At 45.7% G+C, this 274861-nt stretch overlaps 2 protein-coding genes across 2 annotated transcripts in view; both read right to left on the reverse strand.

The window, feature by feature from the left end:
• ATG2A (autophagy related 2A) overlaps positions 1 to 114505 on the reverse strand; it is a 212600-nt gene extending 98095 nt beyond the window's left edge. The window contains exons 1-19 of the mRNA XM_073554473.1: positions 113911 to 114505; positions 105126 to 105288; positions 104510 to 104662; positions 102248 to 102350; positions 101812 to 101980; positions 86651 to 86821; positions 83108 to 83204; positions 81173 to 81334; positions 80904 to 81046; positions 78760 to 78844; positions 69765 to 70014; positions 51743 to 51902; positions 43004 to 43087; positions 42640 to 42804; positions 19705 to 19948; positions 19353 to 19455; positions 6290 to 6452; positions 6054 to 6196; positions 5821 to 5963 (exon numbers count right to left, since the gene is read on the reverse strand). Coding sequence (XP_073410574.1) covers positions 5821 to 5963; positions 6054 to 6196; positions 6290 to 6452; positions 19353 to 19455; positions 19705 to 19948; positions 42640 to 42804; positions 43004 to 43087; positions 51743 to 51902; positions 69765 to 70014; positions 78760 to 78844; positions 80904 to 81046; positions 81173 to 81334; positions 83108 to 83204; positions 86651 to 86821; positions 101812 to 101980; positions 102248 to 102350; positions 104510 to 104662; positions 105126 to 105288; positions 113911 to 114081 — 2872 coding nt within the window. The 5' untranslated portion in view covers positions 114082 to 114505. The remainder of the gene's footprint in view (positions 1 to 5820; positions 5964 to 6053; positions 6197 to 6289; positions 6453 to 19352; positions 19456 to 19704; positions 19949 to 42639; positions 42805 to 43003; positions 43088 to 51742; positions 51903 to 69764; positions 70015 to 78759; positions 78845 to 80903; positions 81047 to 81172; positions 81335 to 83107; positions 83205 to 86650; positions 86822 to 101811; positions 101981 to 102247; positions 102351 to 104509; positions 104663 to 105125; positions 105289 to 113910) is intronic.
• Positions 114506 to 123351: 8846 nt separating this feature from the next.
• Positions 123352 to 230691, reverse strand: LOC141058289 (solute carrier family 22 member 6-B-like). Its single transcript, XM_073554478.1, has 10 exons — positions 230102 to 230691; positions 228372 to 228475; positions 193976 to 194130; positions 191587 to 191755; positions 189406 to 189526; positions 169009 to 169121; positions 166304 to 166518; positions 155430 to 155538; positions 123955 to 124158; positions 123352 to 123586 (listed from the first exon to the last, which is right to left on the reverse strand). Exons 1-10 carry the CDS (start codon positions 230393 to 230395, stop codon positions 123532 to 123534), a joined length of 1539 nt encoding a protein of 512 aa, XP_073410579.1. The 5' UTR covers positions 230396 to 230691; the 3' UTR covers positions 123352 to 123531.
• Between the last annotated feature and the right edge of the window lie 44170 nt (positions 230692 to 274861).

Consider the following 274861-nt stretch of genomic DNA (forward strand, 5'->3'; position numbering starts at 1 on the left):
GCTAATACCCCATGTACCACTGAGTCAACACTGAGGTACTGCCGATTGCAGGCTGCGTCTGCTAAGAGCTGCATCCGCAGAGGCCTGAGAATGAATTAGGCAATGTTTGTAAAGGAATGCAGGCTGGATCAAGTCACAGCCTTGCGGACAGGCCTGAGAATGAATTTGGTAATGTTTTGTAAAAAGTATGCAGACTGGACAAAGTCGCAGCCTTGCAGACCTGTTCTGCCGAGGCCTGGTGCCGAATGACCGAAGAGGCGCCCACTGACCGGGCAGAGTGCGCCTTAATCCCCACTGGGACAGGCGCGTTCCTCATACGGTAGGACTCCTGAATCGCCAAGCGAATCCACCTGGCTAGCGTTGCTTTTGAAACCGCTAGACCCTTCCTATGCCCCTCTGGAAGCATGGACAGGGCATCTGACTTGTGGAAGGGAGCCGTCTGCGAGATGTACAGTCTCAGCGCCCTAACCACATCCAGGGTGTGGAGGGCCTTCTCAATGCGATGGACTGGCGCCGGACAAAAAAAAAAAGGCAAAACAATTTTCTCGTTGAGATGGAAAGAGGAGATGACCTTGGGCAGGAAGGACGGGGACATCCTGAGAACTACCTTTTCCTGATGAAAATTCAGGAACGGAGAACGCCAGGACAAGGCTGCCAATTCCAAAACTCGTCTGATTTACGTAACTGCCACTAGAAAGACCACCTTCCAAGAGAGGACGGACAGTGACACGTACTGCAGCGGTTCGAAAGGAGCCTCCTGTAAGGCCCCGAGAACCAGGTTAAGGTCACATGATTCCAATGGCCTTCTCTAAGGAGGCGCCACATGGGAAACTCTCTGAATGAACGTCTTGACCTGAAGTTTGGTGGCAATTTTGCATTGGAAAAGCACTGACAAGGCCGAAATTTGGCCCTTGAGCGAGCTAAGCGTGAGACCTGCTTTTAATCCAGATTGAAGGAATTCCAATATGGCCGGAATGGAAAAAACACCAGAGGAGATCGACCATGATCCTTGCACCACGAAAAGAAGGTTTTCCAGGTGCAGTGATAAATGCACATGGACACAGGCTTCCAAGCACTAATCATGGTGGAAATCACGTCATGAGAGAACCCAGCCTGTGTTAAAAACCAGGATTCAACGGCCACGCCGTCAAAGACAGGGCCCCGGAGTTCTAGTGGTAAATTGGGCCCTGCGAGTGTAGATTCATGCGATCTGGAAGTCACCAGGGGACAGCGGCGACTAGTTGTATTAGTTCTGCATACCATGCTCAGCGCGGCCAATCTGGCGCGACTAGGATCACTGGTACTCCCTCCGCTCTGATCTTCTTGATGACCCTCGGAAGCAAGGGAAGAGGAGGGAAGATGTACGGGAGCTGGAACCGGTGCCATGGCAGAACTAGGGTGTCCGCTCCGAAGGCGTATGGATCGCGCGATCGGGCAATGAACCGAGGAACCTTGTTGTTTAGTCTTGAGGCCATGAGATCCACATCCGGAGTCCCCCAACGATGACAAGTGTGCTGAAAGACTTCCAGATGAAGAGACCACTTCCCGGAGGCAATGCCTTGGCGACTGAGAAAATCTGCCGCCCAATTTTCTACGCTCGGCCAATGGAGGATGTGACTCAGTTCGTGCACGGCCATCCTACTCCGGGTACCTTCCTGGTGGTTGATATACGCTACAGCCGTGGTGTTGTCGGATTGGATCCTGATGGGGTGACCTGTGAGGAGATGGTGGAAACTCCGTAGAGCTAATCTTATCGCTCGTATCTCCAAAATGTTAATGGGGAGGACGTGACTCTCGGGTTGACCAATGACCTTGTGCCGCGTGGCGACGAAAGACCGCACCCCAGCCGAGGAGACTTGCGTCGGTGGTTACTACCAACCATCTTACTGGGAGAAAAGACCTCCCTTGATTCAGGGAGCACCTCAGTGTCCACCACCTGAGGGCTTGCCTGACCCGCAGGGACAGAGGGATCCGACGGTCCAGGGAGAACGGGTTCTTGTCCCAAGCTAATAGCAACGCGTGTTGTAAGGGACAGAGGTGGAACTGTGCAAATGGAACAGCTTCCATCGCTGCCACCATCTTTCCGAGAACTCTCATGCTGAAACGAATGGAGTGAGAAACCGGTCGGGAAAGAGTCCGTGCTGCCTGTTGTAAGGCTTGGGTCTCTCCTGGAGGGAGAATGACCAACCCGCGAGAAGTGTCCAAGATCATTCCTAAAAGTGAAATCTGCTGAGCCAGTTTTGGGAAAGACTTTTCGAAGTTTATCTTCCACCCCAGGCGAGAAAGTGTATTTACTGTTATCCATGGATTCCTCGCAGGTTGGAAGGGACGGACCCTTAATGAGGAGGTCGTCCAGATACGGTAACACCATCACTCCCGAGAGTGGAGAATGGCCATGACCTTGGTAAAGACCCTGGGGGCGGTGGCGAGTCTGAAGGGCAAGGCAACGAACTGGAAGTGTTCCTCGTGAATTGCAAAACGCAGGAACTGCTGGTGGGACGGGCATGAAGGTAAGTGTCCTTGATGTCGATGGGTGCTAGGAACTCTCCTTTTTCCATGGAAGCGACAACTGATCCGGAGAGATTCCATTCGGAATCGCAGTACCTTGACAAACTGATTTAACAGTTTGAGATCCAGAATGGGTCGCATCGTCCGGTCCTTATTTGGAACCACAAAAAAGGTTTGAATATAATCCCCTGAACCTTTCGTGATGAGGGCTGGAATGATGTCTCCGACCCTTAGCAGAGCCTGAACAGCCCAAAGGAAGGCTCTTGTCTTTTTCTTTGGGGGAGCGGAAAGGAAAAACCGAGTTGGAGGGGGAGAAGAAAATTCTATCTTGTATCCGGAGGACACCAGCTCTCTGATCCACTTGTCGTCATTGGGTAGATCTATGAGATCTGGCTCGCCTAGATCCAGAAGCCCTAGGCCTGGGTTTGCAAGAGCGGTTAGGTCGGTATGAGACCTGGGAGCCAGTGTCTCTGCACGGGGACTGACCTGATCTGGAAAAGAAGGTAGAGGAGGACCAACCGAAATTGTTGCGAGAAGATCGAAAACACGTTGCCTGTTGGTTGCGAAACGGCCGAACAGCCCCTTTTGTTGAGGAAGGAATTTACTTTTTCCCCCAGTAGTATCAGAATTGAGCTGGTCCAGTTTCTCTCCAAAAAGACGACCCGTTTGAAAGGGAAGAGAAGTCAACGATCTTTTAGGTGTGGCATCCGCCCGCCAGCCGCGGAGCCATAAGGCTCTTCTAAAGGAGATCGCATTAGCAGCAGTTTGAGCTGCGCAATTGGCGGCATCAAAAGAAGCGTCTACAACAAAGTCAGCTGCGTGAATTATCTGCCTGGCGACAGTGGTTGCCTCCGGAGGAAGATTGGTGCCCTGGAAGGAAGTAATCAAAACTTCTGCCCAAGCGGCCATTGCCTTAGTGACCCAAATTGCCGCGAAAGATGGAAAACAACGCTGCTCCTGAAGCTTCAAAAAACTGAACGGGCAAGGTAGTCAATTTGACAATCGGAGGGGTTTCTGACTGAGGAACCCTCAGAAACAGATAGGAGCGTTTAGAAGCAAGACGTGATACAGGAGAGTCCACCGGAGGAGACTGTAACCAATCCTACATTAAGTCTGGATGAAAAGGGTATTTAGCCTGAGTAAGCTTTTGCCCTGTGAACCGCTCATGTAGCCGATCCCTATGTTTCTGGACGGCTGGTAAATAACCTGCGCACACGCTAGGTTTTCTTAAATGAGATAGGGAGTGCTGGAGCGGGAATATTTTCCTCATCCAACCTCAGAATCCTGCTGACTGATTCTATAAGAGAATCAAGCGACTCTTGATCAGTTGGGGGATTCTGAGGGTCTGACATGTCAGATTCGAATTCAGAGTCGTGCTAGCTGTGACCCTCAGGAGAGGGCGAGCGAGAGAAAGGAGTCGCCAATGCGGAGGCGCGAACGTGACTAGGGGACGCGACATGGGTCCGCTTTCTAGAGACCTGACCATCCCTTGGACGAGTATGGCCCCTGCTGGTGGACGGTTCCCGGCCGACGCCAGAGCCCTCCTCGGGAGGTAAGGACACTTTCTGACTCAAAGAGTCCTCCCGGAGGGAGAATATAGCCTTGCTGAGAGACTCCACCGACCGTGACAGGGAAAGTACCTACCCATCCATGAAGATCGGACGTCCAAAATTCCGTGTTGCGGGATGTCCGCGTCTCCTCAAACCGACAGGATCTGGGGGGGCGAGTGGGTAGGAGAACGGAGGCAGGACCGGGTCCAGATCACCTGAACACGCTTCTGTGTTAGGGGTTGGGGTCCTGCCGAACAAACATATGAGGATACGGGGTGGCAGTACACGCCGTACTCATAGTCTCTGCATGGGAGTACAGTAGTGACTATTCACACTGCATCCCTCTGGAAACCTGAAAAGAAACAACGCACATTAGGTAGATATGAGTTTCAAGAAAGACCCGTGTCCTCCACATCCTACTGACACTAAGCTACAACTGATTAGCTTGGTGCCAGTCGGTGGGGTGTATACTGCAGAGGAGGAGCTAACTTTTTTGTGTGCATAGTGTCAGCCTCCTAGTGGCAGCAGCATACACCTCATGGTTCCTGTGTCCCCAACGAAGCGATAGAGAAAAAAGTGTTAATATATCTAGAATGGCAGCAAACTTGAACAGTAAATTGCAAAAGTGCTTGTTTTTACAAGTACTATATATGAAAATGGGAATAATCCATTCAAATATAAAGAATATTACAGAAGTAACCATAGCATGGTCTGTATTGCCAACAAATCATATATACTGTATATGCACTACAACAAAAACAGACAGGATCTGCAAAGAGACAAGCCTATAACCTGCAGTAACCACCGATCGACCAAACCGCTGCACGACCAGCTCTACCCTCGCCTACTGTATTATCACCCATCCCTTGAAGATTGTGAGCCCTCGCGGGCAGGGTCCTCTCTCCTCCTGTACCAGTTATGACTTGTATTGTTTAAGATTATTGTACTTGTTTTTATGTATACCCCTCCTCACATGTAAAGCGCCATGGAATAAATGGCGCTATAACAATAAATAATAATAATAATAATAATACTATGCACACCCCTCTGCTATAAGGCTATATGCACATAGAGTCTTTTTACTGAGTTTTTGGATCAGAAACAGAGCGGAACTCAAGTTTTTGAGGAGTTTTGAGGGAGGATTTTGGGAGCTTCCGCTCAGTTCCTTCTTGATAAACTATTAGAAAAATCTGATTTGACTTGAAGATGTACCCTCAATTATATAGCGCTTACAAGTAAGGCCTCTTTCACACATCAGTTTTTTGCCATCAGGCACGATCCGGCTTTTTTTTGCAAAACCGGATCCGGCGAAATGCAATGCCGGATCCAGTTTTTCCCCATTGACTTGCATTAGCGCCGGATCGCGCCGGATGGCATTGCGTTTCATCCGTTTTTTGCTGGATCCGGCTACTTGTCTCCTTCCGGCGTCTGGAAAAAACGGCTACTGTAACGTTTTATGTCTCCGGCAAAAAAGCCGGAAGCGCCGGATCCGATGCTTCCGGCTTTTTGCCACAATGAAAGTCTATGGGCGCCGGAATGCGCCGGATCCAGCCACCGGATCCGTTTTTTTAAGTCTGCGCATGCTCAGATCCAATTGGCCAGCCCCCAGGAAACAGATATAACCTGCTAGATGGATCCAGCAGAAAAACGGATCCGTTTCTACAGTTCTCCAAAATTTATGCCGGATCCGTTTTTTCTAAAAATAGCCGGATCCTGCCTGACGGCAAAAAACTGATGTGTGAAAGTAGCCTAACAAACTCACCTGGTCTGAATGCCGACTTGCACATGAGAAAAGTGTCATGCTGGTGAATAGGTGTAGCCTGGGTCTCAGAAGGTAACAGAGAGTTGACGATGGGGGCATCAAACACAGACATAGGTTCCCACATCAACAGATCATTACATAACCTGGTGGAAAAAAAAAGGGACCAAATGTAGTAAGGCCCAACTAAGTCATTTATCAGACAGGGTAAGTAAGTAAATCAGCAAGTAAAATACCTGTTGTATAAGTTTTCATACATTTCCTTGCTGGGAAGAAATATGTGAGCTCTGGGCAGAGTGACCTCAAGTCTATATTGGGAGGATCTGAGGGTCACTTGCTGAAAATCTGCCATCTCTTCAGGGTCTGCTGGAATAACCATCTGTGGTCATAAAAGAAAATGTTAGCCAAATATGATAAATGCTAGAAAATAGAGGAAAAAGGGAACATTGCAGGAGCATAACTTGATGCAAACCTCTTCAGTTTCAAACATTGTCCTCTTGGATGAGAAGGGGGATGGCTCAGGCTGTTTTAATTCACAAGGACTTTCCACAGAAGGTAGATCTGGGTCTTCAACTTTGTCCTGGCACAGATCCCATGGGGAGACCTTGTTTTCAGGAAGAACGGTCACTAAAATACTTAAAAAAAATAAATAAATAAAAAAAAAGTGATAAGGCTTTATCGGTGGTGAGAACAACATAAAAAGTGACTGGAGATATAATTAAAATACTTTTCTCAGGTGGGGCGCGGTTATGTAGCCGACGAAGAAGGACGCATGCTGAGAGAGCTCCTGAAAATCCTGTCTCTATCCTGCGTCTGTGGCCTCATCACTGCGGCATACCTGACGGCACCCAGGACCCCTGGATACCGGGACCCCCCCCTGGAAGAAGTAGAGTGGCATTGGTGAGCTGACAGCCGGGGGGACTGGAGCGGGCGGCGGGACCTGCATGAGGTGGCGGCCATCTTAAGACGTGGGCTCTATCAGTAAGAGCCGCAGCGTCCAGCTCCCACTGCTGCAGTGCTACCTGGCGGTGACCCACATCCTAGAGACTCAAGGGATACACGATGAGTGCCATGGAAAATTGGGCCCCGCGTTCCTTCCTCCCACTAATAGTCTCACTGTGCCCGTTGGCGCCATTACTGTGGGACATCTGTACACCCCACTGCTGCTCTCTCTGCGGGGGATGGGGTCTCCCCCCCCCACAAGAAACCTCACTGCTACAGCACCAGGCACTGCCCTTCCTAATCTGTGTGACCCCCCTGCATAGGAGCTGCTTCTGGGACATATTTATTTAAAACAAGCCCTGCTCTGCTTATAATTGGGGGAAGTCCCCAGAGCATACACCTCTGGTCGTCCTGTTGCGCTTCACTGTCACTGATCATGAATCGATCTAAAGGATCAGCAGCAGCAGAAAAATTAAAAGTATGCCAGACCCGACCCCTCTGAAAGTGCACGGTCTCTCAGAAACAACCTTTCACAAGCTCAACGTAAAAACCGTCCTTCTGGGGGTGAGGAGGAGAATGAGCAGGAAGAACTGACCCTCAAACAGGCGTCTGAACAGCTGATGCAAGCCATCTCCTTAACTACGACATCTCGGACTGAGAAGATAGAAGATGTGTACACTGAGGTGGGGCGACTCCGACAAAACATGCAAGCCATGAGGGGACGCATTACGGAAGTGGAGATATGAGTATCCCAGGTAGAAGACACCATCATACCTATGAAGGCCAAGTTAACAAAGGTGGCAGGCTCTATGCCTGTAAGCAAAAAGCAGACGATCTGAAGAACAGAATGCGTCGAAACATCCGTGTCATTGGATTACCGGAGCGCTCAGAGGGTCAACATCCTGAACAATTTCTGGAAGGCTGGCTTAAGGCCTCTGGGAGATGAATTTTCTCCAGTATTCGCCATCGAAAGGGCTCACAGGGTTCCTACAAAACCCCTTCCTCCGGGAGCCCCACCTAGACCTTTCTTGGCACGTCTCCTCAACTTTAAAGACAGAGATACCATTCTCTCAAACGGCAAAAAAGCCCGATCGAGTTTGATAATGCTGTGATCTCTATTTTCCTGGATTTTTCCATGGAACTTCAGAAACAGCCGGCACAATTCATCGAAATTAAGAGGCGACTCAGAGAGAGGAACATCGTGTACTCCATGATCTACCCAGCCCGACTTCAGGTTGTTCACAGGGGTTCCTCTGTGTTTTTTACAGATCCAGCAGAGGCGACTGAGTGGCTGCGGTCCCATAGAGGATCCCCTGCAAAGGAATCCTAATGTACTTGTTGCCAACCTGAATCCTTCAATTAGAGGCCCAGTTGGGGCTTCCTCGGTGAGAATCAAGTTTAACAACAATACCGGACACTGAGTTCAGTGATGGTATCCCCTTGTTTGCTTTTCAATAGGGGCGTGGGACTCTGCTCCTATATTGCTAGATTCGTATTCTGTTTTTTTCTTTTCAATAGTTTTAGTTTCAATTGTTATTTAGGTAGAAGTCGCAGCCAGATGCAGCCATGTCTTTTGTGTGATGTCTCTAAACTTTGCTCGAGCACTAATACACACCATATCCAGATAGGCAAAAATGGGGTCTGAAATAATATGTATGACCTGGAATGTGAGGGGAGTTAAGACCCCCCAAAAGAAAATTAAGGTATTCTCACAGATCAGGCAATACCGTCCACACATTGTGGCCTTGGTGGAGACACATCTGACCAGAGATACAGCTCGATGTGTGCAGAAACCGTGGGCACAATGATTTATTCACGAATTCGATACCAGTTATTCAAGGGGGATTTCGCTACTGATACACAATGATGTTAGATGGGAGGCCAGGGAGGACCGAAGGGATCCTGAGGGCTGTTTTGTGTTTGTGCATGCACTAATTAACTCTAGAAAATATGTTATTTTATGTATTTACAACCCCCCAGCTAATATGTCAATTCTCCAGAAGGCGATGAGTTTCGCCCTGAACTATCCAGATGCAGATGTCATCTGCATGGGGGATTTCAATCGGGTCATGAATAACCGTCTTGATAGACTGAGATTGGGTGATGAAGGGCAGGGGTAGTCTCCCCCACAGGTTACATCCCAACTGTCGCAATTCATGGAGGGTAGTGGATGGCTGGATCTGTGGAGAACGCGACATCCCGAGAAGAGGGAGTATACTTGCCATTCATCCACTAAGCGCTCCTTATCGCGTATAGATTACATATTTGGATCCAGTGGTCTAATAATGTTGGTGGAAAATATAGAACATGGCAGTAGGGGGATTTCAGATCATAGTCCGGTCATTCTTAAACTTAAATACGGACCACTAAGTAACAGGATGGTATGGAACTGAAACCCTTTTTGGCTGAAGTTGATGAAATCACCCGATAGAACGATCGATCAGTTGCATGGTTTCATCTCGTCCCACCCTGAACCCCGGAATATTAATTTATTTTGGGATGCCCTTAACCCCTTCACTACCAAGGGTGGTTTGCACGTTAACTACCGGGCCAATTTTTACAATTCTGACCACTGTCCCTTTATGAGGTAATAACTCTGAAACGCTTCCGTGGATCCCGGTGATTCTGACATTGTTTTCTCGTGACATATTGTACTTCATGTTAGTGGTAAACTTTCATTCATATAACTTGCGTTTATTTATGAGAAAAACGGAAATTTGGCGAAAATTTTGAAAATTCCGCAATTTTCCAACTTTGAATTTTTATGCCCTTAAATCACAGAGATATGGCACACAAAAAAGTTAATAAGTAACATTTGCCACATGTATACTTTACATCAGCACAATTTTGGAACCAAAATTTTTATTTGTTAGCAAGATATAAGGGTTAAAAGTTGACCAGCGATCTCTCATTTTTGCAACACCATTTTATTTTTACGGACCACATCACATTTGAAGCCACTTTGAGGGGTCTATATGATAGAAAATACCCAAAAGTGACACCATTCTAAAAACTGCACCCCTTAAGGTGCTTAAAACCACATTCAAGGAGTTTATTAACCCTTCAGGTGCATCACAGGAATTTTTTGAATATTTAAAAAAAATTAACATTTAACTTTTTTTTCACAAAAAAAATTACTTCAGGTTCAATTTTTTTTATTTTACCAAGTGTAACAGGAGAAATTGGACTGCAAAAATTATTGTGCAATTTGTCCTGAGCACGCTGATACCTGATATGTGGGGGGGAACCACTGTTTCGGCGCATGGCAGAGCTCAGAAGGGAAGGAGCGCCGTTTGACTTTTTCAATGCAAAATTGGCTGGAATTCTGATCGGACGCCATGTCACGTTTGGAGAGCCCCTGATGTACCTAAACAGTGGAAACCCCCCACAAGTGACCCCATTTTTGAAACTAGACCCCCTAAGGAACTTATCTAGATATGTGGTGAGAACTTTGAACCCATAAGGGCTTCACAGAAGTTTATAATGCACAGCGGTACAATTAAAAAAATCATATTTTTTCCACAAAATGATCTTTTCACCCCCAATTTTTATTTTCCCCAAGGGTAACAGGACCCTAAAAGTTATTGTGCAATTTGTCCTGAGTACACTGATACCCCATATGTGGGTGTAAATGACTATTTGGGCACATGGCAGAGCTCGGAAGGCAAGCAGCGCCATTTGACTTTTTTGGCTGGAATTGAGATCAGACACCATGTCGCGTTTGGAAAGCCCCTGATGTACCAAAACAGTGGAAACCCCCCACAAATGACCCCATTTTGGAAACTAGACCCCCCAAGGAACTTATCTAGATGTGTGGTGAGAACTTTGAACCCCCAAGTGCGTCACAGAAGTTTATAACGCCCAGGCGTGAAAATAACAAAAACATTTTTTTCCACAAAAATGATATTTTTGCCCCCAAATTTTTATTTTCCTAAGGGCAACAGGAGAAATAGGACCCCAAAAGTTGTTTTGCAAATTGTCCTGATTAGGCTGATACCCCATATGAGGGGGTAAAACACTGTTTGGGTGCATGGCAGGGCTTGGAAGGGAAGGAGCACCATTTGACTTTTTCAACGCAGAATTGGCTGGAATTGAGATCAGATGCCATGTTGCGTTTGGAGAGCACCTGATGTGCGCAAATAGTGGAAACCCCCAATTCTAGCCCTAGCCCTAACCCTAGCCCTAGCGGGAAAATGGAAATAAATACATTTTTTTAATTTTATTATTTTTCCCTAACTTAGGCTAGTTTCACACTTGCTTTTTTTTGCAGCGCGTTTTTCCCGCAAAAAAACGCATTGAAAAAACGCATACATAAGCATACAACTGCTGCGTTTTTTTCAAGCATTTTTATGAGCATGCATGAAAAAAACGCAGCGTTTTTATGCGTTTGTATGCGTTTTTAGCGCGTTTTTACCGCGTTTGCGTTTTTTTCCAACATTTTTAGGTGGCCCCTCACACTACCCAAACCATGACTTTACTAACCCTAACCCTGACCCTAACCCTAACCCTTAACCAAATCATACTTATCCCTAACCCAAACCCTAAACCCTAACTAACCCTAACCCTGACCCTAACCCTAACCCTGACCCTAACCCTGACCCTAACCCTGACCCTAATCCTTAACCAAACCATACTTAACCCTAATCCTGACCCTAACCCTGACCCTAATCCTTAACAAAACCATACTTAACCCTAACCCTGACCCTAACCCTTAACCAAACCATACTTAACCCTAATCCTGACCCTAACCCTGACCCTAATCCTTAACAAAACCATACTTAACCCTAACCCTAACCCTGACCCTAACCCTAACCCTTAACCAAACCATACTTAACCCTAATCCTGACCCTAACCCTGACCCTAATCCTTAACAAAACCATACTTAACCCTAACCCTGACCCTAACCCTAACCCTGACCCTAACCCTGACCCTAACCCTAACCCTGACCCTAACCCTTAACAAAACCATACTTAACCCTAATCCTGACCCTAACCCTGACCCTAACCCTTAACCAAACCATACTAAACCCTAACCCTGACCCAAAACCCAACCCTAACCCTGACCCTGACCCTAACCCTAACCCTAAACCCCCTTAACTAACCCTAACTCTAACTCAAACCCCTAAATTCCATGGTTAAAAAAAAAAACGCATATGCAAAAAAACGCTTACATGAGCATGCCAGTGCGCACATATGCGCATCCATAGGCTATAATGGCCATTTTTAGCGCAAAACGTGCGCATATGTGCGCATGCGCTTTTTTGCAGGGCCAAAAAATGCAACATGATGCGTCTGGAAAATCCAATCGCACACCCCAAAAAAACGCAGCGCATGAAAATCGCATACATGCGCTTACAAGCGCGCAGGTATGCGCACCCATGTTAAATATAGGGGAAAAAACGCATGCGCAGGTTAGCGTTTTTTTCCAGCGCTAAAAAACGCAAATGTGAAACCAGCCTAAGGGGGTGATAACGGGGGGTTTGATTTACTATTTATGGCGGTTTTTATGTTTGACAGCTGTCGCACGCTAAAAGATGCTTTTTATTGTAAAAATAGTTTTTGCATCACCACATATTGAGAGCTATAATTTTTCCATATTTTGACCCACCGAGTCATGTGAGGTCTTATTTTTTGCGGGACGAGTTGACGCTTTTATTGGTATCATGTTCGGGCATGTGACATTTTTTGATCGCTTTTTATTTCGTTTTTTGGGACGCAGAATTTACAAAAACCAGCGTTTCATGAATTTCTTTTGGGTGGTGCGTTTACGCCGTTCCGGGTGCGGTAAAATTTATAAGGCGGTTTTATTCTTCGGGTCAGTACGGTTACAGCGATACCTCATTTAGGTCGTTTATGTTTTGGCGCTTTTATGCAATGAAAACAATTTTATATAAAAAATAATTATTTTTGCATCACTTTATTCTGCGAGCTATAACTTTTTTATTTTTTCGCTGATGATGCTGTATGGTGGCTCATTTTTTGCGGGACAAGATGACGTTTTCAGCGGTACCATGGATATTTATATGCGTCTTTTTGATCGCGCGTTATTGCACTTTTTGTTCGGCGGTATGATAATAAATCTTTTGCTTCGTTTTTTATTTTTATTTTTTAAGGGGTTCGCTTAAGGGGTTAACTATTGGGACAGTTTTATAGGGCGGGTCGTTACGGACGCGGCGATACCAAATATGTGTACTTTTATTGTTTTTGTTTTTTTTTTCCCCAAAAAATGAATTTATTGGGGAATATTTTTTTTTTTTTTTTTTTTAATTTATTTGGCGATTTTTTTTAATTATTTTTACACTTTTTATTTTTTTTTTACTTTATTACAATGTCCCATGGGGGACATCACTGTCCTGTGACAGATCGCTGATCTGTCACATCACAGATCACTGTGACAGATCAGCGATCTGTCACAGGCACTGCACAGGCTTCCTCATGCCTGCGCTTTGCAGGCACTGAGGAAGCCAGCTTCCTGCAGGCCCCCGGAGGTCCCCGTCGCCATATTGGATCCGGGGACCTGCAGGAAAGGAGTCCCCCGCAGCAGCGCTGCACATTGCGCTGCCGTGGGGGGCTCAGGGAAGCACGGAGGGAGCCCCCTCCCTGCCGATGCTTCCCTTTAACCCCCGGTACACCGCGATCGTGTTTGATCGCGGTGTGCAAGGGGTTAACGTGTCGGGGGCGGTCCGTGACCGCCCCTGACACATTGTGCCAGGTGTCAGCTATGATAATTAACTGACACTCGGCCGCGATCAGCGGCGCTCACCACGTGGGCGCCGCTGATCGCGATGACGTAATATTCCGTCCATGGTAATTAGGTCCATGGTCACATGGACGGAATATTACGTCAATTGTAGGTAAGGGGTTAAGGCATACTTGAGGGGCTTCTTATCCTCTACGATCTCTTATATAAAGCGGGAGACATCGAGGGAGGATGATGAGGTGGAGCGGAGATTGAGGGATTCAGAGGCCACTTACATATCTGATCAGACTAGTGGCAATAGGGTGGAGTGGTTGGCTGCTCAAAGATTATATACCCAACACATAGACACCAAGTACAAGCGTAAATTATTTTTTGCCCGTCAATCTTATTTCGAGCTGGGGAACCAGGCAAGTAAATTCTTGGCATATTTGGTACGTCAACATAACACTATTGAAGTCAATATAGAATCACTGCACACGTAAATTATGCTTTAGTGAGCTGAGGCACGGCGGTGCCTGCATCTCCCACTGCGCCACCAATGTTTTTTGCCATACCAACAGGATCTCTGCTCCTCTAGCACCTGGACTATTGGCTACATTGGACAATCCGCATTTTTCTGAAATATTGCCTAGCAGTGATAAACTATTAACCGGTGACTACCAAAACTCTACTTCAAAAGGGCGACTTTGTGATAAAGGCCGTTGTTAGGCCGAAACGTCAGCTGTCGCTTCATCACCGTCAATTAAATAAAAAAGCTCACTAAAGCATAATTTACGTGTGCAGTGATTCTATATTGACTTCATATTTACGGGATCAGAGGCTCCCTTTCACTAGCACCGTATATTCATCTTACTAGTCGAGTGCTAGCCATCTTCTATATCTAACATAACACTACTAAACACAATATTACAGATTCGTAGCTTAGATGGTACTTTGGTATCTTCAACTGAAGAAATACTGAGCTGCTTTCATAATTATTATAGATCATTGCACAACTCTAAAAGTGATGTTGATAGTCAGGGATGTTTAGAATACTTATCGGACATCACATTTCCCACACTAAACCCTTCCCCCAGCGGGCCTTTATGGACGCAAAATTTACTTTGGAGGAGATAGAGAATGCCATAACGGGCATGGCGTCTGGGAAGGCCCCTGGCCCTGATGGGTTTCCCATTGAATTATATAGGAAATACCGGGAGATATTAGCGCCACTTTTGTTGATGGTGTTCCAGGGGACTTGGGAGGGGGGCCTATGCCGGAGTCCTTCTATGAAGCTAATATAATAGTACTTAAAAAAAGAGGGGAAGGACCCATTAGACTGCGGATCTTATCGCCCCATATCATTAGTGAATGTGGACTATAAGATTTCTACGAAAACTTTGGCTACCAGGTTGAACTCAATTATACTGGAACTTAAAAATCCTGATCAAACTGGCTTCATGCCTGGTAAGAGCACCTCCATTAATATTAGACGAGTCCAGTCAGTGGTCCAATATAGCTCCCTGGTACCAGACAATAAATGGACATTGGCATCGATGGATGCGGCCAAGGCTTTTGACTCCTTTGAGTGGCCCTTCCTATGTGCATGTTTACAGAAATATGGATTTGGCGACAGGTTTCTAAAATGGGTTAGTACACTATATATGAAACCCAAAACTCGTGTCATTGTAAATAGTTACATATCGGAGTCCTTTTCCCTACATAGGGGAACCCGTCAGGGATGTCCCCTTTCTCCAGCCCTTTTTGCTCTTGCGATTGAGGCATTGGCAATTCGCATAAGATCTTCCTCTGTTATTGAGGGTATAGAAATAGCGGGTCGAGTAGACACCATAGGCTTATATGCGGACGACATGGTGATATTTATGGATACAGCGGAGGAAACATTGACACGGGTAATCGCCACTATAAATAAATTCAGTAAATATTCCGGCTTGTATATAAATTGGGAAAAGTCTGCACTGATGCCCCTCTCCCATGCCCCGATGCCACGACTTGAGGCCCTCTCCTCCTAACCTATTGTACCCAGTTATAAATATCTGGGTGTCCATATATCTCAAAGCAGTACGCTGGATTTGCGGCTCAATATACACCCATTGCTGGAAATGGTTAAAGCTAAATTTATAATTTGGAGTAAACTCCCGCTATCTGTAGCCGGACGTATTAACTTAATCAAAATGATATTGCTCCCTAAGCTCAGCTACTCTCTTCAGCATAGTGCTGTGGTAGTACCCAGATCCTTCTTTGCGAATTTGAACTCCCAAATTACGTCCTGTATATGGGGGAAAACTAGGCCCAAACTCAGGCTGTCCACCCTGCAAAGACCTAAAAAGGAGGGCGGGGCAGCGCTACCAGATTTTTTTTCTATATTATCTGGCTGGACAGGCTAAAGCCATAAGCAAGTGGATGCCTGATAATCACCTCCCTAACTCTGAAAGCCACCTGCTCCATGCCGCACGAGCTAGCTGCCCACTGGGCTTCCTGGAACTGGAAAAAATAAATGTCTCCCGTTTGCTACCCCTACTTCGTTTGGCGCGATCAGTCTGGAGGCAGATTAAGAGAGTAATTGGATTTGGAGACAAGGTAGCTGAAATGCCCCTGTGGAATAATGGTTATTTTCCAGTATTACTTGAACACCCGTCTGCCGAGTTCTGGACTCAACATAATGTCTCCTCGATAGGTGATTTGCACGATCATGGAACCCTGTTGTCTTTTGAACAATTGCAGGTCAAATGTAACGTCCCAAGATCCCAATTCTTCCGTTATCTGCAAGGTTGGCCTTTCAGTTGCACGAGAGGTGTGGGGGTAAACAAAGCTATTTCGTCTGTGCCCTTGATAGGAATCCTTAAATAGCAGGGTCCCCAGGGTCTCATCTCCTCTTTGTACACAAATATGCTGTCAGTAGGGGCGGAATCCGTCATAAACTCGGTTAAATGGGAAAGGCTTATCCCCGATATACAGGGAGAGGAATGGGGAGAAATTCTGGAATCTCCGATCGGGGTGTCTCCGTCTAGTAATAAAAGAATGATACAACTATATATTATAAACGAATCATATCTGACTCCGACTCGACTATTCAGAATGAGCCGATTCCAGTCATCGGAATGCTTGAGATGTCATTCATTAGATGCAGACTTTATTCACATGATTTGGCAATGCCCTATTATTGCACAATATTGGAAGGAGGTGACGACATTATTAACTTCCCTGGTTCAAGCTCCTGTTCCCCTTGAGCCACTGGTTTGCTTGTTTGGGGTATGGGATGAGGAATCTTGGGGTCACTATATCAGGATCTTTTTACGGGAGACGTTATTTATGGCACGAAAGGTTCTGGCACTGCGATGGATGGGGGGCTCATGTCCCTCCCTTAGGATCTGGATTGAGTTGGTGAATGCGTTTATACAATAAGAGCGTATACTGTATCGAAATAGAGGGTGCCCGGGCAAATTCGAAAAGATCTGGGAGAGGTGGAACTCCTCTCATTTTACTTTGTAGGATGGAGACATCGCATAATAAATAGCTGATTATGTGGAACCAGGCTGCAAAACAGTAGTTATAGTTTTGGTTTAGAAAGTTAAATAGACTTTATTGTTTGAGTAACAATATAAAGAATGCATAGTTTACTTGACTTTACATTTTACTCCGTATGTAAACCGATATATATATTTTGATTTGTATCTAATACTGTGTGAAATGTATGTACTTTATGCAGTGCTTATCATCATATACAAGTATGTATGTTATTTACTCTGTTTATGGTTTAATAAACTAATTTAAAGAAAAAAATACTTTTCTTAAATATAGGTCATTAGTAAATCACTAGATTTCTCTCAATATTAGGTGCGTTCAGACAGGAGGCATTGTTTGTAAGTGTGGTGTCCTTATTAAAAAAGGACCAAATTTCAATGTGAAAAAAGTTGCAGTATTCACTCATACTCTTCTGTATTCTGGATGAGACATGAGACTCGCCTATCGAAGTCTATGGGTGCACAAAAAAAAAATGGATCCCATATGGAAACATAGGAAGCTGTATTTTGTCTTGTATATTTTATTAACTATTGATACCACACTGATGTTAAATATGGAAGAATACTGGCCAATTTTTCATACCTGTCCTTACAGTGATACAATGCTTCCTTTAGCAAGTGCGAAATCTGGGGAGAATCCCGTCTCTGGGAGTTATGGGATTCAATAAAGAATCTGAAGATCCCAGACAATAGAATAAGAGTATACAGCTGGATGTAAAAAGAGGGCATTGCTGCTTGAAATGAGAAATCTGCAAAAGGAGGAATTAGCTGCCTATAGAGGGTTAATCTGAGCCTCTTAATACATGTTGCGCACAGACCGAGCCACACTGAGGAGAAGGCTGTGACAGTATTTACCACAGCTGCTGTTTCTATCCACCAACTTTTGATCCATATCACACAGGGATCCATCTTACATCTCTTCTTATATAACTATATGTATCATCGGGGTGGACATATCATTGTTGCAACATGTGCAGACAGCACAGGGGCCCAAGTTGTAAGGGGTGCATTTCTACCTCCAAATCAGGTGCAATTTTACATTTTGGAGTTCTTGGGCCTATATATTGTTCTTGCACAGGGGCCCTTTTTAGTCTGTGTCCGCCAGTGTGCAGCATAAACAGAACCGTACACATCTCTCCTTTGATTCCATGTTCACACAATCCTAAGGCTATGTGCACACGTTGCAGATTCACCTGCGGGTTTTTCCGCGCGGATCCGCAGGTAAAGGGACATGCGGTTTGGTCTGCGGTTTTGCCCTGCGGTTTTACACCTCTACTATGTTAAAGGTGTGAAACCACTGCGGAAACCGCCCAAACAATTGACATGCTGCGGTTTGTAAACCGCGGAAAAAACCGCAGAGTGAGCACAGCGGTTTTGAAAAGCCATAGGGTTACTGCTGCCTTTCCGCAGGGCCAAAACCGCTGCGGAACAGCAGAATCCGCAACGTGTACACACAGCCTAATCGTCCCTTACACAGTTATATCTCACACAGCTGTCAAACTAGTGAGACAGCAGGGAGCCTGTCTTGAGCTGACTTCTCTTTCTTAAAGGGCCAGATATATTATTAATTTTTTTTTTTTTTTTTTAATTACATACAGGTGCTTCACACAAAACTAGATAATCAAAAAGTTAATTTATTTCAGTTCTTCAATACAAAAAGTGAAACTCATATTATATAGAGTCATTACACACAAAGTGATCTATTTCAAGTGTTTATTTCTGTTACTGTTGGTGACTATGGCTTACAGCCAATGAAAACCCAAAAGTCATTATCTCAGTAAATTAGAATAACTTATAGCACCAGCCTGAAAAATGATTTTAAAATCGGAAATATTGGCCTACTGAAATGTATGTTCAGTAAATGCACTCAATACTTGGTCGGGGCTCCTTTGGCATCAATTACTACATCAATGCGGCTTGGCATGGAGGCGATCAGCATGTGGCACTGCTGAGGGGTTATGGAAGCCCAGGTTGCTTTGATAGCAGCCTTCAGCTCGTCTGCATTGTTGGGTCTGGTGTGTCTCATCTTCCTCTTGACAATATACCATAGATTCTCTGTGGGGTTAAGGTCAGGTGAGTTTGCTGCCAATCAAGCACAGTGATACTGTTGCTTGTAAACCAGGTATTGGTACTTTTGGCCGTGTGGACAGGTGCCAAGTCCTGCTGGAGAATGAAATTTCCTTCTCCAAAAAGCTTCTTGGCAGAGGGAAGCATGAAGTGCTCTAAAATTTCCTGGTAGACGGCTGCGCTTTGGTCTGACTTTGGTCTTGATAAAACACAGTGGACCTACACCAGCAGATGACATGGATCCCCAAACCAAATGTTTAGCAATTTGCAGTATGTATATCAATGTTTTCAAGGTTAACTAACCTGGGGAAGGTGAATTTCTTTCCACCTGGTTTGGTGAGAGGATCTATTCCTTTACTGATCTTCAGACATGGAACACGTAATTTGTTACCATCGGAATATATACCTGAATGGATCAGAGGGAACATCACATATGTTACACACAGATTTACCTCCAACCTGCTCAGCATACCACTGCAGAGATTTATCAAAACACGTTCAAAGAAAACTTGGAAATAATCAATCGATCAGAGGCCAACTTTTTTGAAAAGAAAGAATCTGACTGGTTGCAATGGGAAATGACTAGCTTTGTTCTTTGTACTTATTTCTTCACACATTTAGGAAAATTCCTAACTATCATGACAATTCATCTTACCATGCAGGTCTCCAAATGTTATTTCGATCTTGCTGGGTTCTTCTGTACCAGTTTTTCTTTGCGTACTGATTTCCATATCCGCCACCTCCATTTCTAGACATTCCTTCCTTACAGCCTTCTGGGCCCACGATCGGCGTTCTGCAGCAGGCCTTAAGTCTGGTACTGGAAACTGGAGATGTATTTGCGCTTTAGAAGCCAATACGTGTACCTCTGTGTCCTCTTCAGGAGCAGGAGTCACATGCGTCTGGCATAGAAAAAAAAAAAAAAAACGTTGCAGTTTCGCCAAAGCTAAATTGGGCAGCAGGATATACAGTCTTATGTCTGTGTCAATAGTTTGTTTGGAGGGAAAAGAGAATAAGTCAGACTGAAAACCACACAGTCACTGCTCTCACCAGCAAAACATGAATCCAAACAAAGTTAGACATTGTTGTACAGAACAGACAGCAGGCAAAAGGAAGGAGATTTATGTAGAGTGCTGTAAAAAACGACAATTAAGCAAGCACAAAATAAATTATTACAAGGAAACCTAGCTGAGCTAACAGCACAAGGATTGCTGGTAGAGATGAGCTAATTTGTTCGGATTTTGTTCCCAAATTTGATTTTGACATATTTGGGCCATATTAAAAACACTATTCCTGCCGAATGTATGTTTGATGATCAGATCCGAACATATTAGATAATTTCTACTCCCGTTAACTCTAATGATGTTCGGCTGTATGCATCGAATATTGCAAAAACAATTTTCGAATCCGATCGTATGCGGAACCGAATCCGAAAAAATTCGCTCAACTGTAATTGCTGGCATTAAATCAATATTTCTCTCTCGCTTCATTGGGGGACACAGGAAACCATGGGTGTATGCTGCTGCCACTAGGAGGTTGACACTATGCTAAAAAAGGTTCGCTCCTCTCCAGCAGTATATACCCACCAACTTGCAGAAAGCTATTCAGTTTTAGCTTAGTGTCAGTAGGAGGTGGACAAGGGCTGCTCTCAGCCCCAGATCTACCTTTAGGTTTTGTTGTTTTTTAATAATGATCTCTCTTTTTCAGATTTAGCTTGTGATTCTGGGTGATGGAGTGTACTGGGTCACTCCGCTCTCCCCCTAGAGACCGGGAGCACAGTGTGGGAATGCGTCACTACTGTACCAGCTCGTGTCTACCAGGCAGGACCCCATGCCTCCTAACACGTCAAGCGGGTTTGTGGCTTCTGCAAGACCGAAGATGCGGACTGGTCCTGGCCACTACCCCCTACGCCACCTGCCTTCCATAGCCGGTTGCTCAGTGGAGGAAAGAGAAAATGCCAACTGGTCCGTGCCGCTATCCTTCTATGCCACCCGCCCTCCAAAGATGGTCGGCTCAAGGGAGGAAGACGGATTTCATTACCCTACGGCTACCAGAGACACCCAGTGGCCCCAAGCTATAACCACAGATAGGGCCACATCTGCGAAGAGGGATACGTTTTTAGTCGGGACAGGTATGAATGCGGCAGTGGGGGGCTCCCTTACAGTTTAATAAAAATTAAAAAAATCCTCTATATCCACCATATATACTCAAGTATAAGCCGACCAGAGTGTAAGCTGACCCCCCTAATTTTGCCACAAAAAACTGGGAAAACTTATTGACTCGAGTATAAGCCTAGGGTGGAAAATGCAGCAGCTACTGGTAAATTACAAAAATAACTAGATGTGTATTTCCTGAAGGAAGTACAGATAGTGCTTTGAAATGGTGACCGGACTGCCCCTTTAAAAGAGACTTGCCTGCTGCCCCTGCAAGACTTTCAACTCAGGATCCGTTTTAACTGTGGCTGCCTCTCAGGGGCCACTTTGGCCTCTGGGTCCGATTTGGTGGGCGGGGCCACTCTGGGTCCGATTTGGTGGGCGGGGCCACTCTGGGTCCGATTTGGAGGCCAGGGTGGCTCAGCCTCCGATTTGTAGGCCACGGTCGCTCAGCCTCCGATTTGGAGGCCGGGGTGGGGCTCAGCCTCCGATTTGGAGCCTGGGGTCACTCAGCTTTCGATTTGGCGCGCCGGCCCTTTAAGACTCATTTCGGTGCGCCGGCCCTTTAAGAATCACTTTGGCGCTTCGGCCCCTTTAAGAGCCAGTTTGGCTCACTGGGCTTCTAAATCCACTTTGGCGCACATTCTCTCTCAGGGGCATGCGTCATGTGATGAAACTAGATTTGCATTTGTGCTGTGGGTTTCGCTTTAAGGCTAAGTGCACACGTAGATTTTCCTCCTGCGGATTTTTCCGCGCAGATTTGAAGAAATCTGCAGGTCAAATGACCTGCATTTTTCCTGTGGATTTCTTCCTTTTTTATTGTGGTTTTCCAGCGGTTTTTGTGCGGTTTTCCACTGCGGATTTCCCCCTGCGGATTTGGAGAATGGAGCAGGTGGAAAACCGTACAAAAGAAGTGACATGCTGCGGTTTTTTATTTTGCATTGATTTACATTGTACTGTAAATCACTTTGCGGATCTGCAGCGTTTCAGCGCGGTAAAATCCGCTGCGGATCCGCAGGAAAAATGCATCGTGTGCACATGGCCTTTAGAGCTGATATTATCTGCCAGAAACTCTGTCCTGGGGAGTCATGTGAAGTTTGTAGGCGTTGGCATAGTAACTAGGTGTGCCTGCGCATATCAATGAGCTTAACTGCCATTTGAATCGCCTCAGGGCATGTTTTCACTATGGCAACATTTTCCCATTGAAATGCATTGAGGAAAATGTTTTTCAAACGCAAATTGCGCAAAAACTACAAATCCGATCGACACGAAAATTACTTAGCACACCACTCGTGGACGCTGGCTTCGAAACGACACCTCAACGGAGTCTGTAGCGGTTCGGGCCGCATTAATTGCGGAAATCAACTGAACAATAATAAGAAGTTAGCAGCGTTCGGATTACAAGATAGTGCTTTCTTCAAAGCACTATAAAAATAGATACCAATAAAAGTAAAATTACTTGAGACATCAGTAGGCTAAATGTTTTTGAATATCCATATTGAATCAGGAGCCCCATATAATGCTCACTACAGTTCATGATGGCCCCATAAGATGCTCCATACAAAATGCACCCCATATAATGCTGCACAAAGGTTAATAATGGCCCCATAAGATGTTCCATAGAATAACATGCCCCATATGCTGCTCCATAAAGGTTATGGACAGAAAAGATGCTCCATAGAATAATATGCCCCGTATGCTGCTCCATAAAGGTTATGGCCCCACAAGCTGCTCCATAGATTATGCCCCATATGCTCCTCCATAAAGGTTATGGCCCCACAAGATGCTCCATAGATTATGCCGAGAGGGGCACTTTCAGCCTTAAAAAATGGGCTGAAAATATCGGCTTATACTAGAGTATATACGGCATCTATATATATAAAATTGAATGTATGTGTGTGTGTATCACCAACCAATCATGAAGCATTTTTCAATTCACCAGAGCTGTTTAAGAGAAGCTGAGCTGTGATTGGTTGCTATGAGCAACAGTTTTCCTTGTAACCAATCACTAAGCATCTTTAATTTCACCAGAGCTGTTTCAAAGAAGCTGAGCAGTGATTGGTTGCTATGAGCAACAGTTTTCCCACTTCAGACAAAACCTCAGCAGACACTGAGAAGGTGGGAGAAATCTATCATCCACGGGAACATAAGCTCCCAGCCATTGTCTGCCCCCCAGAAAAGAGCAGAAAGCACATGACAGAAATGAATCATCCCCTCCCTGCCCATATACCCATCACACATCCTCGATCCCATAGGCACATCTTCCCTCTTAAAGGGATCTCCGGTATGGAAGTTAGGGAAAATCCCTCAGCGCTCTGATTCTGACCCCAGGCTTCTATTAAAGGGATCATTGGTATGGAAGTCAGGCCAAATCCATCCAGCGCTTTGGTTTTGACCCAGGCCTCTCTTAACCCCTTCACGACCTATGACGCCTACGTAGGCATCATGAAAAGCAGTGCCCAAACGACCTATGACGCCTACGTAGGCGTCATGCTATAAATAGCCCCCCTGCGGGTCAGGTGACCGGGGTCACTGAAAGGTCACCCGACCCGCACACAAAGGACCCTTCAGAGTTAACACCTGGGGGTGTGGCTTAGCCCCCACGTGCCTACGATCGCTCTAATTGGCTGTTAAAAGTGAAACTGCCAATCAGAGCGATTGTAATATTTCACCAATGAAAATTGGTGAAATATTACAATCCAGCCATGGCTGATGCTGAAATAGCATCGGACATGGCTGGACACCGAGACCCGACCCCCCCCACACCGACTGACGTCACCGATCGGCTGCCGCCACCGTCTGACGGCACCGATCGGCAGCCGCCGTCATGATCTGCCCCTCCGCCTTCCCTCCGCCCCCCCAGCCCTCCGATCGCCCCTCCGATCACCCACTCTCACCCTCCTTTGTGCCTCCGACCTCCCGCTATCCGTCCCGGTGTCCTGCCGTCCAGCGTCATGGGCGCCGCCATCTTGCAAGATGGCGGGCGCATGCGCAGTGCGCCGAATCGAATCTGCAACGCTGCAGATTCATTCATTTATTTTGATCACTATGATAAACTTTCATAGTGATCAAAATAAATAAAAAGTAAATCACCGCCCCCCTTATCACCCCCATAGGTAGGGACAAATAATAAAATATTTTTTTTTTTTCCATTAGGGTTAGGTCCAGGGCTAGGGTTGAACTTAGGGTTAGGGTTGAACTTAGGGTTAGGGTTGAACTTAGGGTTAGGGTTGAACTTAGGGTTAGGGTTGAACTTAGGGTTAGGGTTGAACTTAGGGTTAGGGTTGAACTTAGGGTTAGGGTTGAACTTAGGGTTAGGGTTGAACTTAGGGTTAGGGTTGAACTTAGGGTTAGGGTTGAACTTAGGGTTAGGGTTGAACTTAGGGTTAGGGTTGAACTTAGGGTTAGGGTTGAACTTAGGGTTAGGGTTGGAATTGGGATTAGGGTTGGGGATTACGGTTAGGCTTGTGGTTAGGGTTAGAGTTGGGATTTCGTTAGGGGTGTGTTGGGATTAGGGTTGTGGTTAGGGTTATGATTAGGGTTAGGGGTGTGTTGGGGTTAGGGTTGGAGATAGAATTGAGGGGTTTCCACTCTTTAGGCACATCAGGGGCTCTCCAAACGCGACATGGAGCCACCATTTATTCCAGCCAATTTTGCGTTCAAAAAGTCAAACGGTGCTCCCTCCATTTCGAGCCCCGACGTGTGCCCAAACAGTGGTGTACCCCCACTTATGGGGTATCAGGGTACTCAGGAAAAATTGCACAACAACTTTGGGGGTCTAATTTCTCCTGTTACCCTTGGGAAAATAAAAAAATGGGGGCTAAAATAATTATTTTTGTGGAAAAAAAAGATTTTTTATTTTCACGGTTCTGCGTTATAAACTTCTGTGAAGCACTTGGGGGTTCAACGTGCTCACCACACATCTAGATAAGTTCCTTGGGGGGTCTAGTTTCCAAAATGGGGTCACTTGTGGGGGGTTTCCACTGTTTAGGTACATCAGGGGCTCTGCAAACGTAACATGACGCCCACAGACCATTCCATCAAGTCGGCATTTCAAAACGTCACTACTTCCATTCCGAGCCCCAACGTGTCCCCGAACAGTGGTCCCCCCCCATATATGGGGTATCAACGTACTCAGGACAAACTGGACAACAACTTTTGGGGTCCAATTTATCCTGTTACCCTTGTGAAAATAAAAAATAGTGGGCTAAAAATCACTTTTTGTGGAAAAAAAAATATTTTTTTATTTTCACAGCTCTGCGTTATAAACTTCTGTGAAGCACTTGGGGGTTCAAAGTGCTTACCTCACATCTAGATTAGTTCCTTAGGTGATATAGTTTCCAAAATGGGGTCACTTGTGGGGGGTTTCCACTGTTTAGGTACATCAGGGGCTCTGCAAATGTAGCATGACGCCCACAGACCATTCCATCAAGTCTTCATTTCAAAGCTTCACTACTTCCCTTCCGAGCCCCAACGTGTGCCCAAACAGTGGTCCCCCCCCACTTATGGGGTACCAGCGTACTCAGGACACACTGGACAACAACTTTTGGGGTCCAATTTATCCTGTTACCCTTGTGAAAATAAAAAATAGTGGTCTAAAAATAATTTTTTGAGGAAAAAAAAATATTTTTTTATTTTCACGGCTCTGCGTTATAAACTTCTGTGAAGCACTTGGGGGTTCAAAGTGCTCACCACACATCTATATTAGTTTCTTGGGTGATCTAGTTTCCAAAATGGGGTAATTTGTGGGGGGTTTCCACTGTTTAGGTTCATCAGGGGCTCTGCAAACATAACATGACGCCCACAGACCATTCCATCAAGTCGGCATTTCAAAACGTCACTACTTCCCTTCTGAGCCCCAACGTGTGCCCAAACAGTGGTCCCCCCCACATATGTGGTACCAGCGTACTCAGGACAAGCTGGACAACAACTTTTGGGGTCCAATTTATCCTGTTACCTTTGTGAAAATAAAAAATAGCAGGCTAAAAATTTATTTTTTGAGGGAAAAAAAATATATTTGTATTTTAACGGCTCTGCGTTATAAACTTCTGCGTAGCACCTGGGGGTTCAAAGTGCTCACTATGCATCTAGATAAGTTCCTTAGGGGGTCTAGTTTCCAAAATGGGGTCATTTGTGGGGGAGCTCCAAAGTTTACGCACACAGGGGCTCTGCAAACACAACATGGTGTCCGCTAACGATTGGAGCTAATTTTCCATTCAAAACGTCAAATGACGCTCCTTCCCTTCTGAGCCATGCCGTGCGCTCAAACAGTGGTTTTCCCCCACATATGGGGTACCAGTGTACTCAGGACAAACTGAACAACAACTTTTGGGGTCCAATTTATCCTGTTACCCTTGGGAAAATAAAAAATAGCGGGCTAAAAAATCATTTTTGAGGAAAAAAAATTATTTTTTTATTTTCACTGCTCTGCGTTATAAACTTCTGTGAAGCACTTGGGGGTTCAAAGTGCTCACCACACATCTATATTAGTTTCTTGGGTGATCTAGTTTCCAAAATGGGGTAATTTGTGGGGGGTTTCCACTGTTTAGGTTCATCAGGGGCTCTGCAAACATAACATGACGCCCACAGACCATTCCATCAAGTCGGCATTTCAAAACGTCACTACTTCCCTTCTGAGCCCCAACGTGTGCCCAAACAGTGGTCCCCCCCACATATGTGGTACCAGCGTACTCAGGACAAGCTGGACAACAACTTTTGGGGTCCAATTTATCCTGTTACCTTTGTGAAAATAAAAAATAGCAGGCTAAAAATTTATTTTTTGAGGGAAAAAAAATATATTTTTATTTTAACGGCTCTGCGTTATAAACTTCTGCGTAGCACCTGGGGGTTCAAAGTGCTCACTATGCATCTAGATAAGTTCCTTAGGGGGTCTAGTTTCCAAAATGGGGTCATTTGTGGGGGAGCTCCAAAGTTTACGCACACAGGGGCTCTGCAAACACAACATGGTGTCCGCTAACGATTGGAGCTAATTTTCCATTCAAAACGTCAAATGACGCTCCTTCCCTTCTGAGCCATGCCGTGCGCTCAAACAGTGGTTTTCCCCCACATATGGGGTACCAGTGTACTCAGGACAAACTGAACAACAACTTTTGGGGTCCAATTTATCCTGTTACCCTTGGGAAAATAAAAAATAGCGGGCTAAAAAATCATTTTTGAGGAAAAAAAATTATTTTTTTATTTTCACTGCTCTGCGTTATAAACTTCTGTGAAGCACTTGGGGCTTCAAAGTGCTCACCACACATCTAGATAAGTTCCTTCGGGGGGTCTAGTTTCCAAAATGGGGTCACTTGTGGGGGAGCTCCAATGTTTAGGCACACAGGGGCTCTCCAAATGCGACATGGTGTCCGCTAATGATTGGAGCTAATTTTCCAATCAAAAAGTCACATGGCGCTCCTTCCCTTCCGGGCCTTGCGGTGCGCCCAAACAGTGGTTTATGACCACATATGAGATATTGATGTACTCAGGAGAAATTGCCCAACAAATTTTAGGATCCATTTTATCCTGTTGCCCATGTGAAAATGAAAAAACTGAGGCCAAATAAAATTTTTGTGAAAAAAAAAGTACTTTTTTTTTTTTTTACAGATCAATTTGTGAAGCACCTGGGGGTTCAAAGTGCATACTATGCATCTAGATAAGTTCCTTGGAGGGTCTAGTTTCCAAAATGGGCTCACTTGTGGGGGAGCTCCAATGTTTAGGCACACAGGTACTCTTAAAACAAGACATGGCAACCGCTAAACATTCAAGCATATTTTACATTCAAAAAGTAAAATGGCGCCCCTTGCCTTCTGAGCCCTGCCGTGCGCCCAAACAGTGGTTTATGACCACATATGAGGTATCAGTGTACTCAGGAGAAATTGCCCAACAAATTTTAGGATACATTTTATCCTGTTACCCATGTGAAAATGAAAAAATTGATGCTAAAATAAAATTTTGGTTGGAAAAATTAAAATGTCCATTTTTTCATTCCATGTTGCTTTAGTTCCTGTGAAGCACCTGAAGGGTTAATAATCTTCTTGAATGTAGTTTTGAGTAGCTTGAGGGGTGCAGTTTTTAGAATGGTGACACTTTTGGGTATTTTCTGCCATTTAGACCCCTCAAAGTGACTTCAAATGTGAGGTGGTCCCTAAAAAACATGGTTTTGTAAATTTTGTTGTAAAAATGAGAAATTGCTGGTCAACTTTTAACCCTTATAACTTCCTAACGAAAAAAAATGTTGTTTCCAAAATTGTGCTGATGTAAAGTAGACATGTGGGAAATGTTATTTATTAACTATTTTGTGTCACATAACGCTCTGGTTTAACAGAATAAAAATTCAAAATTTGAAAATTGCAAAATTTTCAAAATTTTCGCCAAATTTCCATTTTTTTCACAAATAAACGCAAAAATTATCTACCTAAATTTACCACTATCATGAAGCCCAATATGTCACGAAAAAACAATCTCGGAATCGCTAGGATACGTTGAAGCGTTCCTGAGTTATTACCTCAAAAAGGGACACTGGTCAGAATTGCAAAAAATGGCCAGGTCATTAAGGTCAAAATAGGCTGGGTCATGAAGGGGTTAAAGGGATCCCCGGTATGGAAGTTAGGACCGTTCCACTCAGTCCTGTGGTTCTGACCCCAGGGTCTCTTAAAGGGATCATTGGTATGGAAGTGAGGGCAAATCCATCCAGCACTTTGTTCTGACCCCAGGCCTCTCTTAAAGGGATCTCCTGTATGGAAGTTAGGGCAAATCCCTCAGCGCTCTGATTCTGACCCCAGGCCCCTCTTAGGCTGTGTGCCCACGTAGCGATTTTTAAGCATTTTTGCCGCGATTTTTGGAGCGAAAACGTTTAAAAATCGTGTACAGAATGCCCCCATGCATTCCTATGGCATTCCGCACATGCTGTGCTAATGCTGCGCTTTTTTCCGCGGCGGAATTGCATCGCGGAAAAAATGGCAGCATGCTCATTCTTTTGTGCGGAATCGCAAAGAATTTCCGCTATTCCGCACTCAGGAATGCATGAGAATCGCTGACTTCCCGCATGTGGCTATGCCCACCATGCGGGAAGTTAAGCGTCTCATGTGCGGTTGGTACCCACGGTGTGGAGGAGAGGAGACTGTCCCCCAGGCCCTGGGTACCATACCCCTGTAAAAAAAAGAATAAAAAATAAAAAATCGGGGTATATTTACCTTCCGGTGTCCCGCGCTGCATTCCCGGCCTAAGCATTCCCAGTAATGCCTTGCGGCAAGGCCCTGTAATGACGTGGTCTCGCGAGATCGCTATAGCAACGCGAGACGTCATCACAGGTCTCGCAAGGCATTACTGGGAACGCTGTGGCCCGGGATGGCATCGCGGGACGCCGGAAGGTAAATATACCCCGATTTTTTTATTTTTTTTTAGCATTTTAACATCCTATCTTTTACTATTGATGCCGCATAGGCAGCCTCAATAGTAAAAACCTGGTCACACTTGTCAAACACTATGTTTGACGAGTGTGACCAACCTGTCAATCACTTTCCAAGCGATGCTTCAAATCGCTTGGAAAGTGCTTGAATATCGCACGCGAAAGTCGCGGCAAAATTGCGATCATAATCGCGGTGAAATCGCGCGGAAAAAAAACGCGCGATTTCTGGGAAGGAGTCCGGTTTTTAGTGAGCGTTTTAAAACGCTACGTGGGCACATAGCCTTAAAGGGATCCCCGGTATGGAAGTGAGGGCAAATCCACTCTGCGCTTTGGTACTGACCCCAGGCCTCTCTTAACGGGATCTCTGGTATGGAAGTTAGGTTAAATCCCTCAACGCTCTGATTCTCACTCCAGGCTTCTATTAAAGGGATCATTGGTATGGAAGTCAGGGCAAATCCACTCAGCGCTCTAATTCTGACGCCAGGCCTCTCTTAAAGGGATCCCCAGTATGGAAGTTAGGACCGTTTCATCCTTACGGTCCCATCCCTGGCCCCTTAGGTGATCTGCAGCCCCTACCGCGCTCCCCCAGTTCCCCCTGCGGCCTCCTTTCACTAATTTAGTTCTCAGCTTCACTTTGGGCCTACTTAAGCGCTAGACCACGCCCCCCGCCGGCCAGCCAATCAAGGGCGCCGACGCTCCACCGGGTCCCACCCACCCCTCCCGGCCTATTAGCAGCTCTCTTTCCCCCTTCCCTGCAGCACAGCGTGCCTTCTCACTTCTGCCGGGATTCTATGCGCACCTCCACCTGGATTCCCCCCTCCCTCCTGGCCTCAATAGAGCGCGAATTTTGCACGCCAATAGGCTCTGCCCACGAAACGGCACCATTTCCTCTGCGCTCCACAGCTCACCGCTCTGCAGGCCCTAAGCAGCAGCTCCAGGTCGCCACCTGCGCCAGCATCTCCTCATCACTTGGCAGCCTCACAGCAGCAGCTCCTCTCATCAGATTGCTCCCGGCCAGGATCCAGGTCTGTAAGCTCTGTCACTGGGGGGTCAGTTCTCATCCCTGGCAGATCTCCCCTGGCTCATAGCTTCTCTATTTCTATGTCTAGCCTTAGGGACCCTCCCTCCCCATCCTCCTCTCATTGTGGTACACTTTGCATGTTCATCCTGCAACAAGAAGTTCCCCTCTGGTCAGACCTCATCCCTCTCTCTGCCTTAATTGTAAACAATCTAAAATGTCTTCCCAGGAGCCTCCGAGAGTGTGCATCCCGCCCCCCCAAGTTGATAACATCTCTATCTCAGTCGGTAGCTGACCTAACCAAGGTATCTGTTTCCCCTTCAACAGATACTCCAGAGGTGCTAGAGCCAGACCCCCGTTCTGAGTCAGATTCTGATCTGGACTCAGCACAGGTCTCAAAACTGCGTGACACAGTGGATAGTTTGATTGTCGCTGTTAATGAGACTCTTGATTTTAAAGACGCTAAGTTATCTCCTTCTGAACAGACTGTCTTTCAGGAAAACAAAGCACCCTACCCGTGTCTTTGCCAATAACGACGAGTTCAACAGGACCTTCGCGGTGGAATGGCAGACCCAGACAAGCATTTCCAAAGAAGACGATGCATGAGCGTCCTGTATCCTTTTCAGCCTGACCTGCTTAACAAGTGGGCAGTGTCTCCTTCGGTGGACCCTCCAGTCTCCCGGCTGTCGACCAAAACTATATTCCCTCTCTCTGACAGTTCCTGTCTAAAGGAACCCTTTGACAGACACAGAGTCTCTGGCTAAGTACGCCTTCAAGGCCGCGGACTCTTCCTTCTGTCCCTCCTTCGCCACCACCTGGGTGGCTAAGGCAGTCTCCACATGGGCAAAGCATCTCCGCCGGGGTATCGTCGCCGGGGCCCCGTTCGACAACCTAGCCAATTTGGCGAACCAGATTGACCACGCGGGCAAATATCTTGTGTCCGCGTCTCTGGATGCAGCTGCTTGCTCAGCCATAGCATCCAGCAACTTTGTCGCGATCCGCAGAGTTCTGTGGCTTAAGGCCTGAAATGCTGACTCTGCATCAAAGTTCCCTTCCACGGTTCTTGACTATTTGGAGAAGAGCTGGATAAGATAATCTCCAATACTACAGGAGGGAAGAGTACACTTCTGCCACAGCAGAGGATCAAGCGCACGCCACGTCGCACTGCTCCTTTTCGGTCTTTCCGGAGGTTTCAACCACAGAGCCACCCGCGACAAGACAGATCCCCTGTGCTTCAACAAAGGAAAGGACTCTCCATTAAGCCAGCCCCGACCTGGCGCTCAAGACCTACCCAGCGCCGGCCCCCCAGGTTTTCGGCTGCATGACGGTGCATCCCCACCTGGGAATCCTCTCAAGGTGGGCGGTCGTCTCCTTCAGTTTCTGGACGAGTGGCTGTCCGTCGTCGATGACGCCTGGGTATGGGATGTCGTCTCCTACGGTTACAAGATAGAGTTTTCTTCTCTCCCTCAATCTCGCTTTTTCGAGTCCCGTCCACCAAGAGATACGTCTCTCATTCCGGGGTTTTTCAAGGCTATCAATTCCCTCTTCGAAGCCGGCATCATCGTCTACATTCCCATACAAGAGCGCTTTTCAGATTTTTATGCCAACCTGTTTGTGGTTCCGAAGAAAGACGGCTCAGTTCGTCCCACTCTGGACCTCAAACTCCTGAACACATACATACGCCTGCGCTACTTCAAGATGGGAGTCCCTTCAATCCGTGATAGCCTCCATGGAATCAGGGGAATTTCTCTGTTCGGCAGACATTCAAGATGAATACCTACACATTCCCATCTTTCCCCCATACCAGAGGTTCCTTCGTTGCGCCATTCAGGGGGTCCACTTTCAATCCATGGCACTGCCGTTCAGCCTAGCCACCGCCCCCCGAGTTTTTACCAAGGTGATGGCGACAACGATGGCTATTCTACGCAGCAGAGGCATTGTCGTCATTCCCTATTTAGACGACATCCTCATCAAAGCCGCATCCCCTGTGGCGTGTCAGGAGAGCCTGCAGATCACCCTGGAAACTCTTACTCGGCTAGGCTGGATAGTCAGCACCGCAAATTCCTCTCTGACCCCGGTCCAATGTCTGGTTTTTCTAGGAATGCTCTTCGAGACGGCCCAAGCAAAGATCTTCCTACCCAAGGACAAATCCCTGGCTCTCATACGCGGAGTTCTCGGTTGCTCGCCCCGCTCCCTCCTTTTCAGCATGAGTGTGCTAGGCAAAATGGTTGCCTCAATGGAAGCAGTTCCAGTTGCTCAATTTCACACGCGCCCTCTCCAATTCTTCCTTCTGGAGAGATGGGACAATTCAATTTGTTCCCTGGATCGGGTGGTCTCGATTCCACCGCGAATAAAACAGTCCCTAAAATGGTGGGAGCACTGCCAGTCGATCCGTCTCGGGAGGTCCTTCCTCCCCAATCATTGGAAAAAAGTCACAACGGATGCCAGCCTTCTCGGCTGGGGAGCAGTCTTCTAGGATCTGAGGGTCCAGGGTCGGTGGTCAGCTCAGGAATCGGCTCTCCCCATCAACATTCTGGAACTCCGAGCAGTATTCCTTTCCCTGGTACATTGGCAGGAACTTCAGGAATACCAGATTCGGGTTCAGACCGACAACGCCACGGCGGTGGCGTACATCAACCACCAAGGGGGGACTCGAAGTCTGGCAGTGATGTCAGAGGTCGCTCGAATCCTGGCTTGGGCCGAGCAGAATGTTCCAGCGATCTCCGTGGTGCACATACCAGGGTAGTCAAAAAGATAAAATCGGAAGGAATTCCCGTGATTCTCATTGCCCCGGATTGGGCTCGGAGACCCTCATACGCAGAGTTACTCAACCGCGCAGTGGAGACGCCCGGATCGTCCGGACCTTTTGTCACAGGGGCCCCTCTTCCACCAGAGTTCTCAGTCGCTCAGTTTAACGGCATGGCTGTTGAAGCGCGGTGCTGAGATCAGCTGGGTTTTCCGACCAGGTCATACAAACCATGATCAAGGCGAGGAAGCCTTCGTCTTCCAAGATTTACCACCGAACATGGAAAGCATATTTCCGCTGATGTGAAGTTCACCAAATCACTCCAATGTGAAGTTCACCAAATCACTCCAATGGTGTTTTATCTACCACCCATCTTGTCCTTTCTACAATTGGATCTGGAATCCGGACTGTCTTAGTTCCATTAAGGGAGAGATTTTGGCTCTCTGAATCCTGTTCTAAAGGAATTTAGCTGTTCGCCGACCGCTAAAAACTTTGGAAGTGGCCCACTCCGTTCCTTCCTACCTTCCACTGGTGGATCCCTGGGATTTTAATTTGGTACTTGATGTTTTACAAAAGTCTCCGTTCGAACCACTGTGCGAGATGTCGTTCACAATCCATTCCTGGAAGATCGCATTCCTGGTCGCGATCACCTCGATCAGGCGGGTTTCTGAGTTGGCGGCACTCTCCTGTCATTCTCCTTATCAGATTCTGCACCAGGACAAGGTTGTCCTGCGCCCGGTTCCATCCTTTCTTCCAAGGTGGTTTCCGGCTTTCATCTGAATGAGGACATTGTGCTTCCGTCCTTTTGTCCGTTTCACCCCCGAGAGCGGTCGTTGCACAAACTGGATCTTGTAAGGGCTCTACAAGTTTATCTGTCCAGGGCTGAGCCTTTTCGGTGCTCAGTTTCTCTGTTCATTATCCCCGAGGGTCCTCGAAGGGGTCTTCCTGCGTCCTGGTCTACCATTGCTCGATGGATCCATTCCACCGTTCTGGAAGCTTACCGTCTAAGAGGTAGAGCACGGCCATTGAGGATTACCGCACACACTACGCGTTCGATGGGAGCCTCCTGGACAGTCCGTCATCAGGCATCGGCCTCGCAGCTCTGCAAAGCTGCTACATGGGCCTCCATTCATGCAGTCACCAAATTCTAGAGGGTTCATACTCATGCTTCTTCAGATGCCACAGTGGCCTGAGCTATGACTTTAGGGTATTATTCTTCTTCCCACCCTTGGGACTGCTTTTGGACATCCCATGGTTTCCTGTGTCCTCCAATGAAGGGAGAGAAAACTAGATTTTAGGTACTCACCGTAAAATCTGCTTCTCAGAGCTTTTATTGGGAGACACAGCACCCGCCCTTGTTTACTGTTTATTGTTTTTATCAGATTCTACTGTTATCTGTTTTGATCATTCTGTTAAGTTCTCTGCTTCTCCTACTGCTTTCTCACTGACAATAGCTTTCTGCCAGTTGGTGGGTATATACTGCTCGGGAGGAGCTAACCCTTTTTTTTGCATAGTGTCAACCTCCTAGGGGCAGCAGCATACACCCATGGTTTCCTGTGTCCCCCAATGAAGGCTCCGAGAAACAGATTTTACGGCGAGTACCCAAAATCTAGTTTTCTTCCCTAGTTTGTGTCTAAAATGGAATCTGTCAGCAGCTTTTGCTATGTAGACTGAGAGCAGCATGATGTAGGGGCTGAAACCCTAATTCCAGAGATGTGTCACCTACTGGGCTGTGTCTTGTTTCAATAAAATCATTGTTCTATCAACAGGAGATTATCACTACAGGACTAAATGTCTCCTGGTCCACCCCCCCCCCTCGATTAGCAGCTGTCAATACAGCGTACAAAGAAAGTGACCAATTAGTGGTGTGGGTGAGGTTATATAGGGCTCAGCATTCAGAGCTCTGCTAGATCTGCAGAAGTGAGAAAAGTGATTCTATCAGAACTGCTGCACCCAGTAGACTAAGCGATACATCGCTGGAATCAGGGTCTCTGTCCCTACATCACACTGCTATCAGATTACATAGTGTAAACCTGTTGACTGATTCCCTTTAACTCCTTAATGACCGGTTTTGCATTTTCGTTTTATGCTCCCCTTCTTCCCAGAGTCATGACTTTTTTTTAATTTTCTGTCAATATGGTCATTTGAGGGCTTATTTTTTGCGAGATGAGTTGTACTTTTGAACGATACCATTGGTTTTACCATATCGTGAAACAGAAAACAGGAAAAAAAATTCCAAGTGCAGTGAAATTGCAAAAAAAAGTGCAATCCCACACTTGTTTTTTTGTTTAGCTTTTTTGCTAGGTTCACTAAATGCTGAAACTGACCTGCCATTAGGATTCTCCAGGTCATTACGAGTTCATAGACACTAAACATGTCTAGGTTCTTTTTCATCTAAGTGGTGAAAAAAATTCCAAAGTTTGCTAAGAAAAAAAACAAATTGCACCATTTTCCAAGACCCTTAGCGTCTCCATTTTTGGTGATCTTCGGTCAGGTGAGGGCTTATTTTTTTTTTGAGCGCCAAGCTGACGTTTTTAATGATACCACTTTTGTGCAGATACAATCTTTTTATCGCCCGTTATTGCATTTTAATGCAATGTCATGGCGACCAAAAAATAGGGATTTTTGTGTACTCACCGTAAAATCCTTTTCGCCGAGCCATTCATTGGGGGACACAGAGACAGTGGGTGTTATGCTGCTGCCACTAGGAGGACACTAAGCAAATCAGAAAGAAAAAAAGTTAACTCCTCCCCTGCAGTATACACCCCGCAGCTGGATGAGATATCTCCAGTTCAGTGAAAAAAGCAGTAGGAGCTTAAACAGTCAACAGTAATGAACTATGTCAAAACCTAAGAATGCTACAAATGAGCCAGTAGGCTAAACAGGGCGGGTGCCGTGTTCCCCAATGAATGGCTCGGAGAAAAGGATTTTACGGTGAGTACACAAAAATCCATTTCTCCTACGCCTCATTGGGGGACACAGTGACAGTGGGACGTTCTAAACCAGTCCCTGGGTGGGGAGCATACATCTGCTAATACCCCATGTACCTCTGAGTTAAGACTGAGGTACTGCCGATTGCAGGATACGTCTGCCGAGAGCTGCATCTGCAGAGGCCTGAGAATGAATTTGGTAATGTTTTGAGAAGGTATGCAGACTGGACCAAGTCGCAGCCTTGCAGACCTGTTCTGCCGAGGCCTGGTGCCGAATTGCCCACGAGGCGCCCACTGACCGGGTAGAGTGCGCCTTAATCCCCGCAGGGACCGGCGCGTTCCTGACATGGTAGGATTCCTGAAATCGCAGAGCGAATCCACCTGGCTAGCGTTGCTTTGGACGCGGCAAGGTCTTTCCTATGCCCCTAAGGAAGTATGAACAGGGCATCTGACCTGCGGAAGGGAGCCGTCCGTGAGATGTACCGTCTCAGCGCCCTAACCACATCCAGGGTGTGGAGGTCCTTCTCAATGCGATGGACTGGTGCCGGACAAAAAGGAAGGCAAAACAATTTCCTCGTTGAGATGGAAAGGGGAAACGACCTTGGGCATGAAGGACGGGGACGTCCTGAGAACCACCTTGTCCTGATGAAAATTCAGAAACGGAGAACGGCAGGACAGAGCTGCCAATTCCGAAACTCGTCTGACTGACGTGATGGCTACTAGAAAGACCACTTTCCAAGAGAGGATTATCAATGACACGTCCTGCAGCGGTTCAAAAGGATCCTCTTGTAAGGCCCCGAGAACCAGGTTAAGGTCCCATGGTTCTAATGGATTCCTATAAGGAGGCGCTACATGGGAGACTCCTTGAATAAACGTCCTGACCTGAGGTTTGGTGGCAATTCTTTGTTGGAAAAACACTGACAAGGCCGAAAATTGGCCCTTGAGCGAGCTAAGCGCGAGACCTGATCTTAGTCCGGATTGAAGAAACTCCAATATTCTTGGAATGGAGAATACCAGAGGGGAACGACCATGATCCTTGCACCATGAAAAGAATATTTTCCAGGTGCGGTGATAGATACGTCTGGATACTGGCTTCCTAGCACTAATCATGGTGGAGATGACGTCGGGAGAGAATCCAGCCTGTGCTAAAATCCAGGATTCAACAGCCATGCTGTCACAGACAGGGCCCTGGAGTTCTGGTGGTAAATCGGGCCCTGAGAAAGCAGATCCGAGCAATCTGGAAGTCACCAGGGAACGTCGGCGACCAGCTGTATTAGTTCCGCATACCATGCTCGGCGTGGCCAATCTGGCGCGACTAGGATCACAGGCACTCCCTCTGCTCTGATCTTCTTGACGACCCTCCGAAGCAAGGGAAGAGGGGGAAAGATGTACGGAAGCCGGAACCGGTGCCATGGCAGCACCAGGGCATCCGCTCCGATGGCACATGGATCGCGCGATCGGGCAACGAACCGAGACACCTTGTTGTTTAGCCTGGAGGCCATGAGTTCCACATCCGGAGTCCCCCAACGAAGACAGATCTGGTGAAATACTTCTGGATGAAGAGACCACTCTCCTGAGGCAATGAAAATCTGCCGCCCAATTTTCCACGCCAGGGATGTGAATTGCTGAGATGGAGGAATGGTTGGTCTTGGCCCAATGGAGGATGTGACTCACTTCGTGCATGGCCATCTTGCTCCGGGTACCTCCCTGGCGGTTGATATACGCTACAGCCGTGGCGTTGTCTGATTGGATCCTAATGGGGTGACCTGCGAGGAGATGGTGGAAACTCTGTAGAGCCAATCTGATCGCTCGAATCTCTAAGATGTTGATAGTGAGACGTGATTCTCGGGTTGACCAACGACCCTGAGTCGTGTGGTGACTAAAGACCGCACCCCAGCCGAGAAGACTTGCGTCGGTCGTTACTATCAACCATCTTACTGGGAGAAAGGACCTTCCTTGATTCAGGGAGGACTTCAGAGTCCACCACTTGAGGGTTTGCCTGACCCGCAGGGACAGAAGGATCCGACGGTCCAGGGAGAACGGGTTCTTGTCCCAAGCTGACAGCAACTGGTGTTGTAAGGGACGAAGATGGAACTGTGCAAACGGAACTGCTTCCATGGCAGCTACCATTTTTCCAAGAACTCTCATGCTGAAACGAATGGAGTGAGAAGCTGGACGGGAAAAGAGTTTGCACTGTCTGTTGTAAAGCTTGCGTCTTTTCTGGAGGGAGAATGACCAACCCGCGGGAAGTGTCCAAGATCATTCCTAAAAAGGAGATTTGCTGAGCCAGTTTTGGGGAAGACTTTTCTAAGTTTATCTTCCACCCCAGGCGTGAAAGTGTATTTACTGTTATCTCCACAGATTCTTCGCAGGCTGAAAGGGACGGACCCTTGATGAGCAGGTCGTCAAGATACGGTAACAACTACTACTCCCAGAGAGTGGAGAATGGCCATGACAGCCTCCATGACCTTGGTAAAGACCCTGGGGGCAGTGGCGAGTCCGAAGGGCAAGGCCACGAACTGGAAGTGTTCCTCGTGAATTGCAAAGCGCAGGAACTGCTGGTGAGACGGGCAGATCGGGATGTGAAGGTAAGCGTCCTTGATGTCGATGGATGCTAGGAACTCTCCTTTCTCCATGGAAGCGACCACTGACCGGAGAGATTCCATTCGGAATCACAGAACCGTGACGAACTGATTTAACAGTTTGAGATCCAGAATGGGACGCATCGAGCAGTCTTTCTTTGGAACCACAAAAAGGTTTGAATAAAATCCTCTGAACCTCTCGTGATGAGGGACCAGAATGATGACGCCGTCCCTTAAGAGAGCTTGAACAGCCCGAAGGAAGGCTCCTGTCTTTCCCTTGGGCGGAGAGGAAAGGAAAAAACGAGTTGGAGATGGAGAGGAAAAATCTATATTGTATTCGGAGGACACTAGCTCCCTGACCCACTTGTCGTGGACGACCGCGAGCCAGGTGTAGCTGAAGGAAAATAGACGGCCGCCTACTTTGTCGGCGTCTGCCGGATACCGCAACAAGTCATTGGGTAGATCTCTGAGACCTGGCTCCTTTGGAACCAGAAGCCCTAGGTCTGGGTTTCCAAGGACGGTTAGGTCTGTACGCGACCTGGGAGCCTCTGTCCCCGCGCGAAGATGGACCTGATCCGGAAGAGAAGGTAGAGGAGGACCAACTGGATTTGTTGCGAAAGGAACGAAAGCGCGCCGGCTGTTGGTTGCGAAACGGCCAAGCAGCTTTTTGTTGAGGGAGAAATTTACTCTTCCCCCCGATAGCATCAGAAATGAGTTGAACTAGTTTCTCTCCAAAAAGACGACCTGTTTAAAACGGTAGAGAAGTCAAGGATCTTTTGGATGCAGCATCCGCCCGCCAGTCGCGGAGCCATAGGGCTCTTCTAATGGAGACCGCATTAGCGGCAGTTTGAGCAGCGCAGTTGGTGGCGTCAAAAGAGGCGTCCACTACGAAGTCCGCTGCGTGAATTATCTACCTGGCGACCGCGGTTGCTTCCGGAGGAAGATTAGTGTCCTGGAAGGAGGTACCGTAATCAAGACCTCTGCCCAAGCGGCCATTGCCGCGAAAGATGGAAAAAGCGCTGCTCCTGAAGCTTCAAAAACTGAACAGGCAAGGTAGTCAATCTGACGATCGGAGGGGTTTTTGATCGAGGACCCCTCGGACACAGACAGAAGTGTCTTTGACGCCAGGCGCGATACAGGCGGGTCCACCGGAGAGGACTGTAACTAATCTTTCATTAGGTCTGGGTCAAAGGGGTATTTAGCCTGAGTAGACTTGTGCCCTGTGAATCGCTTATGCGGACGATCTCTATGTTGCTGAACCACCTCCTTAAAGTCCGGATGGCTGGTAAATAACCTACGCACGCGCTTGTTTTTCTTAAGAGAAATAGGATGTGTTGGAGCGGGAACATTATACTCATCCAACTTCAGGATCTTGTTAACTGATTTTATAAGAGAATCAAGTGACTCTTGATCAGATGGAGGATTCTGTGGGGCAGATGTGTCAATCAAAATCAGAGTCGTGCTCGCTGAGAACTCCAGGAGAGGGAGAGCGAGAGATATGAGCCGCAGATGCAGAAGCGCGAACAGGGCTAGAGGAAGCGTCATGGGTCCGCTTTCTAGAACCCCGACCATCCCTTGAACGAGAGCGACCCCTGCTGGCGGACGGTTCCCTTTCAACGCCAGAGCTTTCCTCGGGGGGTAAGGACGCCTTCTGGTTCAAAAAGCCCTCCCGAAGGGAGAATATAGCCTGTGTCAGAGACTCTACCGATCGTGACAGGGACGCAGCCCACCCGTCGGCAGCGGCGGCAGGCGATTGAGCGCAGGTCCGGGCGCAGGCCGGGTCGCAGTCAGTGCAGAACGGATTAGTCTTCGCACTAGGTAAGCCAGCCTTGCAAGAGGTACACACGGTAAAAATCGCAGTGTGCTTTTTAGCAACCCGCTTCGTTTCCTTAGATTGAGACATAGCACTCCTGAAAGGGTTAACAGCAGAGTCTGCTGCAGCTGCAGGGAACGTGCCGGGAAGGGGTTTAGCTTTAATCTGGGGCAGATGCAGCTTACCCAGTCCTATCTTGTGTCCCCCGGGAGGAATGGCGGTGGCCCTGCGGTGACACCCAGTATCCGGCTGCTCGCCTCACAGCTTGTGTCCAGCTGAGGAAAAAAAGGATATGGCCCCCGAGATTAGCAGCGCGCATCTCGTACAGGCTGAGAGGCGCCAAGCGAGGGGGGCGGTGCCAATAGAGCGGGCGGCGCTATTCAAATTGCAGCCTAGTAGGCCGGAAAAGCCAGGGCCTGGATTTTGAGCCTACCCAAAGTAGGCGCCGGTGGGCGGGCCGGGGCAGCGCTATTTAAATTGCGGCCTAGCAGGCCAGAAAGCCGGGGGGGGGGGGGGGGGGGGGCGCGACGGTGAGGGCCGCGATGGGCGCTGAGAACTCTTGGGTGCACCGCCGCTGACTACATCAGCGCTACTCCCGGGGGACAGGACCCGACCCCATACCTCCACTCCAGCGTTCAGCGCTTTCCGGTCCTCTATGCAAGCTCTCATCCTCCAAGATGAAGCAGAGCTGGAGGAGTTCTTAAAGGGGCCACGCTCAATCGACCCTCCCTATGATAAGGGGATGGAGAGCTATGGGGCTGATTCAGGGCCTACGTAAGCGCTGTCCCAGTCTTCCCCCTTACGTGCGCCTGCCCCGGACGGGAACTTCCATCAAGCATCATCGCCAAAGGTAGAGGAATCAGCCCAAAAACCGTCGCAGGAAAGGTACGTGAAGGGTTACTCCACGTGCTTGCCTGCTGTTGGTTCGGGGGAGAGCGGGCCGTAGACAGGAACCGTCGCCCCCTTCACTCCGTTAATTAAAAAATAAAAAATTACAGAAAAATTCAAAATTAAAATAAAAACGGTGGGGTCTGAAAGCAGACCCAAGTGCCTCCTACAGACACTAAGCAAGAACTGGAGATATCTCATCCAGCTGCGGGGTGTATACTGCAGGGGAGGAGATAACTTTTTTCTTTCTGATTTGCTTAGTGTCCTCCTAGTGGCAGCAGCAAAACACCCTCTGTCTCTGTGTCCCCCAATGAGGCGTAGGAGAAAAACGCAATTCTGGCGTTTTGATTTTTTTTCTCACTACGCCGTTTAGCGATCAGGTTAATCCTTTTTTTATTGATAGATCGGACGATTCTGAACGCGGCTATACCAAATATGTCTATGTTTGATTTTTATTTGTTTATTGTTTTAATTTTGAATGGGGCAAATGGGGGGCGATTTGAACTTACGTTTTTTTAATTTTTCCATATTTTTAAAAAACTTTTTTTTTTGTTTTTGGCATGCTTCAATAGCCTCCATGGGAGGCTAGAAGCTGCCACAACTAGATCACCTCTGCTACATAGAGGCGATGCTCAGATTGCCTCTATGTAGCAGATTTACTGCATTGCTATGAGCGCCGACCACAGGGTGGTGCTCATAGCAATCCAGCATCAACAACCATAGAGGTCTCAAGGAGACCTATGGTTGTTATGCTGACGAACCGATGACCCCCCAATCACGAGATGGAGGTCACCGGTGAACACATTTCCGGCCGCATGGCCGGGAGCACTTGTTAAATGCCGCTGTCAGAGTTTAACAGCGGCATTTAACTAGTAGATAACAGCGGGCGGATCGCGATTCCGCCCGCGGCTATTGTGGGCACATGTCAGATGTTCAAAATACCTGACATGTACCAGCTTGTATGTGTGCTCACCGCCGAAGCCCACATCAAAGCGGGAGTGCTGCCATCAGACGTACTATTACGTCCGATGACAGAAAGGGGTTAATGCTTCTTACCAGGTGCAAGTCAAAATGTCCTTGCGGGCTTGCTTCATTTGTGGCTCCATCTTGGAAAAGGGACCCCAGTCGGTCAATGAGTCCGAGGTCAAATTCAGACTTAAAGTCCTCCAGTTCCACTCTGATGTCAGCACTCACTTTCACGGCTTGTTTCTTACGGCTACTCTGAGAGGGAGAGGACATAAAGAAGCGAAGAAGAGAAAAGCAAGAGGTGAGAAATCGCTTTAGGGGAAAAAATACAAGGAAGAAATTCTACATAGTAAAAAGCTTCTCAATCTTGCAAAAGAAAAGTTATATCTGATAACAGAAACTAATAATACCATAGCCTTTAAAACTATGCAGAGATACAAGATGTGAAACTCACTCTGGATGGCGTCCTGTGAATCCGCTTATAATGTATTTGAGCACAGGGACGTGAAGAAGATGCTGGACTATTAAAAATCATGAGCTAAATATAAAAAAGGGAAAAATATTAAAATACAGGATGGGCATTGATACAAAAACAATTCACTCTTCAGTATTCATTAGAATGCAGGATATCAAAGATAAAAGTATAAACTGCTCCTAAATGCTAGCAAACAATGACAAAAGGGTAAAACAGTTTAAAAAAAGCCCTAACCCCTTAAAGGGAATATTCTCAAGATGTCTCTCGAGCAGCTTAGAGCTATGCAGTCTCCTTACTTCCTGGAATATAGCAGGGCAGGCTCTCCTCCTTGAATGACAGCTATGGTAAATAGAGCTGTAGTTTTAGTAGAACTAAAAGGCCTAGCACAAATTCTGCTGTAACATATTTAGTTCTCAGTGGTTTGTTCTAATGGTACCGTCACACTTAGCGATGCACCAGCGATCCCGACAACGATATGACCCGGTCAGGATCGCTGGTGCATCGCTAAGTGGTCGCTAGTGAGCTGCCAAACAGGCAGATCTCACCAGCGACATAGCAGCGGTTGGCGGTCGCTACTTACCTGTCAGACGCAGCGATGAAGACGTCCTCCCGCCCGCGTCCATGCTTTGCTCGTCTCCACAGCAGGAAGCCCAACAGGAAGCTGACGACGAGAAACGGCCCAGGCCGTTCTCACGCGATAAGCGATAATCAGCGGGGGAGCCGGTCGGAGGTATCACACATAGCGATATCGCTAGCAATATCGCTGCTGCGTCACCAAACCAGTGATGTTATAGCGATATCGTTTAGTGTGACGGGGCCTTTAGTCTACAAGGTTATCTCTATTTCCAAAAGGAACATAAGGCATTTGAACAAGCACAGGGTTCCACAGGGAGCAAAGAGCTGTGATTAGACCTGCTGGGCTCCGGATTTATAACTGCATCTCTTTAGAAGATGAGGGGGTGAGCAGTTACCTGCTGTATAGAAATCAATTGGCTGGAGAGAGGTGGATGGTACAGTATAAGTTAACCCCTCTCCTGGAATGTAACTTCTGTGCACTATAGGACTGCTTGGAAAGCAGCTGTACACCATAAAAGATAAAATCTCTCATTGAAGGAGAATGACAGCAGATAGAAAAAGCAAGTCAATTGCAAACTTGCTTATTATTGTGCTGTCTAACTAATTAAAGCAATCTAAGAAATTGAGACCATTTTAAGAACTCACAAATTTTTCGTTCTAGCGATTTTGTTTTTTCCTCCCTGTGTTCCTAGAACCAAAACTTTTACAGCCGTATAAGGGCTTGTTTCTTTTGCAGGACATTTCAAGTTTTGAATTACATCATTCATTTTACCATTCAATATACTGGAAAACGGGAAAAAAATCTTAATGCAATTAAATTCAAAAAACAAAACCCAGACTCCTGCAATTCTGCCATTTTTTATGGCATTCATTCTATGATAAAAATGACCTAAGAAAAATGATTTGGTACAATTACTGAATTAATTTTTGCAATACCAAATTTGTCCAGTTTTTTTTTTTTTTTTTTACAATTTTAGTATTGTCATCTTCTAAGTAAGACCTGTAATTTTTTTATTTTTTCCATTGATGAAGCTATGTGAGGGTATGGTTTTTGAGCCCTAAACTGCCTTTTTTTATTACGGTAATACCATTTTGGGGGGGTACATAATACATTTTGATTGCTTTCCATTACTTTGGTGGAAGTCCAGGGAACACAAAATTGTAATTCTCCTTTCACGATTGTTTTTTTTTTTTGCTTTTAACCTAGGGTTTAAATAACTATATTTTCATAGATTTTATTTTTTTTTTTTACAAGTTTTCTTATTTTTACATTATTTTTCCTCCTTTTTAGGGCATTTTGACCTGGGACTGTTAGATCACTTACATTATATATGGCAATACCACAGCAATGCAGAATATAGCGAAATCACAGTTACCCCTTGGAGCTCAGCATGTTTCTGAGGTTCATAAGAGGACCAAGATGGCAGCCACGACTATCAGCAGATCCCTGGTAACTCATCGGTTCCTGTGATCACATCACAGTGGGCCGATGGGAGCATCTGCTGCATATGAAGCGTGCTTAGCTCCTCAGCGACTTATGACAAACGTGTACATCACAGGTCATTTAGGACTTTTTGCAGTGGTACTTCACATCACTCAACTCTCCATATAAAATAAATGTTTCTTACATGTCCTAATAAGCTAAATTTTATTAAAAAAAAAAAAAACCTTATGATAATCTGGTCATGTTCTCTCTCAGAAAGTCAGAAAGATAACAAAGGTTTGGTAGGGGATTGGTACAACACTAATTGTGATTTCGTTAAACACTGTTTGAGCGAGGGGAGCTCTCTGACTATGAGGGAGGTGCTGGTCGTTGTTTTACTGAAGGCAGGGAAAGACCCCATGTCTCCAGATTCTTATCACCCTATTACGTTACTTAACACGGATATTAAAATTCTAGCTAAAATTGTTGCTTTGAGATTGAGTCATGTACTATCATCCTTAACACATCATGACCAAACTAGATTAACTCCAGGTAAAGTGATAGACCTGTCTAAAGAAAAGCGTTTTTAGTGCACGCTTAAAACTGTGGATATTGGGTATCAACTGAATTGTCCTGGTTAGTGCACTCCAAAGAATTGGGGCAGCACGCGAGAAGTCTTGGGGAGTGGGAGGGTCAAATAATTGAGGATACTAGTCTTCGGTCATTAACAGAACGGAGGGCACGAGTAGGGTGAAGGAATGAGGCAAAAGAGGAGATGTAGGGTGGTGCGGAACACAGATGAAATACGTTTCTCCTAGCATAAGAATTTGAACCAAAGTGGAAATATCACAACAGCTTCGTTTGCAAAGAGAGACTAGACTGGGGTGCCCCTTGTCGCTTCTGCTTTTTGCAGGGGCCATTGAGCCATATTATTGGGCGCATTAATCTCTTTAAAATGATATATTTGCCCAAATTCTTATTATTTATTTAATTCGTCCCCGGTTATGATTACTGGAAAATCAATGGACAGTTTGGCGAGTACCTTTCACTGACAAGAGGGGTCCCCTAAAAAAAAGAAGTTTATCTAGCTTGCAAGTGCCGAAATATCATGGAGGCTTAACAGCTCCTAACTTGTTCTTTTACTTCCTGGCCACTAAGTTAGTGTATGCCCATTGGTGGATAGATATTGACATGAGCAATGCAGCCTGCTAGCAGGAGCATTGATGGGCTCTTATGAAGGGTTGACTAACCTGCTCTATAGATATAATGCAGTCTCAGCATCTCCAATACCTCTAAACATAGCAGCTGGAGAGTGGGAAAATATATTGGGGGCTATTCCACATTTATATTCTGCATGATGTGGTCCTCTCGGCGAGGTATGTTGTCAAACTTGCCTTTCTCAGATAGCTACGAATTGCTTACCTATGATGATTTCCAGGCTAGATATGGGGTTCCTGATATCACCAAATTCCTATACAACTTTGTCATGCAAAGCGCACACACTTTGGGAAAGCGCCAGGGTCCCTAGGCTGTTCAAAATTGGAGGTGCTCTTAGGGATCTCTTATTTACCTAAACTCCCCACACAAGCATATTCTCTTCTCCAATCATCTGTTGTTGGGCTTTATGATAAGGCTTATGTGAAATGAGTGATGGATATATCAGACTTAACAGTGGAGGAATGGGGACAGGTGGAAGATACATTTTCCGTATATACTTGTGTATAAGCAGGGTTTTTCAGCACTTTTTTTGTGCTAAAAACGACCCCCCGCGGCTTATACACGAGTCAATTGTCCCAGAAAGCCGGCAGGGGAGGGGGAGCGGCTGAGCAGTGGGTGACAGAGGCAGGAGCTGGCTGCTGTGGCTACAGCCTGTGCCCGCTGCTAAGGAGAAATAAATATTCTTTTCTCTTATATTGCGCAGTGTGACAGCTGCAGCCGCCGGCTTCCAGAAGACATCATACTGACCCTCCAGCGTGCCCTGCATCTCGTTGGTGTCGGCTTCCAACAGCTCTTCCTGTGCTGAGCGATCACGTGGCGCCGCTCATTAAGGTAATGAATATGCATGAGTCTCCACTCCCATAGGCGTGGAGGGAATATTCTTTACCTTAAAGGGAACCTATCACCCCCCCGGGCGCTTTTAAGTAAAAGAGCCACCTTCAGCAGCACTAAGGCTGCACTCTGTGAAGGTGGCTCTTCTGTTTCTGACTCCCAGTAACGTCGACATATTAACCTTTATAAATAGGTCCCGCCTCCCATAGCCGTCTATCATACCCCTGTGCTGCCGTATGGGCCCCGCCTCCCATAGACGTCCATCATGCCCCTGTGCTGACGTCTAGGCCCCCCCTCCCATAGACGTCCATCATGCCCCTGCTCTGGCGCCTGTGCCCCGCCTCCTTCTGTCTCCTATGCCGGGGTCTCTTCTGTGAAAACAGTTCCCAGGCATGCGCAGTGCGCGCTGCCCGTGAACTGACATCAGGCGATCACGCCTGCGTGTTGTGGAGGCCCCAGATTCTCAGGCCTGCAGTGTTAATACATCATAACACACAGACTGCGGGGCAGGATCTGGGGCCTCCACAACACGCAGGAGTGATCGCCTGATGTCAATTCACGGGCAGCGCGCACTGCGCATGCCCGAGAACTGTTTTCACAGAAGAGACGCCGGCATAGGAGACAGAAGGAGGCGGGGCACAGATGGCAGAGCAGGCGCCGGCATAGGAGACAGGAGGCGGGGCACAGACGGCAGAGCAGGGGCATGATGGATGTCTATGGGAGGCGGGGCCCAGACGGCAGCACAGGGGCATGATGGATGTCTATGGGAGGCGGGGCCCATACGGCAGCACAAGGGCATGATGGACGGCAATGGGAGGCGGGGCCAAGACGCTGCAGATACATGATTGACGGCGGAAAGTCGGCTGCTTCAGGGGGACACACCATACCTATGGAACTGAATACAGGTATGAGGACCCATTTATAAAAGTTAATATGTCGGCGTTACTGGGGGTCAGAAACGGAAGAGCCACCTTCATAGAGTGCAGCCTTAGGCTGTGTGCACACGCTGCGGATTTTGCTGCGGTTCCGCAGCGGTTTTGGCCGCTACAATGATTCCCTATGGGAATCAAAAACCGCAGTGCAGACGGTGCGGAATTTTCCACGCGGATTATCTGCGGATTTCAATCCGCAGAAAGAATTGACATGTCAATTCTTTCTGCGGATTCCCCTGCGGTTTGCCAGATGAATCCGCACCTAATCCGCAGCGTGTGCACACAGCCTTAGTGCTGCTGAAGGTGGCTCTTTTACTTAGAAACGCCCACTGGGGGGCGCAACAGGTTCCCTTTAATGAGCGGTGCCACGTGATCGCTCAGCACAGGAAGAGCTGCTGGAAGCCGGCACCGAGATGCTGCACTGGCACGCTGGAGGGCGAGTAGGATGGGGTTTTTTTGTAATAGGAAGCATGCATACAAGGACGGGAGGTGGGGAGCCACGCATACCTGGACAGCTATGGGGGGGAGCCACGCACACCAGGACAGCGACGGGGGGAGCCACGCAAACGAGGACAGGATGGGGGGGGGGGGGGGAGCCACGCATACCAGGACAGGGACAAGGGGACAATTCATACCCGGCTTATTCTTGAGTCAATAAGCTTACCCAGTTTTCCGTTCCAAAATTAGGTGCCTCGGCTTATACTCGAGTATATACGGTAATTCCTCAGTGGTGAGTGCTAGAGACTGTTTGATCCAGACAAAATTTGTAAACAAAGTTTACTACACTCCGGAAAGGTTGACGTTGGGACGGCAAGTTTTGGTGGGCTCCTTTTTGCACTCAATTTGGTCCTGTCCAAAAATTCTTCCATTCTGGTCTGAACTTCTACTGTGAGCACTTTGAATTCCCTATGGTGCTGTCTAGTGATGAGCGAAAGTGCTGGGATAAGGTGTTATTTTCCATGCTCGTATGCTAACCGAGTGACTTTGGTGTGCTCAAATAATATGTTTGAGTCCCCGCAGCTGCAAGTCTTGCGGCTGATCAACAGCCGCAACACATGCAGGGATTTCATGTTTGTTAGACAATCACTGCACATGATGTGGCTGTCAAAATAGTGACGAGACATCCAGCCGCGGGGACCAGAACATATTATTCGAGCACGCCAAAGACACTCGTTTAGCACACGAGCATGGAAGACAACACCTTATCCGAGAACGTTCACAAATCACCAGTGTGGTGTGCATGCTGGGTATTATGGATAAGCTTTTTGATGGCTCCTACGATACTCTTCTTTTAGATTTCTGTGCTAGAAAACTAATTATAATGGCATGGAAATCTGCGGAAGTCTCCTTCCACTGGGTGCAATTAGTCAATAAATATATTCCACTATATGAAGTCCTGTATACAAATGTGCTTATAAGTGTGATAAGTAGAGATGAGCGAACATCGTCGGATCCCTCCTTATCCAAATAGCTATACCACCTTGTCTGCTACGTTGTTAACAGAATCGGTGTTCTCAAGTTACCCATACTGTTAAGAGTCGCACAAATTCACTGACTTTGTCACTAACCCCAGCAGGCCACGGGTATCATTAGAAATATTGGTCTTGTAGAAATTCTTGCTTTCCTCCATCCAGGGTAATATATCTTATCTGTTGCTCGGGTACGTTGGTAACATGGGCCTCTGTGATTTCAAATGCCAGGGCTGAGTTTCAGCCCCAGTCTGTACCTGCCGAAGAAGCTGCATCGGGAACCCGGCCCGGATATCTGGAGCGCTCAGCTGTTCGATGCCACAGCTGCATGTGTCACGGCTGTGTGACAGTCACAACACACACATACATGCATGGAGAGCCCAACAAACAGGCTATCCACGCATGTGCTGTGACTGTCACACAGCCGCAACACATGCAGCTGCAGCGTCGAACAGCTGATGATCGGGAGCGCTATCCGGATTCCCGATGCAGCTTCTCCGGTAAGCGCTATAGCTTGCCGAATAAGTAGGGAGTCAACGATGCTTGCTTATCTCTAGTGATAAGGCCTGGGGACGGTGGTTAAGCGGGAGTCACACATAGCAATCTCGCTAGCGATATCGCTGCTGAGTCACAACTTTTGTGACACAACAGCGATCTCACCAGCGAGATCGCTGTGTGTGACAGCGACCGGCCCCCCTGCCGGTATCGATGATCGCTGCAAGAAACCTCTGGACATGTTTTTCGTCGCTGGTCTCCCGCTGGCCAGCACGCATCGCTGCGTGTGACAGGCGGGAGACCAGCGATCAGCTGTAAAAAATAATAAAAAAAATATTGTTATTCTCACCTTCCGACGTCCCGCACAGCCATCCTGCCTCTCTCCACGCTCCCGGTCCCAGTGATCCTTTGCACGAATGACCGCGAGACGTCGCGCTGCTGCGAGACCGTGACATTCTCATGGTCATTCTCGCAAAGGATTACTGGGACCGGAGCGTGGAGAGAGGCAGGATGGCTGTGCGGGACGTCAGAAGGTGAGAATAACAATATTTTTTATTTTAATTCTATTTTTTTACAGGGATATGGCATCAGCGCTAACGAACACAGCAATGCTGGGCGCTCGGCGTCGCTGTGCTGATCGCTGGTGAAGCTGCCTGTTTGACAGCTCACCAGCGATCACATAGCGACTCACCAGCGATCCTGACACGTTGATATCTTTGTCGGGATCGCTGGTAAGTCGCTATGTGTGACTCCAGCTTTAGCAATAGCAGACAATGCACAGTAGGATTCCCAGTAGAGCCTTCTATATTCTGTGTATTTAGTTCTCTCAAATGTCTGCATAAGGTGATAATGACATTTCAGAGGAAGGGGGCGATGGGCATGGTGGACGGTATGATTGTGTGTGGTGTATGAGGTTGTATGTGTTGACTGTATGTACATATGACTCTTTAGTTGTTAAGATTTTCATTGCCTTTAAAAAAAAAAAAAAAATTCAGAAGAATCTTTGCAAGAGAGGATTCTAGTATCATGCAGTTGCCCAAGTTACTCCACACTCTCTTCTCCTTTTAAACCTCTGTTAGGAAATATGGTGGTCATCGTAACTGGAGATACCCATCAATAATATTGATATACCTTAGGGTGATGACAATTTTAAAAATTTTGCAAAACGAAAATGAAACCCCTTACATTGGAGGAACAATTGCATTCAAATGACATTAGTATCATCAAATTTGTAAAATATTCAAAAAAGTTCCCCCTCTTTTTCAAAAGATTTTTCGTCTTTTAATTTTAATCTTTAAAGAAAATATCTTTCTAAGTTGTAACAAAGTGGTATTTTATTCACATCTAGAACATTCTGGAATATTTTAAAATATTTTGGAACTTAGTATTATCTTTTCATTTTCAGTGCAAAGCTTCAAGTTTTACGATCAAGAAGTGCATTCAGAAAATGTCTTCTAGAAATTCCAGCAACAGTGTAAAAGCAAACAGGTCTATCTGGACGAGGAATCTGCCCTCCTATTGTCAAGATAAAAGATAATAATGCAAAATTGCATGTCCTTTTTTGGCGGAAAAATACCATTTTTGCCTTATTTCATTTGAATGAAAGGGGGAACTTTTTTTAAAAAACAAAAAAAATCAATACTTATTCTTAAATAACCCATAAAAGTTCCTCCATTGCACATGGTTTCATAAAAAATTTTTTTTTGTCATTACACTACCTTACACTCACACTCTGGTACAATACTGATAGTTGCTATACATACACTTCACTTACCTCAGTGTATTCTGGGATCGGATCCTTGTTGGACACGTGGCCTTCTTGCCAGAGACATTCCAAAATCTCCAGCTTTCCACAACTAAGGTCAATACTGCTTTGCTGTGTTCCTTTACCAGATCTCTGCTCACCGACTACCTGAACTGCAAGGGCCGAGATTCTGCCAGAGAAGGAAAATAACCATTAATAAATATAGTAATAACATCAGATCAGAGCATCCACATAATCCCTCCCCCACGCTAGGGTCGTTAATGTTGACTACAGAACTCAATATTTTTCCTCTTGTATCTAACAATGGCAGAACACTAGACATACTATTTAGTTTATACCTATATACATGACAAAGGATTTTTTTAACCACCCCCCCCCCCCCCAAAAAAAAAAAAAAAAAATCATCAGTAAAACGTAGTTTATGGGGTTGTAAAAAATGTCAACCACTACAGAGCTTAGAGAGGTTGCTCATAATAGTAAATTCAAATGTGTATTTATTTCATAGCTGCAATTCAGATATATATGTTTGGGTAAGGAAAAAAAGACCAAGACTAAAGCACACGTCCAGAAATAAAGGTTATCTCAGAATTCTTTTCTTTTTGTTTTCTTTTTGTTAAAGGGTTGTCAGACACAGAAATAAATGTCTCCTTGCAGCAGCTGCTTGAGAAGAATTGCGTCTTAGTTTGAAATTGGCCAGGACTGCTGCAGCATGTGACTGGCTGCAGTGGTCACGGGAATAGAAGAGCCCATCAGATATCACTCAGATCACAGGCTGCAGCAGTTCTGGTGACTTCCAAACGGAGCTGCCACAGACTTCTTTTGAGGCCTTCGCTGGATCCATGAGGGTGATCGAAGGAGAGCATGCCTCTAAAGACAGACATAGCATTGGCTCAGCCAAACATCCCAAGAGGTAAGGGGGCCACTTCTACCTCCAAAGCACGTGGAGTTTTACAATATGATGAGTTATTGGCAGGGCTGTGGAGTCGGTAAGCCAAACCTGCGACTCTGACTCCCACATATATTGCTTATATTTAAGTGAAAAATTTATTGTAGTACAATGTGAACATCAGACATTTAATCATTTCTATGATCCAATAATCAAGTTATTTAGATAGAACAGAATATATATTTATTGGAATACAACTTTAGAACACAAAAAACTGTAATAAATAGTAAATATGTAATACACTGTATAATATCGATTACATACATACGGTACAGACCAAAGTTTGGACACACCTCATTCAAAGAGTTTTCTTTATTTTCATGACTATGAAAATTATAGATTCACTCTGAAGGCAACAAAACTATGAATTAACACATGTGCAATTATATAATTAACAAAAAAAGAGTGAAACAACTGAAAATATGTCTTATTTTCTAGGTTCTTCAAAGTAGCCACCTTTTGCTTTGATTACTGCTTAGCACAATCTTGGCATTCTCTTGATGAGCTTCAAGAGGTAGTCACCGGAAATGGTCTTCCAACAGTCTTGAAGGAGTTGCCAGAGATGCGTAGCACTTGTTGGCCCTTTTGCCTTCACTCTGCGGTCCAGCTCACCCCAAACCATCTCTCTCTTTCTTGGTCAAGTAGACCTTACACAGCCTGGAGGTGTGTTTGAGGTCATTGTCCTGTTGAAAAATGATGGTCCAACTAAACACAAACCGGATGGAATAGCATGCCGCTTTAAGATGCTGTGGTAGCCATGCTGGTTCAGTATGCCTTCAATTTTGAATAAATCCCCAACAGTGTCACCAGCAAAGCACCCCCACACCATCTCACCTCCTCCTCCATGCTTCACGGTGGGAACCAGGCATGTAGAGTCCATCCGTTCACCTTTTCTGCGTCGCACAAAGACACGGTGGTTGGAACCAAAGATCTCAAATTTGGACTCATCAGACCAAAGCACAGATTTCCACTGGTCTAATGTCCATTCCTTGTGTCCTTTCGCCCAAACAAGTCTCTTCTACTTGTTGCCTGTCCTTAGCAGTGGTTTCCTAGCAGCTATTTTACCATGAAAGCGTGCTGCACAAAGTCTCCTCTTAACAGTTGTTGTAGAGATGTGTCTGCTGCTAGAACTCTGTGTGGCATTGACCTGGTCTCTAATCTGAGCTGCTGTTAACCTGTGATTTCTGAGGCAGGTGACTCGGATGAACTTATCCTCCGCAGCAGAGGTGACTCTTGGTCTTCCTTTCCTGGGGCGGTCCTCATGTGAGCCAGTTTCTTTGTAGCGCTTGATGTTTTTTGCCACTGCACTTGGGGACACTTTCAAAGTTTTCCCAATTTTTCGGACTGACTGACCTTCATTTCTTAAAGTAATGATGGCCACTCGTTTTTCTTTACTCAGCTGCTTTTTTCTTGCCATAATAAAATTCTAACAGTCTATTCAGTAGGACTATCACCTGTGTATCCACCAGACTTCTGCACAACAGAACTTATTAAACCTGACAGGGCACACCTGTGAAGTGAAAACCATTTCCGGTGACTACCTCTTGAAGCTCATCAAGAGAATGCCAAGAGTGTGCAAAGCAGAAATCAAAGCAAAAGGTGGCTACTTTGAAGAACCTAGAATATAAGACACACAGTATTTTCAGTTGCTTCACACTTTTTTGTTAATTATATAATTCCACATGTGTTAATTCATAGTTTTGATGCCTTCAGAGTGAATCTACAATTTTCATATTTTCATAGTCATGAAAATAAAGAAAACACTTTGATTGAGAAGGTGTGTCCAAACTTTTGGTCTGTACAGTGTGTGTGTGTGTATATATATATATATATATATATATATATATATATATATATATATATATATATATATATATATATATATATATACACACACACACACACACATACTATGACTTATCTCGGCTAAGATAAGGCCTAGATCCTCAGGCTACATTCACACTATGGGCATAGCCAGGATCAAACCTGGGGGGGGGGGCAGAACCTCATACTGTCCTGCAGAATTTCATACTGCACACCTCAGCTGCTGCAGAACCTCATACTGCACACCCCTACACTTGAAAATAAAGCCTGAACCTTAAGAAGATGTGGTGGTGAATGCAGTCTATTTATTCCAACTATCAATTGATGTTGATGTGTTACTGAAGACGAGCAATGCCTGTCCTGGGAGTCCTTTTGGGCAACTATGAGGTGTACCGTCATGACTGGTGCTAAAAAAAAAGGAGTGTTAGTCTGTGTGCTATCCGGCTTTCATTCTTTTTGGTACAGATATGATATGGATAGACAGATATGGATAAATGGATATATAGATAGAGCATATTTCTAATCTGCTTTTGCTATTGAAAACATTAGCTATGAGCTCAAAAACCTTTCAGGTGATACAGTTTTTTTAAAAAGCTGATGTGCTTTTGCAACTGAAAAACGTATACTCAAAAAACGCAGGAAAAATGCAGTGTGTGAATGTAGCCTTAGATCAGGAATAGAACAGTCATTTAGAGGACATTTCATAACTTTCCCAAATTCCTATGAAAAAATATTCAGCACATTCTGCACTGAACTACTGTACCCAATTCATTATATATTTTAGGAGTCGGAGTGGGTCCATTTTATACCGACTCAACTCCACCAAAATGAGCACCGACTCCGACTCCACAGCCCTGGTTATTGGACTGCATTGGACACATTTTTGTCACACAGGGACCCTCTACGGTCTGTTGTCTGCTTCTGCTGCCTTTGCTTGGTTTTAAAACCATTCTTGCCAAGAAAAAAAAAAAAAAATGATTCTCACGTCGGGCATCCCCTTTAATATCTATGAAATAGAAGAATTTTTGGTACTAACCGTAAAATCTCTTTCTTGGAGCCTTCATTGGGGGACACAGGTAACCATGGGTGTATGTTGCTGTCGCTGGGAGGCTGACACAAGGCAAAAAAAGGAAAAATAGCTCCTCCTCTGCAGTATACACACGACAGGCACAAAGTACCGCAGTTAGTGTTAAAGCAGTAGGAGAAGCAACCAAATCGCAACATATGTACCAACCCAAGAACAAAGGCACTTATGCCCAATAATGGTACAGACAATTAGGGAGGATGCTGTGTCCCCCAATGAAGGCTCCAAGAAAGATTTCACGGTGAGTACCAAAAAGTCTTCTTTCTTTATCGCTTCTTTGGGGGGACACAGGTAACCATGGGATGTCCTAAAGCAGTCCCAAAGGGTGGGAACAGAAAGAATGCAGGAAAAAACACACTTAGGTCGGCCAGTGCATAACCGCCACCTGCAGCACCTTTCCTTCCTAGGCCTGCATCGGACAAAACATGAGTATGAACTCCATAAAGGTGTGCAAAGATGACCAGGTCGCGGCCTTACAATCCGTAAAGGCGAGGCCTGGTGACAAACTGCCCAAGAAGGAGTTCTCAAGGGAATGGACCGGTGAGGGACATAGAGAAGGAAGGACAATGTCTGCATTAACGTGAAGTGAAAAGACCCCCTTAGGTACAAAGGAAGGAACAGGTCTGATAACTACCTTGTCCTGATGTAGAATCAGGAAAGGAGAACGGCAGGATATTGCCAACTCAGAAACTTCCCTGATGGCCGCAACGGCAACCAAGAAGAGAAAACGGAATGTCCTGAAGGTGCTCAAAAAAGAAGTGCGCTAGATTGCGCCAAGGACAAGGTTAAAGGGGTTGTCCAGGCTTTTCACATAATCTCAGTACATATCTGGGCTGCAGAATTATGACAATAAGTAATTTACTTTCTGTCACTAGTTTGCACGGTTTTCTAGATATTCTGAACAGAACGTCCAAGGGAGGGTGTGTTATGGCATTGAAATGAGAACTGGTCGTAACCTCCTACTCTACTCCAAACATGCCCTCTATAGCAACAACCCCACCCTCCATAGCTACAGGCCCTCCCCGTCCACATGAAGAAGCCCTCATCACACAGTAACAAATCCTCCTCCTGTAGCAGGAGATTATGTGAAAAGCCCGGACAACCCCTTTAAGATCCCATGGATCTTTAGAGGAGTGATAAGGAGGTGCCAGGTGGGCGATTCTTTGAAGAAAATTCTTTACCTGGGCACAAGACACCAGCTCTCGTTGGAAAATAATTGATAGAGTGGAAACTTGACCCTTAAGAGTACTGAGAGATAGACTCGCTTGTCGAAAAACCAAGGAAGGAAGGAAGGGAAAAGGACAGAAGAACCAAATAGTTGTCCTCACACCACCAGAAGAAGGTCTTCCAGTATCTGTGGTAGATACACGAGAATGCCGGTTTTCTCACCCAAATCATGGTCTGAACAACCTGATGGGAAAAAATAGCCTTACTCAGAACTAGGCCTCAACGGCCATGCCGTTAATCTTAGAGACTGTGAACTCTGGTGGAAGAGGGGTCCTTGCGGAAGAAGATCTGAACGGTCTGGAAGCCTCCAGGGAGCGTCCATGAGCATGTTCACCAGCTCCGGGTTCCAGGCCTGTCTTGGCCAGTTTGGAGCAATCAGGATTACTGGAATCCCTTCTGCCTTTAACTTTTTCAAGATTCTCAGAAACAAGGGGAGGGACGGAAAAAGAAAAGGCAGTTGGAAATGTAACCCAGGGAGTACCAGCAGAGCATCACAACCGATGGCCAGGGATCCCGGGACCTGGTTACGTACTGAGGAACCTTATGGTTCTTATGGTTCATCCGATACGCCATCAGGACAACATCCGGTGTGCCCATTTCTGGTATATCTGGTGAAAACGACGGGGCCGAATGACCACTTGCCCGATGCGGGACCCTGACGGCTCAGAGAATCGGGTGCCCAATATTCCACCCTCGGAATGTGCACGGATGATATGGTGGAAACGTGACGTTCTGCCTGTCGCAGAATCCTGATTACCTACCTGTACCATAACTTGTTTGCGGCTAGTCTTTCCTGGCTCATGAAAACCACGGCAGTGGCGTTGTCCGATTGTATGAGGAACGGCTGGCCTGCGAGGAGGGTCTGTCAGCAGCCAAGGGCAAAGAAAATTGCCCTGATCTCCAGGAGATTGATGGGGAGAGCGGCTTCTTGGGCGTTCCAGCGACCCTACGCTGATGAAGAAAGACCGCTCCCTACCCGAGAAGACTAGCGTCGGAAGTGATGACCTGCCATCAGAGGGAAGGAAGGACATGCCTCGTAGGACTGATGCTGATAGCGTCCGCCAAGTAAAGACTGCCTCGCCTTGAGAGGCAGAAGCACAGGTCGGTCTAGAGACACGGTCCTTTTGTCCCAAGCCGACAAGAGAGCCAGCTGAAGAGGACAGGTATGGAACTGGTCAAAAGGCACCAGTTCCTTGGTGGCAATTATCTTCCCCAGACTTATCATGCAGGATCGTAGGGGGAGATGAGCCGGTCGCTTTAGTTAGATGATTGCGGATCCCCTGAGAGAGGGATAACAAATTCTCCTTTGGAAGGGAGACGCGGGCTTGGGCCGTGTCGAACCTCATGCCCAGAAACACCATGTGCTAAGTTGGGGTCAGGGAGGACTTCTCTCTGCTGACAATCCAACCAAGGCAGACTAGAGTGTCCAAGGTGATCTGAAGACTCTGGTTGCAGTCTCGGCGGGACGGCTCCTTGATCAGAAGATCGTCCAAGTAAGGAATTCTTTGGAGCGAAGGATAGCCATAACCACTACCCTGACTTCCGAGAATACTCTGGTGTCGGAGACCAGGCCGAAGGGAAGAGTCAAGAACGGATAGTGATCCTCCTGGATTGCAAACCGTACGAATCTCTGATGCTGAATACAAACAGGAATGTGAAGAGAAGTATCCTGAATGTCTACAGAACAACAACTCTCCCAGTTCCATGGAGTTGATTACCGAACGTAGTGACTCCACCCTGAAAATACAGATCTGAACGTGACAGTTGAATCACTTGAGGTCCAAAAACGACCAGAGTGATCCATCTTTCTTCAGGACTAAGAAAAAAATTGTAGTAGAACCCTGAAACCCGTTCGTTCCAGGGAACAGGTACGATTACCCCTGTGCGTAATAGGGAAGGCCTGAGACGGATGTCTCGGAGGGCGAGACCAAAAGTAACGTCTTCCTGATGTTTCTCTCTGACCCAGGCGTCGTCAACCACCATATTTCCCGGAAGAGAAAACCGGCCTCCCACCCTGAAGAAATTCCTGGGTGGGGGGGGGGTGACCCGTTACGCCGATGTGAACCTGTCGGCAAGGAACCCTGAAGATTGGGCGGAAGTCCATGAAGCAGAGAAGGGCCGAGAAGAACGAAACTGAAGTGACCTCTTCTTATTAAAAAGATGCTCAGACTTTGACGGCATGGACAATCTGAGCTGCCAAATCTGCCATCTCGACCTGAGGAGCTGCCGGGTGAATACCCTGATGAAGCATTCTTGCCCAGACAGACAGGGAATTTGCCATGAAGGACATGGCAACAATGATTCATACAATTTATTAATGAAGTCACCAGGAATAGCAAAGAATGCAGTCTTACATGCCTCCCAGAGTTCATCTAGATTCTTTGGTTTTGTCTTCCAAGCTTCCCCTTTCATCCTACCCCAAACATGCTCAATGATGATCATGTTTGGTGACCGGGCTGGCCAGTCCTTGAGCACCTTGATCTTTTTTGCCTGGAGGAACTTTGTTGTAGAGATGGATGTATGAGATGGAGCAGCATCCTGCTGCAGAATTTGACCCCTTTAATGATTTGGAATATAAGAAGTAGCTAATACTTCTTGATATTTTAGGCTATTGATATTGCCTTCCACCTTGCAAATGTTTTGCACATCCCCATACTGAATGTAACCCCAGACCATGATCTTTCCACCACCAAATTTAACAGTTTTCTTGGTGTATTTTGGATCCATACGGGTTCCAGTAGGTCTCCTGCAGTAGTTGCGCCGGCTGTGGTGTATTTCTACTGAAGATTCATCAGAGAAATCCACCTTCTGCCACTTTCCCAGCGTCCATCTATTTAGCAGGCCGTGGGACTTTGCAAATGCCACAAGGTTTTTTATTTACCTTTTGTTTAGTGCTGGCTTCTGGGTACTGATTCGACCATGGAGGCAATTTCGAGACCGAATCCTACAAACTGTTCTAGTTGACACAGGGACTTGGAGGTGAAAAGGTCTGTTGGAGCTCTGCTGCAGTGGAAGAGGGGATTGCTTTGGATTTTCTAAGCAACAAAAGTTCCTCCTGAGCAGTTGTCTTGCGGGGTCTGCCGGACCTGGGCTTGTCAAACACATCTCCAGTCTCTTCAAATCTTTTTTTAATTCTTTGTACTTGACGCTGACACACATTAAAGGTGCCATCCACCTCTGCAATGGATCTGGTCTTCAGCCTCTTGATAATCCAGGCTTTGGTCGCAGGGTGGATTTTTGACATGTTGTCAGAGCTCAAGTTGCAGCTCAAGTGAAGGTCTGGGGTTCTATGTTTCTTTTTATACGCACCCACTATTTAACCAATTACTGAGGTGAGGATGTAAACTAGGATTGGGTGCATTATATGACCAGGCGACAAAACTTTTGTCTTGCCAAAATCTGACCATTCTGTGTCCATTAAATGATCAATATTTCTGCATTGATGCCAATTTATGTTCTTAACCTAAACCACATTTCGGAGGGTTTCAGCTTTCAAAAGAATAATTTATGCAACCAATGGATGAATTTAACATCAGGTTATAAGCTTTTATTTACATAACATGGATAAGCGACATAACTTCTGTCAGGGAGTGTAAGGTGGCCACAGAGATGCAGGCACAGCAGCACCCTCAGAAGCAGTAGGCGTGGCTAATGTGCTGACCGGTGAAAATGAAAGGTGAGAACCTACTGGCTGACATGCCAGGGGTGTGGCCAGCCCTGAGGATTTACTGGCCGGCAAAAGCTGAAAGTGCCCCTCCTATTGGATGACGTGCCAGGGGACATGACCAAGCCGCAGCAGGAGCTGCGATGGGAGGCGTGGCCTGGTCAGAGCAGGGACTCTCTGACCCAGCGAGGCCTCCTATTGGGCAAAAAAGAGCGCGAAAATGCAAGCGCTCGGCAGAGGGGGGCACGGCCAGTGTGCAAAAGAGCCAGGAGACGCGCGCCAAGATGGAAAATGGCTGCGGCTGATTTAAAGGCACTCGGTCCCTAAGGGACGAAAAATTAAAGGAGTCCACAGCCTGCGCTGCCAGGGAAGAAGGGGAATAGTGGAGAAGGGCCACGGCTGCTAAAAGCGCCCTGTCCCTGTTAAGGGACAGGAAAGTGATGGGTCCTGCTTGCGCCGCTGCGGGGGAGGATACATGCATACCTGGCAGGTGGGTCCAAGATTCCTCTTTACAGATGAGGATCACATCAGAGGATCCCTCGGGTGTGAGAGGCTCACTGGCATCGGGGATCCTCCTTCTTGCACCGTCTCCAGACAGTGCAGAAGACGGCATCAACCCCTTACAAGAAGGGGGGAGACCACCATCTTCCTCTCAGCCTTCTCTGAGGAGAGGGGTGAGGAAGGCAAAAGACAAAGACTGGCTATCGGGAATGATCCTGAAACACCCTTAAGGCTATGTGCCCACGTTGAGTGTTAAAACGCACACTGAAAACCGGACTCCTTCCCAGAAATCGCGCGTTTTTTTCCGCGCGATTTCACCGCGATTCTGTTCGCGATTTTTCTCAAGCACTTTCCAAGCGATTTGAAGCATCGCTTGGAAAGTGAGTGACAGGTTGGTCACACTCGTCAAACACTATGTTTGACAAGTGTGAGCAGCGTTTTACTATTGAGGCCGCCTATGCGGCATCAATAGTAAAAGAGAAAATGTTAAAAATGATTAAAAAAAATACAAAAATCAGGGTATATTTACCTTCCGACGTCCCGCGCTACCATCCCGGGCCTCAGCGTTCCCAGTAATGCCTTGCGAGACCTGTGATGACGTTGGTCTCGCGTTACTATAGCAATCTCGCGAGACCGCTAGTCACGCGAGACTACGTCATCACAGGACCTTGCCGCAAGGCATTACTGGGAACGCTTAGGCCGGGAATGCAGCGCGGGACGTCGGAAGGTAAATATACCCCGATTTTTTATTCTTTTTTTTTACAGGGGTATGGTACCCAGGGCCTGGAGGACAGTCTCCTCTCCTCCACACCGTGGGTACCATCCGCACATGAGGCGCTTAACTTCCCGCATGGTGGGCATAGCCACATGCGGGAAGTAAGCGATTCTCATGCATTCCTATGGGTGCGGAATCGCGGCAATTCTTTGCGATTCCGCACAAAAGAATGATCATGCTGCGATTTTTTCCGCGATGCGATTCCGCCGCGGAAAAAAGCGCAGCATTAGCACAGCATGTGCGGAATGCCATAGGAATGCATGGGGTGCGTTCTGTACACGATTTTTAAATGTTTTCGCAGCGTTTACGCGCCGAAAATCGCTGCAAAAACGCTTAAAAATCGCATCGTGGGCACACAGCCTAAGGGTGACAGAGGATAAAGTCCTGCCTGCGGGTCCGAGAGTGGGCGATGTGGTTGACGCCACACTGCTCATACATACGGGAAAATAGGGTGAGAATAGGGAAGATTAACCCCTTCCCGACCTTTGACGCTACGTAGGCGTCATGAAAGTCGGTGCCAATCCGACCCGGTTGTCACAGTGACATTGCCTCCCTCTAAGAGGTGAAGTCATGCTTGGAGGCAGAAAGGGGACCCCCATGCCAGGTAAGAGATTAAATCACAATTCCTGCTGCAGGTCAGAAAAGGGAGATGCCTTATAAATTCTGGCCAGCAGAGGGGGTTGGTGAGTCAGCTAGAAGTGAGCTGAGGGAGTTGTCATGGAAATGAGAGCAGCTGTGAGCAAATGACAAGACAGTTACACGTGAGGTAAAAAGATTTTTCTGGAAGATCCTGTCAGTTCAAGACAGGGAGCTGATCTGTGAAGAGGGAAAGGACACGAGCATAGGCAGAGAGGCTCTGGAGAAGCTAAAAACTGCATATAGCAGACCCCCAGAGCGAAGCGCTAATAGAGAAAAAAGGGACGCCAGAGTCTTTGGTGGTCAGGAGCTGTTGTCCTGATCGCCGAATCTGAAAGTACAGGGGACTGTAAGTTCCTGGGCAACATTGAACACCTGAGGGCACCGCAGCGGATAAGGAGCCTGGGGCTGACGGTGAAAAGGACGGTACCCGTGGAATAGGCTCACGCTGACAGCCGTACAGGTTAGTAAAAATCAGCACGCAATTGAGGGTCTCAGCTTAGTTACAAACAGCAGAGACCCGCACACAAAGCGCAGAAGGAAGGTCCTAAACCCCCACCTGGCAAGGTGGACCCCCTGAATGCCTCCAGGCGAGCCAGACTCATCCCATCACCTGTATGTGGTACTCCGGATTGCAACCAATTGCCAGTAAAAGGTAAAGAAACTGCACCTCTCTGTGTCCTCCTCATTTCTCTGCACCCCAACGTTCACAGCCATCTTCACTATTAAACATCTTTGCCCTGGGACTATTGCTCTACCTGTGGAGAGCCATTGTCACCTCAGCTGCGTCACACCAACGGTCCCAGGAGAACAACCCCGCAGCGTTGGTCACCTCTGATCAGAATACCACAGGTGGCGTCACGCATTTAATCATCTATAAACTTTATCTTCATTTTTACCACATCTAACAACATCACAAACAACTTTCCCCCTTTTCCCCCTCTAATTTGTTATTTAACGGACGCCCCAGGGCCACGGACCGGGTCACCGCCGCTGTGACACCGTCCCCCATTGAAGTCGACGGGCCCGGTCCCGAGTACCCCACGGCCCTGCCCGCGCCGCGCGCTCGGGACGCTCCAATAGCCCTCTTGCAGGTCGGGTAACCGGGGTCACTGAAAGGTCACCCGACCCGCAGATATAGGAGGCTTTTTGCTTCACCCCGGGGGGGGGGGGGCTTAACCCCCCCCATGGCTACGATCGTTCAAATTGGTTGTTAAAAGTGAAACAGCCAATCAGAGCGATAGTAATATTTTATCAATGAAATTTGCTGAAATATTTCAATCCAGCCATGGCAGATGCTGAGATAACATCGGTCATGGCTGGAGACACCAATCCGACCCCCCACGACTGACGAGGGAGATCGGCCCCGCCACTGAGTGACGGCGGCTATCTGCTGCTGCCGTCATCTTCTGCTCCCCCTCCTGTTATGAACGGGTCACCGAGGAGGATGGCAGAAACAGGCTAAACCACCAGGAAACCAAAAAGGTTGGTAACTAAGCAGATTGCAGACCCCTGATCCTATCCACACAACTAGCAGTAGCCGTGGAGCGTTCCTACGATGCCCAAGATGCCTCGGCACAGCTGGAGAACTAACTAATCCTAAAGCCAGAAAGGTGAAATCTAAACTGCCCCGGAGCAGATCCCCAAAGGAATAGACAGCCCCCAAACATATTGTCGGTGAGATAAGATGAGACACAAACACAGGCAGAGAACAGACTGAGCAAACGGTGGGGCCCAAGCTGTCTAGACAGGACAGGACAGAAAAGATACTGTCTGCAATCACGCACAAAACCCTAGAAAAATCCAACACATCTGATATACAAAAAAACCTGAGGCCACATGACCTCACCCCCGCTAGATCAGCACTCTGATATGAACTGGAAGCAAAGCAAGAGATACTAACATAAAAGGGGACTGAACAAACTGCCACAAGCAGGCAACATATGAGCGGGGCCCAGCGCTGCCCCCAGCAGGGAGTACGCTGAACCCTAGCAACAAAGCAGAAAGCAAAAAAAAGGCACAACCAAATTAGATGCAAAGGATTAGCAAAAAAGAATCACTTAACTGAACCATGCAGATCAGGCAGGAGACAGAAGAACTCCAAATGCACAAGGAGAAAATCACCAGCAAAAACCAAGGGCCACCTGCTCAATTATATGCTCCCAGCCAGTAATCCCAGGTTCCCAATTATCGTCGTCAGGTGGGAAACTTCCCTCAACCTGGCCAGCTCCACTACTCCCAGTAACCACCAGAGGGAGCAGGGGAGCTTCGGCTCAGAAGTCCGAGCAAGAGAGTTCACAACACCCTCTTCTCCACTCCCCCCGCCTTTCCGATCACCCCCCCCCCCCGGTACCGTCCGAGTCCCGCATCATGGGCGCCGCCAGATTCCATTCACTCATTTTGATCACTGTGATAGATGCTATCACAGTGATCAAAGTAAAAAAATAGTAAATCACCCCCCCACAGGTAGGGACAAATAATAAAATAAATAAAATATTTTTATTTTTCTATTAGGGTTAGAATTAGGGTTAGGGTGGAATTAGGGTTAGGGTTGGAATTAGGGTTGTGGTTAGGGTTGGGGGTATGCTGGGGTTAGGGTTATGGTTAGGGATGTGTTGGGGTTAGGGTTGTGGTTAGGGGTGTGTTAGAATTGAGGGGTTTCCACTGTTTAGGCAGATCAGGGGGTCTCCAAACGTGACATGGCACCACCACTGATTCCAGCCAATTTTGCATTCAAAAAGTCAAATGGTGCTCCCTCCCTTCCAAGCCCCGACGTGTGCCCAAACAGTGGTTTACCTCAACATATGGGGTATCAGCGTACTCAGGAAAAATTGCAAAACAACTTTGGGGGTCTAATTGATCCTGTTACCCTTGTGAAAATAAAAAATTGTGGGCTAAAAAAAATCATTTGAGGAAAAAAATGATTTTTTTATTTTCCCGGCTCTGCGTTATAAACTTCTGTGAAGCACTTGGGGGTTCAAAGTGCTCACCACACATCTAGATAAGTTCCTTAAGGGGTCTAGTTTCCAAAATGGTGTCACTGTTTAGGCACACAGGGGCTCTCCAAACGCGACATGGTGTCACCTAATTTCCATTCAAAGTCAAATGGCGCTCCTTCCCTTCTGAGCCCTGCCGTGCGCCCAAACAGTGGTTTATGACCACATATGAGGTATCGGTATACTTAAGAGAAATTGCCCAACAAATTGTAGGATCCATTTTATCCTGTTGCCTATGTGAAAATGAAAAAATTGATGCTAAAAGAAAATTTTTGTTGGAAAAATTAAAATGTCCATTTTTTCCTTCCAAGCTGCTTTAGTTCCTGTGAAGCACCTGAAGGGTTAATCTTCTTGAATGTGGTTTTGATCAGCTTGGGGGGTGCAGTTTTTAGAATGGTGTCACTTTTGGGTATTTTCTGCCATATAGACCCCTCAAAGTGACTTCAAATGTGAGGTAGTCCCTAAAAAAAAGGATTTGTAAATTTTGTTGTAAAAATGAGAAATCGCTGGTCAACTTTTAACCCTTATAACTTCCTAACAAAAAAAAATTATTATAAATAGTTATTTAGTAACTATTTTGTGTCATATAACTCTCTGGTGTAACAGAATAAAAATTCAAAATTTGCGAAATTTTCAAAATTTTCACCAAATTTCTGTTTTTTTCACAAATAAACGCAAAAATTATTGACCTAAATTTACCACTAACATGAAGCCCAATATGTCACGAAAAAACAATCTCAGAATCGCTATGATCTGTTGAAGCGTTCCTGAATTATTTCCTCATAAAGGGACACTGGTCAGAATTACAAAAAATGGCCAGGTCATTAAAGGGAATCTGTCACCCCTTTTTTGAGATATCATATAATATAATTTAATTGTGTGTCACATAAGGATTCTCTTAGTACTTTTGCTTCCCCCTGACCCTGCACCTTTCATGCATAAATACCTTTTTTATATCGGTTCAGATGTATGTAAACTGCCACGGTCCGGTCCGATGGGCGGGGCTTATTCAACTGCTCCCCCCCCTCCCTGTCTTACTCTACGCATTTCTTCTTGTGTAGTGTAAGACAGGGAGGGCGGGGGAGCAGTTGAATAAGCCCCGCCCATCGGACCGGACCATGGCAGTTTACATACATCTGAACCGATATAAAAAAGGTATTTATGAAGGAAAGGTGCGGGGTCAGGCGGAAGCAAAAGTACTAAGAGAATCCTTATGTGACACACAATTGAATGATATAATTATATGAGATCTCAAAAAAGGGGTTACAGATTCCCTTTAATGTCAAAATAGGCTGGGTCATGAAGGGGTTAACACAAACAAGGAACCTGCAAGGGAAAATGCGGATCTGGCAGCAGATCCAGGTCCGTCACCTACAGACACTAAGCTTAAACTGAGGTGCTTTTTGCCTGTCGGTGGGTGTATACTGCTGAGGAGGAGCCATTTTTCCTATTTTGCTAGTGTCAGCCTCCTAACGACAGCAGCATACACCCATGGTTAACCTGTGTCCCCCAATGAAGTGATAAAGAAATCTTATTGACAAGTCAACAGGTAACAAGGGTTCCTGGAGTCATCCAACTGGTTTGTACACAACACTATATCCATCTATGACAATAAGTTATGGCTGACATTCGTTATAAGTGTTGAGTACCATACATGACTCTCCATTATTAGTGTCTGCCCTCCAAGCATTTCTGTAGCTACAATAAGAACTCATGTGTATTCATAACCTTGAATAATGCCTTCAAAGTTCTCTCTAGGAGTCTCTTTTATAGAAAAAAAATCTGCAGCACAAGCATTATAAATGGAGCTGAGTGCACTAGTCTTCACTTAATCATTTTTTCAGGTAACTTACACAGTCACGTTTCTTAGCTGAAACACAATAAACAGCAAGTAAGCCCTCCACTACGGATGAGCGGACCCGTGGAAGTTCAGTTTTTGGACTCAAACAAACTTGAATATGGACCCGAACCCCACTGAAATGTATGGGGACCCAAACTTCAGAGCCAGAAAACTCACTCTCTCGGCTCAAACTAAGTGTGAATGTTGTAGCAGATCAGTGAGTCGAGTATCTTTTTTTTATCCCACCTCCCTGGCATATTAATAAGGGCCTGTTCAGTAGTGAACTACCCCTTTAAGTTACATAGTTATTAAACAAGTTGTGTAATTTAGAAATCCCACTGTCATATACCCCAGTGCTGTGGAGTCAGTAAGCCAAACCTCCGACTCCACTGCACTGATAACTACTTAGCATGTAGATTAAGTTCAGCACAGATTTATCTCAACTATTTATTTTATTTATTTATCTCAACTTTCATCAGGAACAGGATAGACATTTATACGACATTTTATAACTTACCCAAATTCTTATGAAAACATTTACAGCACATCCTGCACTGAATTATCGTACAAACTAATTACATATTTTAGGATTCTGCCATTTTATACCGACTCCACAGCCCTGATATACCCTATTGACAAGCCAATACAATGGGGCCCCCGGTACAGACCCTCATCTTATGGCCTTCAGAGAGCAGTTACAAGAAGCGTCTTTAGCCCTGGAGGACCTTCTTTGTCCTGCAACCCACAGCCCAGTGACTGACAATATGACATGCAGGACAGCGCACACTAATGTTGTGCAGGGATTTTTTATGGACAGACAGCAATTAGTGATGAGCGTATGTTCTCGGATAAGGGATTACGTGAGGTTCTTCATGTGACTGCACGTATGCGATTCCCATAGTGCAGATTAACTTCCCGGTTGCTTTTCTCTATAACACATTGAGAAAAACAGGTAAAGCCGCTAGTCCGCATGTGATCGCCACATACTCACAGTCATATGATGACTGGTTGAGCTGATGACAGAGCAGAATCCAGAGAGAGAGCACACGGTCAGCATTCTGCAATCCGCAGTGACATGGAATGATTTCAGGATTTTTCTGAAGGCCTTAAAACCCCATTAAAGTCAGTTTAGGCGACCACCATGTGCTTAAAGAAGCCCTCCTCCCATCAAGATTTGTATCCTTAGTATATTGCAGTCATCATATTACATAGCAGTGTGTACTTACAATTGCTCATTTTACCCTACTCCCCAGCTAATTCTTCTCTTTTGCATTAGGTCTATGATATCTCGTGATTAAAAACTTACTAGCTGAATCCTTCTAAGCTCTATGAAGAAACAGGAGGTCAATTTTCCCTGTACGAGTCAACAATCGCTGCAAAAGTGCCTGGCAGGGAAAGGAGTTGAAGAAGGGAATGATAAATGCAGGGACAAGAGACTTCCTGTTTCTAGACAGAGCAGAGAAAAGAGATAAATTATCTGGGTAGAAAGGCAAAATGAGCAATTGTAAGTATTGTAAGTAAAATATGATGACTGCAATATATTAAGAGGATAAAAAAACTTTTATAGGAGCGCTTCTTAAGACAGAAGAATCAGCGCCTTCTAAATGTAGTGTAGGAGAAGAATATTATCAATAAAATGGATGGCAAGAAAAACAAACAAATCAAGCCAGACACATCACTGAAAGCAAGGATCACCAAGATTCAACTTCCCTACTTTAGACACATCATATGAAGGGAGCAGTCACTGGAGGACATCATGGTTGGATGAATAGAAGGAACAAGTCGAAAAGGAAGACTTGCAACTAGATGGCTTGATACTATCAAGATAATGGCAGTATATGCGTTACATATCTAGGCTTTCACAAGTTCGATCTTCCTACAGAGTGTTCATTCATCAAGTTGCAACGGCTTGAGATCGAGCTGAAGGCCGTTAACAATAATAAAACATAAGCTTTATATTATAAGGGGTTAGCAACTTCCTTTCCAAATTTCTAAAATGCCCTAATCTGCTATATTCTGACTTAAATATTACCCAATGGCATACCTCTGTAATTTATGGCCTCCGTGATTTAAAGGGGTTGTCCGATCCAAATCTGTAAGTCTGCAGTCACTCAGTGTGACTGTAGACTTATGAATCCCCCCAACCCAGGCACTGTGCATTGCAGAGATTCTCCAGATTCTGAGCCAGGATAGGAGGGTATCTATAAGTTATACATAGTCCCGACCAGGGCCCGTTTAGTGGGCATGACCTCGCTGCATAGACTTGTATGCAAGTGAGGCCACACCCGCTGGCCAGTAGTATGTATAACTCCTACATAACCTCCCGGACTCGGATGCAAAATCGGTGAATCTCCACAAAGCACAGTTCGTGTGCTGGGGGAATTCCTAAGTCTGCAGTCACAGAGAGTGACTGCAGTCTTATCGATTTGAAAAGGAAAACCCCTTTAAGCACAGGTCAGGGTTACAACTGCTATATTTTAGGATTTCCAGGCAATACTCAGTGTCTTCCATGTAATTGGCAACGTAATGTTCTCCTACCTGACATTGCTCAGCTGACAAGCCCTTTGAAAATGCTCCCGAAGGTGACCAAAGTCGCGTCCACTGAAGGCTGCATCCTTGAAATATCCTAGCTCCTTGAAAAAGTGATTTGCTGCTTCTCTACAGGCGGGGTCCTGTGGATTAGTGGCATCGGCGGGAATATGCGGCACAGTGACAGTAAGACCACCCACAGTGAGCTTCAGCAGCATCTCAGGTTTCAGAAGTTCCAGGGGTGAGGACGACTGTTTACCTGCCAAAAAAAGTAGATGAAATAAAAAAAAAAGAAAAAAAAAATAATAATGCATGTAATTCAGAATCTAAACATTCCTGACCTTATTTAAGCAGGATTTTAAGTTAGTGGGGTATTCCTATCTCCAAGATCCAATCCCAATATGTAGCAGGTGTAATAATAATGCTAGCAAGTACTTCCAATTACCAATGTAGGATAGTTATCAGGAGAACTGTCGCTAACTCCATATGCAGGGCACTGCATCAGGATGGTTGTGTATACTTCACCATAAAGGATAATGCGCGCTTTACTTTTTTTTTTTTTTTTATTTCTCTGTAGATAGTCTCCATCACATGGGGGAGACAGCAAAGATTAAACAGGCTTTGGGGCTGGGGCTGCACAGTGACATTCGTCCCACTGAAACACGCCATCAAATAATTATGGTGTCGCATTGCCACATGTGAACTACCATAACTGCAACACCGAGTCACAAACGTTTCCCAATGTGTCGGACTTACTGTCGCTGATCAGGAGTTGCATGCTATTTGTCTGCAACTTGACGTTTGTCTTTTTTACAATAAAATTGCAACTCTAAAATAGTTGCACAAAAGTTGCAGACGATTTGCACAAATGTTTTTGGTCGTGCAACTTGTCTGAGCATTGCTATCATAGGACACATGTCGCCGGGTAACCCTAGCCTTATGTTCCATCCCCCACCACGTTCTAAATTAGCTTATAGCAGCTTAATAACTTTCCCAACCCAAAACCTCAGCCCTAACCAGTACGATCATTTCACATCCACAGATTGTGGATCTGACTGTCCAGTTTCACCTTGTTACACTACAGAAATTAACCATTTTCTTCACCCCCCCTTCTTTTTTAATGATTCATTAACATGGAACAAAGGATTACTGCACCACAGTGACACTTAGTGGACAAATTATGGTAGGGCACTTGCTCAGTGCACTATTACTCAAAATTTAGAGTTCATTGCTCGTTTGCAAGGCTACTGACCACTGCTGAAATCTATCAGTGGTGGACTGTCTCCTAGTCAAGGAGCACAGTGCATGCAAAAGTTATTTGCTACAGAGCTTGTAAGCATTTCTCTGAAGATAGATGGATTGATCGATCAGGCCAGGTTCAATGCCCTGAACTCCTCAGATTTTCCCTCTGCGTGCAGCATCAGACAGCGTACAGCTCAGGTCAGCGAAGCAGCCATACTTGCTGGTTCAAACAGTCAATAAATCAAGAGTGCAATGTCCTCGTCTTGAAGAGCCGGAAGTCAACAGGCAGCGGAGTGATGTGCTCCTGGAAATGGGAGATACGACAACCCCTGTAACGTGCATGGCGGTCTTGGGCAACTGAAGCTCAATGGTGCCTCTTCTCCAAAGGCTCCATCTGGACGCAATCTATCAAGCCAAACAAGGCAAGGGGAAGTTGGACAAAACGGAACAACAGACTCTTCTCCATGTGCCGGTAGGTAAGTTAGGCTATGTTTTCTCTGAGCACACCTGAATTACATGTTGCCCATTTTTGAGCAGCATTAAACAGCTTTCAGAATCATAAGATTAAATTCTGGACAGCCAGGCTTTACTTAAAGTGAACCGGTCACATTGCACATTCAGTCCACACTGTGAACAGTATGGTATAGAGAAAGAAAAGCTGAGCTGAATGATATATATACTGCTCAAAAAAATAAAGGGAACACTATTCCATTTGCAACAGGCTGTTTGTGTTCCCTGTATTTTTTTGAGCAGTATAGTTTTGCTGGGAAAAAAAAAAAATCAGTATAACTTGTATTTTAGTCACTGATATCCCAGTTATTATATACAATTGAGTCCAGTGGGAAATCTTACTCAGTGATTGACAGCTATCTCTGCATGCACAGTCCTACAGGGAAGACTGTCAACCACTCAATAGGACCACCCACTGGACTCCTATGTTTGCAAACACCCAGTATTTCAATGAATTAGATAGTACTGGAAACCTTTACACAAAAAATGTGATCTGCTCTTCCTGCATGTCAAATGCCATTTTCAACTTGACAGGTTCTCTTTAAAAAGGACTTACCACTTTTTGGGAAACTCTATAAAGTAAAAGAAAGAAAGAATATAAACCTCTCAGAGATATATAAATTAGGAAAATTAAGACATTTCATCAATAATTTAGTGATAAAACCTCTGGAATTTATGAGCAGTCTGAAGTCGTCTCAAGCTCATGGCAGGACTCTCTGCTGTCTCAATATTTGACAGCTGTGAAACTTCCTGCTTCTCAGCTAGGATATACCAGTGTGTGGATGGAGCCAGAGGACTGCATCATGTAAAAACAGAAGATTCTCCACTTCATGCTGCATAATGTGGAGTCGAAAGAGGAGAATAGAAGCAGTGGTACAGGTAAAGACTACAGCTTTCTTTCTGTGGTTTGGCTGCTGCTGTCCTAATACAGTAAGAAGAAAAAAGGAGATTTTTGTGTACTCACCGTAAAATCTCTTTCTCTTAGCCTCTAATTGGGGGACACAAGACCTTTGGTGTTATGCTTTCCGTCCACTAGGAGGCGACACTATGCTTAATCTGAAAAAGATTTGGCTCTGGCTCCTCCTCCACAGCATACACCCCTGGGAGGCATCCGCCTTACCTCAGTTTTTGTACCCAAGCAGTAGGAGGAGATAACAAATCCAACATAACCAAGCTTATAAACAAAGGCTACTATGTACAGCTCAAGGAACAATATGAGTACCCAACATAACAGCCCGCAAGGGCAACAGGGTGGGAGCTGTGTCCCCCAATTAGAGGCTAAGAGAAAGAGATTTTACGGTGAGTACACAAAAATCTCCTTTACTCTGTCGCCTCATTGGGGGACACAAGACCTTGGGACGTCCCAAAGCAGTCCCTGGGTGGGAAGCAATGGACGAATATTGTGCTGACAGGTCCCTAGACTTGGGACACTGCCGCCGGCAGGACCAGTCTACCCAGACTCGCTTCCACTGAGGACTGAGTATGCACACTGTATTGTTTTGTAAACGTGTGTAAGCTAGTCCAAGTGGCCGCTTAACACACGTGTTGTGCTGAAGCCTGGCGTCGAATGGCCCAGGAGGCTCCTACCGCCCGTGTGGAATGTGCCGTGATACCGGCCGGAATAGGAGAATTGTTTAGGCGGTAGGCGGCATGGATGGTGGACCTGATCCACCTGGCAAGGGTAGCTTTTGAAGCCGGTAAACCCCTGCAAATGCCTTCTGGAACAAGGAAAAAAAGGAATCAGACTTCCGGAAGGGTGGAGTCCTAGACACACACATACGCAATGCCCTGGCAAGGTCAAGCGTATGCCGGGCCCTCTGCACTCTATGAACCGGAGCCGGGCAAAGGGTCGGTAATGAGATGCCCTCATTGAGGTGGAAATCAGACACAACCTTTGGAAGGAAGGATGGAACTGTACGGAGAACCACCTTGTCCTGGTGGAAGAATAGGAAAAGCTGTTTGCAGGAGAGCGCTGACAGCTCAGACACCTTGCGTAGCGAGGTGATTGCCACGAGGAAGACCACCTTTTGTGATAAAACTCGAAGTGGAACTTCCTTAAGAGGTTGAAAAAGGAGGTGCCTGTAGAGCAGTTAGGACCAAATTAAGGTCCCACGTATCCAGTGGACGTCTGTAAGGAGGGACCAATCTGGAGACTCCCTGAAGAAACGTCCTGACTTGGTTTGTTAGCAATACGCTTCTGAAAGAGCACTGAAAGCGCTGACACCTGACCCTTAAGCGATCCTAAGGATAGGCCGGCGTCCAGACCTGATTGAAGGAAACCACGAACTTTCGGAAGAGAGTAAGGGAACGGAATTCGCCCGCAAGAGTCGCACCAAGTAAAATACGTTTTCCAGGTACGATAATAAACTTTGGCGAGAGCTGGTTTCCGTGCCCTGATCATGGTTCTAATGACGTCTGGAGCAAACCCTGCCTGGGTTAAAACCCAGGTTTCAAGGACCACGCCGTCAAATTGAGAGTCCCTAAATTCTGGTGGTAGAACAGGCCGTGAGACAGGGGATCGGGACGGTCTGGAAGACGCCAAGGGGTGTCTGCTGTAATGCTGAAGGATGTCGGCGGAGCATGTACGTCTGGGCCAGTCCGGCGCAATTAGGATGGTCGGAACTCCTTCCCGTTTGATCTTCCTCATGACTCTGGCCATCAGGGGAAGAGGTGGGAAAATGTACAGAAGCTGGAACTGAGTCCAGTCCTGAACCAGGGCATCCGTCCTGAGCAACCTCGGACCGCGTGTCCTTGCCATGAAAATGGAGACCTTGCAATTGAGATGAGATGCGATTAGGTCCACGTCCGGAGTCCCCTAGCGATAACAGATCCGACGAAAGATTTTTGGAATGGAGAGACCACTCCCCCGAGTCCATTTCCTGTCTGATGAGGTAGTCGGCTTCCCAGTTGTCCACACCCGGACTGTGGACCAGTGAGAGTACTGATTTCTTGTTTTCTGCCCAGCGAAGGAGACGCGCCACATCTCTCATTGCCTGGGCACTGCGAGTCCCACCTTGGTGGTTCACATATGCCACTGCCGTGGCATTGCTCGACTGCACTCTGATGTGCGAGGCCTTCAGCAGATGGCAAAAAACTTTTAGCGCCAGGAAGATAGCTCGTATCTCCAGAATGTTGATGGGCATGGTCGCTTCTATTGGAGACCACGTGCCCTGTGAAGTAGGTGCACTGCACCCCATCCTGTTAGACTCGCATCGGTGGTCAGGACTTTCCATCGACTGGGAAGAAAGAATTTTCCTTTGGCCAGTACGGGTGGTTTGAGCCACCAGTACGGTGATTTCCTGGTTGACTCCGTCAGTCGGAACTCCCTTTCGAGGGAGAAAAGGGTTCCTGTCCCAGGATCTGAGAATGGCTAGTTGAAGAGGTCTGAGGTGGAACTGGTCAAATGGTACCACCTCCATTGCTGCTGCCATCCTGCTAAGGAGTCTCTTGGCAAACCGAAGAGATCGGCAAGGTATGTGTATTAACATGCGAACTGCACCGCGGATAGCTTGTACCTTGTCCTTGGGAAGGTGTACCAGACCCCTGGAGGTATCGAATAGGATCCCTAGGAAGATCAGTGACTGACTCGGGAGTAGTTGACGACTTCTTAAAGTTGACTAGCCAGCCTAGACGAGTTAGTGTGTCGATCGTGATCGAGACGCTGTCTTCGCAGTCTTTGACAGAAGGTGCCTTGATGAGTAGATCGAGACATGGGAGGACCACTATGCCTCTGGAGTGTAGGACATCCATGGTGGCTGCCATAACCTTGGTGAATGTTCTGGGAGCCGTGACTAATCCGAAAGGCAAAGCCACGAACTGGTACTGATTCTGCCCTATTGTGAACCTGAGAGATCTTTGATGAGCAGGCGCAATAGGGATGTGCAGGTATGCCTCTTGTATGTCTATGGAGGCGAGATATTCTCCCTGTTCCATAGCCGCAATGATGGATCGAAGGGACTCCATGCGAAACTGCCGAACTCTTACAAACTTTTTGAGTTGCGTTAGGGCCAGGAATTGGCCGAACGCTGCCTCCCTTTTTTGGGAACCACGAATAGGTTGTAGTAGAGTCCTTGGAATCTCTCGTTTTCGGGAACCCGTATTTTGACTCCTGCTTGAAGGAGAGAGAGACACTATTTCCTTGACCCACCTGTCCTCTGTAATAGGCAGCCAGACTTGCTGAAAGATTAAAAATCGACCGCCTACAGGTGGGGTGTCTTCCGTATTTCGTGAGTCATGACGAGGAGAAATTCTGGAATTTCCCTCCTTTGGGCTTTGCCTGGCCTGATGTTGACCGCCAATTCTTGTCCGTCCTCTGTGCTGTCCTTTGGTTGTCCCTGTGAGGGGGAACGGTTGTAATTCCGTGAAGGACGTGAAGCGGCCTAGCCTGAGGAGTTCCGAAAAGACCGGAACTTAGCCTGGTTACGTCGCTTAAACGTACGTTTAGGTTGCGGTTGGGGAAGAAAGGTACTCTTACCCCCCGTGGCATTGGAAATCATCTTGTCTAATTTTTTCCCCGAAAAAAATCTCCCACTGACGTACGGGAGATCCGTAAGAGGCTTGTTTGAAGACGTGTCCGCTTCCCATTCTCACAGCCAGAGGATACGTCTGATTGTAATTACATTCGCTGCTATACCTGCTACGCCTCTTGCAGAATCAAAAGCTGCAAGGCGTATGTAATCTGCCACCACCGCTATCTGAACTAGTTGATCGAACATCTGAGGAGCAGACTTTTGGAGGCTCTCCTGCAATCTTTTGACCCATGCCAGAATGGCAGTGGCTGCCCACGTTGAGGTGACCGCGGGAGCCAGGGAGGCTCCTGCAGCCTCAAAAAATTGAACGAGCCATGCGCTCAATCTACCAATCTGCTGTATCCTTCAGGGTTGAGCTATCTGGCAGTGAGAGGAGAGACTGTGCTGCAAGCTTAGAGATAGGGGGATCGATTTCCGGTGGATCTGTCCACTTCTTGGTCTTTTTGAGAAAAAAGAGAGTATCTAGCCCTTTTTTACGGTTGGCGAATTTTTTGGCAGGTTGCGAAAAAAGCTTATCAAGGATGTCCTGAAAGCTTGGGTGATCAGAAAAAAAACTTTAGGGACTTCAGGGACCCCTCAAAACAGATTTTATGTTTTGGGGGTTCTTGGGGAGCATCGGATAAAACCAGCACCCGATGAATAGAAGTGATAATGTCCTCAACTAGCGCTGTATTGCTAGGAGGACAAGGAGCCTGAGACTCCTATGTTTCCTTTTCTGATTCGGAGTCACAGATGCCCTTTGAATCCTGCGCATCGCTGAGGCGTTGCCTGGAGGGAAATCTGGACCGCCACTTTTCCAAGCCCGAAGATCTCTGTGGAGATCTGCTGCGCCCATCTTTGGAACGAGACGGTCTAGGAGACCTAGAATTACGGTGTCTCTGCGTAGAGCGGGACGACCGTGAGCCATGGGAGGACGTAGCTGAACGTGACCTATGGAGCCGTTCACTACTAGCATTGCCAGGGACTGCCTGTCCGCTTATAGCTGGGATATGACCCTGCATAGCCTGAAGCAATGTGGAAGTCAGCGTATCTATGGACTGTGACATAGATGCGGCCCATACCGGCATGTCAGTGGAGTTGAAACAGTGACAGGAGCCTCTTGGGGCACTGACCCAGCATTTTGGGAACAACTCTAGCAGTACGGTGCATGTTGCCACTGGGAAGATTGGCTTTACAGGCTGAACAGACTGCGTAACAGCAGATAAACCTTTTTTTTTTTTTTTCCTTCTTTCGGACCTGGAGACCGACATAGTGCACTGAGTGCCGGCAGGTTATTCTGACCAAAAACCTTACTGGGGTGGCTATGCAGAGGAGCGGTATAGGGAACCTATAGGGAGTCTGCGTCCACAGGATATTATCCTGCTGTGCCTTACCCCACCGGTGTGCTCCTAGATCCGGCGCCAGCAGAAAAACTTCGGTTCTGCGCCCCCTGGAGACTGTGCAGCGTTCTTGAGTAATATAGCAGCGCTGCTTTTTTTTTTTTTTTTTCTCTTCCTTCTTTCCCTGAGGTAAAGAGGTGGGAGGGAGGAGGGGCGGAGAGCAGAAAAAGGGCGCGCAGCCAGGCAAAACCGCGCCTTCCTGGTTCGATCCGCCCCCTGTATGACGCTGTGCAGCGTCATTATCATCATCCAGGGGGGCGGGCCGGGGGCGGTAACAAGGGCGGCGGCTTCGGCTTAGGCCGAAGCCGCGGTCTAAAGTACAAAATCCTGCCCGGGAAGGGCTCCAGAGCGGCGCGGTAGTCCGGAGGGGGGCAGAAAACGAACCAAAACCCCCCCGGATGAGTGCCATATCGCCCGGACGCCCCTATATACGCAGCGCAGCCATGTGAAGGGTCTTTTTGACCCCTTTAGAGGGCTGACGCTGCCGCAGGGACAGGAATCCCTGCATACTGTGGCCCAAATATGACAGCCCCCGGCCCCATAGCAGACCACAGCAGTGCTGGGGCTACAATAAAGTTAGCGCTGCGAACGCAGCTCCTACCTGCGGCGTCTCAACCTAACATCCCTAGAGGGGGTTAGGGAGGGCGCTTCACCGCCATCAGGAGGAATTCTTCCTCACCTCAGCCTCAACCCAAAAGGCCCAGGGCCTGGGGAGGGAGGGGGGTTCTCGACCTCGAACCATGCACCCGAAGGGCTGGGGAGGGAGCGACATGGGGAAGAGCCATCTCTACCTCAACCGGGTACCGCTAAAAAGAGGACCGAGGAGGGAGCCATGCCGGGAGTCTCAGAGAGACCCTCTTTTCTTCATCTGTGTCAAGAATCTTCTTATGGTGTGCCTCCTTGCGACACTAAGCAAAAACTGAGGTAAGGCGGATGCCTCCCAGGGGTGTATGCTGTGGAGGAGGAGCCAGAGCCAAATCTTTTTCAGATTAAGCATAGTGTCGCCTCCTAGTGGACGGAAAGCATAACACCCAAGGTCTTGTGTCCCCCAATGAGGCGACAGAGTAAGACTCAGATAAACCTTTACAAACAGCTGTGTCCTCCTTTTAGCAGATTAACCCCTTGGAAACAGCTATGTTCTCCTCCTGCAGATTAACACTTTAGAAACAGCTAGATGGTCTAAAGAATACACAAGGGCATCATATTACATATCTGATGTATAATAAGAGTACAGTACATTCATAGAGATATTATGGATAGGAAGCTCAGCGGTCACAGCTGATGGCAAATATCATAATGCAGATGAATAACAACAATAATGATGCTAAAAACAGCAGCTCTCACCTTGTATCTTGTTGAGGTTTTGCAATGGAGGCATAGTGGCAGTAAATGGTGAGTTCCCATACCGTCTAGGGCTGCTGAGCATTAACTGAATGATATAAACCAATATAATTAATACCCATTGTAAATGAAAATCCCAATTATCCACATGAAAATCAAAATCACTTTTAGCTATTTAATGTGTGCAAAATATATTACGATAAATGCACACGATAAATAAAATAGAAAGGTTTTGTCACCGACTACCCCTGACTCAATGGACATTGTTCATTTGCTCTCTAGTCAGGGCAACTACTTTTGGGTCAATATAGACTAAATTCAATATATTTTGTTATTTCAAAAATATGGCAAGAGATGAAGTAAATGTTCCTGTGTCTACATTTTGCGTCACCTAATCTTGATCATAATACAGTCTAATAATTATTATGATTTAACAAGTTGGACAACATTTTGATCAGTTAGACAAATGTTCAAAATGTTGTCTATCCTGTTACATTTTTTGTAACCAGTGGAGGTGTATTAAAACAATAAGATCAGGCTTGCTCAGCCCTTCTAACCCCTGCGGACCAAGCGAAGATTGCTCTTGTGGTATGTGCTGTGACCAGAAGAGACAATGTCTCCGTCTTCTTTAAAGTGGCTGAAGCGGCACTCCATCACAGACATATCTGTTGTTGCGCCATTCCAGTCATCACAGGTGGTCAAGTGACCTGAGAATGGGATGCCACTGCTCCCAGTCATGACGCAGACCACTGGAGTGGCTTGTCCTGGATTCATGGGGGTTAGTGTACAAGTACATGTGATTTTATCGCTATCTATACATTCATGACATTTACACATTTCATGTTCATTTTACAAGTAAGGTATGTGCCCAATAAGCCTTTTTGACTTTTTGGAGCAGAAAAGTCAACTTTTAGAGGAATATTTGGAAAGTTTTTGCTTATTTTCAGCTCCAAAAATGAATAAAAAAACCTGAGAGTGCACATATTTTTGGAGCAGAAACTCAAAGTTTTGAGGAGTTTTGGAGGAAAGTTTAAGAGATTCGCTCAGTCTATGCTCCAAAAACTGAATGCACATAGCCTAAAACAACCCCTTGTATTGTGTAGGATACTTTGTACACCATGTTTCATCATTCTTCTGCAACCTATTCTTCTTTAAAAAAAAATGTATGTTAAGTGGACATTAAAAAAAAAAATAAATAAATTGCTTTTTTTTCTTGCCAAATAAATTAGAAAATGTTAATTTCTGGCATACTGAAGAAACACTGGATAAATATATTTGTCTATATTGTCTTTTTTATTAAAAACACAAAAAAATATCTGTACTGTTTTCTAATTTGGTTATGAGACAAGGATTTAAGACACGAAACCTGCCAGTATAACCACAACCTATGTAAAGGAGACTTAGAATGTCCCCAAACGCTATTAACCTGGGGAGATAGGGTTAATCTGGAGGTTAATAGTGCTAGGCCATGTTCACACGCTCAGTAGTTGGTCAGTATTTTACCTCATTATTTGTAAGCCAAAGCGAGAAGTGGAAGAATCAGAGGAAAAGTATAGCAGAAGCACGTCACTACTTCTGGACTTTTCAACCACTTCTGTATTTATCACCCACTCCTGGTTTACAAATACTGATGTAAAATACTGACCAAATACTGAATGTGTGAACGTGGCCTTACAATGCTTACTAGACACTGCACTGAAAGTGCAGCTCTAGGATAAAAATTAGTTTTATTCCTCCCATGACCCACTGGCTTTCATTCATTCATAGGTGCTGATGCAGCTACAGTCACCGCTCCGTACACAGTAAACAGTGGCTGTATTCCTACACTGGCACTTTGATAGCTCGCTTTGCAGGGCATCTGTGCTTGCTGTTAATCAAAGTGCCAGGGCGTGCTAATAGCGCTTCTCCGGACACACCTCAATGACTGAAAGCTGGGAGGAACAAAGTTAATTTTCTCCCTGTTGCTGCACTTTCAGCAAGGCAGCTCAACAGCATTGTAATGCTATTAACCTGCAGATTAACCCTATATTTGCAGGTTAATAGTGTTTGGGGACATGACCGATTCCCTTTAACAAGTTTCCAATTATACAAATGAAAACAGTTGAGTAGCCGGATCCATTTTTTACAGTAAAACTGTCCACACTTACTCCAGGAGTAAAGGACGGCCCCTGGAACAGGGCATTGCTATAATCACTGTAAATTGAAGAATCAAGGTCCACATCCGATAAGTCATGTGCAGATCGAACAGAAGTGACACTGTTTGTCATGGCTGCCATAGAGAAAAACATATCTGGGGGGGGGGGGAAGAGAGAGAGAATAAATACACATTTCCTTCACATACATCACAGTTTTACGTTTCTTAATTTAATATTAGTTTGAAGGAAAATGTTTGCAGGACAGCCGGTAAAATCTTCACCTCCGTTCTCTAGATTCTGAAAGGTAATAAGTTCAGGATCTGGCACAAATAAGGATCCAGGTCTTGAATGAAGTTGCTGGTTCAGATCCTGTTCTATGAGCTTTAGATCCTCCATGTCTAAAGGGCGACTCTTCAGCAACTTCTCTCTAACACTGTTTGATTCTGTAATACAAAACCAATGTCAGCAACCTTTTAAAGGCTCTTATGATAAAAGGGTCTTCCAGTTTGAAAAAAACCCGGTTTCCAACTATCAAACTACGCTTTGCTCACCCTCCCCGGGTCCAGAACAGAGTTGCCACTTCTGCTCCCGGTGTCTGTAATGGTCTGCATCGCTGATGTTATGTCTACAATGCTGCATATAATCAGTGAGCTCAGCAGGTCTGCCTAAGTAGACGGCACAAAATTCTCAGAGCCGTTGAGCTCTCTGATTAGCTTTAAGTCGGAGCTGCAAATAATAGCAGACAGCTAAAATCAGTGACAAAGACTCCATGCTGGACCCGGGAAGGATGAATAAAGCGCAGTTTGCTTTTTGAAAGCAAATGGCCTGGGACAGGGGTTTTCTGAAACTGGACAACCCTTGTAACAAAAAGTAGTAGTTCTGCAAAATTTGCAAATAAAATGGTAACTCAATGTAGCAGTGTAATTTGTTTCCTCCCACCTCAGTTACATTCATTCACTCCTTCATTAGGAGCGGCGAGCCTCTGTCTGACTAGTCGAGTACATTTTCTAATGTGCACGGGGAAGCACGGTGGCTCAGTGGTTAGCAATGCAGCCTTGCAGCGCTGGGGTCTTGGTTCAAATCCCACCAAGGACAACATCTGCATATAGTTTGTATGTTCTCCCTGTGTTTGTGTGGGTTTCCTTCGGGAACTCCAGTTTCCTCCCACATTCCAAAGACATACTGATAGGGAATGTAGATTGTGAGCCCCAATGGGGACAGTGCCCATAATGTCTGTAAAGCGCTGTGGAATTAATGGTGCTATATAAATGAGTAAAATAAATAATGTGTAGACAGAAATGACTTTCTATGAACTACAGGATGACATCACCTAGTATTAAATCTCTCTTTGCAGCGCTGACACTCTGCACCTCACCTTTATATCTAGTCCTTTCTTCTTTATGTATCAGTGCTATGATAAAGTAGGTGAGTCCATAGAACCTCACTTGACATACTGCATATATGAATCTAAAAATACTGTGCAAAATAGAAAGTGCATTTCTACGGCAAGCAGCTTTACAAGAGCTGACAGGGAGAAACTTATCACCAGCAAGAGGCAGGTTGACAATCTGAAGCTTCATCACACAGGAAACAGACTGCAGTGCGAGTCTGAGGACAGCAGATCTATGTCACTAATCACTGAATGTCATTAGACAGGAGCCAGTGAAATGTGATGAGACCTCATCACCTCCGGCAAAGTCAAAATTCATTGTGAGAAATATAATCTGCGTTAGTATAGCTATATCAGATGGAAAAAAAAATCAAGATGACAAAGAAGCCAGAAACGGATCATCACCTAAAACATCTACATTATTCTTCATTAACAGCCTATGCAGTGCTATATAGTTAAAAATATTTGTGCTGGTGTGTAGTGATGAGTGAGTATACTCGTTGCTTGAGTGTCCTCCGAGCATTTTGGCGTGCTCGGAGATTTAGTTTTCGTCGTCTCAGCTGCATGATTTGTGACTGCTAGACAGGCTGCTTACATGTGTGGAATGCCTGTTTGTTTGGGAATTCCCACATGTATTCAGGCTGTCTAGCAGCCGCAAATCATGCATATGAAACGACAAAAACTAGATCTCCGAGCACATCCAAATACTCGGAGATCACCCGAGCATGCTCAAATAGTCCCAAGCAACAATGCTACTCGCCCATCACTACTGGCGTGCTGTTTTAACCACATAATGCATTGATAAGTTGGGGGCCAGTTATTGTACCTGAAATACTTAAAGCATCTAAAAGTTGTTGCAAGTTAGCCATCTGATGTGGATTCAGGAACATGTGAAGAGACCCCATCTTCCCATCAATCTCCATCTACAAAAAGAAAAATGTACCAATATTGGCTAAAGCACATTGAGGAGAGAGAGTTTTTATGGGTTGCAATGGCACAGGGAGATGTTGTACCTAGAGGAACTAAAAAATACACTGAAAAGAAAAATCAACATTTTCAGTATTACAGTGTCAGAGAAAAATTAATATTTATCAAAATAAGAAATTCCGTAACCCATAAGGTAAACAATATAGAAAAAACGTAAAATTGAAATGTCAAACTTGCAGTTTTTCGGTAGTCGTACTCATACCCCCCCGACCACAAAATGCAATGTAAAGCATTCAAAATGCAGTATCCACCTCAAAACTGTACCACTAAAAATTACAGCTTGTCAAGTAAAAATCAAGCCCTCACACTAGTCCATCAACATGGAAAAAAACACACAGAAAATGGTGAAAACAACCGATTTTGTTCTAATTACAAAAAGTTTTGCTTTTTTTTTTACTTAAATAATAAAAACTATGCAAGTTTGGTATCGCTGTAATCGTGCAGACCTGGAGAGACAGGTTACCAGGTCAATTTTACTGCACAATAAATTAAAAAACAAAATCCAAAAACCAATGAGCTTTTTCCTCTAAACATTTCACTTGACATAGAATGGTTTCTCTTTTTTTTCAGTAAATTATATGATAAAATGAATGGGGTAATTCAAATTATGACTCGAAGAAAAATAAGAGAGGGAAATAAAAGAAAGCGCAAAGTCGAAAATTGACTGGGTACCTACAAGGCTAACTCCTGACAATGCCAGTGTCGCAACCCTGGTGGCCAAATTCTGTCTATTCACTTTGTTGTAGCAATCAGGTGCAGAACATCCATGTGACCACTGCAGCCAAATGCTTTCTTCAGTGGTCGTGTATTGTGATGACAGCGCGTGCTCAGCACTGCTCGTTACTTGATCGAGCATTAGGTTGCTCGGGTATTCTCATTACTCGGCTGAGTATCGAGGGGGGGGTTCAAGAGCAATGCTAGAGTCCATGTCCCACATGTTTCGCGGCTTTTAGCCAATCAACATGTGGGGGATGCCTGCCATACACAGTAATGCAGTAGCCATGTTGTCTACTGGCATGATTGTGAATGGCCAGCCGCATTGCGTCATCGGGTCTAAGAACGGGGACCCGATGACTGGCCCACTGACCTCTGAAATCAGATAAAATGAATATTCACTGCTTACACCGTCCATCTCTCAGCGCAGAGAGCTGGGCGAGGGAAGGAGTGAATATTTATTAAGCATTTACATCTGCTTAACTGGCAAATGAATTATTTAAAAACACACAAAATTTCTTTATTTAAAAAAACACAGTCCCAGAAAATTCTCATTTACCCATTTTATTAGAAAGGAAAGGTCCCGTGCAGGTGTGACATAGTCCGTGGCACCACGACCACCGCTCCGAAGTCCACAGCATATGATGCCTCGTTCACAGAGCGAAGCTTGATATGCTGTAGCAGTCGCTACCGGTCGTGACGCTAAGGGTAGTGTGAGAGCTGGCAGCTGTGACATCAGGAAGGTTACCACTGGTCACAGATGCTGTGTGACAGCGTGGGAAACAGCATCTGTAACCAGCGGTAACCTTACTGAAGTCACCACCGGTCACAAACATTGCCGGCTATTGCAGAATGCTGCAAGATCGGGCAGTGTGTTCTGGTGTGACAACGTATGAAGCCCTGTTACCTGAATGGGGCTCCATATGCTGGAATTTTGGACAGGGCTCATAGTGTGACATCAATGTGGATTACGGTGGATCCATTGGACTACGACAGAGCGGCGAGGGAATTTTTTGGGGAAATAAATTGGTGTTTGGTTTTTTTTGTCACAATAAAAGGACTTTTCTCTATGTGTGTTTATTGAATTTTACTTACAGAATTAGTAATAGGGGTGTCCGACTGACACCTCTCCATTACTAACCTTTGTTTCAGGGCCAGCTGCTGACATCAACCCCTAATTTCATTACTCTGATTGCCACCGCACCAGGGCAATTGGGAAGAGCTGAGACAAGGAGCCAGAATTGGAGCATCTAATGTGATGTGCCAATTATGGGGCAGCTGAGGGCTAGTATTTTTAGGCATGAAAGAGGCCCAATAACCATGGCCGTTCCCAGCCTGATAATAGCACGCAGCGGTCTGCTTTGCCTTGGCTTTTTATTAAAAATAGGGGGGACCCCATGTCATTTTTTTAATTTATTTATTGATAAAGGTGTGAAATACGGCGAGAGATAGCATATATTTCTTCTCTTTTTTATTTTGCCTTATTGACAAGTCATAATACAGGAAATAATGTTTCCTAACATTTTTGCCCTGTAAAATCCATTTCATCTTCGGTTTTGTATATTTTGTTTTCAGTCTAGAAAAAGATGATTTTGGGTTCTTACAGTAAAATCTCTTTCTTGTAGCCTTCATTGGTGATACAGGAAACCATGGTCACTAAATTTCGTCCCCGGGGTACGGTTCACCACTCTTCCTAAAGCGAAGTAACGCCGCCGAGAAAAGATGGCGCCGAGTGCCCATGTGCCAGACAAGGAGTGCTGGCTTCCCGTGCATTTAGGATGTCAGGCATGCAGCGATTGGAGGAGGACAGTGGGTGGGGCGTGTGGGAGAGCCCGCTCGACTGAATGGCTGGATGCAGGGGTAAGTGTCCCAGCTGCAGTAAAAGGCCCCAAACCAAGCTTTGGACTAAATTTAGAGACCATGGTTTCCTATGTCCCTCAATGAAGCGATAGAGAAAGAGGCATTATACTCTGAAAACATTGTTTCCAGCAGCGACCTGGAGTCAGAAATGCGTCCAGGGATCTTTCCCATGCTGTTCCCGTTCCATTTCAGAGCAGTTTCCATCCATTTCAGCAGTTCTCCTGCCCTCCCAGACCTCTTGGTAGGGTCAGCTGGAAAAATGCTCTAGTTTCCCATTGACTTTTATTATGCTCACTACTTGAAATGAACACCCGCGCATTACGATTTGCTCAAATCGAGCAACAAATACCCAAGCATTTTAGAGCTCGCCCATCACTTGTCGTGTGCTATTAATACAGGCATCACTGCTAAAGGAGTGTCTGGCTGCAACAGTAATGGGTGTACAACATGTGCTCGGCCCCACTAGAGTTGGGGAGCGGTGGTGGGTCTTTAAATGTTTGGATAATGGATGTTTTTGTCAGGCCGGGGTCACACTTACGAGTGTGATGCGAGTATTTCACATCAATACCAGGCGCTACCGCTGGCACTCGGACAGGAGTGTGCAGATGCATGTATTTCTATGCAGCCGCACACTCCGGTTCCGAGTGCGGCAGCAGTGCCAGGTATTGATGCAAGAGTTTCTCGCATCACACTCGCAAGTGTGACCCCGGCCTTATTCAAAGCATTTTCTCCTGGACAGTCCTTATAATTCTTAACCATCCTGTAATATATCCAGTTTACAGGCAAGTAAATACAGCCATTTTCTCACCTTCGGTCCTGGAAACATATCATTCTGCTTCAGTTTGATTATCAGTTCTGTACATCCAGAGCAGCTGCCTATCTGGAGGGTCGGGGTGGTAGGGGGTTGTGTTGGTCGACTGGCAGCCCCTAATGATTGAGGCAAATCAGTATCTGTGTGCTTAGTGGGTTCAGGAGAGTTCTGTTAACAAGAGAATTAAAATAGAAACATAAGTTACAAAACAAAAAGGACAATAATAAATAAATTAAAAAATTAAATTGTATATTTTTTACAGGGGCGGGCAGGAAAACAGCCTGGAAACAGTGATTCAGAATGGCAGTGCTTTTTTATTTTGTTTTATTTATTGAGTTTTCTTGCTAACGTTTATTTACCTTTTCATTTATTTCGCACTTTGTGCACCCCGTAATACCAAAAATGATCTTTCAGGCACATTTCAATATTTATAACCTTCTCAAAAAGATATGAATAAACCAAAATAAAGTCCAAGTTAATAAAGACTTAAAATTTTTTGTATTTAATTACACAATAAAAGGAAAACCAAACAATTGGACATAATACAATACCATAATATGTCATAGTGTAAGGAGATAATTACATAGTGAACACATGGGCCATGAGTAAATACTGTGATCATAAGAAATCCATAAGCAAATATAAAGTGCATATAGTGAACAGACCTAAAGTCTGAAAGCCTAAATAAGGTGCATAGGAAATGTAATGGGATCATAAATACCCGTAATCAGCGGCTCAATGTGTTTCCAGCTCCCTCCAACGTACGTTTCGTCCACCGTGGCTTTCTCAAGGAAATACTCCTTGAGAAAGCCACGGTGGACGAAACGTACGTTGGAGGGAGCTGGAAACACATTGAGCCGCTGATTACGGGTATTTATGATCCCATTACATTTCCTATGCACCTTATTTAGGCTTTCAGACTTTAGGTCTGTTCACTATATGCACTTTATATTTGCTTATGGATTTCTTATGATCACAGTATTTACTCATGGCCCATGTGTTCACTATGTAATTATCTCCTTACACTATGACATATTATGGTATTGTATTATGTCCAATTGTTTGGTTTTCCTTTTATTGTGTAATTAAATACAAAAAATTTTAAGTCTTTATTAACTTGGACTTTATTTTGGTTTATTCATATCTTTTCGAGAAGGTTATCATTGTCTTTCATGAATATCCATATATGCAATTTGAATATTACGTGAGTGATTCTCACTAGGTTGTTGGTCAACATTTCAATATTTAATTACATTTTATATTGCCGATTTCTAGGGTAATTGGGATTCGTATGTTAACCCCCGCTACAGGGAAAGTTCAGACGCTTTCTTGAACTGCTGACCTGATCTGAGTCTACTTTCTATATCATATACATAGCTGTCCTTCAGCATGGTATAATTACTAATCAACAAAGGAGATATGGTAATAAACCATCCCTGCCTTCTCTATGGGGTCTGGTTGTGTCTGACAGCCAACTCTTTACTACTGTAGCGTAAGGACTCCAAGGCCCATTTAAATGGAAAGCACTCCTTCTCCACTACGCTATAATTTTTCTCTGCCAGGGTCAGTTTTTGGCTCAAATAGGTGGACTGGATGCTCAACCCTAGTGATGAGCGAGTATACTCGTTGCTCGGGTTTTCCAGAGCATGCTCGGGTGTTCGAGTATTTTGGCGTGCTCAGAGATTTAGTTTTCGTCGTCTCAACTACATGATTTACGGCTGCTGGACAAGCTGAATACAAGTGGGAATTCCCTAACAATCAGGCATTCCTCACATGTAATCAGACTTTCTAACAGTCGCAAATCATGCTGCTGAGACGACGAAAACTAAATCTCCAAGCTCACCAAAATACTCGGAGGACACCCGAGCATGCTCGGGAAAACCTAAGCAACAATGCTATTCGCTCATCACTACTCAACCCTGTTCACCTCTTGTGACAGCACTGCTTCTAGACCTACCTCTGAGGCATCTGTTTACACAACAAAGGTTTTCTTGAAGTCGGGGCTGATGAAGACCGGCTGTCCATACAACGCCGACTTCAGAAACTGGAACGCTTCCTCCGCTTGAGAATTCCACCGGACTATCACCGTCTTCTTACCTTTTAACAGGTCTGTTAGGTGTGCTGATTTGCCAGCAAAATTGGGTATAAATCGGCTGTAGTACTCAATGATGTCAAGGAATGCCCTCACTTGTTTCGTTCTTAAGGGCTTGGGCCAGTTTTAAATTGCCTCAATCTTGTTCACTTGGGGCTCGATAACCCCACGGCTGATCACGTATCCTAAGTTCCGGGCCTCCGTGAGACCTATCGCGCATTTCTTTGGGATTACTGTTAATCCCGCGACTCTAAGAGACTCCAGCACTGCTTGTACCTGGGACAGATGGGTATCCCAGTTGGTACTAAAGAGGACTATGTCATCCAAATAGGCCGACGCATAAACCCAATGAGGCGCTAACACAATGTACATCAGCCTCTGGAATGTGGCCGGAGCCCCATGTAACCCAAAAGGCAAGATGAAATATTGATAGAGACCTTCTGGTGTTAGAAAAGCGGTCTTTTCTTTCGCTGACTCTGTTAAAGGGACCTGCCAGTAACCTTTTGCGAGATCCAACATGGTGAAGTACTGGGCCTCTCCCAGTCTCTCAATTAGCTCGTCCACCCATGGCATGGGATACAGGTCAAATTTTGACACTTCATTTAACCTCCTGAAGTAATTACAAAGCGTAATGACCCATCTGGTTTTGCGATAAGGACAATGGGGCTGGCCCACTCACTTCAGGATTCCTCAATAACTCCCATCTTGAGCATTTGCTTCACCTCGGCTGCGATGGCTTACCTTCAGGCTTCTGGCACTTGGTACGGTTTCATCCATACCCTTACCCAGGGCTTGGTGACAATGTCATGATGTATCATCGAGGTCCGCCCCGGCAGCTCTGAGAATATGTCCGTATTCCTCTGCATGAGGGGCACAAGCCTCCCGCCGCTGCTGTTTGGTAAGAGCATCATTTATTTTAACCTGACCCCCTGCTGTGTCCTTGGCCAGTGCCAGTGGGACCCCTGTTGGTACGAACGGAGTTGCCTCTGTGACCAAACATTCCCGGTCCTTCCAGGCCTTTGGCAGGTTTACATGGTACAGCTGCTCGGGTTTCCTTTTTCCGGGTTGTTATACTCTATAGCTCACTTCCTCTCACCTTCCCCGTATCTCATAAGGCCCTTGCCTCTTGGCCATGAGCTTACTCTATGGGGTGGGCACTAGTACCAACACCCTGTCTTCTTCTTTAAAGGTCCTGACCATGGCCCTTTTATTGTACGTACGGCTCTGTGCAGCCTGAGCATCCATCAGATGCTCTCTTACTATGGGTCATAATCGATTGGCATGCTTTCCAAGTGCTCAATTACACTTCAATGCAGAGTGGGCTCCTGCTCCCACGTCTCCTGACCTACATTGAGCAATTCCCTCAAATGCCTGCTATATAACAGCTCAAACGGGAAAAACCTGTGGACGCCTGGGGTACATCCCGGATGGCGAACATCAGATGGGACATGTTATTGCCCTAATCCCTCCCATCCTTGGCAACCACCTTTGTGAGCATGGCTTTGAGGGTCTTATTAAACCTCTCCACCAACCCATCGGTTTGTGGATGGTACACCGACGTCCGTAGCTGTTTACTCTGGAGCAGCTAATATACAGTCATATGTTAAAGTTTGGGCACCCCTATTAATGTTAACCTTTTTTCTTTATAACAATTTTGGTTTTTGCAACAGCTATTTCAGTTTCATATATCTAATAACTGATGGACTCAGTTATATTTCTGGATTCAAATGAGGTTTATTGTACTAACAGAAAATGTGCAATATGCATTTGAACAAAACGTGACCGGTGCAAAAGTATGGGCACCCTTATCATTTTCTTGATTTGAACACTCCTAACTACTTTTTACTGACTTCCTGAAGCACTAAATTGGTTTTGTAACCTCATTGAGCTTTGAACTTCACAGCCAGGTGTATCAAATCATGAGAAAAGGTATTTAAGGTGGCCACTTGCAAGTAGTTCTCCTATTTGATTCTCCTATGAAGAGTGGCATCATGGGCTCCTCAAAACAACTCTCAAATGATCTGAAAACAAAGATTATTCAACATAGCTTTTCAGGGGGAAGGATACAAAAAGTTGTCTCAGAGATTAACCTGTCAGTTTCCACTGTGAGGAACATAGTAAGGAAATGGAAGAACACAGGTACAGTTCTTGTTAAGCCCAGAAGTGGCAGGCCAAGAAAAATATCAGAAAGGCAGAGAAGAAGAATGGTGAGAACAGTCAAGGACAATCCACAGACCACCTACAAAGACCTGCAGCATCATCTTGCTGCAGATGGTGTCACTGTGCATCGGTCAACAATACAGCGCACTTTGCACAAGGAGAAGCTGTATGGGAGAGTGATGCGAAAGAAGCCGTTTCTGCAAGCACGCCACAAACAGAGTCGCCTGAGGTATGCAAAAGCACATTTGGACAAGCCAGTTACATTTTGGAAGAAGGTCCTGTGGACTGATGAAACAAAGATTGAGTTGTTTGGTCATACAAAAAGGCGTTATGCATGGTGGCTAAAAAAACACAGCATTCCAAGAAAAACACTTGCTACCCACAGTAAAATTTGGTGGAGGTTCCATCATGCTTTGGGGCTGTGTGGCCAATGCCGGCACTGGGAATCTTGTTAAAGTTGAGGGTCGCATGGATTCAACTCAGTATCAGCAGATTGTTGACAATAATGTGCAAGAATCAGTGACGAAGTTGAAGTTACGCAGGGGATGGATATTTCAGCAAGACAATGATCCAAAACACCGCTCCAAATCTACTCAGGCATTCATGCAGAGGAACAATTACAATGTTCTGGAATGGCCATCCCGGTCCCCAGACCTGAATATCATTGAACATCTGTGGGATCATTTGAAGCGGGCTGTCCATGCTCGGCGACCATCAAACTTAACTGAACTGGAATTGTTTTGTAAACCGGAATGGTCACAAATACCTTCATCCAGGAACTCATTAATAGCTACAGAAAGCGACTAGAGGCTATTATTTTTGCAAAAGGAGGATCTACAAAATATTAATGTCACTTTTATGTTGAGGTGCCCATACTTTTGCAACGGTCAAATTTTGTTTAAATGCAGATTGCACATTTTCTGTTAGTACAATAACCCTCATTTGAATCCAGAAAAATAACTGAGTCCATCAGTTATTAGATATATGAAACTGAAATAGCTGTTGCAAAAAACAAAATTGTTATAAAGAAAAAAGGTTAACATTAATAGGGGTGCCCAAACTTTAACATATGACTGTAGCTCCCTGGTCACCTTAGATATAAAAGGAGTTCCCTGATCTGTAAGAATCTCCTTGGGTAGCCCAAGGCGACAAAACATAGCAAATAGTTCACGGACTAGTAGTTTAGCCGAGGTGTGGCAGACTGGTATCGCCTCTGGGTACCGGGTGGCGTAGTCTACAACTACCAATATGTGTTGGTGTCCACTGCCGGATTTTACTATTAGCCCTACCGGATCCAATCGCAATCCACTCAAAAGGTACCTCTATAATGGGCAGAGGCACCAATGGACTCCGGTAGTTCGTGGTGGGTGAGGTCAGTTGGCACTCCGGACTCGTCTAACAGTACCTTTGGACCTCAGCGTAGACACCTGGCCAAAAAAACGCTGCAGTATGCGCTCCATCTTTTTGGCGCCCAAATGCCCTCCCAGCATGTGAGTGTGAGCCATGACGAGCACTGTTCGACGGTAGGTCTGGGGCACTACCAGTTATTCTACCACCTCACCTCGGGTTTTATCAACCCTGTACAGTAATTCCTGTTTGATCACCATTTGTGGGAACTCCATCGCCGCACCCGGTTGCTGAGCCACCCCATTTACCTTGATTACTCTTTCCTGTGTCAAAGTGGGATCCTGGAGCTGTGCTGTCCCGAAATTACCAGAGGACAACTACAGCTCAGGGATCAGTGGGGACTCCCCAACCTCTCCTGCCAATACTTCTAAGGGAAACATATCAGGGTTACACTCTGTGCCTAGGTTGGCGACCCCTACGGCCGGTATCCTTGACTCTGGATCGTCGCCCTGAACACCATTGTCTCTGAGAGGGTTAACCCTGGTCTCCCAGAGGGACCAGAACAGGGGTAAGTCTCTTCCCAATAAAGTCCCATACGGAAGAGTCTTTACCACCCCCACCACGCTTTATTTCTCCACACAGGGCGGAGAACGTGACCTCCGCGGTCGGGTACTCTCAGAGGTCCCCATATATGCACACCACCCCACCTTCTGTCCATTAGGACTGTCCCCAGCAACCAGGGAACCATATAATAAAGTCACCAAGCTCCCCGAGTCCAAGAGAGCTTCCATCTGGTACCCATTAATGAGTACCTTGAACAGCTGACGTTCGGTACTGAGTGGCCATATACCGCTCTTCAGTCCTACCACCTGGTCCAGGGTGCCCGGGTCCCCTTGTCCCACCCAACACTGTATGGCTGCTGGCAGAGCCCTCATCAGTCGGTCGACCATCACCCTCTCCACTATCTGAAGTGGGGTTAAAATCTCAGGTTGGAGGCACCGTTTCACAAGCTGCAGCAAGTCATAAACCTGAGACCGGGAAGGCTGGGATTCCACATAAGTCCATGAAAACACCCGTTGAGCTCTCATGTAAGTATTAACCCCCAGTCGGGCAAGGATCTCACCTTTTAGCTTGGCATAGTCCTGGGCGTCCTCCCGACTGATGTCCAAGTAGGCCGTTAGCACGTCACCCCTCAGGAACGGAGTCACCACTTCAGCCCACTGTAACGTTGGCAGGTTCTCCCGTTCTGCCATGCACGCATAGACGGTAAGGAAAGCTTCCACATCATCTTCCGGACTCCGTTTCCTCAAATTGGAGCGGATCTTGTCTCGGGCATTGCAACGTTCCGGGGTCGGTGCTGGAGGTGCCTCACGAAGGGCTGCAATTTGCTGCAGCAACAGGTTATTAGTTTGTTGCTGTGTGAGGACCAGCTGCCTTAGGATCGCCTCCAGTTTGTACGCAGGCCTGGGTTGCAATGTGGCCGGCTTAATTACAGACTTGCAGCTGGTGTTGGGGTATGCCTCAATTCACACTGCCCGCATTCTCCAACCATATGTAATGCAGCGGTGTCCACACTGTGCAGTGATGAGGCAGTGACCCAAGCAAGTTCAAAACAAAATGTGTTTAATGTCCAAAACTCAGCACTCTGTATCCTCCAGATCAGAGCCAAGAAAAACACAAAACAGTCTGGGACTGGTAGCCATGAGCAACCGCACTGCCGTGTATGCAGGGGACCCTTTGGCTCCACTTGGCCCTGTGTTGCCTCACACAGGGAGTGCTCTGCAGACCAACAGCTCTGTCTGCTTGCAGACCAAAACTGACACACCCAAAACCCTATTGTAGGGATTTCTTTTTCCTTTCCTCCAGACTCTGTGGCCATGGGCCACTTATAAGATCTGGTCTGGAGGAAACTGACCAGCCGCACTACCTTCCTGCAGTCCGTTTCAAAAATAAAAGCCCATACCTGGTTTTACTGAACAAGCTCCTTGGTCAAAATAACTTGACCAGGTTCAAACTTACTTTTATTCTGCCTTGTGACTCACAGGCACACTGCTGTGACCACAAGGCACTCCAGCGGATCTAATACGCTTCTGAGCGCATCCTGGGGGACACAAAACGACCCTCACATATAACACCGGTCACTGCCTCACAGGGGTTGCTCAACTACATTTTTTTTTCTCTTAAGTCTTCCTGTACATAAAAGTTAAGTCATCTGTAATCACCTCCTACAGCTCCAGCCCCTGCCTCTTCCATTCTGGCTCTAGGCTTCGCTCATACAGTTGCAGGGGTGACATCACATGACCACTGCAAGCAATCAGTAGGCTCTACATAGTTGCTAATGTAGACAGCATGTTATTGGCTGCAGCAGTCATATAATATCACTGCTGCAGCATATAAAGAAAGACTGGAGCCAGCAGAGGAGGATTGGCACTGGTGTTGCAGGGTATGTGCAATTATCTTTCCTATTTTGATGTATAGGAAGCATTCCAAATAATAAAAAAAAAATTAAAAAAAAAAGGACAACCCAACAGGACTAGGCGAACTGAAACGTCACAAGTAGTGATGAGCAAATGTGCTCGGATAAAGTGTTATTCAAGCATGTTATGGTGTTATTCAAGGATTTTGGGCGTGCTCGAAAAAAATGTTCGAGTCCCTGCGGCTGTATGTTTTGTGGTTTGTTAGACAGTAGCAAATCATGCAGCTGCGGGGACTCAAAACATATTATTGAGGCACGCCAAAGATACAAGGATAACGTAAAGATCAGCTGTGCGTGGCGCTCGGAAATATAGTAATACCATTAAGAGTGAATGGAGCAGTAGTGAGCCTGATTGACCAATGATTGGAAAGTCTTCCCCTATTCCATCGATAGGGTATCACATCCAATGTTTATGTCACATGAGTGCTACAGCCATCAGTGGCAGCTTTCAAATTGCCAAGAGAAAATTAATGTTTAACCAAATGCTAACTTTGGCTGGCAAACAAACACAGCAGGAACAATAAAGTAAAAAAAGGGATTTTTGTGTACTCACCGTAAAATCCTTTTCTCCGAGACATTCATTGGGGGACACAGAGACCGTGGGTGTTATGCTTTCCTGCCACTAGGAGGACACTAAGTAAACTAGAAAAAGTTAACTCCTCCCTTGCAGCATACACCCTCTCGCTGGACGAGATCTCATCAGTTCGGTGAAAAAGCAGTAGGAGCTTAAACAGTTGAACAATAACTATAACTATGTCACAACATAAAGATTCTAAACAGGGTAGGTGCTGTGTCCCCCAATGAATGGCTCGGAGAAAAGGATTTTACGGTGAGTACACAAAAATCCCCATTTCTCCTACGCCTCATTGGGGGACACAGAGACCGTGGGACGTCCTAAAGCAGTCCCTGGGTGGGGAGCATACATGTGCTAAAACCCCATGTACCACTGATTGAACTCTGAGGTACTGCCGCTTGCAGGATGCGTCTGCCGAGCGTCCGCAGAGGCCTGAGAATTACAAAGCATTACCTGATTCAAGGTATGCAGACTGGACCAAGTCGCAGCTTTGCAGACCTGTACTGCCGAGGTCTGATGCCGAATGGCCCAAGAGGCGCCCACTGAGCGGGTAGAATGTGCCATAATCCCTGCTGGGACAGGAGCGTTCCTGACACGATAGGATTCTTGAATCGCGAGGCGGATCCACCTGGCTAGCCTCTTCTTATGCCCGTCTGAAAGTATGAACAGGGCATTTGACTTGCGGAAGGGAGCCGTCCGCGAGATGTCCCATCTCAGAGCCCTAACCACATCCAGAGTGTGGAGGGCTTCCTCAATACGATGGACTGGTGCCGGACAAAAAGAGGGCAAAACAATTTACTCAGTGAGGTGGAAAGAGGATACGACCTTGGGCAGGAAGGACAGCGTCGTCTTGAGGACTTCTTTGTACTGATGAAAATTCAGGAACAGAGGGCGGCAGGATAGAGCCACCGATTCTGAAAGACGTCAGATTGACGTAATTGTCACTAGAAAGACCACCTTCCAAGAGAGAACAGTCAGCGGAACGTCGTTCAGGGGTTCTAAGGGAGCCTACTGTAGGGCACCAAGAACCAGGATAAGGTCCCCAGGTTCCAATGGTCGTCTATAAGGTGCCGCCACATGGGCAAGTCCCTGAAGGAATGTCCTGACTTGAGGTTTCGTGGCAAGTCTGCGTTGGAACAACACTGACAAGGCTGAGATCTGGTCGTTGAGGGAACTAAGTGCGAGGCCCGACGTTAGTCCGGATTGAAGGAATTCCAAGATAGTAGGAATGGAGAACGTCATAGGGAATCGGCCACGATCCTTGCACCACGAGAAAAAAGGTTTTCCAGGTGTGGTGATAGATGCGCATGGACACAGGTTTCCTAGCACTTATTGTTGAAATCACGTTGTGAGAAAACCAAGCCTTTGTTAAAATCCAGAATTCAATGGCCACGCTGTTAAGGACAGTGCCCCGGAGTTCTGGTGGTCAAACGGACCCTGAGAGAGCAGATATGGACGATCTGGAAGATGCCAGGGAACGTCGGCAACTAGTTGAATCAGTTCTGCGTACCAAGCGCGGCACGGCCAATCTGGCGCGACAAGAATCACTGGTACTCTTTCCGATCTGATCTTCTTGATGACCCTCGGAAGCAAGGGAAGAGAGGAAAGATGTACGGGAGCCGGAACTGGTGCCACGACAGAACTAGGGCGTCCACACCGATGGCGCGTGATCAGGTGATGGATAAAAGAACCTTGTTGTTTAATCTCAAAGCCATGAGATCCACATCCGGAGTCCCTGAACGATGGCAAATCTGCTGAAAACCTCCGGATGAAGAGACCACTCTCCCGCGGCCAGGCCCTGGCGGCTGAGAAAATCTGCTGCCCAATTTTCTACGCCCGGGATGTGGACTGCTGAGATGGGCAAATGATTGGTTTTGGCCCAATGGAGAATGTGACTCACTTCTTGCATGGCCATGCTGCTTTGAGTTCCCCCCTGACGGTTGATATACGCCACAGCCGTGGCGTTGTCGGATTGGATCCTGATGGAGTGGCCTGCAAGGAGATGGTGAAAACTCCATAGGGCTAATCTGATCACTCGAATCTCTAGGATGTTGGTGGGGAGACGAGAATCTCGAGGAGACCACCGACCCAGTGCCGTGTGGTGACGAAAAACCGCACCCCAGCCCAGAAGACCTGCGTCGGTGGTTACTACCAAGCAACCATTGTACTGGGAGAAAAGACTTCTCTTGATTCAGGGAGGATTTCAGAGTCCACCACTTGAGGGCTTGTCTGACCCGCAGAGACAGGAGGAACCGACGGTCCAGAGAGAACGGGTTCTTGTCCCAGGCTAACAGACTCACATGTTGCAAGGGACGGAGATGGAACTGGGCGAACAGGACAGCCTCCATCGCTGCTACCATCTGTCCGAGAATTCTTATGGTGAAACGAATAGAGAGAGAAACTGGTTGAGAAAGAGACCGCGCTGCTTGTTGTAAGGCTCGGGTCTTCTCTGGAGGGAAAATGACCAACCCGCGGAAAGTATCAAAAATCATTCCCAAAAAGGAAAACTGTTGAGCCGGCTTTGGGAAGGACTCTTCGAAGTTTATTTTCCAGCCCAGGCGAGAAATAGCATTAACTGTTATATTTACGGATTCCTCGCATGCTGGAATGGACGGTCTCTTGATGAGCAGGACGTCCAAATACGGTAACGCTACCACTCCCCGAGAGTGAAGAATGGCCGTGACAGCCGCCATGACCTTGGCAAAGACCCTGGGGGCGGTGGTGAGTCCGAAGGGCAAGGCAACGAACTGGAAGTGTTCCTCGTGAATTGCAAAACGTAGGAACTGCTGGCGGGATGGGCAGATCGGAATGTGAAGGTAAGCGTCCTTGATGTGGATGGATGCTAGGAACTCTCCTTTTTCCAAGGAAGTGACAACTGATCGGAGAGCTTCCATTCGGAACCGCCGTACCTTGACCAACTGATTTAACAGTTTGAGGTCCAGTATGGGCCACATCGTCCCGTCCCTCTTTGGAACCACAAAAAGGTTTGAATAAGAACCTCTGAACCGTTCGTCCTGAGGGACCGGAATGACAACTCCGTCCTTTTGCAGCGCCTGAACAGCCCGAAGGAAGGCTGTTGTCTAATTTTTGGGGAGGGAGGATGGGAAGAAACATGTTGACGGAGGAGAGGAGAATTTTATCTTGTATCCGGAGGACACCAGTTCCCTGACCCACTTGTCGTGGACAACTGCGAGCCAGGTGTGACTGAATGAAATTAGACGATCTCATACTCTGCCGTCGTCCGCCGGATACCGCAACAAGTCATTGCATAGAAGATTTGTGGGATCGGGGTCCTCGAGAACCGGATGTCCCGAGTCTGGGCTTCCAAGAGCGATTAGGTCTGTATGAGACCTGAGTGCCTCCGTCTCCGCACGGGGGCCGACTAGAGTCGGAAGAGAAGGTAGAGGAGAACCAACCGGAGTTATTGCGAAAAGAAATTGCGTCGGCTGTTGGTTCCGAAACGGACGAACAGCCTTTTGCTGAGGAGGGAAATTACTTTTTTCCCCCCGGTAGAATCAGAGGTGAGTTGGTCCAGCTTCTCCCAAAGAGGCGACCAGACTGATAAGGTAGAGAAGTTAGCGATCTTTTAGACATGGCGTCCGCTCGCCAGTCACGGAGCCAAAGAGCTCTTCTAATGGAGATTGTATTAGCGGCAATTTGAGCAGCCCCATTGGCGGCATCAAAACAGGCATCAACTACAAAATCTCCTGCGTGAACTATCAGCCTGGCGACGTTGGTAGCTCCCGGAGGGAGATTGCTACCCTAAAGAGCAGTGAGTAAGACCTCTGTCCAAGTGGCCATAGCCTTAGTGACCCAAATCACTGCAAACGATGGAAAAAACACCGCTCTTGAAGCCTCAAAAACTGAGCGGGCGAGATAATCAGTTTGACGATCGGAGAGGTTTCTGACCGAGGAACCTTCCGAAACGGATAGGAGCGTCTTAGAAGCCAGCCTCGATACAGGAGGGTCCACAGATGGGGACTGCAACCAATCTTTCGTTAGGTCTGGGTGAAAAGGGTAATTAGCCTGAATAGAATTATGCCCTGTGAATCTCTTACGTGGTCGATCCCTATGTCTCTGGACAATGTCCTTAAAATCAGGGTGGCTGGTAAATAATTTGCGCACACGCTTGGTCCTCTTAAACGACAAAGCGTGTGCTGGAGGAGGAGTATTTTCCTCCCTTAACTCCAGAATCCTGATGACGGATTCTATAAGTGAATCAAGCGACTCTTGGTCAGTTGGAGGATTGGGGAGCTGAGGCGTCAGATTACAATTCAGAGTCGTACTCGCTGTCACCATAAGGAGAGGGAGAGCGAGAAACAGAACTCGCTGGTGATGAAGCACAAGCGTGACTGGGGGACGCGTCATGGGTCCGCTCTCTCGCTTGACTGTCCCTTGAACAAGTACGGCCCCCCGCGAAGACGCCCTCTGATTTAAAGAGGCTTCCCGGAGAGAGTCTATAGCCTGTAGTCCGTGACTCCACCGACTGTGACAGGGGCGTAGCCCACTCAGGGGGACTAAACGCAGGAAGACTCGCAGCAGCGGCGGCAAGAGGCGTTTGGGCGCAGGCCGCGTCGCAGTCCGTGCAGAACGGATTAATCTGGCGCAGGGCAGAGTAGATTTGCAAGTGATACACACGGCATAGAACATAGTGTGCTTCTTAGCAGCCTGCTTAGCGCTCCGGAAAGGGTTAACCTCAGGGTCTGACTGCAGCAGCAGAAAATGTGCCGGGAAAGGGTTAAGCCTTAGTCTGAAGGCAGATGCAGCTTAACCGGTCCCGTACTGTGTCCCCCGGGAGGAATAGCTGTTGTAGTGTCACCCGGTATCCGCCTGAAAGGTCACCTCACAGCTCTGAGGTAAAAGGAGATGGCCCCCGAGATTACAATTGCGCGTCTCGCAAGTAATGAGAGGCGCCAAGAGGAAGGGACGGCGATAATATCGCGGGCGGCGCTATGCAAACTGTGGCCTAGTAGGCCTAAAAAGCCGGGGGCTCAATTTCTGGCCTACCCGCGGTAGGCGCCGGAGGCGGGGCTGCACTAGTGGGCTGCGCTGTGGAAATTGCAGCCTAGCAGGCCGGAAAAAGCCGGGGACTAAATTTCTCGGGCGGGGGGGGGCGCGAGGGCACCGGTGTGCCGCCGCTGACGCTAAGTCAGCGCTTCTCCCGGGGGCAGGACCCGACCCCGTAACTCCACTCCAGTGCTCACTCAGCGCCGAGTCCATTCTTCTCATCCTGGGCTGATGTAGCAGAGCCGGAGGAGTTCTTGAAGGGGGATGCTCGATCGGTCCTCCCTCTGGGCAAGGGGACGGAGAGCTTAAAGCGGTATGCTCAATCGGTCCTCTATATAAGCGGGGGGACGGAGAGTTTAAAGAGGTATGCTCAATCGGTCCTCCCTATGGGGAGGGGGACGGAGAGCTATGGGGCTGACTCAGGGCTGAAGAAAGCGCTGTACGATCTTCTCCATAACGGGTCTTCCGCGCTCGCCCTCGAATCCGTGATCGGTAAGGAATCAGCCCCTATTCGTCGCAGGAAAGTGTACGTGAAGGGTTACTCCACGTGCTTGCCTGTTGTTGGTTTGGGGGAGAGCGGGTCGTAGAAAGGAACTGTCACCCCCTTCACTCGGTTAATTAAAAAATAAAATTTACAGAAAAATTAAAAAATAAAATAAAAACGATGGGGTCTGAAACCAGACCCAAGTGCCTCCTACAGACACTAAGCAAGAACTGATGAGATCTCGTCCAGCGAGAGGGTGTATGCTGCAGGGGAGGAGTTAACTTTTTCTAGTTTACTTAGTGTCCTCCTAGTGGCAGGAAAGCATAACACCCACGGTCTCTGTGTCCCCCAATGAGGCGTAGGAGAAAACAGTCTAAATAATTAGCGCTCAGTGAAAGAAATCAATGCAATAATTTTACAGAACTAACAAAGCACTTTACCCAGAAAAAACATTAATTTCAGTCAAACTTTTAAAGAAGTCATGACTACAAAACTAAGCTAAGACCTGGCTGGTCACTGCTTGCGTTGAGAAACATGTGATGGTGTCTCCGCGGCTTCTGTTTTGCATGTTTTATATATTTCCCATAAGGGATGGGGGCAGTGCTCTAGAATCACTGCGTTGAGAAACACGTGATGGTGTCTCCGCAGTGTCGGATGTTGATCTCCATGAGTTCATTCATCCTCCTTTTCATAGTCTTTTTACTAGGCATTGCTCCTACCAGCCAGTTTCCTACTCCACACTGATGAGGGGCAATACCCCGAAACAGCTGTATGTGGATGGATACCATGTTTTGGCATAGGTGGTTTCCTTCATTGGAGACTGCCCTTCCCGTGGTTGTTCCTTCCCGGGCAAAGACCTGGCTGGTCACTGCTTGCGTTGAGAAACATGTGATGGTGTCTCCGCGGCTTCTGTTTTGCATGACTCCAAAACTGACGAGCACCAAACTCTAAGCAACCGTAGTGTTCAGTTGTTTGATAGAGGAACTGGTCTTGCCAGAAACTCACAACCCACATTTACCTCAGGATCGGGTATGGGAGACGGTGTCCGTTGTCGGTTCTTGAAATCTTCATAGTGCAGTGAGACACCACTGAGCTGCAGGATCTTCTGGATAAACGCAGGTGGCTGATGGATGTCCACGGGAAAGGTCTGACCGGAATCTCTGACCGCTTCATCACAATAATCTAGTCTGAGGGAAAGCGACAAACACCATGAGTATGCCAGTGGAAGATATACAGCCGTAACTAAAAATGACAACTTATGTTAAAGGGTTTCGTCACATAAGAAGTCGGAGATGCCAGGAGTGGTAACTGATTTTAAAAAAAAAATTGCCCTGGCAGCGGCAATTTTTAAACAGTTTGTCTCTAATCAGACAAACCCTTTATAGAATTATGGCACTTTGGTAGGGAAATATATACCTCTACATAGAGAAAACTGGAATGGAAAGATATCTGACCTTTTAATGTGTATTTCCAGAGCTGTCCCTGTGGCAGATTCAGCTGGCACATTCTCAATTCGGATAATGGTATCTAGAAAGGTCACCTTAATCCTCCGCAGCACTACAAGAAATGGCAAATACAAGACGGTACAAAGAGTAAAAAGACTAGAAATCTGTCTATACACAGTGTTATAAAAGCCATGCTATCAAATGCTATTTTATATAATGCAGTGTTAAAACAAATGCCACCATAAGCATTAGATTAAAACTGACCAAATCTGTCCATTTCAGAATTATTGGCCAACTATCTGATTTGTATGGGAGGCTCCAGACCCTTCCCAGACAGATAAAGTCACTGGGGCTAATGGTTGAACAATCTAAAGGGGGCTTCACACATAGCGAAATCGTTAGCAATATCGCTAAAGCATCACCGATTTTGTGACGCAGCAGCGATATCACTATATGTGACACTTACCTCCGACCAGCTCCCCCGCTGGCAATCGCTGATCGCGCGAGAACGTCCTGGGCCGTTTCTCGTCGGCAGCTTCCTGCTGGCGCCGACGAGTGACGCGTGGATGCGGGCGGGAGGACGTCTGCATTGCCATGTCTGACAGGTAAGTAACGACCGCCGACACGTCGCTGGTGAGATCTGCCTGTTTGGCAGCTCACTAGCGACCACTTAGCAATGCACCAGCGATCCTGACGGGGTCGTATCGTTGTCGGGATCGCTGGTGCATCGCTAAATGTAACGGGACCCTAAATTTATATGCACAATCCATTTTCTTTACCTGGAGATAAACCACTATCAAAGTCTCTGGTAGTGGCTTAAGCCCCCCCCATACTTTACATGGCTGTTGACCAAACAACATCTTGGCCAGCAGCCATCTCGCACTGCGGACAGCTCCTGTGTTTTCTATGAGAAAGCTGCTGCCAGACATCTCTGGCAGCTTATCACTAAACCCCTTAATGACTGGAGGTTTTTTCAGTTTTGCATTTTCGTTTTTTGCTCCCCTTCTTCTCAGAGCCATAACTTTTTTATTTTTCTGTCAATATGGCCATGTGAGGGCTTATTTTTTGCGAGACGAGTTGTGCATTTGAACGACATCATTAGTTTAAGCATGTCATGTACTAGAAAACTGGAAAAAAATTCCAAGTGCGGTGAAATTGAAAAAAAGTGCAATTCCACACATGTTTTTTATTTGGCTATTTTTGCTAGGTTCACTAAATGCTAAAACTGACCTGCCATTATAATTCTCCAGGTCATTACGAGTTCATAGACACCAAACATGTCTAGGTTCTTTTTTTATCTAAGTGGTAAAAAAAAAAAAAAAAAAGTTGACATTGTCCGAGACCAGTAGCGTCTCCATTTTTCGGGATTTATCGTTTTTAATGATACCATGCAATGTCGCGGCGACCAAAAAGACGTAATTCTGTCATTTTTATTTTTTTTTCCTCGCTGCGCCGTTTGGCGATCAGGTTAATCCTTTTTTTTTATTGATGGATCGGGCAATTCTGAACGCGGTGATACCTAAAACGTGTATGTGTGATTTAAATTGTATTGTTTTATTTTGAATGGGGTGAAAGGGGTGTGATTTGAACATATAGATAACAGCAATCCGGCACTGACAACCATAGAGGTCTCCAGGAGACCTCCGGTTATCATGTCGACACACCGGTGATCCGCGATCACGTGACACGGATCAACGGTGTGCGCATTTCCAGCCAGATGACCAGAAGCACCATTTAAATGCCACTGTCAGCGTTTGACAGCGGCATTTAATTAGTTTACAGCCGTGGGTGAATCGTCATTCCACCCGCGGCTATTGCGGGCACATGTCAGCTGTTCAAAACAGCTGACATGTCCCGGTGAAAGATGTGGACTCATCGCCGGAGCCCACATCAGAGGGAGGGATACCGACATCGGCGTACTATTACGCACGATGTCGGAAAGGGTTTAAAGCAGTGATGGGAACCTTTGGCGCACGGGACTTTCTTTCCGGCCACCACGCAGATTCACGGGGACAGCAGTGCTTAGGCCAGCAGCTGTATTTTGACGGCCGCCAGCCCTTTAATTTCGTCTTGCTCTATGAGCCCGAGCAGTATTCACTGCCGAGCCGTCAATATTGGAGGCCATTAATCAGCTCTTCCCGTTAAACACGCATAAATGCTTAGCTGAGAGTTTGTGTGTATGGGGGAGACAGGAGAGATCAATGCTGGTCAATCAAGTGTTTGGCCAACAGCTATGTAAGGTAGATGGACAAATTTAGAAGAAAACTGTACCTGTCTCTATAGTTTGGGCAAACATTTCCAATCCTTCGATGGGCTGCGGGGGCTCTGAAGGTTCCTCGGCTTGCTCTTTTAGGCACTCTTGGGCCAGCTGCATGCTGGTAGTCATACATGATGACCAGCTATGTGACTCTGCACCCTCTGAACCTGGAGGTATGGTAGAAAGGTGTTAAAAAATAGCAAATGAGAATGGAGAACAAAAAAAATAATAATTTTTTTTTGCCACCGTATCTTTTTCTGATCCATTGCTAGGATAGCCCATATTCATATGGTTGAATGGGAGCTACTGAAAAGGAAGAGTGACGCACATGATCAAAAAGTGATGGCATTTCATTGCAATATAGCATTATTTTTAAACCCATAACATTTGGCACACACCAGCTCATGTTCTTTTTTGTGCATTTTTCTTAGCAGTGGTAGATCCATGTATAACATGTGGATGTGTGGCCCGGGTCTTTCGCTCTACAGTTGAGTTGCAAATTACGCAGTACAGTTTTCGGGTATCAATACCTGTTTTTTTTCTGTGCACCATATTCAAGACCACGTCTAAATGCTTTGGAAAAAAGTGGGTATTGGGCAGAGAACAAAACAGTCTATGATGAGCGCTTACCAGCTCTATATTTTGGTCGACACGTAACCTGAAGTTCTGAAACTTCCAGAGTGCAGTTCTCTGTGACAAGCGCCGACCACGGGATAGTAACGGAGATACTGCCAATGAACCCGTCAACTATTTCAAGCGGAGCCCCCGCGGAGTCCAGGAGGTCGTTCACTGACTAAAGCGGGATAGAAAAATGGAAAAAGATGAAAACAGCAGAAAAAAAACTGCAGAAGAGTAATGTAGTGCGCTAGGGTTAAAAATAAGATAATTATTAAACAACATGTATGTCAATACCTGGATAAGAATGAAGTGATTAAACAGAGTCAGCATGGGTTTGTAACTAATAAGTCATGTCAGACTAACTTAATTTCCTTCTATGACGGTATCACTGATTGGGTGGATCAAGGAAATGCTGTAGATATAGTATATCTTGACTTCAGCAAAGCATTTGACAAAGTCTCTCATACAATCCTTATTGAAAAAATTATTAAGAATGGAATGGACAAGGCAACTGTTAGGTGGATTCATAACTGGCTTAGTGATCGGACCCAAAGAGTGGTCGTAAATGGCTGCACATCCAGTTGGAAGAATGTCTCAAGTGGGGTACCACAGGGCTCTGTCCTGGGTCCTGTATTGTTCAACATCTTTATCAACGATTTAGATGAAGGAATTGAGGGTAAACTGATTAAATTTGCTGATGACACAAAGCTAGGAGGGATAGCTAATACTAGAGAAGAGAGAGAGAGGATTCAAAAAGATTTAAATAAACTGGAGAAGTGGGCAGCAACTAACAGAATGGTTTTTAACAGGGAGAAATGCAAAGTACTACATCTGGGCAATAAAAATGGAAAAAGCATATATAGAATGGGAGGAATAGGGCTAAGTGACAGCACATGTGAAAAAGACTTGGGTATACTAATAGATCACAGACTGAATATGAGTCAACAGTGTGATGCAGCAGCAAAAAAGGCAAATGCAATTCTAGGATGTATTAACAGAAGCATACAGTCTAGATCACGTGAAGTCATTATTTCCCTCTACTCCTCTTTGGTCAGACCTCATCTGGAATATTGTGTCCAGTTTTGGGCACCACATTTTAAAAAAGACATCAACAAACTGGAGCAAGTTCAGAAAAGAGCGACCAGAATGGTGACCGGTCTGCAAACCCTGTCTTATGAGGAAAGGTTGCAGGATTTGGGAATGTTTAGTTTGCAAAAGAGAAGACTGAGAGGAGACTTAATAGCTGTCTACAAATATCTAAAGGGCTGTCACATTGTAGAAGGATCAACTTTATTCTCATTTGCACAAGGAAAGACTAGAAGCAATGGGATGAAACTGAATGGGAGGAGACACAGATTAGATATTAGAAAAAACTTTTTGACTGTTAGAGTGATCAATGAGTGGAACAGGCTGCCACGAGAAGTGGTGAGTTCTCCTTCAATGGAAGTCTTCAAACAGAGGCTGGACAGACATCTGACTGGGATGATTTAGCGAATCCTGCTTTGAGCAGGGGGTTGGACCAGATGGCCCAGGAGGTCCCTTCCAACTCTACGATTCTATGATTCTATTACATTTCATTACAAAATCCACTTTGTAAAAGGTAAATGAATCCAATGTTTCTTCTACTCATTGGAAAACTATGCATTGGGCAATACCGGCTGACAGAATTGGCACAGGAATTTAGGAAGTGATGAATGCCCAGGACAGATCCATTGCTCATGTACAAGCAGGCGACCTGTTTACACCAGTGCTGAACTTACAGCCTATACTCCTCATACCTATGTACGTGTCAAAAGCCATTTTTGCAGCGCCAATATTCGCTCCAAATTATGTGGCCGAATTTTTTGCTGCATTTTTCCTGCAGTTCAGGTCCCCCCCCCCCCCGCCAAACAAACAAAAAAAATCATAATGCAAATTCCTTAAAGTTTTTGCACCAAAAACTAAGCAAAATCTGACACGTGCATTTTTTGCTGCGTTTTTGCACTTAATCATTTTTTTTCTACAGGTTAAAAAACATGTTATGCTGCAGTTTGCAAAAACACAGCAGTTTTCCAAATCAGTCAGGGGAAAAAAAAAAAAATAATAAAGAAATCTGTTTGTACATGAGATTTCTAAAATCGCAGCGCTCTTGATGGTACTGTAAAACACAGCTTAAAATTTGCATTAAAAAAAAAAAAAACGCCGCAAAAATGGAAAGGTGAACATAGCCTTTTTGACTGCAGCACTGACCAACTTCAAGCTGGAGAACATGGGTTTTTCCAAAAACAGAAACCCATTTAACCCCTTAGTGACAGGGACAATTTTTTAAATTCTGACCATTGTAACTTTGGCACATTATAACTTATGACAATAGTAAATTTAGATTGATATGTTTTGTGTTTATTTATAAAAAATATCAGAAATTTGACAAGAATGTAAAAAAAAAATTGCAATTTTCAAACTTTGAATGATTATCCCTTTAATCCAGATCGTCATTCTACACAAAAACATTAATAAATAACATTTCCCACATGTCGGCTTTACATCAGCACCATTTTTAAAACACTAATTTTTTTTGTTAGCCTTTTAGGAGGTTTAAAAATGTAGCAATAATTTTTCATTTTTTCCAGGAAATTTACAAAAGTTATTTTTTTGAGCCACCTATCAATGTTTGAAGTGACTTTGGGGGTGCTATATATTGGGAAACCCCAAACGTGATACCATTTTAAAAACTGCACCCCCTGACACATTGAAAACTGCTGTCAGGTAGTTTATTAACTCTTGAGGTGATTTTCAGGAATTAATGCAAAGTGGTATTGCAGGAATGAAAAAGTGTTTAGTTACCTCCTAAATGTCGGTAGCTTCTGAACTGACCGCTATAGCCGGGAGACTCTAAGGTCGCTATATGGCCATGAACTGCTATGGCAAACATCAGGACCACACAATCATGATTTCGGTGTGTCAATTAGATTAAAGGGGTTGTCCGGGCTTTTCACATAATCTCAGTACATATCTGGGCTGCAGAATTATGACAATAAGTAATTTACTTTCTGTCACTTGTTTGCACGGTTTTCTAGATATTCTGAACAGAACGTCCAAGGGGGGGAGGGGGTGTTATGGCATTGAAATGAGAACTGGTCGTAACCTCCTACTCTACTCCAAACATGCCCTCTATAGCAACCCCACCCTCCATAGCTACAGGCCCTCCCCGTCCACATGAAGAAGCCCTCATCACACAGTAACAAATCCTCCCCCTCTCTAGCAGCCTCCGTGCAGACAGCTGATCCTCCCCCAGACACACGCTGAACAGTTATCTATGGAAAGTGAAACTAGTGAGGAGGGAAAATCGTCCTGTATTCTGAGCCACTCCATGATTACAATACATAACTCATTATCAGTAAGTCCTTCCCTCACTGTCCCAGGCTGCTGGCAGCAGTGAGAACAGACTGTGTGATGGCCAGTGATGGGGGTCTGCAGCTTCTAATCTGCACAGGGGATGGCAGTCACTGATGTAATCTGTTGTGTGACAAAGCCTCTGCTGTGTGAAGGAGACAGCTGTGTCACTGATGTCTCCACACAGCAGCAGATTTGGTGCAGTGTATGTGTGAGCACTGTGTCTCTAATGACACAAATACTGATGGGAGCAGCCTGTCCCAGAATACAGGACTATTTTCCCTCCTCACTAGTTTCACTTTCCATAGATCACTGTTCAGTGTGTGTCTGGGGGAGGAGCAGCTGTTCTCTGCAGTGAGGCTGCTAGAGGGGGAGGATTTGTTACTGTGTGAGGAGGGCTTCTTCATGTGGACGGGGAGGGCCTGTAGCTATGGAGGGTGGGGTTGTTGCTATAGAGGGCATGTTTGGAGTAGAGTAGGAGGTTACGACCAGTTCTCATTTAAATGCCACAACACCCCCCCCCCTTGGACGTTCTGTTAAGAATATCTAGAAAACCGTGCAAACTAGTGACAGAAAGCAAATTACTTATTGTCAATTCTGCAGGCCAGATATGCACTGAGATTATGTTAAAAGCCCGGACAACCCCTTTAAAGCGGAAGCCCCCACAATCTATTGACCATTTATTTGATGTAATCACTTTTGACAGCAGCAACTAAGGGGTTAAACAGATATGGATGGTGTCAACACTGATCGTTTGTGATACAGCAAGTTGTCAGCTATAGTGTACAGCCGACAGCTGCTGGATTGTCCCCTGTATGGGGATGCTATTCTCTTATATCTGAGGTCAATTAAAAGACGTATTGGCTGTCATTAAGGGGTTAATGACCAAAAGTGTGCAGAAACTGTGCGCAATGTTTGTTTACTTTTAATATCTGCAATTAATTCCTAACGATACAACTGACTTTGATGAGGTGCCCACATCTCAGATGCAGCGCACAGCTACATAGGACACTACCCCGAACGAGCACTGCCCAGAGAACATTTTGTAATGCAATAGTGCAGTGACAGCTGAGGATTTCCTGGACGGCCGGCCGCCCTGTCACAACTCTGTGATACAAGATTCCCACTGTGAACATTGAGCAAGATACTAATTATTGTGCCGGATGTAGTGTCCACAGCAGCGCTCTCCAGGTATTTCCAGGACCCCGGCTGCAGCTTTTTTTGTAGTTTCCGGGCTAATAAACAGACCCAATTGTCCCGATGTATAAAAGCTGGAGTTTTGTATGCCAGTCTTGATGAATTATGCACTGGAGTAATAGGTGTCCAAATTATTAACGAGGTGCAAGCGATCCACCACAAGAAGTGTGATAATTTACACCAATATTTCTGCATAAATTATGATGAATTTGTTTGTCCTGCCCTCTCTTGGATTAATGTACAAACGCTAAAAGTCTCAATTTTTGCTTAAATGGCAATTTATTTATTTTACTTTTCAAGGGTTTTACGCCAGAAAATTGCTTGATACTCCGAGGCCAATGTTCAGAATACGGGGTACAAAAGGGGGTGTCCCAAAAAGAGAACAGAAACACTATTACAGCATATGGATGCCACAGAAGAGGTTCCTGAGCTCCAGACTAATCTCTATGGGTCTATATGGAAACCCGCTAAGAAAAAAACTGAACTGCCCATTTGCACGGCAGCATACTGTAAGGCTAAGTTCACACTGGGTGTTTTTTTTCTACAGCAAAACCTGTGTGCCTGGCAGGAAAGGTGCTGAGGCAAAACCACAGGTTTTGGTGTTTTTTTCATGTTTTTTTTCCATTCAATGGTGGAAAACGCTGAAAACATGATGAAAGAATTGACATTGCTCTATGTCCAAATATAACAGAAAAGCACAAAATACTGAGGACAAAAAAAAAAAAAGCTGTGTGCATGAGATTTCCGAAATCTCATAGACCTATCCGGTACTGTCAAATGCAGCTGAAAAGTAGCATTAAAAAAAACGCTGAAAAACGCTGCAAAAACACCCAGTGTGAACTAATACTGCATTTTCCTTTGCTGATGGCATCTTTCCACGGCACATTCATCCTTTGCTTTGACTAGCAGGCTGTTGCAGAGGCTTCAATCTGAAAAAGCGTTGTTTTCAGGAGATGACCCACCTTTGGGAATATTCCCACGTCGCAGTTAACGAAAATAACAAATTTGGTTCTACTGCGATTTGTTAAAGTTTTGTCATTTTTCAGCCAATTATCGCTTTACTAAACCATGGGAAATCTCAGGACGAACTGAAGTCAGTTTTTCCAGATTATCTACAGCATTACAACCGCCATATGTGAATACGTCGTTAACTGTTTGCAATTTTCACATTTGGTATGCAGTAGACAAAACACCACAGCCCTTCACAGTAAGTCCATGTGCCATTTCTGGTGGTCAGATAATTAGAAATGTAAGGAGAAGAAGAAGCCGTCACTATTCTAATCCTCCTTGCCATTCCCCCATGCAGTGGCGCTGAATGATTGCAGTCCCAGACTAGTCCGATGACCACGGGCAGGGAGAGCAGGGACAACTGAACTTAGTTTTTAAACACTTGCATTTAGGACTAATACAATAAACATTACAGAGGGCATTAGGAGGCTGATAAAACGTTACTAATCCCTTCTAGGGGTATATCCTGCCGACAGGTCCCTTTTCAATAGCTCGGCACAATAATGACAACTGGTTTCTAAAAATTTGTTGTAAAATGCCACTCTTAGTACTTAGCAGCGCACCTATGGCAGTTATGACCTGCTGCAAATATGACGCCTAGCCACACACAGGGCTCTGACTGCGTTCCTGTGGTATATTAGCGATTCCTCATTGGCAATGGCATCCAGCTCACGAATATACTTGGGTTGTCAAGAGAGTGGTCCAAAAATTTAAGAGAAGAGATCACTGCCATGAGCAGTCAAGGAAAAGGATGGAAAAAGATAGCAAAGGCATTAAATGCTCTTCGACGTACAGTTGGAGGCAGCGTTCACACATTCAAAGTGATGGAGCACTGGCTCCACTACCTGTATGTGGCAGAAAAAGGTAGCTGTCACCGGTCATGCATACAGTGAAGCATGGTGGGGGGCTTGGTGATGCCTACAGTAAAGGACGGCGCTAGGTCGGTGATGCCTACAGTGAAGCACTGTGGGAGCTCGGTGATGCCTACAGTGAAGCATTGTGGGAGATTGGAGTTGCCTTCAGTGAAGCATTGTGGGAGCTTGGTGATGTCTACAATGAAGCATTGTAGGGTGTTGGTGATTCTTACAGTGAAGCATGGCGGACCTCGGTGATGCCTACAGTGAAGCCTTCACAGTTCCCTGACATGACACCCATTGATAACCTTTGGTCAGATTTAAATAAGGTGGTTGCAGCCACAAACTCAAGAGTATTAGTGACCTGGAGACCATTGCCCATGAGAAATAGACTATGTTTCCTTAGGAACGCTGTCATCACATTTCAGTCAGTCATAACAGGTAAAACACCACTCTTGACTTTTTTTTTTCCATTTAACTGCCAGAGTGGTATGCACCACTAATGTCTGCTCCCTGCCCTTAGTAATATACTAACCAGCTGTCATTCTGCTACTCCCGGAGAAGTTCTGGTCTCACTCTGCCTTGCCAAGCAGAGACTGGAGCGATCTGGAAGGTCACAACCATCAGATGACCGAAGGGACGCCAATATCAGAAGACAACGATGGCTGTCAAGTATATTACTAAAGGCGGGGAACATGCATCAGTGATACCACGCCGGCAGTGAAAGAAAAGTCAGTGGTAGTCAATAAAATGTTGAGAATTTTGAGAAACCACTTGATACAATGGTTGTGTTGTGCTATGCAATTCTTCTAGTTTGATTTGTTTATTGCAAATAGCAGAACATTCGTAAATTTTGCTACTAATACTAATTTGCACTGGGGGTGGAATAATTTTCACAGAATATGTTGCATTTTTCTTTCAGTCAGATTCATACAGAAAAGATGTACGAGTCTGTGTGGAAGCAGATGGGAGCACAGTACAGCCCCCTATAGGTGCTGGATTACAGCTCCATACAACTTTGTGCTTGCACAGACCCATAATACTGCCACGTGCATGAAGACATAATGCTTCATTTTTATTGTTCTGAACATGAGCAAGAGAATGTCATACAGAGATGCAAACTGAGACAAATCTGTCCAGCATCCCCTGCTTGTTCAATGTCTGTACAGATGTTGCTCTGATAGTATTCTAGTAATAGTAGCATAATGCCGGACACAGCAACATAGTCTTATACAGGAAGAGCTGACAGTACAAAGACCACCAGAATTGTGAGTGTAAGGCCTGTTTCACACATCAGTTTTTTTGGTCAGTCAAAATCCGCTAAAATGGCAGATAGCGGATCCGTTCCCGTAAGGACCACAACGTTTGGCACCGGACTGTTATTTTAACGGATCCGTCAAAGGAAGAATTTTAAAGGAACCGCTGCCTGGAGAGAGGGGGAAATTTTTCAGCCGCCAGAACAGACTTTAGGGTTAAATTTCCGGCTGGTTGAAGTCTTTCGGGCATGCGCAGTGACAAATGCGGATCCGGCCGCCCGAAAAAACGTTGCATCGTCCGTTCGGGCATGTCGGCGGACGTCAAAATTTTGGCGGATCCGCAAAAAACGGATCCAACGGATGACCATCCGTCAAGATCCGCCAGTAATGCAGCTCAATGGGGAAAAAACGGATCCGCCAAGAAAAAAATGGCAGATCCGTTTTTTTGCAAAACGGCGGATTTTGACTGATGGACACAAACAGATGTGTGAAACAGGTCTAAGGAGTACAATGTAATGCAGGGTGTGACCTGAGGTCAGAAGGGAAGCAATACATTGTATTTAAAGTTACTCATCCCATGACACATCCTTGCAAAACGTAAATCACTGTCATTACACATCAGCCTACAGCTGTCACATATCTGTCCATGTAAGCTAGTCATTACAGACCTGTCCATGGTGTAAGCTACAGTCATCATACACCGGTCCATGAAGTAAACTACAGCCGTCCCACATGGCTGTCCATGTAAACTACAGTCATTCCACATCAATCAACAGTATAATCTACAGTCATAACACACCTGTCCATAAGGTAAAGTAGAATCAATGCACGTCCGGCCAAGGAAACCGCAGCCGTCCCGCATCTGTCCACGCCAACTGCCCAGGTAAACCGCGCAGCCGTCCCGCGTCCGGCCAGGTAAACCGCAGCCGTCCCGCGTCCGGCCAGGTAAACCGCAGCCGTCCCGCGTCCGGCCAGGTAAACCGCAGCCGTCCTATGTCTGTCCGCCAGCCCTCATTATTACGGCCCATGACCGACACCGGCCGTCGGTGTCCGGATTCCCTTGGTCACTACAGACATCTCTGCCAATGGCGCCAGGCGCAGTGCGATTACCCAGATGTCCAGGTGGATGTCGGTCAGCCGGCCGCTGCCGTTGTACAGGTCCAGGCTCAGCTGCTCCAGGCTCAGACGCTCCTCCAGGTAGTGGCCCAGGTAATGCTGGAGCAGGTAGCGGCACGCCCGCGTCTTGATGGAGCTGGACCACGGAAACAGCCAGCGAGACATGGCGAGGATGGAGCGGCGGGGGAGACGGGTCCCACCTCAGCTCATAACCCAGGGGCGATGGCCTGAACCTAGAGGCTGACACTCACATCCCACTAGTGACCTGCGTGGCCCTCAGTGCAGGAGACCCCCAGCACTCAGTGTGTCCTCACCATGGCAACCACACCAGGACCCCACTACTGCTGCCACCTCCTCCTACATAATACCCCGCCGTCGCCCTTTGTCCTGTGACTGAACTCCTGTCACACCAGCAGCGCCAGCCCCGTCTCCACCACACTCACACTCCGCGGTAACCTGCCCTAATAACGCTGGCGGTTCTCTCCCGGTTGCCCCGTTCTACAGGGTCAACAAGTCTACGCCGAGGTGACCAGTCTGCGACGCCCGGTTCCGGGTCACTCTGTGTTTTGCTTCTCTACAAAGCTCCGCCCCCTGTGGAGCTGCGTCCTGACGTTAGGATGAAAAGCACCAATCGCGAGACGTAAACATGGTGCGTCAAATAAGTGGGAGGGGAGCGTGCGGAGGCGGCCATGTTGGTACACCCAGAGAGGAGGCTTGGAAGCAGGAGAGGAGTGCTCCTGCATGGCCGTTATTACCACGTCACTGTTACTTCCTGTTTAAATCAAGTGATCTCTAAGCAGATATTTATCTGAGAAACACTGACTCCAAAGGGTTGGGAATAGTGGAAATTGGAAGGATCTTATTCAATGTGATTATTGGAAAGTGAGTCCTAGTGAACAGATTCACATGTCCCATTCCATCAGCCATCATGATTGTCTGTGGCAAATGGATGGGGAGGGGGTAACGCCTCTTACGTGCCGGCATTTTGATTTGCAGGCCTGGCATGACGTGATGTCATTATTGTGGCATGACACGTGATGTCGCGCCACATCAGCTGATCCGAAGAAACCCGCTGCCAGGTACGGGGCGGAACTGCCTCTCCTGTCTAATGGCCGCAGACCACTGTCCTGAGTGATGGGATCTACACACGCATTCACACCAACTCTGTTGGAAAGGCAGCACACTCATCAATTGCAAATTATTTCCTACCCTCTTCAAAGGGCAACCGTCCCACCATCGACAAGGTGACTCTGTGGTCGGGGCGGTCCTGCACTGTCTAATATTAATAACCTTATCAAGTATCAAAGTTGTCGATGGGGGGAGGGCTTTTATGCTATGTTTGATCAAATACAGTATTACTAAGAACTCTGTATGATTTAAATGCACTTTTGCTTTTTACTTATTTTATTATAGCAGGGTTTTTTTCATTTTGTCTTTTGTAGGTTTTGTATGCTTTTTTGGCCATGTGAACATGCATTTATATGCTGCATGTGTACCAACTCAAACCAAGCTCAATTTTTGTGTTTTGTCTTTGTATTTTTGCATTCTGTGCAAGCTGGGGTGTGGCCTCCCTCTCCTGAGCTGGAAATTGTATTTAAAGGCTTCCCCTGACTGGTGTCCTAGTTTTTGGGACCCGGTCCGCGTCTGCCCTTATTCACACAGACTTGAACTTTGACACATTATAAGGCTATTAATACTAGACAGTGTAGGACTGTCCCGACCAGAGTCACCTTGTTGATGGTGGAACGGCTTTTATGCTATGTTTGATCAAATACAGTATTACTAAGAACTCTGTATGATTTAAATGCACTTTTGCTTTTTACTTATTTAATTATAGCAGGGTTTTTTTCATTTTGTCTTTTGTAGGTTTTAGTATGTAATGACTGACAGTCTGATCTACGTGTCTCACACTGGTAACGCCGCCTTTCATCTAAAACAATCCCTGTAGCTAAAGCCTCAGGGAGATCTATGTCCGTCCCATAGATCTTAACAGCTCATTTACATATAAGAATAACAGCTTTCTCTGGAATAAGACATCGGATTGCAGATATCAAGGTATTTTATTCAGCTTCCTATGACCTACATACCCATATAGACAGCTAAGGAGGGTTGATCCTACTGACAAATGCCCTTTCAAGTTGTGCCTGATTCACTGGCTATTTGCCAGCATTGCAAAAATCGATTTTTCCAGTTTCACCATGCAATGAGAGCACATAATGGGGACTCGTCTCTCCTGAACATATGAGGCAATAGCATGGGCTTTCCCTCATTACACTGTTAAGGCCCCACAAATTCTGCATCTTTGGGACCCGATTACTTTTTGAGTTGTATTTTTACATGGTGCAGTATATAATGCACTGATTAGATCTTATGAATCATTTGGTGGGGGGTGGACAGAATGCAAAAAAAAGTAACCAGTTTTGTAATTTTGTAGTTTGTTGTTTTTAGAGTTTGGTTTAATGGCATTCGCCACACAATGAAAAGAAACAGATTTAAGGGGAGTTTAGGACTTATGCACAATAAAAGCACTTTAAAAATGTTTTTGTGTCTCTATTTTGCCAATCGGTGGAGGTCGGGCTCTGGGACCCCCAGCGATTGCACAAAATACCTCTCCAAAGTATGCAGCTCTTTTATGCTGAACACACAGATTGGTGTACGGGGTCAATTGTAACTATATGGGTCCATACACTCCATCTAAGAGAGCAGTGAACAGACCCAATGACTTACCCATACTATTGATCCCGATCCCGTACACCTCCCTCTGTGCGCACTGTATGCAAAAACTGAGCACTAAAAATGACCTCATGGGTGGTGTACTAACAGCACACTCGAGATAAACCTGACAAAAAGGTGCATTATAGTATAGGATCCAAGGGGTAAGTCATGTGAAAAGGCTTGTTAGACAGTCGATATTGCCTTTTAGGATTGCTACTTCCTATAGGTGGCACTAGGGTTCTAGTCCTTTTACTCTTTGAAGAGATCATTTGCATTATAGTTTGGATACCAGGTCTTGACCATAATGTACATGTTTATCATAGGTCAAAAATGGGTTAAACTTTCCCTTCTCTAATTAATCTTAAATGCAGTAGCCATGCTTTCATTTCTGTCCAGCAGCTACACTAATGCCTCCAGCCTGTGCCAGTCATTGCACTGGTTGTCCTTTTGCTTTAAAATACAATTTAAACTTACCAACCTCACCCACAAATTTTTCCTCTGTGCTTTACCTTCGTACATCTTCTCCCTCTCTAATCGTTAAGACTAACCTCGCTCGTATTCTGTTCCTCCCACACTTGTGATGCTGAAATTCTTGAGTAAGCTTTACTTATTGGGTTCACTATTTTCAAAAGCCAGGAAAAGGTTGTCAGACATTTCACTTATGTAACTATTAAATTGTGGTAAATGATGTGGTTAGAGACTTCTTCATATGGTAGGTGTTAAAGGGTGTCACGCTGGTGGATGTGGACCCACTGAGCCACGGACCAGGCTGGAGCGGTATGACTAAACCACTGCCTGGTTCTTCACTAGAACCTTTAATGGTGAGGTTAGGCTTGAGCTGCAGGTACCACTCCATGGCAGTTGCCAGTACTGCAGCAGCTGACCCCCAAGGGTCAGGGATGCAGGTATGGACTTGAAGTGTCACGCAGGACAGGATCAGAAGAAAGAAAAGGTTTCTAAAGATACATGATGGCCGCTGCTATTACAAGGAAGATGTATGTGAAGATTTGTGTGTTCCTGCTGCTAGATAGGGTCAAGATTCAGATTCGATGTCACAAAACAGTCATTTATAGTCAGGGCCTTTAGCTGTCAGGTTAATAGTAGGTGCTTTTGCCCAGGTCACATGTAAAGGACATTCTGTTCTAGACGAACTAACAGATCTAGTTTTCTCATTTACCTAAATTCCACTTTAAGTCATCGTTCCCAAAATGTCTGGGTTGAACCCAGGAAAGTGCAGTACTCATCACTCTGATAGTTTCTGCCACAATCACCGACGTTGATTGGTGCAAAAAAGTGGGAAAAAAAGAGCTCTGTAATGAATTAGTGCATTTTTTTTTATCTGAAGAGGAGCCAAATGTATCAAATCCCTACTGACACTTGTATACGTTTACTGCAAATAAAGTAAAAACTCAATTGTAAATAATCCTCCAAAAATCAGGCCGTGCTTTCCTCCTCGGCAGGGATTTGCTCCAATTTTTGATGAAGAAATAAAATATGTATGTACTGTAAATGGGGGAGGAAAGTAGCATTAGCATCAAGAGCGAAACATGAGAATATTGTGGAGGGAAGTTGCTTATTTACCATGTGAAGAAATGCAACACATGACTATTTCTTACCTTCTGTCTGCTGGAGACTCGATTAGAAGAAATGTAAAAAGATTCTTGTATCACGTGGTTTTACAAATCACTTTGAGAGTTTCATATATATTATTATTTTTATTATACATTTTTATAGTGCCATTTATTCCATGGCGCTTTACATGTGAAAAGGGAAATATAGACAAGTACAATAAACATGAGCAAGGCACACACAGGTTATACGCTTCGATTATACATGTATATTTGTACAAGTGCTTCTCACTAAATTAGATCATCAAATAGTTAATTTATTTCAGTTCTTCAATACAAAAAGTGAATCTCATATTATATAGAGTCATTACACGCAGAGTGATCTGTTTCAGGTGTTTATTTCTGTTAATGTTGATGATTATGGCTTACAGCCAATGAAAACCCAAAAGTCATTATCTCAGCAAATTAGAATAATTAACAAAAACCACCTGTAAAAGCTTCCTAAGCATACAAAAAGGTCCTGTAGTCTGATTCAGTAGCTCCACAATCATGGGGAAGACAGCTGGCTTGGCAGATGTCCAGAAGGCAGTCACTGACACATTCCACAAGGAGAGTAAATTTTGCAGTTCATTTGGAAATCATGGTCCCAGAGTCTGGAGGAAGAGTGGAGAGGCCACAATCCAAGCTGCTTGAGGTCTAGTATGATGTTTCCACAATCAGTGATGGTTTGGGGAGCCATGTCATCTGCTGGTGTAGGTCCACTGTGTGTTATCAAGATTAGAGTCAGCGTAGTCGTCTACCAGGAAATTTTAGGGCACTTCATGCTTCCCTCTGCCGACAAGCTTTATGGAGATGGAAATTTCATTCTCCAGCAGGACTTGGCGCCTGTCCACACTGCCAAAAGTACCTGGTTTACAAACAGTATCATTGTGCTTGATTGGCCAGCAAACGCGCCTGACCTTAACCCTATAGAGAATCTATGGTGTATTGTCAAGAGGAAGATGAGAGACACCAGACCCAACAATGCTGACGAGCTGAAGGCTGCTATCAAAGCAACCTGGGCTTCCATAACACCTCAGCAGTGCCACAGGCTGATCGCCTCCATGCCACGCCGCATTGATGCAGTAATTGATGCAAAAGGAGCCCCGACCAAGTATTGAGTGCATTTACTGATCATATATTTCAGATTTTAAAATCATTTTTCAGGCTGGTGTTATAAATTATTCTAATTTACTGAGATAATGACTTTTGGGTTTTCATTGGCTGTAAGCCATAATCATCAACATTAGCAGGAATAAACGCTTAGAATAGATCACTCTGTAATGACTACAGTATATAATATGAGTGTCACTTTTTGTATTGAAGAACTGAAATAAATTAACTTTATGAAAACCAGTATATATTTATTTTTTAATTGAGAAAATAAACATGTAAATAAATATACACAATTAATGCACAGACTGACCGCGGGTTAACTGACCCCAATTTACACCCTCTTATGTGCCCATGAGGCTGTAAGTTCGGATCATTAGACCCCCGGTCAGTCCAGGTTTTGCAGTCCATATATAGGCCAGGAAAAACACAAATTTGGTTTGACTTTACCAGCGTGATCTCGCGTGTATCAGCAATATATCAGATGGCTATTATGATCTAAATGTTACTTCAGAGGAAACAAACATGGCTGCTTTCTTCCATTCTTCTATGCTTTTTCTGGATACCTTTAAATGTAAATAAAGTCAGTAATTTATTAATTGAAAAAAAAAAAAGAATTTCTTGCTTGGTGTACAGGAGCTACATTGTTCTGTATATTTCCATCAAAATGTCAAAGATTCCCATGAAAAGATCTCACAGGGGATGCACTAATGTGCTATGATCTTTTCCAGAGTGAAAAGTATCTGTAGAAAGCTGAAAGCTCTTTGACACTGCTCAGAGACTTCTGTTACTAGAATTCAGACACAAGTGCTATCTAGGGGGTAACGTTTCTTCTTGTGGAAAGTGCCAGGCCTAGCACATCAGAGTGAGGAGACTTATAAGCCATGCATGCTCCTCTGGAAAATTAAATGTGCAATTGTCTCTTCAGAGAGGAAGAGGACTAGAACTCTAGCGCCACCTATTGGAAGTAGCAATCCTACAAGTCATTATCAACTCTTTAACGAGCCGTGCAACATGACAGGGTAAAATCCAAATCAGAATCTTTATTTGCCGACACGGTGTTTCGGGGTATTGCCTCTCATCAATGCAAAGTATGAGATCTGAGTTTGCTAGGCGAGAGGCTCTGGACTGGGGTCTAAGGGGTAACGTTTCTCCTTGTGGAGAGTGACAAGCCAAGCCTGACATGCCACAATGGGGAGACTTATAAGCCATGCATGCTCCTCTGGGAAATTAAATATGAAAATTGTCTCATGCACAATGGCTACATTCTGTCTTTCTACAATGATAAGAGAAAAAAGTTTATCCCGAGCATAGCAAAATCTGATGTAAAACGCTCTGTGCACTGCGAGCATTCATTATGCTATACTCCAGGCGCCCGATTCATCAAAATTTTCAGCCCAGAGTTCTGCCATAAAACCTGTGACAAGGCGTGCCTAAATTTGGGGACTTTTGCCACCTCTCGTATAGCTCACGACGAGCTGGGGCGCTCCTTACGCTAGAAATCTGAAGTGCGATTTCTGGCGTAGTTCATGGAGGTGCACGTCACTCGTCAGAATCATGAAGAGGCAAGAATCAGGCAGGTCTGACTCCAGAATGCCCCCTCATTAAAGGGGTTGTGCCATGAACAAAAGTATATTTTAATCAACAGATCTTGGAATAAAAATATACTCCACAATTGGATGTGTTTAAACAAAAATGTTCATATCTCGAGATATTTTTATTCCAAGACCTGTCGATTAAAATATACTTTTGTCCATGGCACAACCCCTTTAAGATTGACGTGAACAACTCCAGACTTGGTGAATCGGACATAATGTTCTGTTGAGCTCTGCTACATCTGTATGTAGAAATATATGTAAAAACCTTTCACACTGGGATTAATCATTGTATGAGTAGTTTATTTTGTGTTCTGCCAAGTAAGCCCTCATTCACACACATGTTCTATCTGTTGCAAATTGGAGCATGAATTACAAGATGGGTTCGCACACACTAGCGTCCAGCATCGTACGATTCATCCGATGATTCTTTCATGCGAGAAAATCGGATGCTTTATGCAAATGAGCCTCTGCTCAAACTCTGAAGCGAGCATGAGCTTAGGGTCATTTTTCTTGGGTCACAAGTGCGGAGAAGATAGAGAACTTAATTTCACCATATTCTCCATTGTGTGCATTGGCACAGGCAGATCGGACTGCACTCGGATGACATCCAAGTGCAGTCCGACGTATTGCCTGATCCCATAGACTTTAGGAGTGCACGCCGTCCGATATACGCTGCCAAGCGCAGCATGCAGCGATTTTTGTGCCAGTTGGCATTGCTCCATAGTATAACATTGGAGCGAGTAATATCCAATGCAACATCATATAGCACTCAACCGTGTTATAAGCTGTGAGCGAACCCTTGGGCACTGTATCTTCATATGACGTGATCTCATTAAATAGATAATCTTATAAACAGACAATATACAAATCACATTTTTTTTTAATTTATATCATTTCACCCCAGAGAAATAAATTCACGTTGCCAGTGTCTAGGCACCTCCTCTTCTATGTAACCTGCTGTCCTGCCGGTTGTCCAGCGTAATCCATCTCTAGCAGTAGATGCATTGAGATTGGTTATAGGAAGCAAGGACTGGGCTTTGTCTCTCTGATCCCGCTGTTCTGTCTGTTAAACAGATTTAGCATAACAGAGGTGGGCTTTTAGTTCAGGGTATGTACTGGTAAGCACAATGTATGCTGGTGAGAGACAGAAAGGAAGTTCCAGCACCTATAGAGGTGGCAGAATGCTGATAAAGAGAAATCACCCAGGGAAAGTTCTTGGATATAGTAAATCAGCATGTACACCATAAGCAGGATAAAGACTATAACTTGCACAGTTTCTACAAGTTTTATGTAAAAAGACCGGTACACTTTAGGCATTAATTGCACAACTTCGGGCTGTATTTAGTCATAACGTTTATTAGATACTTGAATACAGTCTGCAGCTTTGAAAACTTGCTGCAAATTAGTGAAGTCAGGAATAAGGTTCCACAGTTTGACATTACCATATATTTTGCTTTACAGTAACGGCCTCATGTGCACAGCTATATGGCGCTTGGGGTAGAATATGGGGCATCACGTACCGTCAGCAATCCTTGTATCTCTACATAGACTATAAAGTTGGCTTTGCTATATCCATTCTAGGACTGGCCCACAGGAGAACCCTTCGGTGGGCCACCACCTCTTATATGAGCAGTACTTGGCACTATATACCTGAATCACTCTGCACAGAGAAAGGGGCATCGTATTCACGTAACAATCTACCCCGACCATTGTTATACATTTGTGATTGAGGATAAGGTCATATTTGCTTGTAGCTAAAAAGTGGGACCCTGGAGTTGGTTACTGGTGGGCCCTTGGCATCGCAGTCCGACACGGTCCATATCCATAAAATCCTCAAAATGTTTACTACTACAGTGCACTTTCCAATAGTTAGTTGCTGTGTTAAGACCCCGTCACACACAGCGATCGAACCAGCGAGATCGCTGATTTTGTAACTGATTTTGGGCCGTTTTTTAATCATTGGTCTCCCACTGGCCAGCACACATCACTGTGTGTGGCAGCGAGAGACCAGCGATCAGCGACGCTGGACGCTGGTTTCCAATGTAAACAGCGGGTATCTAAGAGCCGCGCGGCTCTTGAATACCCACTGTTTACCTCGGAAACCAGTGTGCACGCTGGTCCTGATCGCTGGAGGGGCTGTCTATGTGACAGGTCACCAGCGATCAGCCTAACGATGTCCCAGCGATCCCATCCATGTCGGATCGTTGGTGGGATCGCTGGGACATCGCTATGTGTAACGGGACCTTTAGGCCAGAGTCAGACTTGCGAGAAACTGGCATGAGTCTCGCATCTCAATACCCGGCACTGCCGCCAGCACTCGGACCGCAGCTGAATAGAAATACATGCAGCCGCATACTTCGGTCCCGAGTGCCGGCGGCAGTGCCGGGTATTGAGATGCGAGACTTGTGCGAGTTTCTCGCAAGTCTGACCCCGGTCTTAGAGGACAGCTATCATAATCTTAGGTGAATAAGGTGTAATTTTTTATTATGTGAATTGAAAAAGGTTCCAAGAAAAGATGTGAATGAGGAGTGAGCCGTTGAGTGTCCCACGTGACCTTCTAAAACGATAGTGTCCTCTGTGGATTAGAGTTTGGTGCCATATCCCAATTCCTTCTTTTTTCGTGCAGATTTCTGGTTTCTGAAAAAGGAGAGAAAAGTTATTACCACAAATGATTATGGTAATATCCGGTGATGGTGAAAACCTTGCATCTCTGGAAAGTTCGATCAGTTTAGAGCTGACAATTATTTTGCAATATCCCTCCAAAAATTTCCAATTTCTTATTAAAATGTTACTCATTAAATTAACTATTAGTTACACTCAAATGCAAGATTCAAACGACCATTGCGGCACATTTTAGAGTATTTCGACTGCATCACCAAGACCTCCCTTAGATCTACCGAAAGGCGGGAGGAACTAAGGCCATCAATATAAAGAATATTACGTTTTCCGTATCTTCCCCCACTGCACATTAGATTAAGTCTGGTATATGAATCCGCACTACTCACCTGGCTTCCACCTCCTCCACTGTGTCCAACAGCTGACTATTTAAGGTCTCTGGCAGCCATAAAATAGGCAATCCACAAAGTATAGGCGCTGATCCAAAAATGACTAGGGGAAGAAACGGTGCATACGCTTTGGTCATCATCCCTAGAGGTGCAATTACGGACCCCAATCTCATCATCATGTTGGTGAATCCCATTCCAGTTTGTCTGCAAAGGAAATATATCACTTGTGATGAAAGTGTTAAAAAAGACGTGAAACATTTGTTTAAAAAACATATATAGGAATTAATTGTCCATAGCAAACAAATTACGAGACCGATAGAATTTTAACACCGGCCTATCAAAAATGGCTCTGATTGATTCCTGTGTCAAAACAATCTTTTCTCCTAGCTATGATTCTATCCAAGCTGCATCATACATTATGTGCTAATAAAGAAAACCACAATGGGGCCAAGCAAATTGCGCTAAATGTATATTTCCAAGGTCCGTGCACAGACATGAAGTAGTGATAACTCTGCCTGTAAAATAAATGGAAAAAACACAATATGTCGAGAATGCAATGACATTAGCATCATTTTTTTTTTAGACTATTCCTTTCTCAATTGGAACATAAGACTAATTCTAACTAGATTATACACCACCAATCAAATAGGAAGGTAATAGGGGAGAGGAAGACACTTATGCCGGGGTCACACTGGCGAAGAATACGGACGAGTGAGAGGCGCTAAAAGCACGCATTACACACAGACCAATGATTCTCTATGGGGTCACTCGCACCAGCCGTATATTTCTCATCCGTATTCTACGCTCCGTGCCAATCGCAGCATGCTGCAATTGTCAGCGTACTACGACCGTAATACGCCAATGCAAGTCTATGGGTGCGCAAAAAATACAGATTACACATGGACCACACATGTGACTTGCAATAAATACGCACCCCGTGTCTTTTAGAAAAGCCGGCAATTCAGTGCACGATACAGTAAACTCACACTGACAGGTTTAATAAAGAAATGAAAGAATAGATATATATATACACACACATACATATATATATATATATATACACTCACTGGCCACTTTATTAGGTACACCATGCTAGTAAGGGGTTGGACCCCCTTTTGCCTTCAGAACTGCCTCAATTCTTCGTGGCAGAGATTCAACAAGGTGCTGGAAGCATTCCTCAGAGATTTTGGACCATATTGACATGATGGCATCACACAGTTGGCGCAGATTTGTCGGCTGCACATCCCTGATGCGAATCTCCCGTTCCACCACATCCCAAAGATGCTCTATTGGATTGAGATCTGGTGACTGAGGAGGCCATTTGAGTACAGTAAACTCATTGTCATGTTCAAGAAACCAATCTGAGATGATTCGAGCTTTATGACATGGCGCATTATCCTGCTGAAAGTAGCCATCAGATGTTGGGTACATTGTGGTCATAAAGGGATGGACATGGTCAGCAACAATACTCAGGTAGGCTGTGGCGTTGCAACGATGCTCAATTGGTACCAAGGGGCCCAAAGAGTGCCCAGAAAAAATTCCCCACACCATGACACCACCACCACCAGCCTGAACCGTTGATACAAGGCAGGATGGATCCATGCTTTCATGTTGTTTACGCCAAATTCTGACCCTACCATCCGAATGTCGCAGCAGAAATCGAGACTCATCAGACCAGGCAACGTTTTTCCAATCTTCTACTGTCCAATTTCGATGAGCTTGTGCAAATTGTAGCCTCAGTTTCCTGTTCTTAGCTGAGAGGAGTGGTACCCAGTGTGGTCTTCTGCTGCTGTAGCCCATCTGCCTCAAAGTTCGACGCACTGTGCGTTCAGAGATGCTCTTCTGCCTACCTTGGTTGTAACGGGTGGCAATTTGAGTCACTGTTGCCTTTCTATCAGCTCGAACCAGTCTGCCCATTCTCCTCTGACCTCTGGCATCAACATGGCATTTCCGGCCACAGAACTGCCGCTCACTGGATTTTTTTTCTTTTTCGGACCATTCTCTGTAAACCCTAGAGATGGTTGTGCGTGAAAATCCCAGTAGATCAGCAGTTTCTGAAATTCTCAGACCAGCCCTTCTGGCACCAACAATCATGCCACGTTCAAAGGCACTCAAATCACCTTTCTTCCCCATACTGATGCTCGGTTTGAACTGCAGGAGATTGTCTTGACCATGTCTACATGCCTAAATGCACTGAGTTGCCGCCATGTGATTGGCTGATTAGAAATTAAGTCTTAACACACAGTTGGACAGGTGTACCTAATAAAGTGGCCAGTGAGTGTATATATATATATAATATATATATATATATATATACATACATACATACACACACACACACACACACACATACATATATATATACATACACACATATATACATACATACATATACATATACACACACACACATACATGTCATTGTGACAAACATATATATATATTTATATTTCACAGAGTTCTTCATAGCAGAATAGCCGCTAATTCAATTGCCGGCTTCTATCAAATCATTCCCCAACCCGACATGAAATGACACTTGGTTTACATTCAGTAAAGCATTTCATTTCATGTTTTTTAATATGTCCCTGACTAATAATTAGATGAGGGTTTGTGTACAAAATTTGGGAGTTGTAGTTGTTGTTTTAAGGGGTTAATTCGTTGTTAAAAAATGCGTGGGCTTCCCATTGCCCTATAGTGGTGGCGAGTGGGTTAATGTCACCATTCGATTGTAAGGTGCTATTAACCCTTTGTTAGATTAACCCATTCGCCACCGCTACAGGGCAATGGGAAGCCCACATTTTTTAACAACGAATTAACCCCTTAAAATAACAACTACAACTCCCAAATTCACACAAACCCTCATCTAATTATTAGTCAGGGACATATAAAAAAACATGAAATGAAATGCTTTTCTGAATGTAAACCATGTGTCATTTCATGTCGGGTTGGGGAATGATTTGATAGAAGCCGGCAATTTAATTAGCGGCTATTCTGCTATGAAGAACTCTGTGAAATATAAATATATATATATATATATATATTGTAGGGATGTGACTCGCTCAAGTGCAGCGGGAGACAATTATGAGGCAGGTTCTTCCCAAAGTCCATGAGGTTTATTTACTTCATAAACCATCACTCAGCATATCACCAAAAAGATCATAAACGTTCCGTGGCTTCAGACTCGGACCGAGAGTCTCAGCTCATGCTGGGAGGTGTAGTCCTCCCCATATACAACTAATACACCGGCCACATGGAAGTCTGTCCACACTCAGACAGACTCCCTCACACTCTCTCACATGTGCCAAACACCTCAATTACATAGCCCTGTAACCACACCCACAGGTGATCACATGGCTATGACATCACTAAAGGTTGTATAGACACACACAGGCTTCCCTGACACAGTGTAACAGAAAGATCAGCAGTACCTCTGCTGATCAATACACCCTGGAGCCTGCATCCCAAGGCCACCCACCTTGAGACCCATAATGGTCATTTAGGACCCTGCTCCTGTTACCACACTGAATGTGCCTGTACACCCGTCCTGGGACACCCACACAGCGCCCCCTAGCTGACATAGTGGTAACTACACCACATACCTCCCCCCTCTGTTCAAACTTGTGGGGTTGAACACATGACATCACCCAGGGATCTTGAGACCTGGCACCCATGTCACCTTGCCCTACCAGTCGGGAGGACCATCTCCGTCTGTTTCGGCAGTCATACTGCATCATATTTACGCTAGGCCTCCCCCGCCCCCAGCGGTCAGTATCTCGGCCTTGGGCTTTGGCCTTTCCGTCAAAGCCCGTCAGGGTGACCAGGCACTCTTTAGTCTCCATCTGTTTGCAGTGCGCTCCATCACCCGACCTTTCTCTCACTAGCTGACTCTCCCGGTTCGTACGGTCATGAGTCCCACGTCCAGTTGGGCTAACTGGCTGGTCTGAGTATGACCTTCTGTCGCTACGTCCACCACCGGGTCTCGTGCCTATGCTACTAAGATTAGAACTGCCACTTGCGGACTCTCGACGTTCTTGCCTTCAACTACCTGTCCTTTCATTCCTTGGAGGATCCCTTCGGGTCCTTACACCTTGGGTTGGAGGGGGACGCCACCTGACGTTCTCTATCTGCTCATTCATCTCAGTCGATCCTGTCTTAGCTGCTCAATCTCCTTCAGGTAAGCTACCCGATATTCCAGGAGCATGCGAAGCTTCCCAATGCTTTCCACCGAACCAAACACAATGACAGGAACCATGTCATCTTCAACAACGACTTCGATTTCACCAGCAGGTGGGATCCTCACTCTCTTCACACTGGATTGATTCACCATCTCCTGCATCACCTTTCCAAGTCTGCCAATGACTTTCCCCACCAGATTTCTGGGTACCGGAATTATGTCTTCCACAAAGCCCAGCCGACTTTGAGCTTCCCTGGCAAGCTCCAGACGTCGAGCGGCTTTCCTATTACGCTCCACGAGCATCTGTTTCGTGCGGAGACATTGTAGGTGCATCTCCTTCAGGACAGCCACCCTTCTCTCTGTGTCTTCCGTTTCTGCCAGTATCACCAACTGGTCTGTTTCTGGTGCCCAGCTCACACTATAGGCTTTTACTGCCTTTTTAAAAGTCTCATGCACACCTTCGCTGGCACACGCTTCTCGCACGTCTTCGGGTACCTCCATCACGCACTTGAAGGTCATGGACTTCCTCTCATCCTGAACAGATGGCTCTGGGTTCCCCACGGACACTTCCCTCAAGGTATCTGCCAAGACCGGGTGACTGTCTTGTGCAGCTCTTGGCTCACCATCTTCCTGAGATTTACAGTCCTCAGGACCCTTTTCCAAGATGGGCTTTGGCAGTTCTGCCTTGCCATCAGTCGGGCACGGCCGCTGTATGTCTTCACCCATCCACTTCTCCCGTAGAAGACCTTTTACTACTCCACTGAGTTCTTGCAGAACTTTATCTCGCTCCTCTACCAGGTAGCGACGCTCATCCTCTCTCCTGATTATCTCCTGTTGATGCTTCTCTTGGGCCTCTCTGAGCCCCTCCATATCTTCCAACAGGGTCTTGTTCATGGTTTTACACGCTGACAGGTGACCTCTGAGTTCAGAGACTTCCTTCTCCAGCTCATCCACTCTGTGCTCAGCTGCTTGCCTTAGGACTCTTTCCCGTTCGACATGTTCTGTTACAGTCTCCTTTATCAGCTGTATCTCACGATCCTGCACTCTTTTGTCCATCACGTGTCTCACCACTACCTCTTTAATTATATCGTTAAAGGGTACCACTGGGTCAGTTACACCAGTCGAGTGAACCCTCCAGTTACTGTCCAGCACCAATGTGTTTAGTCCAGTCGTCTCATCTCCCAGCCCACCATCTGTCTTATCACGAGACGTCAGGTCCGTAAGTTGGGCAGATGTCCTTCTTCCGGTCAGTTCTACCTCTGACCTGTCCACGTCAGGAGCCGTCACTGTCTCAGTGTCCGCTGGCCCCACAGTCGAAGCATCTCCATCGTCCGACCAAACATCATCAAACAAAACAAAGTCCCGGCCCCTCTCCCAGGCATAGACTAAGTCCCATGGTATTCCTCCCCCTTGGCAGTCACCACCTTTGGTCTCCTCAAACACTACTCTGTCTACTGGGTAGTTCACCGTGACCCCGTGTTTACAGCGAACCCTGACGCTTTTCTCGGTCAGAGAGAAAGCGAGAGGAGTTCCTGTCAGAGTCACCTGACTCTCTGAGTCCAGCCGACCAAAGGCTCCTTCCCGGTGCAGAATCACTGTACACATCTGTGGCCCATCATTACTACCCGGAAAGGATATTCCACATTCTGAAAAAGACCTGCACATACACTGTGGTACTCCAGACATACCCACTGAGTCACCCAGTGCTGTCATTTCTTCAAACTTGGCCCCTTTCGGGACCACAACTCCGCTTTGGGTTGCCACTCCAATTTGGGTCACCGCCCCCTTTTGGGAGTCCACCCCTTTTTGGGTTATCACTCCCTTTAGGGTCACAGCCCCTTTTTGGGTCTCCACCCCATTTTGGATTACCACTCCCTTTTGGGTCACCGCCCCCTTTTGGGACTCCACCCCTTTTTGGGTTACCACTCCAATTTGGGTCACCGCCCCCTTTTGGGACTCCACCCCTCTTCGGGTTACCACTCCTTTTTGGGATTTCCCCATGTCCGTTCTGCAGAACTTCTTATGCCACAGTTCACACAGTACAGTTTGTCTTTTAACGATACCACACAAGTCTTTGTTGGCACCACCACAGCTCCTGCTGTCACTGATCACCGGCACCTCCGGCTGCTTTTCACACACACACACAGCGGCTGGTGTCACTGCAGCTCCTGCTGCGCCATCTTCGTGGACCCGCCGATCCACCGGAAGCCGCTTGTCACCTTCGTAACCCCGCCGGGTTACTGGAAGCCGCTTGTCACCCTCAAAGATAAAAAAAAAACCACAAAAGTGCGCCCATAGGGCCTTACCAGTGCAGGTATAATGGGTTATGAAGCAATAATACAGGGTACTCACCCTCAATAGTTGTGTAAAGCCACAACTACTGTATCCGCTTAGTCACATGCAATAAAGCTGCAGCAGGATGGCGTAGACAGACAGCGTCTGCTACCAATGCTCCCAGGGCAGATCCCAAAAAGAAAACCAGGTCCCTGTGCTGCGAGACCTTCGTGACCCCACTGAGCCACAGCAAGCACCTTCAGGTTTTGTAGAGGAAAAAAAAAAAAAAACACATGCACAGTCTCTCGCGTGTCCTGTTCGTGTGACACTCAGGACGTATCGTCTCCACCTGAGAACGTCCAACGCACAGGGCACACCGGGTGCTATTCAGGGAGCCGACCCTCCTCCCAGGGTCTCCCAACACTCCGGCCTCACCAGGTCCAGGGGGATTAGCTCACTGACCCCTCCAGGAACACAGTCTCTCACTGACCCAGGTCAGTGCAACACAGACTCCTGTCTGTTACCTGTGTCGGCCACACAGGTTCCTGGACGCCTCTTCTCCTCTAAGAGGTATCCCACAAATATTAATAGTCACTTTCTCTGACCTCGGTCAGTATTACTCACGGTTGTCAGACCGTCTGCTCTCCTGGCTCAGAATCGCCAGCGCTGCCACACGTGCTTCTGGGAATCGCTGCCCGCATTCTCCACCAATTGTAGGGATGTGACTCACTCAAGTGCAGCGGGAGACAATTATGAGGCAGGTTCTTCCCAAAGTCCATGAAGTTTATTTACTTCATAAACCATCACTCAGCATATCACCAAAAAGATCATAAACGTCCGTGGCTTCAGACTCGGACCGAGAGTCTCAGCTCATGCTGGGAGGTGTAGTCCTCCCCATATACAACTAATACACCGGCCACATGGAAGTCTGTCCACACTCAGACAGACTCCCTCACACTCTCTCACATGTGCCAAACACCTCAATTACATAGCCCTGTAACCACACCCACAGGTGATCACATGGCTATGGCATCACTAAAGGTTGTCTAGACACACACAGGCTTCCCTGACACAGTGTAACAGAAAGATCAGCAGTACCTCTGCTGATCAATACACCCTGGAGCCTGCATCCCAAGGCCACCCACCTTGAGACCCATAATGGTCATTTAGGACCCTGCTCCTGTTACCACACTGAATGTGCCTGTACACCCGTCCTGGGACACCCACACAGCGCCCCCTAGCTGACATAGTGGTAACTACACCACAGTATATATGTATGTATGTTTGTCACAATGACATGTATGTATGTACAGTCATATGTTAAAGTTTGGGCACCCCTATTAATGTTAACCTTTTTCCTTTATAACAATTTTGGTTTTTGCAACAGGTATTTCAGTTTCATATATCTAATAACTGATGGACTCATTTATATTTCTGGATTCAAATGAGGTTTATTGTACTAACAGAAAATGTGCAATCCCCATTTAAACAAAATTTGACCGGTGCAAAAGTATGGGCACCCTTATCATTTTCTTGATTTGAACACTCCTAACTACTTTTTACTGACTTCCTGAAGCACTAAATTGGTTTTGTAACCTCATTGAGCTTTGAACTTCATAGCCAGGTGTATCAAATCATGAGAAAAGGTATTTAAGGTGGCCACTTGCAAGTAGTTCTCCTATTTGATTCTCCTATGAAGAGTGGCATCATGGGCTCCTTAAAACAACTCTCAAATGATCTGAAAACAAAGATTATTCAACATAGCTTTCCAGGGGAAGGATACAAAAAGTTGTCTCAGAGATTTAACCTGTCAGTTTCCACTGTGAGGAACATAGTAAGGAAATGGAAGAACACAGGTACAGTTCTTGTTAAGCCCAGAAGTGGCAGGTCAAGAAAAATATCAGAAAGGCAGAGAAGAAGAATGGTGAGAACAGTCAAGGACAATCCACAGACCACATCCAAAGACCTGCAGCATCATCTTGCTGCAGATGGTGTCACTGTGCATCGGTCAACAATACAGCGCACTTTGCACAAGGAGAAGCTGTATGGGAGAGTGATGCGAAAGAAGCCGTTTCTGCAAGCACGCCACAAACAGAGTCGCCTGAGGTATGCAAAAGCACATTTGGACAAGCCAGTTACATTTTGGAAGAAGGTCCTGTGGACTGATGAAACAAAGATTGAGTTGTTTGGTCATACAAAAAGGCGTTATGTATGGAGGCTAAAAAACACAGCATTCCAAGAAAAACACTTGCTACCCACAGTAAAATTTGGGGGAGGTTCCATCATGCTTTGGGGCTGTGTGGCCAATGCCGTCACCAAGAATCTTGTTAAAGTTGAGGGTCGCATGGATTCAACTCAGTATCAGCAGATTCTGGACAATAATGTGCAAGAATCAGTGACGAAGTTGAAGTTACGCAGGGGATGGATATTTCAGCAAGACAATGATCCAAAACACCGCTGCAAATCTACTCAGCACTGGTGTAGCAGGGGGGGGCGGCCCGCCCCAGGCGGCATGTGTGTGGGGGCGGCGCGGCACCAGCCAGCAATTCAATTCCTCTGCTCTGTGGGGACTCCGGAGGCACAGTACAGGCGGCGGCGCTTTCTACCTTGCTGGACTGTGGACTCCTACTTGGAGCCCCGGCTGGTGTCCACTCCTGAGCCGGTGCTGGGCGCACTCAGAGACCCGTCCGCTCCTGGAGGAGGTGTTGGCCGCTCAGGGCGGGTTGGTCGTTGGTCGGAGCTGCCCGAAGAACACGTGGAGGCTGCGCTGAGGTGACGCAGGAGCGAATCCCGGCCGGGACACAGGAGCCGGTGAGTGAGGGGGACGGCGGGAAGCGCTGCCCCTGATATCTGTGAGGGGAGGGAGGGAGACACTGGCCTGCAGATAAACATTCAGAATGTGAGGATGTGACAGGCAATTCTGACAGGTATAGACATGGGAAGAATGAGAGGGGAATTACATCAGGATATTGGAGAGGAGACCCATGGGTATTTTGTGTTCCATTCAGAAAGGCAAGTGGGCTGCTTGTATGTGGAGACAGTGTACTGAAAGCATTATTGCGTGTGGAGGATTACTGCAGGGTCCGGGGGGGGGGCATTCATTTGTGTAGAGAAGAGTGGTGAAGTAGTCATACTGCATGGGGGGGAGGTATGAGGTCCATGAAAGGGATATACTGGGTGGGAACATGAAGAGGATTCGCTATGAGCATTATTTCTCTGTGGGTGCGCAAATTCAGTTAGTTAGGGGACAATACCCTTGAAGAAGCTGGACGAAACGTGAGTGAAGGAACACAGATCCAAACACTGTGCTGCACACTGTACAGGCTTAGGGCTAGTCTAAGGTACATTCTGTCTAATTGTAGTGCTGCCACACACACCGCCCGGTCAACCCATCTGACAGGCCTTGAGTCCTGGAGATTGGCGTCTTCTACAACTCCAGCTGCCTGTAATGTAGTCAGTGCTGGATACAAACGCCTCTATCAAGAGCAGATATCAGCGTCCTAACTCCTAACAAAATGCCACAACTTTTCAACTGCTCTCTGGCCTCCACCAGTCACGTACGCGGCGGCGGGCCGGCGGCACACCTGTCATATTCGCCAGTCATGCAAGCCATCATATATGTCAGTAATGTACGCCAGTCATGTAATGTACACCAGTCATGTACGCCAGTCATCTCATGTACGCCAGTCATGTAAATGTACGCCAGTCATGTAAATGTACGCCAGTCATGTAAGACAATCATGTATGCCAGAAGTATGCCAGTCATGTGGGCCCATCATGAAAGACAGTCATGAAAGACAGACATGTACGCCAGTCATGTACGCCAGTCATGTAAGACAGTCATGTAAGACAGTCATGTAAGACAATCATGTATGCCAGAAGTACGCCAGTCATGTAGGCCCATCATGAAAGACAGTCATGAAAGACAGACATGTATGCCAGTCATTTACGCCAGTCATGTATGCAAATCATTTATGTCAGTCTTGTAAGCCAGTCATGTATGCCAATCTTTTATGCCAGTCATGTAAGCCAGTCATGGAGGGCACCAGTGAGCCTTATATAGAAGCTATGTACACCTGTATACACCTCTGGAAGCCACCTATCAAATCTATATACAAGTACACACCCCTGGGAACACCTATATAAGCGATATACCCCTATATACTCACCTGGGAGCCACCTATAGAAGCTATATACACACCTGGCAGTAGTCTACAAAAGCTATATACCCGTATACACACTTGGGAGTCAGCTATAGAAGCTATATACCCCTATAAACAACTGTGAGCCACCTATAGACTCCATATACCTCTATTTCACAGAGTCACCTATAGAAGCTATATACTCACCTGGGGACCTCCCATAAAAGCTATATACCTGTATAAACATGAGAACCACTTATAAACGCTACAGCTATATACACCTGAGTCACCTACAGAAGGCATGTACCTGTAATTTACCGATAAAAGGCATACACACACCGGAGATTTAACTATTTAATGTAAATTACTATATACACACACCATAAATTTGGGATTCACCCATAGAAGTTATTTATCTGAAAATTCACCCACCGCCTCCGGAGACGTGAGATTCTCCTGCTGAAGGTGTGAGCCTGTAATGGATGCAAGAGAAATCCGGGTTTCCCCTATAGAAGCTATATAACTGCATAAACTGGAGATGCGAGATCCACCTATAGAAAGGATATGCACATGGCGAAGTGTGATTCATCTCACTATATAACACTCATGGTATTATACAGAAGATGTGGTATATACCAGTGTACGCACACCTCTACCTATATACTCCTCACATCATGTTCTATTTCTGTATATAAACCCTGTTATATTCCATTATATAATATATACTTACCTGTAATGTGTTCATCTGAAGAAAATATATTGTTCTCTATACATAGGGGGCAGTATTATAGTAGTTATATTCTTGTACATAGGAGCAGTATTATAGTAGTTATATTCTTGTACATAGGAGCAGTATTATAGTAGTTACATTCTTGTACATAGGGGCAGTATTATAGTAGTTATATTCTTGTACATAGGAGCAGTATTATAGTAGTTACATTCTTGTACATAGGGGCAGTATTATAGTAGTTATATTCTTGTACATAGGAGCAGTATTATAGTAGTTACATTCTTGTACATAGGAGCAGTATTATAGTAGTTATATTCTTGTACATAGGAGCAGTATTATAGTAGTTATATTCTTGTACATAGGAGCAGTATTATAGTAGTTATATTCTTGTACATAGGGGCAGTATAATAGTAGTTATATTCTTGTACATAGGAGCAGTATTATAGTAGTTATATTCTTGTACATAGGAGCAGTATTATAGTAGTTATATTCTTGTACATAGGAGCAGTATTATAGTAGTTATATTCTTGTACATAGGAGCAGTATTATAGTAGTTATATTCTTGTACATAGGAGCAGTATTATAGTAGTTATATTCTTGTACATAGGAGCAGTATTATAGTAGTTATATTCTTGTACATAGGAGCAGTATTATAGTAGTTATATTCTTGTACATAGGAGCAGTATTATAGTAGTTACATTCTTGTACATAGGGGCAGTATTATTGTAGTTATATTCTTGTACATAGGAGCAGTATTATAGTAGTTACATTCTTGTACATAGGGGCAGTATAATAGTAGTTATATTCTTGTACATAGGAGCAGTATTATAGTAGTTATATTCTTGTACATAGGAGCAGTATTATAGTAGTTATATTCTTGTACATAGGGGGCAGTATTATAGTAGTTACATTCTTGTACATAGGGGCAGTATAATAGTAGTTATATTCTTGTACATAGGAGCAGTATAATAGTAGTTACTGTATATTCCTGTACATAGGGGGCAGTATTATAGTTATGTTCTTGTACATAGGTGTAGTAAATAATAGTTATATTGTTGTACATAGGGGCAGTATTATAGTAGTTATATTGTACATAGAGGCAGTATTATAGTAGTTACTGTATATTTTTATACATAGGAGCAGTGTTATAGTAGTTATATTCTTGTACATAGGAGCAGTATTATAGTAGTTATATTCTTGTACATAGGGGCAGTATTAAATTCAGATGTCATTAATATCATGTTGAACTGAACAGAAGTTACTTCTGCAAATCTAGTGACAGACCTTAATCTCTGTGACCAGGTGCGCTCTCCTAGTGCTCTAATTACACCGCCGCACAGTCACAATGCTGGGGAGAAGCAGAGGTGCACAGCACAACCCCAATATGTGAGTGACCATTTGGCCCTATACATACTCCTCATTGCGCCCCTTCTCTTTGTGTTTTTTTTACATGCTGGCCATTAAAGAACGTTGAAACACAGCCGGCCCTGCGGCAACGTTGATGCACATCCTGCCAAATTAGTTTGGCCTATGCGTGAATTTTCAAGAATCTTTGCGTGAATTGTAAGTGAAGGCATCATAATGAAGAGAGTAAAAGAGAGCGGTGCGGCATTCCGTAAAAAGAAAAAAGCCAAAGAAGAGGAGGCAGCAAAGAATAAAGGCGTGCTATTAAAGTTCATCCGAAAGACATCTACGCATACAGCCGAAGTGGCGGAAGCAAAAGACGACATTCATGCTGAGACTGAAGATGAAGTTGATATTGCTAACGTTGATACTGCCGAAGGCGCCATTGAGCATGTCGATGATGCGGAAACAGTCGGTGATGCGGAAAATGGTGCACGTGAAGTTGAAGCATTGGAAGGGCAACCACTAGTCGGTCTGAAAACGGACATACCAACTGATTTTACTGATGTTGGTATGTGGCCTGTTAAGATTGACCATGAAATTAGCGCTATGATTGTCCGGCAGGGATATGCTGCTGTGCAGCACCTCGAATGTGAATTCAAGGAAGTAACGCGACCAGGAACTAAAACAAAAGGTGACACGAGGAAACTTACAAAGACATGGTTTTTTCGTGATTTGCTGAACGGAGAGAAAAGTTTGAGAACATGGATGGTGTATTCTCCTTTGAAAGAGGCCCTGTTCTGCTTTTGCTGCAGACTTTTTTCAACTGGGCTGTCCAGTTTTTCTGCTGCTGAGGGCTTCAGGAACTGGTGGAAATTAAATCCTAAAGTACATGAACACGAAGTTAGCACATCACATGCTCAGGCATTCCTCAACTGGAAGTAGCTAGAGATCCGCCTTGCTGAAGGAAAGACAATTAACAAAGCTACGGAAGGTGCTATTGAGAAGGAGACTAAGAAGTGGCGAGAAATTCTAGCTAGATTACTGGATATCGTCAGATTTCTCTCCAAGCAGAATTTGGCACTACGGGGTCACCGGGAAGACATCCACAAAGATGAAGAAGGCCAGGAAAATAGAGGCAATTTTTTGGAATTGGTTTATTTGTTGGCCAAGTATGACCCTGTGCTCCGCGAACATTTGGTAAAAGTTAAGCTGGGAAAGAAAATCGTTACTTCTTATCTGTCACCAGAAGTTCAAAATGAATTTGTGAGCATTTTGGCAGAGCATGTGAGAAAGAAAATCATCGCACAGATAAAGGAAAGCAAGTATTTTTGCATAATTTTTGACAGCACTCCGGATATATCTCACAAGGACCAGATGAGCGAGGTGTTGCGCTACGTGAAACTGGACGGAAATGAAGTGAAGGTACAGGAATCATTTCTCCGCTTCATTGAGACAAAGGGTAAAAGCGCAGAGGAAATTTCCAGACTGATATTGGCAGAACTGGAGAACGATGGGCTTCCGATAGATGATTGCCGTGGCCAGGCATATGACAATGCTGCTGTTATGGCAGGCCATCGATCAGGTGTCCAGAAGCGCATCTCCGAAATCAACCCGAAAGCTCTGTTTGTGCCATGCTCAAACCATTCCCTGAATCTGGCTTGTGTACATGCAGCTTCTGTGTCGATTTACTCTGTGACATGTTTCGGCTCACTGGACCGGTTATTTTCGTTCTTTTCTGCATCTACGCATCGCTGGGATGTTTTGATTCAGGTGACTGGTCTAAGCATCAAACGGCTTGTGGAGACTAGATGGAGCAGTCGAGCAGATGCTGTAAATGTTGTGGCGAACAAATTATCAGAAGTCGTCACGGCCCTAGAACAGCTCACAGAAGAAGGAGAAAATGTGACAAGAACAGATGCATCTTTAATGCTCACCTCATTACTGTCATTTCCGTTTCTGTGCCTTTGGAAATCTGTTCTGCCAGAAATCAATGATGCCCAGAAGTATCTTCAAACAAAAGGGCTGGATCTGCACCAAAGTTCTGTCAAGCTCACAGCGTTGAGAGATTACCTCCTTCAGACTAGGGAAGCAATGGTGGACAGTGCAATGCACAAATCCAAGAAGCTCTGCTCTGAAATGGGGATAAGCATGGAGCGTAGAATTCGGAAAAAGAAACGAATGGATGGTGACGGATCGACTGATGCAGTGATGACATTTGATGCTGAGTTGAGACGGGAAATGCTGTCTGTCATAGACATGTTGACTGAAGAAATATACAGCAGATTTCAAAAAGTTCATGATCTTGCAAAGAAATACGCTGTCCTTGCACCGTCAAATCTGCTTGATGATAATTACGATTGCCAGCTCAGCGAAGTTGATGACGAGGTGGAAAAAGAGGAATTCTTGGTCGAAAGGAGAAGATTGAAGTATTTTGTGGAAGCTTCAGGAAACGACGGAATCGACGGACCTTTACAAGTTTTGAGCTTCATACAGAGATATCGCCTTGGAGATTCTGTCCCTAATATTGTTATCTTGCTGCGCATCTTCCTTACCCGAGCTATTAGCGTTGCCAGCTGCGAGCGCTCCTTTTCCAGATTGAAGCTCTTAAAGAACTATCTTCGATCTACAATGAGTCAAACAAGGCTTACAGACTTGGCAGTCCTCTCCATAGAGAGGGAGCTTGCTGATGGTCTCAATTTTGATACTGTTATCAAAAACTTTGCCGAAAGGAAAGCACGAAGAGTTGGTTTGTAAATTTTGCATTGAGTTCATACATTGCAGCAGTTCTCTTTTTGTAGTCAAATTAACTATTTTGAACATGGCCTGAATAATGAATCATAATTGTTAGTGAGTGTTACGTGACTGTTACAAATAAAACAACTTTACCCAAGCTTCGAAAATAATTTGTACTTTGTTTTTTTTCTGTCACATTATTAAAAATTATTATAAAAAAAGCGCCATTAGGTCTTCATCCAGCATCATCAAGCTAATATATATATATATATATATATATATATATAAAAGAGAGAGAGAGAACTGCAAGAAGATGAAAGTCTAGAAATTTAGAAATAATAACAGCAGAGATCTTTGAGTGTAGTGTGGGCTCTTCGGATGCTTCCGGATTTTCAACGACCAAAGGGGCGGCAAATTTTTCGACCGCCCCGGGCGCCACAAACAGTTGCTACGCCACTGCTACTCAGGCATTCATGCAGAGGAACAATTTCAATGTTCTGGAATGGCCATCCCAGTCCCCAGACCTGAATATCATTGAACATCTGTGGGATGATTTGAAGCGGGCTGTCCATGCTCGGCGACCATCAATCTTAACTGAACTGGAATTGTTTTGTAAACAAGAATGGTCACAAATACCTTCATCCAGGATCCAGAAACTCATTAATAGCTACAGGAAGTGAATAGAGGCTGTTATTTTTGCAAAAGGAGGATCTACAAAATATTAATGTCACTTTTATGTTGAGGTGCCCATACTTTTGCACCGGTCAAATTTTGTTTAAATGCCGATTGCACATTTTCTGTTAGTACAATAAACCTCATTTGAATCCAGAAATATAACTGAGTCCATCAGTTATTAGATATATGAAACTGAAATAGCTGTTGCAAAAACCAAAATTGTTATAAAGAAAAAAGGTTAACATTAATAGGGGTGTCCAAACTTTAACATATGACTGTATGTATATATATATATACAGTATATATATGCATTCTGTGTGTCTATTATTTCGTTTCTGTTAGAAACCCTGTCATAGGGCTCCATTATATGTCCATTTTGCAAGGTGGCGAGAAAATCTCAGCATACGGATGGCATACGGATTACATACGGATGCAGACATGCGCAAAATACGCAACCACACCTTGCTTACGGATGACAAACGGAGCACTATTTAGGGGTCATTCATCCATATTACGCCTGTAAACTACGGACCGTATTTTGCGTCGGTTAGTGTGACCCCGGCCTTAAACGGAATAGATTGACAGGTTTTTGCTATGTAATCCAGCCGCAGCATGATGTATGGGCAGAGGCACTGATTACAGAGATGTGTGACTTAATAGGCTGTGATTTGTTGTTTCCATAGAAATATTTTAAAAAATATATATATTATAGCGGCGCAAGTATATATTATATTATATTATATATACACACATATATACACACAGACACACACACACACACACACACTGGTTCAGCTGCAAGTACAGGGGCTCCCACCACAAGGAGAAAGGTCAGATAATCAAAATATACATATATAGGATGTACTTGCACTATGACTCAGATATATGAACACAAATTCTGATCAATGTTAAATACCTTTAGTAGTGTAGTAGATTGTCATATAAAGTGCCAGTTCATGAGTCAGACGTAGGCTCAATATGGAGAACTAAATTGGAGGGATAAAATAATTAAAAACTGCTGGTAAAAAATGGCGTTTTGCATTTATGTAATATAATATATTATAAAAATAAGGAATGGCAATAGCCACTGACAATGTGCCTTTATAGCTGTGCAAATAAGCAATGAGCAGAATAGCAGCCCGGGAGTGCAAAAAAGTGCTGGGTGCGTTCAATTATTGGTACCTGAACAAAGTGCCGGGGATTACAATGAAGAAACCACACTGAAGTGTCAAAATATACACAGGGCTGCAAGCCTGCAGAGCTCTGCAGCTGAAACATATGATACTAGCGCTAAGGTGCCACTAGTGCTAGATGTAACTAGAGGAATAGGTGAGCGGTTGCTGGCAGATACTTAGGCGAGTCCGATACCTGCAGTTGATTGCGTGGAGTACAAGTTCTCTTGGTTAGAATATTTAGTATTAGTACTTAGCTTGAGTCTTTAGGTGTTTTCCAGAGATGAGTCCTGGAGCGCCGCCCCGGCTGGTGGCGGGCGCTCGCTGTGCCAGACGCTGGAGCGCGGGTACCCGCGATGAACACTGGCAGGACCTGTGTGACGTAGTCGGGTCACGTGACTCGCGCGGTCACGTGGTGCCCAGAGATCAGCTACGGTGTACAACAGGAGCCAAGAAACCTACGCGTTTCAGAATTCTGCAGATACTCGCCTAAGTATCTGCCAGCAACCGCTCACCTATTCCTCTAGTTACATCTAGCACTAGTGGCACCTTAGCGCTAGTATCATATGTTTCAGCTGCAGAGCTCTGCAGGCTTGCAGCCCTGTGTATATTTTGACACTTCAGTGTGGTTTCTTCATTGTAATCCCCAGCACTTTGCTCAGGTACCAATAATTGAACGCACCCAGCACTTTTTTGCACTCCCGGGCTATTGTTCTGCTCATTACTTATTTGCACAGCTATAAAAGGCACATTGTCAGTGGCTATAGAGTCATTCCTTATTTTTATAATATATTATATTACATAAATGCAAAACGCCATTTTTTACCAGCAGTTTTTATTTTATCCCTCCAATTTGGTTCGCCATATTGAGCCTACGTCTGACTCATGAACTGGCACTTCGTATGACAATCTACTACACTACTAAAGGTATTTATTAACATTGATCAGTATTTGTGTTCATATATCTGACTCATAGTGCAAGTACTTCCTATATATGTATATTGTTTCAATAGAAGCAGTGTTTTATCAGCAGGAGATTATCACTACCGAACTAGGCGTGTCCTGCCTCCCGGTCCAGGCAAGCCCCCATCACTGATTGGTAGCTTTCTATGTACAATGTATAGTGACAGAAAGTTGCCAATCAGTGGTGTGGGTGGGGGTTATACAGAGCTCAGCGTTCCAAGCTCTGCTAGATCTGCAGCAAGGAAAACTCATTGTATCACAACTGCTGCACCCAGTAAATTAAATGATACATAGCCGGAATCATGGTCTCCCTTTTAACTAAATTTTTCCCTTTAAATAACACTCATGCTTCTCATGAATGACTTTCTACGATATATAGCAACCTTTGGTGACTTCATCATAGAAGCAATCAGTGGACAGTATTGCTGCAATTCAAGGAGGACAGTACAGAAGAAGTCAACAAATACATGCTGGAGCAGAAGGGAATGATCATAAATGAAAAGAGGAGAACCATAACTGTCTCAAAATGCCTGCAGGATCATATCTGTCGGTGGCAGAAATAGATCATGTAGCAGAACAGCGCAACTGCTGCAAGGAATGGAGAGGTTGCGTTCGTGGGGAGTAACAACACTGTTGATGACAGTACCCAAACTTTTAGGACTTCTTCCAAGAAGCCCCCTAAGAAACTAGTACAAGGGGCTGGCAGATCAGAACAGATGAGGTGAATCAGATGAACTTGATACAAAAGAACAAGGTCTTCCAGACCAAAATCGATAGCATCAGATTGGTAAGACAAGGTAACCTCTTCTACCTACGACTGGTAAACATCCCTAAATTCATTAGAAACTTGTGGCACAATGATAAGAGAAAATACATTGAGCAACTCCATATTATACAGAAATGAGACGATCGGAGCAAGGCAAAATTCAACCATTAAGAAGAGACAAATAAAATGCTCTTTACTTCTTAATCCATCGTCTTTTGGGCACGTCCGAATATTCTCATGGATTCTCCATCCTCATCATACTTACAGTGTTAGTATACGGATGATGACAGACCAATACCGGCGTTGTTAAGCAGTAAGACCTTCGTCTACCCAAAGTTTCTGAGGTGAGTAACCTCAAAACATAGAAATAGCACAGAAAGAGGACTTAAAAATCCTCCAATAATGTAAATAGCAAAAGAGCAAAAAGGTTTACCCGTCCAGGCCTCCAGACAAATGCACTATCAGGATGCAGTGGATCCATATAATTAATACAACACAGGTGCAAGAATACCGATGAAACAACCGCTCACAGCCCACCAATACATGGAGGGGGCGGCTGCCTGGTATGTTAATGCACAATAAAAACTTGTATGCGGCGCTGTTCACACTATGGCCATGCACAGCATTCAGGTTAACAGCCTATTAGTGACACCTTCTACTAGCTCAGGCGGGCTGCCCAGCGCTATCAAAATGCATGCCACGTGAACAGACACCGCAGTTTACAAGACTAAATGGGCCCAACTGCACCCTGAATAAAAAGTGCAAAAAACACATTAAAAATGTGGCGTATTAGCTGATATTTTGGCCAAAATACGTGAGCCCGTAACCTGCACCAAAGGTCTCCACATTTACGGGTCCCTAACACTAAATCCTAACACTGAAACCTCATTATTGGAGGATTTTTAAGTCCTCTTCTTGTGCTATTTCAGTGTTAGGATTTAGTGTTAGGTACCCGTAAACGTGGAGACCTTTAGTGTAGGTTACGGGCTCACGTATTTTGGCCAAAATATCAGCTAATACCTCACATTTTTTAATTTGTTTTTTTTTCACTTTTTATTCAGGGTGCAGTTGGGCCCATTTGGTCTTGTAAACTGCAGTGTCTGTTCGCATGGCATGCATTTTGATAGCGCTGGGCAGCCCGCCTGATCTAATAGAAGGGTGTCACTACTAGGCTGGCCTGGATGCTGTGCATGGCCATAGTGTGAACAGCGCCGCATACAAGTTTTTTATTGTGCATTAATATACCAGGCAACCACCCCCTCCATGTATTGGTAGGCTGTGAGTGGTTGTTTCATCGGTATTCTTGCACCTGTGTTGCTTTCTTAATTATATGGATCCACTGCATCCTGATAGTGCATTTGTCTGGAGGCCTGGACGGGTAAACATTTTTGCTCTTTTGCTGTAACCTCAAAACATACCCAAAGAGTTGGCGCAGCGGAATATAAGCCCAGCCCGATACACGTATCCAAGATGAGGTCTTTATTATACTCACAAAATCCAATTTCAATAAAAGCCCATCTCTATATATAAAAATGAATGTGTGTGTGGGTATCACCAACCAATCATGAAGCATCTTTCATTTCACCAGAGCTGTTCAAAAGAAGCTGAGCTGTGATTGGTTGCTATGACCAACAGTTTTCCTACTTGACAACACCTCAGCAGACCCTGACATGGTGGGAGAAATATAGCAGCCCCGGAAACACAAGCTCCCAGCCATTGTCTGCCCCCCTGAAAGGAGCAGAGAGCACATGACAAATGAATCCTCCCTCCCGTGCCCATATACCCATCACACATCCTCCATCCCGTAGGCACATCTTCCCTCTTAAAGGGATCATTGGTATGGAAGTCAGAGCAAATCCATCCAGCGTTTTAATTCTGACCCCAGGCCTCTCTTAATGGCCCCGGTATGGAAGTCAGGGCAATTGCTTTCAAATGCTCTGGTACTGACCCCAGGCTCTCTTAAAGGGATCTCCGGTATGGAAGTTAGGGTAAATCCCTCAGCACTCTGATTCTCACCCCAGGCTTCTATTAAAGGGATCACTGGTATGGAAGTCAGGGCAAATCCACTCAGCGCTCTGGTTCTGACGGCAGGCTGACGGGATGATATGGGATATTAGGGGTAGTAGTCCGGTGGCTCTGGCTGACGGGATGATGTGGGATATTAGGGGTAGTAGTCCGGTGGCTCTGGCTGACGGGATGATGTGGGATATTAGGGGTAGTAGTCCGGTGGCTCTGGCTGACGGGATGATGTGGGATATTAGGGGTAGTAGTCCGGTGGCTCTGGCTGACGGGATGATGTGGGATATTAGGGGTAGTAGTCCAGTAGCTCTGGCTGACGGGATGATGTGGTATATTAGGGGTAGTAGTCCGGTGGCTCTGGCTGACCGGATGATGTGGGATATTAGGGGTAGTAGTCCGGTGGCTCTGGCTGAGGGGGATGATGTGAGATATTAGTGGTAGTAGTCCGGTGGCTCTGGCTGATGGGATGATGTGGGATATTAGGGGTAGTAGTCCGGTGGCTCTGGCTGACGGGATGATGTGGGATATTAGTGGTAGTAGTCCGGTGGCTCTGGCTGACAGGACGATGTGGGATATTAGGGGTAGTAGTCCGGTGGCTCTAGCTGAGGGGATGATGTGAGATATTAGTGGTAGTAGTCCGGTGGCTCTGGCTGACGGGATGATGTGGGATATTAGGGGTAGTAGTCCGGTGGCTCTGGCTGATGGGATGATGTGGGATATTAGTGGTAGTAGTCCGGTGGCTCTGGCTGACAGGACGATGTGGGATATTAGGGGTAGTAGTCCGGTGGCTCTGGCTGAGGGGATGATGTGAGATATTAGTGGTAGTAGTCCGGTGGCTCTGGCTGACGGGATGATGTGAGATATTAGTGGTAGTAGTCCGGTGGCTCTGGCTGATGGGATGATGTGGGATATTAGGGGTAGTAGTCCGGTGGCTCTGGCTGACAGGACGATGTGGGATATTAGGGGTAGTAGTCCAGTGGCTCTGGCTGACGGGATGATGTGGGATATGATAGTGAATGTGGCTATGCGGAATGGCGGGGCTATACACTGCTATATAATTTTCATTATACTTTGTTATAACTAACCGTAGTTAGTTACTATGCCCAGGCAACGCCGGGCTCTTCAGCTAGTAAAATAATAAAGAAAAAAAATTACTGAAAACAAACTGCACACCAGTTTTTGCACAATTAAACTAAACAATGTAGTAGGATTAACCAAAACTGTGGCCAAATTTGGAAAGCAAAGAAAACGCTTAGTTTTCAGAGCACCCTTCCAAGAGTTGGCATCCACATTTTGGAGTTAGAACCACTACGATGCCCATGATGAAGAGTTGGTTTTTGCTCCAATAAAGAAGATTTAGATAGGACAATGTTTACACAACATGTGGATGACACCAACATTACAAGTCATCGAAAAGAGGCTTCTTACCATAGGAGAAAAGTCAGTTGGATCTTATATAGTTTTACCTCTCATGCTTAGTGCAAAAAAACTCTTGGCCTGAGAGAACAGATAGAAGTTTTGACAGACATCGATGGCCCCTCTGACCCAAAAAAAAAAAAAAGACACAAGCAGAACTCCTAAACAAATCTCCTGAGAAAAAAATATCAATGTGACCAAGTAGCACAAGCCCTTCAAGAGCAAATGGCTCATCAGATGCAGAAGACACTTGTGTGTGTTGCAGAAGTCAGGAGCCAGATGTGGTATGCATGGAAATACTCCTTTTCCTTAGCTTTCTTTCTGAAACAAAGGTTCACCTGGGTAGCAAACAAAATTACGTCATTCAAGCAAGAAGGAATCTCACGCCCATTCGTTTTTAATATGGGCCATCTTAGAAAACACCCTGCAAGGTTGTGTTCTCCCAATACCATGCAGAAATTGCATGTTGACCAACGGTGGAGGCTTCCTTGGCTCAGACATAAGAAAGTGGATGTTGCATAAGAAGTATAAACACGTTCCTCAAAAATATTCCAGAACATAGCCGTAAAGCATTAAATTGAAAAGACAACCAGGGCACCATGTCCTTAAAGAAGTAATATCCAGACCAATAATACAAGCCATATTTATCTGATCGGAAGTTCATTGTGCTACACAGGGTTCCAGTTGGATGGTGCACTGGCTCAGAAATTCCTCACAGGTCTTAATATCACCATCATACAGTTGTGGCCAAAAGTATTGACACCCCTGCAATTCTGTCAGATAATAATACTCAGTTTCTTCCTGAAAATGTTTGCAAACACAAATTCTTTGGTATTATCTTCATTTAATTTGTCTTAAATGAAAAAACACAAAAAAGAGAATGAAGCAAAACCTTGATCATTTCACACAAAACTCCAAAAATGGGCCAGACAAAAGTATTGGCACCCTCAGCTTAATACTTGGTTGCACAACCTTTAGCCAAAATAACTGCGACCAACCGCTTCCAGTAACCATCAATGAGTTTCTTACAATGCTCTGCTGGAATTTTAGACCATTCTTCTTTGGCAAACTGCTCCAGGTCCCTGATATTAGAAGGGTGCCTTCTCCAAACTGCCATTTTTAGATCCCTCCACAGGTGTTCTATGGGATTTAGGTCTGGACTCCTTGCTGGCCACCTTAGAAGTCTCCAGTGCTTTCTCTCAAACCATTTTCTAGTGTTTTTTGAAGTGTGTTTTGGGTCATTGTCCTGCTGGAAGACCCATGACCCCTGAGGGAGACCCAGCTTTCTCACACTGGGCCCTACATTATGCTGCAAAATTTGTTGGTAGTCTTCAGACTTCATAAGCCATGCACACGGTCAAGCAGTCCAGTGCCAGAGGCAGCAAAGCAACCCCAAAACATCAGGGAACCTCCGTCATGTTTGACTGTAGGGACCGTGTTCTTTTCTTTGAATGCCTCTTTTTTTCTCCTGTAAACTCTGTTGATGCCTTTGCCCAAAAAGCTCTACTTTTGTCTCATCTGACCAGAGAACATTCTTCTAAAACGTTTTAAGCTTTTTCAGGTAAGTTTTGGCAAACTCCAACCTGGCTTTTTTATGTCTCAGGGTAAGAAGTGGGGTCTTCCTGGGTCTCCTACCATACAGTCCCTTTTCATTCAGATGCCGATGGATAGTACGGGTTGACACTGTTGTACCCTCGGACTGCAGGGCAGCTTGAACTTGTTTGGATGTTAGTCGAGGTTCTTTATCCAACATCCGCACAATCTTGCATTGAAATCTCTTGTCAATTTTTCTTTTCCGTCCACATCTAGGGAGGTTAGCCACAGTGCCATGGGCTTTAAATTTCTTGATGACACTGCGAACGGTAGACACAGAAACATTCAGGTCTCTGGAGATGGACTTGTAGCCTTGAGATTGCTCATGCTTCCTCACAATTTGGTTTCTCAAGTCCTCAGACAGTTCTTTGGTCTTCTTTCTTTTCTCCATGCTCAATGTGGTACACACAAGGACACAGGACAGAGGTTGAGTCAACTTTAATCCATGTCAACTGGCTGCAAGTGTGATTTAGTTATTGCCAACACCTGTTAGGTGCCACAGGTAAGTTACAGGTGCTGTTAGTTACACAAATTAGAGAAGCATCACATGATTTTTCGAACAGTGCCAATACTTTTGTCCACTTTTTTATGTTTGGTGTGGAATTATATCCAATTTGGGTTTAGGACAATTCTTTTTGTGTTTTTTTTCATTTAAGACAAATTAAATGAAGATAATAATAACAAAGAATTTGTGTTTGCAATCATTTTCAGGAAGAAACTGAGTATTATCTGCCAGAATTCCAGGGGTGTCAATACTTTTGGCCACAACTGTATGTCTAAAGGGGCAGGAAGTCATGGTACGAGTCCCTGAAGCACAAAACAGTACAGGTACATTTGGCAGAACATTCAGACAAGAGGTTTGGCTCCACCTGAAGTTTTCCATTGACACAGCAGCAAATAATGTTTGCATGATATACACATTCTGATGTAAGATGACCATACAGAGATGAATGGACGTACAGAGGGTTCTGCTTATCAATTGCTGCTGATGCAATCTCTAAGATCACTTTTGCAGAAAGTTTTATATTCTGCGCCAACCGCTGCACAAGCTAGCAGTTTACACTAATTGTGATTACTTCTGAATTCAAAAGGCTCCAGATTCTCCAAAAACAGTATTATTTACAGACAGTAGTTCAACTGAAGTCATTTTAAAATGAATTAGGTTAGGGTAATAATATTTTTGCCCAAAGTCACTCTACTTTTTCTAGTCCCACTGGCTCCACAACTAATCCATGCAAAAAAAAGTTAATTTATACACGGAGGAACTAAACGAGGACCGAGAAGCCTGGCACAATGCTCAAGAAACCTTCTGAAACTACTGAGTCTTAAGATTAATGTGGTGCCAAACAGATTTGTTAATGCTTTCAGCAGTGTCAGAAGTGAGATATACAGTGGGGCAAAAAAGTATTTAGTCAGTCAGCAGTAGTGCAAGTTCCACCACTTAAAAAGATGAGAGGCGTCTGTAATTTACATCATAGGTAGACCTCAACTATGGGAGACAAACTGAGAAAAAAAAAATCCAGAAAATCACATTGTCTGTTTTTTTTTCATTTTATTTGCATATTATGGTGGAAAATAAGTATTTGGTCAGAAACAAGCAATCAAGATTTCTGGCTCTCACAGACCTGTAACTTCTTCTTTAAGAGCCTCCTCTTTCCTCCACTCATTACCTGTAGTAATGGCACCTGTTTAAACTTGTTATCAGTATAAAAAGACACCTGTGCACACCCTCAAACAGTCTGACTCCAAACTCCACTATGGTGAAGACCAAAGAGCTGTCAAAGGACACCAGAAACAAAATTGTAGCCCTGCACCAGGCTGGGAAGACTGAATCTGCAATAGCCAACCAGCTTGGAGTGAAGAAATCAACTGTGGGAGCAATTAGAAAATGGAAGACATACAAGACCACTGATAATCTCCCTCGATCTGGTGCTCCACGCAAAATCCCACCCCGTGGGGTCAGAATGATCACAAGAACGGTGAGCAAAAATCCCAGAACCACGCGGGGGGACCTAGTGAATGAACTGCAGAGAGCTGGGACCAATGTAACAAGGCCTACCATAAGTAACACACTACGCCACCATGGACTCAGATCCTGCAGTGCCAGACGTGTCCCACTGCTTAAGCCTGTATATGTCCGGGCCCGTCTGAAGTTTGCTAGAGAGCATTTGGATGATCCAGAAGAGTTTTGGGAGAATGTCCTATGGTCTGATGAAACCAAACTGGAACTGTTTGGTAGAAACACAACTTGTAGTGTTTGGAGGAAAAAGAATACTGAGTTGCATCCATCAAACACCATACCTACTGTAAAGCATGGTGGTGGAAACATCATTCTTTGGGGCTGTTTCTCTGCAAAGGGGCCAGGATGACTGATCCGGGTACATGAAAGAATGAATGGGGCCATGTATCGTGAGATTTTGAGTGCAAACCTCCTTCCATCAGCAAGGGCATTGAATATGAAACGTGGCTGGGTCTTTCAACATGACAATGATCCAAAGCACACCACCAGGGCAACGAAGGAGTGGCTTCGTAAGAAGCATTTCAAGGTCCTGGAGTGGCCTAGCCAGTCTCCAGATCTCAACCCTATAGAAAACCTTTGGAGGGAGTTGAAAGTCCGTGTTGCCAAGCGAAAAGCCAAAAACATCACTGCTCTAGAGGATATCTGCATGGAGGAATGGGCCAACATACCAACAACAGTGTGTGGCAACCTTGTGAAGACTTACAGAAAACGTTTGACCTCTGTCATTGGCAACAAAGGATATATCACAAAGTATTGAGATGAAATTTTGTTTCTGACCAAATACTTATTTTCCACCATAATATGCAAATAAAATGAAAAAAAAACAGACAATGTGATTTTCTGGATTTTTTTTTCTCAGTTTGTCTCCCATAGTTGAGGTCTACCTATGATGTAAATTACAGACGCCTCTCATCTTTTTAAGTGGTGGAACTTGCACTATTGCTGACTGACTAAATACTTTTTTGCCCCACTGTATATTTAGTGACAAGGTCACTGGTAAAATACTGGAGGGGAGATGTGTCACTGAGGATATTAGCTTCGGTGATATGAGCCTGGAAAAATGCACCAGCACACTAAGCGCTGAGAGGGGTTAATTAACCATGTTAAGGCTAGTTTCACACTTGCTTTTTTTTGCAGCGCGTTTTTCCCGCAAAAAAACGCATTGAAAAAACGCATACAAACGCATACAGATGCTGCGTTTTTTTCAAGCATTTTTATGAGCATGCATGAAAAAAAACGCAGCGTTTTTATGCGTTTGTATGCGTTTTTTAGTGCGTTTTTACCGCGTTTGCGTTTTTTCCAACATTAGGTGGCCCCTCACACTAACCCAAACCATGACTTTACTAACCCTAACCCTGACCCTAACCCTAACCCTTAACCAAACCATACCCTGATCCTAACCCTAACCCTGACCCTAACCCTGACCCTTAACCAAACCATACCCTGATCCTAACCCTAACCCTAAACCCCCTTAACTAACCCTAACTCTAACCCAAACCCCTAAATTCCATTGTCTAAACTAACAGGATGCATTTTGTGCGCCCGAGCGCATACCGCAAAAAAAAACGCATGCGCGGAAAAACGCGTACAAACGCATGTGTATGCGCACATAAGCGCATCCCATGCAAAGTATAGGAAAAAAAACCGCATGCGCTATTTAGCGCTAAAATACCGTGAAAAAAAACGCAAGTGTGAAACCAGCCTAAGGACCTGGTTTTTGTGGACATCTGAAGAGAGGATGGGCAGCTGTCCACCATATCTCCAACCCAGGGTGTGGTCCAGAACGTAAATAGACAGCCTTCTGATTTAGTGTGCCTGGAGATGAGAGCTCCAGAGCTGTGCTAGTGTTATAATGAGCTGGAGGATCCCCACAGCCACATAGACTGTACTGTATGCTCTCTTTGTTTTCCAAGTTATACCAAAAGGGCAGTGTTTATTTTACTTAACTTTGCACTTGTTTATGCAGTATGTTAGTTTTTAATAAACCAGTGGAAGATTTAAACGGAAAGCATTCCTGTGTCTACCTCTGTGAACAGCCGAGCGAGCCACTCTACCAAATATATATATATATATATATATATATATATATATATATATATATATATTTTCATATTCAGTAAGTACACACTGACATTATGGGGAGTTAGTTGGCTACCAGCGGCTCATACTTAAAAAAAAAAAAAAAAAAAGTAATTGGGGATGAATTGAGCATTCAGTTACAATATAGGGGTTAAACATTGTATATCAATTATTTCTAACTAGCAAGAAGTATTGTCTGGACCCAGATTTTATAGCTCTAATGGTAAGCTGTAATGTTTCCACAATGAGATGCGTCAGAGGCTGTTTTCTGGCTTCATGAGTGGAAGGTACATTATTTAGCAGTACATCTTCTACATGAGCTCCCTCGGGATTATCATTTGCAGACATCACTATTCCAAGATGATTTATGGCTTAAACAAACAACTTTCTTGTCCTCATTGAAGCTTTATATGGTGGACATAGTATTTGCAGAAGCTCTGGAGAATACAAATATTACATTGCAGTTATCTTCTACTAGGAATAGCCATTGCTACTAAGACACAGCTCCTTATTCTGTAAGGAAAAAGTCATAGACTAGAGAATCACTATTACTAGAGATCATGTTGTGCTCTTTCGCAGGGGACAAGGGGAAGTTATATATCATCTTCTGGATTATAGACCAATTGACCCTATGTCTTTAATTTACAAAGGGTTTCTCTCTGTGCCACACAACATATTGCTCACCAACCAGGTTTCCCTCAAACTGTAGACATATATGAAACTTAGTCATTGTTTCCACAGGAGAAGTCATTGCTGTCACATTTACAGTCAGAATTGCAGACTGATTTGTTGACTGCTCAAGATGCAATCAACAAGTCAGGTGATCGCCTCAAATCCCTGTCAGTCATGAGTTATCCATGGGGTAAGCTTCATCTGGACATTCATTAATATGAACTATGAACATTTAATGCACAGATAAAATTTGTCTGCCAGACAGGAGTAGACACAGACAGAAGAGGCCCCTGTGCAAGGACAATATATGGGACCGATGCAGTCCAATAACTCATCATAATGTGCAATTCCCCCTGCTTGGAGGCGATAGTGGCCTCCTTATCTCTTGGACCTTTTTGCGGCTGCACAGGTTGCACCAATGATATGTCTACAGCTGCCACCAGAGTGTGAGAAGCTGATAGAGGAGTTTTCTATTGGTTAAGTGCATGGATGGCACCTCCGTCTATGACAAGCCTTAGTAGGTCATATGAACAAGAGAAGATTTTACTAAACAAGACTTTTTACAGGAAATAACCATGCCTGCCATAAGGGGTTGCCTAGAACTTAGATATTCATGAATCACAGAATGATAGAGTTGGAAGGGACCTCCTGGGTCATCGTGTGCAACCCCCTGGTCAATGCAGCATTCACTAAACCATCTCAGACAGATGTCTGTCCAGCTTCTAAAGACTTCCATTGAAGGAGAACTCACCACCTCTTGTGGCAGCCTGTTCCACTCATTGGTCACCCTCACTGTCAAAAAGTTTTTTCTGATATCTAATCTGTATCTTCTCGCTTTCAGTTTCATTCCATTGCTTGTCATGATTCCATGTGCAAACGAGAATAAAGATGATATAAATATATGTATATACCAATGGCGCTAAAGCGTACACCCACAGAACACAAAGCAGCAAGTAATAAGACAACACACCACTCAAGTTGTCTCCATAAAATAATAATAATAAATAAACCTGATAGAAACTTGCGCTAATTAAATGTGTCCTGGTTAAATAAAGATATCTTATGAAGAAATCTATTACCTTTGCTGAAGCTAAAAACTGGCGAGGCAGGGAAAAAGGTCTTCAGAATGCAGGGTGGATTTCCAGGTCCTTTCCCAATGATACTCCCCGACACCGGTATATAAAAAGTTACTGGAGCTAAAGGGTGCTACCTCCTAGCATGCCGCCGTCCCGGCCGGTGACTGGCGCGCAGCTGGAGGTGTATATCGGCAGTCTGTAAGAGTACCAGCCGCCGCTTGCAAAAGCAGGCCTGCAAGGTCCGAAAAAGCTGAAGGACCTTGCGTGACGTCACAGTCACGTGATAGATCACGTGACAGGCAAGAAAGCCCTATGGGGCGCTGATGGGGCCAGAAAGCAATGGCAAATCCTACGCGTTGCTGAATTCACTGATTCCTTCTTCAGGCTGGTACTCTTACAGCAAAGTTAATAGATTTCTTCATAAGATATCTTTATTTAACCAAGACACATTTAATTAGCGCAAGTTTCTATCAGGTTTATTTATTGAGAATAAAGATGATCCTTCTACAATGTGACAGCCCTTGAGATATTTGTAGGCAGCTATTAAGTCTCCTCTCAGTCTTCTCTTTTGCAAGCTAAACATTCCCAAATACTCTATGTGTTTCTCATAAGACAGGGTGTTCTGAATGAGTCACCGGAGGAGGAAAAAACAAAATGCAAGCTAAGTCCAGAAAACCGGAGAGGTTGGTAGCTAGCAGATTGCAGACCCCTGATCCTATTCACAACAACCAGCAGTAGCCGTGGAGCGTTCCTACGGCGGTCCTAGACGCCTCTTCACAGCCGGAGAACTAAATAAGCCTAAAGAAAGAAAGGGGAAATCTCAACTGCCCCACAGCAGACCCCAAAGCAATAGACAGCCCCCAACATGTATTGTCTGTGAAAACAGATGAAAACACAAACACAGACAGAAAGATAGGCAGAGCAAACGATGGGGCCCAACTAACTAGATAGGAAAGGACAGAAAAGATGCTGGCTGCAATCCACAAAAACCCTACCAAAAATGTCCCAACACGTCTGATAGGAAAAACGGCCCTGAAGTCACTAGACTTCAAAATCCCTATATCAGCACTCCGATATATTCTGAAGACAGAGCAAAAGATATTTAACCGATCAGGGACAAAAATGGAAATTCAGCAGAGCCCCAGCCGGGGCTGGCAGAACACAAAAGAAAAAAAAAATCAGACAAAATCTCATGGAACAATAACAGAGCAAAACTTAGCTTTAGAAGACAGGAACTGAACTGGAGGCCAGAGCTCAGAGCAGAGAAATCACCAGCAACCCTACAGGGCGTCGGCTGCCTTATATCCACTCAGATTTCTGATGTCAAATCGCAATCCACCTGTTCAGGTGACAGGTTTCTCCCATCCAAAATCCAAATCAGTTTCACCACCTCCTTTCACCAGCAGAGGTAGTTCATTGGACATCAAAGGTGAACGAGAAAATGAGCTCACAACAGGGTTTGCAGACCGGTCACCATTCTGGTTGCTCTTCTCTGAACTTGCTTCAGCTAGTTTTTTTTTGTTTTTTTTAAATTTGGAGCGCAGAACCAAGACCATCTTGTTTCGATGTGGTATTTGGAAATAATCAACATAATCATCATATATGTAAATCATGTACGGCTTACCTGAGAACAGTTGGAAAAAGTTCAGCAGTATACGGATAGGCACAGACTATAGAGGATCCAAGAAAACCTTTTGCCAGACATGTGACAGACAACTGTAACAGAATTAAATCTGAAATACAAGTGAAATACGGTAAATATACAGTAAATAGACAATCCCCGATCACAGGGCTAATCTGCTGAAACCCAAAATAAGCTATCACCGGGGAAAGTGTCAGACTGGGCTACCAAGGGCCCACCAGTAACACTGGCTCTGGGGATCCCCTGTTGAGCTTCATGCAATTATTACTTTACACTCATTGAAAGGTTTACTTATGTTTCTATATAATAATGGACTAATTGCCTGTACATAGTAAATCAAGTGTATTGTGCCAATTACTGATCATATAGGGGTGGATGGCCCACCGGGGAGATTTACCAGCTCCCCATTATGCCAGTCCCAGCCTGATTGGGGAAACCCTGTGCAGTTATCCATGTCCTTCAAATTCACTAATAGGGAAATTCAGGGTGAGGTATATAAATGCCTTTTATCTATAGGATGCAAATTGAAAACTAATTTTTGTAAGCAATCTGTAATATTGCGTACTTTGTTCTAAATTATCAAAAACAGCCCCCAAACCAACTAATTACAGGTCCTGTATAAATGCAATTAAAACAATATCCAGACAATGTAAGGGTGTGGACTGTACTGCCACGTTCCTGCCCACGAAGACACAAATCCCATTAGGTGAATAAGTGCTATGCGTTTTTTACATATATTAAGTCATGTGAAGTGTAAACTATGTCCGATGGTTGTTGGTGTGTATTGTGATATATGTGTATGTAATGTAAAGGTTATGCATAATGTGAGTGGTGTGCAGTTCCGATTATGAATATTATACTAACAATACTAATCACAATGTGTAGCAGTGTTATAGGGCATGTATAGTGTAAGACAAGTAATGTAGTGTACGGAAGTTCTGCCCAGCAACAGACAGCATGGTCAGAAGTAGTTTAGGGTTGGGACTAGCCCACAGAGATTAGTGCTTAGTGGAGCCGACAGGGGAGGGCTCAGTGGAAGGGACGGGACTGTGCTTCCTGGTTAGAGTCGGTGCTGCCAAGGGGTGATCTACAGCTACAAGAGAATGGAGTAAGGAATAGCGAGATTCTAAAGAGTCACTAACGAGACAGAGACCTTACAGAATGCGTTATATTATAAGACGCCGAGTCACAAGAAACCCAAGAGCTTGCTACTGCAGAAGGTAACGGACCTAAAGAGGATTGAGATCTTGGGACTAGTGGGGGGTCCCAAGTAGTAGATCCAGGGTGTCCATGGTGATAGGACACAGAACCTCTAAGTGAGTAAAAAGCAATTCACTGAACAGGACTGTGCCCTAGAAGCTGGGTTGTGGCGAAGTAGAACAAGACAGATAAGCTACAGAGCTCTGGAGTAGCCTCCAGAGGACAGATACAGTGGGAATGAAGAGGCTTCTTACTGTGAAGGAAACGTGCTCAAGATTAATGTGGCGCCCCCAGGAGTATGGTCGCCACAGTGGCATTACCTTCCTCCTAGGGAGTGTGATGTCATGCTTGGAAGCAATAAAGGGTCTCTCTGTCAGGTAAATACTACAACACACAGCACAGTTCCCACTCCAGGCCAGCAGAGGGAGCTCTGAACCAAAACTGGGGGAAGAGCTGCTGTCTGGGGGCCAGGAAGGGGAAGTTAGTTAGTTCGTGTGAGGAGGGCGAAGTGTGTGGACGTGAGGAGAAGAGCTGGAAGATTGAGCAGAGTTCAGGCTCTCTTCTAGCTGTAGCGCATGATCTGGAGTCCGTTCTCCAAGGTTGTTCGGATACTGATGTTCCTGCAGCAGAAACCGGAGGAATAGGAAGCTGTAAATGCTCTGTTTCCACATAAGACTCGGAGGCACAACAGCAACGTGTGAGCCAGAAGAAGGCTACAGCCGTCTGCCATACGAGGGGGTTCTAAAAGAGAGCAGGCAAGAGGAACTTCAGTGTAACAGAGTACTGCATGTACCTCAAATAAGCGCTAGAAAGGAGACTACACAACTCATCTGCATAGAGAGATTCCTAAGTTGCTTCCAGGCTGGCCAGCCTCTGTTCCATCTGTAATCTGGACCCTGGACTGCACTTACAAAGCACAGTAAAGGTAACGGAAACTGCATCCCTGTTGAGTCATTGCACCCTCCAGCACTGCCACATCACTGGGCCAGACACTACACCCTCTTCCTCAACACCTATTACCACTGCCCTGGGACCACAGCTACACCTGTGGAGAGCTATTACATCTTGCTGCCTTATACCATCTGTCCCAGAGGATCTGCCTGTAGCGTCGGCTTAACCCCTTCATTGCCGAGCACCACAGGTGGCGTCACGTATCATCCACTTATAAACTTTAATCAGCCACGCTCAACCCCTTTTACATGGACGCCCAGGGTCACCGCTATTGTGACACTTCCCTCTGAGATACCGGCCCGGTACCGAGTACCCCACGGCCCTGGCGGGCGATCCATTTAGACCTGCTATCCCTTGTACATAACCCTTATCAAGTTCAGAAAATTCCCCATGTTTGAATGGAAGTCTTTTTTTTTTTAATAAATTTACATTCTATTAAGTTTTGGGAAGGAAAAACAGATACAAGTCATAACAGAAGTCTTAATTGTAACATCAGTAGTGAGTCATACATACCTAAAAGAGGAAAGTGTATTCTGCGTTTAATTGCAAATTGTACATTGGTTCAATGTTTTTTAGACTATAAACAGCAGATTTATGACTCGTACTTAACGAATGAATCATTACCTCCCCAAATAAATTAACAAAGAAGGGTGATAGAGAGACAGAAGAAAAAAAAAAGTAAAAACACAAAAATACTCCAAGACAAGTGGAATGAGGGGGAAGAATGTGAGGAGAGGGGGACATTAGAGAGCATCTTGAGGTGTAAACTTACCCATCCCCTATAAGGTCCAGGTAATCCGCCGAGGATCTAAATTCCAGCCAATAAAACCATGTTCTATAGAATTTATCATGAGTGTTGTTGATCATTGAGGTGACCTCCTCCATCAACATGATCTTGTTTATTTTAGAGAACCAAAGTGAGACTGTTGGGGTGGTGTCGCTTTTCCATAGCAGTGGGATACACGCTCGGACATGCGTAACCAAATGCTTCAGAATCAAGTTTTTTATACGTTTTTAAAGGGATGTTACTGTGCTGAAGGAGAGCGACAGCAGGGTCAAGGTCAGAAATTAGATATGTGAATCTATGAATCACTAGTTGTACTTTTTTCCAGAAAGGCGACAGGAGTTTGCAGGACCAAAAAAATATGAAGAAGGCTACTGTCACTATCCATTTTTGGATCTGTGTCAGAGTCTGGACTATCTTCTATAAACCTTTTTCCTTTCTGGCCCTTGGGGGTTAATATGGGTTTTTGCCCTCGGTGGTCACTGATGTTACTACAAGTTTAGTGAGTCTGCTGCTGGGCTTTTCCCCCCCGGGCCTCACTACCATCAAGTGCACCCCCAAGTTATGGAGAGTCAGGGCACCCCTTAGCCTGAGGGGCAGTTCAGGGGCCCTGGTTCCACATCTCCTCTTTCCCCGCAACTGCCCCGTGACAGCTGCCTTCCTCCTCCCTACACCTCCAACACATAGGACTGGCCTCTGCAAATATAGAGTAAGGCGAACTGGAATTCTGTACCATCGAGAGAGTAATTTGTACCCCACCACTTGAAATCGTGAGTAGAAGGAAGTTTTATGTGTCAAGGTAAAGATACGCCTCCATTGATCCCTTGTTAAGGTGCAATTCAGAGGTCTTTCCCATTGGGTTTCAAAAAGTGCTTTAGGCTGCTCTGGGGGTTCCATCAGGAGGGAATATGAAAATGACAAAGTGAACATTCCATCTCGAAGATTGTTTTTATAAAAGGTTCTAGGTGGCAGAGAATGGAAAAAAAATTAGTAAGTTGCCCAATTCTACAGTTTCCTAAGGGCGGAGCTGATACAAGACTCTGAAGATGATCTTTTGATGGCCAAATGTTCTCTTGTCTGAAATGTGACACTCCAAAACTGCCCTCTAAGACCTAATCCTCTATTCCTGGGGGGAAAAAGTGGATTACCCAAGATGGGATACATGGGAGGTATATTGTCATGCTGGGTGAAGGATAAGAAAAGGTTAGGCGTCGGGTTCCTGCAGCTGCAGAGCAGGAATCCAGAGCCTTGCATCCTGCGGTCTCCGACCGCTCAGGAGCCTGCACAGCAATCTCGGTGTCACAAGAGCTCTGCTCAGACCAGCTCTGTGGGACTGGTTGTTGCTGCCACCACTGGGTTGGCAATAGCAGCGCAAGCTGCCCTGCAGCAAGCCACTCCAGTGGCTAAGTCCTCTCGTCACGCTACTGGGCATGCTCACGAGACGCTCTCCCATTGGAGATCGGAGTCACGTGCTCAGGTCCTTCTCCTGATCTGATTGGTCCATCCCAGAGATCTGGAAGGTCCCGCACAGCTATAAAAGGTCCGCATGACCGCTCGGCCATGCGCTAGTGTAGTCTCTAATTGCTACTGTGTGAATGGTGACGGATGCATGAGCCTGCGAATGACTCATTAAGATCCCCTCCCTCTGATATTACGTATGTGGATAGGAACTTAGTCTTAGAGTCAGTGCCAGTCAGTAGCATGCTACAAGCCACAGTGCTCATCTCCACAGAGCTAGCATCCGACAGTGCGCCCCTCCTGGGCACTGTCATATAGCGGCTGAGTCAGTTGCCGCGCTGTGGTCAGCAGCACTTGTGAGCGTCCGCGGTAGCAACGCCGCACGCACGGTAGGTCTAGACGAACACCGACCCTGTGTCTTGGGCCCGAGTCCTGTGACCATATACCCTGCGTGCACCCGCTGAGACCCATGAGGTCAACAGGCTCGGCATTTATGTTTATGCCTTAAGGCGACTCTGTGAATATAACAGAGTACGCCTAGTGCACACCGGGTGACGTTCAACCCGTGTGCGATATACCGCCATATTGTGCGTCTGCCATTATATAGCAGCAATTTAACACCTCTGCACGGTGGACCCCGGGCAGCGATCGCACTTTCTATTATTTTATATTTAGTGCGTTCTGCCGTCCCTAACAGAAAGTGCACAACAATGTGGAGAGGCAAAGGGGAGCCCAAGCACTAGTGAAGTGGGGAGTGCAGACCCCTAGGCAGATCTAAAATCAACCCTGTCTGCCCTAACCATCCCTATATAGGTTCTGCACCTATAACCGAGCAGGAAGCTAATCCCTGCCTGATCCTAGTGATACACCCTGGTTAGGGACAGGATGGGGTGGTAGGCACTAGTCAGTCCCCACTACAACTAAAGACAGAGAGAGTAGACAAACGAAGGGAACACTTAGCTTGAGAAGACAACCGAGATGTCACCCAAGCAAACCTCCAAGAGACCTATGAGAAGGAACTAACCGACTGTTAGCTCTTGTCTCTGCCTAGTTGGAAGTACTAAGACCAGCACCACGCTGCACCAATTGATTGTATTTAAACCTACAGCACAGGTGTATGATCAGCAGCAGAAGGTGGAGGTCACTGTTCGGTCCTAGAGGAAAAGTGATGTCGCTCCATAACAGAGAAGCAATAATCGAGAAGGTGCTTGAGCTAATCACAATGACCTTCTACAACCGGATCCAGGATGACTACTGTTTTTCTCTTTTGTTTTTCCTCCCCTCCATTTTTCCTTTTTATTTTCTTTGCCTATTTTGCATTCCTTCTCCACTTAATTCACCTGATGCCTAATTGTAACCGACCATTTCATTATTTGGGGCTTCAATATAGTAGCTTTTCATTGTATCATTGATACACTAACCTTGTATTTCTGAATTTTGTATTGATATGTTTCTGTTTAATTTCAGTCCCGGGATTCTCTGTATGAGAATTAATCCCCTCTGTAAACATATCATTTGATTTGATTTAAATTTCCCTTTTGTGTATTTTGTTATTTGGATATCTTTTCTGTTTTTTTCATGTCCTTTGATGCTTATTATCTTGTATTGTGCGTCTGCCATTATATAGCAGCAGTTTAACACCTCTGCACGGTGGACCCCGGGCGGCGAACGCACTTTCTATTTTATATTTAGTGCGTTCCGCCGTCCCTAACATTACACTAGCGCCAGGGTCTGGCTAGTAATGGCGGACCTGCAGCAGCTACAGCGGTACATTCGGTCGCTGGAGAGCAGGTTGGCGGCTATTGAGAGCTCCACCTCAGCTGCGAATGTCCACACCCACGCCTATGCCGACAATAACCCGCCTCCCGTTGCCCGATAAGTTTTCCGGTGACAGCACCGCCTGCAGGGGTTTCGTGAGCCAGTGCTCTATCCAGCTGGAGTTACTGGCCACGCGATTTCCCACAGAGCGGGCAAAGGTGGGGTTTATTGTTTCTCTCCTATCAGGCAGGGCGTTAGAGTGGGCTACGCCATTGTGGGAGCGTGATGACCCCGTGTTTCAGGGTGCTGATCAGTTCCTCACGGCTCTGAAGCAGGTCTTTTTAGGACCACGGATGACGCACGACACCTATCTCCAATTATTGGCCCTAACACAGGGGTCTCTCTCGGTCAGCCATTATGCCGTCCGATTCCGGACATTAGCTTCCGAACTGGAGTGGCCTGATAAAGCACTCATCCTGGTGTTTTGGAGAGGGTTAGCGGAGCATGTCAGAGATGCTATAGCAACCAGAGAGGTCCCCACAAGTTTGGAGGAGTTGCCATCTCCACCCGCATTGATCTCCGGTTTACGGAGCGCGGGCTGGAACGTGCGCAATCCAGGCGAAGGGTTAATTTGGCTCCCACCTTCTCCGAGCCACTAAGATTTCCCGCTCAGGAGCTTACACCTTCTGAACCTATGGAGGTGCCTCGCACCGGCCCCAAGCCACGTCCGGCGCGAAGCTTCGCACGCTGTTACCAGTGCCGGCACTTTGGTCACTCGGCTAGCACGTGTCCTCTGCGGTCGAAAAAATGATCACGTCCAGTGGTCGTAGGTAGTGGTTTAACTAATATGCAAACCTTTTCCCCCAAAACCAGTATTCCGAGGGACATTAGATAGCGGTGCTTCCACCTGGGAGGTAGAGGTCAGGGTGGACTCCGGGGCAGAAGGAAACTTCATGTCCTCATCCTTTGTCCAAAAGCAAGCTATTCCGCTGGTACTACTGCCTCATCCCTTGACCATCAGGGTGGTTGACGGTTCACTTTTACCATCCCAAGTTACACACCAGACAGTACCTCTTAGTTTCTCAATCTCACCCTCTCACCACGAGACGTTGTCCCTGTTCATTTTGCCAGATGGCATACACCAGGTGCTTCTCGGACTTCCGTGGCTCCATTACCATTCCCCTCATATAGAATGGTCTTTGGGGAGTATACTGGGTTGGAGCAAGGACTGTGAGGGAAGGTGCATGAGGGGCAGTGTTCAAGTCGCATCCATGGAGGTGCCCGCAGATCTTTCCGCGCTCCCTGGACACTACCGGCAGTACGCGGACATCTTCTCCAAAAAAAATCAGCGGAGACGCTTCCGCCGCACCGTCCTTATGATTGCCCGATAGACCTATTGCCAGGCGCGGAGTCTCCTAGAGGCCGCGTGTACCCTCTCTCTCTCCCGGAGACAGAGGCCATGTCACAATATATCCGGGAGAACCTGGCAAGAGGGTTTATCAGAAAATCGGTGTCGCCGGCTGGTGCAGGGTTCTTCTTCGTGCAGAAGAGTGGGGAGTTGCGCCCCTGCATTGACTACAGAGGTCTCAATGCCATTACCGTAAAAAACAAATACCCTCTTCCTTTGATCTCGGAGTTGTTTGACAGGTTGCGAGGGGCCCGGATCTTTATGAACTTAGATCTACGGGGGCGTACAACCTGATCCGCATACGCGAAGGAGACGAGTGGAAGACAGCCTTTAATACCAGGGATGGCCACTATGAGTACCTAGTCATGCCCTTCGGCCTCTGTAATGCGTCTGCTGTATTCCAGGACTTCGTAAATGACGTCTTTCGCGATATGCTTTCCACCTCGGTGGTGGTCTATCTGGATGACTTTCTCATCTTTTCTCCAGATTTGACCTCTTACCGAATAGACATCTACAAGGTCTTCGACCGTTTGCGGAAAAGTGCCAGTTTGAGCAGGAGTCCCTGCCGTTCCTGGGCTATATCATCTCGGCCCAGGGGTTGGCTATGGATCCTGCCAAATTGCAAGCGGTAATGGACTGGCAGGAGCCCCATTCTCTAAAAGCGGTGCAGCGCTTTTTGGGGTTCGTTAACTATTACCGCCAGTTCATTCCCCACTTCTCCACACTGGTAGCTCCTTTGGTCGCTCTCACCAAGAAAGAAGCCAATCCAAAGGTTTGGTCAGAGCAGGTCTCCACGGCCTTTTCGTCCCTGAAAACCCATTTTGCTGGCGCTCCCATCCTCCACCATCCCGATGTGGATAAACCCTTTATCCTAGAGGTAGATGCCTCGTCCGTTGGTGCAGGAGCAGTCCTTTTCCAGAAGGATACTCAAGGTCGGAAGCATCCCCGCTTCTTCTTCTCAAAGACCTTCTCACCGGCGGAGAGAAACTACTCCATCGGGGACAGGGAGTTGCTGGCCATGAAATTGGCCTTTTCTGCGTGGAAACATCTCCTGGAGGGAGCCCGGTTTCCCTTCCAGGTGTACACTGACCATAAAAACCTGGTGTATTTGCAAACAGCCCAGCGCTTGAACTCTCGTCAAGCTAGGTGGTCGCTCTTCTTCTCCTGCTTCCGCTTCATTACCTGTCTGGAGAGAAGAACGTCCGTGCGGATGCTCTTTCTCGCTCGGTGGTCTCAGCGGAGGAAGAGGAGGCTGAGCCTCGGCTAATTGTCCCCACAGAGAGCCTGAGGATCGTGGCTCCGGTCGCTCTTGAGGCAGTTCCGCCAGTCAAGACCTTTGTCCCTCCTCGCCTGCGGCTGGAGGTCCTCGCGTGGGCACACACGTCCAGGGTGGGTGGTCACTTTGGCATTAAACGGACCACAGAACTCCTGACAACGTGTTATTGGTGGCCGCACATGGCTCTGGACACTAAAGAGTACATTCAAGCATGCGTCTCTTGTGCTCGGAACAGACCCTCTAGGCAGAGGCCGGCTGGGTTACTGTATCCCTTGCCGGTGGCAGACAGACCCTGGGAGATGGTCAGCATGGACTTTGTGGTCGGCCTGCCCAAATCTGGTGGCAGCACGGTCATCTGGGTGGTCACCGATCATTTCTCTAAAATGGTGCATTTGGTGTCACTTGCGCGGCTGCCTTCTGCTCGTGGTCTCGCCGCACAGTTCATAAAGCACGTATTTCGTTTGCACGGTAAGCCAGACAAAATAGTCAGTGACCAAGATCTCCAGTTTACATCTCGATTTTGGAGGGAGCTCTGCAGTCTACTCAGTATCGAGCTCAATTTGTCCTCCGCATATCATCCCGAGACGAACGGGTCACATACCTGCGACATTTTGTCTCTGCCAGACAAGATGACTGGGCATGCTTACTACCGTATATGTCCTTTGATGCTTATTAACTTGTATTTTTGTTGAGATAACTTTGAAAAAGGCCGCAATTGGGCCGAAACGTTGGATTCTGTTATCTAATATATAAAGCTAAATGTGGGTGTGTTTGTATGTATGTGTGTGTGTCCGGGATTGGCATCCGCACCGTCGCAGCTACAACCACAAAATTTGGCAGTGTCACACGTCTGGACCCCGAGAGCGTCATAGGCTATTTTGTGAGGTGAAATTTTAACCCCGCGCATTCCAATTCACCAAACAATTTTGCCCCCATCTACATAATGGGGCAAAAGTGTATGTATGTATTGGCATCTGCACCGTTGTAGCTATAGCCACTAAATTTGGCACAGTCACACGTCTGGACCCCGAAAGCATCATAGGCTATGTTGTGCGGTGAAATTTTAACCCTGCGCATTCCAATTCACCAAACAATTTTGCCTCTATCTACATAATGGGGAAAAAGTGAAAGGAAATGTGTTGGAGGCAAATTGACAGCTGCCAGATGTGAACAAGGGGGACTTAAAGACTGAGAGCGATGGCGCCAAACAGTATATACCGTACAGTTGCTAAGGTGGGGCCCTGACATGGGATACTCACCACACATGGGGATATGAACACACACACAAAATGCGCCACACACTACCACGTGCTTCAACACATATACCACCCTCAGCACACATTTCACCACACATACACCAACCTCGCCACATAAAAGTCGAAACACAAAAGTCGCCACTCAAAACTCTCCACTCTGTCCCAGAGCTGTTTAAAAGATGAAAAATGAGCTGTGATTGGTTGCTATCAGCAACAGTTTTCTTTGTAGACAGTTGTGGTAACTGAGGCCTATTATTCTTATAATTTCTATGGTGTTATCGTCCTTCTGTAAAGCTGGAAATAATTTATTACCGTGCCAACACGGACCACCCTCTGACACAGACTGCAGGGGGAGCCCAGTATCACACAGGAGAGGATGAGATACACAGCTCAGCAGTCAGTATCACACAAGATAGGAATAGATACACGGCTCAGCAGACAGTATCACACAGGATAGGATTAGATACGCAGCTCAGCACACAGTATCACAGAATAGTATTAGATACACGACTCAGCAGACAGTATCACAAAGAATAGGATTAGATACACAGCTCAGCACACAGTATCACACAGGATAGGAATAGATACACGGCTCAGCAGACTATCACACAGGATAGGATTAGATGCACGGTTTTTATGTGGAATATAATCATTATAATTTGTTATAACTAACCACAGTTGGTTACTATGCCCAGGCAACGCCTAAAAATAATAGGACTTTTTTTTGAAGATACATTCTGTTTAAATATAACAAATACTACCTACCAGCAGGAAATGCCAAACTGCACAGTATAAGAATTCCAGATAATATAAGGTAAAAGGAAACTGAGAATCGTCTTCCGATGTAAGTAACCGTGACTGTGCTCAGGATTCTAAGCGGGAGCTCGGTACAGCCAAAAATCAGCTGGATAAGATATAAACTGAACCCAAACCGCTGGACATCCATTGCAAGAGCAAAGAAACAGAAGCTGCTCGAGAACCTGTAATGAGAAAAAGGGAGATGAGCAAGAAACCAAAAAGGGAAATAAATGAAAATAAAAAAAAAAAAAATGTATATTTTTACACTCCCGTTAAAAATATATGAAGTGTTCCACAATACTAAGTGTCACAGTAGGGATTCCAATATAGTGAAGGTATAGAGTGAGGTAACTGTCCTTATACTCACCCCACCTTGCCTCAGAGGAGGCCCTCTGGTGGCATTCTAGTTGTATTTAGAGACAGTCCACCTTTATGGCTCAAATTGAGGCGTTCTATTGGGACACTGTTCTAGAAACTGTCCTCTTTTACAAGGCAATGTGACCAATGATGAGCACTTATTTGTGCAGCTTGTTGCCCATTGGGTTAGATAGGGGGGGCTGCTTGACGGTAGGAGAGCCGGCACGTGGAGATGGAAGCGGGAGAAGGCCAGTGCCTCGAGCGCTCCAGCCGGAAGCGGCGCTGAGGACGCCGCGCGATAGGGGGCGGTGCTTCTGTGACGTCACTCGGGAAGCAAGGACGGGTGCTCGTGAGGGCACAATCCAGCGTGTTTCGAGGGGTGTCTCCCCTCTTCATCAGGGCTGTTCTGTATGTCTGGCAGTCCGTCCTTAAATACCGGCTCTCATGATGCTAATTAGTACCCATAATTGGTGGCAATCAATCTAATTAGGATCTCGAGATCCTTAATCGCTTCATCTTGTACACGTCATAAATACCCAGTAAGTGCCACTCTAGAACAGCTTAGCATTTTTAACCATACCGAGGTACTTTAATTGTCATTTTGCCATCTTCACTAGCAAATCAATCGAAATAAACACTGGCTGAATATTGATACACTGGTGTCCTCATCACAATACCTACCTAAAGGGGATTATTAACTGCCCAGGGTGACGAGTAAGTACTACAATTTCAAATTTAGTATCCTCCTAGTGTGCACCATACACCCACTGTGTTAATATTTATACTACCACATTATATCTGTTTCTTGAACATGCTCCATACCTACTTATACAGCAAGTGAGTATCCAGCATCTTAATTAGTATTTTTTTTCCATCTTTATTATAGGTCAAAAAGACAACTCAGAAACAAACATGGAAAAGTTAAAATTTGAAACGTGCGTCTGACCAAAGTCCTTAGTCATTGCAAGTGTGGTATTTTTGGTGCACTTTTGGGCTGACCTTTCGCTCTCTAAAGTTCGGACAGAGTCACTAAATCTGCCCTATTGTCCACAACATTAGTTATAATTTATAATTTAATGATATGACTGTGTAAATGTTTAAACACATTTTCTACTGATTTTAGGTTACTAAATAGTTCAAATATACAAATCCCGTCCAAGATTTATACAGTGTAAATTTTGACTAGGCAGTCCGAAAATGTGTTCCTATATTTCAATATACAGTAATTTCAATATGGACTCAAAATAGGCATTTTTTATATAATTCACACTACAAAAAGGAAGATCCAAAACTATAGCAGATTAAAAAATAAGTTTCTTCAACCTTTATTGTGAACACATTAATGACAGTGGAATTAGTTGACGCATTTCGAACAATACATGTTCTTAGTCGTACCCATGACCCATGAATGCATTGTCCGAAATGCGTCAGTGGTAATTCCACTATGTTTTCACAGAAAGGGCTGAAGAAACGTCTTTTTTAATCTTCTATAGTGCTGGACCATATTGCTTTCTATCATTTATAACTAATGCTCCAGCACCGGTCCACCATGCACATGATGGGAGATGAGATAGCAATTACTTTACCTGTTAAAGATTTCTCATCATTCATAAATTCACACATTTTTCTTCATTGGATTTGATGGCATATTATAGATTTTAAAAATTCAATGAGTCAGATATGTCAGTCAATGATTCGCTGTTGATATTTACTATGGAAATCACCCTTTGTCCTTTTTTTAATGTAACATGCAAATTTGACTGAGGATTTGCCACTGATTTATGACATCAACAAACAATGGCCCCGATTCATCAAACACTCCACCTAAGAGTTAGAGGAAAACCTTTTAAAATGTTTTGAAACTTTTTCACAGCTTGTAGTTGTAACAACATTTTGCGATTTTTGGAGTATTTATGCAAGCTTTGCCAACTTTTTTTGAATTCGGTAGAGCTTAGCAAGGAAGGCAGATGAACGAGCTTTGACTGGAGTACATTTCTTTAAGGATACGGCAAGTTGAACAATGCAAGATATTTGTGACCTTAACTTCTTAGGTTCACAATTAAGCACAATTTATAAAGTGTCAAATCGGCCTTAGCTTTTTAAGGGTAAATGCACACTGAGTTTTTGCATAGTTTTTGAAGTGGGAACTCTACATTTGAGCAGTGTTAAAAAAAAACGCAAAAAAAAACCCCTCAGTGTTAACAAACCCTCAAGAAGCTAAAACCCCATCTATTCGTGTGGTGTGTTTGATAAAAAGTGGAAGCCATGTACTTTACAGGTTACGTTGACTAGCTAACAGGAATAAGATACATCACCATGACATAGAGAGGCAAATGGTCACTTTTCGCATGCCCGGAGTGCGAAAAAGGTCAAAGGGTGTTGGTTTGGAAGACATTCTTGAGTTTTTTTCATTTTCACGTGTCAACATCTAGAAAAGGAAAAGCTAGATATTTAAAAATGTTAGATTTAATCCTTAACTCATGGCTATTAGGCCAGGGTCACACTAGAGAGGAATACGGACGAGTGAGAGGCGTTAAAAGCACGTATTACACACGGACCAATGATTCTCTATGGGTTTGCTCCCAAAAGCCGTATATTTCTCATCCGTATTCTACGGTCCGTGCCAATCGCAGCATGCTGCGATTGTCAGCGTACTACGCCCGTAGTACGCCAATGCAAGTCAATGGGTGCGCAAAAAATACGGATTACACACAGACCACGCGTGTGACTTGCGAGAAATACGCAGGTCTTTTGGCTGGAGACAGGAAATGGTGCAATCCATCATCAGGAAGCCTAGACATGCAAATGAGCTCAAAAAGCGCTCCAGACATCCAGGAAGTACGCCTCCACGGAGTACAGCAGCGTCATGGCGCCATATTTCCTGAATGTGGAGATGCTCATTGTACTGGTTCAGGAGCGGCCAGAACTCTGGGACCAACGTGATGCCCATTATGCCAACCGGGCAAGAAAGGAGGCGTCATGGAGGCGCATATGTCGCCAGATGTTCCATGATTTTGGTGATTGGCCACGTGAGGAGCAGCAGAAACTGAGTAAGTACAAGGCCAAAAAATGATTATAATTACCTCACATCAAAAAATGCATACAAAATCAGCCCCCCCCTTCCTGTGCTTCTTTTTTCCTCATGAGGCAGGTACATTTTGATGTGACACATGGTTTGACACTGCCATAATTTAGCCCAGGCCACAAGCTCCTCATCCTCTTGGCCAACCAAGTTATTAAGTGTAGTTACTTGATACATGAACTATTCTGACCCTGTGTATCTGGCCTGGATGTCCCAATTAGATATGCCACCCTGGGTATAAAGCACACCCCAGAAGGCCACATGCCTAGACTACTGGTAGCAAATGTGAACGATCAAATATGTAAAATTGAGAATATTTCCTGTCACATTGCAGTGGAAGATGTGATGAAACGCTGGCGCAGCATCCGCCATCAGTACGTACAGGCATGAATGTCAGCAGCGGTCCAGGAGTGGGGATGCGGGCTACGTAAAAAGAAAATACGTATATTATGACGGCCTCTCCTTCCTCACCCCTATTCTGGATCTGAGACCGTAAGTAGATACCTCACACCACATTACACCGATACTTTACAGGGACAAAAATATTAATGTATTTTTGGCTCTGTTCTATTTCATAACAGAACTCACTCCAACCTTACGGATAGAGGAACGGGCTCAGATACAGAGCCCATAATTGACCCTGTAGGGGATGAGGTGGCTGGCCCATCTTCTCCCCCTACAAGAAGCATGGGTGAAGAATCCTCTCAGGAGAACTCATTGCCTGCGCCCCAAACCCCACCACCAGAACCATCTGCTGCTGCACCATCACCCATACTGGAGGAGCAGGGCAACATGAGCAGCAGCCCAACTGCCCAGATCCGGGGCTCCCCACAGCCTGCTGGAACATCCCGGCGAGGACGAAGAAGGCGCTAGATCCCTGCCCAAGATACCAGGACCAATGTGGACACAGGGGTCCTAAATTATCTGTCTAGAGAGAATACAGATAATGGGGAGGAGGCATACTAACGTAGCCTGGCCCTTTATCTCCATGCCCTTTCCCGTGAGGAGAGGCTCCGTATTCGAGGATGTTTTCAGATTCTGCTTGATGCAAGCACACCCCCCAATACCCCATATGAGCTGTTTGAATATCTGGAGAGGTGGCAGCTTTCCCCCCGAAATCTAATGCACATGAGACCACCCACACAGATGCTTGCTCAAGCAGGGTCTGAAGATCCTCAAATACGTGGGCCTACACCTCACCCCCTTCCTCCCCCCACCCAACCTTCACAACAGCAGCAACATATGTCTGCCTCTAGCCAACCCCACCAATATGGCCACTTTTTCCCACCCAGTGTTGGAGGCTGGTCCCAACCTGGTTGGGGACGACGTGGCTATATTGGTGGGTATGAGACTCGGGCCTACCCGAGCCAACAAGATGCCACTCATCATTATTACTCTGGCCAGTACCCCCAACAATCCCAGGAGGAAGGACACTACCCACATCATAGGAAACAGTATGGCCCCACACAGGGCGATGTTGGTCAAAGTAGCCAGCAGCAACCACAGGCTGCTCTTCCGCCTTCTCCTTCCCCAACTTTCCACAATTTATAACAGCATAAAAACATGCAAATTGTTTACGCATACCGTACATCAGTGTCCATAAGCGGTCTGATGCCAGGAGATGTCCAGTGTGGTTCAACTGGTGCTCCAAATCCCACTCCAAAGGAAAAAAAAGAGGTGGTCATCACCAAAATTTTATAAAAAAGATGAAACTCACATTTATTAGGAAGGTTTTCTAATCATATTAATAAGCCACCATGATAGGCAAGGCTGCCTTACGCGCTTCTGACACATATTACATGTCTATAAAAAAGACTATTTCACCAAGCTATACTGGGAAAGTCAAAGGATCAAAATAGACTACATACTTGATAATACATAGAGAGAGCGTGATGTTCTTGAGGCTGTTCGCCTTGATTCTGGAATATATTTAGCTGCCAAAAAAGTGACTACTTGAATAAGGGCAGCACGCCTTTTCTCGGTATTATCAAGTGAGTAGTCAATTTTGATCCTTTGACTTTCCCAGTATAGCTTGGTGAAATATTGTCTTTTTTACAGACATGTAATATGTGTCAGAAACGCGTAAGGTAGCCTTGCCTGTCATGGTGGCTTATCAATATGATTAGAAAACCTTCCTAATAAATGTGAGTTTTATCTTTTTTATATAATTTTGGTGATGGAGACCACCTCTTTTTTCCTTTGGTTTCAAAATGTCTAATGTAGCAATTTTGTTATTACATTCTGTTTGGTTTGGATATGTGTGAAAATTGTATATTTCTAAAATGTTCACATCTGCAAAAAGGCCAATTTGGCCCATTGCCCCAGTTATCATAAGGCACAAATACTGTATGATTGCCTTTAAAGAAAACAAACAAAAAAAAAGTAAAGTAAAAATTTGTCTACTCCACTTTACGTCTCTGTCTCAATTCTCAAAAACTGTGTCAGCATACTAACATACGCTTACCAATGCAATTAAACAGTCATAGGATCATAAGGGGTAGAAATATATATATTTAGACACACATAAAACCAAAAATTAGAACATAGATACAGCATGCTCTTGCCAAGAAGTTTCCCCCTCAGGTGACAAAGTAATTAGTGAAAATATCACGCACTTTGAGCCCAGAGAGCGGTCTACGTTGAGGGTTGATAGGTGGTCTCACCCTACGTACATTGTCCGGCCTACGCACAACACCAGCAGAGGAGGAACAATCATGTATCCTGGTGAAGTTATGAAGAACCACACAGGCTTTAACTACTTCATTAACATTTTGTTCACTCAGCTGAATGGCAGACTGGAGTACCTGCCATTTGGCACTAAGAATGCCAAAGGAACACTCCACCAGTCGCCGAGCACGTGATAGGCGCAAGTTAAAAATTCTGCGCCTGGGATATGGCCTCGTGACATTGTGTGTTAACTGAAACTCCTCATCTGACACAAGGACATAAGGGACTGATTCTTGAGTGGAGCCTGGTAGCTGGCGTGGTGGTGGTAGATCCAACTGGTTGGTGCGTAGCCGCCGAGCCATAATGGAAGTATTGAAGACTCGAGAGTCTCCCGTCCTTCCATAGGCCCCAATGTCAATTATAAACTTGTATTGAGGGTCAGCCAGAGCCAACAATACAACAGAAAAGTATTGTTTATAATTGAAGAATTGGGAGCCAGAGTTCGGCGGCTTACACACCCGGATATGTTTGCCATCAAGGGCCCCAATACAATTAGGAAACTGGCATTCCTCCTCAAAGTCCCTTGATATCCTCAACCAGTCTTCCATCCTGGGCTGGGGCATGACGAGTTGATGTAGTCTTGTTCAGATTTCAATACATGTTGACCTGACTATGCCAGAAATGGTAGAGCTTCCAATGAGAAACTCATGGTGGAGGGTGGCATAAGACAGGCCAGTGGACAGGAAGTTGAAGAACAACAGAAAAGGAAGATTTTAGAATGCACAGATTAAAAAAAAAGCAGGTACATACATACCTAATTTGTTAGGAATTCAGAGCGACTAACACATATATTTGGTTGCACAAGTACTAAGTGAGATTCAGTACATATTACACATAACATTCTGGTCTGTAAGTTGAAATATATAGGTGGACTAAGATGAGGGCATTAAACTTAGTCCAATTAAGCCAAAAATACATACTTTGGTCAACCAACACATTCTGAACATAGAGAATGTGGTTGTGTAGTACATACCATATTGTGAGTAGAAGTCGCTCCTCTACAGATATAGCTTTGCACATCCTTGTGTCCTGAAAGTTTATCCCAGGGCGCACTGTCTCCAAGAGTAGATCAAATGTTGCAAGGCTCATGCGACAGTATTGGTAGAATTTTACAGGATGCTCCCGCACAGAAGAATAGAGGCGGTGAAAATGACCTCTTGTGAGTCGTTGCCTCAAAAATGGATGGACCCACATGCGTCTCCTCCTCCGCGGATCCATTATCACTGGGTATGGTTGGCCAAAGCGGCGTGACAAAAGTCAGTTGAAGATAACCTGCTCAGTTGTGTTGAAACTCAGACTGTTTGCCAGGTTGCACATAAAACAGCAACACACCTAGTAAAGGCAAGGTCACAAATGGCCAGAATGGAGGCAGCCACCTGTTCCTGAGCCAATAAATAGGGTGCAGGCTAATGATTTAAATAGTTAGCAGGCCTCAAAACCGTTAAATGTCCATTTTGCAAGGCTGCGAGAAAATCTCGCTATACGGATTGCATACGGATTACATACATGCGCAAAATACACGACCACACCTTGCTTACGGATGACATATGGAGCGCTATTTAGGGGTCATTCATCCGTATTACGCCTGTAAACTACGGACCGTATTTTGCGTCGGTTAGTGTGACCCCAGCCTTAGAGTACTATTAGGGTTTGTCCATTTTAGAGAGATCAGGAGGAGACACGTCTTGGAACTTCCTTTCCTTCACTTTTCAGAATGCACCGTGCTTGCCACTGTAATAGCTTGTCTGCCTCTTGGTTTTACCTGTATAAAGTTTGTCAAACAGGAGTGCAAGAGCTGAAAGACAAAATCCGCCTCCACTTCCCGCTGCTGTAGATGGATTACACTTCACAACAGGCATTGGACAGCAAGTTAGACAAAAAGCAGATAGCTTGTAGCCGGAGCTTTGGATGGACTTTTCAAATTTAGAATAATACATTTTAAATAAACTTTATATTTTAGGGCATTTCTTTGACATACTTTATTTGTATACAATCGTTTTCCTTACAGGGAGTCTGTCACCCACACAAAAAACTAAAATTGAACTATTTAGACATTCCTATACAGGACTTAGCCTCCATGAAAGTCATAGGTGGTGTCACTAAAAGGGGTTGTATGACCTTTGGCCGCACATGGCTATCACATGTGCAGGTGGGGCTTATCCTAGTTATCCCACCGCTGCCAACAATGTGACGAAAACAGCAAGGTAGTCTTGCCCTAACAATTTACCACAGGGGGGGCTTATTTTAGTTATCCCACCACTGCCACAATGTTACAAGCTGTCGGGATTTATGGATATCCCACTTCTGCTTTGGAACTTGCAGCTCTCAGGCGCCCCCCTTACCCTCAGGTCAGTCAGAGAACTGCACCTAGGATAATTAGTCGCCGGTCGGGCTACTTGTTGCGCATTGGCTATTAGGCATGCTGCAGCGAGGGAATTATAAATAACTTTGGCCGCAGCCACACAATCAGCTTATAAAACCCCTTCCGTCACTGCCAGCTAGCCCACCCAGCCAAAACACACTTCGCTGCCACCAGCTTCCGATTTTCTCTATTAATATTTAAAATTAATAAAGGGGTACAAAACAAACCCAAATTAGTAGCGTAATGAGCTTATAGGCACGTAAATTCATCACAGAGCAAGGAGACGGAACTAATAAATTTTATATTTACTCCAAAAAGTAGGCAGTGTTTACAGAGATATAAAAAGAGCTTACAATGGGAGACAATTAAAATATGTACAATACGATTACAAATAAAAAGGATAAAAACAGAAAATGAACACTCACATAATGCTTAGGTCATCTTAGGCAGAACCAGGCTGGTAGGAGGAGCCTAATGTCACCATGCATTTGAGATCCTATTGCCACGGCATTCAAAGCTCGAATGAGTGAGGGGTTAGGGGAAAATACCCTATACCTTTGGGCTTGTGACATCACTAAAGGGGCTGGCTTGTGACAGTCCTCCCCCTGCTTTCACAGTTACAATCTGGCTAAAAAACCTATAATAATCATAACTCGCAGAGGGTACCTCATATAGAAACGCACATAGTATCATCTTTTCCAGCATGTCACTGGCATTCCTCCAAAACCAAACTCGAACTAGTTATTTCACACCATTCAGGAGAAATCCAGTTCTCTGGTTCTGTTGGTGCTGGAACCATGAAAAACATGGGCTATGAAGCTTAGTCGAAGCACGTCGCAGAAATGTAACTTTCATATTTTTATCATAAACTCACAGCGTTTTACGACCAAAATGATTAGATTCTCATTGTCTATGAGAGTAGATTAGCACATTTTGGAGACTAAGAGACCCTGTTATAATAATTGTAATAAAGTCCTTTCTTTTATGTGTATTTGTGTATATATACATATTCACACATACGTGTGTGTGTGTGTGTGTGTGTGTGTGTGTGTGTATATATATATATATATATATATATATATATATACACACACACACACACACACACACACAGTGTGTGTGTATAATTTATAATATTTATAAATGATTGCATATATGCCATCTCTATGCCTAGACTTAGAAACTCTTTTCAGCTGACATTTTGTGAAGACATGGGTGTTACTTTTGTGAATGCTAGATGGCTTTCCTACTCTTAAGGTACTGTCACACTAAGCGGTATCGCTATAACTTGTGACGTTATAGCGATATTGCTAGCGATATCGCTGTGTCTGATACTTACCAACGACCCGCTCCCCCGCTGGTTATCGCTGATCTCGCGAGAACGTCCTGGACTGTTTCTAGTGGTCAGCTTCCTGCGGCCCTTCCTGTGGAGAGACGAGCGTGGAGCCGGGCGGGAGGACGCAGGATCGCTAGTGTGACACGTAAGTAGTGACCCCCGTCCCCAGCGATGTCGCTGGTGAGATCTGCCTGTGTGGCAGCTCACTAGCGATCACTTAGCGATGTACCAGCGATCCTGACCGCGTCATATCACTGGTTGGGATCGCTGGTACATCGCTAAGTGTGACAGTACCTTAACCTACAAATAAAGAGTCATCACTTTTTGTACCCTGGTGTGATGTACAATGCCCGAAGATATGTTTTCTGTTGCAATGTGCTAACAAATCCTCCATCCTAGGACATTGTAAACTGTCAGTAGTAGGAATTCCTTCCCCCCAGGTTTTACCAACCCTGCCACTTCCTCTGGAAGAGCAGGAATGTTAATTAGCTAGACCATCTTCCTCACACCATTTGGCTTCTCTCAGCTGAAAGAGAAAAAAAAGTGCGGGAACTAAACTCTTTGTTTGAAACCAGGAGTTTGAATAAAACAATAAGGGATTGTCCCGCGAAAACCATACCCAGCAGAAATATAAAAATCATATTTCTGCGATCCGAGCAGACCCAGCTTCGCTGTGGTGCCTGTTGCAAAACTCTCGGATGTCCAGAACCTGAGATATGATTTGCGCCCAAATGGACGGTCATATCGCATAGATGTTTGATGTTTTCTTGATGGGCTCATTACGCTGGGAAACATGATACCACTGATGAGTCCATACCAGCTTCTCCCATAAAGTTATAGCTAATCTAAGTTTTGTAGCCAAAACATAACTTGGATAAGAGAGGTGGGATCAACCCAGAATGCACCTCTCTGTGATGTCACATAGGAAAGTCTATAAGGCATTCCCTGGCAGAACCAGCTCAGAACAGCTCAAGTCGTCGTGCTAGAAAGATCCAGATGAGCGGAGAAGTGCAGCTCCGCCTCCACCCACCTTAGCCGCATGGTCTGCCTAAGGAACAATATGGAACTGTGAGTGTAATCTCTTTGTTTTCTCCACTTTTATTTTATACCTGTACTGTACATATTTTATGTCTCAATTTTATAGCAACTTTTATCTGTAATCACTGTCCTCTTTCGGAAAATAAATGAAATTATTTAGATCTGTCTCCATGCTCTAAGAATCGAACTATACGCCTTTGATAGATAATCGCTACTAATTCAAGGGGTTTGCCACGGACCCTCTTAATTTAACACTGTGAATTAAGTAACCGTGACTGGTGGCAGCGAGTTGTGTACGGCTATTACGGCTTGCTGGCAGTACAGAAGGGTCTTATATTGCTGAATAAGGGTCTGCGGCCACAGCATTGATAATTCCCTTACTGCAGAAGCCTAATTGCCGGTTCACAACAGGCAGCCCGTCCGGCGACCAATTATCCTAGGTGCAGTTCCCTGACTGACCTGAGGGTAAGGGGGGCGCCGGAGAGCTGCGAGTTCCAAGGTGGAACTGAGAAAGTGGGATATACACAAATCCCCGCAGTACTTGGAAGATTGATAGCAGTGGTGGGGCATCCAAATTAAACTCCCCCTGCGGCAAATTGTAGAGCGAGATTAGCTTGCTGGATATTTTTGTCACATGGTGCCAGTGGTGGGATAACTAAGATAAGCCCCACTGCGCCTGTGATAGCCGTGTGCCGGCATTGTGTCACGTCCCTCCGTCCGCTGATACACCGGTGTCAGTGGTGGGATCGTGACATAGTGGTGACACAGGGTCCGCTGTCCGTCGCGTTTTGGTGGCAGCGGGACCCCCGTTAGTCGTCGCCCGTAAGTGGACGAACGGCCGTGGGCTGTTCATCACATATTGGTGGCAGAGCGGTGGGATAATCCTAGAGCATTAGTGATTTGGTTTGAGCAATCATTCCTCTCACTAAAGACCTGCACCGTTCCTGCGGGAATCCTGCATCATAGGTTTTGGAGAACAGACTTAGTGGTTACTAGTCCTGAGACATTAGTGTGTACTTGCAAGTATCCCCCTCCCGTTTCTTCGTTTTTCTTTTTCTATCTTTTATTTGGCAACCATGGCGGCGATGACAGTGGAGTGGTATCAGAAGCAGAAAAAGGACACCCTTGCTGGGTTATGCACGTACCGAGGCATAGACGCCGCAGGCGGAACCAAAGATCAAATGATCGCGGCTCTAGTGCAGCTGGACAACGACCAGAATCCAGCGAGCGCAGAAGTTGGCCCAAGTTGCCATGGGGCTGCAGCAGAGGCTCCACTCCTGAGCGCTGGCCCCACATTCAACCAGAACGGGGTGGACCCCTATCTGCAAATGGCCTTGGACGCACTCCCCGCCGAAGACAGGGATGGGCGGGTGAGGCTGATCCAGCAATATCGGCAGGAGGCCCAAGCCGAACGTGAGCGCCAAGCTGAGGCGGAGAGAGCCGAGCGCCAGGCGCAGAGGGCCCATGAACTGGAGGTACTCCAGCGGGGTGGGAATGCCCCCACAGCCCGAAGCAGTGAGCCCAGCAGCGTCCAGACTCCTAAACCCCGGCCAGAGCATTTTCCCGTGATGGAAAAGGATGGGGACTTGGACACATTTCTGCGAGCCTTTGAGAAAGCCTGCAGACAGTACCAGCTGCCTAGAGACCAATGGGCAAGGTACTTGACCCCAGGTCTAAAAGGCAAAGCCCTGGAGGCATTTGCTTCTCTTCCGCCAGAAGCCGATGACGACTATGACGCCATAAAGCAGGCGCTGATCGCCAAATACCGGCTGACACCTGAGGTATACCGAAAGAAGTTCCGACACCTCCAACGTGGCCCACATGATAGCTACAGTGATGTGGTGCAAGGACTCAGGACCCACTTTGACCAGTGGATCCATGGACTGTCCGTTGAAACCTTTGAGCAGCTACGGGACCTGATGATCAAAGACCAGTTCCTGCATCTCTGCCCAGCTGAGGTCCGACAGTTCATCCTGGACCGCGAACCAACGAACGCGGACAAAGCGGCGCAGATCGCCGACAACCACGAGGCCAACCGGAAGCCCGAGACGCGGAGGCCAGTCGCCACCAGCTGGAAAGGGGGTAAGCCAGCAACCAACCCCAATGCCCCAGCTAGCCGTCCCTCCGGAGGCCCTGTCCCTGTTGCCAACAACAGGCCGGCTACTGACAGTCGCCTGTGTCACCACTGCAAGCGGCCTGGTCACTTCTCTTACACCTGTCCGGATAGGCCGAAGAACCCCCCAGCCAAGGCCCCCGGGCCCAACGCCTCTGTTCTTTTGGTGGGAGGTGTGGTTGGGAGGGCTGACGACAACGTTCAACCTGTTCAGGTGGGGGCCCGTCTTGCTACAGGCCTCAAGGACACCGGGGCTGAACGAACCCTCATCCGTCCTGGACTGGCGGCCCCTGAAGAGTTTGTTGAGGGGAAAACCTTGACTGTCACCGGGATTGGAGGCACCCGTTGTCCCTTGCCAGTGGCACGAGTTTTCCTTGATTGGGGTGCCGGGAGCGGGTTGAGGGAGGTGGGAGTGTCTGAAAATTTGCCCACTGATGTTTTATTGGGGACTGACTTGGGGAGGATGGTTGCATACTATGTCCCTGACACCCTTCCCCAAACTGATAATAAGGGTAACGTTAACCCTGATGACGTTGATGATGGGAAACTGAATGTGTTACCTGCTAATGCCTTGATGAGTAATGATGCAACTAACAACCATTCGTTCCCAAGGTATGATGCTGATGCTGATGTGAATGTACCAAAGCAAACTGATAACCATTCTTTTCCTAGGAATGATGATGTTGATGTATCTGTGCCGACTGAACCCGTTAACCCTTTCTTTGAAACGGTAGATGTGTCCACAGGTACCGAGGTGCTCAGCCCCGTCACTCTGCGGAGTGAGACGGCTGAGGAACCCCTGGCAGGAGCAAGCAACGGTGCTCAAGAGAATGGGGAGGTGCATGGGGACCATGAGGAAGGTAATGCCATGCAGCTGACCAGTGCCACCGAGGAAGGTAACTGGCCCATAAGTAGCACTGCTCCTAAAGTGTTGGGGGTGGATGGGGAGGTAGAGCCCAGGGCAGCACCGGCTGGTGGGTCTGAAGAAATCCCCAGGGAGACAGCATACATAGCAGCTGTCACACGCAGTCAGAGTGCCCAGATCGCAGGTAACGCACTGTCTTCTGGACCCTCTGCTGCTACAGGAGAGACTGAACCAGAGGTGAACCCAGAGCCGGTTCCAGAGGGTCCCAGTAAAGAGGGGACCCTGACGTCACTTCTGGCAGCCTCCAGCATGGAGTTCCAGGCTGCTCTGCACTCAGATGCCAGCCTGGAGAAATTGAGAGGTCTCGCCGAGACGCCCACCTCCAAGTCTGATAAGGAGAGGGTGTTCTGGGAACGAGGAAGGTTGTACCGGGAGACAGTACCCGGAGATCCTAAAAAGGAGTGGTTGAGGGAAAGACAGCTGGTCGTCCCCTATCAGTTCAGAACTGAGTTGTTGCGGATTGCCCATGAGATTCCACTCGCTGGACACTTGGGGATCAGCAAAACAAAGGCACGGCTGTCTCAACACTTCTATTGGCCCAAGATGGGGACAGATGTAACACACTACTGCCGCTCCTGTGCCACCTGTCAAAAAGTGGGTAAGGCGGGGCCTGCTCTTAAGGCTCCCCTTATTCCTTTGCCGGTGATAGAGGAGCCTTTCCAGAGAATCGCGGTGGACATTGTAGGACCGCTGTCCGTCCCCAGCAGCTCCGGAAAGCGATACAGTCTCACCGTGGTAGACTACGCTACCCGGTACCCAGAGGCAGTAGCTCTGTCTTCAACCAGGGCAGATAAGGTGGCTGACGCACTGGTGACCATCTTTTCAAGAGTAGGATTTCCCAGGGAGATGCTTACCGATCAAGGGCCCCAATTCATGTCTCGCCTAATGGAGGCTCTCTGTGAGAAAATGCAGGTGACGCAGCTGGTATCGAGTCCGTATCACCCACAGACTAATGGTTTGTGTGAACGTTTCAACGGTACCCTCAAACAGATGCTCCGCATACTGGTTGAGACCCAAGGGCGCGACTGGGAGCGGTACCTCCCACACCTGCTGTTCGCTTACAGAGAAGTTCCGCAGGCCTCGACCGGGTTCTCCCCCTTCGAGCTCCTGTATGGCAGGCGAGTCCGGGGACCCCTTGGGTTGATAAGAGAATCCTGGGAAGATGAGCCAAACCCCACAGAAGTGTCCATCGTGGATTATGTCATGCGCTTCCGTGACAAGATGCAGACCTTGACGCAGTTGGTGCATGACAACATGACGCAGGCTCAGGCTGACCAGAAGCACTGGTACGACCAGAACGCCCGGGAGCGGACCTACCAGGTGGGTCAAAAGGTGTGGGTGTTGGTCCCTGTACCAACGGATAAGCTTCAGGCAGCCTGGGAAGGCCCGTACGTCGTCCACCAACAGCTCAACCCGGTCACCTACGTGGTCACGCTTGACCATGCTCGGGGTAGGCGCAAGGCCTTTCACGTCAACATGCTGAAGGCGCACTACGAACGTGAAGCTTGCGTCCTACCGGTCTGCAATCTGCCAGAGGATGGGGAGGAAGATCCCCTCCTGGACATGCTGGCCCAGGCCAAGGCCGATGGGTCCATTGAGGACATGGAGATAAGTGGTTCGCTCACCGTGTCCCAGCGGTTGCAGTTGATGGCCACCCTGGAACTCTTCCGGCCCGTGTTCACCAACCGTACTGGGAGGACGGAGTTAGCGGTTCATGAGGTGGACACCGGGAATCATGCCCCATTACGGCGAACACCTTATCGGATCTCTGAAATGGTGCAACAAGTCATGCGCCAAGAGGTCGATGAGATGTTAAGGCTGGGAGTGATTCGACAGTCAAAAGGTGCGTGGGCTTCACCTGTAGTCCTCGTGCCTAAAAAGGATCGAACCACCCGGTTCTGCGTGGACTACAGGGGGCTCAACGCCATCACAACCTCTGATGCCCACCCAATGCCGCGCATCGAGGATCTGCTCGAGCGGTTGACAAACGCCAACTACATATCCATCATGGATTTGAGTCGGGGATACTGGCAGATTCCCCTGAGCCCTGAGGCGCAGGAGAAATCCGCCTTTATCACCCCCTTTGGACTGTACGAGTCCACGGTCATGCCCTTCGGCATGAAGAATGCCCCTGCCACTTTCCAGCGGATGGTCAACCACCTGCTTCGGGGACTGGAGGAGTACGCGGTGGCGTACTTAGACGATATTGCCGTCTTCAGTTCCACCTGGGAGGAACACCTTCAGCACCTCCAGGAGGTGCTCAAGCGTCTTCACCAGGCAGGCCTGACCATCAAGCCGGGGAAGTGCCAGATAGGCATGCACAAGGTCCACTACCTGGGGCACCGGGTAGGCGGGGGTTCCATGAGTCCGGAGCCAGGAAAAGTGGACGCAATCGTGTCCTGGCCCACCCCCAGGACCAAGAAACAGGTGAAGTCCTTCTTGGGCACTGCAGGGTACTATAGGCGGTTCGTACAGGACTATAGCTCCCTTGCCAAACCCTTGACTGACCTCACCAAGCAGAGGCTACCCCAAACAGTCAACTGGACAGATGACTGTGAGGCGGCTTTCCAAGCTTTGAAAGCAGCCCTGTGCAACTCTCCAGTGTTGAGAGCAGTCGACAGCAGTCGCCCGTTTCTGGTACAGACCGACGCCAGCGAGTTTGGCCTCGGTGCTGTGCTTAGCCAGGTCGACTCGGGGGACCAAGAGCACCCCGTGTTGTACCTGAGCCGGAAACTTTTGCCGAGGGAAGTGGCATACTCGACCATCGAGAAGGAGTGTCTGGCCATGGTGTGGGCACTGCAGCGTTTGCAGCCCTACCTGTACGGGCGCGCCTTCACGGTGGTAACTGACCACAACCCTCTGAGCTGGTTGCACACAGTGTCCGGAACCAATGGAAGATTGCTCCGCTGGAGCCTTGCCCTTCAACAGTACGATTTTACTGTAAAACACAGGAAGGGCAGTGAAAACGGCAATGCCGATGGGTTGTCCCACCGGGGCGAACCCGCTGAGGTGCGCATGGCAGATTACCGAGAGGTAATGCCTCCTTAGCGCCCTCTTAAAGGGGGGAGGTGTGATGTACAATGCCCGAAGATATGTTTTCTGTTGCAATGTGCTAACAAATCCTCCATCCTAGGACATTGTAAACTGTCAGTAGTAGGAATTCCTTCCCCCCAGGTTTTACCAACCCTGCCACTTCCTCTGGAAGAGCAGGAATGTTAATTAGCTAGACCATCTTCCTCACACCATTTGGCTTCTCTCAGCTGAAAGAGAAAAAAAAGTGCGGGAACTAAACTCTTTGTTTGAAACCAGGAGTTTGAATAAAACAATAAGGGATTGTCCCGCGAAAACCATACCCAGCAGAAATATAAAAATCATATTTCTGCGATCCGAGCAGACCCAGCTTCGCTGTGGTGCCTGTTGCAAAACTCTCGGATGTCCAGAACCTGAGATATGATTTGCACCCAAATGGACGGTCATATCGCATAGATGTTTGATGTTTTCTTGATGGGCTCATTACGCTGGGAAACATGATACCACTGATGAGTCCATACCAGCTTCTCCCATAAAGTTATAGCTAATCTAAGTTTTGTAGCCAAAACATAACTTGGATAAGAGAGGTGGGATCAACCCAGAATGCACCTCTCTGTGATGTCACATAGGAAAGTCTATAAGGCATTCCCTGGCAGAACCAGCTCAGAACAGCTCAAGTCGTCGTGCTAGAAAGATCCAGATGAGCGGAGAAGTGCAGCTCCGCCTCCACCCACCTTAGCCGCATGGTCTGCCTAAGGAACAATATGGAACTGTGAGTGTAATCTCTTTGTTTTCTCCACTTTTATTTTATACCTGTACTGTACATATTTTATGTCTCAATTTTATAGCAACTTTTATCTGTAATCACTGTCCTCTTTCGGAAAATAAATGAAATTATTTAGATCTGTCTCCATGCTCTAAGAATCGAACTATACGCCTTTGATAGATAATCGCTACTAATTCAAGGGGTTTGCCACGGACCCTCTTAATTTAACACTGTGAATTAAGTAACCGTGACTGGTGGCAGCGAGTTGTGTACGGCTATTACGGCTTGCTGGCAGTACAGAAGGGTCTTATATTGCTGAATAAGGGTCTGCGGCCACAGCATTGATAATTCCCTTACTGCAGAAGCCTAATTGCCGGTTCACAACAGGCAGCCCGTCCGGCGACCAATTATCCTAGGTGCAGTTCCCTGACTGACCTGAGGGTAAGGGGGGCGCCGGAGAGCTGCGAGTTCCAAGGTGGAACTGAGAAAGTGGGATATACACAAATCCCCGCAGTACTTGGAAGATTGATAGCAGTGGTGGGGCATCCAAATTAAACTCCCCCTGCGGCAAATTGTAGAGCGAGATTAGCTTGCTGGATATTTTTGTCACATGGTGCCAGTGGTGGGATAACTAAGATAAGCCCCACTGCGCCTGTGATAGCCGTGTGCCGGCATTGTGTCACGTCCCTCCGTCCGCTGATACACCGGTGTCAGTGGTGGGATCGTGACATAGTGGTGACACAGGGTCCGCTGTCCGTCGCGTTTTGGTGGCAGCGGGACCCCCGTTAGTCGTCGCCCGTAAGTGGACGAACGGCCGTGGGCTGTTCGTCACATATGGCAACGTAGATAAGGATTGCTGACAGTTAAGCATATCCCAATATATGTACTATATATATATATATATATATATATATATGCGCAAGCTTTGTATTTTGAACGCCCTAATGTGGTTCTATTTAAACTCTAAGAATCTATATTGGAGTAGACAGGTGACTGCTCACATCTGGTGTGGCCGTCATTCTCTCTCCATGCTGACATGATCAATAAAGAACAAATCATCTTCCTTATTCAGGTCTCGACGATTTCTAATTGGAAAACTAAAAAACTCCACTGACAGACCCCCTGCTGTGAGGCGGGAAGGAGCTCACACTGGAGTTTCACATTACAATGAGTATGCAGAGGCTGAGGGGGGGGGGGAGGGGGGGTCACATCTACAGCACGTGTGAGAGTGTTACAAGCTGCTGGCAGGCTAACAAGAGGGGAAGGGAAGGGGGGGTCAAACCCACACCGCTGACATAGCAGTATTCAGTATGTGAATAGAAGATTCTGCAATGTGATAATCAGGGGAATCTTAAGTCATACTTTATATTATCGTTACAGGTGGTTTAGAGTTCAGTAATTTAGTTTCATTGGATCTGTAAATGAAGGGACTCTGGTGCAACCTTGGCATGGCCAAGGGCTCAGTGCGCCATTCCACCCCTTTAATTACAATTTTCCACACCTCTCCTTATGGTGATTGATACCGATCGCTTTTGGAACACTGCCTGATCTAAATCCCTAAATCCCTGCCCCAGAGCAGGAGAATCTCATTAACTGAAAACTGCAAATACAGATTAAACAACAGCCACCAGACAGATTTCATCAACCAATGTATCATTTTAATCAGTATAATGGCATCAACATGACAGTGCCTGATCCTCGTCCTCTGGTCCTGGAGCGGCCAGTGCTTGAACCTTGTCTCCTGGTCCTGGAGCGGACAGTGTCTGAACATTGTCCCCTGGGCCGTGTCTGAATTTGTGTCAGTAACTGTTCTGTAGAGGTGCTAGAATTTGCTAGTCTGAATGGAGACCTAACCCTAATCAGTGTCAGCGTACCCGACTCCTGGGGTCAGCAGCTACAGTACCGGGTTCTGCCCAGGAGTGGTACCTGGTGGCCACCTGTAGTCCAGTCTGTCTCCACAGTCAAGAGCTCCAGTGAACAGGTAGTCGCTTAGCTATGCCCCTTCCTGGGCAATCTTGGCCCTGTGGCACAGTGGGTCCACAAATCCACATGCGCCACTGTTGAGCGTAACACTTGTTCACCATATAATGAGAGTGGAGTCTCTTGACTTCAAAAGATAGAATGTTTGTTAATTTCCTAGCTGTGAGATTGTTTTTCTCGACAAAGGGTATGAAAAATTTGGGGAAAAATTGGCTGTACATGCAATTTATATAGGATAGTTTTATGATGTTATGTCCTTTCAAGAAATATATAATTGAATATGTCCCAATACGCAGCCTCCCAACCCCAGTCCCTGATGGCAGAACAACCTCAAAAAGCAAGTGGCAGGATAACCATCTGTATTGCACATGCTATCTTAAGTTAAAGAAGTAAGTGGTCCAAATTAAAAAAAATAGAGCACCATCGTGAAAGGGTGGAACCCAAATTTGATTCATATTTAGCAATGAAACCAAAGATATGGAGGAAGGAATTTAGTCAACGTTTAGGACTTGGATTGGTTGACTACTCTTTTTTTACATATTATCTCAAGACCTGGTGGCACGGTCCAATGAATATACCCACTGTTGGCATGCCATAGAGAAAATTGGCCCTAAGAATGGATTATTAGTGAAACCAGCAACACAGTTTTTTTTATAGTAAAATTAATGTCACCTATGTACTGTAGTTCATTGAGTCTACCAAATTTATTATGTATATTTAGACACTTTTTGTACTTACGCCGATGATTTTTACATTCGTCCACTATAGTATTTGGTACACATGTACATGCCATCTAATCTTGAGGAAGGCAGATAGAAAAGAAATGTATCTGAAATGGTGACTTGTGGAAAAATTTTTCAACAGTATTTACACAAGAAAATCCCATGACAGATAACATGATCAGGGATAAAAATTCTCCATTAAATGTCACCTGCTTAACCCAGCAGGAAGTACGGCGGCGTCTAAAAATCACTAAAATTGACAAATCCCCGGGCCCGGATGGGATACACCCCCGAGTACTGCAGGAATTAAAGCACAGTCATAGATAGACCATTATTTTTAATCTTTAAAGATTCCATAATAACAGGGTCTGTACCACAGGACTGGCGTATAGCAAATGTGGTGCCAATATTCAAAAAGGGGACAAAAACTGAACTTGGAAATTATAGGCCAGTAAGTTTAACCTCAACTGTGGGTAAAATCCTGGAGGGTTTTCTAAGAGATACTCTACTGGAGTATCTGGAGAAGAATAACCTTATGACCCAATATCAACATGGGTTTACAAGGGACCGCTCCTGTCATACTAATCTGATAAGCTTTTATGAAGAGGTAAGTTCCGGACTGGACCAAAGGAATGCAGTGGACATGGTGTACATGGACTTTTCAAAAGCTTTTGATACGGTGCCACACAAAAGGTTGATACATAAAATGAGAACAATGGGGATAGGGAAAAATATGTGTAGGTGGGTTAAGAGCTTGCTCAGGGATAGGAAACAAAGGGTGGTTATTAATGGAGCACACTCGGACTGGGTCACGGTTAGCAGTGGGGTACCACAGGGGTCAGTATAGGGCCCGCTTCTTTTTAACATATTTATTAAAGACCTTGTAGGGGGCATAGAGAGTAGAATTTCAATATTTGCAGATGACACTAAACTCTGCAGGGCAATCAATACAGAGGAGGACAATTTTATATTACAGGAGGATTTATGTAAACTAGAAGCTTGGGCTGATAAATGGCAAATTAGCTTTAATGGGGATAAATGTAAGGTCATGCAATTGGGTAGAACAAACAAGATGTATAATTATGTGCTTAATTGTAAAACACTGGGCAAAACAGTCACTGAAAAAGACCTGGGTGTATGGGTGGACGACAAACTCACATTTAGTGGCCAGTGTCAGGCAGCTGCTGCAAAGGCAAATGAAATAATGGGATGCATTAAAAGAGGCATAGATGCTCATGAGGAGAACATAATTTTACCTCTATACAAGTCACTAGTGCGACCACACTTAGAATACTGTGTACAGTTCTGGTCTCCGATGTATAAGAAAGACATAACTGAACTGGAGCGGGTGCAGAGAAGAGCAACCAAGGTTATTAGGGAACTAGGGGGTCTGCAATACCAAGACAGGTTATTACACTTGGGGTTATTTAGTTTGGAGAATCGAAGGCTTAGGGGTGATTTTATTACAATGTATAAATATATGCGGGGACAATACCAAGACCTTTCTAATGATCATTTTACTCTTAGACCTGTGACTGGGACAAGGGGGCATCCTCTACGTCTGGAGGAAAGAAGGTTTAAGCATATTCACAGACGCGGATTCTTTACTGTAAGAGCAGTGAAACTATGGAACTCTCTGCCATATGATGTTGTAATGAGTGATTCCCTACTAAAATTTAAGAAGGGACTGGATGCCTTTCTTGAAAAGTATAATATTACAGGGTATATACACTAGTTTCCTTAATATTGCGTTGATCAAGGGAGCTAGTCTGATTGCCGTATGTGGAGTCGGGAAGGAATTTTTTTCCCCAATGTGAAGCTTACTGTTTGCCACATGGGGTTTTTTTTTGCCTTCCTCTGGATCAACATGTTAGGGCAAGTTAGGATAGGATATGGGTTGAACTAGATGGACTTAAAGTCTCCCTTTAACCTTAATAACTATGTTACTATGTTACCATTTTGAAAAACCTGTCAAAATGTATGATTTAAAAACCATCCGTCTTTTGACAGTATTGAATAAATTTACAACCATGAACACATTGTACCTGATAAAGTACATACACCGATACATTGTTTAAGAAAGCAGAAGGTAAGGTCCTAGATGGCAGATATGTGACACTGAAGTGGTTGGTCTAAGTAATGTAAAAAGTCTGTACCAGTAACACTAGGTTACTGAGTGTTAATTTGACTAAATTTTGGGTCCAGGATTTAGGAGCAACTAAAAGAGTCTGGGTGGGAAAGGTCGTTCCCTTAGTCCAGCAGCAGGCTTGCAGGCCTAATAACAGCAGCTGGGTTAGCTTAGCAGAGTGGAGTTGTGCTGGAGCTGAACAGAGCTGAACAGACGTGTTTTTCCCAGTGAACACATTTAATACTACTTGGGCTAATTCTGCCTGAAATGTCAAGATTCGCGAGGCTGCTACTTTTACTTTGTTTAACTGTACCTGAAGAAATTACTTCTTATGCTATGCCTTTGTACTGAAGGAAGGACTGTTTTTGTTTTGGAGCTGTAAAGTTTATGATTGACAATAAACCTTATGCTGTTTTGATATAAAAACCCTGCGCATGTTGTGTATGCAAGAGGCCACCCCACCGTCTTCATAGAACTTGAGAATTTTATGTGATGGACTTTACCTCAAGAGTTACAAAAGTTCCATCTTTTTTACCATTGATTCTTGCGACTCGATTCAGGTTCTCAAGGGCTTCTTGTGGACGGTTCTCAAGTGCAAGCCACCGGTACGATTCTGGGACCCACCTGTTTTTTGGTGAAAATAGGAAAGAGATATAATTAGGAAATTAATGAAACATCATTTGCATAAACAAAATTGTTACGTACTGACTAAAGCAACTTCCCTGCCTCCTGTGCTTTGTTTTGGAATTGCCTGATTTTTTTTCACACTATTGGTTTAGTAGTTTGTACGTATCATTCAATCCTTACTGCAACAGATCAGCTCTCCATGCACTGAGTTCCTAATGACTGACAGATGAGTTAATATACAGTAGTCAATCAGTAGAGGCAGAGCAGCAGGAGGCGGCAGAAATCAGCAAGCTGAACCAATCACGAGGCAGGGGAGTGCCTCAGACTACGTGAGAAAAATTATAGTCACAGCTCTGTATTAATGAGATAAAAACCGCCAGGTAATAAGATCAAAGGGAAAATAAATGGCAGGTAGGTAATGTTTGCTGAGCTGACAAAGTGAAAAAAAGAGAAATCTAAATCAAAATTAATATTTGCTGTGATCACCCTCTCTCTTTAAAACAGCATCAATTCTTCTTCTTGAAGGAACTTGGCAGGTAGCTTGTTCCTAAAATCATGGAGAACTGATCACAGATCTTTTGTGGATATCAGCTCGTTCAAATCCTTCTCAATGAGGGCCATATCAATACTTACAAGACTCCTGGTTCTCCTTTATACTGAAGATACTGTGGCTACAGAATACATTTGGAGCCAATCATATGCCCTCCTAATGGTATTGCATGATGGACTAGTATCTGCCTGTATTTCTTAGCATTGAGGATACCATTAATTATGACCAAATATGCATCTCAGTTTGCTAAAAAGTAGTCCCAAACTGCAAGGACCCTCCACCATGCTTCACTGTTGCCTGCAGACATTCATTAATGTGCCATTTACATTTTGACTCATCAGTCTGGAGTACTCTGCATTTTTTTTTTTTTTTTATTTAGTATCCCAGTTCCTTTGTTTTTCTGCAGATTTGAGTTTCTTGCGGAAGGTTCATTTTTTTACCTCAATCGTTCCATGAAGAACATTTCTGGCCAGACTTCTCCAAAACGTAGATGGGTACAGCTGAATCCCACTGGCTCCTGCCAGTTCTGAACTGATGGCACGGCTTTACATTTTCTGATTTTAAATGAAAGCATGCATGGTGTGTTTTTCATATTTTTCAATAAGTTTCCCTGGTTGACCAATACGTCTACAATCTCCATCTAAAAAGCTTGAATAGCACATCTTGACACACCAGCAGTCTGCTTTGAAATTTAAAAAAAAAAAAAATCTTGCCGATGCAGTACAACTACCTTATGTCTCAATGATGTGCTCAGTCTTGCCCATATGTATAATCTTTGATATGATATGGTCTTCCATAACCTCAATTTTGTAGCAGATTTTTTCTATTCCTTACCCAGTTTTAGCTTCCTGCACAGTAGCTGTTTTAGTTGCAGTTAATGACTGTTTCGACCTACATATGAAAATGGTGATCATTATCACCTATTAGGCATAATTGGTTACTCATTCACCTGACTGTAATCCTACTAAATTTCTGGTTTTACGCAAATGTACCTAGAAGAATTGATTCTTTGATGCAGTTTTGAGGGCAAAAGGGCGATAACACCAAATATTGATTATATTTAAATTTCTCTTTCATTCATTTGCTTTACATTTTGCTAATTGGTAAAAATTAACTATTAACCTTGCTATCATTGAAAGCGGTTTTACCTTGTAGCATTTTGCATACCAGCTTAAAACTTTTGCACAGTATGTAATGTAGACCTGTTCTTTAACAGAACATTTAATCAGCGACAAACCTCAATCAAATTTTAAGATTATTCGTTTTGAAAGAGTAATGTTCAAGAGTGATTCGTATTGTGCATGCAAACTAACTGCATATTAATGACTTTAACTAGTCATATAGAGTACATTCTAATACAAAATTTGACACATAGATAGATCTATAATGTAAAGAATGGATTCTGTTTTATTGTATGACGTTGGCGTTCTAAAATATATATATATTTTTTACATCATTCACTTACTCTATATTATTGCCTAGATAGTTTTATGAAACCATTACCTACCATGCCAGAATGAAGAATATGAAATAGGGTAAAGAGAGTGCTAGCTGCAGCCAGCGCCAGTCTGTTATAACATAAGCCACTCCTGGTAGAATGATTTGTCCTAAAGTTAGACAGGTTCCTTGAATAACTGGCACAATTAAAAGATATTTCTTTGGAATCCATTCCATAGCTGAAAGAGATTAGAGCATCAGTGATGGTGACATATGTCTATATTACTTCAACTATTTCTACCAATGTGACTTCTTTCTCCACTTCTAAGCCACTTCTCTCTCTCTCCACATGCCTCTTAAAATTATCATTTGTGCTAAAAAAAAAAAAAAATGCAACAATTTATGTTGATCAAGACATTTGCCAGCTCACTGAGGGATCAAGTTACAGCTGCCTATTGAATACTGTGGTAAGGCGAAAAGCAAGGAGGAGCAGACTGAAAGACAGAAGCAGGGAGACAAACTGACCATGCTACTGAATTTTAATAAGTTGCTTATTTCACCGTAGAGCTGGATTCATTACTACACTGCTCAGTACTGCTGTATAACATTCTTTATACTTTGTATGCCTACAGAAAATGTGCAAAATTTATTTGAAATAAAATATAAAATTTGATAGGAAAGGTCATGTATAAAATAAATTTAAAAAGAAAGACCAAATAAAACCAGTGATATCGGGACATGTGTAAAAGGTGTAATCAAAGGAAGTATGTAGTTTCAAAATTGCTAACACCATGTATGCGTGATAATAGAACTAATATGTAAATACATAACAAGGGAAAATCACGATTGAACAAAATAGTTACCCACTCTCTAGATTGATGGTTGTACCCCAACACACGTTTCGCCTCCTACTTTGTTAAAGAGGCCAAATGTCCGTCAGGGAAATGCCATCAATCTAGAGGTTCCCCTTGATGAAATAATGAGAGTAAAAGTGTGTTGTCATCAATCTAGAAGCTGTGTAACTATTGTTCTTATGCGTCCCCCTTGACAAAGTAGGAGGCGAAACGTGTGTATCAATGTAAAGCATGGGTTATTATTGTACATATGTGATTGTCACTTACTAGGTATTTGTTATTACTCATTATTGTTATAATTCTCTAACTATTTGAGCTGGGATATCATGCTTGAGCATTTTCAGCATATATTGTATTATTAGCAGGCCAGAAACTATTGTATATGCTTCATGTACTTATACCTCAGAATTGACGTCCTTATATCAATTATGTATTTTGTATTTTTTTTTCTCTTTTTTTAAATCAATGTCATACAAGTGATCTAATAAAATGTATATTTCTATATTTCTCTCTGAATAAGTGCTGTACATTTTCTGTAGGGTATACGTAATTGAATTGGTATAAGCAAGGACATATGTTTGTAAGTTGGTAATTTTCTTTGGAACGTGTGCTACAGACAGGAGAGCAGGAATCCTTCACGTCTGTGTATAAAGGACATCATGATAGCTAGTTTCCACTCACTAGCTCAGAGACAGTCACAAGTATCAAGAGAACTTAAGTGATTTTCATAGGCTTGTTTGGAAATACTCCCTTTTATGGTATGATATATAGTATTTGAAATAGAAGCCTATGAAATAGAATTTTAAACAATTGACTTTTTACAACTTGACTGAATGGACATGGCTGTTTTCAGGGCACTATAGGTTCAGAAAGGACCCTGCTCTCTATGATATTGCACTCACTGCCAACTGATCGCTGCTCGGTCTACTAGGACGATAAGGAAGGTTAGGATCGATTCATCTTATAACAAACCATTGTAATACTGTATCTCCTTTGTATATGTAGCATCTTACTGTGTGCGGAACTGTACTAGCAATTGTTTAGTTTGTTCGATTTGTTTATTTTATTGTTATATTTAGGTCTTGATTTTTTTTTATTTACACAATCAATAAAAATATTGTGAAAGTAAAGATATTATCCATTTTTATGTATCTCTCCAAAGACGACCACATTTTACAAATAATTCCTCCAATACACTGTACCTATCAAATGCACTCAGTTGGAGAAGAAGTGCGGAAGTTCAAGGAGCCATGACCATTGGAATGTATGGTATCTGCATATTCTAAAGTGCAGCCCCGTGCAAGAGTGTTTTTAACCTACAAACTAATTGCTGCATATACTGTATTTCATATTCATAGAAATTAATATGCTGCAAATAGATTCATACAGAACCTTCAACGGCATTTATACACTCTAACTGTCAATATAACATACAGTAAGTGCAGCTCTCCTTAAAAGACATCAGAAAGATTTTCAGATGGCGAAATGTGCAGAAGAATAAAGGGAATACGTGATGCTTGTAATACATTTTTAAGCTCATCTATTTTTTTAAGTTTTCCTATCAGATTTTGAGAAAATGGAAAACACAAATGAATAGCAACTCACTTAGACTGAGGTCATTAATGATGAGGCCACAAATCCCCATGCCGGTCATAAAGCGAAAGACACAATAGACGGCAAAATTAGGTGAGAACGCAGCACCTGTTCCCATAGATGCTATCTTCAAAAGACAGCATAGGACCACCGTCCGACGTCCAAACCTGCCATGTATGAGAAGAGAAAATATTTTTATTGTATTTTAGAATGTGAATTTGTGCATACACGTGTGTGTGTATATATATATATATATATATATATATATACACATACATACACATACGCACACATATATACACACACACTAGATGGAGGCCCATGCTATCGCATCGGGATGGAGGTAATGTCACGATGGGGGCAGGCTTTGCAGCATTGAGAATCTCTCCCCATGTGCTCACCCACCTATCCACTCTCTCTTTCCCCATGTGCTGACTTCTCCCGTCTGTGCTCTCTTCTTTGACCTGTCTACCCCATGTGCTGTCCCCCTTGTCTGCTGTCTCTCTCCTTCCTGTGCTGTGTTCTCCCCTCATGTGCTGTCCCGTTAGAGCCGTCTCCCCCCTGTGCTCTGTCTCACACCCCTGTGCGCTCTCTCCCCATCTGCTGTCTTCTCCTCTCATACCTGTGTACCCCATTTGCGCTCTCTCGCCTCACCACTGTGCTGTCTCCCCCCCATGTGTCCTCTTTCCTATGTGTGATCACCCCTCCCCCTGTGTTAAAATGAAAGCAAAGTAGGTAAAGGTAACATTTTATTAACATTTGCACGGCATATACAGAGTGTGTGCATGCGTGTGGTGTGTAAGGCATACACAGTGTGTGTGTGTGTTTGTGGTGGGACAGTGCTCTGCTGGTGATACTGCGCAAGAGGCTTGTACCAACAGAAGTTTCCATATTGAGACACCCATCACCTGGGTGTCCCAATATGGCGGTTGGTGAACTTCCGCCGCTTGGAATTCTGGGATCTGGACACATCTGGATGGAACAGGATGTGAAGACATTACAAGGTAAATTGTTGTGAGTTCATTTTCCCCTTCACCGTCGATGTCTGATGAACTCCCTCTTCTGGTGAAGGAAGGTAGTGAGGCTGATTACCAAACACCTGATCTGGTAGATGATGACTGGGTAACAGGAATTTCTGACTGGATATATGGCAGCCGACGCCCTTCTGAGTCGCTGGTGACTTCTCTGCTGGATTCTTGGAGACCAGTCTGATTAAATGAATTCAAGTCTCCAGGTCCAGATGAATTACACCCCAGAGTACTGAAGGAGATAGCAGAAGAAATTTTTGAACCCCTCTCTATAATCTTTGAAAATTCTTGGAGAACAGGAGAAGTGCCAGAAGACTGGAGAAGAGCAAATGTTGTTCCTATCTTCAAAAAGGGGAAGAAGGTGGACCCAGGCAACTATAGGCCGGTGAGTCTGACTTCTATACCAGGAAAGATCTTTGAACAAATTATTAAACAACATGTATGTCAATACCTGGATAAGAATGAAGTGATTAAACAGAGTCAGCATGGGTTTGTAACTAATAAGTCATGTCAGACTAACTTAATTTCCTTCTATGACGGTATCACTGATTGGGTGGATCAAGGAAATGCTGTAGATATAGTATATCTTGACTTCAGCAAAGCATTTGACAAAGTCTCTCATACAATCCTTATTGAAAAAATGATTAAGTATGGAATGGACAAGGCAACTGTTAGGTGGATTCATAACTGGCTTAGTGATCGGACCCAAAGAGTGGTCGTAAATGGCTGCACATCCAGTTGGAAGAATGTCTCAAGTGGGGTACCACAGGGCTCTGTCCTGGGCCCTGTATTGTTCAACATCTTTATCAACGATTTAGATGAAGGAATTGAGGGTAAACTGATTAAATTTGCTGATGACACAAAGCTAGGAGGGATAGCTAATACTAGAGAAGAGAGAGAGAGGATTCAAAAAGATTTAAATAAACTGGAGAAGTGGGCAGCAACTAACAGAATGGTTTTTAACAGGGAGAAATGCAAAGTACTACATCTGGGCAATAAAAATGGAAAAAGCATATACAGAATGGGAGGAATAGGGCTAAGTGACAGCACATGTGAAAAAGACTTGGGTATACTAATAGATCACAGACTGAATATGAGTCAACAGTGTGATGCAGCAGCAAAAAAGGCAAATGCAATTCTAGGATGTATTAACAGAAGCATACAGTCTAGATCACGTGAAGTCATTATTTCCCTCTACTCCTCTTTGGTCAGACCTCATCTGGAATATTGTGTCCAGTTTTGGGCACCACATTTTAAAAAAGACATCAACAAACTGGAGCAAGTTCAGAAAAGAGCGACCAGAATGGTGACCGGTCTGCAAACCCTGTCTTATGAGGAAAGGTTGCAGGATTTGGGAATGTTTAGTTTGCAAAAGAGAAGACTGAGAGGAGACTTAATAGCTGTCTACAAATATCTAAAGGGCTGTCACATTGTAGAAGGATCAACTTTATTCTCATTTGCACAAGGAAAGACTAGAAGCAATGGGATGAAACTGAATGGGAGGAGACACAGATTAGATATTAGAAAAAACTTTTTGACAGTTAGAGTGATCAATGAGTGGAACAGGCTGCCACGAGAAGTGGTGAGTTCTCCTTCAATGGAAGTCTTCAAACAGAGGCTGGACAGATATCTGACTGGGATGATTTAGCGAATCCTGCTTTGAGCAGGGGGTTGGACCAGATGGCCCAGGAGGTCCCTTCCAACTCTACGATTCTATGATTCTATGATTCTATGATTCCTGCTTCCCAAAGATAAGTTTTTGCTCTGCTATTGAACTTATTAGTTTTATTTTGTTTACCTTGTTTTTTGGAGTTCAGCCATCCCCGGTCAGGGGTGTGCTGAGTTCCATTTTTGTCTCTGATCAGTTTGTCTCTTTGCTCTGTCTTCAGAATTTACCTGAGTGCTGATATAGTCTTTTTGAAGTCCTAGCGACTTCAGGGCCTGTTTTTCCTATCAGACGGTTGGGACATTTTTTGGTAGGGTTTTTTACGGATTGCAGACAGCAGCTTTTCTATCCTGTCCTTTTTAGTTAGCTTGGGCCCCATCGTTTGCGCAACCTATCTTTCTATCTGTGTTAGTGTTTTCATCTTGCTTCACCGTCATTATATGTTGGGGGCTGCCTATTGCTTTGGGGTCTGCTCTGGGGCAGTTTAGATTTCTCCTTTCTTTCTTTAGGCCTATTTAGTTCTCCGGCTGTGATTGAGGGGTCTAGGGCATCGTAGGAACCCCCCACGGCTACTGTTAGTTGTGGATAGGATCAGGGGTCTGCAATCTGATAGCTGCCAACCTCTCCGGTTTTCTGGACTTAGGTTGTATTTTTGTTTTTTCCTCCTTCGGTGACTCATAACAGTAAATATATAATATATATATATTGCAATTACACATGTTTTGTTATACACATGTTTAGCTCCTTCGTATGTATTGGAACAACACAAAAACAAAGTAGGCAAATAGGACAAAATAAATTTTCACACAATCCCAAAAATGGGCTGGAAAAAATTGTTGGGAAACAACTTTGTTTCAAGCATGTGATTCTTGTTCAAACTCACCTGTGGTAAGTAACAGGTGTGGGCAATATGAAAAAAAAAAAATCACACCTGAAACCAGATAAAAAGGAGAGAAGATAGCAATCTTCGCATTGTGTGAGTGTGCCACACTAAGGCCCCTGTCACACGACGCACCAGCGATCCCGACAACGATATATGACCTTGGCAGGATCACTGATGCCTCGCTACCTGATCGCTGGTGAGCTGCCAAACAGGCAGCTTCACCAGCGATCAGGACCAGCGACGACACTGGGTAACAAGCGCGCACGTCGCTGAGTTACCCGCTGTGTACCTTAGATACCAGCGTGCTGGCGCTTGGTGCTGGTAACCATGGTAAACAGCGGGTTTCTAAGCACCGCTTAGAAACCCGCTGTTTACCTTGGATACCAGCTCTCAGGGCCAGCATGCTGGTATCTAAGGTACACAACGGGTAACTAAGCGCCGCGCGGCTGTCACGTGCCCCGTCCTGTATGACACGGCCAGCAGGCCGGTAACTAATACAACAAGACACAGGGGTGTTATGAATGGATCACAGAGGAGAAAAAAAGCAAAACAAGCTAAGTCACAGAAAACCAGAGAGGTTGGTAACTATGCAGATTGCAGATCCCTGATCTTACCACACAACTAGCAGTAGCCGTGGAGCGTGCCTACGATGCTCCTAAACGCCTCGTCACGGCAGGAGGACTAAATAAGCCTAAAGCAAGAAAAGGGAAAACTAACTGCCCCAGAGCAGACCCCAAAGGAATAGATAGCCCCCACATGTATTGACGGTGAAACAAGATGAAGGCACAAACACAGGCAGGAGAATAGACTGAGCAAATGATGGGGCCCAAACTAACTAGACAGGAAAGGAAAGGCACTGTCTGCAACCTGCAGAAAACCCGACAAAAATCATGTCCAACACTTCTGATAGCAAAATTAACCCTGAAGTCCCTAGACTTCTCCCACTATATCAGCACTCTGAAATATTCTGAGACAGAGCAAAAAGAGACCGAACTAGTAAGGGACAAAAAGCCAATTGGCAAAATACTGATAAATAAGAGTGGAAATTCAGCACAGCCCCAACAGGGGCTGGCTGACCACACCAAAAAACTGAATAGACCAACAAAATCAAGTGTGAACATTAGCAGAAAAACTTACCTTTAGATGACTGGAACAGAGCTGAAACCCAAGAGCTGACAAGCCAGAAGGAATCACCAGCAACTGAATAGGGCGTCGGCTGTCTTAAATCCAATCTGAGACTCCTGAGATCCAATCGTCATCCTCATTCTCAGGTGGCAGATCTCCACCGATCAAATCAGCCTCTCTACCTCCTGTTACCTCCAGAGGGAGTCTGGAAGGAGAACTCACAACTGGTGAACCAGAGAATGAACTCACAACACAGTGGATAGGGAAATATTTACAACGGTGGGCCCTGCGACAGGGAACGGGGGACGTGGAGACCTCCTGCACTCCCCTGAGTCAGTGTCCCTAACACTCCTAACGTTCCCTATACAGGCTCCTCACCTGTCGCCGATCAGGATACCTGTCAGCATAGCACACCCTACACCTATTCCTTACTAGGGAGCTGGGTGGTGCAGGCACTGGCCCCACCGCTGTACTAACACCAACTTGAGGAAAAGTGACAAACAGGGAAACACTTAGCTTTGCTCTGATGCACTTGCTCCTGGCAACAGAGTCCAACACCTGAGCGCATCTTCCTCCCACCGTGCCCAACACCTGGGTGCAGCTTTACAGCAACAGCGTCCAGCACCCGAGTGCCGCCATGGAGCAACAGAGTCCAGCACCTGAGTGAAGTGTCCAGCAACGTAGTCCAGCACCTGAGTGCAACTGTCCAGCAACGGAGTCCAGCACCAGAGTGCAGCTTTCCAGCAACAGTGTCCAGCACCAGAGTGCAACTGTCCAGCACCTGAGTGCAGCTTCCAGCAACAGAGTCCAGCAACTGATTGCAGCTCTACACCATAGCTGCCCCTCCACCATGCTTTACACAAACTCCTCGCTGACACCATAGCTGCCACTCCAGTACTCTGAGCTGCCCTGGACTCTCCTCAGCTCCTTCCTTCACCCAGGATGGTTGGAAAAGACCAACAATATCACCAACCTGAGTGAGCACAACTGTCACACCTTTATTGAGTAAACACACCTGTTAGTGATTCCCAAGCAATTACACTAACCACCACCGGGGGCAAAACTGTCTAAGCACACCAGTGCAATGACCATACTGGCCACCGGGGGCAAAACTATCTCTAAGCACAAAGCTTAGAGAGAAAAAAAAAAAAAAAAAAAAAAAGAGGGTTACAGTGCTCTTATCTGACATGATCCAGCATGGATCATGACAGTGGCGCTTAGAAACCGGCTGTTTACCTTGGTTACCAGCTCCAACTCACTTGCGGGAGACCAACGATCAAAAAAATGTCCAGGGCTTTCGAGCACGATCAGCAATACCCGGCAGGGGGGCCGGTCGCTGATACATGTCCACACACAGCGATATCGCAGGTGAGATCGCTGTTGCTGCACAAAACTTGTGACTCAGCAGCGATCTCACTGTGTGTGACGGGGGCTTAAGCTTGGAGAACAGAAAGAGGAAACAAGAACTGTCTGGGGACTTCAAATAGTTGGGGGAAAAAAAAAAAAAAAAATCGGTTACTAGTCCATCTCTAGAGGTCTTAATGTTCCTTTTTCCATGGTGTGTAACAATCAAGAAGTTTACAACCCATGCTACTGTAGCTACTCTCCCTGGACAATGACGGTGGAGAAAAAATGATGGAATATTGCAAAACAAGATAGTCTGGATCGAGAATAAGCAGCCACAATAAAGTTCCAAAGAGATTAGAGCTGTCCTGCAGGCTCACGGTGCATTAGTGTCAGCGCAAACTGTGTGTTAATATTTGAATGAAATGCTATGGCAGGACACTCAAGAGGACCCCACTGCTGACAGGGACAAAAAGCTAGAATGGGGTTTGACAAAATATGCATAAGCCAAAATCATTCTGGGAAAGTGTCGTGCGGACAGACGAGACCAAAATGGAGCTTTTTGGTAAAGCACATCATTCTACTGTTTATCAAAAATGGAATGAGGCCTACAAAGAAGAGAACACAGTACCTACAGTCAAATATGGTGGAGATTCAAAGATGCTTTAGGGTTGTTTTGCTGCCTCTGGCACTGGGTGCCTTGACTGTGTGCAAGGCATCATGAAATCTTAAGATTACCAAAGGATTTTGAATTACAATGTAGTGTCAAGTGTCAGAAAGCTGGGCATTAATATTAAGTTGAGGGTGCCAACACTTTTCTCTGGCCCATTTTTGGGGTATCATGTGAAATGTCCAATTTGACTTTTTTCCTCTGTTTTTGGTGTTTCAATACACACAAAGGAAAAAAAAAAGCACGTGTATAACAAAACATGCATAATTGCAATCATTTTCTGAGAGAAATACTTCATTATCTGGAATAATTTTAAAGGGTGCCAACAATTTCGGCTATGATATAGATTAAATATTGTGAGACCAGTGCTATTTGCGAAGGTCCCTATGTGTCCCCCAGGATGTGCTCAGAAGGGTATTGAGGCCACTGGAGTGCATTGCAGTCACAGGCGTAGCTGTTATTGCAATGCAAAATAAAAGTGAGTATTGGTCCTGGGCATGCTATTTGTCCAGGGCAGATTTAAGAAAACCTGAAATGGGCTTTTATTTTTTAAATGGACTACAGGATGGTAGTGGGACGGTCTGCTTTCTCCCCCGTCCCCAGGTTTTCCATGTGGCCACAGGTTGATTGTTAAAGCCAGGGTCGGACTGGGGTGTCTGGGGCCCACCAGGGGAATGGACTCTAGGGGCCCACCCTACGGTTATATGCAAATATCTGTCAGTCGTTATCCCCATTATAGTGGATCATCGGCTGTAAAACACAGGCGGCTCCTGAACATCTACTGTGCGCCCCCATAACTGGATGTATAATTACAGTAGCTTACATTAATGGGGTTCTTTGGGTAAAACAAGTTATCACCGATCCATGGGTTCCACAGGAAAGGTGATCGCTTAGGTCCTGTTAGGCGTCGGATTCCTGGCACTGCACAGCGGGAATCCAGAGCCAGACATCCTGTGGTTTCCCATTCTCCTCCGACCGCTCAGACTCCTGCTCAGCAATCACGGCGAGCCAGGCATTCTCCTCAGACTCGTTCTGTGAGCCTGGATGTTGCTGCCACCTCCGGTGCAGCAATGGTAGCGCAACCTGCTTTGAAGGGAACCGCTCCAGAGGCTAAGTCCTCGTGCCGTGCTACTGGGCATGCCCGCGACGTGCCCTCTCAGTGGAGAGCAGGGGTCACATGTGCAGGTCCTGTGTCGGATCTGATTGGTCCTTCCCAAAGTATTGGAAGGTTCCGGAAGTGCATGGCTATAAAAGCCCCGCATGGCGGCTGGGCCATGCGCTAGTGTAGCATATTATTCTGTGTGTGTATGGTGATGGATGCATGGACTGGTGTCTGACTCATTATGAAACCCCTACCCTCTGATATTACGAGTGGTGACCGAGTGTGTATAGTCAGCTCCAGGGTTGTGGCAAGCTACACGCCACTTGCTCCACGCCTACACTAGCGTCCGTCGGCGCCCGGTCCTCGGCGCCGACGCTTGCGGCTTTCTCTGCCGCTGCACTGTAGTAACAGCAGCTATTGGTGTTCGCGGCTGCGACGCCACACGCAGGCCTCTGTGACGCTTAACAGGGCCCGCGCCTTTGCTTTAGTGTTCGCCAAGCGACTGTTTGTACGGAGCCGCCCTTAGCGTTCGGGTGACGTTAACCCGAGCGCAGTACCGCACCTACTAGGTGCATCTGCCATTGTTCAGCAGCGGTCTTGTCACCTACCGCACGGTGGACCCCGGGCGGTGAACGCACCTACTATTATTTATATTTGGTGCATTCCGCCGACCCTAACAGGTCCGACCATTAGAAACTGCACCGATTGGAAGAATGAGGAAGCTTTATCCCTGATAGGACACTTATCCCCATTTTAAAATGGATCGGCAGGTGGGATATCTGACCACTGCTCCATTCATTCTCTTTGGGGCTTCTATAAAAAAAACTGTCATGATCCAAGGTGGATCTGACAGCTTAAATGCATAAAGTGAACTTTTTTCCCTTTGGCTGTGTGCCAAAGTGTGATGTGATTGCCCCCAGTGGCCATTAGAATTATTACACGTGGTGTCGGTCATTCTAAGTTGCCCCGGTGGTGGTGAGTGGTATCGCACCTTAGTTTTAGGGTTAATGTTCACGCAATTACAAATCAGGTGTTAGGCTCTATAAAAGGGAGCCAGGTGGGTTCAATCACTGTTGGTGATATTGTGTGTTCATTTGGCAAGTAAGCCTGGGGGAGGAAGGAGCTGAACACGAGTCCTGCGCAGCCCAGCCAGAGGGGATGAGTGGCAGCTAGGTGGTCTGCAAGAAGGGCTGGCATGGCGTGGTGGAGTCACAGTTTATGGTGTCGGCAGGAGGTGTTTGCATGGCTTGGTGGAGTGGCGACGATGGTGAGAGTTGCACTCACCATGCTGGACCTGGTTGCTGAGAGCTGGACTCAAGCATGCTTGACTTTTTGGGCAGAAGCTGAACTCATCATTGGGACTCTGTTACTGGACTGCTGCAACGGGTAGTGGACTCTGCTCCAAGGCTGCACTATGGTGAAGGATCCAGTTATGGTGATGGATCCGGGTGGAGGAGAAGATGCACGCAGGTGGTGGGCTCTGTTGCTAGGAGCGTACACAACAGAGCAAAGCTAAGTGGCGTTTCCCCTGTTTTGTCATCTTTCCTCATGTGTGTTTTAGTGCAGTGGTGGGATTAGTTTCCGCACAGACCAATTCCCTAGTGAGGGTTTAGGTCAGGGCGAGCTAGGGTTTTTAGGTTCCTGTTGCGCGCCCGGTGCGGAACCGGCATAGGGAACGTTAGGAGTGCAGGGACACTGGCTCAGGGGAGCTCAGGAGGTCTCCACTTCCCTATTCCCTATCGCACGGCCCACCATTGTTAATGTTTCCCAGGTTTCCCTTATTGTTTAAATACGCCTTACTGGAGGCGGGGTTTCCAGACTTGTATATACGTGTAATATCTAAATTCGCCAGTTGGAGGCGGTGTATCCAGCTGCACGTGTTTATTATTTAAATTCGCCCCACTGGAGGCGGTGTATCCAGGGTCACGTGCATCACATGGGTTCGCCTTGCGGTACTCGCTGCGTCCAGACACACGTGACAAAAACAAGTGCAGCCACGGAGGGAATGAATGGATCAGTGATCAAGTCAGACATGTCACTCCAGTCTAATGGGGGATAAAAGCTCCACATTCTGTCGATTGGGTCCACATAGTCCGCCATACAATATTATGGGCAACCACATAGTCCACCATACAGTATTATGAGCACCCACATAGTCCACCATACAGTATTATGGGAAACCACATAGTCCGCCATACAGTATTAGGGGAAACCACATAGTCCGCCATACAGTATTATGGGAAACCACATAGTCCGCCATACAGTATTTTGAGCACCCACATAGTCCGCCATACAGTATTATGAGCACCCACATAGTCCACCATACAGTATTATGGGAAACCACATAGTCCGCCATATAGTATTTTGAGCACCCACATAGTCCGCCATACAGTATTATGAGCACCCACATAGTTCACCATACAGTATTATGGGCACCTTATAGTCCGGCATACAGTATTATGGGCAACCACATTGTCCACCATACAGCATTATGAGCACCCACATAGTCCACCATACAGTATCATGGGAAACCACATAGTACGCCATACAGTATTATGGGCACCTCAGTGTGGCGCCCCTGAGGCTCAGTCGCCACAGAGGTACTGCACCTTCTCCTAAGGTGTAGTGCCCCACCACCTAGGTACGTTGGGAACTCCTTTCCACACTCAACACCTGCACCCCACAGGATAGTTCCGCAATGGACCACATTGCGGCTCCATGCTTAGAGGGTAGCAGAGCACCTTTCGTGGGTCCTTGCTTCATAACACGAGATGTGCTGGGAGGTGGGTGGAGTTGAGATATATAAAAGGTTGGGAAGGTTTAGAATTACAGGTTAGTCTGACAGAGGGTCAGAGGAGGTTCAGTCTGGAGGTCAGTCAGTCAGGAGAGTCTGAGGACGGCACCAGTGTGTACCATGAACTGTGAGTGAAGCTTTGGAACTACAAGCCCTGGTGTCTTCCATTCATTTGTGTGCCAACACCGTCAGCACTGCTACATCTGGGTACCAACATTCCTCACACCGCCTGCGCCTATTCACTGCCCTGGGGTTACAGCTTCACCATCTATGCTGCAACACAACATCAGACCCAGAGGATCTGCATGCAGCGTTGGCTTACCATCTTGCTTGCCAAACACCACAGGTGGCGTCACGAACTATACTATTCCACTAAAACTACATTACAAAGCACCATTGATTTGGGCGCCCAGGGCCACGGACCGGGTCACAGCTGCCGTGACATATCCCACTGACACCGGCTCGGTACCGAGTACCCCACAGCCCTGGGAGGGCGACCCAATAGTCCGCCATACAGTATTATGGGCAACCACATAGTCTGCTATACAGTATTATGGGCAACCACATTGTCCGCCATTCAGTATTATGGGCACCTCATAGTCCTCCATACAGTATTATGGGCCCCATATAATGCTCCTCCATACAGTAGTATTATGGGCCCCCTGCTCCTCCATGCAGCACATTATGGCCCCCCTGCTCCTCCATGCAGCACATTATGGCCCCCCTGCTCCTCCATGCAGCACATTATGGCCCCCCTGCTCCTCCATGCAGCACATTATGGCCCCCCTGCTCCTCCATGCAGCACATTATGGCCCCCCTGCTCCTCCATGCAGCACATTATGGCCCCCCTGCTCCTCCATGCAGCACATTATGGCCCCCCTGCTCCTCCATGCAGCACATTATGGTCTCTGCTCCTCCATGCAGCACATTATGGCCCCCCTGCTCCTCCATGCAGCACATTATGGTCTCTGCTCCTCCATGCAGCACATTATGGCCCCCCTGCTCCTCCATGCAGCATACTATGGCCTCCTCTGCTGCGGCACAGCTTCCAGGGAGCATGGTGACGAGAATGATATACTATTAAACTGCGTAGGCGACAACCGTGGGGCTCCCAGAAACGTATTTTTCCTCTCATTGTGGCCCCATCAGGTAGCCGGCACAGCTTCCAGGGAGGATGCTGAGATTATATATACTATTACACACTGCGTAGGTGACCACTGTGGGGGCCCCCCCCAAGACTGGGGGCCCCCACAGTGGTCACCTACGCAGTGTAATAGTATATTTCACCACCCTCCCTGGAAGCTGTGCCGGCTACCTGATGGGGCCACAATGAGAGGAAAAATAGGTTTCTGGGGGCCCCACGGTTGTTGCCTACACAGTTTGATAGTATATCATTCTCGTCACCATGCTCCCTGGAAACTGTGCCGGCTACCTGATGGGGCCCCAATGAGAGGAAAAATAGGTTTCTGGGGGCCCCATAAACCTATTTTTCCTCTCATTGGGGCCCCATCAGGGAGGGTGCAGAGACAGCAGAGCAGCTCACCATGCCAGGCTAGCCATCATTCTCTACACAGGGCAGGCCGCAGGCTAGGAGTCATACAGGGAGCCCGGCGGAGAGCACACACCACCACCACACAGCCGGGCCGGCACTGCAGGACAGCGGTAGTCGGGGGTTGGCAGAGTAGAGCTGCCTGACTCCGAGGAGGAGGACACTGGATGCACTGGGCAGGCCGCAGGACTGCAGGAGTCTGACATGGAGCCCGGCAGAGAGCTCACAACACCACCACACAGCCAGGCCGGCACTGCAGGACAGCGGTAGTCAGGAGTTGGCAGAGCAGAGCTGCATGACCGAGGACACTGGACGCACTGAGCAGGCCGCAGGAGTAAGACAGGGAGCCCGGCAGAGAGCACACAACACCAACACACAGTCCGGCCGGCACTGCAGGACAGCGGTAGTTGGGAGCCGGTCGAGCTGCATGACCGAGGACGACGACACTGGGCAGGCCGCAGGGCTGCAGGAGTCAGGGAGCCCGACAGAAAGCACACAACACCACCACACAGCCGGGCCGGCACTGTCTGGCACTGCAGGACAGCGGTAGTTGGAAGCCATCAGAGCTGCATGACTGAGGAGGAGGACACTGGACGCACCGAGCAGGCCGCAGGAGTAAGACAGGGAGCCCAGAAGAGAGCACACAACACCACCACACAGCCTGGCCGGCACTGCAGGACAGTGGTAGTCGGGAGCTGGCAGAGCTGCATTACCGAGGAGGACGACACTGGACGCGGCACTGGGCAGGCCGCAGGGCTGCAGGAGTCAGACAGGGAGCCCGGCAGAGAGCACACACCACCACCACACAGCCGGGCAGGCACTGCAGGACAGCGGTAGTCAGGAGCCGGCAGAGCTGCATGACCGAGGAAGAGGACACTGGACGCACTGAGCAGGCCTGCAGGAGTCAGACAGGGAGCACACAACACCACCACCACCACACAGCCGGGCCGGCACTGTCCGGCACTGCAGGACAGCGGTAGTCGGGAGCCGGCAGAGCTGCATGCATGACCGAGGAGGACACTGGACGTGGCACTGGGCAGGCCGCAGGAGTCAGGGAGCTCAGCAGAGAGTCCACCACCACCACCACACAGCCGGCAGAGAGTCCATCACCCACCACCACACAGCCATCAGCCGAGGACATTGGACTGTCACTCACTAGTCTGTGTGACAGACTGTGTCTCCCCTAGTGTCCCCTGCTAGACCCCTTCCTTCCCCCTGCTATTTTATACACTGTCTGTGTGACTCACCGGACCCGCGGACCGAAGGGCTCAGGGCTGTGGTTGACACTGTCTGTAACAGGAGCGGGAGCAGCAGGATGAGCGGCGGCGATGTCGTCTGTTCTCTGTGCTGGCACTGCTATTAGCCAGGCAGCAGCCAGCTACAATAGAGGACAGAAACGCGGGGCGGGGACTCACCGCCCATCAAGAACAGGCGCCGCACGAACCACTGCAGCGCAGCAGCAAGGTCACGCGGCGGCCAGGAGAGGAGACGTCACGTGACTCATCATCACCAGCCAGACCTTCAGGAGCCGGCGCGTGCAAAGCCAAGTAATTGCCAGTATGTGCACGGCCGCCAAACATTTAAAAGGGGCAGTAAATTTAAGGGGGCTCCCCGCGACCTCGGGGCATTTTCCCGGTACCCCGCCAGGCCAGACCGAGCCTGGTTAAAGCCCCTGCAGCAGGGGGTTGGGTATGTCAGTTTGGAGTTTTGCAACTTGCAGAGCAGTTGGCTCTGCAGAAGCTCAGCCTGTGTGAGGTAACACAGAGTCAGCAGAGCGAACTCCTGGCACCCTGCTGCGTGATACAGTGGTGCCATCGCCCTTGGCAACCAGACTCCCACGGTCTGTTTTGTTTCCCGGCTGCGATCTGGAGGATACCGTATGCTGTGCACTGTGCGAGTGTGGACATTAAACACGTTTGCGGTGAACATTTCCTTTGGTCACTGTCTGTCACACTGAATCAACCCTGATGCACTACAATATTCAGATATTTTTTAATGGAATATTGGAAAGCTAGCGCCGGTTCAAAGGCGGCAAATAGATTATTACAGGAGATGGAAGGTTGGAGAAGTTGGGCTTGTTTCAGTAAGAAAAAAAAAAAATAATAATAGACACCTCTCAGGTGACCTTAATTATATGAAAAATACATGCATGGCCGATATAAAGGCCTGGCACATGATCTATTCCATCGGAGAACCTTACGAAGAACAATGGGACATTCATTACATATGGAGAAAAGGTGATCGGTTTCACAGCAGGAAAGGGTTCTTTACAGTTAAGGCCCTGTCACACTAAACAATGCACTAGTGATCCCGACAATGATACGACCTTGTCAGGATCGCTGGTCCCTCGCTACATGATCGCTGGTGAGCTGTCAAACAGGCAGATCTCACCAGCGATCACGCTGGTATCCAAGGTAAATATCGGGTAACTAAGCGCGCGTCACTTAGTTACCCGCTGTGTACCTTGGTTACCAGCTCCCTGCGCGAGCACGCAGGTATCTAAAGGTACACAGCGGGTACCTAAGTGACGGCACGCACTTAGTTACCCAATATTTACCTTGGATACCAGCTCCCAGCGTCTGCTTACAGCGCTAGGAGCTCGCTGATCGTTGGTCTCCCGCTGCCACACGCAGCGATGCATGCTGGCCAGCGGGAGACCAACGATCCAAAAAATGGCCCAGGACATTGCTGCACGATCAGCGATACCTGGAGGGGGGCGGTCGCTGATAAGTGCCACACACAGCGAGATCGCTAGCGAGATCACTGATGCGTCACAAAATCAGTGATCTTGCTGTGTGTGACGGGGCCTTTAGAGCAATCAGACTGTGGAACGGCGACCACAAGAGGTAGTAATAGAAGCTATTTAATAAAGAAGCGGATGTTTTCTCACAATGAATGTTATTCCGAATTATAAATCTAGTGAAACAATGTGCAATTGATTAAAAGGTTGAACTTGACAGACCTGTGCCTTTTTTCAACCTATTTAACGATATGGTTAGTTATTGAGAACCACAGTTAACCCTTTCACCCCCAGGTGATTTTCCGCTTTGTTTTTTTTTTCCTCAAATTCTTCCAAAAACCATAACTTTTTTTTTTTTTTTTTTTTAAGTACTAAGGATCACTAAGACTTAGGCCACTGTACATAGTTGATACTTTCAGAAAGGCCATTGAAAAGGTTTGTGTGGCACCCCTGAGGGTTCAGTCGCCACAGAGGTACTGCACCTCCTCCTGAGGTGTGGTACCCCACCATCCAGGAAAGGTGGAGACGCCTGACCACGCTCCAACACCTGCATCCCACACAACATAGTGGTGTAGCAAAGCACCCTTTGGTGGCTCCCTGCTTGGAACACGAAGCGTGCTGGGAGGCGGGTGGAGTTTAGTTTTGCATCAAAAGAGCGGGAAGAGTTTAGGATTCAATCAGTTTGTCACAGGAGTCTGACGAGGTCAGTCTGTGAGAGAAACTCCCCTGAGAGGGATGGATTGAAGGAAGTGCTGCAGCAGACCTCAGTGACCTAGGTCTGCTGGCACAGGAAAGAGACATTAAGAAAGCCTAATTCTCCATAAGAAAGACTGATTAGTACGGAATGTGAGGAGAAGAAGAGAACTAAGACTGAGGGTTAGAGGAGAACCCTTCCCAAGTTCTAAGCGCAAGGCCGGGGTCCAGTCCCCGAGGTTGTTTGGATACTAATGGTCCTACGACAGACACCGGAGGAATAGAAGTTGTCACCACTATTTCCACACAAGACTTGGGGGCACAACAGCAACGATAGTGAGCCGGGACTTGGTAGCAAAGAGTCCCCGAAGCAGGCTACAGCTGTCTGCCGTACAAGTAGAGTTCATAGGAACATCTGACAGGAGGAACTCCAGTGTAACTCAGTACTGCGAGTACTTCACTAAAGGCGCTAAGAGGGAGATGTTCAGAAAAGGCACATATGTTTTCGGAGTGTTGGAAAGGAGTACTTCATCTTGCCTGGAAGTTCACTGAGCTCCTGACCTGGAGGACACGGCACGGATATGTGGCGCCCCTGAGGTTCAGTCGCCACAGAGGTACTGCACCTCCTCCTGAGGTGTGGTATCCCACCATCCTGGTAAGGTGGAGACTCCCAACCACGTTCCAACACCTGCACCCCACACCACAAAGTAGTGTAGCAAAGCACCTTCGGCGGCTCCCTTCTTGGAATACGAAACGTGCTGGGAGGTGGGAGGAGTTAGATGACATTACAAAGAGCGGGAAGAGTTTAGGACAACAGTTAGTTGAGGGAGTAAGTTGATTAAAGAGCTGGAGATAAGAAGATCCCCGGAGAGAGGGATAGATGGATGGAAGTGCTGCAGCAGATCCCAGTGACCTCGGTCTGCTGGCACGGGAAAGGAAGAGAGAGAGCAACATAGACTGAAAGCCTGATTCTCCATAGAAAGAAAGGATTAGTATGGAACGTGAGGAGTAAAGGAGAACAGAGGACGTGGGTTAGAAGAGAACCCTTCCTAGAAGTTCCAAGCGCAAGGCCGGGGCCCGGTCCCCGAGGTTGTATGGATACTAATGGTCCTGCAGCAGACACCGGAGGAATAGAAGTAGTGACCACTTTATTCCCACACAAGACTTGGGGGCACAACAGCAACTGGATAGTGAGCCGGTACTTAGTAGCAAGAAGTCCTCGAAGCAGGCTACAGCTGTCTGCCGTACAAGTAGGGTTCATAAGAACATCGGACAGGAGGAGCTCCAGTGTAACTCAGTACTAGGAGTACTTCACTCAAAGGCGCTATAAGAGGAGACGTTCAGAAAAGGCACATATGTTGGCGAAGTGTTGGAAAGGAGTATTCCATCTGGCCTGGAGGTTGACTGAGTCCCTGACCCGGAGGACACGGCACAGAGGCAGGCACCTGTTTGCACAACAGACTGAGTAAAGCTTTGGAACTACATGACCTGGCGTCCTCCACTTATTCCTGCGCCAACCTGCCCAGCACCGCTGCATCCCTTGCGCCTGACACTACACCATCTACGTGTCACTTCACCTACTCTGCCCTGGGACTACAGCCCTACCTGTGGAGGGCTATAACATCACTGCTGCACCACACCATCTGTCCCAGAGGATCTGTCTGCAGCGTCGGCTTACATCTTCATTGCCGAACACCACAGGTGGCGTCATGACTTACACATTGACACTGAACATTTACAATGGGTGCCCAGGGCCACGTTCCAGCTACCGTGACATCTCCCATTGAGGACCATCGGGCCCGGTACCGAGTACCCCACAGCCCTGGGTGTGAGGGCGACCCAGATGCGGGCTCTTGTGCCACAACAGACTGAGTAAAGCTTTGGAACTTCATGCCCTGCTGTCCTCCACTTATTCCTGTGTCAACCTGCCCGGCACTGCTACATCCACTGCGCCCGACACTACACCATCTAAGTGTCACTTCACCTACATTGCCCTGGGACTGCAGCCCTGCCTGTGGAGGGCTATAACATTGCTGCTGCGCCACACCATCTGCCCCGGAGGATCTGTCTGCAGAGTCGGCTTGACATCTTCATTGCCGAACACCACAGGTGGCGTCACGACTCATTCATTCTAATCATCATAAGCACACTGAACATTTCCCCTTTTACAATGGGCGCCCAGGGCCACGGGCCAGGTCCCAGCTGCCATGACATCTCCCATTGAGGCTCATCGGGCCCGGTACCGAGTAACCCACAGCCCTGGGAGGGCGACCCATTTGCGCTCTCAGGAAAATGTTATAGAAACTTTTGAATGATATGCACGGATGGTGAAAAGTTTTCCTGGAATACATGTAAGGAGATATGCCAGGTCCGAAACCGAAAGGGCTGCATGCTCTATTTCTGAAGGGAAGCCTGAGAGAGGCGGAGCTTCCCTTGCTGCATGAGGGAAGCATCAGTGAGACGGAGCTTCCTGTTGACAAAGGAGGGTGGAGAATGAGTGGGGAAAAGCACACGCAGCAGATGTATAAAAGCAAAAAGCATGCATGTGTGGCGCCCCTGAGGCTCAGTCGCCACAGAGGTACTGCACCTTCTCCTAAGGTGTAGTGCCCCACCACCTAGGTAAGTTGGGAACTCCTTTCCACACTCCAACACCTGCACCCCACACAGGATAGTTCAGCAGGACCACATTGCGGCTCTATGCTTAGAGGGTAGCAGAGCACCTTTTGTGGGTCCTTGCTTCGTAACACGAGATGTGTTGGGAGGTGGGTGGAGTTGAGATATATAAAAAGTTGGGAAGGTTTAGAATTACAGGATGAATCTGGAGGTGCAGTCTGACAGAGGGTCAGAGAGGAAGGAAGCCACTTGGGAGGAGTGGGGATCCCAGGAAGAAGGGATGGAGGAAGGAGTGCTGCAGCTGCCTCAGTGACCCGAGCCAGCTGGCACGGGACAGAAGGATAAAGATGTAGAACTGCAACCTAAGCTTCCATAAGAGAGAGAAGGAACAGTGCGGAACGAAGGAGTAGGAGAACAGAGAGGAGGTGTGGGTTGGAAGAGGAACCCTGCCTATAGGTTCTCAGCGCAAGGCCGGGGCCCGGTCCCCGAGGTTGTATGGACACTTATGGTTCTGGTGGAGTAGTTGGCTGTAAATGCACTACTCCCATCTAAGACTTGGGGCACAACAGCAACTGAATAGAGAGCCAGGACTCCGGAGAAGGGAGTCCCCGAGAGAGGCTACAGCTGTCTGTCATACAAGTAGAGTTGTTAGGAACATCTGACAGGAGGAACTTCAGAGTACCACGGTACTGGAGCTCTTCACACCTTAAGGCGCAATAGAGGAGTCGTTCAGGAGAGGTACATGTTGGCGGGGTGTTGGAGAGGAGAATCCTGACTTGCCCGGGAGGTTGATCGAGTCTCTGCCCCGGAGGACACGGCACGGAGGCAGGCACCAGTGTGTGCCATGAACTGTGAGTAAAACTTTGGAACCGCAAGCCCTGGTGTCTTCCATTCATTTGTGCGCCAACACCGTCAGCACTGCTACATCTGGGTACCAACATTCCTCACCCCGCCTGCGCCTATACACTGCCCTGGGGTTACAGCTTCACCTGTGGGGAGCTACACCATCTATGCTGCAACACACCATCAGCCCCAGAGGATCTGCATGCAGCGTTGGCTTAACATCTTGCTTGCCAAACACCACAGGTGGCGTCACGAACTATCAAACTATATCACAAACCACCATTGATTTGGGCGCCCAGGGCCACGGACCGGGTTACCGCCGCTCTGACACATTCCCCCTGACACTGGCCCGGTACAGAGTACCCCACAGCCCTGGGAGGGCGACCCACATGCAGGACAGTTTGACACGAACGCAGAGCAGCGCTGAGAGCGGCACAGTCTGCCTCCCCTTCCCTCAGAGTACCGGCGCTGCGACAGGCCGCATAGAAAGATAGCCCGTCGCCTGCAGAGAGCTGTGTAGAGCAGAGCCATGTAGAACAGGGTCGTTCAGAGCCATGCACGCACAGCAGAGCAGAGTCGGCTGCTGCAGCATTGAGTGAGAGGAGTGCTCCGCCCGGGGAGCACCTACGCCATGCATATCCGCTACCTCCGTCACCGCCGCCAATAGCAAGAACAAGAGAAGATGTACAGTGCATGCCCGGTTACCTCCATAACGTCAGGTGACAGACGCTCCAGGAAAGTGAGTGCCACGCACGTACTGCTTGAAAGGGACCGGTAGTCATTGCCGTAAGTTACACCGTGACTGTGTTAGTTAATAGCGACCCAGACATGTGTGACCTGATTTCTCCAGTGGTTAGAATTTGAGAGCTTCTGGGCCTCACTACTAAGGACTTGTGCACTCCGGTGGTAACTTCCACTGGAATAGCAGAGTGTGTGGAGTTCCTGTGTACAGAAGCTTCCTGCACCCTTCAGAGACTGTTCTCCTGCCCCGTGGATTGGAACCTGGACCTCTACAGACATCTCCTGGACGTCACATGCCGCTGTTACTGGTGCCACCGTTGGAGTACCGAGATGCTGCAAAGAAGAGGACTACAGACTGGGTGGCCTCACTCTGGGAGGCTTCTTATAGCCTCATTGTGGGGCCATTCCCTGTCGCTTATACTCTGACCCTTGGCCGAGTGCGTTTGACCCTGTTGTGCCTGTGCCAGTGCTTTGTGCCTGTGCTACGTTACGTCTGTCTGGTCCTGATTTGGCTGTGTCCCTGTTACAAGTTTTGCCTGCCCCTTTTGTACTGTGCTGCCTTCTCTGTGTATGACCCCCTTGGCTATGTCCTGACTACCCTCTGCCTGCTTCTCTTGTACTGTGCTGCCCTCTCTGTGTATGATCCCTTGGCTACGTCCTGACTATCCATTCTGTCTAAACCTTTGGTGCTGTCGTGCTATCTTGTGCTTTGACCCCGGCCTGATCTTGATTACGTCCCTGTCTATGCCCCTTGGTTTCTTTGTCCTGTAGTTACCCTTCTAGGAGCTTTCCTACAGCTCCTAGCTCTCTGGAGCTTAGGCCACACCTCCAGCAGTCACGTGCTTCAGGTCCTGTTTGTCTGAAGCACGCATCTTCACCGCTGCTGCCCTGCTCCACAGGCATCTTTGGGCACAGTTTGGTTTACTCAGGACACGCGCACTGGCTCAGTGAGCAAGTGCAGTACAGTGTTTCCGACAGCAATGCACCAGTACTGCAATGCATTACACCTGTCAATGTGACACTGGCAGAACGCCTTTTAGACCATGCTCCTTGCATGATCTAACAGGCCATCATAGCTGACAGTCCAGGAGGTTGCCATTTGACCTCTAGTTGCTATGACTACCATCAGCAGACCATGATTGTGGTGCAAGTGTGTAGATTAATTGGAGAGGGATCCCACTCTCAGCTTTCTAAATACTGTGATCGCTACTGATCATGGCATTTAGGGGTGAAACAGCTGGGAGTGGCACCGCTCCTGTCTGTAACAGCCAGAGATAGGCTATCACTTAGGCCGGGATGATACATGCAAGAAACTCATACGACTCTTGCATGTTTATACCCGGCACTGCCGCCAGCACTTGTATCGGAGCATGTGGCCGCATAGCAATACATGCAGCTGCATGCTCCGCTCCTGAGTGCCGGCGACAGTGCTGGGTATTAACATGCGAAACTCGTCCGGGTTTCTCGCATGTGTGATCCCAGCCTTAACCTGAGCTCCTGGTGAGGATTGTACTGACGCAGCTTATGTGCCCGCATGATCACCATGATGTGCAGGTACTTTATTTTGCAGGAACCTCTTCCAGTTCATGACATACGGTTACCTCAAAAGTTGTGAAGGGGCTAATTAACTATGTATGTGGAAACTGCAGGAACTTCAGATGTCGTCACGGACAGGAGACAGATCAAGAGTTAATAAGATACTGTTAACAAAATTACTCCACGTAGGGAGTAGCAGAGCACGGAGGGATATAATAGGACAAAGGACGGGAAGGGGAGTGGACGGGGTAGGACAGGGATGAATGATAGTTCAGAAGAAAAAAAAGGAAAAACTTATCAGGTTAACCCTAAAACCATCTAATCCCAGAAACTCAGCAGACCATGACAATTGCAATGCATTATACAGTGAACAGAGTAATAAAAGTTAAAGTCCCATAGTGTGACTAAGGAAAAAAAAACAAACTAACAATTGAAAATAAAGAAAAGGAAAATCAGAAAAAGTTGTACCGATAAATACTATATTTATGTAAAATAAAAAAACCCAAACACGCATATTTGGCATTGCCATGTCCAGAACAACCCGGCCTATAAAACTCCCGCTATTTAATCCCTTCAGTGAACACTGTAAATTTTATTTAAAAAAATGGCAAAAAACTGCTTTTTCATTATGCCGAACAAAAAGTGGAATAAAACACAATCAAAAAGTAAAATGTAAATAAAAATGGTATATATCTGAATTCATCATTGTGCCCTGCAAAAAAAAGCTGCCATACAGCTCCATCTGCAGAGAAATAATAGAATTTTTGTTTTAATTTAGGAGATACAAGTATTAACTAACGAAACTAGAAATATCAGAGCTAACAGGCCGTCTTTAGATTCTACCTTTATAAGCTGTGTGCTATAAAGAAAAAATAAATAAATAATCTTTAAATCAAGCTAGTTCTCTCCAGTCACATTCAGCTCTCGCAGTTTTATCTATTTGTGCGGAGTGTGACGGCTCTTCTAAGGCGGCTCCCATCCGAGCTGTCTGTGAACATGCTGACATGGGTGGAAAATGGAGAGATGAATTGATTATGGAGCAGGAGGCCTTGTGCAAAATACCCAGTGGACGCAGAATACTTAGCCCGAATTTAGATGACTGAATGTGCATTTTTCTATTACACTAATGTTATTTTAGATATTTCTATTTTGTAGACTCAAAAAAAAAAAAAAAATAATTACCAAACCTAATAAGAACATTATTGAAAAGTGTGATTAGAAGCGCAAAATACAAGGAACCCAATATGAAACATGAATAAAGTATAATAAATGGAAACAGTCAAAATGTGCTTATACTAGAAAAAATAAAAATAAAACTGCAACAATGGATATCACCGGGGACTGAAGAGTGAGCAGAAATTACGCCAATATCAGTAACAGCCAAATTAGAACCTTGGTGCATAAAAAGAGCTCAAAAAACGACTTGTACATAGAATAAAGATTAGGCATGGCCACACTGCTGTACACACATATGCATAATGTATAGTGTGAAACAGCTTTTACAGTTAAAGAAGCCCTCTTCCTCCCATCAAAGTTTGTATCCCCTTAGTATATTTCAATCATCATATTATACAGCACAGTGTTCTTACAATTGCTCATTTTGCCCTTCTACCCAGCTAATTCTTCTCTTTCTGCTCTATATAGAAACAGGAAGTCTCTTTTCCCTGTATTTATCATTCCCCGCTTCAACCCCTTACCCGGCTGCTCCCTCCTCCCCCTCTCAGGGAGTTTTGCAGCAGAAAAAAAATTGACTTCCTGTTTATGTGGTGCCCCTGAGGGTTCAGTCGCCACAGAGGTACTGCACCTCCTCCTGAGGTGTGGTACCCCACCATTCAGGTAAGGTGGAGACTCCTGACCACGCTCCAACACCCACATCCCACACAACACAGTAGTGCAGCAAAGCACCCTTTGGTGGCTCCCTGCTTGGAACACGAAGCGTGCTGGGAGGCGGGTGGAGTTTAGTCTGCACTAAAAGAGCGGGATGAGTTGAGAATTCAGTCAGTTTGTCACAGGAGTCTGACGAGGTCAGTCTGTGAGAGGAGATCCCCCGAGTGGGATGGATGGAGGGAGGTGCTGCAGCAGTCTCCGGTGACCTGGAGCTGCTGGCACTGGAAAGAGATATAGAAAATGTGGCGCCCCCAGGAGTATGGCCGCCACAGTGGCTTTGCCTTCCTCCAGGGAGGGTAATGCCAGGCTTGGAAGCAGTGAAGGATCTCTCTCGCAGTTAACCTATACATGCAACACAGTTCCACTCCAGGTCAGCATGGGGGACTCTGAACCGGAATTGGAGGGAGGAGTGCTCTCTGAAGGCCAAGAGGAAGGAGTGGTCAGTTAGTGTGAGGAGGGCCACGTGTGTAGACGTGTGGAGAGAAGCTGGAGGTTGAGCTAAGGAAAGAGAGAGCTCCCTCCCAGTGAGAGCGCATGAACTGGAGCCTGGTCTCCACGGTTGTACGGATACTAATGGTCCTGCAACAGACAACAGAGGAGTAGGAGGCTGTAAATGCCCTACCCCCATCTAAGACTCGGAGGCACAACAGCACAGAATGAGGCAAGAGAGGAATAGCGGCTACAGCTGTCTGCCATACGAGGAGTGCTAGCAGAAGAGAATTAGGAGGAACTTCAGTGTAACTCAGTACTGGGAGTACTTCACTCAAATAAGCACTAGGGAAGGAGACTGCACAGCCCATCTGCTGAGAGAGAATCCTGAGCTGCTTCCAGGCTAGCCTGCTCTGGTACCATCTGTAATCAGGACCCTGGACTGCATTTATCAAGTAAAGGTACAGAAATTGCACCCTGCTGTGTCTTTGTCTGCTTCCTACCCTTCTGGCACTGCTACATCCCCGTGCCAACTACATCTACACTGCCCTGGGACTACAGCTTCACCCGTGGGGAGCTTTTACAAAAGCCTGATTCTCCATAAGGAAGAAAGATTTGTACGGAACGTAAGGAGAAGTGAACTAAGGACTAGGGTTAGAGCAGAGGCCTTCCTCAAGTTCTAAGCGCATGGCCGGGGTCCGGTCCCCGAGGTTGTATGGATGCTAATGGTCCTGCAGCAGACACCGGAGGAATAGAAGTTGTCACCACTTTATTCCCACACCAGACTTGGGGGCACAACAGCAACGTGAGTGAGCCGGGACTTGGTAGCACGGAGTCCCCGAAGCAGGCTACAGCTGTCTGCCGTACAAGTAGAGTTCAAAGAACATTTTAAAGGAGGAACTTGGGTTTAAACACACAACCACAAGTACTTCATTACAAGCACTAGAAAGGAGACGTTCAGAGAAGGCATATGTTGGCGGAGTGTTGGAACGGAGTACTTCATCTTGCCTGGAGGTTGGCTGAGCCCCTGACCTGGAAGACACAGCACTGAGGCGGGCACCTGTATGCACAACAGACTGAGCAAAGCTTTGGAACTACATGCCCTGGTGTCCTCCGCTTATTCCTGCGCCAACCCACTCAGCACGGCTACATCTCTGTGCTTAACACTGCACCATTACACTCTCCTCACTACCTCTCCATCTACACTGCCCTGGGACTACAGCCCTACCTGTGGAGGGCCACAACATCATTGCTGCACCACACCATCTGTCCCAGAGGATCTGTCAGCAGCGTCGGCATAACATCTTCATTGCCGAACACCACAGGTGGCACGAATCATCCACTTATAAACTTTAATCATCAGCCACACTATCTTTTTTTACATGGACGCCCAGGGTCACGGACCGGGTCACAGCCACAGTGACACTTCCCATTGAAATCAACGGGCCCTGCTCAGAGTACCCCACGGCCCTGGCGGGCGACCCGTTTCTACATAGAGTTTATGATTCAGCAAGTTAGTTCTCTATCCCATGATATCAGATCTAATGGGAAAGAGAAGAATTAGCTGGGGAGAAGGTGAAATTAGCAATGCCTATATTTACTGTAATTTCCCTGATCTCAACTAAGTAAAGCGTTCGGTGTCATGGTCGCCTATCCACCTGCATCGTACACGCATCCATGTACCTTGCCACAAATCTTACTCTAGCCAGGGTCTGGAGTAAAATTTCTCGTGTCAGTTACGATCTGTGACATCATGTCCCTGCCCATTTTGGGAGTGCTGGGTGAAACTGGAGTGAAAACACTAACATGGTTTGAGAAATATGACAGTTCAGAATGCATTGACTTTACTCTAAATTCCCAGATCTTAATCCAGTTGATAAAAGCTGTGGCTATGCTTTACTTCACCTAGGGCAAAAGGTTAAGTGCACCACCATCAACTTGTGTCTAGATATATCAGACCCCCTCCCCCCTAAAAGAAAATACTCAGCTCTATCTTTTTCTTTTACTATAGGCCTAAAAACTAAACTGGAAGGTAATTGCTAACTACTTGACTGTTCTACCAGGCTTTGAAACAGATTGGTCATTGACCTCTCCTGAAGGCGATTCAGCTGCTCAATGTCAGAGCAGTTTTCTCTTCTGGGTTGCTGTGGCCGATGGGGATTAACTGCTGAAGTCATGCTGATTGACAGCAGTTAGACATCGGGGAGCCAACTGTCAATCAGCGTCACGCTGCAACAAAGCAAATCAGAAGAAGAGACCCTGCTGTGTTAACGTGACGTCAGCAGAAGCCACTGAATCACCAGCAAGAGCTGTCTGTGACCATTCTGTTCTGGCAGAGATCAATGTCAACCACAATATGCAGTTAGGTAGCAACTACCAGTGTGTTTTAAGGCACATACTGAAAAAAAAAATTTTTTCTTTTTACATTTTTGCTGTTTTAGTTTTTTTTAAAATGGCATTCATTATATGTGTTATGATGGTTTTATAGCTTGGGTCATTATGGATGTAGCAATAACAAACGTGCACTTTAATATATAAACTAAAGAAGTAAATTAAATAGCATTTTTAGTGACAAAATATTTTTTCATGCTTTATTTTGATTTATTTTTTTTTTAAATTTTGTTTCCCCCAATTGGCCAAATCCAGTAAAATGGTCTTACAATTAGCCCCGTAATTCTGGCAAATATCGTAGTCCCCCATCTTGTAATAATGCCTCATTTTTGTGTAATGTCCCTATCCTGGTCATCCTCTTGTAGTAATGTCCCTATCCTGGTCCCCTTGTACTAATGCCACATTCTGGTTCTCTTCCTGTACCAATGTCGCCATCTTTGTAGTAATGTCCCCAATCTCAATATACCTTCCCAAATGGCGCGATTGATATTTTTTTCTCTATTAAACCCATAAAAAAAAAAAATGCTGAGGCTGTGTTTTTTGCTGCAGGTGTCTGCACCACATGATGCAATAACAACATTCCCCGGTTACTATGTGTTTCTTTTATGCATTCTCCATCTTATTTGATGCTATTTTGGGGCAGATATGAAGCAGAGTTCTTAACGCTGTTTTAATAGTAAATAAAAGCTAAAAAAGAAAATCTTAAAAATTCTGTTGTTTAACTATCCAAACAAAGTGGCTGTGATTTAATGAGAACTGCGCTCCCTGTGGACTAAAGATGCGGCTGAACTGTTCGGTTTTAGTAATTTTTTTTTTCTCTTCTCTTCTATGTGGAGCCTAAATTAAACGCATTTAAAAACTGCAGATTTCAAAGATTCTCTGTACTATAAAAAAAAAAAAAAAATCACATTAACCCCTTTACCCCCAAGGGTGGTTTGCACGTTCATGACCGGGCCAATTTTTACAATTCTGACCACTGTCTCTTTATGAGGTATTAACTCTGGGAAGCTTCCATGGATCCCGGTGATTCTGACATTGTTTTCTCGAGACATAATGTACTTCATACTAGTGGTAAAATTTTCATATAACTTGCGTTTATTTGTTAAAGAAAAAAAAAAACGGAAATTTGTCGAAAATGTCGCAATTTTTCAACTTTGAATTTTTATGCCCTTAAATCACAGAGATATGGCACACAAGAAACTTAATAAGTAACATTTCCCACATGTTTACTTTACATCAGCACAATTTTAGAACCAAAATTTTTTTTTGTTAGGAAGTTATAAGGGTTAAAAGTTGACCAGCGATTTCTCATTTTTACAACACCATTTTATTTTTAGGGACCACATCATATTTGAAGTCACTTTGAGGGGTCTATATGATAGAAAATACCCAAAAGTGACACCATTCTAAAAACTGCACCCCTCAAGGTGCTCAAAACCACATTCAAGAAGTTTATTAACCCTTCAGGTGCTTCACAGGAATTTTTTGAATGTTTAAAAAAAAAAAAAAACATTTAACTTTTTTTCACAAAAAAATTAGTTCAGGTCCAATTTTTTTTTATTTTACCAAGGGTAACAGGAGAAATTGGACTGCAAAAGTTAGGCTATGTGCACACGGTGCGGATCCGCAGCGTTTCTGGCCCTGCGGGTCCGCAGCAGTTTCTGCTGCGTTGTACAGTATATATAAAAGCGGGGGTCTACTTTACCAATACCGATCAAAGATGTGAATAGCAAATTGGTATAGACATATAATATATATATTAAAACTTAACTTTTAATCTTAAATTAAAAACTGTGTATTACAAATTAGGATGCCCAAAAATAACGTGATAGTGCCCGTGCAAACGTGCCCATAAAAACAAATTATAATGAGACGCCTTCTATTGTCCAGATATGGGCGGATTATTTTTCTTCTCTTTAGTGTCTAAATATGGCCAGGTATTAGTAATACAGAGCACTAGCCATAAATTATCTCAGCATATGCAGCGACACTTTTTTTTAAGGTTTTCTTATGTACCTAAAACATTATTATAATTCCTGTTCCCATTTCAAACATTGTGAACAATTACCATTAGAAAGCGAATCATATAGGAATATCTTTTTCTCCAAATCAGATATATTTAAATTACATCCGCATATTTTACAGGTCAAAATGAACAATATATAGCACCCATGGAGTCCAGTAAAGTGTAATGCCTCATATTCCACAATATTACTGCATATTAAATACTCCCATGGTGCATTATTAATATGCCCTTATACTCATCTCATGTGTATTAGTCCTATACACTGATGCCTGTATATGCGTTCTTGTAAGAGAGGCCCCCAGTCTTAACATATCTTCATGTCTGCATTCATCTGGACTGCCTTAGTCCAACACCGTTCTCCCAACGCGTTTCATCTATTCAGGACTCATCAGGGGAGTTTATGGAGTTCAATTACAAGAACGCATATACAGGCATCAGTGTATAGGACTAATACACATCAGATGAGTATAAGGGCATATTAATAATGCACCATGGGAGTATTTAATATGCAGTAATATTGTGGAATATGAGGCATTACACTTTACTGGACTCCATGGGTGCTATATATTGTTCATTTTGACCTGTAAAATATGCGGATGTAATTTAAATATATCTGATTTGGAGAAATAGATATTCCTATATGATTCGCTTTCTAATGGTAATTGTTCACAATGTTTGAAATGGGAACAGGAATTATAATAATGTTTTAGGTACATTTAGGTATTTATGTCTATACCAACATGCGTTGTACAGTACCATTGTTTCCAATGGTAAAACCAAAAATGCTGTGCACATGCTGCGGCTTTCTCCTTGCGGATTTGCTGCGGGTTACAATCCGTAGCATGTTAATTGTTTGTGCGGAATCTGCTGAGGTTTCACATCTCCTCCATTGTAGAGGTGTGAAACCGCAGGGCTAAACTGCAGGTCTTTTTGACCTGCGGTTTTTCTAAAATCCGCGCAGAAAAATCCGCACCACCGAAAACTATGTGTGCACATAGCCTTATTGTACAACTTCTCCTGAGTACACTGATATCTGATATGTGGGGGTGAACCACTGTTTCGGCGCATGGCAGAGCTCAGAAAGGAAGGAGCGCCGTTTGACTTTTGCAAGTGGTTCACAGAAGTTTGTAACATACAGCCGTACAATTAAATCATTTTTTCCACAAAAAAAATGATCTTTTCAACCCCAATTTTTATTTTCCCCCAAGGATAACAGGACACTAAAATTTAAATAATTAAAATTTGCGCTTAATAATGAACCCCTTTTAGCTTGTAGTGAACTAAAAAATACACAAATTAATTGGATTGCTCCAAGTTAGGTAGTTATTACCATGAGGTGTAATATGAGCGAATGAGATTTTCCTTCAACCGTGTTTTTTCCGAAACTAGTCGGAGAGGAATTGGTCCACTGTGCTCCCTGTAATCTATCACGTGACCGGTGACATCACGAAGGTCCTGTTGGCTCATCTCACGCCACAGCTTCACATCGTGCACACTGCACGCCGCTGGAAGAGGGGAGCGTGGAGTGTCTGTCACCGGCCGGGACAGCACTCCTGAAGAGCCGTGGTATTAACCCACGTTTATCTGGCAAACATCATTCAATCTGACTTCACATCAAAACATACAGCACTCTTTACTGGTCCTCTGGAGTCCAGATATTCGCTCAGATTACACCTTAAGGTAATAACTACCTAACTTGGAGCAATCCAATTCATTTGTGTGTATTTTTTTAGTTCACTACAAGCTAAAAGGGGTTCATTATTAAGCGCAAATTTTAATTATTTATATTTTATTGATCACATTGGTGGTGTGTGTTCCTAATTTGCAGCAAGTGTTCCTCTCTTTTTTCTACAGTTACTAGCGCCACCTACAGTCTATACAGGACCCTAAAAGTTATTGTGCAATTTGTCCTGAGTATGCTGACACCCCATATGTGGGTGTAAACGACTATTTGGGCGCACGGCAGAGCTCGGAAGGAAAGCAGTGCCATTTGACTTTTTTGGCTGGAATTCAGATCGGACGCCATGTCACGTTTGGAGAGCCCCTGATGTACCAAAACAGTGGAAACCCCCCACAAGTGACCGCATTTTGGAAACTAGACCCCACAAGGAACTTATCTAGATATGTGGTGAGCACTATGAACCCCCAAGGGCTTCACAGAAGTTTATAACGCCTGGGCGTGAAAATAAAAAAAAATCATTTTTTCCACAAACATGATCCTTTAGTCCCCAATTTTTTAATTTTCCCAAGGATAACAGGAGAAATTGGACCCCAAAAGTTGTTGTCCAATTTGCTCTGAGTACGCTGATACCTCATATGTGGGAGAAAACTACTGTATGGGCACACGTCGGGGCTCGGAAGGGAAGTAGTGACGTTTTGGAATGCAGACTTTGATGGAATGGTCTGCGGGTGTCATGTCGCATTTGGAGAGCCTCTGATGTACCTAAACTATTGAAACTCCCCACAAGTGACCCCATTTTGGACACTAGACCCCCCACAGAACTTATCTAGGTGTGTGGTGAGGACCTTGAACCCCCAAATGCTTCATAGAAGTTTATAACGCCCGGGTGTGAAAATAAAAAAAAAAAAATCTTTTTTCCACAAAAATTATATTTTCGCTCCCAATTTTTTATTTTCCTAAGGGTAACAGGAGAAATTGGACCCCAAAAGTTGTTTTGCAATTTGTCCTGAGTAGGCAGATACCCCATATGTGGGGTAAAACACTGTTTGGGCGCATGGCAGAGCTTGGAAGGGAAGGACCACCATTTGACTTTTTCAACGCAGAACTGGCTGGAATTGAGATCAGACACCATGTTGCGCTTGGAGAGCACCTGATGTGCCCAAACAGTGGAAACCCCTAATTCTAACTCCAACCCGAAGCCCCAACACACCCCTAACCCTAATGGGAAAATGGAAATAAATACAATTTTTTTATTTTATTATTTTTCCCCTAACTAAGGGGGTGATAACGGGGGGGTTTGATTTACTATTTATGGCGGTTTTTTATGTTTGGCAGCTGTCACACGCTAAAAGACGCATTTTATTGTAAAAATAGTTTTTGCATCACCACATTTTGAGAGCTATAATTTTTCCATATTTTGACGCACCGAGTCATATGAGGTCTTATTTTTTGCGGGACGAGTTGACATTTCTATTGGTACCATTTTTGGTCACGTGACATCTTTTGATCGCTTTTTATTCCGATTTTTGGGACGCAGAATGAACAAAAACCAGCGTTTCATGAATTTCTTTTGGGGGGGTGCGTTTACACCGTTTCACCTGCGGTAAAATTGATAAAGCGGTTTTATTCTTCGGGTCAGTACGGTTACAGCGATACCTCATTTATATTTTTTTTTATGTTTTGGCGCTTTTATGGAATGAAAACAATTTTATATAAAAAAAAAAATTATCTTTGCATCGCTTTATTCTGCGAGCTATAACTTTATTTTTTCGCTGATGACGCTGTGTGGCTGCTTGCTTTTTGCAGGACAAGATGACGTTTTCAGCGGTACCATGATTACTTATATCCTTTTTGATCGCTTGTTATTGCACTTTTTGTTCGGCGGTATGATAATAAAGCATTATTTTTTGCTTTTATTTTTTAAGGGGTTCGCTAAAGGGGTTAACTAATGGGACAGTTTTATAGGGCGGGTCGTTACGGACGCGGCGATACTAAATATGTGTACTTTTAATGTTTTGTTTTTAATTTCCAAAAAAATGAATTAGGGAATTTTTTTTTTTTTTTTAATTTAGCAATTTTTTTTATAAATTATTTTTACTTTTTTTTTTTACTTTATTACATTGTCCCAGGGGGGACATCACTGTCATGTGACTGATCGCTGATCTGTCACATCACAGATCGCTGTGATAGATCAGTGATCTGACACAGGCAGTGCTGGAGGCTTCCTCATGCCGGCGCTTTGCAGGCACTGAGGAAGCTGGCTCCCTGCAGGCCCCCGTCGCCATCTTGGATTCGGGGGCCTGCAAGGAAGGAGGCCCCCGCAGCAGCGCAGCACATCGCGCTGCTGCGGGGGTCTCAGGGAAGCACGGAGGGAGCCCCCGCCCTGCCGATACTTCCCTAAACCCCCGGGTACACTGCGATCGTGTTTGATCGCAGTGTGCCAGGGGCTTTCCGTGACCGCCCCTGACATAGTGCCGGGTGTCAGCTGTGATAATCAACTGACACCCGGCCGCAATCAGCGGCGCTCCTCCCGTGAGCGCCGCTGATCGCGCTAGACGTACTATCCAGTCCATGGGCATAGGGGCCCGGGTCCCATGGACGGAATAGTACGTCATATGGCAGAAAGGGGTTAAAAACGCGGCTTCACATCTGCACCAAAAACGCATCAAATAAAGGGAAGAAGATTGGTATTGTGTAGTTTGGTGCAGACACCTGAAGAAAATAAAATAGTATTTCTGCAACGTGTGAACACGGCCTTACAGACACCAGAAGCCAAATGTTGTATAGTGACGCTATATAAAGATGAGAAAGTTCTGGCGGCTCCGACTGTGAATGAAGGCACAGAAAATAATCCACAGGTCCCAACTAGAGATGAGCAGGATGCACAGATGACATCGAGCCCTGGCTAACGAAAAGACATCGAGAGGTTAGAGATTCACAGCCTCCCGTCCAGCCACCAGGTACCACTGACCTGAACGCTAGACCAGAGACCCCAGAATCCATCTGATCTCTAGTCCCAACTGTTTTGGATACAGCAGACAGTCCTTGATTTGGGTCTATTCCCTGCAGGCTCAAGTGTCTGCTGAATGTCCCTCACTGCGAGCTCCCCTCTGACAACTACTCCTGCCAGGGGTGAAAAATGGTAAATGAGCGTGGATTAGGGTGTGAACAAGGGGGGGGGGTCACAGTTTTCCAGGGTGCGCTACACATGATCTGTCCCTCTTTCTATTCTTCAAAAGTTGGGAGGTATGTAACTTGCACCCCCCATGTACCTCCATATCTACCCTGCACCCCCATATGTGCCCTGCACCCACATATGTACCCCTACATATAGCCTGCACCAGCATATGCATCCTGCTCCCCCATATGTATCCTGCACCCCCACACACAGCTTGCGATCCCATGATGTAGCCCTGTTCCCTAATTAGCTGGCTGTCACCAGTACCTTAATAAGTTGTAATTTGAAGCTTGGCTTCCTCCACAAGTCGCGTGCATGGGCATAAGGTCATCACAGGTCCTTCACCTATAGGATTTTTCTTCCTTCATCAGAGCAGGAAGCTGATTCGTGCTCCTCCACCCATACACCCCTCCACAACACCCCCACAAAAAAAAAAAAAAAAAAAAAAAATGGCGGTTTCCATCCCGAGTAATATATTTTTTTAATCTTTCTTCATGGTGACGCCACCCCCAATAACCTGCCGCCCTAAGCACCTGTCCTCAAGTGCCTAGTGGCAAATACGGCCCTGATTGTAAGTACACAGTGCTATATAATATGATGTCTGCAACGTATTACGAGGACAAACATTTTGACGGAAGGAGGAGGAGAGCTTCTTTAATATTGTTCTTAACAGGTTATTGAATTCTAGATGTGTGCCCGATGCTATCGCATCGGGAGGGCAGTAACATCATGATGGGGGCAGCTTTGTGGCAGTCCACCCACTTCCGTGCGGTCACAGCCGCCAGGAAAGGCGGTGTTTTGCGATCTGTGCTGGAGATGGTGTGCGGCGCCACCAGAGGGTGGCCGCACCCAATCTCCAGCACAGGCCTCAAGCCGCGGTCTTTCCTGCCGGCTGTGACTGCAAGGAAGTGGGTTGGCAGGCAGCGGCAGGATCCGGCACGTGTAGTCAGGCAGTGGGTCCTGGCGGGGGTCTTGCGGCGGCATCCCTCTCATTACCCCCCTCATTACACCCTCTCATTATACCCCCTTCACAGCCTTATGATCGCAGCAGCGGCCTCAATCCAAGCAGCGGCCGGGATCCCAGCGGCGGTCGAGATCGCAGCGCCGGTCGGGATCGCAGCGGCAGCCTGTATCTGAGCGGCAGCTGGGATCACAGCGGTGTCCTGGATCCGAGTGGCAGCTGGGATCCCAGGGGCGGTTGGGATTGCAGCTGCGTTCGGGATCCGAGTGCCATCGAGATTGCAGCTGCGCTCGGGATTGGATCGCAGTTGCGTCCTGGATCCGGGCGGCATCACTTGGGTGTACCAAAATGTAGGTCGGCGTACTTCCGCTGCGGTGCAGTGGATTGTGGGATTCGGGAACATCCAGATGGAAGTGGATGACAGACAATTTAAGGCAATTATATATAGATGAATGAGTGAGGTCATGTACCTCATTATAATGTTCCATCATTTATTAAAGTCACACTCTGCGGTCATTGCCTCCTCACCTGTCTGCCAAAGGTCCATACAACATTGCACCCGCCAGCACTCCTGCCATATAAGTGGATTGTGCCAGTTCTTTCATCCATTCTCGTTCGCAAACCAAATCCCACTGTTTGAAGAGAACAAGAGGGAAGATTCTTAGTTTTGCACTAACGCTGCATTTTATTGGATCCTATGCAACTTCTCTTGGTAAATGCATCACCATTGAAACATGGCAGACCAGGATTGATACCTTCTTCCTGCTAGGATCATGTTCCTTCCAGTGAAAGTATCCACTCTCAGTGGACAATTGGCATTCCTTTTTAGAGCAGGAACTGGGACATTTCTGCAACTGAAAACCCAGTTTTAAGCCACATTCCCACAATGAGTTTTTGTCGAGTTTGTCTCCGCAAGAGATATTGTCATGCTGCAGTCTCAAGAGAGGCGCCGCACCCGCATGTCTGTGTCCGCGGGTGATCCGGAGACAACTAAAAACGCATAGTGGACATGGGATTTCTAGAAATCCCATCCACTATGCTGTAACATCTGGCCGCTGCGGGTTGGACACTGGATAAATACGCATCGTCAAACCCACAGCAACTCCAGATCCTAAAGCGGCTATCTGGGACTAACATATGGTTGACCTATCCTTAGGTGAATGGGAGATAAGGTGCAGGACCAGAGTGCATGCACTAGTTTAGAACCCTTGTGCTGCTATTCGAGCCCCACTAATTTGATATTTAAGACCTATCCTAGGAATTGATTTAAAAAAAAAGAAAAAAAAAAAAAAAGTGCTTCCAGTTTACAGAACTGCAGAAAAAAGAAAGTCTCCCACTTGAAAAAGAGATGTTTTTTGATTGTCAAAAAATAAATAAAAATAATCGCAGTGTGAATATGCCCTAGTGGTCTAATTGATTCTCTTTAAAATTCAGTTTGGGGAAATTTGTGTAACTTTTTGTTTGTTTGTTATTTGCATAGTTTTATGCAGACTTATCCAGCAAATTAAAATTCATTATCAGTGGAAAAGGGTGACTTTTTTGACACCAGTAAGTATTTTAAAGATCCTGCTCCCTGTATTAATTTACCTGGGCCTAGGGGTGTAACAGAGGGTGCGACCATGACCGTGGAGGAAGGGTGCACTGCTTACGTCTATTTCAGCTGAATGTGCGTCAGAGGAGTGTACTGATGCGCAGGGACCAGCCAGAACTGGGGACATTATTACACAGGGGGCCAACACACATGTCATTATAGGATCTAGAATGCTACAAGGGCCCATACATCTGACCAACAGTTAGGTGGGGGCCCAGGTCCAAGTTCTGCACCAGCGACCATCGGACTCTAGTTACACCACTGCCTTAACCCATCACCTAAATGTAATTCTTCCTGTACTGTACAATATTTAGTCATGCTATATAGGATCTATCGGACGTACAGTACAAATATAGTACTCATTTCTATTACAGGATAGTATAGCACAATGGCATCCTAGGGCATTTTTCAGATTAATAGGATTGTCCAGGATTTGTGTATTGTAGATCCATCTGCGGAGAGGTGCAAACAGTTGATTGGTTGTGGTCCAACATCTGGCACCCCCACTAATCTGAATTTTTTTCTGAATATCCCTTAGTTTAACGTCATTGTGCACTCAAAGTGTCAGTGTTTTCTTATTTGTTACCCCCTCAAATCCACGTTGGATACCGGCACATAAAATTCAATTTAAAAAAAACAAAAACAAATAAGTGAATATATTCCTTACCTCGCTGATAATAGTAGAAGTATATAAAGTCAAGTCATATATACGCTCCCCTTGCTTGCATGGTTCTGTATCATTCAATAGCAGAGAAATGTATCGAGTGCACGAATCTTTTGGTAATGAAGAATTTTCAAGTGTGAGGTTAGATTGGCAATGAAAAGGCGGCACAGCGGCTGTGAAAATTTGCATAAGGTTATGTGTGGCAATGAGGAGGAGAGGAGCGGATAGAATAGATACCAAGGATGACTGAAAGGGAGAAAACAAACTGTCCTTTTCCAGAACATCCCGAAGCTCCATGACTTAAGGAACAGAAAAGATTACTGTGCTGGAGGCCAAGTAATGTATTTCTTTTTCTTGTGTAAGTTTTTTGAGATTCTTCTCAAGTGGATATTAGTTTCCCTCGGAGTGTTGAAGAGCTTGTTTTAATGCGGGTTGGTTTCTAAAAGTCATAAGACGTTCTTCAGATTATTCATGGACCATCAACGAAGAAGGCCGACCACTCGTGAAAGACGATCACTCGTGAAAGACGCTTCCAGAACTTGTTGACTGCTCTTCAGAAGGAAGTCCAGCTTCAAATAGAAGACGTCACACCAAACCACTAGAAGAAAAATTACTTAGTGAGGTTCATTGTCTATGAAACTGTTGACTTTGAACCTGCCACTACAGTTCCATCAAAGACGTCTAATTTCATAAATCTATGTTGCTCGCTAATGAAAATTGTCCTTCACTGAAAAGGATTGACTGCAAGTGATGATGCTTGGCTCCTAAAAATGTTGGCAATTATAGGGTCGGTGAATAAATGACTTCCAAAAATGCAGATTCCTTCTGTGCATAGAAGAAAGTTCTAATCATGAGGTTTTCCTCCATGAGTGTATGCTAAATTACAGGTAGCTGGATGATTACATCAGATTGCGGACCATCCAAGACAGTAAGCGTGACTTAGCACCTGGTTATAAATGTTAAATATTCACATGTCTAGGTGAAGATAAACTGAACCGTGTCTTAATTCATTTTGAGATTCATTCAAAAATAACAAAGAAAACCACAAGGTTAGAAGAGTGAAGAAACAGCAGACAAAAGGAGGTGAGGAAGAGGGGAAAAAAGTGGAGAACTGTCCAGAGAAGAGTTAAGCAACCATGAGTTAGAAATAACACATTACCTGACAAGACCTTGCAAGCAAATTATCTACATAGTGCCAACATAAACACATAAGCCCCAACTAGCCAAGGACATTTCTGGAGTAACTAAAACTGCTTGAAACGTTGCAAAAAGATTCAGTTTGTCGCCCTAGCCTAGTATCTTATTACCCCAGTTAGGGAAATGTGGTGCATTGGTGCCCCTTCTGACACTCAGCATAAAAGGCTCATGCCCTGGTTGCTGCAACCTAACTACGCCCCAGGGTGACACATTTTATGTATTACTGTGCCGCCAACAGGATAGGCTTTCGGAGTTTCTGACCAATGCATATACACAGGGAGCCTCAGAAGCCCTTTCTAAGGAAGAACCACAGAGGGCCGGAGAATCAGGTGACAGCCATGAATCCTCATTTTAGTTGCATATGAATATTGCTTAAACATTATATAATAGTTGTATTAGATTGTTTAAAGGGGTTGTCCACTACTCCAACAACCCATTCTTAAATTATGAACAAGGGGCTTGCATGACATTGTTATGCTATGTGAGCCCTGCAGCCAATCAGCAGCAACTTATGGGCTGAAGTGCTCACACTTCCTTTAAATGTGAGAGATCCAACCACTAATTGGCTATAGTGCTCAAGTGGCATAAAAATATCACAAGAGTACTGGGAGACCCAGTCCCGACAACGGTGGAGTGGCGTCGATGGTGCAAAAGTTTTTTTTTTTTTATTTTAAACTCGGGAACACAGTGTTTAAGAAGGGGTTATTTGAGTAGAGGACAAACCCTTTAAAGTTTCCTTTTGTGTGGTGATAATTACTCTGCGTGCCAATGTACTGGGGTGGTGCCCTGAAGGAGAGGGAAACTTTTGGAAGAGGGAAAAGGTGAGCATGTAGGGTTCTTGAAGAATTTACAAATTCTTACAGAGATACAAGAAATCGGTCTTTTTTTCTAAGAGAGTAAGTATGCGCTACCCGGTACACACAAATGGCACTGCAGTCCTGTGCATATGTGGGATAGAGGGTCCCCGCCGAGTGTCCGGGTCGGAACCAAAAGGACTGTCACCTGGGTTCCGGGGGAAACTGTTTCCATGGAACCGAGTTCAGGGACGGACCGTGGAGACTGACAGGTGGGCTGGGGAGGAGCCAATATAAAAGGGGCAGGGAACGCGAGTCACAATGAGTCAGCAGAAGGAGCAGGAGACCGTGGGAGAGACTGAGAGCCAGAGCGACTTACTGGAGCCAGGAAGGAGGCCAGAGACAGGAGAGATACTCCCCTTGGACATCTGTGGGACGGCGCCAAGACGACCGTCCGAGAACCGCTGCCCTGCCTCGACCAGTGGCCGCTGCCGCCTTCCTCCTGCCTGCGGCTGCGGCCTGCCCGCGGACACCAGCGGCCGCTGCCGCCTCACTTCAGCCCGAGACTGCGGCCTGTCTCCCGCCGCCCGCAACCGCCCCGCTTCTACCCGTGGCCGCGGCTAGCTCTGTGCCGTCGGCGGCCACCACTGCCCCGCTCCAGTCCCTGGCAAGGGCCGGGCCATTGCTCGCCACGGGTCCTCCGTTGCAGTTGCTGGCTGCGCAGGTGGCCTGCCAGCCGCCACCCCGCATCGCCGCTGCTTGCCCCTGTCCAGGGGCTGCAGCCCATCTGTCCAAGGACTCCTCCAGGGCCTGTTGTGCCCCTTCTTCACCGGAACGTCGGAACGCTCGAAGACTGCGACAGATCCTCAGCGGCTGGGCCCAACGGCTGCTACGCCGAAGAACCATCGTCCAGGACGCCGAGGGACAGCGGGACGGTTAAGTGACACTATATACAGTCATATGGTAAAGTTTGGGCACCCCGATTAATATTAACCTTTTTTCTTTATAACAATTTTGGTTTTTGCAACAGCTATTTCAGTTTCATATATCTAATGGACTCAGTTATATTTCTGGATTCAAATGAGGTTTATTGTACTAACAGAAAATGTGCAATCTGCATTTAAACAAAATTTGACCGGTGCAAAAGTATGGGCACCTCAACATAAAAGTGACATTAATATTTCGTAGATCCTCCTTTTGCAAAACTAACAGCCTAACTTTGATGGTCGCCGAGCATGGACAGCCCGCTTCAAATCATCCCACACATGTTCAATGATATTCAGGTCTGGGGACTGGGATGGCCATTCCAGAACATTGTAATTGTTCCTCTGCATGAATGCCTGAGTAGATTTGGAGCGGTGTTTTGGATCATTGTCATGCTGAAATATCCATCCCCTGCGTAACTTCAACTTCGTCACTGATTCTTGCACGTTATTGTCAAGAATCTGCTGATACTGAGTTGAATCCATGCGACCCTCAACAAGATTCTTGGTGCCGGCATTGGCCACACAGCCCCAAAGCATGATGGAACCTCCACCAAATTTTACTGAGGGTAGCAAGTGTTTTTCTTGGAATGCTGTGTTTTTTAGCCTCCATGCATAACGCCTTTTTGTATGACCAAACAACTCAATCTTTGTTTCATCAGTCCACAGGACCTTCTTCCAAAATGTAACTGGCTTGTCCAAATGTGCTTTTGCAGACCTCAGGCGACTCTGTTTGTGGCGTGCTTGCAGAAACGGCTTCTTTCGCATCACTCTCCCATACAGCTTCTCCTTGTGCAAAGTGCGCTGTATTGTTGACCGATGCACAGTGACACCATCTGCAGCAAGATGATGCTGCAGGTCTTTGGAGGTGGTCTGTGGATTGTCCTTGACTGTCCTCACCATTCTTCTTCTTTGCCTTTCTGATATTTTTCTTGGCCTGCCACTTCTGGGCTTAACAAGAATTGTACCTGTGTTCTTCCATTTCCTTACTATGTTCCTCACAGTGGAAACTGACAGGCTGACAGGTTAAATCTCTGAGACAACTTTTTGTATCCTTCCCCTGAAAAGCCATGTTGAAAAATCTTTGTTTTCAGATCATTTGAGAGTTGTTTTGAGGAGCCCATGATGCCACTCTTCATAGGAGAATCAAATAGGAGAACTACTTGCAAGTGGCCACCTTAAATACCTTTTCTCATGATTTGATACACCTGGCTATGAAGTTCAAAGCTCAATGAGGTTACAAAACCAATTTAGTGCTTCAGGAAGTCAGTAAAAAGTAGTTAGGAGTGTTCAAATCAAGAAAATGATAAGGGTGCCCATACATTTGCACCGGTCAAATTTTGTTTAAATGCAGATTGCACATTTTCTGTTAGTACAATAAACCTCATTTGAATCCAGAAATATAACTGAGTCCATCAGTTATTAGATATATGAAACTGAAATACCTGTTGCAAAAGCCAAAATTGTTATAAAGAAAAAAGGTTAACATTAATAGGGGTGCCCAAACTTTAACATATGACTGTAGCTAAGGACCCCGTAGTTGGCCATACCGCTGCCCTATAGTGACCGGCTTTTTCCGGACGTAGTCGTGTTCTCATATTTCCGTGTTTGATTGTATTGAGTCCCTGCTAGGACAATTCCTGTTATTTGTTCGGTTGCTTAGACTTCCCCCTGCGGATATTTACCTATAAAAGTTATTACTAGAAACACCAGACTCTCTCGCGTCTCGTCACTGCATCCTGCGTACCTGCTAGTACCACACATACACCTGTAATCACCCACACACATATTTCTCAAACATTTACACACACATACATTTATGGCATACACCCACCATTGTTGACATCTGCATTAGAAGCTCCATTTGCAGCCTACATTCCAAGTCCAGCTAAAAACACTGGACAAAATAGTGCAGATGCCCACCCTGGTGCCCCTGATCTATGCCCCTAAAGATCTAGAAGATTCAGATTTGTCCTTGCTGCTCTACAATCTCTTCACATAGAGCTTCGTTCTGTAAAGTATGTGGCAATGATCAGAAGGCAACGAAGGCTCGGATATGGAATTGCTTTGGCATCCAGTTACCACGTTGGACTTTTGTTCTTCATCTTGATGATATTTCTAGCAGTTCCCAATATGCAACTGTGATGATGAATTAGGCTATACAGTGCACAATGTACCTGTGACGCTAGTCACAACCCACGGACAGGCTGTGAGTCAGCAAAGTCAGACGTTCTGGGGTCAAAAGAGCACGTAGTAAACCAAGGGAAAATACGAAGTCTTAAGTCAGGTCACATGCCAGGGTCAGAATGCCAGAGAAATAGGGAATAAGCAAAGGGGCAATAACAAACGGGTAGTCAAAACATGTTCAAAGGTCAGCCGCAGAATATCAGATGCAAAGGGGCAGTAATAAATGGGTAGTCAGAACACGGTCCAAAGGTCATCCACAGAATATCAGATGCAAAGGGGCAGTAACAAACGAATAGTCAGAACATGGTCCAGAGGTCAGCCGCAGAACATCAGTTCTTACAGCACAGAGATCAGGCAAACATGTGAGGGGTGCCAGGGCCGTAGCTGAGGATGATTGCTCAATCACACCCTGGTCCTCCACCACTTGCACACAATGTCCCCTTTGCGGCATACTTTTCTTTCAGTTTTCGGATCCATCCAGGTCCCCTTTGGTATGCCGAGGTTTGCCTCCTGATGGAATCACACAAAGAGAGACAAAGTCCAGTTCCAACTTAACAATAATTTAACTTGGTTCCATTTTCAGTACGTCCTGCTCAGTCACATCACAGAGGACATTCGTTTCTTTCCCTGCACTTTCCCTCACTTCTTGCAGAATGCCACAGGGTTGTACCAGCTTGTCCGGTACCGCAGCATTCCTTCGGGTCAGCCTATCTATCTTTAGGAGTTCCCCTGTCCATTTTGCTCCAGACAAAAGGACATCAGCCCACATAGCTGCCACATATTGGAGCTGCCCTGCATTCCCCCACAGTTGTGACCTTCAGCCCACAGGCCCTGGACAACTGGGCTCCTTTCTTAACGTTACAGGGTCCACCAGCCCTGTCCAGGCTCTCAGGCCCTACTGACTACAAACACAGGGAACCCTATAACTTACCCACAGCTGACCCCTCCTAGCTTTAACTAATTCCTATCTTTCCTAATGTGCCCCCCTCTAGTGGGCAAACTTTAATACTACACTTTCCCTGTATAAAATATACACACAGCAGCATTAAGGTATATAACATTATATACAAAGAAAAGCATTCACATTTACCAACGTTTCACCGGGACTTGTTTGGGCACAAAACAGTCTCTGTGACCCCTTACATACACCAGAGAGCACAAGCTTTTGACTGGCAGTGATCTGGGCCAGACAACTCGCCTAAATAGCAGGTCAACTACTAAGAACAGGGAGCACCTGTGGAAATCTCTGCACCTCTCAGTTTCAGATGGGTCAACCGAGCTGTCAAATTACTGACTGCGCTGCACGTACCAGGTCAGGATAGGATGACAGAGCTGTCCATCATTGAATCCCAGACACTCTGAGCAGAGGAATCATGATAATATCTCTAGCTTGGAGATATGGGACTAAAATAATGGGAGTGAGACCAGTGGTGTATCTAGGGGGGGGCAGCCGGGGCAGTTTCCCCGGGCGCAGCCAGCAGGGGGGCGCAGTCGGGCCGCCTAATGCAGCGGTCCGCAGTGTCCTCCCTGGCGGCTGCGTTCTGCCGCCCCCCGCCTGAGAGTCGGCGGTTCTCTGTGTCAGCTGTCAAGCTGACAGCCGGCGCAGAGAAGGAGGCCGTGCCGGCTCCCAGGGAGCAATTGGACTGGCGTCTATACAGACGCCTGTACAATTGAAGCTCTGACCGCGGGCCAGAGCGACGTCAGCAGCGTGATCATGTCATGTGATCACGCTGCTGACGTCACTCCCCGGCGCCCAAAGCAAACGCTGGTGGTAAGTGTGCTCCACTGTGGAGCTGAACCACCGAAGATGGGAGATGGGGGGGATTTGTAGAGGGGATGGCGGTTAATGTGTGGGGGTATTTAGAGTGGGGATGGGGGTTAATGAGTGGGGATGCCATGGGGTTAATGTGTGGGGGGATTTGGAGTGGATCTGGGAGCTATTTAATGTGATGGGGGTTAATGAGTGGGGATTGGGTTAATGTGTGCGGGGGTTAATGAATGGGGATTGGGTTAATGTGTGCGGGGGTTAATGAGTGGGGATTGGGTTAATGTGTGCGGGGGTTAATGAGTGGGGATGGGGGTATTTGGAGTGCAGATAGTTATTTAATGTGTGGGGGGATTTGGAGTGGTGATGGGGTTAATGAGTGGGGATTGGGTTAATGTGTGCGGGGGTTAATGAATGGGGATGGGGGTTAATGTATGGGGGCGTTAATGAGTGGGGTTGGGGTTAATGTGTGGGGGTATTTGGAGTGCTGATGGGGGTTAATGAGTGGGGATTGGGTTAATGTGTGGGGGGATTTGGAATGGGGGTACTTAATGTATGTGGGGGATTGGGGATGGGGGAATTTAATGTGTGGGGAGATTTGAGGACACAAAATAAAGAGTATGTATGAGGAAACAGTATGGGGGATTGGTGCAGATAGTATGGGGAGCGAATGGGTTAATGTAAGTGGACACAGTATGGGGAGTCGGGGATATCTGTGAGCAGACAGTATAGAGAGTGAGGGGGTAAATATATGAGGAGACAGTATGGTGAACAGGTGGGATGCTAGAGGGGACAGTATGAGGAGGGAGGGGAATAGTGTGAGGAGACAGTATATTGCAGATATTTTTATTTAGGAGCATTATAATGACACTTCTATCTTTAAGGGCGTCGTGTGGAGATTTGCTGCAGAAGACCGGAGAAGATGGACGTCTACAGAGACGAGATGTGGATGAGAAAACTCATCATGGGGTCTAGAAGAAAAGGAGACTGACTGCAGAGACGACGTCATCTATAAGGTACCTGGATGTAAATATTATTTGTGCTACTGACTAATTCTCATGTTTTTATTTGTTAGGAACATTAAAGGGGTTGTCCAGGTTTGTGTTGAGTCTGCAGACATTCTATGTGACTGCAGACTTCTGAATTCTCACAGTGCTCACTGCACGCTGTTAGGATTCTCTCATGCCGGTAATTTACATACATACGGTCACATGCTGACTAGACATGTGTGGCCTCACTCAATGAAAGTGAACGGAGCGAGGCCGGGCACGTCTAGTCGGAATGTGGCCAGAAGTATATAAATCACATACTTGTGCTGACATGACTGTACATCAGCAAGGGAGAATCCTAAAAGTGTGCTGTGCATTCGTTGTGAGAATTCAGAAGCTGCAATGTCAGGATTCAGCGCTGCAGGTTCCAGTAGTCATCACATGGACACTTCACTCATGTGCGATTTTCATACTTGACAACGAGCTTCTCTTCCTGCTTCTCTCAGTTTTTTACTGAACATTGAGAGCATTAGGAGGAGCAGCTCGTGGGTACTTGGCTAAGTGTGCAAGTCGCATATGTACTTGGGGGGGGGGGGGGCGCCGAACCGAATTCTTGCCCCGGGTGCCAGAGAGCCTAGATACGCCTCTGAGTGAGACCATGGACTCCCAGTTTTAACTCCTTAAGCCCTGGAGCTTTTTCGGTTTTGTGTTTTCTTTTTTCGCTCCCCTTCTTCCCAGAGACAGAACTTTTTAATTTTCCGTCAATATGGCCGTGCGAGGGCTTGTTTGTTGCGGGACGAGTTTTCCTTTTGAGCGACACCATTGGTTTTACCATGTCATATACTAGAAAATGAGAAAAAACATTACAAGTGCGGTGAAATTGCAAAAAAAGTGCAATCCCACACTTGTTTTTGGCTTATTTGCTAGGTCATTACGAGTTCATAGACACCAAACATGTCTAGGTTCTTTTTTTTTATCTAAGTGGTGAAAAAAAAAATCCAAACTTTGTAAACAAAAAAATAAAAATTGCGCCATTTTCCGATACCCGTAGTGTCTCCACTTTTTGCGATCTCGAGTTGGGTGAAGGGTTATTTTTTACGTGCCAATCTGACGTTTTAATGATACCATTCTGGTGCAGATACGTTCTTTTGATCGCCCGTGATTGCATTTTAATGCAATGTTGCAGCGACCAAAAAACATAATTCTGGCGTTTTGACTTTTTTTTTTCTTGCTGCGCCGTTTAGCGATCAGGTTAATCCTTTTTTTGTATCGATAGATCGGGCGATGATACCAAATATGTTTATGTTTGATTTTATTATTGCTTTATTTTGAGTGGGGGGGGGGGTGATTTGAACTTTTATATATTTTTTATTTTTTCATAGTTTTAAAACCCTTTTTTTTTTTTTTTTACTTTTGGCATGCTTCAATAGTCTCCAATGGAGACTAGAAACTGCCACAACCCGATCGGCTCAGTTACATAGAGGCGATGATCAGTTAGCCTCTATGTAGCTGAATTACTGACTTGCTATGAGCACTAACCACTGGGTGGCATCAAAGGGAGGGATACCGACATCGGTGTACTATTACTGACTGTCTGAATCCTTCTAAGCTTTATATAGAAACAGGAGGTCAATTTTCAATGTACAATTCTAGAGCCACTGCAAAAGTCCCTGGCAGTAGAGAGGAGAGAGCAGCTAAGTCAGGAGTTGAAGAGTGGACTGATTTATGCAAGGAAAAGAGACTTCTTGTTTCTACATAGAGCAGAGAAAGGAGAAGAATTAGCTGGGGAGAAAGGCAAAATGAGCAATTGTAATTACACAGCGGCGAAGTATTGAGTGCATTTACTGAACATACATTTCAGTAGGCCAAAATTTCGGATTTTAAAATCATTTTTTCAAGCTGGTGTTATTAAGTATTCTAATTTACTGAGATAATGACTTTTTGGTTTTCATTGGCTGTAAGCCGTAATCATCAACATTAACAGAAATAAACACGTGAAATAGATCACTCTGTGTGTAATGACTATATAATATATGAAATTCACTTTTTGTTCTGAAGAGCTGAAATAAATGAGGCTTTTTGTTGATATTCTAATTTTGTGAGAAACACTTGTACTTGTGTATTGTTCTAAGTGTTTTTGTTTCTTCTCTTTTCTTATTTTCTCTGTTTCGTTGCACATTATGGGAACTAGAAAGTGTACAGAAATAGTTTTACAATCAAAAATGCTTCTAAAAAATATATACAATAGAAGTACTATACGTGAATGGTTTGGCGGTACATTATTTATCATGTGGTGTCATTGTAGTGCTGTGCTCATTTAGTTTAGTAACAAGTTACAAACTACAACAATAGGAGCTGGTAAACCATACCTGTGGCCATGACCTGCAGACAGGGTTGCCCGAGTCCTTTTTTCTAGACTACTAGACCATAAATCACAGTTACTGATGTGGATATGATACTCTTATGAGCTTATTAGCAAGACCTATCAGCTCTTCTGACCTGTCAGCTCTAGTAAATTGTATCTCCCATAAAACCTTATTTGGTCCGTCTTATAAATCTGCATTGTGCCATTCCTTCTTACGGAAGGCAACATAAAAATTTGAGCCCTATTATGAATCTGTAAAAAAACAACAACAACAAAAAAAACCAAAACAAATTATGGTCTTCTGAATGCAGCTTAGAAAAAAAAAAAAGCATACTTAGCACAGCAATGAGCAGTTTTAAGGGAATCCGTCTGCAGATTTTGCTATGTAATCCGACAGAAGCATAATGTAGGGACAGAGACTCTGACTCCAGAGCTGTATCACTTAGTTTACTGGGTGCAGCAGTTGTGCTAGAATCAATTTTCTCTGCTGCAGATCTAGCAGAGCTCTAATGCTGAGCCCTGTATAGCCCTGCCTCCAACACGGATTGGTAGCTTTCTGTGTACATTGTGCATAGGCAGAAAGCTACTAATCAGTGGTGGGGGCAGGGTTTGGACTATGAGGCACCGACACCTACCAGTAGTCCTGTTGCGATAATCTCCTGCCGTTAAAAGACTCTTTTGTGTTTGTTTTTTTTGTAAACAGCATCACAGCCTATTAAGTGATACATCCCTGGAATCAGGTTCTTTGCCCCCACATCATGCTACTCTCAGATTACATAGCAAAAATCTGCTGACAAATTCACTTTAACAATAAATCAATAACTATAAACAAAATATTTTTCTTAATTGTAATTTCAATAAACTTTGCATAAAATCAATTGTACAGGTGAATCTAGCAAACCTTTGCATATATCTCATCAGAGAAATATGCTTTTTTCTCCACTTATGAGACACTTCCTCCCCCTGCCACCTGACTTATCATTCACTCTCTGACAAAAGAGCCCTACTCCCAGCACAGTGAGGAATGAGGTTACACAGACTGATAAACTCTAAAGAGAGGCTTAAGAGGAGTAAGGCTAGTTTCACACTAGCGTTTATGAGCGCAGCGACGGCCTGCGCACGGCCGCCGCTAAGCCCCGCCCCTGCCGCGCCTCCGCCGGTAGCTCCGCCCACCGGCGCATGACGCTGCATGCGCCCCCTATCTTTATCACAGGGGGCGCAGGCCGTGCGCAGTATGCGTTTGGCAGCGCATGCGTCCTTTTGACGGTGCGCAGACCTGCACCAAACGCAACCTGCTGCAGTTTGGTTGCGTCGGCGCACCGTCAAAAAGGCGCATGCGCCGCCAAACGCATACTGCGCACGGCCTGCGCCCCCTGTGATAAAGATAGGGGACGCAGGGCGCATGCAGCGTCATGCGCCGGTGGGCGGAGCTACCGGCGGGGGCGCGGCAGGGGCGGGGCTTAGCGGCGGCCGTGCGCAGGCCGTCGCTGCGCTCATAAACGCTAGTGTGAAACTAGCCTTAGGAGCACTCAGCTCAGTGGTGGATCAGGCATACAGGTAGATTTGCTGAAAGCTACTGCACAATGTATTTCACTTCACTGCTGGATTCACAGCCACACAGCTCAGTACTGCTGTATAATGCCTTCCATGCTGCACCTTCTGTCTGTGTTCTACAGATAAAGGAGAGCAAGAATCCCTCCTTTTTCTATATCTATTGCATAAAGGAGACATAGCACTCACCAGCTCAGAGGAAACTGAAAATTGCAGACAAAGGTTATAGAGGAAAAAATAATATTTAGATATAGAAAATCTGGTACAACAACCAATGTGGCCTCTATTACAGATCCCACAGAGGTGGTCACCCAGCTTTCCTAAAATTCCAAATAGCAAAGCTGTAAAATGAAATGGTGTTCATCCCACACTACTATATTACTATATTGCTGTGTAACGAGCCAGTCACCTATGAATGTGGGAAAGCAGAGAAAGAATTGTAAAGGCTCCAACGTCACTCGCACCCAGTAAACTATTAGGCTGTGTGCACACGCTACGGTTTTTACCTGTGGATTGGCCAGCGGTTTTCCCCTGCGGTTTGACACCTGGACAATGGAATAGGTGGCAAACATCAGCGGAATCTGCAGAAAGAATTGATATGTCATTTCTTTCTGCGGATTCAAAACCGCAGCTTTTCCGTAGTGAAAAAACCGCAGCATGTGCACAGCAGATTGTAAATCACATAGACTTACATTGTACTGTACACTGTCTGCAGAACTGCTGCAGATCCGCAGCAAAAACCGCAGCGTGTGCACATAGCCTTACAGTGATGGCTAAATAGAGTTTTTATATAATACACATTAGGGCCAGGGTAATGGAAAATCAGATAAAATTAGAGAATGGATTTTAATAAGTATTTTCTGCTTTTCCTGTACATTGTAGATGTCTATGTACAGAATATTTCATGACTACATCCTCAGGAGCAGTCCTTAATAAAAAAAACCAAAACAAAACAGAAAGAACAACCTTAGCCTTGCAAGATAGTGCCATCCAGCACACGAGTAATACTGCCATACAGTGCCCAGATGATAGTCTTATATATACCGTGCATTACCACAATCATGCAGCCATATTGTGCTTGCAATTAATACCATGCTATGTTGCAAAATGCTGTGGAGCTGTGGAGCCCCCAAAATAGCTACAGCCATAGTTCTCTTTCATTACCACCAGTCAAAATACTCCTATAATACTGCCAACTACCAGAGGTATATCTAGGTTCTCTGTCACCCAGAATTCAGTTTGGCAAATATACGGTATACTGTATATATATTTTTTTTAAAAGCCGGCAGATGCCGGGTACAGTATAAAATAGAATAGGTTAGAATAGATATATGCAGGTAGAATAGGTGTATAAAATATATATATATATATATATATCAGTGACATACATATTTATATACACAGTATATCTTTATATAAAAAAGAGCAAATGTTGTTCCTATCTTCAAAAAGGGGAAGAAGGTGGACCCAGGCAACTATAGGCCGGTGAGTCTGACTTCTATACCAGGAAAGATCTTTGAACAAATTATTAAACAACATGTAAGTCAATACCTGGATAAGAATGAAGTGATCAAACAGAGTCAGCATGGGTTTGTAACTAATAAGTCATGTCAGACTAACTTAATTTCCTTCTATGACGGTATCACTGATTGGGTGGATCAAGGAAATGCTGTAGATATAGTATATCTTGACTTCAGCAAAGCATTTGACAAAGTCTCTCATACTATCCTTATTGAAAAAATGACTAAGTATGGAATGGACAAGGCAACTGTTAGGTGGATTCATAACTGGCTTAGTGATCGGACCCAAAGAGTGGTCGTAAATGGCTGCACATCCAGTTGGAAGAATGTCTCAAGTGGGGTACCACAGGGCTCTGTCCTGGGCCCTGTATTGTTCAACATCTTTATCAATGATTTAGATGAAGGAATTGAGGGTAAACTGATTAAATTTGCTGATGACACAAAGCTAGGAGGGATAGCTAATACTAGAGAAGAGAGAGAGAGGATTCAAAAAGATTTAAATAAACTGGAGAAGTGGGCAGTAACTAACAGAATGGTTTTTAACAGGGAGAAATGCAAAGTACTACATCTGGGCAATAAAAATGAAAAAAGCATATATAGAATGGGAGGAATAGGGCTAAGTACAGCACATGTGAAAAAGACTTGGGTATACTAATAGATCACAGACTGAATATGAGTCAACAGTGTGATGCAGCAGCAAAAAAGGCAAATGCAGTTCTAGGATGTATTAACAGAAGCATACAGTCTAGATCACGTGAAGTCATTATTTCCCTCTACTCCTCTTTGGTCAGACCTCATCTGGAATATTGTGTCCAGTTTTGGGCACCACATTTTAAAAAAGACATCAACAAACTGGAGCAAGTTCAGAAAAGAGCGACCAGAATGGTGACCGGTCTGCAAACCCTGTCTTATGAGGAAAGGTTGCAGGATTTGGGAATGTTTAGTTTGCAAAAGAGAAGACTGAGAGGAGACTTAATTGCTGTCTACAAATATCTAAAGGGCTGTCACATTGTAGAAGGATCAACTTTATTCTCATTTGCACAAGGAAAGACTAGAAGCAATGGGATGAAACTGAATGGGAGGAGACACAGATTAGATATTAGAAAAAACTTTTTGACTGTTAGAGTGATCAATGAGTGGAACAGGCTGCCACGAGAAGTGGTGAGTTCTCCTTCAATGGAAGTCTTCAAACAGAGGCTGGACAGACATCTGACTGGGATGATTTAGCGAATCCTGCTTTGAGCAGGGGGTTGGACCAGATGGCCCAGGAGGTCCCTTCCAACTCTACGATTCTATGATTCTATGATTCTATGATTCTATATTTCATAGAGAGATAGATAGAACTGCAAAACAGCACAAAAAGAGGAATTAAAAATCCTCCAAAAATACTGCAGAAAAGGCAGAGATGCTTACCTGCCCAGGCCTCCAAACAAATGCACTATCAGGATGCAGCAGACCCATATAGTTAAGATGGCGACAACACAGGTGCAAGAATACCGATGAGACAACCGCTCACATCCTACCAATCCATGGAGGGGGCGGTTGCCTGGTATGTTAATGCACAATGAAGATTTGTATGCGGCGCTGTTCACACTATGGTAATGCACAGCATCCAGGTTACCAGCCTATTAGTTATGCCCTTCTATTAGATCAGGCGGGCTGCCCAGCGCTATCAAAATGCATACCATGTGAGCGTATTTTGGCCAAAATATCAACTAATACCTCATTTTTTTTGTGTTTTTTGCTCTTTATTTTTTGGGGTGCAGTTGGGCCCATTTGGTCTTGTAAACTGTGGTGTCTGTTCACATGGGATGCAGTTTTTGCCATGAATACATTCTTTTAGTAAATACATACAGATCCCAAATTTTACACACACATACTACGACCAGTATTAGACACTATATAAGTCTAACTGTTCTGCATGCGTTTACTGTATGTAAACCATGTCTCCTATCCTGTCGGGTTCTGCAATGACTTTACAGAAGCCGACAAATGAATTACCGGCTTTTCTTCTATCTATCTATGTGTATATATCTATTCTATCCTTAACATGTCAGTGTGATTTTACTGTACACCAGGCTTAAAGCGGCCGGCTTTTCAAAGGACACCGGTGCGTAAAAATCGGACAGCACTCACATGGTGCGAGTGCTGTTCAATTTTTTTGTCGCACCCATTGACTTGTATTGGCCAGTCTCATCCGAGATACGCAGCAATATGCAGCATGCTGCGATTTTTTTCTCAGTCCGATTTCGGCTGAGAAAAGAAAATTGCAGATGGGCTGTCACCTATTGAATAACATTGGTCTGAGTGCAATCCAATTTTTTATCTGATTGCACTCGTCCGTATTTCTTGCAAGTGAGTATGAGCCCTTAGTCTCATGCAGACGAGCTGCTCTCCTTAACTCAATGTTCAGTGAAAAACTTAGAGAAGCAGAAGAGAAGCTCGCTGTCACGTAACAGTGCAAGTGTGAAAATGCAGATGAGCGAAGCGGCCATGTGATGACTGCTGGAACCATCAAGCACAGCTGAATCCTGACAGTGAGTATATTTCAGACTGTAAGGCCGGGGTCACACTAGAGAGGAATACGGACGAGTGAGAGGCGTTAAAAGCACACATTACACACGGAGCAATGATTCTCTATGGGGCAGCTCCCATCAGCCAATGCAAGTCTATGTGTGCGCTAAAAATACGGATTACACACGGACCACACGTGTGACTTGCGAGAAATACGCACCAGGTGTCCTTTAGAAAAGCCGGCAATTCAGTGCACGATACAGTAAACTCACACTGACAGGTTTAATAAAGAAATGAAAGAATAGATATAGACACATAGAATACATACATATATATATAAATATAGATACATGTCATTGAGACACATATATATATATTTATATGTCACAGAGTTCTTCATAGCAGAATAGCCACTAGTTCAATTGCCGGCTTTTGTCAAATCATTCCCCAACCCGACATGAAATTACACATGGTTTACATTCAGTAAAGCATTTCATTTCATGTTTTGTATGTCTTTCATTAGTAATTAGATGAGGGTTGTTGTGTAAAATTTGGGAGGTGTAGGTGTTAATTTAAGGGGTTAATTCGTTGTAAAAAAATGTGTGGGCTCCCGCATTGACAAATTACTGCGGGAGCCCACACATGTCCATATATATATATATATATATATATATATATATATATATATATATATATATATATATGTTGTTTATAATTGTCAGTACTATTTTTTTGTACAATAAATTTCTTACGTTTCTAATATATTTCGGACTTTTACTCCATTTCCACCACCAAACATATAAAATACAGCATTTAGCACTTTATAGATTAGTTGAAACAGATTAAGGACAAAGCTTTATATACTCTTAACACATTTTTTAACAATAAAAGTTATATTTTAAGGCTTGCTATCGAGGTACAGGTGCATCTCACAAGATTAGAATATCATCAAAAAATTATTTATTTCAGTTCTTCAATACAAAAAGTGAAACTCGTTATATAGCGTTGTTACAGAAATTAACATTAACAGAAAAACACCTGAAATAGATCACTCTGTAATGACTCTATATAATATGAGTTTTACTTTTTGTATTGAAGAACTGAAATAAATTAACCTTTTGATTATATTCTAATTTTGTGGGATGCACCTGTATGTATCCCTCCAAAGCCTTGTTTGTGTCCTCAAACTGGCAGTTTGTTACCTGCAGTCAGACAAATTGACTGCAGACTCATCACAAACTTGGACAACCCCTTTAATATTTCTAACAAACAAAAATATGAGAATTAAGGCCCCGTCTCACAGAGTGGGATCGCTGATGCGTCACCGATTTTGTGACGCACCAGCGATCTCGCTACATGTGACACATAGCGGCGACCGCCCCCCCGCTGGATATCGCTGATCGTGCTCAAAAGTCCTAGGCCATTTTTTGATCATCGGCGTCCCGCTGGCCAGCGCTCATCGCTGTGTTTGACGCTGACGAGCGACCTCGTTGGCAACGCAGAACTTGGGGACGCGGCTGGAATCGCTCAGAATAGCTCATACTCACTGGTGCGAAAATCGGATGAGTGCAATCCGATTAAAAATCGGATTGCACTCTGACCAATGTTAGGCAATGTGTGACATCTCATTTGCGATTTTTTTCTCAGCCGAAATCGGACTGAGAAAAAAATCGCAGCATGCTGCGATTTTCAGGTGAAAATCGCCAATGCAAGTCAATGGGTGCGATAAAATATCTGACAGCACTCACACCATGGAGGGTCTTAGAAACCCAACTACCGGTAAGTTTTCTATTTTCGGGCTTCACAGAGAAAAAAAGCACAACAGCAGCTTTTGACCATGTTCACAGTGTGTTTTTTTTTCTACCGCAACGGTTAAAAAAATTACTGCGTATTCTGCAAAATTCCACCAAAAAATGCATCGGGTGTGCATCATGTGAACACTGCTTTAACGTTTTTCATAAAATTGCATCCACTTTGATTGAACAGTTATGTTCACACGTTGTGTTTTTGCTGCTTTTTTTCTACATTGCAATTAACCCTGTGGTGGAGTCTGTTTTCCCCAGTCTATATATAATATGCACAGACAATTGTGCTAGCTACCAGATTACTGTTTGACTGACAGGGGTTGCCCACTCCACTGCAATATTGGTTGCTTACACCTAGCCCGGTACTATATGGGCATTATTACAAATTATGATCTGGGCTGAGTGCAATTTATAATAGGATTGATTTTTCCTAGCAGAAATCTCTGGGCATTATTGGATAATATATTTTTTATTGCACAAATTACCTTTGGAGTGGTTTTGAGGTACTTAATACTTACCATCAGGACTTGTTTCTCTATCTGGCTCCGGGTTTATTTACTTTATCACCCAGTCTACTATTTTTTCACAATCCTGTTTCTCTGCCATGTGCCTTTATAACTAATAAAATATATATTGCTTGAAATGGATCTGGACTCTATTTCTTCTCCAATCTTTCATAGCCTTAGACTATGCATATACGTTCAGTCTTTGCTGCAGAAATTTCTGCACGATCTCTCGGCAGGAAAAATACGTGCATTTTTTGCCTCATTTTTATTGCTTTTTTTTACTTGCTTTTTTGATGAAGATTTTTCCCCACATATTACCATAGGTGAAATCTGCAGCAAAGACGCTGAAATAATTGACAAACTGCAGATTTAAATCTGCAAGTCAAGAATAAGCAACGTATGTCTGAGGGAGGGCCAGGGCCATAGTCATGGCCGAGGATTGCGGCATACCTGTGCCCTGGCCTCCCATCACATGAAAACAGTGTCCTTTAGTCAGCATACCATCAGGGTCTCCTCTATGCTGCTGAAAGCTCCTTTCACACGATTTTGCACAGATTGAGACACAGTCCATTTCAACTTTTATATGCACAACTTTACTGACTTCGTTACACAGCGCATCCGTATTTAGCACAACATTTACAGCAGGTTCCACGTCACACATTACTTTCTCTGTGTACTCTTTCCTCCTGTGTGACTCTTTCCTCTGTCACACAGCACGTATCATACGGTTCCTCAGCGTCCTCCCTGTCCAACTTTGCTACGGTTGGGTATTCCCTTGCCTGTTTCACCCCAGAAATGAGGGTATCAGCCCACGAAGTCAGCTGCCACATGGTGAGTGACCTGCCTGGCTGTACTGTCCCTAACACAGCATCCTCCTCATGTACACTCACTGTGTTTGGGGGTTCCCTCAGCTGTTTTGCCCCGAATTTGAGGGCATCGGCCCATGCGATGAAATGCCACATTCTGGAGCCACATGTGTACCCATCTCGTCTTGTCCTTTTCCTCAGCCTGAGTTCCAACGCTGTTGTGACCCAATGCTGTCCTGCTCCTCTGGATGTCTGGGCCCCCGCGTATATGATGTTGCGAGGCCACTGGGGAGCCTGGACTCAGATGGGCACACTGGCCCCAACTAACTATATCCAGGAAGCTACTCCTGCCTTATCCCAGTGAAACCCCTCCTATGTATTAACTGTTGTGAGTTCATTTTCCCCTTCACTACTGAGGCCCGAGGAACTCCCTCTTCTGGTAAAGAAAGGTAGTGAGCCTGATTATCAAACACCTGAGCCTGATAATGATGACTGGCTGAGTGGAGTTACTGACTGGATATAAGGCTGCCTAACGCCCTTCTGCCCTGCGGGTGATTTCTCTGTGGGATCCTTGGAGACCAGTCTGAATTCCTGCTCTTCTAAAGCTAAGTTTTCTGCTCGGCTTTTTGCATTTGTGCTTTGACTTTTTTGCTTTGTTTTTCTCGATTTCTGCCATTCCCTGCTGGGGTGAGCTGAATTCCTTTAGCTCTGTCTTCTGAAAATACCTGAGTGCTGATTTAGTTTTTGAAGCCTAGCTGCTTCAGGGTCTTTTTCCATATCAGCTTGTTGGCTTATGTCTTTGATAGGGTTTTGGCAGATTGCAGAGAGCAACCTTCCTTTTCTGTTCTGTTTAGTTAGCTTGGGCCCCATCGTTTGCTCAGCCTATCTTTCTATCTGTGTGAGTGTTTTTTCATCTTGCTTCACCGTCATTATATGTTGGGGGCTGCCTTTTACTTTGGGGTCTGCTCTGGGGCAGTTTAGACTTCCTTTTCTGTCTTTAGGCTATTTACCTCTCCGGCTGTGATCGAGGGGTCTAGGGCATCGTAGGAACCCCCCACGGCTACTGCTAGTTGTGTTGATAGGTTCAGGGGTCTGCAATCTGATAGTTGCCAACTTCTCTGGTTTTCTGGACGCAGCTTCTATTTTTGTGTCTGCCTCCTACGGTGACTCAATCATAACAATTAACTATCTATATTGTGGAATGCCTATCCCTATCAAATGTACTGAAATGCCCCCATCTAGTGGCCAAAATTGGACACTATGCTCTCCCTAGAACTAAAATGGACCTCTCCCTAGAACTAACATTAGTACATTACACACAATATATACACACAAATACATTGCATGGACCCCTTAATCCCATATGACGTACTATCCCGTCCATGTGCCCTGGGACTTAATTCCCAGGGACGGGATAGTACGTCATAGCGATCAGCGGCGCCCACGTGGTGAGCGCCGCTGATCGTGGCCGAGTGTCAGCTGATTATCACAGCTGACACCCGGCACAATGTGTCAGGGGCAGTCACGGACCGCCCCGACACTTTAACCCCTTGCACACCGCGATCAAACACGATCGCGGTGTACCGGGGGTTAAAGGGAAGCATCGGCAGGGAGGGGGCTCCCTCCGTGCTTCCCTGAGCCCCCCACAGCAGCGCAATGTGCAGCGCTGCTGCGGGGGGCTCCTTGCCTGCAGGCCCCCGATTGCAAGATGGCGACGGGGACCTTCGGGGGCCTGCAGGGAGCTGGCTTCCTCAGTGCCTGCAAAGCGCATACACGAGGAAACCAGCTGCACTGCCTGTGACAGATCGCTGATCTGTCACAGTGATATGTGATGTGACAGATCAGCGATCTGTCACAGGACAGTGATGTCCCACCTGGGACAATGTAATAAAGTTAAAAAAAAATGTTAAAATAATTTAAAAAAAATCGCCAAATAAATTAGAAAAAAAAAATATTCCCCCCCAATAAATTCATTTTTTGCAAATAAAAAATGAAAAAAACAATAAAGGTACACATATTTGGTATCGCCGTGTCCGTAATGACCTGCCCTATAAAACTGTCCCATTAGTTAACCCCTTTAGCAAACCCATTAAAAAATAAAAATAAAAAACGAACCAAAAAATAATGAATTATCATCATACTGCCGAACAAAAAGTGCAATAACGCGTGATCAGAAAGACGCATATAAATGTCCATGGTACCGCTGAAAACGTCATCTTGTCCCGCAAAAAATGAGCCATCATACAGCATCATCAGTGAAAAAATAAAAAAGTTATAGCTCACAGAATAAAGCGATGCAAAAATAATTATTTTTTATATAAAATAGTTTTCATTGCATAAAAGCGACAAAACATAAAAAAAGACCTAAATGAGGTATCACTGTAACTGTACTGACCCGAAGAATAAAGCTGCTTTATCAATTTTATCGCACGCAGAACGGTGTAAACGCACCCCCCCAAAAGAAATTCATGAAATGCTGGTTTTTGTTCATTCTGCGTCCCAAAAATCGGAATAAAAAGCGATCAAAAAATGTCACGTGCCCAAAAATGGTACCAACAAAAACATAAACTCGTCCCGCAAGAAATAAGACCTCACATGACTCGGTGGGTCAAAATACAGAAAAATTATAGCTCTCAATATGTGGTGATGCAAAAACTATTTTTACAATAAAAAGTGTCTTTTAGCGTGTGACAGCTGCCAAACATAAAAACCGCCATAAATGGTAAATCAAACCCCCCGTTATCACCCCCTTAGTTAGGGAATAATAATAAAATTAAAAGAAAATGTTTTTATTTCCATTTTCCCGTCAGGGATAAGGTTAGGGTTATGGTTAGGGCTAGGGTTAGGGTTAGGGCAAGGGTTAGGGCTGAGATTAGGGTTAGGGGTGTGTTGGGGTTAGGGTTGGAGTTAGATTTGGGGGTCTCCACTGTTTGGGCACATGAGGTGCTCTCCAAATGCAACATGGCGTCTGATCTCAATTCCAGCCAATTCTGAGTTGAAAAAGTCAAATGGTGGTCCTTCCCTTCCAAGCTCTGCCATGCGCCCAAACAGTGCTTTATCCCCACATATGGGGTATCAGCCTACTCAGGACAAATTGCAAAACAACTTTTGGGGTCCAATTTCTCCTGTTACCCTTAGGAAAATAAAAAATTGGGGGCAAAAATATAATTTTTGTGGAAATAAATGATTTTTTTATTTTCACGCCCGGGCGTTATAAACTTCTGTGAAGCACTTGGGGGTTCAAAGTGCTCACCACACCTCTATATAAGTTCCGTGGGGGGTCTAGTTTCCAAAATGGGGTCACTTGTGAGGAGTTTCAATAGTTTAGGTACATCAGGGGCTCTCCAAACGCACATGACACCCGCAGACCATTCCATCAAAGTCTGCATTCCAAAATGTCACTACTTCCCTTCCGAGACCCGACGTGTGCCCATACAGTAGTTTTCTCCCACATATGGGGTATCAGCGTACTCAGGACAAATTGGACAACAACTTTTGGGGTCCAATTTCTCCTGTTACCCTTGGGAAAATAAAAAAATTGGGGACTAATTGATCATGTTTGTGGAAAAAATACGATTTTTTATTTTCATGCCCGGGCATTATAAACTTCTGTGAAGTCCTTGGGGGTTCAAAGTGCTCACCACACATCTAGATAAGTTCTTTTGGGGGTCTAGTTTCCAAAATGGGGCCATTTGTGGGGGGTTTCCACTGTTTAGGTACATTAGGGGCTCTCCAAAGGCAACATGACACCCGCAGACCATTCCCTCAAAGTCTGCATTCCAAAACATCACTACTTCCCTTCCGAGCCCTGACGTGTGCCCATACAGTAGTTTTCTCCCACATATGGGGTGTCAGCGTACTCAAGACAAATTGGACAACAACTTTTGGGGTCCAGTTTCTCCTGGTACCCTTGGGAAAATGAGAAAATTGGTGACTAAAAGATCATGTTTGTGGAAAAAATACGATTTTTTTATTTTCACGCCCGGGCGTTATAAACTTCTGTGAAGCACTGGAGGGGTCAAAGTGCTCACCACACATCTAGATAAGTTCCTTGGGGGGTCTAGTTTCCAAACTGGGGTCATTTGTGGGGGGTTTCCACTGTTTAGGTACATCAGGGGCTCTCCAAACGTGACATGGTGTCCGATCTCAATTCCAGCCAAAAACGTCAAATGGCGCTGCTTCCCTTCCGAGCTCTGCCATGCGCCCAAATAGTGGTTTACCCCCACATGTGGGGTATCAGCGTACTCAGAACAAATTGCACAATAACTTTTAGGGTCCTATTACCCTTAGGAAAATAAAAAATTGGGGGCAAAATATCATTTTTGTGGAAAAAAAAGGTTTTTTTATTTTCACGCCCGGGCGTTATAAACTTCTGTGAAGCCCTTGTGGGTTCAAAGTTCTCACCACATATCTAGATAAGTTCCTTGGGGGGTCTAGTTTCCAAAATGGGGTCACTTGTGGGGTTTTCCACTGTTTAGGTACATCAGGGGCTCTCCAAACATGACATGGCGTCCGATCTGAATTCCAGGCAATTTTGCATTGAAAAAGTCAAACGGCGCTTCTTCCCTTCTGAGCTCAGCCATGTGCCGAAACAGTGGTTCCCCCCCACATATCAGGTATCTGCGTACTCAGGACAAATTGCACAATACATTTTGCAGTCCAATTTCTCCTGTTACCCTTGGTAAAATAAAAAATATTGAACCTGAAATATTTTTTTTGTGAAAAAAAGTTAAATGTTCATTTTTTTTTTAAATATTCAAAAAATTCCTGTGATGCATCTAAAGGGTTAATAAACTTCTTGAATTTGGTTTTGAGCACCTTAAGTGGTGCAGTTTTTAGAATGGTGTCACTTTTGGGTATTTTCTATCATATAGACCCCTCAAAGTGGCTTCAAATGTGATGTGGTCCGTAAAAATAAAATGGTGTTGCAAAAATGAGAAATCGCTGGTCAATTTTTAACCCTTATAACTTCCTAACAAAAAAAAAATTTTGGTTCCAAAATTGTGCTGATGTAAAGTAAACATGTGGCAAATGTTACTTATCAAGTTTTTTGTGTGCCGTATCTGTATGATTTAAGGGCATAAAAATTCAAAGTTGGAAAATTGCGAAATGTTCAAAATTTTCGCCAAATTTCCATTTTTTTCACAAATAAACGTAAGTTATTTGAATGAAATTTTACACTAACATGAAGTACAATATGTCACGAGAAAACAATGTCAGAATCACCGGGATCCATGGAAGCGTTCCAGAGTTATGACCTCATAAAGGGACAGTGGTCAGAATTGTAAAAATTGGCCCGGTCATGAACGTGCAAACCACCCTTGGGGCTTAAGGGGTTAAAGGGGTAGAGATGAATAACCATATTTACATCCCCTTACATGTGCATGAGATGTCAGGATTCTCTTTCACTTTGCTGGGATTAGGAAATCCTTCAGGTTTTGTAACAAAACTGGGTAGAGAAAAATGCGACAAAAATGCAAAGTGTGCACAGACACTTAGGTTCAGCAGATTTATTTTGCACAAGTAGCACAGCTGAAAAAAAATGCTTTATTTAGAGACTTGGTTAAAGGGAATGTGACTGCTGATTCATGTCGCCTGAACCACGGGCAGCACAAATCACCGACTGGCTCTTAGTCATCTCATAACTGTCTTGGCTTTCAACTATTTTTTTTTTTTCTAAAACTCTGCAGCATTTCAGAGTGAAACATAGATGTTAAGAATGCAGGAGCCGCTCTGATTCTCCCAGGTTCCGGTACTCATTGTGCATGCAGTATTTACATTGATTAATAAATAATATCCATATCTTTGGAGACATTTCTGGCCCAGAGACAAAGAAAGTCTGTACAGCTGGTGATAATGTTCAGGCAAGATGCAGAGGGTAACGAGGTTTCATTTTCATCGCTGCCATGTGTCTGTAGGTTAATACCACTGTCACAAGGCTTTTGTGTTTAGATGCCCGGGTGCGGAGTATGACATTCACTAGAAAGGCTCTAAATAGAAAATCTGAGATAGCATCATAAGAGCCTCTGATCACGGTGATAGAAAAGATGCAATGTGAGTCTGCAGAACATGGGACAAGTAGTAGCGTTGATCCGTTGATACAAGATGAATAACATAACAATACAAGTTGAAGAGCCCGGCGCTGCCCAAGCATAGTAACTAACTGCAGTTATAACAAATTATAATGATTATACAGTGCCTTGCGAAAGTATTCGGCCCCCTGGAACTTTTCAACCTTTTCCCACATATCAATGCTTCAAACATAAAGATACCAAATGTAAATTTTTGGTGAAGAATCAGCAAGTGGGACACAATTGTGAAGTTGAACGAAATTTATTGGTTATTTTAAATTTTTGTGGAAATTCAAAAACTGAAAAGTGGGGCGTGCAATATTATTCGGCCCCTTTAACTTAATACTTTGTTGCGCCACCTTTTGCTGCGATTACAGCTGCAAGTCTCTTGGGGTATGTCTCTATCAGTTTTGTACATCGAGAGACTGAAATTCTTGCCCATTTTTCCTTGGCAAACAGCTCGAGCTCTGAGGTTGGATGGAGATCGTTTGTGAACAGCAGTTTTCAGCTCTTTCCACAGATTCTCGATTGTACTCAGGTCTGGACTTTGAGTTGGCCATTCTAACACCTGGATACGTTTATTTGTGAACCATTCCATTGTAGATTTTGCTTTATGTTTGGGATCATTGTCTTGTTGGAAGACAAATCTCTGTCCCAGTCTCAGGTCTTTTGCAGACTCCAACAGGTTTTCTTCAAGAATGGTCCTGTATTTGGCTCCATCCATCTTACCATCAATTTTAACCATCTCCCCTGTTCCTGCTGAAGAAAAGCAGGCCCAAACTATGATTCTGTCACCACCATGTTTGACAGTGGGGATGGTGTGTTCAGGGTGATGATCTGTGTTGCTTTTACGCCAAACATATCGTTTGACATTGTTGCCAAAAAGTTTGATTTTGGTTTCATCTGACCAGAGCACCTTCTTCCACATGTTTGGTGTGTCTCCCAGGTGGCTTGTTGCAAACTTTAAATGACTCTTTTTATGGATATCTTTGAGAAATGGCTTTCTTCTTGCCACTCTTCCATAAAGGTCAGATTTGTGCAGTGTACGACTGATTGTTGTCCTATGGACAGACTGTCCCACCTCCGCTGTAGATATCTGCAGTTCATCCAGAGTGATCATGGGCCTCTTGGCTGCATCTCTGATCACTCTTCTCCTTGTTTGAGATGAAAGTTTAGAGGGACGGCCAGGTCTTGGTAGATTTGCAGTGGTATGATACTCATTCCATTTCAATATGATCGCTTGCACAGTGCTCCTTGGGATGTTTAACGTTTTGGAAGTCATTTTATATCCAAATCCGGCTTTAAACTTCTCCACAACAGTATCACGGACCTGTCTGTTGTGTTCCTTGCTCTTCATGATGCTCTCTGTGCTTCAAACAGAACCCTGAGACTATCACAGAGCAGGTGCATTTATACGGAGACTTGATTACACACAGGTGGATTATATTTATCATCATTAGTCATTTAGGACAACATTGGATCATTCAGAGATCCACAATGAACTTCTAGAGTGAGTTTGCTGCACTGAAAGTAAAGGGGCCGAATAATATTGTTTGAAGCATGATATGTGGGAAAAGGCTGAAAAGTTCCAGGAGGCCAAATACTTTTGCAAGGCACTACATATATATATGTATATATATATATGAGTGTAGAGCCCCGCCCACTCCGCATAGCCACATTCACTATAATATCCCACATCATCCCGTCAGCCAGAGCCACCGGACTACTACCCCTAATATCCCACATCATCCCGTCAGCCAGAGCCACTGGACTACTACCCCTAATATCCCACATCATCCCATCAGAGCCACCAGACTACTACCCCTAATATCCCACATCATCCCATCACAGCCAATGGACTACTACCACTAATATCCCACATCATCCCCTTACAGCCGCCGGACTACTACCCCTGATATCCCACATCATCCCGTCAGCCAGAGCCACCGGACAACTACCACTAATATGCCACATCATCCCGTCACAGCCGCCGGACTACTACCCCTAATATCCCACATCATCTCGTCAGCCAGAGCATCTGACTACTCCCCCTAATATCCCACATCATCCTGTCATCCAGAGCCATCGGACTACTACCACTAGGTATCCCACATCATCCCGTCACAGCCGCCGGACTACTACCCCTAATATCCCACATCATCCCATCTGCCAGAGCCATCGGACTACTACCCCTAATATCCCACATCATCTTGTCAGCCAGAGCCACCGGACTACTCCCCCTAATATCCCACATCATCTCGTCAGCCAGAGCCACTGGACTACTACCCTGTTGTGAGTTCATTTTCCCCTTCGTCACTGAGGTCTGGTGAACTCCCTATTCTGGTGAAGGAAGGTAATGAGCCTGATTATCAGACACCTGAACCTGATGAGGATGACTGGCTGAGTGGAGTCACGGACTGGATATAAGGCTGCCGACGCCCTTCTGCCCTGCGGGTGTTTTCTCTGTGGACTTCTAGGACACCAGTCTGATTCCTGCTCCTCTAAGCTAAGTTTTTCTGCTTTGCCTGTTTGCATTAGTGTTTTGTTTTTGTTTTCCTTGCTTTTCTGATTCTGCCATTCCCTGCTGGGGTGAGCTGAATCTCCTTTTGCCGGTAGCTCTGTCTTCAGAATATTCCTGAGTACTGACATAGCTTTTTTGAAGCCTATCGGCTTCAGGGCCTTTTTCACTGTCAGTCTGTTGGCTCTTATTTTCATAGGGTTTTTCACGGATTGCAGACAGCAGCCTTCCTGTCCTTTTCTATCTAGCTAGATTTGGCCCCGTCTTTGCTCAGTCTATCTTTCTGCCTGTGTTGGTGTTTTCATCTTGCTTCACCGTCATTATATGTTGGGGGCTGCCTATTGCTTTGGGGTCTGCTCTGGGGCAGTTTAGTTTTCCCCTTTCTTTCTTTAGGCCTAGCTATTTCTCCGCTGTGATCGAGGGGTCTAGGGCATCGTAGGAACCCCCACGGCTACTGCTAGTTGTGTTGATAGGTTCAGGGGTCTGCAATCCGATAGCTGCCAACTTCTCTGGTTTTCTGGACTTAGCTAGCATTTCTGTTTTTGCCTCCTACGGTGACTCAATCATAACACTACCCCTAATATTCCACATCATCCCGTCAGCCAGAGCCATCGGACTACTACCACTAGTATCCCACATCATCTCGTCAGCCAGAGCCATCGGACTACTCCCCCTAATATCCCACATCATCCTGTCAGCCAGAGCCATCGGACTACTACCACTAGTATCCCACATCATCCCATCACAGCCGCTGGACTATTACCCCTAATATCCCACATCATCCCATCTGCCAGAGCCATCGGACTACTACCCCTAATATCCCACATCATCTCGTCAGCCAGAGCCACCGGACTACTACCCCTAATATTCCACATCATCCCGTCAGCCAGAGCCATCGGACTACTACCACTAGTATCCCACATCATCCCATCACAGCCGCTGGACTATTACCCCTAATATCCCACATCATCCCATCTGCCAGAGCCATCGGACTACTACCCCTAATATCCCACATCATCTCGTCAGCCAGAGCCACCGGACTACTACCCCTAATATTCCACATCATCCCGTCAGCCAGAGCCATCGGACTACTACCACTAGTATCCCACATCATCTCGTCAGCCAGAGCCACCGGACTACTACCCCTAATATTCCACATCATCCCGTCAGCCAGAGCCATCGGACTACTACCACTAGTTTCCCACATCATCCCGTCACAGCCGCTGGACTATTACCCCTAATATCCCACATCATCCCATCTGCCAGAGCCACCGGACTACTACCCCTAATATCCCACATCATCCCATCAGCCAGGGCCACCGGACTACTACCCCTAATATCCCACATCATCCCGTCAGCCAGAGCCACCGGACTTCTACCCCTAATATCCCACATCCTAACTTCCATATCGGGGATCCCTTTAAGAGAGGTCTGGGGTCAAAACCAAAGTGCTGGATGAATTTGCCCTGACTTCCATAGCAATGATCCCTTTAAGAGGGAAGATGTGCCTATGGGATTGAGGATGTGTATATGGGCTCGGGAGGGGGGATTCATTTCTGTCATGTGCTCTGCTCCTTTCTGGGGGCAGACAATGGCTGGGAGCTTATGTTCTCAGGGATGCTAGATTTCTCCCACCATGGCAGTGTCTGCTGAGGTGTTGTCGTGGAGTGAGAAAACTATTGCTCATAGCAACCAATCACATCTCAGCTTCTTTGCTTAGTGATTGGTTGCAAGGAAAACTGTTGCTCATAGCAACCAATCACAGCTCAGCTTCTTTTGAACAGCTCTTTTGAAATGAAAGATGCTTTGTGATTGGTTGGTGATACACACACACACATACATTCACTTTTATATATATGTACATTAAAACTAATAAAGGGACTGTAAATGATAACGATGCACTGAGTCAGATAAGGCAAAGTCCACCTATATCCAGTGCATCAGACTCCGTTTTAAAACCAAATATTCTTCAAAACACATAAATATTATATAGATAGATTAAAAGATGGCAAATGATCTGCCACGTACAGTATAGAATAGAATAGGTGAGAATAGATACGATATGCGATATAATATATATATTATATCGTATATGCACAAATATTATATTTTATACAGCTGTGCGCGCTGCCCGGGAACTGACATCATGCCTTCATGTAATGTTCTCTCGCCGCGAGGCCCCAGATCCCGACCCGCTGTGTGTTATGATGTATTCACACTGCGGGGCCAGGTATCTGGCGCCTGCGCAGAGAGATCCTGCATGTGGGGAGCTCAGCTCACTAGACGCTGCCGAGGGAGGAAACAGGAGGAGGAGATAGATGCTCACTGCACAGGCGCCAGATACCCAACCCCGTAGTGCTGCTAAAGGTGGCTCTTTTACTTAAAAACGCCCTGGGGGGGGTGACAGGTTTCCTTTAACCCCTTCCTAGACTATAAGGCTGCGTTCACACGTCGCGGTTTTTTCGCGTTTCCGCGGCGGTTTTAACCGCGCGATTTTGCCGCGAAAACGCAAAAAATAAGCATCCCATGCAATCCTATGGGATTCAGCAATGCTGTGCTAATGCTGCGGTTTTTACCGCGGCGGAATCGCTTCGCGGTAAAAAGCGCAGCATGCTCATTAATTTGCGGAATCGCGGCGATCCCGCACCCATAGGAATGCATTGTTCCGCATACTTCCCGCATGTGGCTGTGCACACCATGCGGAAAGTAAGCAGAACATTTGCGGATGGTACCCACGGTCCGGAGGAGAGGAGACTGTCCTCTGGGCTCTGGGTACCATATCCCTGTAAAAAATAGAATTTAAAATAAAAAATATTGTTATTCTTACCTTCCGGCGTCCCGAGCAGCATTCCCGCCTGTCTCCACGCTCCCGGTCCCAGTAAGCCTTTGCGAAAATGCCCGCGATGGCGTCCGTTCTCGCGGGATCGTGAAGTCTCGCGGTCATTCGCGCGACGTCATCGTGAATTACCGCGAGACATCGCGATCCCGCGAGAACGGACGTCATCGCGGGCATTTTCGCAAAGAATTACTGGGAACGGATGTGTGGGACGCCGGAAGGTGAGAATAACACCATTTTTTATTTTTTTTTACATTCTATCTTTTACTACTGATGCTGCATAGGCGGCCTCAGTAGTAAAAAGTTGGTCACACTCGTCAAACACTATGTTTGACGAGTGTGAGCAACCTGTCAATCAGTTCTCCAAGCGATGCTACAGATCGCTTGGAAAACGCTAGCATTTTGCAAGCTAAATACGCTTGCAAAATGCTAGTTTTTTCCGCGGGAAAATCGCGGGAATTTAAAATGCGATTTTCCCACGGAATGGAATTCCGGAATTCTCGCGGTAATTTCTGCGAGAGTTCCGGTACGTGTGCACTTAGCCTTAACATCGGCCATTTTTTTCCCTGAAAAAAATATTTTATTAAATACATACATGTCCCATAATTTGCACACACACTATACTAATTGGATTGGCCACTGACATCTACTGTATATATCAAACTATTCTGCAAGTGTTTACTGCATGTAAATCATGTCTTCTATCCTGTCGGCTCCTGCAGTGATTTTACAGAAACCGACAAATGAATAGCCGGCTGTTATTCTGTTTATCTCTGCTTTTTGCTATATATATCTAATATATAAAGCTCAAGTGTGTTTATGTATGTACTGTATGTATGTATGTGTGTGTATGTCCGGGATTGGCATGCACACCGTCGCAGTTACAGCCACAAAATTTGGCACAGTCACACGTCTGGACCCCAAGAGCGTCATAGGCTATGTTGTGAGGCGAAATTTTAACTCCGCGCGTTCCAATTCACCAAACAATTTTGCCCCTATCTACATAATGGGGAAAAAGTGTGTGTATCAAGCCCCGCCCCTCGTTATGATGTCAAAATGGTTGCCATGGCGACACTGATGTCATCATAGGTTGCAAGCCCCGCCACTCATTATGATGTCATAATGGTTGACTATGGGATGGAGGATGTGCGATGGGTATATGGGCACTGGACTATGGGATGGAGGATATGTATGACGGGTATATGGGCACTGGACTATGGGATGGCGGATATGTATGATGGGTATATGGGCATGGGACTATGGGATGGAGGATATGTATGATGGGTATATGGGCATGGGACTATGGGATGGAGGATGTGTGATGGGTATATGGGCACTCTACTATGGGATGTAGGATATGTATGATGGGTATATGGGCACGGGCCTATGGGATCGTGGATATGTATGATGGGTATGTGGCGCCCCTGAGGCTCGGTCGCCACAGAGGTACTGCACCTTCTCCTAAGGTGTGGTGCCCCACCATCCAGGTAAGTTGGAGGCTCCTGACCACGCTCCAACACTCGCACCCCACACAATAGAGTATTTCAGCATAACCACATTGCGGCTCCTTGCTTAGAGAGAAGCAGAGCACCTTTGGTGGTTCCCTGCTTGGAACACTAAACGTGCTGGGAGGCGGGTGGCGTTTAGGATACATAAAAGAGCGGGATGGTTTAGGATTACAGGTCAGTCTGACAGGAGGTCAGTAGGAGGGAGGAAGTTACTCAGAGAGGAGTGAGGAAAGGAGATCCCTGGAAGAAGGGATGGAGGAAGGAGTGCTGCAGCTGCCTCAGTGACCTGAGCCAGCTGGCACGGGAAAGGAAAGGAAAGAAGGAGAAAGACGTAGAACTGAAGCCTGAGCTTCCATAGAAGGGAAAGACAAGTACGGAACGTAGGAGTAAAAGGGAACACAGAGGACGTGGGTTAGAGGAAGAACCCTGCCTAGAAGTTCTAAGCGCAAGGCCGGGGTCCGGTCCCCGAGGTTGTATGAACACTAATGGTTCTGCAGCAGACACCGGTGGAGTAATGGGCTGTAAATGCACTACTCCCATCTAAGACTTGAGGGCACAACAGCAATACGGATAGAGAGGCGGGACTTAGGAGTAGAGAGTCCCCGAAGCAGGCTACAGCTGTCTGCCATGCAAGTAGAGTTCAAGGGAACATCTGTCAGGAGGAACTCCAGTGCAACACAGTACTAGGAGATCTTCACACTTAAAGGCGCTATAGAGGAGACGTTCAAAAAAGGCACATAAGTTGGCGGAGTGTGGAAGGGAGCTTTCCATCTTGCCTGGAGGTTGACTGAGTCCCTGACCCAGAGGACACGGCACAGAAGCGGGCACTACAGACTGTGAGTAAAGCTTTGGAACTACATGCCCTGGTGTCCTCCATTCCTTCCTGCGTCCGTCCGCTTGGCACTGCTACATTCCCTGCGCCGGACACTGCACCATCTAAGTGTCCCAACATCTACACTGCCCTGGGACAACAGCCCTGCCTGTGGAGGGCTATACCATCACTGCTGCACCACACCATCTGTCCCAGAGGATCTGTCTGCAGCGTCGGCTTAACACCTCCCTTGCCGAACACCACAGGTGGCGTCACGAACTATTCACTATTCACATATCACCATTACTTGGGCGCCCAGGGCCACAGTCCGGGTCACCGCTGCTGTGACACATCCCACTGACACCGGCCCCCCGCAGCCCTGGGAGGGCGACCAACTTGGCGTCACGAACAGGATGACGAAACCTGATGCCATCGGGTTCTGTGTGCCTAAGATTTGTGGGACTTAAAACTTTGAGAATGTGTAGAAGACCCAATTTAATAGACTGTGAAATGAACATTAAAAATGGCCATTGGTGTGGAGAAGAAGGGCGTGAAGAGATGGGAGGTCCTAGGAAAAGACCGCTAACAGTCTTGGGCCTCCCCTGCCTGAATTACTATGTGACAGCAACATGGCCCACCCCCCGAGGGGTTCGTATACTGGCTTGGTATGGAGGCGCTGGAAGAAGACGCCGCCCCCGGGAGGGGCAGAAGCCAGTGGCGGGAAAGGGGCTGAGAGAGGAGGGAGAAGAATGACAGAACGCCATCTTGGAAAGAGAGGGAAGGAGGCCTGCGGAGTGCGGGGAAGCGGATCTCCCCGGCGCCATGGTTGAAGGCTCCAACCCTGTAGCAGAAATGAACCGTCAGCAGCTGGAGGACGAAATTGCCCGGCTGACCCAATGTTTGCGGCTGAGGCAGGAGGCCTTGGGGAGGCTGAACTGGCAGCGCACCCAGGAGGGGCCTACACCTGTGGTACCCGCGACACCGGTACCCGCTGCTGCTGCACCGGACCTCTTCCAGGAAGACCCGGTGGAGCCTGGAGCCGCTGCCATGCCACCGGCAGCGTACTTTGTTCCCTCCCTGCCGCTACTACCAAAGGAGTTGTACACAGCACAGGGAGCGGAAGAGAACCCCCCGTCCGGACCTGACGTGGCTGCGCAGGTCCCTACAGAGACCCCCGCGGACCCGGAGCCGCCGGTAGCTCCACCGCCGTCCCCGGTGTTCCACCAAGCAGCATCCACTGCCACTATGCCTGCATCGGAGCAGGGACCGCACCACCAGGAGGCACCAGGTATATACCCCGGCCCTCCCAATGGGTTGCCCCCCGACTTCAAGTTGTCAGAGGCAGGCTTGCGGGAACTCGAAATGGGACAGTTGGAGGAGTCAGCTGGGGGCACGGGACTGTCAGAAATGGGGAGGTGGAGGAGGTCCCTACTGAGAAGAGTACGGCTGGAACAGGCGAGCATGATTCGTCATCTTCGCGGATTGGATGAGTGTCAGTCGCTTTGGGATAGTGACCTCGGGATTCCTTGGTTGCCGAATCCCCGTATAGTCGCTTATCAGCGCCGACAAGCTGCGGCATCCCTCGGTGCCAGGCCACGCACCGGAGCCCTGGAATTAGCAAGCAACCAGCGACAGGATGAAGACACCCAAAGTATCACATCTTGTAGCAGTACCCCATCAGCAGCTTCCAAAACCCTAGGAGGGGATCAGCACTAAAAATTTGCACTAACTCTCGTTGCCCAGGAGGGTTTATTTGCACCGTTGTGCCTTTTTGTTCCATTTTTGACCATCATGGTTAGTTTTTGTTTTCCCAGTGTTGCCCTGTGTTGTTGGCAGCCTCTACAATTGAACTAGTGATCATGAACTTGGAGTGATCCAAAAACTTTTACTTGTAAATAGTTGCACCTCTTTAGGCGCACTCTCTTGGTTTTACATATGGACACTTGTGAAGATTACGTCTACCTCAAAGGAAACTGCAAGAGATCCCGGCTGGGAGCGGTGACCAGCACTTACAAGAATTATTATTGAAAGTTTTAATGTGAAGTATTTGATAATGTGTCTTATGATAGCTTTTATATAGAATGAGAAATGTTTTGATACAGAGATGAGAGATTTGAATAAAGAGTTGAAAATGTATATGGTGAACCAGGTATCACGGTTGTCACGTGAAAGAAAGTAGAAAATGTGCACTAGAGAGAGAAAAGAAATGTGTACTAGAGATGGAAAGATGAAGAATACTGAAGTGATAGTGAGTAACAGATAATAGCACTTGGAATTGAAAAATTGCACTTTTAGACTTCAAATTTTAGTTAATTAATAACTGTTTGCAACGTTCAAGAATGAGTGCCTCTCATATTGGGAAGTATAGTATAAGAAATGTTTATTCAGCATTATAAAAAAAAAAATTGTATGTTCCTGTACTGTCAACTTTGTTTGCCTTGCAGCCCGCGGACGTGCTGTATTTAATGGGGGGTATGTGGTGCCCCTGAGGCTCGGTCGCCACAGAGGTACTGCACCATCTCCTAAGGTGTGGTGCCCCACCATCCAGGTAAGTTGGAGGCTCCTGACCACGCTCCAACACTCGCACCCCACACAATAGAGTAGTTCAGCATAACCACATTGCGGCTCCTTGCTTAGAGAGAAGCAGAGCACCTTTGGTGGTTCCCTGCTTGGAACATTAAACATGCTGGGAGGCGGGTGGAGTTTAGGATACATAAAAGAGCGGGATGGTTTAGGATTACAGGTCAGTCTGACAGGATGTCAGTAGGAGGGAGGAAGTCACTCAGAGAGGAATGAGGAAAGGAGATCCCTGGAAGAAGGGATGGAGGAAGGAGTGCTGCAGCTGCCTCAGTGACCTGAGCCAGCTGGCACAGGAAAGGAAAGAAGGGGAAAGACATAGAACTGAAGCCTGAGCTTCCATGGAAGGGAAAGACAAGTACGGAACGTAGGAGTAAAAGGGAACACAGAGGACGTGGGTTAGAGGAAGAACCCTGCCTAGAAGTTCTAAGCGCAAGGCCGGGGCCCGGTCCCCGAGGTTGTATGAATACTAATGGTTCTGCAGCAGACACCGGTGGAGTAGTGGGCTGTAAATGCACTACTCCCATCTAAGACTTGAGGGCACAACAGCAATACGGATAGAGAGCCGGGACTTAGGAGTAGAGAGTCCCCGAAGCAGGCTACAGCTGTCTGCCGTGCAAGTAGAGTTCTTGGGAACATCTGTCAGGAGGAACTCCAGTGTAACACAGTACTAGGAGATCTTCACACTTAAAGGCGCTATAGAGGAGACGTTCAGAAAAGGCACATAAGTTGGTGGAGTGTGGAAGGGAGCTTTCCATCTTGCCTGGAGGTTGACGGAGTCCCTGACCCAGAGGACACGGCACAGAAGCGGGCACTACAGACTGTGAGTAAAGCTTTGGAACTACATGCCGTGTGCGTCCGTCCGCCTGGCACTGCTACATTCCCTGCGCTGGATACTACACCCTCTAAGTGTCCCCACCTCTACACTGCCCTGGGACAACAGCCCTGCCTGTGGAGGGCTATACCATCACTGCTGCACCACACCATCTGTCCCAGAGGATCTGTCTGCAGCGTCGGCTTAACACCACCCATGCCGAACACCACAGGTGGCGTCACAAACTATTCACCATTTACATATTGCCATAACTTGGGCGCCCAGGGCCACGGTCCGGGTCACCGCTGCTGTGACACATCCCACTGACACCGGCCCGGTACCGAGTACCCCCGCAGCCCTGGGAGGGCAACCCAGGTATAAGGGCACAGGACTATGGGATGGAGGATGTGTGATGGGTATATGGGCACTGGACTATGAGATGAAGGATTTGTGATGGGTATATGGGCACGGGCCTATAGGATCGTGGATATATATGATGGGTATATGGGCATGGGACTATGGGATGGAGGATAATTATAATTTGCTATAACTAACCACAGTTAGTTACTATGCCCGGGCAGCGCCGGGCTGTTCAGCTAGTGTGTACTTCTATATATATATATATATATATATATATATATATATATATATATATATACACACACACACATACACCTATACTATGTGTATATATCGTATATATCTATTCTATTGTAACCTGTCAGTGTGATTTTACATTACACCGCACATGAATTGCTGGCTTTTCAAAGGACACCGGTGCGTATTTTTCACAAGTCACACGCATGGTCCGTGTGGTGTGCAATTTTTTTTCTCTCGCACCCATAGACTTACATTGGTGATCTGAGCTTCCTCATAGATTAACAGACGTCCAAGTGCTCTGTGATGTTTTATCGCATAGCACTCGTCTGTATTCCTCGCTAGTGTGACACCGGCCTTATGGAAATGGTTTTCTGTCGAAAAAGGTGTCCACGAGCCTGTGGTCGCGGCTGGAGGTAATGCTGGATAGTTAATTATTTACTGGTTTCCTTACTAAAAAGTTATTTATTGTAATGTTTGTGTAATAAAAGGCCGATTTTGCCATTTTATCCAAAGGAGAGGTGTTATGAGTGTACATTTGGGGTGGGAGGGTCCGTGGGAGAGCGGTAGCGTTGTGAAATGGTGGAGTGGTTATAGAGGGGAGAGTTGGAGGGAAGCCTCTACTGTATCAGTAGCCATCAGACTCTCCCACCATTTACTCCCAAATACAGGTCTGAGTTGGGCAATGAAATGTGATCCGGCACAAAAAAAAAAATGCACCCTTTCCCACCACCATTTCCAACACAGCTGAAGTATCAGCAAGCAGATTACTTGATTTTGTACTGCTGCACAGCCTCTGCATAATGGCCTTATGCCTTGTGGCATACAGTGGTGGTCAGTACTGGGGCCATCACAGATCAACGGTTCAGAGCGGAGCAGTTTGTACAGCAGAGTCATTTTCATCTCCAGTCACTGGGCCTCTCTCTCTCCTGTAGAGTGTAAGCTCTTATGGTCAGAGGTGACCTCTGTCTTCTGTAGAGTGTAAGCTCTTATGGTCAGCGGGGTTCTCTCTCTCTCTCTCTCTCTCCTGCAGAGTGTAAGCTCTTATGGTCAGCGGGGTCCTCTCTCTTCTGTAGAGTGTAAGCTCTTATGGTCACTGGGCCTCTCTCTCCTGTAGAGTGTAACCTCTTATGGTCAGGGGGTCCTCTCTTTCTCTCCTGTAGAGTGTAACCTGTTATGGTCAGCGGGGTCCTCTCGCTCTCTTCTGTAGAGTGTAAGCTCTTATGGTCACTGGGCCTCTCTCTCTCCTGTAGAGTGTAAGCTCTTATGGTCAGCGGGCGCCTCTCTCTTCTGTAGAGTGTAAGCTCTTATGGTCACTGGGCCTCTCTCTCTCCTGTAGAGTGAAAGCTCTTATGGTCAGCGGGGTCCTCTCTTTCTCTCTTGTAGAGTGTAACCTCTTATGGTCAGGGGGGTCCTCTCTTTCTCTCCTGTAGAGTGTAACCTTTTATGGTCAGCGGGGTCCTCTCTCTCTCTTCTGTAGAGTGTAAGCTCTTATGGTCAGCGGGTCACTCTCTCTCTTTTGTAGAGTGTAAGTGCTTAAAGTCAGCGGGATTTTCTGAACAATTACATACTTTCCAGTATTGTGATTTGCCGCAAACCAAATTACTTTTTTCGGAAAATTTCGTGCAGTCGAATTCTAAGTTCACAATATCCGCTCTTCTCTCATTATGCAGTGACTGCCAGCTGCACAGCTGATACCTGCTGCCTTTGCCAGGAATGTCCCACAATCATTTTGTGGCTTTTAATGAATGTGACACCACCTGCTGGTGGAACAGTGCACTTCATCGCATTTCTTCAAAAATACCTTGCCTGTTAATGAGCACCGTGTAATCATGCACCTATTAACACTTGCCATGAGATACTAGAGACGTCAGGTGTTTTTTTTTTGTTCGGCATTTCCCACAGTTCTGTGAGACTTAAAGGTAAGTAGAAAAACAAACAATTGTGCATTTCTGGCAAATTTGCAACTGTACTGTTAAAATGCCACAGAGGAAAAAAAAACCCTGTTTGGGAGAGAAGAACAGACAAATCGCGGCGCCCTAAGTGCGTAAACACAATATTGTAGTCTTTAAAGGGTGCACAATTTTATGCACTCACCTGATAGAAGACTAATATGGCTTTAGATTGTGTATCCTCAAAAATCAGCTTGCCTCAGGTGGATCCAAGTGAAAGAGCCAGATTTAGGCTGGGTTCCCACGTAGCGGAACTCTCGCGGAAATTACCGCGAGAATTCCGGAATTCCATTCCGCGGGAAAATCGCATTTTAAATCCCGCGATTTTCCCGCGGAAAAACTAGCATTTTGCAAGCGTAATTAGTTGCAGAATTGCTAGCGTTTTCCAAGTGATCTGGAGCATCGCTTGGAGAACTGATTGACAGGTTGGTCACACTCGTCAAACATAGTGTTTGACGAGTGTGACCAACTTTTTACTATTGAGGCTGCCTCTGCGGCCTCAATAGTAAAAGATAGAATGTAAAAAATAATAAAAAATAAAATATTGTTATTCTCACCTTCCGACGTCCCGCGCAGCCTTCCCGCCTCTCTCCACGCTCCCGGTCCCAGTAATCCTTTGTGACAATTACCGAGATGATGTCTGTTCTCGCGGGATTGCGACGTCTCGCGGTCATTCGCAATGACGTCGCGTGAATGACCGCGAGACTTCGCGATCCCACGAGAACGGATGTCATCGCTCGCAAAGGCTTACTGGGACCGGGAGCGTGGAGAGAGGCGGGAAGGCTGCGCGGGACGTCGGAAGGTGAGAATAACAATATTTTTTATTTTAAATTCTATTTTTTTACAGGGATATGGTACCCAAAGCCCAGAGGACAGTCTCCTCTCCTCCGGACCGTGGGTACCATCCACAAATATTCTGCTTACTTTTCACATGGTGGGCACAGCCACATGCGGAAAGTAAGCAGAACAATGCATTCCTATGGGTGTGGGATCGCCGCGATTCAGCGAAATTAATGAGCATGCTGCGTTTTTTACCGCAAAGCGATTCCGCCGCGGTAAAAACTGCAGCATTAGCACAGCATTGCGGAATCCCATAGGAATGCATGGGATGCTTATTTTTTGCGTTTTCGCGGCAAAATCGCGCGGTTAAAACCACCGCGGAAATGCGAAAAAAAGTCACGTGTGAACTCAGCCTTAGGCTCACACAGGATGAGAAAATCAAGAAAGGCACATCCAGCCCATGAATGGCAGCGCTTCCCAGGAATCACGTCCAAAGATGATATTTCATATTTTTTTATTTGATAGGTTAAAAAAGAGGAGACACAACGCGTTTCGGATACAGTGTATATCCTTCATCAGGTATCATAAAAATACAGTACAAATCCTGTGTTTTTATGATACCTGATGAAGGATATACACTGTATCCGAAACACGTTATGTCTCCTCTTTTTTAACCTATCAAATAAAAAAAATATAAAATATCATCTTTTGACGTGATTCCTGGGAAGAGCTGCCATTCATGGGCTGGATGTGCCTTTCTTGATTTACAGAGGAAAAAAAGGGAGAGATGAACAAATGGACAATGGAGATGGAGCAGACCAAGAAGAGAACTGAGGAAGTGCAATGTGGGATTGCCTCTTTTTCATTCCAAACCGTCACTCTTAGGGTGTGTGCAGACGCTGCGGAATCCACTGTGGATTAATCCGCACGGATTTTGCAAAAACCGCAGATAATCCACAGGTCAAAAGACCTGCGGATTATCTGCGGTTTAGCCTGCGGTTTGGTCCTGCGGATTCACCATCTCCACAATGGTGGAGATAGGAACCCGCTGCGGATTCCACAGAAAGAATTGACATGTCACTTCTTTCTGCGGTTTCAAAACCGCAGCAAATCCGCTCGGATTTTTCCGCAATGTCTACACAGCTTTTTTTTTTTACCATTCATTTGAATGGTACTGTACACCGCAGCTAAAACTGCTGTGGGTCCGCAGCGGCCAAAACCGCTGCGGAAACGCAGCGGAATCCGCAGCGTGTGCACATACCCTTAGGGTAAGTTCACACAAGACTTTTTTGTTGCATTTTTTTTCTGCAGCAAAACCTGATCTTCTTGGAAGGAATGAAGCTGCGGCAAAAACGCAGGTTTAGGTGCGGTTTTTTTTATTTTATTTTTTTTGTCTCTTTGTCCATGCTAATGTCCATGACTTTTCTAATGACACCTGCGTTTTTGCAGCGTTTTTTTCAACACCCATTCAAGTCAATGAGGCAAAAACGCTGAAAGAAGTGACATGCTCTATGTCTGGGTCGCACTCGCACACCCAGGGCAGCGGGGTACTCGGTACCGGGCCGGTGTCAGGCGGGCATGTGTCACAGCAGCGGTGACCCGGTCCGTGGCTCTGGGCGCTCAATATCAATGGCGGTGATGTTGTTAATGGTGTTAAAGTTTATTAGAATAGTTCGTGACGCCACCTGTGGTGTTTGGCAAGTAAGGTGTTGAGCCAACGCTGCATGCAGATCCGCTGGGACTGATGGTGTGGTGCAGCAGAGATGGTAAAGCTCCCCACAGGTGGAGCTGTAGTCCCAGGGCAGTGTAGGTGCAATGGGTGAGGAGAGGCGCAGAATGGTGTGGAGGCTGGTACCCAGGTGTAACGGTGCGGGAATAACTGGAGGACACCAGAGTATGTGGTTCTAAAGCTTTACTCACTGTTTGCAGTTCACACACACGCCTGCCTCCGTACCGTGTTCTCCAGGTCAGGGCTCCAGCCAACCTCTAGGCAGGATAGGATTCTCCCTTCCACACTCCGCCAACATGTACCTTACTGAACGACTCCTCCAATGCGCCTTTAGGTGCGAAGCACTCCAGTACTTAGTAACCCTGGAATGCCTCTCTCTAGGTGTTCCTAGTCTTTACTTGTGATTCAAAGGTGGAACTTTTATGGATTAAGCGTGCGCTACCAGACCATCACTCCTCATCAGTTGTGTGTTTCATATATTTATTGCCCAACGCGTTTCGAGGTAAAAAACCTCTTCCTCAGGGGATGACATGTACAGACAGGTAAAGACATCGCTGGTTTTATACATACACAGTTCAAAAATTGGCGCCAAAGGTCACGTGTTGGGGGGAGGACAAAAGTCAAAGGTCATCAGTGTCAAAAGAATGTTAGAAACTTAGAATATCCAACAAAATTAATTCATTTGATATATTTCCAGATAAATGAATGAAGAAAGAAAGAAAGGGAGAAGAAGAAAAGAAGGAAAGAAAAGGAGAAGAAAAAAAAAAAAAAAATGAAAAAAAGCCAGCACGAATAGACTTGAACCGAACTTAAAAAGAACGGAATCAAAAAGGAAGCAACAGCCAGTGTATAGACCGCCACTCCAAATGGGCAGACAATATGTAACAGGGAGGGAAAAAAATAATAATAACAGGGAGGGAGAAAAATAATTGAACATCTTTGTATGAAATATATGATTTTGTAGAAGTCTAGAAAATAGTAAATATTTCATACTAGACTACTATTTTCTAGACTTCTACAAAATCATATATTTCATACAAAGATGTTCAATTATTTTTCTCCCTCCCTGTTATTATTATTTTTTTCCCTCCCTGTTACATATTGTCTGCCCATTTGGAGTGGCGGTCTATACACTGGCTGTTGCTTCCTTTTTGATTCCGTTCTTTTTAAGTTCGGTTCAAGTCTATTCGTGCTGGCTTTTTTTCATTTTTTTTTTTTTTTTTCTTCTTTTCTTCTTCTCCCTTTCTTTCTTTCTTCATTCATTTATCTGGAAATATATCAAATGAATTAATTTTGTTGGATATTCTAAGTTTCCAACATTCTTTTCACACTGATGACCTTTGACTTTTGTCCTCCCCCCCAACACGTGACCTTTGGCGCCAATTTTTGAACTGTGTATGTATAAAACCAGCGATGTCTTTACCTGTCTGTACATGTCATCCCCTGAGGAAGAGGTTTTTTACCTCGAAACGCGTTGGGCAATAAATATATGAAACACACAACTGATGAGGAGTGATGGTCTGGTAGCGCACGCTTAATCCATAAAAGTTCCACCTTTGAATCTGAAGATTTTATGGCCACGGCGTGGTCATTTGGATGTGCAGCAGGCTGACCTTGTTCCTTTATGTCTATTACTCTCCTGCATAGGGTGAGTATAATTATTTGGTTTACATCTTTATCTTCTCGGGTAAGACCCTATTGCGCTCTTTCCTTTTCAGTTTCCACTAGTCTTTACTTGTATGACAGACAGCTGCAGCCTGCTTCGGGGACTCCACTCTGCGTCCCGGCTCTATATTCAGTTGCTGTTGTGTCCCAAGTCTATGATGGGAACAAGGCGTTAGAGGCTCACTACTCCTCCGGTGTCTGTTGCCGGACATAAAGATCCAATCAACCTCGGGGACCGGGCCCCGGCCTTTGCGCTCTCTGGACTGGAAGGGTTCTCTATCTTTCTTCAACCAACTTCCCACCGTCCTTCTATTCTCCTTCGTTCCGATCTGTTCTATCTCTCTTATGGAAGGTTAGGTTATCAATCTTATCTGTCTCTTTCTCTGGTCTTTCTCGTGCCAGCAGCCCAGATCACTGGGACCTGCTGCAGCACGTCCCTCAGACACCCATCTTCTCTCCTCTAACCAACCACTAACTTTCACTCTTCCCACTCTTTTATATCATCTCACTCCACCCGCCTCCCAGCACATCTCGTGTTACGAAGCAGGGTTCCACGAGGGGTGCTCTGCTAAGCCCCAGCATAAAGCTGTTAGATGGCCCCACTGAACTATCCTGTGTGTGGAATGCAGGTGTGGAGCGTGGTCAGGAATTCCCACCTTACCTGGATGGTGGGGCACCACGCCTTAGGAGAAGGTGCAGTACCTCTGTGGCGACTGAAGCCTCAGGGGCGCCACATGTCCAAAAAACCTGAGGGAAAGTTCACACAGGACTTTTTTGTGATTTTTTTTTTTCATGCTTTCTTATGCTAATTTTCAGCTGCTTTTTCCATTACCAGCAAAGCCTATGAGATTTCAGAAATCTCATGCACACACGTTGGTTTTTTGTGTGATCAGGTTTTTTCCTTTGCTACGTTTTTTTGGACATAGAGCATGTCACTTCTTTCAGAGTCAGGCTACACCTCCTATTATACTGTATGGAGAGGGGAGTCGGAGTGAGGAGCACTCAGTACAGGGAGAGATATGACAGATTGTACTGCAGCTTCTAGCAAACAGATTTGACAGATTTCACTGGAATCACAGCCGCACAGCTCAGTACTGCTGTATAAGGTCATCCATGCTGGTGCTTCTGCCTACACACTACAGAAAAAGAGTAATCTATATATCTGTGTGATGTGTATGTGAGACATCGTAACATCCAAATACAAAGTGCGGCCCGGAGGACCGTGTCCCTTTGGTTATTTATATGCTGGGACAGCCAGAGAGAGCTGAATACAGTGAAGTATTGCACCATTGCACCATGCTGTCTGCCTGGCATCTCAATTTTGCTGCTCAAATTCTTCCCTCGAAAACTCAGCAAAAAGACTGTGTGTGCACAAAGTCTAACAAGTGCACATCCAACACAAGATCTCAGTTGCCAGAAAGGAGAACAAAGGGGGCAGCTGCTGATCAGGATGCACAAAAGCTGCTGAGTGCTGGGAATTGGCAGCTAGAGAAGGGGACGTGCAACGTGGATTTATTTTAGATTTTAAACAATTTCAATTCTTTCTGTCGTAATTCTCAATAAGGAATAGTTATTAGATACAGCGGTAACAAAACATATAATATTAATTATATTTTTTTTTTGTACGGCCTGCAGTAGCATAATTTGTACTCGCCTTACACCGGCCTGGATTATCGTTGAAACTAAGCGAGTTACCCAACATCTCTTCAGTGCCAGTCCTCATCTGCGAGAACAATGGTGGCCTGAGGGGTAACTGCCTTATCTTCTTGCCGCCATGGCCTGAATTTACCATCTGTTTACATGCTGAGGAAATGATTTGCTTTTTAGAAATTGCCTGTAAATATTCATGTTTTAATTACAGATTGATAATCTTATACAAGTTATTCTGTGGCATGAGAGACTAGTACTTTCTATGGTCTGCAA

The sequence above is a fragment of the Dendrobates tinctorius genome, unplaced genomic scaffold, assembly GCF_039654945.1.
Source record: "Dendrobates tinctorius isolate UK_male_01 unplaced genomic scaffold, ASM3965494v1 ptg000211l, whole genome shotgun sequence".
Lineage (NCBI taxonomy): Eukaryota > Metazoa > Chordata > Amphibia > Anura > Dendrobatidae > Dendrobates > Dendrobates tinctorius.

Excerpts from the sequence above, each read along its gene's own strand:
- LOC141058289 (XM_073554478.1), bottom strand. The coding sequence starts at position 230,395 with ATGGAGCTTCGGGATGTTCTGGAAAAGGACAGTTTGTTTTCTCCCTTT. Across the intron at positions 194,131-228,371 it reads TATGGACCTTTGGCAGACAG|GTTTGGACGTCGGACGGTGG; the intron begins GTGAGGAGGCAA and ends CATACATGGCAG. Across the intron at positions 191,756-193,975 it reads CATTAATGACCTCAGTCTAA|CTATGGAATGGATTCCAAAG; the intron begins GTGAGTTGCTAT and ends AATCTCTTTCAG.